This window comes from Phyllobates terribilis, unplaced genomic scaffold, assembly GCF_046119375.1.
Source record: "Phyllobates terribilis strain yellow unplaced genomic scaffold, ASM4611937v1 Scaffold_3__8_contigs__length_932513732, whole genome shotgun sequence".
Classification (NCBI taxonomy): domain Eukaryota; kingdom Metazoa; phylum Chordata; class Amphibia; order Anura; family Dendrobatidae; genus Phyllobates; species Phyllobates terribilis.
Genome location: NW_027362763.1, coordinates 528,908,584 through 529,196,941, shown reverse-complemented (window position 1 = coordinate 529,196,941; position 288,358 = coordinate 528,908,584). Strand labels below are relative to the sequence as shown.

At 43.9% G+C, this 288,358-nt stretch overlaps 1 protein-coding gene across 3 annotated transcripts; it reads left to right on the top strand.

Moving 5' to 3' along the window:
• Positions 1-68,057: 68,057 nt before the first annotated feature.
• SGK1 (serum/glucocorticoid regulated kinase 1) lies at positions 68,058-275,973 on the top strand. Of its 3 annotated transcripts, XM_073671278.1 has the most exons (13): positions 68,058-68,214; positions 149,546-149,767; positions 193,056-193,128; positions 267,874-267,949; positions 268,652-268,727; positions 268,830-269,018; positions 269,192-269,323; positions 269,561-269,673; positions 270,012-270,135; positions 270,239-270,334; positions 270,438-270,593; positions 270,698-270,787; positions 271,203-275,973. In XM_073671278.1, exons 1-13 carry the CDS (start codon positions 68,068-68,070, stop codon positions 271,368-271,370), a joined length of 1,662 nt encoding a protein of 553 aa, XP_073527379.1. In that variant the 5' UTR covers positions 68,058-68,067; the 3' UTR covers positions 271,371-275,973. The 3 variants fall into 3 exon arrangements, with proteins under 3 accessions (XP_073527379.1, XP_073527381.1, XP_073527380.1); XM_073671280.1 differs by lacking the exons at positions 68,058-68,214; positions 149,546-149,767; positions 193,056-193,128 and adding an exon at positions 263,478-263,652; XM_073671279.1 differs by lacking the exons at positions 68,058-68,214; positions 149,546-149,767; positions 193,056-193,128 and adding an exon at positions 267,614-267,785.
• Positions 275,974-288,358: the final 12,385 nt, after the last annotated feature.

Here is a 288,358-nt window from a genome sequence, read left to right as displayed (position 1 = left end):
CTACCAATGACCAAAGTCAGTTTGGCTCTAAGACCATTTATTTCCTGATAATTGGTCTTTCTAAACATGCCACCGATCAAAATGCTTGCTCATCAGATGAAATTATTTTTTAAGATTGCTTAAAAATTATTTTCATTTCTGTATAAACAGGACATGTGCTGTCGAGAATAATGCTATTCATAGCACACAGAACAAATGTGTAAAAATGTTTCTCTGTGCATGAAAGGTTAGTGAACTGGGCTAAATAGGCTAGCCTATTAAATGAACACCAATCGGATTACATGTAGCTGATCAGCAGTCATTTAATGGTCGTAGGTCAGCAAGTGTAAACCAACCCTTAAGGATTACTATATTACACCATGATCTGCATCATTACATTGCTAAATTGATTAGTTGATTGTTGTGGGTTTAGCTCCAAGAACCACTAGAAACCATTAATTTAGTAATGCATTGTAGCCACTGCTGAGAAATACATGCCCACTATTCAAATGAATAAGCAGCTAGCCTTTCTCAGCCTGAGCTGGAGATTCTCTACTTAGCAGTTTTCTGCTTTGGTCCATAATGTGGCATACATATGATAGGCTATGATATGGATTATCTTGATTTAACAGCACTCAGGGTGAGCATTAATAGCATTGAAGCACACTATAACACCTTTATAAATACTTTATCAGTTCTTAAGAATTGCTAAATACAAACTGATTGAAGCACTGCGGTAAATAGGTGCAGTCATAGAACATCACACAAAGAACACATTTATGAGCATATTCAGCAAAAATTTTCTTGGCAGAAGTACCAACCACAAGTGGCAAAGTAAACCACCTAAGTCATTCTCTAGAAGCCTTTGATACAATAGATGATTGCAGATGAGAGATTTCACAATTACTTAATGTACGTAGATAATAATTACACAACATTCTTTATTCTCTCTGTTGAAACGTCAATCACGTGAGTCTTCCTGGCAATTTCCAGAGATCTTTCATTCATTACGATAGCACTAAGACATAGCATGCATTGCTTGCTTCATTACGTTACCACTAAGACATAGCAAGGATTGCTCCCGGTTCCACTGTTGATATTCAACATAGATCCTAAAGGATACAGCTAGGAATCAGTGCTGTTGGCTGAATATTATTAGAAGTCACACATGCATCGATTCATAAACGCTCTTGAAATTCTTTCCTGGCAGTGACTGAACCTTTTCAATCAGCTGAAAAAAACAAACAAACAAAAAAAAAAGGAGCGCCAGCCGATGAGCACGATATGTCCACGTGGGGAGTAAGGGAGTTGAAGGATTGAAGCTCCACTTACTTCCTAGGGGGGACAAAGATTCCTATTCTCCCTTCTTCCAGGTCAGCCTCTCCACCTACTGTGCTCGTCAGCTGGTGCTCCTTTTTTGGTTGTTTTTTCAGCTGTTTTACTATACAGCACCTGACTAGGATGTCCGGACCTAATGGCAGCAGGCTGATGTTGTCTACATTCAAGATATCTATTTAGTGTAAGTGTATTGTTGGTTTTTATTCCCCTCCTCCCTCCTCAGAAGCGCTCCTTTTCAGCCTTCTGTGTTGCAGATAATGCCTGTGAGCGGCGCTATTACTGGCCACTCACATCTATCACGTGACCCCCGGCTGCAGTCAGGGCTGACAACTGCTAACGTCACGACAAGTCCAGGCTGCAGCCGAGGGTACCTCTTCCGCATTCCAACTGTGGCTGCTGGGTTGTGGGTGGGGTTATTCCCTTGCGTCACACCGGCATCCACCATGCACTCTCCCTCTCCCCATTCATTGGAAAAGCACGCGGTGGATGCTTGGTGTGACGCGGGGAATAATCCAGCCCACAACCCAGCAGCCACCGCAGGGACCCCAGCGCTGAATCACGCCTCACTTGTCGTGACGTCAGTGCGGGGTCACATGATGCCTGTGAGTAGAGATGAGCGTTGTTCGACTCGAACTGTTTGCCAATCTCAAATTCGAGCTGTTTTGGGCGGTGTTCGAGCCTTTCGTCGAACACGAACGATTTGAGAAAAATTCGGCTGTTCGAGGTTATGTTCGATAACTGTTCGTGCACCAAAATCATAACTGGATTTTTTCTCAGTAATGATGAAAATTAATGTTAATACGCAGTTTGAGTGTACAGCGGGGCGGGAGGAGGGGCAGGGGATGGATCTCTGCAGGAATAATGAAGATCTCCATTTTTTTTTCTCTTTCCCGCATTTAAAGTGGGGAGGTGCAATCTGTCAGCCTATCAGCAGCGCACACAGGGAGCGAAGTGCTTTTTTTCACACAAGCAAGGGCATGTGTCATTGGCAGTGTATGTCACATGTCCTTGCCCTATAAGACCAAGCCATTTTCCCCGTCGCCACCATTTTCTCACTGCTGCAGCTGCGTGTTAGACGGCACCGCTGTTGCTGTGTGCGCTATACCTTGTTCATTTCAAGCCAATTTTCGCACAAATCTACAGATAGCTTGGGAGTAGGGAATAGTTGTGATTGCAGTCCTTTTAAGGACTAGGTTACAGCATTTCCTACAACTTTTATCAGGCAGGTCTGTGCTCTTAAATAGATAGGTTGTGGGAGTAAAGACTAATTGTAATTGCAGTCCTTTTCAGGACTAGGTTACATCAGTTCCTATCAGTTTTTGCCAGGCAGGTCTGTGCCAGTGCTGTGCAAGTTTTTTTCACAGCATTTGGCTGAATCTAGCAAAGCTAATCCTTTTTGGCCTATTGCAGAGTGTGTTAGTCAGTGGAGTAGCCTATCTGTGTTGCAAGATATACCACCTGTGTATAGAATACCAATTATTTTACTGCACCTAGTGAAGTAAAATCTTTTGGGCATAGCATCATTCTATTAGTCCATCTATACTGACCTCCATCAGGTTCCAAATTGAATATAATTTTTTTCTGCATCTAGCTCTGAAAAAATATTTGGGCTTCTAGCTGTGTGTGGGACTTGTTCTATTAGTCCATCTATACTGACCTCCATCACGTTGCAAATTCAAAATAATTTTTTGTCTGCATCTAGCTCTGAAAAAATATTTGGCCTTCTAGCAGTGTGTGGGACTTTCTCTATTAGTCCATCTATACTGACCTCCATCAGGTTGCAAATTAAAAATAATTTTTATCTGCATCTACCTCTGAAAAAATATTTGGGCTTCTAGCTGTGTGTGGGACTTGTTCTATTAATCCATCTATACTGACCTCCATCAGGTTGCAAATTAAAAATATTTTTTTTCTGCATCTACCTCTGAAAAAATATTTGGCCTTCTAGCTGTGTGTGGGACTTGTTCTATTAGTCCATCTATACTGACCTCCATCAGGGTGCAAACTGAATATAATTTTTTTCTGCATCTACCTCTGAAAAAATATTTGGGCTTCTAGCTGTGTGTGGGACTTGTTCTATTAGTCCATCTATACTGACCTCCATCAGGTTGCAAACTGAATACAATTTTTTTCTGCATCTACCTCTGAAAAAATATTTGGCCTTCTAGCAGTGTGTGGGACTTTCTCTATTAGTCCATCTATACTGACCTCCATCAGGTTGCAAATTAAAAATAATTTTTTGTCTGCATCTAGCTCTGAAAAAATATTTGGCCTTTTAGCAGTGTGTGGGACTTTCTCTATTAGTCCATCTATACTGACCTCCATCAGGTTGCAAACTGAATATATTTTTATTCTGCATCTACCTCTGAAAAAATATTTGGGCTTCTAGCAGTGTGTGGGACTTGTTCTATTAGTCCATCTATACTGACCTCCATCAGGTTGCAAACTGAATATAATTTTTTTCTGCATCTACCTCTGAAAAAATATTTGGGCTTCTAGCAGTGTGTGGGACTTGTTCTATTAGTCCATCTATACTGACCTCCATCAGGTTGCAAACTGAATATAATTTTTTTCTGCATCTACCTCTGAAAAAATATTTGGGCTTCTAGCTGTGTGTGGGACTTGTTCTATTAGTTCATCTATACTGACCTCTATCAGGTTGCAAACTTAATACAATTTTTTTCTGCATCTACCTCTGAAAAAATATTTGGGCTTCTAGCTGTGTGTGGGACTTGTTCTATTAGTCCATCTATACTGACCTCCATCAGGTTGCAAATTGAATATAATTTTTTTCTGCATCTAACCCAGCCAATAGTTTTGGCCTAATACCACAGTTTGGCCACTCAGCTCTGCTCGGTTCCCATCCATTTTTTTTTTGTGCAAACAACTCCAGAGTTGTGAATTAGTTAACCACCAAAATGAGTGGAAAAAGGCCTGCTGCTGGTGGAAAGGGGAATAGGCGTGTTGGGAAGGCGAAAAAAGGTTGTGTCCGTGGGGTAGGTGTTAAAGCAACAGTAACATCTGCAGAAGAAAGACCATCTTCCAGCCAAACTAAAATGTCTACTTCTTTTAGCGGACAATGTGATAAGATCCCTTTCTTACGGCCACGCCAATCGCTACAAATTCCAGATGAAGCACAAAAACAGCAGGTGCTTCAACGGATATCAAGTGTTCCTTTAAGTGGGCTCTCCTCCACATCAACTTCAACATCACAAATACTCCAGTCCTCAAAGGTGTCACCCCAATCGCACTTGCTTCCTCACAGCTCCCAAATCTCCAGCTGCCCGTCTGAGTATGAGGTAGAACAGATGGTTGAGTCTGCAGAGCTGTTTACTCATACTATAGCCTGGGAATCAGAGGTCGACTCCAGCGCTTCTGTGAATCCAGACGAGGAAATGATCTGCACTGATGCTCAGAATCTTTATGAGTCGGATCCAGGACCAGACGCAGAAGGTTCTGACCATAATGTAGACCCTCATTCCCAAACTGTAACTCCTGTTGGTGAAGACAATGAGGAAGACGATGATGAGACTCAAATACCTGATTGGAGCGACAACTTTAGTTTTTTGTCAGGGCAGGAACAGGTTGGCTCTGAGGACGACGGGTGTGATAACGCACAGGGTGATGATGATGGGGTTGGAGATCCCACTTACTGTCAACCCACAGTCAGCCAAGAGATGAGGTCAGCAGAGGAGGTGGAGGAGGATGCTAGTGACGACGAGGTCAGGTTGCGCCTTCCTGGACAGAGACGTAGTACTGGAAGCACGTCAACAACTGCATCCTCAAACACAACTCTGCCTCTCACCACAAGTCGTGGTGGCTCTTCAGGTCGCATGGGTGCTAAGCCTTGCATAGCCTGGGCATTTTTTCAGATCGATAAAGATGACCCAACTCATGTTATCTGTAACATTTGTCAGCAAAAGCTAAGTAGAGGCCAAAAAATACATAGTTTGAGTACTTCATGCATGAACCGGCACATGGACATGAAGCATAAGTTGCAGTGGGAAGCTCACTGTGCTACAATGCGGCGAGCCGGCCGGGCCAACCACCGTCTGCCATATCTTGTGCATCCGCGGCCAAATCATCCTCTGTGACTGGGGGGACAGCAGTCACACCTATTTTGGGGCGCAGACCTGCCACCTCTTTACCCGCAACAGCCAGCGTGATTGGCAGGTCATCATTTTCTTTGGAGGTGGTAACACCAGCTGGTGTTGAGCGCTGTCCGACATCGATAGCACCACCTTTGGATCAAGGCAACCTAACATGTCCGCCTGCATCTTCCTCACAGACCGGCAGTTTGCCGGGGACACCCTTATCAACTCCGTCTAAGCCCAATAGCCAGCCCTCGGTCCCTCAGATGTGGACAAGTAAAAGACAATTTTTTCCTAGCCATGAGAAAGCTAAGAGGTTGAATTTCACCATCTGCAAGCTCTTGGCTACAGAAATACTGCCTTTCCGCCTGGTGGACACAGAGGGTTTTCGAGACCTTATGTCCGTCGCAGTGCCCCAGTACCAGATGCCCAGTCGGCACTACTTCTCAAAGAAAGGTGTGCCTGCGCTCCACCAGCATGTCACACACAACATCACCGCTTCTTTGAGAAACTCTGTGTGTGACAGGGTGCATTTCACCACAGACACTTGGACAAGTAGGCATGGACAGGGGCGTTACATATCGCTGACTGGGCACTGGGTAACTATGGTGACAGCAGGACAATGGGCTGCTGTCCAAGTCTTGCCGTCCCCACGAGTTGTGCGTCAATCCTCTTTATCTCAAAGTTCCTCCACTGCTTCTGCCTCCTCAACCTCCTCTCGGTCCTCCACCTGCACCCAAAGCCTGTCTGGTCATGCCACAAGCTTTCTAACTGCGCAGAAGGGATCCTGCATACCTCCTTACTATGCTGGCAGTAGGGCTCAACGTCATCAGGCGGTTTTTACTTTGAAATGTCTGGGAAATGTGAGTCACACAGCTGAGGAGTTGTGGTCAGCTCTGGAGAACCAATTTCATGAATGGTTGTCTCCACTGGACTTGAAACCAGGGAAGGCCGTGTGCGACAATGCTGCAAACCTGGGTGCGGCCCTTCGCCGGGGCAATGTCACACACGTGCCTTGTATGGCTCACGTGTTGAACCTGGTTGTCCAGCAATTTTTAGCCCACTATCCCGGACTAGATGGCCTTCTGCAGAGGGCACGGTCGCTGTGTGCTCACTTCCGCCGTTCGCATCAAGCAGCTCAGCGACTTACATCTCTACAGAAGTCGTTGGGCCTGCCACTTTACCGGCTAAAATGCGATGTGCCCACCCGGTGGAATTCAACTCTGCACATGTTGCAGCGACTGTGGCAGCACCGACAAGCCCTGGTGCAATACGTTCTGACGTATAGCCTGGGCCAACGAGATCCAGAGGTGGGGCAAATCACGCTGGAGGAGTGGTCTCAGATCAGGGACCTATGCACCCTTCTGCACAGTTTTGAAATGGCGACGAAGATGTTTAGTGCTGACGATGCCATTATCAGCATGACTATTCCGGTGATTTACATGCTGGAGCACATGTTAAACAGAATTCGGAGTCAGGTGGTGGCACAAGAGGAGGTGGAGGAAGTAGAGGAGGAGGAGTTGTATGCGGAAGGGCTAACATCTGCAAGGTCCAGACGGTCGGCAGCACCAAGGCGGCAGGCATGTGAGGGTGGGGGAGATGGTTTTACCAGGGCGCATGGTAGCAGCCAAACTAGTGAGGAAGGTGCAGGAGCCCAGGAAGAAGTGGAGGACGAACTGATGGAAGACTCATCAGATGAGGGAGACCTTGATCACATTTCTGTTGTGCGAGGTTGGGGGGAGAGGACAGAGGAAGGAAGCATGATTGTTACCTCGCCACCAACATAACAGGGACTTGGTGCTCCTGGATGCGCAACACACATGAGTGCCTTCTTGCTGCACTACCTGCAACATGACCCTCGAATTGTGAGAATTAGAAATAATCCTGACTACTGGGTTGCCACACTGTTAGATCCCCGGTACAAAAGTAAATTTGCAGAAATTATTCCTGCCATAGAAAGGGATGCACGCATGCAGGAGTATCAGCAGAGACTGTTGCAGAATCTTACATGTGCTTTTCCACAAAACACCAGTGGTGCACGTAGTGAATCTCACAGTTCCAACTTGCCAACCGTGGGACCGTCGAGTGTTCAGCACTCAAACCGTAACAGAACCACAGTATCTGCTGGTAACATCAATTTTGCGGAATCATTTCACCACTTTTTTAGCCCATCCTTTGCAAGGCCACAGGAGACAAGAAGTCTGACACATAGTCAATGCCTAGAGACGATGGTACAGGAGTATCTCCAAGTAAACATTGAAGCCATGACTGTGTCACTGGACCCTTCCTCTTTTTGGGCTTCCAGTCTGGATAAATGGCCGGAGCTAGCCACTTACGCCTTGGAGATCTTGTCATGCCCCGCAGCCAGCGTTCTGTCTGAACGTGTGTTCAGCGCTGCTGGTGGTGTGCTGACAGATAAGCGCACGCGGCTCTCCACTGATAATGTAGACAGACTCACGTTCATAAAGATGAACAAATCATGGATCCGAAACGACTTTTCTACCCCTGTGTCATCCTGGGGAGAGTAAAAGCTTGATGATTGGTTAAAATCACCTCACCAACCGTTTTAAGCTTTCAAATTACTAATCATGTTTATCTGTATCTTGGCTGGAAAATAATTTGGGCTTTGTAGCAGTGTGCAGCACTGATTCTATTAGGCCATCTATAATAAGCTCCACCAGATTTAAAATTACTAATCATGTTTATCTGTATCTTGGCTGGAAAATAATTAGGGCTTTGTAGCAGTGTGCAGTACTGATTCTATTAGGCCATCTATACTAAGCTCCACCAGATTTAAAATTACAAATTATGTTTATCTGTGCCTTGGCTGGAAAATAATTTGGTCTTTGTAGCAGTGTGCAGCACTGATTCTATTAGGCCATCTATACTAAGCTCCACCAGATTTAAAATTAATAATAATGTTTAGCTGCATCTAGCCCGGAAAATAATGTTGGGGCTCCGAGATGCGCAAGACACATAAGTGCCTTCTTGCTGCACTACCTGCAACATGACCCTCATATTGTCAGAATTCGAAGTAATCCTGACTACTGGGTTGCCACACTCTTAGATCCCCCAAACTTTTCGATCAACCTTTTCATTTTAATAAAGACCAAAAAAATGGTCATTTTTGAAATTATAAGCATTAGCAGGTTATTAGAAACTGAAATCAAACAGTTTTCAACTCAAAACTTTATTCTAGGTGATGTTAGATTTTCACATAGGACCCCTTGTTCGAAAGGAGCTTCTGAACTCTCTCGTCCATTGAATTTGTCAGGTTTTGGATGGTTTCTGCTTCAATTGTTTTGCATGAGGACAGAATACCCTCCCAGAGCTGTTGCTTAGATGTGAACTGCCTCCCGCCATCATAGACACTCCTTTTGATGATGCTCCAGAGATTCTGAATGGGGTAGAGGTCAGGGGAGCATGGGGGTCACACCATAAGTTTGTCCCCTTTTATGCCCATATCAGCCAGAGATGCAGATGTTTTATGTGCAGCATGAGATGGTGCATTATTATGCATAAAAATGATCTTGCTGTGGAATACACGGTTCTTCTTCTTGAACCATGGCAGGAAGTGCTGTTTGAGAAACTCCACATACATTATGGAGTTCATCTTTACCCCTTCAGGGATCCTAAAGGGGCCGACAATCTCTCTCCCCATGATTCCAGCCCAAAACATTACTCCACCTCCTCCTTGTTGGCGCTGTAGCCGTGTTTGCGTGGGGTGTCCATCAACCAGCCATCCTCCACTCCATCCATCTGGACCATCGAGCGTTGCACGGCACTCATCCGTGAACAAAACAGTTTTGAAATCAGTCTTCATGTAATGTTTGGCCCACTGGAGCCGTTTCTGCTTGTGTGAAGTGGATAGAGGAGGTCGACAGGATGGCGTATGCACAGCTGCAAACCTCTGAAGGACCCTGAATCTTGTTGTTCGGGGGACGTTGGAGGCACCAGCAGCTTCAAAAACTTGTCTGCTGCTATGACAAGGCTTTTTTGCCGCTGCTCTTTTAACCTGACGTAATTGCCTGTAGGAAAGAGTCCTCAATTTGCCCTTATCAGCACGCACACGTGTGTACTGTGAATCAGCTACATACTTCTTGATTGCCAAGACACTTCATCCTGATCATCGCACAATGTTGATTGTAGTCATGCCTTGACCTAAACACTCCACAATTTGTTGCTTCTCAGCAGCAGACACATCCTTTTTCTTTCCCATTTTGGCAGAAAATGTAGGCTGCTTAATAATGTGGGACAGCCTTCTTAAGTAGTCTTGCCTTTCATTGGACACACCTGCCAAACTAATTAGCACAGGTGTCTGCAATTCCTTACAGTGATATAAAGAGCCCTGACACACATTACCATCAATGAGTTTAACTGACAAACAAACAAATTCTTCCCTTATCACTCCTAAACACTTTTTGCATAATAATTTGGAACACAGTGTGCATGTGCTTTTCCACAAAACACCAGTGGTTCACGTAGTGAATCTTACAGTTCTAACTTGCCAACCGTGGTCTGTATGGAGTTGTTCAATAAAGGGCCCAAAATTAAGATAACATAGATGGGAGAGGTCTCTATGAATAGGAATTCCTAAGTATTTGATACCCTGTGAGGGCCAGGCAAAGGGAAAGTTGGACTGGATGGAATCCTGTATGGATTTGGGGAGGGAGACATCGAGGGCCTCAGACTTCGCTGCATTGATTTTAAAATTTGACCATGTAACAAAGTGATCTATTTCAGCCATAACAGCATGGATGGATATATGTGATTGAGTGATATATACTAGGACATCATCAGCAAATAGAGAGCACTTGTACTCGGTGCCTCCCACCTCAATCCACCTAATATTAGGGTTATGGCGAATTGATGAGAGCAGGTGCTCCGTCACTAGGATGTATAAGACAGGGGACAGAGGACATCCCTGCCTTGTCCCATTGGTGATTGTGAAAGGTGATGAAAATGTTCTGGTGCACCCCCTGGGCCTTGGGACACCCGGAGCGGGACCCTTTTTGGTGGATGCTGGTGGTTGTAGTCTCCGTGGCGGCGACCCGGTTCCGTGGCTCAGGGCGGTCAAACCAGTGGCGGAACTATTTATGTGGTTTTGATGTTTAAATGTCCGACTACGCCACCCGTGGATTGCGGTCAGAGTGAACCGCCGCTGCAGGGCAGACCGCTGAGGCTGGTGTTGTGGGTGCAGCAGAGCATAGCATAACTCCCCACGGGAGGAGTATAGCCTCAGGGCAGTGTATGCGGAGGATGGGGCTGATGGTGCAGGACAGCAGCAGTAACGACACGGAGTCAGTGATGCAGTCCAGGGCCTTTACTCACAGTTCTTATTATCCAGACCACGTCTGCAGGTAACGGCTGCCCACGTCGTACTGTGCTCACCAGGTGAGGGGCTCAGACAACTCCCAGATAACTTTGGAGCGCTTCACAGGACCCCCTTTGTGTGTCCTTTGTCTGGCCTTTCTTACCAACCCTTCTGTCCGGCTGCCTCGGGCCTCCTCTTGGTAAACTTGGCGCCAGTTTCCCTGACCCTATGTGGTGCCTTCCTAGCGGGTGTAGCGAGGGGCTGCGCCACATAAAATGTCACAGCCTCCGGTTTCTAGTTGAGGGTCGTTTCCTGCCTCCACTAGTTTCGGGGACCGGTCTCCCCCTTTGGCCTGACCCCTCCACGCAGGTGGATTCGGGCGTGCGGTGGCGACTCGCCCGTCCACACCCCTAGAATCCCTTCGTTCCTCGTTCCTGGAGCCTTCTCCGCTCCTCTTCCTTCCTTCTCCCTCTTCCAGGCCTGGGCCTCTGTTACTAGACCCGCCTCCGGAGCAGAGCTCATGCAGAGCCCCTGCTCCCTGTCACTTCTGCTCAGACTTCTCTGCACTGAACTAAGATGGTGCCCACCTTTTATACTCCCTTCTCAATGCACCCAGGAACTGCTTCCTCCCTGCTCCTGCACTACAGGGTTCCCCTTCCTCAGTGTTCCCTCCCCCCACTCCAGCCAGGGACAGGGACTGTCATGCCCATCTCAGGGGCATATTGGTCGCCCTGCCCCACGGCAATGTGGTGTAATGCATGCAGGTGTCGGGTCCTGATCCACACTCCATCCTTACCTGAGAGTGAGATATCACACCCCTGGGTGAGGTACAATACCTCTGTAGCAACCGAGCCCTCAGGGTGCTACAGTTCCATTTATCTTCAGCCTAGGTGACGTATTGCTATACAGGGCCGTGATTTTGGCTATAAAAGGGTCCCCTAGACCCCTACCCCAATCTTTTTAAGAGAATCATATATGGCGTGCCAGGAGACTCTATGGAATGCTTTCTCAGCATCCAACGAGAGTATCTAATTACAAATTTTTAACTGCATCTAGCCCAGGAAATACTTTGTGCCTAGTAGCATTGTCTGCTAGTCAGCGGATTATCCCGGCTGTTAAGCAAGCTACACCACCTGTAGTTTGGACACTTAATTTTTTCAAAGGAAATGCTTCGGGACCACGGGATACTCAGTGAAGAGCATCAGGAGGCACCCCAAGGCATAGGGGCTGGGACTGGCAGTAGGATGCCTTGCGGTGGACAGCCGAGCTCGATCCTTATAAAAGCTTTTCAACTGCAGCAGCTTTAGTGGACGCTACTGGAGCTGGAATTACGCGGCTGCTGGCATGAGACTTGCCCTCCAATAGATCCTTGTAAATGGATTTAAAGTGTATTCATTCAAATTAGAGAGACAATTTAAATTAAAAAGCTTAGAGCTGCCTCCACCACAGGGGGGCTCGCTCGACCCACCAGCGGACAGGCACCAGTATTGGGAGAGGGGGGCTGGCCGTCAGGGTTCACCGCGGCTCTGGCACAAACCCGGCGACACGGAGGTGGCACGGGCAGGAGCGGACTGAACGTGTCGGCTTCTCACTTTTTGGATTTTAGAAGGGCATGACATGCCTATATCTGTGTCTCCCCCTCCTTTTACTCCTCCACCTCTTTTCTTTTCACATGACTATATGTACTTGTCACTTTTCCATGTGTTAGTTGTGTCTTCTGAGCAGTTTGTCAGCTTTTGGACACCTTTGAAGGTGTTTTCTATGTGTTTCTATGTGTTTTTGTTTGCCTGCCATTGGTTTTAACGGTGTTCGAAGGTGTTCGACGAACAGTTCGACGAACAGTTCGGCGAACACACGGGTGTTCGACGAACCGAACCGAACTCGAACACTACGGGGGTGGCTCAACACTACCTGTGAGCTGCCACCGATAGTGCCGCTCACAGGAATTATCAGCAAGACAAGGTATTTACAAATATACTTATGCCCACATGCTGAATACATTGGGCAATTTAAAAAAAGTACCGGACAACTTCTTTAAGGACATAATTGGCTCCATCCTTAAGGGGTTAAGGAAGCACTCCCATGAAAGTTTGTATCCTCTTTGTAAATTGCAATCATCATATAGCACAGTGTACTTACAATTGATTATTTTGCCTTTCTACGCAACTAATTCTTCAGTTTTCCATTAGGTTTATGACATCATGTGATTAAAAACTGACTAGCTGAATCCTTCTAAGTTCTATGTGAAAACAGAAGGTCAATTTTCTCTGTACAAGTCCTGAGTCACTGCAAAAGTCTATGGCAGGGGGAGGAGGGAGCAGCTGGGTCAGGAGGTGAAGAGGAGAATGCAGGAAAAAGAGACTTCCTGTTTCTACATAGAGCAGAGAAAAAAGAATAAGCTGGGTAGAAAGAAAAATGAGCAATTGTATGTACACAATGCTATATAATATGATGACTGCAATATATTAAGAGGATAAAAACTCTGAGGGGAAGAGTGCTTTGTTAATTCAATAGCGTAGCCAGTCCCCTTCACCCTATTTGAACTGGTTGTATCAGAGAAGGGAGGAGGCTTGCTGACATTGTCCTGTGCAGAGCCCATGCCAGATTAAAGTTGCCAAGACTCAAACTGTGCTGATATTTTCAGATTGTTAATTAAAGGTAATGCGTACACTGTATAACTTTCTATTTTAAAGACATTTAACAATAATTTTTGCAAGTTGGGCACCCCCTTAAAAAAAGGATGAAGAATGTATAAAGCAAGAAGGATTGGAGGCTTTTAAGAATGTAAGTACACCTAAGTTGATCATCTTTAAAGGGTTTGGAAACACCATTTCATAAACTCTATTAAGAGCCTCATATTTAAAGGGGTTTTCCCACGAACAAAGTTCATTTTAATCAATAGATCTTTGAATAATAATAACTTCCACAATTGGATGTAATTAAATAAAATATTCCTGTGCTGAGATAATCTTATAAATGTGCCCCTGCTGTGTACTGTGTAATGGCTGTGTCTGACCGTGCAGGAACATGGTCTGATCATACCACATGTCCTGGGCAGGGGAGGAAGCAAAAGACAATACAGACATTACAGCACGGGATCACAGCTGATTCTTTTTGTGAAGTAAAACCTTTCACTGCCTTTTTTTAAACAATGTTTTACTTCAAAGAAAGAATCATTTGTGATCCCCTTCTGTAATGTCTGTTAGAGATGAGCGTTGTTCTACTCGAACTGTTCGCCAATCTCAAATTCGAGCTGTTTTGGGCGGTGTTCGAGCCGGTCGGCGAACACGAACAATTTGAGAAAAATTCGGCTGTTCGAGGTTATGTTCGATAACTGTTCGTGCACCAAAATCATAACTGGATTTTTTCTCAGTAATGATGAAAATTAATGTTAATACGCAGTTTGAGTGTACAGCGGGGCGGGGGGAGGGGCAGGGGATGGATCTCTGCAGGAACAATGAAGATCTCCATTTTTTTTTCTCTTTCCCGCATTTGCAGTGGGGAGGTGCAATCTGTCAGCCTATCAGCAGCGCACACACGGAGCGAAGTGCTTTTTTTCACACAAGCAAGGGCATGTGTGATTGGCAGTGTATAATCACATGTCCTTGCCCTATAAGACCAAGCCATTTTCCCCGTCGCCACCATTTTCTCACTGCTGCAGCTGCGTGTTAGACGGCACCGCTGTTGCTGTGTGTGTTATACCTTGTTAATTTCAAGCCAATTTTCGCACAAATCTACAGATAGCTTGGGAGTAGGGAATAGTTGTGATTGCAGTCCTTTTAAGGACTAGGTTACAGCATTTCCTACGACTTTTATCAGGCAGGTCTGTGCTCTTAAATAGATAGATTGTGGGAGTAAAGACTAATTGTAATTGGAGTCCTTTTCAGGACTAGGTTACATGAGTTCCTATCAGTTTTTGCCAGGCAGGTCTGTACCAGTGCTGTGCAAGTTTTTTTCACAGCATTTGGCTGAATCTAGCAAAGCTAATCCTTTTTGGCCTATTGCAGAGTGTGTTAGTCAGTGGAGTAGCCTATCTGTGTTGCAAGATATACCACCTGTGTATAGAATACCAATTTTTTTACTGCACCTAGTGAAGTAAAATCTTTTGGGCATAGCATCATTCTATTAGTCCATCTATACTGACCTCCATCAGGTTGCAAACTGAATATAATTTTTTTCTGCATCTAGCTCTGAAAAAATATTTGGGCTTCTAGCAGTGTGTGGGACTTGGTCTATTAGTCCATCTATACTGACCTCCATCAGGTTGCAAATTAAAAATAATTTTTTTCTTCATTTAGCTATGAAAAAATATTTGGGCTTCTAGCAGTGTGTGGGACTTGTTCTATTAGTCCTTCTATACTGATCTCCAGCAGGTTGCAAATTGAATATAATTTTTTTCTGCATCTAGCTCTGAAAAAATATTTGGGCTTCTAGCGGTGTGTGGGACTTGGTCTATTAGTCCATCTATACTGACCTCCATCAGGTTGCAAATTAAAAATAATTTTTTTCTGCATCTAGCTCTGAAAAAATATTTGGGCTTCTAGCAGTGTGTGGGACTTGGTCTATTAGTCCATCTATACTGACCTCCATCAGGTTGCAAATTAAAAATAATTTTTTTCTTCATTTATCTCTGAAAAAATATTTGGGCTTCTAGCAGCGTGTGGGACTTGTTCTATTAGTCCATCTATACTGACCTCCATCAGGTTGCAAATTAAAAATATTTTTTTTCTGCATCTAGCTCTGAAAAAATATTTGGGCTTCTAGCAGTGTGTGGGACTTGGTCTATTAGTCCATCTATACTGACCTCCATCAGGTTGCAAATTAAAAATAATTTTTTTCTGCATCTAGCTCTGAAAAAATATTTGGGCTTCTAGCAGTGTGTGGGACTTGGTCTATTAGTCCATCTATACTGACCTCCATCAGGTTGCAAATTGAATAAAAAAATTTTCTGCATCTAGCTCTGAAAAAATATTTGGGCTTCTAGCGGTGTGTGGGACTTGGTCTATTAGTCCATCTATACTGACCTCCATCAGGTTGCAAATTCAAAATAATTTTTTTCTGCATCTAGCTCTGAAAAAATATTTGGGCTTCTAGCAGTGTGTGGGACTTGGTCTATTAGTCCATCTATACTGACCTCCATCAGGTTGCAAATTAAAAATAATTTTTTTCTTCATTTATCTCTGAAAAAATATTTGGGCTTCTAGCAGCGTGTGGGACTTGGTCTATTAGTCCATCTATACTGACCTCCATCAGGTTGCAAATTAAAAATAATTTTTTTCTGCATCTAGCTCTGAAAAAATATTTGGGCTTCTAGCAGTGTGTGGGACTTGGTCTATTAGTCCATCTATACTGACCTCCATCAGGTTGCAAATTAAAAATAATTTTTTTCTGCATCTAGCTCTGAAAAAATATTTGGGCTTCTAGCAGTGTGTGGGACTTGGTCTATTAGTCCATCTATACTGACCTCCATCAGGTTGCAAATTAAAAATAATTTTTTTCTTCATTTATCTCTGAAAATATATTTGGGCTTCTAGCAGCGTGTGGGACTTGTTCTATTAGTCCATCTATACTGACCTCCATCAGGTTGCAAATTAAAAATATTTTTTTTCTGCATCTAGCTCTGAAAAAATATTTGGGCTTCTAGCAGTGTGTGGGACTTGGTCTATTAGTCCATCTATACTGACCTCCATCAGGTTGCAAATTAAAAATAATTTTTTTCTGCATCTAGCTCTGAAAAAATATTTGGGCTTCTAGCAGTGTGTGGGACTTGGTCTATTAGTCCATCTATACTGACCTCCATCAGGTTGCAAATTGAATAAAAAAATTTTCTGCATCTAGCTCTGAAAAAATATTTGGGCTTCTAGCGGTGTGTGGGACTTGGTCTATTAGTCCATCTATACTGACCTCCATCAGGTTGCAAATTCAAAATAATTTTTTTCTGCATCTAACCCAGCCAATAGTTTTGGCCTAATACCACAGTTTGGCCACTCAGCTCTGCTCAGTTACCATCCATTGTTTTTTTGTGCAAACAACTTCAGAGTTGTGAATTAGTTAACCACCAAAATGAGTGGAAAAAGGCCTGCTGCTGGTGGAAAGGGGAATAGGCGTGTTGGGAAGGGGAAAAAAGGTTGTGTCCGTGGGGTAGGTGCAGAAGAAAGACCATCTTCCAGCCAAACTAAAATGTCTACTTCTTTTAGCGGACAATGTGATAAGATCCCTTTCTTACGGCCACGCCAATCGCTACAAATTCCAGATGAGGCACAAAAACAGCAGGTGCTTCAACGGATATCAAGTGCTCCTTTAAGTGGGCTCTCCTCCACATCAACTTCAACATCACAAATACTCCAGTCCTCAAAGGTGTCACCCAAATCGCACTTGCTTCCTCACAGCTCCCAAATCTCCAGCTGCCCGTCTGAGTATGAGGTAGAACAGATGGTTGAGTCTGCAGAGCTGTTTACTCATACTATAGCCTGGGAATCAGAGGTCGACTCCAGCGCTTCTGTGAATCCAGACGAGGAAATGATCTGCACTGATGCCCAGAATCTTTATGAGTCGGATCCAGGACCAGACGCAGAAGGTTCTGACCATAATGTAGACCCTCATTCCCAAACTGTAACTCCTGTTGGTGGAGACAATGAGGAAGACGATGATAAGACTCAAATACCTGATTGGAGCGACAACTTTAGTTTTTTGTCAGGGCAGGAACAGGTTGGCTCTGAGGACGACGGGTGTGATAACGCACAGGGTGATGATGATGAGGTCGGAGATCCCACTTACTGTCAACCCACAGTCAGCCAAGAGATGAGGTCAGCAGAGGAGGTGGAGGAAGATGCTAGTGACGACGAGGTCAGGTTGCGCCTTCCTGGACAGAGACGTAGTACTGGAAGCACGTCAACAACTGCATCCTCAAACACAACTCTGCCTCTCACCACAAGTCGTGGTGGCTCTTCAGGTCGCATGGGTGCTAAGCCTTGCATAGCCTGGGCATTTTTTCAGATCGATAAAGATGACCCAACTCGTGTTATCTGTAACATTTGTCAGCAAAAGCTAAGTAGAGGCCAAAAAATACATAGTTTGAGTACTTCATGCATGAACCGGCACATGGACATGAAGCATAAGTTGCAGTGGGAAGCTCAGTGTGCTACAATGCGGTCTAGCCGGCCGGGCCAACCACCGTCTGCCATATCTTGTGCATCCGCGGCCTCTTCATCCTCTGTGACTGGGGGGACAGCAGTCACACCTGTTTTGGGGCGCAGACCTGCCACCTCTTTACCCGCAACAGCCAGCGTGATTGGCAGGTCATCATTTTCTTTGGAGGTGGTAACACCAGCTGGTCTTGAGCGCTGTCCGACATCGATAGCACCACCTTTGGATCAAGGCAACCTAACATGTCCGCCTGCATCTTCCTCACAGACCGGCAGTTTGCCGGGGACACCCTTATCAACCCCGTCTAAGCACAATAGCCAGCCCTCGGTCCCTCAGATGTGGACAAGTAAAAGACCATTTCCTCCTAGCCATGAGAAAGCTAAGAGGTTGAATTTCACCATCTGCAAGCTCTTGGCTACAGAAATGCTGCCTTTCCGCCTGGTGGACACAGAGGATTTTCGAGACCTTATGTCCGTCGCAGTGCCCCAGTACCAGATGCCCAGTCGGCACTACTTCTCAAAGAAAGGTGTGCCTGCGCTCCACCAGCATGTCGCACACAACATCACCGCTTCTTTGAGAAACTCTGTGTGTGACAGGGTGCATTTCACCACAGACACTTGGACGAGTAGGCATGGACAGGGGCGTTACATGTCGCTGACTGGGCACTGGGTAACTATGGTGACAGCAGGACAAGGGGCTGCTGTCCAAGTCTTGCCGTCCCCACGAGTTGTGCGTCAATCCTCTTTATGTCAAAGTTCCACCACTGCTTCTGCCTCCTCAACCTCCTCTCGGTCTTCCACCTGCACCCAAAGCCTGTCTGGTCATGCCACAAGCTTTCTAACTGCGCAGAAGGGATCCTGCACACCTCCTTACTATGCTGGCAGTAGGGCTCAACGTCATCAGGCGGTTTTTACATTGAAATGTCTGGGAAATGTGAGTCACACAGCTGAGGAGTTGTGGTCAGCTCTGGAGAACCAATTTCATGAATGGTTGTCTCCACTGGACCTGAAACCAGGGAAGGCCGTGTGCGACAATGCTGCAAACCTGGGTGCGGCCCTTCGCCGGGGCAATGTCACAAACGTGCCTTGTATGGCTCACGTGTTGAACCTGGTTGTCCAGCAATTTTTAGCCCACTATCCCAGACTAGATGGCCTTCTGCAGAGGGCACGGTCGCTGTGTGCTCACTTCCGCCGTTCGCATCCCGCAGCTCAGCGACTTACATCTCTACAGAAGTCGTTGGGCCTGCCACTTCACCGGCTAAAATGCGATGTGCCTACCCGGTGGAATTCAACTCTGCACATGTTGCAGCGACTGTGGCAGCACCGACAAGCCCTGGTGCAATACGTTCTGACGTATAGCCTGGGCCAACGAGATTCAGAGGTGGGGCAAATCACGCTGGAGGAGTGGTCTCAGATCAGGGACCTATGCACCCTTCTGCACAGTTTTGAAATGGCGACGAAGATGTTTAGTGCTGACGATGCCATTATCATCATGACTATTCCGGTGATTTACATGCTGGAGCACATGTTAAACAGAATTCGGAGTCAGGTGGTGGCACAAGAGGAGGTGGAGGAAGTAGAGGAGGAGGAGTTGTATGCGGAAGGGCTAACATCTGCAAGGTCCAGACGGTCGGCAGCACCAAGGCGGCAGGCATGTGAGGGTGGGGGAGATGGTTTTACCAGGGCGCATGGTAGCAGCCAAACTAGTGAGGAAGGTGCAGGAGCCCAGGAAGAAGTGGAGGACGAACTGATGGAAGACTCATCAGATGAGGGAGACCTTGATCACATTTCTGTTGTGCGAGGTTGGGGGGAGAGGACAGAGGAAGGAAGCATGATTGTTACCTCGCCACCAACACAACAGGGACTTGGTGCTCCTGGATGCGCAACACACATGAGTGCCTTCTTGCTGCACTACCTGCAACATGACCCTCGAATTGTGAGAATTAGAAATAATCCTGACTACTGGGTTGCCACACTGTTAGATCCCCGGTACAAAAGTAAATTTGCAGAAATTATTCCTGCCATAGAAAGGGATGCACGCATGCAGGAGTATCAGCAGAGACTGTTGCAGAATCTTACATGTGCTTTTCCACAAAATACCAGTGGTGCACGTAGTGAATCTCACAGTTCCAACTTGCCAACCGTGGGACCGTCAAGTGTTCAGCACTCAAACCGTGACAGAACCACAGTATCTGCTGGTAACATCAATTTTGCGGAATCATTTCACCACTTTTTTAGCCCATCCTTTGCAAGGCCACAGGAGACAAGAAGTCTGACACATAGTCAACGCCTAGAGACGATGGTACAGGAGTATCTCCAAGTAAACATTGAAGCCACGACTGTGTCACTGGACCCTTGCTCTTTTTGGGCTTCCAATCTGGATAAATGGCCGGAGCTAGCCACTTACGCCTTGGAGATCTTGTCATGCCCCGCAGCCAGCGTTCTGTCTGAACGTGTGTTCAGCGCTGCTGGTGGTGTGCTGACAGATAAGCGCACGCGGCTCTCCACTGATAATGTAGACAGACTCACGTTCATAAAGATGAACAAATCATGGATCCGAAACGACTTTTCTACCCCTGTGTCATCCTGGGGAGAGTAAAAGCTTGATGATTGGTTAAAATCACCCTACCAACCGTTTTAAGCTTTCAAATTACTAATCATGTTTATCTGTATCTTGACTGGAAAATAATTTGGGCTTTGTAGCAGTGTGCAGCACTGATCCTATTAGGCCATCTATACTAAAGCTTCACCAGATTTAAAATTAAAAATAATTTTTAGCTGCATCTAGCCCGGAAAATAATTTTGGGGCTCCGAGATGCGCAAGGCACATAAGTGCCTTCTTGCTGCACTACCTGCAGCATGACCCTCATATTGTCAGAATTCGAAGTAATCATGACTACTGGGTTGCCACACTCTTAGATCCCCCAAACTTTTCGATCAACCTTTTCATTTTAATAAAGACCAAAAAAATGGTCATTTTTGAAATTATAAGCATTAGCAGGTTGTTAGAAACTGAAATCAAACAGTTTTCAACTCAAAACTTTATTCTAGGTGATGTTACATTTTCACATAGGACCCCTTGTTCGAAAGGAGCTTCTGAACTCTCTCGTCCATTGAATTTGTCAGGTTTTGGATGGTTTCTGCTTCAATTGTTTTGCATGAGGACAGAATACCCTCCCAGAGCTGTTGCTTAGATGTGAACTGCCTCCCGCCATCATAGACACTCCTTTTAATGATGCTCCAAAGGTTCTGAATGGGGTAGAGGTCAGGGGAGCATGGGGGTCACACCATAAGTTTGTCCCCTTTTATGCCCATATCAGCCAGAGATGCAGATGTTTTATGTGCAGCATGAGATGGTGCATTATCATGCAGAAAAATGATCTTGCTGTGAAATACACGGTTCTTCTTCTTGAACCATGGCAGGAAGTGCTGTTTGAGAAAATCCACATACATTATGGAGTTCATCTTTAGCACCTTCAGGGATCCTAAAGGGGCCGACAATCTCTCTCCCCATGATTCCAGCCCAAAACATTACTCCACCTCCTCCTTGTTGGCGCTGTAGCCGTGTTTGCGTGGGGTGTCCATCAACCAGCCATCCTCCACTCCATCCATCTGGACCATCGAGCGCTGCACGGCACTCATCCGTGAACAAAACAGTTTTGAAATCAGTCTTCATGTAATGTTTGGCCCACTGGAGCCGTTTCTGCTTGTGTGAAGTGGATAGAGGAGGTCGACAGGATGGCGCATGCACAGCTGCAAACCTCTGAAGGACCCTGCATCTTGTTGTTCGGGGGACGTTGGAGGCACAAGCAGCTTCAAAAACTTGTCTGCTGCTATGACAAGGCTTTTTTGCCGCTGCTCTTTCAACCTGACGTAATTGCCTGTAGGAAAGAGTCCTCAATTTGCCCTTATCAGCACGCACACGTGTGTACTGTGAATCAGCTACATACTTCTTGATTGCCAAGACACTTCATCCTGATCATCGCACAATGTTGATTGTAGTCATGCCTTGACCTAAACACTCCACAATTTGTTGCTTCTCAGCAGCCGACACATCCTTTTTCTTTCCCATTTTGGCAGAAAATGTAGGCTGCTTAATAATGTGAGAGAGCCTTCTTAAGTAGTCTTGCCTTTCATTGGACACACCTGCCAAACTAATTAGCACAGGTGTCTGCAATTGCTTACAGTGATATAAAGAGCCCTGACACACATCACCATCAATGAGTTTAACTGACAAACAAACAAATTCTTCCCTTATCACTCCTAAACACTTTTTGTATAATAATTTGGAACGCAGTGTACATGTGCTTTTCCACAAAACACCAGTGGTTCACGTAGTGAATCTTACAGTTCTAACTTGCCAACCGTGGTCTGTATGGAGTTGTTCAATAAAGGGCCCAAAATTAAGATAACATAGATGGGAGAGGTCTCTATGAATAGGAATTCCTAAGTATTTGATACCCTGTGAGGGCCAGGCAAAGGGAAAGTTGGACTGGATGGAATCCTATATGGATTTGGGGAGGGAGACATCGAGGGCCTCAGACTTCGCTGCATTGATTTTAAAATTTTACCATGTAACAAAGTGATCTATTTCAGCCATAACAGCATGGATGGATATATGTGATTGAGTGATATATACTAGGACATCATCAGCAAATAGAGAGCACTTGTACTCGGTGCCTCCCACCTCAATCCACCTAATATTGGGGTTATGGCGAATTGATGAGAGCAGGTGCTCCGTCACTAGGATGTATAAGAGAGGGGACAGAGGACATCCCTGCCTTGTCCCATTGGTGATTGTGAAAGGTGATGAAAATGTTCTGACGCACCCCCTGGGCCTTGGGACACCCGGAGCCGGACCCTTTTTGGTGGATGCTGGTGGTTGTAGTCTTCGTGGCGGCGACCCAGTTCCGTGGCTCAGGGCGGTCAAACCAGTGGCGGAACTATTTATGTGGTTTTCATGTTTAAATGTCCGACTACGCCACCCGTGGATTGCGGTCAGAGTGAACCGCCGCTACAGGGCAGACCACTGAGGCTGGTGTTGTGGGTGCAGCAGAGCGTAGCATAACTCCCCACGGGAGGAGTATAGCCTCAGGGCAGTGTATGCGGAGGATGGGGGTGATGGTGCAGGGCAGCAGCAGTAACGACACGGAGTCAGTGATGCAGTTCAGGGCCTTTACTCACAGTTCTTATTATCCAGACCACGTCTGCAGGTAACGGCTGCCCACGTCGTACTGTGCTCACCAGGTGAGGGGCTCAGACAACTCCCAGATAACTTTGGAGCACTTCACAGGACCCCCTTTGTGTGTCCTTTGTCTGGCCTTTCTTACCAACACTTCTGTCCGGCTGCCTCGGGCCTCCTCTTGGTAAACTTGGCGCCAGTTTCCCTGACCCTATGTGGTGCCTTCCTAGCGGGTGTAGCGAGGGGCTGCGCCACATAAAATGTCACAGCCTCCGGTTTCTAGCTGAGGGTCGTTTCCTGCCTCCACTAGTTCGGGGACCGGTCTCCCCCTTTTGCCTGACCCCTCCACGCAGGTGGATTCGGGCGTGCGGTGGCGACTCGCCCGTCCGCACCCCTGGGATCCCTTCATTCCTCGTTTCTGGAGCCTTCTCCGCTCCTCTTCCTTCCTTCTCCCTCTTCCAGGCCTGGGCCTCTGTTACTAGGCCCGCCTCCGGAGCAGAGCTCATGCAGAGCCCCTGCTCCCTGCCACTTCTGCTCAGACTTCTCTGCACTGAACTAAGATGGTGCCCACCTTTTATACTCCCTTCTCAATGCACCCAGGAACTGCTTCCTCCCTGCTCCTGCACTACAGGGTTCCCCTTCCTCAGTGTTCCCTCCCCCCACTCCAGCCAGGGACAGGGACTGTCGTGCCCATCTCAGGGGCATATTGGTCGCCCTGCCCCACGGCAATGTGGTGTAATGCATGCAGGTGTCGGGTCCTGATCCACACTCCATCCTTACCTGAGAGTGAGATATCACACCTCTGGGTGAGGTGCAATACTTCTTTAGCAACCGAGCCCTCAGGGTGCTACAGTTCCATTTATCTTCAGCCTAGGTGACGTATTGCGATACAGGGCCGTGATTTTGGCTATAAAAGGGTCCCCTAGACCCCTACCCCAAGCTTTTTAAGAGAATCATATATGGCGTGCCAGGAGACTCTATGGAATGCTTTCTCAGCATCCAACGAGAGTATCTAATTACAAATTTTTAACTGCATCTAGCCCAGGAAATACTTTGTGCCTAGTAGCAGTGTCTGCTAGTAAGCGGATTATCCCGGCTGTTAAGCAAGCTGCACCACCTGTAGTTTAGACACTTAATTTTTTCAAAGGAAATGCTTCGGGACCATGGGATACTTAGTGAAGAGCATCAGGAGGCACCCCAAGGCATAGGGGCTGGGACTGGCAGTAGGATGCCTTGCGGTGGACAGCCGAGCTCGATCCTTATAAAAGCTTTTTAACTGCAGCAGCTTTAGTGGACGCTACTGGAGCTGGAATTACCGCGGCTGCTGGCATGAGACTTGCCCTCCAATAGATCCTTGTAAATGGATTTAAAGTGTATTCATTCAAATTAGAGAGACAATTTAAATTAAAAAGCTTAGAGCTGCCTCCACCACAGGGGGGCTCGCTCGACCCACCAGCGGACAGGCACCAGTATTGGGAGAGGGGGGCTGGCCGTCAGGGTTCACCGCGGCTCTGGCACAAACCCGGCGACACGGAGGTGGCACGGGCAGGAGCGGACTGGCCGTGTCGGCTTCTCACTTTTTGGATTTTAGAAGGGCATGACATGCCTATATCTGTGTCTCCCCCTCCTTTTACTCCTCCACCTCTTTTATTTTCGCATGACTATATGTACTTGTCACTTTTCCATGTGTTAGTTATGTCTTCTGAGCAGTTTGTCAGCTTTTGGACACCTTTGAAGGTGTTTTCTATGTGTTTCTATGTGTTTTTGTTTGCCTGCCATTGGTTTTAACGGTGTTCGAAGGTGTTCGACGAACAGTTCGACGAACAGTTCGGCGAACACACGGGTGTTCGACGAACCGAACCGAACTCGAACACTACGGGGGTGGCTCAACACTAATGTCTGTATACTCCCCCCTCCTCCTCCCCCGGCCAGGAGATGTGGTATGATCAGACCATGTTCCTGCACGGTCAGACACAGCCATTACACAGTACACAGCGCGGGCACATTTATAAGATTATCTCAGCACAGGGACATTTTATTTAAACACACCCAATTGTGGAAGTTATTATACAAAGATCTATTGATTAAAATGAACTTTTGTTTGTGGGAAAACCCCTTTAAGTAGAGTCTAGAGCAATTACAAAGAGCACTACTAGCTCAGAAAATCCTACCCTCTCCTGTATTACATAATCAATTGATTAGAATGGACACTATGTATTCAAATGAATAGGCGCGGATCTGCAGTACCCGAATATGACCACTAAACCGTGTATGGCACTGCTCCAGCTCCATACATTGGTGACATTTGGCCACTGGAGCAGTAAAGAGCTGATTGGTAAGAGTGGCAGGTGTTGGATTGGTACCTATGTGACCCTGGATAGGTCATCAATATGTGTGTCTTGGACACTCCCTGTAACTCACCAGCCTGCTCCACTTCTGAGGGAAAATGGTCTGTAAGGTCTGGCAGTGGTACAAGATAAATAAAGAAAACAATTTAGTAAGTTTAACTAATTGCAGACCATTCATAAAGTTTAAACTTCTGGGTGGACAACGTCCTAAAAGTGCTGTGTATACCACATATAAGAAGCGCTAACGGCACTTCCTTCTCCTGACCTAGCAGTCATGGGATCACTGGGTCTAGGGGCAGAACAGGAGACCGTCAGCTCCGCTATGAAGACAGAAGGCTGCATTTCTACTGTAACTGGAGCTAATGTACATGGAATCTACAGTATATGTAAACTCTGAATATGAGTAGTTTAAAGGGAAAGCATCATCAGAAAATGACCTATTGTTTAAATCTTATTGTTTGTCTTTTGTGTTTCATTTAATTTTTTAAAAAAATTGGCAATGATTTTTCCAATATCACAATCTACGATTCTTGACTGGTAGAATAAAATACAGAAATCCTACCATTTTAACAGTGACCACTGGAGCTTTTTTAAACTCATACTTCCTGTTGTTTCAGGAAATCCACAGGCACATCTTTTGTACCAAAACGTCTAAAGAGAGTATAAAGAGTGTGTGGGGAGGTCATTGTAAATGATGAAAAAAGCTATCACTATTCACTATTGTGAATGGTGGATTCTATATTATCAGCTGTATATGGAGGAGTTACCAGTCATTATAATTCCTCCTCTGATGGTAAAGAGTAGTGTTGAGCCACCCCCGTAGTGTTCGAGTTCGGTTCGGTTCGTCGAACACCCGTGTGTTCGCCGAACTGTTCGTCGAACTGTTCGTCGAACACCTTCGAACACCGTTAAAACCAATGGCAGGCAAACAAAAACACATAGAAACACATAGAAAACACCTTCAAAGGTGTCCAAAAGCTGACAAACTGCTCAGAAGACACAACTAACACATGGAAAAGTGACAAGTACATATAGTCATGCGAAAATAAAAGAGGTGGAGGAGTAAAAGGAGGGGGAGACACAGATATAGGCATGTCATGCCCTTCTAAAATCCAAAAAGTGAGAAGAAGACACGGCCAGTCCGCTCCTGCCCGTGCCACCTCCGTGTCGCCGGGTTTGTGCCAGAGCCGCGGTGAACCCTGATGGCCAGCCCCCCTCTCCCAATACTGGTGCCTGTCCGCTGGTGGGTCGAGAGAGCCCCCCTGTGGTGGAGGCAGCTCTAAGCTTTTTAATTTAAATTGTCTCTCTAATTTGAATGAATACACTTTAAATCCATTTACAAGGATCTATTGGAGGGCAAGTCTCATGCCAGCAGCCGCGTAATTCCAGCTCCAGTAGCGTCCACTAAAGCTGCTGCAGTTAAAAAGCTTTTATAAGGATCGAGCTCGGCTGTCCACCGCAAGGCATCCTACTGCCAGTCCCAGCCCCTATGCCTTGGGGTGCCTCCTGATGCTCTTCACTGAGTATCCCATGGTCCCGAAGCATTTCCTTTGAAAAAATTAAGTGTCCAAACTACAGGTGGTGTAGCTTGCTTAACAGCCGGGATAATCCGCTGACTAGCAGACACTGCTACTAGGCACAAAGTATTTCCTGGGCTAGATGCAGTTAAAAATTTGTAATTAGATACTCTCGTTGGATGCTGAGAAAGCATTCCATAGAGTCTCCTGGCACGCCATATATGATTCTCTTAAAAAGCTTGGGGTAGGGGTCTAGGGGACCCTTTTATAGCCAAAATCACGGCCCTGTATCGCAATACGTCACCTAGGCTGAAGATAAATGGAACTGTAGCACCCTGAGGGCTCGGTTGCTACAGACGTATTGCACCTCACCCAGAGGTGTGATATCTCACTCTCAGGTAAGGATGGAGTGTGGATCAGGACCCGACACCTGCATGCATTACACCACATTGCCGTGGGGCAGGGCGACCAATATGCCCCTGAGATGGGCACGACAGTCCCTGTCCCTGGCTGGAGTGGGGGGAGGGAACACTGAGGAAGGGGAACCCTGTAGTGCAGGAGCAGGGAGGAAGCAGTTCCTGGGTGCATTGAGAAGGGAGTATAAAAGGTGGGCACCATCTTAGTTCAGTGCAGAGAAGTCTGAGCAGAAGTGGCAGGGAGCAGGGGCTCTGCATGAGCTCTGCTCCGGAGGCAGGCCTAGTAACAGAGGCCCAGGCCTGGAAGAGGGAGAAGGAAGGAAGAGGAGCGGAGAAGGCTCCAGGAACGAGGAATGAAGGGATCCCAGGGGTGCGGACGGGCGAGTCGCCACCGCACGCCCGAATCCACCTGCGTGGAGGGGTCAGGCCAAAGGGGGAGACCGGTCCCCGAACTAGTGGAGGCAGGAAACGACCCTCAGCTAGAAACCGGAGGCTCTGACATTTTATGTGGCGCAGCCCCTCGCTACACCCGCTAGGAAGGCACCACATAGGGTCAGGGAAACTGGCGCCAATTTACCAAGAGGAGGCCCGAGGCAGCCGGACAGAAGTGTTGGTAAGAAAGGCCAGACAAAGGACACACAAAGGGGGTCCTGTGAAGTGCTCCAAAGTTATCTGGGAGTTGTCTGAGCCCCTCACCTGGTGAGCACAGTACGACGTGGGCGGCCGTTACCTGCAGACGTGGTCTGGATAATAAGAACTGTGAGTAAAGGCCCTGGACTGCATCACTGACTCCGTGTCGTTACTGCTGCTGCCCTGCACCATCACCCTCATCCTCCGCATACACTGCCCTGAGGCTATACTCCTCCCGTGGGGAGTTATGCTACGCTCTGCTGCACCCACAACACCAGCCTCAGCGGTCTGCCCTGTAGCGGCGGTTCACTCTGACCGCAATCCACGGGTGGCGTAGTCGGACATTTAAACATCAAAACCACATAAATAGTTCCGCCACTGGTTTGACCGCCCTGAGCCACGGAACCGGGTCGCCGCCACGAAGACTACAACCGCCAGCATCCACCAAAAAGGGTCCGGCTCCGGGTGTCCCAAGGCCCAGGGGGTGCGTCAGAACATTTTCATCACCTTTCACAATCACCAATGGGACAAGGCAGGGATGTCCTCTGTCCCCTCTCTTATACATCCTAGTGACGGAGCACCTGCTCTCATCAATTCGCCATAACCCCAATATTAGGTGGATTGAGGTGGGAGGCACCGAGTACAAGTGCTCTCTATTTGCTGATGATGTCCTAGTATATATCACTCAATCACATATATCCATCCATGCTGTTATGGCTGAAATAGATCACTTTGTTACATGGTAAAATTTTAAAATCAATGCAGCGAAGTCTGAGGCCCTCGATGTCTCCCTCCCCAAATCCATATAGGATTCCATCCAGTCCAACTTTCCCTTTGCCTGGCCCTCACAGGGTATCAAATACTTAGGAATTCCTATTCATAGAGACCTCTCCCATCTATGTTATCTTAATTTTGGGCCCTTTATTGAACAATTCCATACAGACCACGGTTGGCAAGTTAGAACTGTAAGATTCACTACGTGAACCGCTGGTGTTTTGTGGAAAAGCACATGTACACCGCGTTCCAAATTATTATGCAAAAAGTGTTTAGGAGTGATAAGGGAAGAATTTGTTTGTTTGTCAGTTAAACTCATTGATGGTGATGTGTGTCAGGGCTCTTTATATCACTGTAAGCAATTGCAGACACCTGTGCTAATTAGTTTGGCAGGTGTGTCCAATGAAAGGCAAGACTACTTAAGAAGGCTCTCTCACATTATTAAGCAGCCTACATTTTCTGCCAAAATGGGAAAGAAAAAGGATGTGTCGGCTGCTGAGAAGCAACAAATTGTGGAGTGTTTAGGTCAAGGCATGACTACAATCAACATTGTGCGATGATCAGGATGAAGTGTCTTGGCAATCAAGAAGTATGTAGCTGATTCACAGTACACACGTGTGCGTGCTGATAAGGGCAAATTGAGGTCTCTTTCCTACAGGCAATTACGTCAGGTTGAAAGAGCAGCGGCAAAAAAGCCTTGTCATAGCAGCAGACAAGTTTTTGAAGCTGCTTGTGCCTCCAACGTCCCCCGAACAACAAGATGCAGGGTCCTTCAGAGGTTTGCAGCTGTGCATACGCCATCCTGTCGACCTCCTCTATCCACTTCACACAAGCAGAAACGGCTCCAGTGGGCCATACATTACATGAAGACTGATTTCAAAACTGTTTTGTTCACGGATGAGTGCCGTGCAGCGCTCGATGGTCCAGATGGATGGAGTGGAGGATGACTGGTTGATGGACACCCCACGCAAACACGGCTACAGCGCCAACAAGGAGGAGGTGGAGTAATGTTTTGGGCTGGAATCATGGGGAGAGAGATTGTCGGCCCCTTTAGGATCCCTGAAGGCGCTAAAGATGAACTCCATAATGTATGTGGATTTTCTCAAACAGCACTTCCTGCCATGGTTCAAGAAGAAGAACCGTGTATTTCACAGCAAGATCATTTTTCTGCATGATAATGCACCATCTCATGCTGCACATAAAACATCTGCATCTCTGGCTGATATGGGCATAAAAGGGGACAAACTTATGGTGTGACCCCCATGCTCCCCTGACCTCTACCCCATTCAGAACCTTTGGAGCATCATTAAAAGGAGTGTCTATGATGGCGGGAGGCAGTTCACATCTAAGCAACAGCTCTGGGAGGGTATTCTGTCCTCATGCAAAACAATTGAAGCAGAAACCATCCAAAACCTGACAAATTCAATGGACGAGAGAGTTCAGAAGCTCCTTTCGAACAAGGGGTCCTATGTGAAAATGTAACATCACCTAGAATAAAGTTTTGAGTTGAAAACTGTTTGATTTCAGTTTCTAACAACCTGCTAATGCTTATAATTTCAAAAATGACCATTTTTTTGGTCTTTATTAAAATGAAAAGGTTGATCGAAAAGTTTGGGGGATCTAAGAGTGTGGCAACCCAGTAGTCATGATTACTTCGAATTCTGACAATATGAGGGTCATGCTGCAGGTAGTGCAGCAAGAAGGCACTTATGTGTCTTGCGCATCTCGGAGCCCCAAAATTATTTTCCGGGCTAGATGCAGCTAAAAATTATTTTTAATTTTAAATCTGGTGGAGCTTATTATAGATGGCCTAATAGGATCAGTGCTGCACACTGCTACAAAGCCCAAATTATTTTCCAGTCAAGATACAGATAAACATGATTAGTAATTTGAAAGCTTAAAACGTTTGGTAGGGTGATTTTAACCAATCATCAAGCTTTTACTCTCCCCAGGATGACACAGGGGTAGAAAAGTCGTTTCGGATCCATGATTTGTTCATCTTTATGAACGTGAGTCTGTCTACATTATCAGTGGAGAGCCGCGTGCGCTTATCTGTCAGCACACCACCAGCAGCGCTGAACACACGTTCAGACAGAACGCTGGCTGCGGGGCATGACAAGATCTCCAAGGCGTAAGTGGCTAGCTCCGGCCATTTATCCAGATTGGAAGCCCAAAAAGAGCAAGGGTCCAGTGACACAGTCGTGGCTTCAATGTTTACTTGGAGATACTCCTGTACCATCGTCTCTAGGCGTTGACTATGTGTCAGACTTCTTGTCTCCTGTGGCCTTGCAAAGGATGGGCTAAAAAAGTGGTGAAATGATTCCGCAAAATTGATGTTACCAGCAGATACTGTGGTTCTGTCACGGTTTGAGTGCTGAACACTTGACGGTCCCACGGTTGGCAAGTTGGAACTGTGAGATTCACTACGTGCACCACTGGTATTTTGTGGAAAAGCACATGTAAGATTCGGCAACAGTCTCTGCTGATACTCCTGCATGCGTGCATCCCTTTCTATGGCAGGAATAATTTCTGCAAATTTACTTTTGTACCGGGGATCTAACAGTGTGGCAACCCAGTAGTCAGGATTATTTCTAATTCTCACAATTCGAGGGTCATGTTGCAGGTAGTGCAGCAAGAAGGCACTCATGTGTGTTTCGCATCCAGGAGCACCAAGTCCCTGTTGTGTTGGTGGCGAGGTAACAATCATGCTTCCTTCCTCTGTCCTCTCCCCCCAACCTCGCACAACAGAAATGTGATCAAGGTCTCCCTCATCTGATGAGTCTTCCATCAGTTCGTCCTCCACTTCTTCCTGGGCTCCTGCACCTTCCTCACTAGTTTGGCTGCTACCATGCGCCCTGGTAAAACCATCTCCCCCACCCTCACATGCCTGCCGCCTTGGTGCTGCCGACCTTCTGGACCTTGCAGATGTTAGCCCTTCCGCATACAACTCCTCCTCCTCTACTTCCTCCACCTCCTCTTGTGCCACCACCTGACTCCGAATTCTGTTTAACATGTGCTCCAGCATGTAAATCACCGGAATAGTCATGCTGATAATGGCATCGTCAGCACTAAACATCTTCGTCGCCATTTCAAAACTGTGCAGAAGGGTGCATAGGTCCCTGATCTGAGACCACTCCTCCAGCGTGATTTGCCCCACCTCTGAATCTCGTTGGCCCAGGCTATACGTCAGAACGTATTGCACCAGGGCTTGTCGGTGCTGCCACAGTCGCTGCAACATGTGCAGAGTTGAATTCCACCGGGTAGGCACATCGCATTTTAGCCGGTGAAGTGGCAGGCCCAACGACTTCTGTAGAGATGTAAGTCGCTGAGCTGCGGGATGCGAACGGCGGAAGTGAGCACACAGCGACCGTGCCCTCTGCAGAAGGCCATCTAGTCTGGGATAGTGGGCTAAAAATTGCTGGACAACCAGGTTCAACACGTGAGCCATACAAGGCACGTGTGTGACATTGCCCCGGCGAAGGGCCGCACCCAGGTTTGCAGCATTGTCGCACACGGCCTTCCCTGGTTTCAGGTCCAGTGGAGACAACCATTCATGAAATTGGTTCTCCAGAGCTGACCACAACTCCTCAGCTGTGTGACTCACATTTCCCAGACATTTCAATGTAAAAACCGCCTGATGACGTTGAGCCCTACTGCCAGCATAGTAAGGAGGTGTGCAGGATCCCTTCTGCGCAGTTAGAAAGCTTGTGGCATGACCAGACAGGCTTTGGGTGCAGGTGGAAGACCGAGAGGAGGTTGAGGAGGCAGAAGCAGTGGAGGAACTTTGACATAAAGAGGATTGACGCACAACTCGTGGGGACGGCAAGACTTGGACAGCAGCCCCTTGTCCTGCTGTCACCATAGTTACCCAGTGCCCAGTCAGCGACATGTAACGCCCCTGTCCATGCCTACTCGTCCAAGTGTCTGTGGTGAAATGCACCCTGTCACACACAGAGTTTCTCAAAGAAGCGGTGATGTTGTGTGCGACATGCTGGTGGAGCGCAGGCACACCTTTCTTTGAGAAGTAGTGCCGACTGGGCATCTGGTACTGGGGCACTGCGACGGACATAAGGTCTCGAAAATCCTCTGTGTCCACCAGGCGGAAAGGCAGCATTTCTGTAGCCAAGAGCTTGCAGATGGTGAAATTCAACCTCTTAGCTTTCTCATGGCTAGGAGGAAATGGTCTTTTACTTGTCCACATCTGAGGGACCGAGGGCTGGCTATTGTGCTTAGACGGGGTTGATAAGGGTGTCCCCGGCAAACTGCCGGTCTGTGAGGAAGATGCAGGCGGACATGTTAGGTTGCCTTCATCCAAAGGTGGTGCTATCGATGTCGGACAGCGCTCAACACCAGCTGGTGTTACCACCTCCAAAGAAAATGATGATCTGCCAATCACGCTGGCTGTTGCGGGTAAAGAGGTGGCAGGTCTGCGCCCCAAAACAGGTGTGACTGCTGTCCCCCCAGTCACAGAGGATGAAGAGGCCGCGGATGCACAAGATATGGCAGACGGTGGTTGGCCCGGCCGGCTAGGCCGCATTGTAGCACACTGAGCTTCCCACTGCAACTTATGCTTCATGTCCATGTGCCGGTTCATGCATGAAGTACTCAAACTATGTATTTTTTGGCCTCTACTTAGCTTTTGCTGACAAATGTTACAGATAACACGAGTTGGGTCATCTTTATCGATCTGAAAAAATGCCCAGGCTATGCAAGGCTTAGCACCCATGCGACCTGAAGAGCCACCACGACTTGTGGTGAGAGGCAGAGTTGTGTTTGAGGATGCAGTTGTTGACGTGCTTCCAGTACTACGTCTCTGTCCAGGAAGGCGCAACCTGACCTCGTCGTCACTAGCATCTTCCTCTACCTCCTCTGCTGACCTCATCTCTTGGCTGACTGTGGGTTGACAGTAAGTGAGATCTCCGACCTCATCATCATCACCCTGTGCGTTATCACACCCGTCGTCCTCAGAGCCAACCTGTTCCTGCCCTGACAAAAAACTAAAGTTGTCGCTCCAATCAGGTATTTGAGTCTTATCATCGTCTTCCTCATTGTCTCCACCAACAGGAGTTACAGTTTGGGAATGAGGGTCTACATTATGGTCAGAACCTTCTGCGTCTGGTCCTGGATCCGACTCATAAAGATTCTGGGCATCAGTGCAGATCATTTCCTCGTCTGGATTCACAGAAGCGCTGGAGTCGACCTCTGATTCCCAGGCTATAGTATGAGTAAACAGCTCTGCAGACTCAACCATCTGTTCTACCTCATACTCAGACGGGCAGCTGGAGATTTGGGAGCTGTGAGGAAGCAAGTGCGATTTGGGTGACACCTTTGAGGACTGGAGTATTTGTGATGTTGAAGTTGATGTGGAGGAGAGCCCACTTAAAGGAGCACTTGATATCCGTTGAAGCACCTGCTGTTTTTGTGCCTCATCTGGAATTTGTAGCGATTGGCGTGGCCGTAAGAAAGGGATCTTATCACATTGTCCGCTAAAAGAAGTAGACATTTTAGTTTGGCTGGAAGATGGTCTTTCTTCTGCAGATGTTACTGTTGCTTTAACACCTACCCCAGGACACAACGTATATTCTCCTTCCCAACACGCCTATTCCCCTTTCCACCAGCAGCAGGCCTTTTTCCACTCATTTTGGTGGTTAACTAATTCACAACTCTGGAGTTGTTTGCACAAAAAAACAATGGATGGTAACCGAGCAGAGCTGAGTGGCCAAACTGTGGTATTAGGCCAAAACTATTGGCTGGGTTAGATGCAGAAAAAAATTATTTTGAATTTGCAACCTGATGGAGGTCAGTATAGATGGACTAATAGAGAAAGTCCGACACACTACTAGAAGGCCAAATATTTTTTCAGAGGTAGATGCAGAAAAAAATATATTCAGTTTGCAACCTGATGGAGGTCAGTATAGATGGACTAATAGAACAAGTCCCACACACTGCTAGAAGCCCAAATATTTTTTCAAAGGTACTGTAGATGCAGATAAAAATTAGTTTTAATTTGCAACCTGATGGAGGTCAGTATAGATGGACTAATAGAGAAAGTCCGACACACTACTAGAAGGCCAAATATTTTTTCAGAGGTAGATGCAGAAAAAAATATATTCAGTTTGCAACCTGATGGAGGTCAGTATAGATGGACTAATACAACAAGTCCCACACACAGCTAGAAGCCCAAATATTTTTTCAGAGGTACTGTAGATGCAGATAAAAATTAGTTTTAATTTGCAACCTGATGGAGGTCAGTATAGATGGACTAATAGAGAAAGTCCGACACACTACTAGAAGGCCAAATATTTTTTCAGAGCTAGATGCAGAAAAAAATTATATTCAGTTTGCAACCTGATGGAGGTCAGTATAGATGGATTAATAGAACAAGACCCACACACAGCTAGAAGCCCAATATTTTTTCAGAGGTAGATGCAGAAAAAAAATATATTCAGTTTGCAACCTGATGGAGGTCAGTATAGATGGACTAATAGAACAAGTCCCACACACTGCTAGAAGCCCAAATATTTTTTCAGAGGTACTGTAGATGCAGATAAAAATTAGTTTTAATTTGCAACCTGATGGAGGTCAGTATAGATGGACTAATAGAATGATGCTATGCCCAAAAGATTTGACTTCACAAGGTGCAGTAAAAAAATTGGTATTCTATACACAGGTGGTATATCTTGCAACACAGATAGGCTACTCCACTGACTAACACACTCTGCAATAGGCCAAAAAGGATTAGCTTTGCTAGATTCAGCCAAATGCTGTGAAAAAAACTTGCACAGCACTGGCACAGACCTGCCTGGCAAAAACTGATAGGAACTCATGTAACCTAGTCCTGAAAAGGACTGCAATTACAATTAGTCTTTACTCCCACAACCGATCTATTTAAGAGCACAGACCTCCCTGATAAAAGTCGTAGGAAATGCTGTAACCTAGTCCTTAAAAGGACTGCAATCACAACTATTCCCTACTCCCAAGCTATCTGTATATTTGTGCGAAAATTGGCTTGAAATTAACAAGGTATAGCGCACACAGCAACAGCGGTGCCGTCTAACACGCAGCTGCAGCAGTGAGAAAATGGTGGCGACGGGGAAAATGGCTTGGTCTTATAGGGCAAGGACATGTGACATACACTGCCAATGACACATGCCCTTGCTTGTGTGAAAAAAAGCACTTCGCTCCGTGTGTGCGCTGCTGATAGGCTGACAGATTGCACCTCCCCACTGTAAATGCGGGAAAGAGAAAAAAAAATGGAGATCTTCATTGTTCCTGCAGAGATCCATCCCCTGCCCCTCCCCCCACCCCGCTGTACACTCAAACTGCGTATTAACATTAATTTTCATCATTACTGAGAAAAAATCCAGTTATGATTTTGGTGCACGAACAGTTATCGAACATAACCTCGAACAGCCGAATTTTTCTCAAATTGTTCGTGTTCGCCGAACGGCTCGAACACCGCCCAAAACAGCTCGAATTTGAGATTGGCGAACAGTTCGAGTAGAACAACGCTCATCTCTAGTAAAGAGTCTGCTGAAAACTCTCCCTGAAAGAACAATAAGTATGAGTCTAAAATAACCCCAGTGGGCAGTGTGAAAATTGGAAGATTGCTAATTCTGTTATTTTAATACAGATCATGATATGAAAATAAAAGCATTGGCAAAAAAAATACATGCAACACAAAAGCTTGATTTAAACAACAGGTCATTTTCTGATAACACACTATCTTTAAAAACCATAGCTAATGGAGTGGGAGATCCTTATTGGGGCGAGGCCAAAATACACTCATCTTCTCATTTCAACAGTTAAATAACAGCAATTATACCACTTGACACATGATGAAATCATTTAACAGCACATGTTGAGCATTAAAATGGCTCCTCGACAGAACTACAGTGGAGTGGATAGGGTCATTACAGACAGAGTACACACGTCCCCAGTAGGGACAGAACTTTTGCGGTGCAGGGAATGTGCTCCATTTGTACATTCCTTTCCCATGATAAGACTAACAAAATTCAATTGCATAAACATCAACAAGACAAATGAAGGGGCCTTGCTTCCCATAAAGGCTCAGTGACGCTTCCTTGATGTCAAGAATCATGCACATTATTTATTCATGTCAATGCTTAGATTATAAATGTACCCAATATATGTATACATCTCAACTGATGACACGGATTACGGTAATATGCAATATAGGGTTCAATAAATAAGGCTGTCACATGCAAATTATGTAGTACTCATTTACTAATCTACATCACTGATGCCTCTCAGTTTAGGAGTCCATTGGGTGGTCTCACTGAGATGGCTTTCAATCTCTGACCAGGACCACCCATTGGACTCCTGAGCTGAGAGGGAGTAACGATTAACATCAATAAATGACAAGTTACACTAAACCTTTTCCATAAAACTATTTATCGATGAGATCAGCAGTTCTGCTCTACAACATGATGGCTTAGGAAGGTTGATCCTTTTGACAGATTCTCATTAAAAAGACAGTTTTTCATTAAAATGGTTAATACTAATTAACCTCTTTTATATTGCTCAAAGGGAACCTGCCCTGTTGAAAATGCAGGCCAGTGGGCAGAAAGCATGCTTTAGATCAAAATGTATTGAGTAGATTGATATCCAGTATATTTTTGGTAGACAAAAGCTGCAGAGATAGTAATTTATTAAGTTCAACATCTGCAATTTCTGGGCTATAATGGATGGTCCAGTGAACGTTCCTTCTCAAGGATTGACAGCTATCTTCAAATGGGCATTCAAAGAGGGAAGGATGTCAATCAATAAATAGTGGATCGTGGCCACAATGCCCCAACCTAAAATGTCCTAAACTTCTCAGATTCTAGTTCTTTGATTGTGTTGACTATCACTTTCTTATTGTGTGAAATTATTTCCTGCATAGCATATTATCTGGAAATGTGGCATCCCAGCATGTATCTATTGCATATTTTCAGATGAATCAGTGAAACATTGTGTGCCATCCTGGGTAACGAGTTTTCTTTGGGCAGACATCTGTGCTTTCTCCAGGGTACTTTAACCCAGATATTGGAGAATTATTCCTGTCCACATGGGATATAAACTCATAGACAGACAATTTGTCAGTGTCATATGGTTTGGCTCACAGACAAACTTTTTATTAGAATGTAAAATATTGCCAGCACAAGGAGTACACATAATGTATTGCTACAAATGAGATAATTGAATTCATTAGAAGAACTTTCCTCGTATTAATGCCATGATGAGGAATCATTTTGCCTGAATCAAATTTGTAAACATCCCATACAAAGAAGTTATACCCTGTAGAGGAATAGCAAATTAAACACGGCTTTGTTTGGATCCAATAGTCATTTTCATAAAGTCAAAATGATTTATTGTTAAAACATTTTTATTTCATTAGATTCTTTCGTTTTGGAAAGGATGAGCTTTGGATCTTACATGATCCAATGAAAATTTATATTATTTTGCAAAGCAACAGTAAAAAATTAGCTAATGATAGCAAAATTAAATTAAAAAGTAAGCTGTTAAAGAACTCACACTATCAGAATGTTTAACTTCACTATGTCAGGATGGCAGTATCACAATTTTATCTGTGGCTTGTATAAGGTACATACATTTCCATAACTTCTGTTTAATATGGGACAGGTGCTTCCTTTTTTTGAGAAATATGTCCCTCTTAGAGATGAAGAAATCTGTTAAGATTCATATTCGCAAGCTTTGGAGAATTAAAAAAAAAAAATGTTGCCACAAATCGCAAGTACTGCAATTTCCCTGAGAAGATGTGTGTGACACTCTGAGGTCCCCTAGGACTGTATTCAATCCATTTCAAGTTATTTAAAGAGTTCACAAAGTGTAGTAAATGCATAATGAATGTTAAAATGCAGACTATACACTGCTTGTTAAAATACAGACTAAGGCTGTGTGCACACGATGCGTTTTTAATGCGTTTTTGCAGCTGCGGAAACGCATTAAAAACGCATTAAAAACGCATGGTAGAAGGGCAGCAATGTTCCCCAATGATAATCCGCATGTGCTGTGCACATGCTGCGGAAATTTCCGCTGCGGATTATCATTGCGGAAAAAAACGCAGCACTACCAATTATTTTGCGGAAGTGCCGCGTCTTCGCCGCCATTGACTTGCATTAGACCGCATGGATTACGCATCACTGTATATGTAGATGCGTAATCCAAGCATTCTAATGTGCGGATGGTACCCGGGTGTAGATGAGAGGAGAGTCTCCTCCACACCGAGGTACCATTAAAAAATCTGTAAAAAAAGAATAAAATAAAAAATAAATGTATACTTACCTTCTGTCGGCTCGTACACCACTCCTGCTTGGTTCCAGGCACTTTGCAGTGAGTTGAAGGACCTGCGCTGACGTCAGAGTCATGTGACGGGTCACGTGACGCTGACGTCGGCAGGTCTTTCAATTCACTGTTGCCGGCAAGGGAGAACGGAGTGAGCGGGACACCGGGGGCCATCGGAGGGTAAGTATACATTTATTTTTTTATTTTTACCACTCTCTCGGGTCACACTATATAAATCCATGCCGGTTGCATGGATTTATATAGTGCGACCTAGTTGTCACAAGCACTTTCCAAGTGATGCTAATCGCTTGGAAAGCGCTTGTCAATCCACATGCGGAAATGTCAGTGGGTAACCGCTCCATTTCCGCATGTCCCTGGCAGGAAAACGCATGCACAATCCGCATGTACAATCCGCATGCGTTTTTTTCTGCCAGGGAGATGCAGAAACGCTCAGGAAAAAATCCTGAGCATTTCTGCATCGTGGGCACATAGCCTAAGCCAACATAATGTTTCTTTCTTGCACTTTTGTGTCTCCTCACAGCTGGAAGGGCTTTCCTATTTGCATCTGCTAAAACTACCTTTCCCAGAAGCACTTGCATCTCTTTAGTGCTGCAGAACTCTCTCTTCATTTCCTGTGTGCTCGGGACAAGCCCTACCTCTAAAATCATCAAGCTAATCTAAGTGAAGAATTCACTTGATGCTTCTGTGAATGCTCTTCTCTACAGAACCATGCCTAACTAATTTTATTATCTGCTACCTACACCAGTATAGCTGTCAGTGTGATTTTACATCATTGTTAGCTAGTTTATAGCAGAGCTCAACTCTTCTGCACTACTCCACAATTGAGCTTGTGATAACTAGGCAATGCAGAGTTGAGACACATGCTGAGCTGTGTCAGTTGCCTGTCTCTGACAGACCAGTGAGGTAAACCTGCAAATGCTGCTCTGCTGATGCATATGGCAGAGAATGATCTTTTGTCATACTCATCCAGCATTTGGAGTTTCACATCAGAGATCTCTCAGCAGGAAACAAGCAATCCGGGCAGCATGGTGGCTCAGTGGTTAGCACAGCAGCCTTGCAGCGCTGGGGTCCTGGGTTCAAATCCCACCAAGGCCTACATCTGCAAGGAGTTTGTATGTTCTCTCTGTGTTTGTGTGGGTTTCCTCCGGTTTCCTCCCACACTGCAAATACATACTGATATGGAATGTAGATTGTGAGCCCCATTGAGGACAGCAATGATAATGTATGTAAAGCGCTGCAGAATATGTTGGCGCTCTATAAAAATAAAGATTATTATTATTGTGTCTGGAATTGAGCTGCTGGCAGGAAACTAGCTGAGTGAGACTGCATTCAATCATAAGTACTAGAACTACAGCGGGACATTTCCGATGGCAATTAGTAGATTTAAAACTGAATTATTTTGGCACAAAATGAATAAATATATGTGTACATTATTATAAGACGTCACTGGGATTTTGGAACTAACTTGTTAACACAATCATAGACTAAGTAATGTTAAAGTGGGTGCAGCATACAGTGGGGAAAATTAGTATTTGATACACTTCCGATTTTGCAAGTTTTCCCACCTACAAAGAATGGAGAGATCTGTAATTTTTATTGTAGGTACACTTCCACTGTGAGAGATAGAATCTTAAAAGAAAAAAAATGAAAATCACATTGTATGATTTTGAAATAATTAAATTGCATTTTATTGCATGAAATAAGCATTTGATCACTTACCAACCAGCAAGAATTCTGGCTCTCACAGACCTGTTAGTTAGTAGACCTCCGACTCTGCACTCATTACCTGGATTAATTGCACCTGTTTGAATTTGTTAACTGTCTAAAAGACACCTGCCCACACACTCAATCACACTCCAACCTCTCCACCATGGCCAAGACCAAAGAGCTCTCTACGGACACCAGGGACAAAATTGTAGACCTGCACAAGGCTGGGATGGACTACTGGACAATACACAAGCAGCTTGGTGAGAAGGCAATAGGCAATAACTGTTGCCACAAATATTAGAAAATGGAAGAAACACAAGATACCTGTCAGTCTTCCTCGGTCCGGGGCTCCATGCAAGATCTCGCCTTCTGGGGTAAGGATGATTCTGAGAAAGGTGACCTGAAGAAAGCAGGGACCATAGTTTCAAACATTACCATTAGTAACACACTACGCCGTCAAGAATTAAAATTGTGCAGGGCAGGCAATGTCTCCCTTCTCACGCCAGCACATGTCCTGGCCAACTTTGAAGTGTGCCAATGACCATCTGGATAATTCAGAGGAGAAATGGGAGAAGGTCATGTGGTTAGATGAGTCCTAAATAAAACCTTTTGATATCAACTCCACTTGCCGTGTTTGGACGAAGAATGATGAGTACAACCCCAAGAACAATATCCCAACCGTGAAGCATGGTGGGGTAAGCATCATACTTTGGGGGTGCTTTTCTGCAAAGGAGAGAGGACGACTGCACCGTATTGAAGGGAGGATGGTTGGGGTCATGTATCGTGAGATATTGGCCAACAACCTCCTTCCCTCAGTAACAGCATTGAAGATGGGTTGTGGCTGGGTCTTCCAGCATGACAATGACCCAAAACAGACAGCCAGGGCAACTAAGGAGAGGCCCTGTAAGAAGCATTTCAAGGTCCTGGAGTGGCCAAGCCAGTCTCCAGACCTGAACCCAATAGAAAACACTGAAACTCAATGTTGTCCAGGGACAGCCCCAAAACCTGAAAAATCTGGAGAAGATCTGTATGGAGGAGTGGGCCAAAATCCCTGCTGCAGTGTGAGCAAACTTGGTCAAGAGCTAGAGGAAACGTCTGACCTCTGTAATTTCAAACAAAGGTTTCTTTACCAAATATTAAGCTCTGTTTTTGCATTGTATCAAATACTTATTTAATGCAATAAAATGCTAATTAATTATGTAAAAATCATACAATGTGATATTCTGTTTTTTATTTTTAGATTCTGTCTCTCACATTTGAAGTATACCTATGATAAAAATTATAGACCTTTCCATTCTTTGTACATGGCAAAACCTAGGTGTAAAATTGGCAGTGTATGAAATACTTATTTTCCCCACTGTATATTGCTAGTGGTAAATGGATGGTAATCATTCTTTACTGATGTGCTGCCAAACTCTGTAATCTTTATTCAGTGTTTTAAGGCTTTGTCTACTTATCTCTATTGTTAAGCTGTGAGGTGTGACAACCTCTCACTTCCTAATTCACCCCAAAATGGCTGCTACATTCCCTGCCTTGATTTTTATACAGGCATAGTCCCTCTTGATTGACTGTGCCATACCATGATATGTGATAGTTGCAGGGCATATTGGTTAAGTGATCCTTCTCTGGCTGATGCAATCTTGTGCAATATATAAAATGGATGTGACAATTTGCGGGGTTTGAATCGCAAATTGTTCAAATTCGTCAGGTTCAGCTAATTCCTACAATTCTAACATGAATTAGATTTGCATCAAATCGATTAACTTTTTTCTAGTCCCTCCTAATTGATTATTTTAGTACTCTTCTTTTGAGCTTTTAGACTTTTACATTGTAAAGCAGGTCTGCATATAATTTCTAAATAATTTGATGTCAGATTTAAGAAGAGATATTGTATGTATTTGAGTAAGAAATATGACAGATTATTCCAATTATCCTTAGAGATCTAAACCTACAATATGCAAACAGTAGGAGAACATTCACACTGCATTGACACAAAGAGCCACAGGAGGCTGCAAAGTGATTTCTTGAGAATGTCTACTGAGGTATTTTGGTTTCATTACCCATTAAACAGCAGAATGCCCCCGAAATATATCATATCTTGGCACTGTCTCATGACCTAATGTACTGTATGTACAGTACAGACCAAAAGTTTGGACACACCATCTCATTTAAAGATTTTTCTGGATTTTCATGACTTTGAAAATTGTACATTCACACTGAAGGCATCAAAACTATGAATTAGCACATGTGGAATTATATACTTAACAAAAAAATGTGAAACAACTGAAAATATGTCTTATATGTAGGTTCTTCAAAGTAGCCACCTTTTGCTTTGATGACTGCTTTGCACACTCTTGGCACTCTCTTGATGAGCTTCAAGAGGTAGTCACTGGAAATGGTTTTCACTTCACAGGTGTCCCTTGTCAGGTTTAATTAGTGGGATTTCTTGCCTTATAAATGGGGTTGGGACCATCAGTTGTGTGGTGCAGAAGTCTGGTGGATACACAGCTGATAGTCCTACTGAATAGACTGTTAGAATTTGTATTATGGCAAGAAAAAAGCAGCTAAGTAAAGAAAAACGAGTGGCCATCATTACTTTAAGAAATGAAGGTCAATCAGTGCGAAAAATTGGGAAAGCTTTGAAAGTGTCCCCAAGTGCAGTTGCAAAAACCATCAAGCGCTACAAAGAAACTGGCTCACATGAGGACCGCCCCAGGAAAGGAAGACTAAGAGTCACCTCTGCTTCTGAGGATAAGTTTATCCGAGTCACCAGCCTCAGAAATCGCAGGTTAACAGCAGCTCAGATTAGAGACCAGGTCAATGCCACACAGAGTTCTAGCAGCAGACACATTTCTTCAACAACTGTTAAGAGGAGACTTTGTGCAGCAGGCATTCATGGTAAAATAGCTGCTAGGAAACCACGGCTAAGGACAGGCAACAAGCAGAAGAGACTTGTTTGGGCTAAAGAACGCAAGGAATGGACATTATACCAGTGGAAATCTGTGCTTTGGTCTGATGAGTCCAAATTTGAGATGTTTGGTTCCAACCACCGTGTCTTTGTGTGATGCAGAAAAGGTGAACGGATGGACTCTACATGCCTGGTTCCCACCGTGAAGCATAGAGGAGGAGGTGTGATGGTGTGGGGGTGCTTTGCTGGTGACACTGTTGGGGATTTATTCAAAATTGAAGGCATACTGAACCAGCATGGCTACCACAGCATCTTGCAGCGGCATGCTATTCCATTCGGTTTGCGTTTAGTTGGACCATCATTTATTTTTCAACAAAACAATGACCCCAAACACACCTCCAGGCTGTGTAAAGGCTATTTGACCAAGAAGGAGAGTGATGGGGTGCTATGCCAGATGACCTGGCCTCCACAGTCACCAGACCTGAACCCAATCGATATGGTTTGGGGTGAGCTGGACCGCAGAGTGAAGGCAAAAGGGCCAACAAGTGCTAAGCATCTCTGGGAACTCCTTCAAGATTGCTGGAAGACCATTTCCGGTGACTACCTCTTGAAGCTCATCAAGAGAATGCCAAGAGTGTGCAAAGCAGTCATCACAGCAAAAGGTGGCTACTTTGAAGAACCTAGAATATAAGACATATTTTCAGTTGTTTCACACTTTTTTGTTAAGTATATAACTCCACATGTGTTAATTCATAGTTTTGATGCCTTCAGTGTGAATGTACAATTTTCATAGTCATGAAAATACAGAAAAATCTTTAAATGAGAAGGTGTGTCCAAACTTTTGGTCTGTACTGTATGTATTTGGCATGTTTGAAGCCGAGCATCATTGCAAAGCTTTACCCTACATTTAAAGTCTATGAATGCAGTATTGTATAAAAACAGAACACAAGTCACATGTAGAATTTTGTATAAATCTGGGATTTAAAATAGCTGTCAGTTATTACTTGTATCTATACATGTCATAATAGATTCTTATATTGCATTTACATAAACAATAATAAAACAAATCACACTAAATATTGCATTATTGTGGTTCATAGGTTGCGAGCATAGGGTTGATGAGAAAATTAGAGTGGCATGTAGCACCATATTTTCATCAAATCTAATGGAATTTACCAGTGGAATAACTTGCAGAAGTGGGTTCAAATGCACAATCTCTAACAGAACCCCCAACTGTCATGGGTCTTTAATAGTGCTGGCCTGCTTATATGGCCAAAGCAAAGGAGTAAAGGTTCAGCTAACAGTCCGGCAGAACATGTAAGAGACTACTGTACAGTTACAGATAGTGACTTTCTTATGGAGTCATTCATTTTCCCGTCTTTTCCATCTTGCTCAGACCACCATAACATTTTCTTCCAGCCAGGACTTGTCTGCAAAGATTACAACAAAAACACATTTGACTTCTCATATTTCCAGCACTAATCCATCTAATCCCAACCTGCACAAACTCCTTATCCTGTTCATATCCCAATACTGAGCCGCTGCTGCTGTATGTGTTCCTATTACTGCATCTGCTGTTTGGCACAAAAACAGAACTCCTCTTACTGCCCCAAATAATAATGCCCACCACTGTGCACCTCACAAATTAAAACGCCTCCTTTGTGCCCTCTAAATAATAAAATTGCCCCCAGAATATATTAATGCCCTGTGCAAGTGCCCTAGAAAACATGTCCACATTTTTCCCCTAAAAAATGCACAGTTTCAATACTCTGAGTACCCCAATAATACTTCTAAAATGCTTATTTAACAATTAATAATATCCCCTGAGTCCAACCATGTACAGCTCCTCTATAACACAGTATGATGGGCCCACAGCTCCCTTATTCACAGTATGATGGGTCCACAGCTCCCCTATACACAGTATAATGTGCCACAGCTTCCCTGTGCACAGTATGATGGGGCCACAGCTACCTTATTCACAGTATGATGGGCCCACAGCTCCCGTATACACAGTATGATGTGCCACAGCTGTGCATGATGATACAGTTATGGGTAGCAGTAGGTCTGAGTGGGCCACTCTGAGCATGGGGCTGGGGCAAACACCCCCTCTTACCTCCCGGTAGCTACACTACTGGGCCAAATGCAACTTTTAGGCTCCATTAAGCTCCATGACCCTTGCACTCTTTTTAGTTACACCTTATAGAACTTGCCATGGAGACTCCTAATAGACCAAATGTGAACACAATCTATCTGTTAGATTCCCATTTGCTTTATGGTTCAGGTTATCCTGCTAAAAAAAACATTGAAACATTTGTCACTGTGTGATGGTGTTAAAGCACATAAACACATTTTTATATATGAATGTGGTGGTATGGCAGAATTAGCAATTACCCCCAATAAAAATGCAACTTCTTTTTCTGATGGGCCACTTGTATAAGAAATCTAGTGTACTCTACTCCCTGCCCAGCGCCACCTCCTTCTGCTTGACTGATGGCTCCTTTGCCTGAAGTCACACAGCACAGAGGCTGCCAGTCCAGCAGGAGGAGGCGGCGCTGGCAGGGAATAGAGCTGGAGTGTCAGTGGCTTCAGATCTACAGTCTGATTTGCATATGAATTCAAATCCTGATTTCTCAGGAATGGATGAATAGAGTGACCATGTAGAGGTATTACTGAACTTGACTTTGAAAGAGCTACATGTGCATATAAACAGTTTTGGGGGGGGGCTGAATCCTGCTGACAGATCCCCTTTCATCTGCAGTTTTGCCCATTGTGTTTCTTTAGGTTACTGTCAAGTTTTTTTTTCAATTCTATTTGCCTTCTGTACTATATTTTCTTTGTTTGGAACTTTTTCTGTCTACAAATTTCCTCTGTGTTCTTTCAGATTGAAAAAGTTAGTATTGTACTGCTTCCCACAGAGGATAAGTGGAGGAAGGTATGCGGTCCTATCAATTTTCCATCTGTATAGCTTGTCTGCTGAAATGAAACTGAATTACAAGGTCTGTGATGATGATATTCAGGGTTTGGCTGAAAAGGGCCAACTGAGAAATATAAACCTGATCAGTCAAAGCCTATAAACCAAGCCAAGGAATGCAGGCAGACAAAGCGTCATTGTTTCCTAATGCTCAATAGTGTCTAGGGTTTTGTTTCCACTTTTTTATCAGATCCACAAATGAACACATACATACATATACAACGGGTATAGTACTGAAGGTTTTATCTCACATTAATAAACATCTGGCATGGAAAGATAATGAACATGTTCCACAGAACAGGCTTGGGGAAGAGGAGATTGTAATTTCTCTTTAAACAATAAATTGTTCTAATGTTGCTATTGTCAATAATTGAAAAAATAAATCTGCATTCCTAATACTCTAAAGCCGGCCATACACATTAGATGGCAGTCGGCTGAACTATGGTTTGCCCGAGTATTCAGCCGACAGCCATCTCAGTCGACACTCCTATACACAGGAGCACTCGCACGGTAAAGCAAACTCTCCTGTGTTCTGTATAAAAAAACTGACAACTAACACACTGGCTGGTGGTTTACTTCAGGGAGAACAAAAAAATCAGCAGTCCGAAATCGAACATGTGCGATCAACATCTCTCCAAACCATGAGTCGGCTGACGCAAACCATACACATTAGGCCACATTCACATGTCAGTGTCTCCAGTACGTGTGGTGGCAGTTTTCACATGTACTGGAGACACTTACACAGGCAGACCCATTCAAATGAATGGCTCTGCGCACATGTCAGTGGGTTTCCACGGACCGTGTGTCCGTGGACAAAACACGCTGACTTACCGTTTTTTGCACGCTGCATGGACCGCATAACGTCCCACACACGTGCACACTGATGACACACGGATGACATCCTCACTGAGGTCACCGCAGGTCAGGGGCCCGCTCTCGCTGCATCGAGTCATTCTCCTTTGCTCTTTAGCATGAGCGGTCACCTCAAGCCACAGCTCCTAGTGATGAGGAAATGTCGCACAGATGGATTATGGCGTGGGACACTATGGATTCTTTCAACTTCAGATAGGTGAGGGATATTGTATTTTTTTATGTTATTTTTATTTTTACACTTGATATATTCAGCGGGGGCTAAATACAACTCTCAACATTGTCCCCTGCTAGCACTGATCTCAGCGCGAGCAGGGGACAATGATGAGACTTGCCTCCAGCACCTGGGAAAATCGCTAACTGTACCGCTGTTTCCCAGGCACCTGTATGTGTGATACTGATGCGGCACTGGGCAAAACACGGTTGCCACATGTATGCCACACAAGGACACACGGACACTGATATCTCTGGTACTGGTTATTCCAGTACCAGAAAGATCAGGAGGTGTGAAGGACACCTTAGAGTGTTGGCCAAACGCATTGATATTGGCGAGTGTAGCATCGGCGTCTCTGCCACCCACCCGGCAGAGACGCCGATCTCCTCACTGCTGCGGCTCCCGTCTGGCGTCCTCCGCTCCTCCTCCCGGCTCCCTCGCCGTGTCTGTCCGGGGTGCATGTTCTGCTCGAAAATCCCCGGGCACTGTATTTAGGGCGCGCGTGCGCGCTCCCTATCCCATAAAGGGGCCGCGCTCGCCATCCTAAAATGTTCCTGGCCAATGGCCGGAGGACTGCTCCTCTATAACGCACCTCCTCCAAAATGGAGGTGCCTGTGCAATGTTGAAGTTTTTTTGCATTAAACAGCCTCTCCAGTCCTCAGGTCCCTGTGATGCTCGCCAGCCTGTCTATCAGCCATGCCCGCCAGTCTGTCTACCTGCCGTGCCCGCCAGCCTGTCTACCAGCCGTGCCCGCCAGCCTGTCTGCCAGCCGTGCCTGCCTGCCTGACTACCAGTTGTGACCGCCTGTCTGTCTTCCAGTGCTGCCAGCCCACCAGCCGTGCCTGTCAGCTTCGGCTGTCAGTTCCGTGAGTGTCGCCTGCTCTCGCTCGAGGTCAGTCCCAGAGTGGCACCTGGTCCACCTTCCCGGTCTCTCCTTGGTTCACAGAGTCAACTAAGGCGCCGTGTAGCAAGGGTCAGTCCAGGTTGGCACTTAGTTACACCCCTCTGGTCCCTCCTTGTGCCATGGCACAGTGGTTTCAACACCCGGACCCGTAATAGTTTGCACAGGCCATAGAATCCGGTGGCTCTCAGGCTCCCTCGCTCTCTGACCCTGTACAAAGAGGTCTCCTACCAGAGGTCTCAACAGGATATGATACTGTCCTATCTGCAGACTGTTAACTCCCGCTTGGACGCGCTGTCCACTCTGGCTGTGTTCGTCTCTAACCAAGCAGCATCCGCTTCAGCGGCACCTCAATCCAGTGGCGTTGTGACACCCAGCTTAGGACCCCAACTATCCGCTCCACCACACTTTGGCGGTGAACCCGCCCTATGTCGGGGCTTCATCAACCAGTGCATGCTGCAATTTGAGCTCCTGGCTCATCAGTTTGCTTCAGACTGGGCTAAAGTGGCGTTTATCATGTCTCATCTCATCCGAGAGGCATTGGCATGGCTCAACCCCCTCTGGGAGAGAGGGGATCCTCTGGTGTCCAATTTCTAGACTTTTCTCGTGACCTTCCGGAGGGTTTTTGATGAACCCGGCCGCATATCCTTGACTGCCTCCTCTCTTCTTTGTCGACGCCAAGGGAGCCTCACAGTAGGCCAGTACGCAGTGCATTTCCGTACCTTCGCATCTGAACTTGCCTGAAACAATGAGGCCCTGGTGTCTACCTTTTAGGAGGGCCTTTCTTGATGGATCAAGGACAAATGAGTCGGCCGTGACATACCTACTTCTCTGGATGACCTGGTGTCTTTGGCCATTCGGATCGACATCTGGTTCCAGGAGCGTTCTAAGGAGGTGATCCGTGAGAGAAAATCTCTGTGCCTTGCACCAACTTTCCAGAGGTCAGTCTCTCTACAGACCTCTACCTCAGCTTCCATCCCTGAAGCTATGCAGGTAGACCAGGTTAAGGTGGGCAAGTCTCGCTATGAGGCCCGCCGCGCTGAGGGAAGATGTTTTTATTGTGGCAGCTCGGAACATCTAATACGCTCTTGTCCAGAGAGACCGGGAAACTCCAGTGCCTAGGATCGCTTGGAGAGGTCTTCCTGGGCAAAAATTCTTCCTCTCCATCCCTGACTCTGTCTGTATCAATAACCTGCGGTAAGATATACTTCTTCGAGACTGCCTATCTGGATTCTGGTGCCGCTGGGAATCTCATCCAACAGGCCATTGTGGAGCAGTATTAGATCCCTATTCAACGTCTTTCGGATCCGTTAGCAGTTTCCTCTGTGGTTGGGAGGGCCCTTTCAGAGTCTATCTTGTTCGTCACCGAGCCTGTAGTTCTTCAGGTAGGAATGCTACACTCAGAGAAAATCTCCTTCTACGTGCTGTCCGGCCTATCCCATTCTTTACTGCTTGGACTGCTCTGGCTTCAAATAGAAGAGCCGGTTTTGAATTGGAGTTCGGAAGAGGTGCTCCGCTGGGGTCAGGAGTGTCACAAGACCTGCTTGTTTCCTGTCCGTCTTGCTCGACCTCCGTCCACTCCAGCTAATTTGCCCGGCTTGCCGTCACCCTACTGGTCTTATGGTGATGTCTTTGACAAGAAGGAGGCTGAGACTCTACCACCACATAGGCCGTATGACTGTCCTATCAACCTCATTCCTGGTGCTTCACCTCCCCGAGGTCGAATTTACCCCCTGTCATTGGCCGAGACCCGAGCCATGTCCGAATACAACGAAGAGAATCTTGCTTGGGGGTTTTTCCAGAAATCCACCTCTCCGGTTGGAGCAGGATTCTTCATCGTCAAGAAGAAGGATGGCTCTCTTCGCCCGTGTATCAACTATAGGGGTCTAAATAAAATCACTATCAAAAACAAGTATCCTCTGTCTCTCATCTCTGAGTTGTTTGACCGCCTCAAGGGCGCCAAGGTTTTTACTAAGCTCGATCTCCATGGCACATACAATCTGATCCGGATTCGCCAGGGTGACGAGTGGAAGACGGCATTCAACACTAGTGTTGAGCCACCCCCGTAGTGTTCGAGTTCGGTTCGGTTCGTCGAACACCCGTGTGTTCGCCGAACTGTTCGTCGAACTGTTCGTCGAACACCTTCGAACACCGTTAAAACCAATGGCAGGCAAACAAAAACACATAGAAACACATAGAAAACACCTTCAAAGGTGTCCAAAAGCTGACAAACTGCTCAGAAGACACAACTAACACATGGAAAAGTGACAAGTACATATAGTCATGCGAAAAGAAAAGAGGTGGAGGAGTAAAAGGAGGGGGAGACACAGATATAGGCATGTCATGCCCTTCTAAAATCCAAAAAGTGAGAAGCCGAGACGGCCAGTCCGCTCCTGCCCGTGCCACCTCCGTGTCGCCGGGTTTGTGCCAGAGCCGCGGTGAACCCTGACGGCCAGCCCCCCTCTCCCAATACTGGTGCCTGTCCGCTGGTGGGTCGAGAGAGCCCCCCTGTGGTGGAGGCAGCTCTAAGCTTTTTAATTTAAATTGTCCCTCTAATTTGAATGAATACACTTTAAATCCATTTACAAGGATCTATTGGAGGGCAAGTCTCATGCCAGCAGCCGCGTAATTCCAGCTCCAGTAGCGTCCACTAAAGCTGCTGCAGTTAAAAAGCTTTTATAAGGATCGAGCTCGGCTGTCCACCGCAAGGCATCCTAGTGCCAGTCCCAGCCCCTATGCCTTGGGGTGCCTCCTGATGCTCTTCACTAAGTATCCCGTGGTCCCGAAGCATTTCCTTTGAAAAAATTAAGTGTCCAAACTACAGGTGGTGTAGCTTGCTTAACAGCCGGGATAATCCGCTGACTAGCAGACACTGCTACTAGGCACAAAGTATTTCCTGGGCTAGATGCAGTTAAAAATTTGTAAGTAGATACTCTCGTTGGATGCTGAGAAAGCATTCCATAGAGTCTCCTGGCACGCCATATATGATTCTCTTAAAAAGCTTGGGGTAGGGGTCTAGGGGACCCTTTTATAGCCAAAATCACGGCCCTGTATCACAATACGTCACCTAGGCTGAAGATAAATGGAACTGTAGCACCGAGGGCTCGGTTGCTACAGATGTATTGCACCTCACCCAGAGGTGTGATATCTCACTCTCAGATAAGGATGGAGTGTGGATCAGGACCCGACACCTGCATGCATTACACCACATTGCCGTGGGGCAGGGCGACCAATATGCCCCTGAGATGGGCACGACAGTCCCTGTCCCTGTCTGGAGTGGGGGGAGGGAACACTGAGGAAGGGGAACCCTGCAGTGCAGGAGCAGGGAGGAAGCAGTTCCTGGGTGCATTGAGAAGGGAGTATAAAAGGTGGGCACCATCTTAGTTCAGTGCAGAGAAGTCTGAGCAGAAGTGGCAGGGAGCAGGGGCTCTGCATGAGCTCTGCTCCGGAGGCGGGCCTAGTAACAGAGGCCCAGGCCTGCAAGAGGGAGAAGGAAGGAAGAGGAGCGGAGAAGGCTCCAGGAACGAGGAATGAAGGGATCCCAGGGGTGCGGACGGGCGAGTCGCCACCGCACGCCCGAATCCACCTGCGTGGAGGGGTCAGGCCAAAGGGGGAGACCGGTCCCCGAACTAGTGGAGGCAGGAAACGACCCTCAGCTAGAAACCGGAGGCTCTGACATTTTATGTGGCGCAGCCCCTTGCTCCACCCGCTAGGAAGGCACCACATAGGGTCAGGGAAACTGGCGCCAAGTTTACCAAGAGGAGGCCCGAGGCAGCCGGACAGAAGTGTTGGTAAGAAAGGCCAGACAAAGGACACACAAAGGGGGTCCTGTGAAGCGCTCCAAAGTTATCTGGGAGTTGTCTGAGCCCCTCACCTGGTGAGCACAGTACGACGTGGGCAGCCGTTACCTGCAGACGTGGTCTGGATAATAAGAACTGTGAGTAAAGGCCCTGAACTGCATCACTGACTCCGTGTCGTTACTGCTGCTGCCCTGCACCATCACCCCCATCCTCCGCATACACTGCCCTGAGGCTATACTCCTCCCGTGGGGAGTTATGCTACGCTCTGCTGCACCCACAACACCAGCCTTAGCGGTCTGCCCTGTAGCGGCGGTTCACTCTGACCGCAATCCACGGGTGGCGTAGTCGGACATTTAAACATCAAAACCACATAAATAGTTCCGCCACTGGTTTGACCGCCCTGAGCCACGGAACCGGATCGCCGCCACGAAGACTACAACCACCAGCATCCACCAAAAAGGGTCCGGCTCCGGGTGTCCCAAGGCCCAGGGGGTGCGTCAGAACATTTTCATCACCTTTCACAATCACCAATGGGACAAGGCAGGGATGTCCTCTGTCCCCTCTCTTATACATCCTAGTGACGGAGCACCTGCTCTCATCAATTCGCCATAACCCCAATATTAGGTGGATTGAGGTGGGAGGCACCGAGTACAAGTGCTCTCTATTTGCTGATGATGTCCTAGTATATATCACTCAATCACATATATCCATCCCTGCTGTTATGGCTGAAATAGATCACTTTGTTACATGGTAAAATTTTAAAATCAATGCAGCGAAGTCTGAGGCCCTCGATGTCTCCCTCCCTAAATCCATATAGGATTCCATCCAGTCCAACTTTCCCTTTGCCTGGCCCTCACAGGGTATCAAATACTTAGGAATTCCTATTCATAGAGACCTCTCCCATCTATGTTATCTTAATTTTGGGCCCTTTATTGAACAATTCCATACAGACCACGGTTGGCAAGTTAGAACTGTAAGATTCACTACGTGAACCACTGGTGTTTTGTGGAAAAGCACATGTACACCGCGTTCCAAATTATTATGCAAAAAGTGTTTAGGAGTGATAAGGGAAGAATTTGTTTGTTTGTCAGTTAAACTCATTGATGGTGATGTGTGTCAGGGCTCTTTATATCACTGTAAGCAATTGCAGACACCTGTGCTAATTAGTTTGGCAGGTGTGTCCAATGAAAGGCAAGACTACTTAAGAAGGCTCTCTCACATTATTAAGCAGCCTACATTTTCTGCCAAAATGGGAAAGAAAAAGGATGTGTCGGCTGCTGAGAAGCAACAAATTGTGGAGTGTTTAGGTCAAGGCATGACTACAATCAACATTGTGCGATGATCAGGATGAAGTGTCTTGGCAATCAAGAAGTATGTAGCTGATTCACAGTACACACGTGTGCGTGCTGATAAGGGCAAATTGAGGACTCTTTCCTACAGGCAATTACGTCAGGTTGAAACAGCAGCGGCAAAAAAGCCTTGTCATAGCAGCAGACAAGTTTTTGAAGCTGCTTGTGCCTCCAACGTCCCCCGAACAACAAGATGCAGGGTCCTTCAGAGGTTTGCAGCTGTGCATACGCCATCCTGTCGACCTCCTCTATCCACTTCACACAAGCAGAAACGGCTCCAGTGGGCCAAACATTACATGAAGACTGATTTCAAAACTGTTTTGTTCACGGATGAGTGCCGTGCAGCGCTCGATGGTCCAGATGAATGGAGTGGAGGATGGCTGGTTGATGGACACCCCACGCAAACACGGCTACAGCGCCAACAAGGAGGAGGTGGAGTAATGTTTTGGGCTGGAATCATGGGGAGAGAGATTGTCGGCCCCTTTAGGATCCCTGAAGGCGCTAAAGATGAACTCCATAATGTATGTGGATTTTCTCAAACAGCACTTCCTGCCATGGTTCAAGAAGAAGAACCGTGTATTTCACAGCAAGATCATTTTTCTGCATGATAATGCACCATCTCATGCTGCACATAAAACATCTGCATCTCTGGCTGATATGGGCATAAAAGGGGACAAACTTATGGTGTGACCCCCATGCTCCCCTGACCTCTACCCCATTCAGAACCTTTGGAGCATCATTAAAAGGAGTGTCTATGATGGCGGGAGGCAGTTCACATCTAAGCAACAGCTCTGGGAGGGTATTCTGTCCTCATGCAAAACAATTGAAGCAGAAACCATCCAAAACCTGACAAATTCAATGGACGAGAGAGTTCAGAAGCTCCTTTCGAACAAGGGGTCCTATGTGAAAATGTAACATCACCTAGAATAAAGTTTTGAGTTGAAAACTGTTTGATTTCAGTTTCTAACAACCTGCTAATGCTTATAATTTCAAAAATGACCATTTTTTTGGTCTTTATTAAAATGAAAAGGTTGATCGAAAAGTTTGGGGGATCTAAGAGTGTGGCAACCCAGTAGTCATGATTACTTCGAATTCTGACAATATGAGGGTCATGCTGCAGGTAGTGCAGCAAGAAGGCACTTATGTGTCTTGCGCATCTCGAAGCCCCAAAATTATTTTCCGGGCTAGATGCAGCTAAAAATTATTTTTAATTTTAAATCTGGTGAAGCTTATTATAGATGGCCTAATAGGATCAGTGCTGCACACTGCTACAAAGCCCAAATTATTTTCCAGTCAAGATACAGATAAACATGATTAGTAATTTGAAAGCTTAAAACGGTTGGTAGGGTGATTTTAACCAATCATCAAGCTTTTACTCTCCCCAGGATGACACAGGGGTAGAAAAGTCGTTTCGGATCCATGATTTGTTCATCTTTATGAACGTGAGTCTGTCTACATTATCAGTGGAGAGCCGCGTGCGCTTATCTGTCAGCACACCACCAGCAGCGCTGAACACACGTTCAGACAGAACGCTGGCTGCGGGGCATGACAAGATCTCCAAGGCGTAAGTGGCTAGCTCCGGCCATTTATCCAGATTGGAAGCCCAAAAAGAGCAAGGGTCCAGTGACACAGTCGTGGCTTCAATGTTTACTTGGAGATACTCCTGTACCATCGTCTCTAGGCGTTGACTATGTGTCAGACTTCTTGTCTCCTGTGGCCTTGCAAAGGATGGGCTAAAAAAGTGGTGACATGATTCCGCAAAATTGATGTTACCAGCAGATACTGTGGTTCTGTTACGGTTTGAGTGCTGAACACTTGACGGTCCCACGGTTGGCAAGTTGGAACTGTGAGATTCACTACGTGCACCACTGGTATTTTGTGGAAAAGCACATGTAAGATTCTGCAACAGTCTCTGCTGATACTCCTGCATGCGTGCATCCCTTTCTATGGCAGGAATAATTTCTGCAAATTTACTTTTGTACCGGGGATCTAACAGTGTGGCAACCCAGTAGTCAGGATTATTTCTAATTCTCACAATTCGAGGGTCATGTTGCAGGTAGTGCAGCAAGAAGGCACTCATGTGTGTTGCGCATCCAGGAGCACCAAGTCCCTGTTGTGTTGGTGGCGAGGTAGCAATCATGCTTCCTTCCTCTGTCCTCTCCCCCCAACCTCGCACAACAGAAATGTGATCAAGGTCTCCCTCATCTGATGAGTCTTCCATCAGTTCGTCCTCCACTTCTTCCTGGGCTCCTGCACCTTCCTCACTAGTTTGGCTGCTACCATGCGCCCTGGTAAAATCATCTCCCCCACCCTCACATGCCTGCCGCCTTGGTGCTGCCGACCGTCTGGACCTTGCAGATGTTAGCCCTTCCGCATACAACTCCTCCTCCTCTACTTCCTCCACCTCCTCTTGTGCCACCACCTGACTCCGAATTCTGTTTAACATGTGCTCCAGCATGTAAATCACCGGAATAGTCATGCTGATAATGGCATCGTCAGCACTAAACATCTTCGTCGCCATTTCAAAACTGTGCAGAAGGGTGCATAGGTCCCTGATCTGAGACCACTCCTCCAGCGTGATTTGCCCCACCTCTGAATCTCGTTGGCCCAGGCTATACGTCAGAACGTATTGCACCAGGGCTTGTCGGTGCTGCCACAATCGCTGCAACATGTGCAGAGTTGAATTTCACCGGGTAGGCACATCGCATTTTAGCCGGTGAAGTGGCAGGCCCAACGACTTCTGTAGAGATGTAAGTCGCTGAGCTGCGGGATGCGAACGGCGGAAGTGAGCACACAGCGACCGTGCCCTCTGCAGAAGGCCATCTAGTCTGGGATAGTGGGCTAAAAATTGCTGGACAACCAGGTTCAACACGTGAGCCATACAAGGCACGTGTGTGACATTGCCCCGGCGAAGGGCCGCACCCAGGTTTGCAGCATTGTCGCACACGGCCTTCCCTGGTTTCAGGTCCAGTGGAGACAACCATTCATGAAATTGGTTCTCCAGAGCTGACCACAACTCCTCAGCTGTGTGACTCACATTTCCCAGACATTTCAATGTAAAAACCGCCTGATGACGTTGAGCCCTACTGCCAGCATAGTAAGGAGGTGTGCAGGATCCCTTCTGCGCAGTTAGAAAGCTTGTGGCATGACCAGACAGGCTTTGGGTGCAGGTGGAAGACCGAGAGGAGGTTGAGGAGGCAGAAGCAGTGGAGGAAAAATGACATAAAGAGGATTGACGCACAACTCGTGGGGACGGCAAGACTTGGACAGCAGCCCCTTGTCCTGCTGTCACCATAGTTACCCAGTGCCCAGTCAGCGACATGTAACGCCCCTGTCCATGCCTACTCGTCCAAGTGTCTGTGGTGAAATGCACCCTGTCACACACAGAGTTTCTCAAAGAAGCGGTGATGTTGTGTGCGACATGCTGGTGGAGCGCAGGCACACCTTTCTTTGAGAAGTAGTGCCGACTGGGCATCTGGTACTGGGGCACTGCGACGGACATAAGGTCTCGAAAATCCTCTGTGTCCACCAGGCGGAAAGGCAGCATTTCTGTAGCCAAGAGCTTGCAGATGGTGAAATTCAACCTCTTAGCTTTCTCATGGCTAGGAGGAAATGGTCTTTTACTTGTCCACATCTGAGGGACCGAGGGCTGGCTATTGTGCTTAGACGGGGTTGATAAGGGTGTCCCCGGCAAACTGCCGGTCTGTGAGGAAGATGCAGGCGGACATGTTAGGTTGCCTTGATCCAAAGGTGGTGCTATCGATGTCGGACAGCGCTCAAGACCAGCTGGTGTTACCACCTCCAAAGAAAATGATGACCTGCCAATCACGCTGGCTGTTGCGGGTAAAGAGGTGGCAGGTCTGCGCCCCAAAACAGGTGTGACTGCTGTCCCCCCAGTCACAGAGGATGAAGAGGCCGCGGATGCACAAGATATGGCAGACGGTGGTTGGCCCGGCCGGCTAGACCGCATTGTAGCACACTGAGCTTCCCACTGCAACTTATGCTTCATGTCCATGTGCTGGTTCATGCATGAAGTACTCAAACTATGTATTTTTTGGCCTCTACTTAGCTTTTGCTGACAAATGTTACAGATAACACGAGTTGGGTCATCTTTATCGATCTGAAAAAATGCCCAGGCTATGCAAGGCTTAGCACCCATGCGACCTGAAGAGCCACCACGACTTGTGGTGAGAGGCAGAGTTGTGTTTGAGGATGCAGTTGTTGACGTGCTTCCAGTACTACGTCTCTGTCCAGGAAGGCGCAACCTGACCTCGTCGTCACTAGCATCTTCCTCCACCTCCTCTGCTGACCTCATCTCTTGGCTGACTGTGGGTTGACAGTAAGTGGGATCTCCGACCTCATCATCATCACCCTGTGCGTTATCACACCCGTCGTCCTCAGAGCCAACCTGTTCCTGCCCTGACAAAAAACTAAAGTTGTCGCTCCAATCAGGTATTTGAGTCTTATCATCGTCTTCCTCATTGTCTCCACCAACAGGAGTTACAGTTTGGGAATGAGGGTCTACATTATGGTCAGAACCTTCTGCGTCTGGTCCTGGATCCGACTCATAAAGATTCTGGGCATCAGTGCAGATCATTTCCTCGTCTGGATTCACAGAAGTGCTGGAGTCGACCTCTGATTCCCAGGCTATAGTATGAGTAAACAGCTCTGCAGACTCAACCATCTGTTCTACCTCATACTCAGACGGGCAGCTGGAGATTTGGGAGCTGTGAGGAAGCAAGTGCGATTTGGGTGACACCTTTGAGGACTGGAGTATTTGTGATGTTGAAGTTGATGTGGAGGAGAGCCCACTTAAAGGAGCACTTGATATCCGTTGAAGCACCTGCTGTTTTTGTGCCTCATCTGGAATTTGTAGCGATTGGCGTGGCCGTAAGAAAGGGATTTTATCACATTGTCCGCTAAAAGAAGTAGACATTTTAGTTTGGCTGGAAGATGGTCTTTCTTCTGCACCTACCCCACGGACACAACCTTTTTTCCCCTTACCAACACGCCTATTCCCCTTTCCACCAGCAGCAGGCCTTTTTCCACTCATTTTGGTGGTTAACTAATTCACAACTCTGGAGTTGTTTGCACAAAAAAACAATGGATGGTAACCGAGCAGAGCTGAGTGGCCAAATTGTGGTATTAGGCCAAAACTATTGGCTGGGTTAGATGCAGAAAAAAATTATTTTTAATTTGCAACCTGATGGAGGTCAGTATAGATGGACTAATAGACCAAGTCCCACACACCGCTAGAAGCCCAAATATTTTTTCAGAGCTAGATGCAGAAAATTTTTTTATTCAATTTGCAACCTGATGGAGGTCAGTATAGATGGACTAATAGACCAAGTCCCACACACTGCTAGAAGCCCAAATATTTTTTCAGAGCTAGATGCAGAAAAAAAATATTTTTAATTTGCAACCTGATGGAGGTCAGTATAGATGGACTAATAGACCAAGTCCCACACACTGCTAGAAGCCCAAATATTTTTTCAGAGCTAGATGCAGAAAAAAATTATTTTTAATTTGCAACCTGATGGAGGTCACTATAGATGGACTAATAGACCAAGTCCCACACACCGCTAGAAGCCCAAATATTTTTTCAGAGCTAGATGCAGAAAAAAATTATATTCAATTTGCAACCTGCTGGACGTCAGTATAGAAGGACTAATAGAACAAGTCCCACACACTGCTAGAAGCCCAAATATTTTTTCAGAGCTAAATGAAGAAAAAAATTATTTTTAATTTGCAACCTGATGGAGGTCAGTATAGATGGACTAATAGACCAAGTCCCACACACTGCTAGAAGCCCAAATATTTTTTCAGAGCTAGATGCAGAAAAAAATTATTTTTAATTTGCAACCTGATGGAGGTCAGTATAGATGGACTAATAGACCAAGTCCCACACACTGCTAGAAGCCCAAATATTTTTTCAGAGCTAGATGCAGAAAAAAAATATTTTTAATTTGCAACCTGATGGAGGTCAGTATAGATGGACTAATAGAACAAGTCCCACACGCTGCTAGAAGCCCAAATATTTTTTCAGAGATAAATGAAGAAAAAAATTATTTTTAATTTGCAACCTGATGGAGGTCAGTATAGATGGACTAATAGACCAAGTCCCACACACTGCTAGAAGCCCAAATATTTTTTCAGAGCTAGATGCAGAAAAAAAATATTTTTAATTTGCAACCTGATGGAGGTCAGTATAGATGGACTAATAGACCAAGTCCCACACACCGCTAGAAGCCCAAATATTTTTTCAGAGCTAGATGCAGAAAAAAATTATATTCAATTTGCAACCTGCTGGAGGTCAGTATAGAAGGACTAATAGAACAAGTCCCACACACTGCTAGAAGCCCAAATATTTTTTCAGAGCTAAATGAAGAAAAAAATTATTTTTAATTTGCAACCTGATGGAGGTCAGTATAGATGGACTAATAGACCAAGTCCCACACACTGCTAGAAGCCCAAATATTTTTTCAGAGCTAGATGCAGAAAAAAATTATATTCAGTTTGCAACCTGATGGAGGTCAGTATAGATGGACTAATAGAATGATGCTATGCCCAAAAGATTTTACTTCACTAGGTGCAGTAAAAAAATTGGTATTCTATACACAGGTGGTATATCTTGCAACACAGATAGGCTACTCCACTGACTAACACACTCTGCAATAGGCCAAAAAGGATTAGCTTTGCTAGATTCAGCCAAATGCTGTGAAAAAAACTTGCACAGCACTGGCACAGACCTGCCTGGCAAAAACTGATAGGAACTGATGTAACCTAGTCCTGAAAAGGACTCCAATTACAATTAGTCTTTACTCCCACAATCTATCTATTTAAGAGCACAGACCTGCCTGATAAAAGTCGTAGGAAATGCTGTAACCTAGTCCTTAAAAGGACTGCAATCACAACTATTCCCTACTCCCAAGCTATCTGTAGATTTGTGCGAAAATTGGCTTGAAATTAACAAGGTATAGCGCACACAGCAACAGCGGTGCCGTCTAACACGCAGCTGCAGCAGTGAGAAAATGGTGGCGACGGGGAAAATGGCTTGGTCTTATAGGGCAAGGACATGTGACATACACTGCCAATCACACATGCCCTTGCTTGTGTGAAAAAAAGCACTTCGCTCCGTGTGTGCGCTGCTGATAGGCTGACAGATTGCACCTCCCCACTGCAAATGCGGGAAAGAGAAAAAAAAATGGAGATCTTCATTGTTCCTGCAGAGATCCATCCCCTGCCCCTCCCCCCGCCCCGCTGTACACTCAAACTGCGTATTAACATTAATTTTCATCATTACTGAGAAAAAATCCAGTTATGATTTTGGTGCACGAACAGTTATCGAACATAACCTCGAACAGCCGAATTTTTCTCAAATTGTTCGTGTTCGCCGACCGGCTCGAACACCGCCCAAAACAGCTCGAATTTGAGATTGGCGAACAGTTCGAGTAGAACAACGCTCATCTCTATTCAACACTCGGGATGGCCACTACGAGTACCATGTGATGCTCTGCGGACTCTGCAAAGCACCAGCAGTCTTCCAATAACTGGTGAATGATATCTTCCGAGATCTTCTATACTCGTGTGAGGTAGTGTATCTGGACGACATCCTCGTGTTCTCTTCTGATTTGCCCTCGCATTGAAGAGGCGTTCAAAAGGTATTGCAGAGGCTCAGGAAGAATCGTCTGTATGCCAAATTCGAGAAATGCGTCTTTGAACAGACTTCTCTTCCCTTCCTGGGATACATAATCTCAGAGACCAGGCTTAAGATGGATCCTGAAAAGGTGTCTGCCGTACTAAAGTGGCCCCAACCTGAGGGGTTGAAGGCTATTCAGCGGTTTCTGGGGTTCGGTAATTATTACCACCTTTTCATTCCTCACTTTTCCTCCCGGACTGCTCCCACCTCTGCTCTGACCCGCAAAGGGGTAAACCCCAAGGAATGGACTCCCGAAGCAGAAAATGCCTTCGTATCCTTGAAATAAGCCTTCTCCTCTACCCCGGTGCTTCATCGTCCTGGCTGTAACAAGCAGTTCTTCCTGGAGGTTGACACCTCTTCTTCTGGGGCTGGAGCAGATCTCACCAAGAATCCCTCGTCCGGGCGAATGGTAACCCGCGGCTTCTTTTCCAAACTCTTCACCCCTTCGGAGCGCAATTATTCCATTGGAGTTTGAGAACTGCTTGCTATTAAACTGGCATCGGAGGAATGGAGGTTCTTGCTAGAGGGGGCTTTGCCCCCAGTGGTCATCTACACAGATCACAAGAATCTCTCCTACTTTCAATCTTCTCAACGACTCAATCCTCGTCAGGCCAGATGGTCTCTGTTCTTTGCTCACTTCATTCACTCTCCATTTCCGTCCAGCAGACAATAAAATTAAGGCAGACGCGCTCTCCCACTCATTTCTGTCTACCGATTAAGAGGAGGAGCCTCTACACATCATTGATCCCTCCAGAATAATGACTGTCACCCTGTTTGACCTGTCTCATCTTCCTCCTGGTAAGACCTTTGTGGCAGCTCTGGATAGGAGGAGGGTCTTACTCTGGGGTCGTTCGTCCAAACTGGCTGGACATGCCGGTCAAAGGAAGACGCTTCTGCTAATTTCCCGACATTATTGGTGGCCGACTCTGTGCAGGGACGTTGCGGATTTTGTCTCGGCTTGCTCTTCCTGTGCCTGTAACAAGACGCCTAGGCAACTTCCAACTTGTCGACTTCTTCCTCTACCGGTGCCTTCTGCTCCGTAGCAGCATATTGCAATGGATTTCATCACGGATCTTCCTGTATCGGCCGGTTGTACTGTCATTTGGGTGGTTGCTGAGCGCATGTCCAAGATGGCCCACTTCATTCCCTTGCCAAGTCTTCCTTCTGCGCCAGTGCTAGCCAAAGACTTCATCCTTCACATCTTCTGTCTCCACGGCCTACCTCTTCATATTGTCTCGGATAGAGGAGTTCAGTTTACTTCATGCTTCTGGAGAGCCACATATAAGCTGCTGAATGTTGCTTTGGAATTCTCTTCGGCCTATCATCCTCAGCCTAATGGTCAGGTTGAGCGTATCAATCAGGTCCTCACTAGTTTCCCTCGGCATTTAATCAACGCTCACCATAGCGAGTGGGTGGACCTCCTGCCTTGGGCCGAATTTTTCTACAATAACCATGTGAGTGAATCCTCTGCCAAATCTCCATTCTTTGTGGTGTACGGTCAGCATCCCAATATTCCGTTTCCTGTTTCTACTTCTGTTGACAATCCTGCTGCAGAGTCTCTCGTCAGAGACTTTTCGGTGATTTGGGAGGACACTAAAACGGCACTGCTGCAATCCTCTGAGCGGATGAAGAGACATGCCGACAAGAGACGTCTGGACCTGCCTCTATTCCGTCCGGGGGACAAGGTCTGGCTTTCTACCAAGTATGTCCGTCTCAAGATATCTTCATACAAGTTGGGTCCGCGGTTCATCAGTCCGTTCGAGATTCTGAGCCAAATTAATCCAGTGGAATACAAGTTGAAACTCCCTCCCTCGTTACGAATCCCCAATTCCTTTCATGTGTCTTTCCTCAAACCTGTAATCTTCAATTCCTTCTCTGACGATCCGGGTACCACTCCAGCTCCAGTCTCCGCTAAGGACGTTTTCGAGGTAGAGAGCATTCTGGCCTCCAAAAGGGCAAGAAGAAAAACTTTCTTTCTTGCGGATTGTAAGGGGTTTGGTCCTGAGGAGAGGTCATGGGAGCCTAGGGAGAACATTCATGCTCCTCTTCTCCTGGAGAAATTTCTTGCGGGCTTAAAGAAGAGGGGGCATAAAGGGGGGGTACTGTAGCATTGGCGTCTCTGCCTCCCGCCTGGCAGAGACGCCAAACTCCTTACCACCGCAGCTCCGGTCCGGCGTCCTCTCCTCCTCCGGGCTCCCTAGCCGTGTCTGTCCAGGGTGCGCACTCTGCACGCAGATACCTGGGAACTGTACTTAGGACGCACGTGTGCGCTACCTATCTCTTAAAGGGGATGCGCACGCCTTGCTAAAATGTTCCTTGCCAATGGCCGGAGGACTGCTCCTATGTAAGGCACCTCCTCCAAAATGGAGGTGCCTGTGCAATGTTGAAGTTTGGTTGCATTAAACAGCCTCTCCAGTCCTCAGGTCCCTGTGCTGCTCGCCAGCCTGTCTATCAGCCGTGCCCACCAGCCTGTCTACCAGCTGTGCCCACCTGCCTGACTACCAGCTGTGACCGCCTGTCTGTCTTCCAGCACTGTGAGCACACCCGCCGAGCCTGTCAGCTTCGGCTGTCAGTTCCGTGGGAGTCGCCTGCTCTCGCACGAAGTCGGTCCCAAAGTGGCACCTGGTCCACCTTTCCGGTCCCTCCTTGGTTCACGGAGTCGACTAAGCCACCATGTAGCCAAGGTCGGTCCAGGTTGGCACTTAGTTACGCCCCTCGGTCCATCCTTGTACTACGGCACAGGCACAGTGGTTCCACCACCCGAACCCATAACAGCGAGTTCGGCCAACATTAGTCTAATATGTATGGGGGCCATAATACTTTGTAAAGTTATCCTTGATGTTCTGGTGAAGAAGACATATATTCAGTGGCGTGCTATTTAGCAAAACAGTAATTAGTGTGCAGCAGATAGTGGCTCATAGAGGAGGTAGGCATCACAGTGCCTATATACTGTATTTTTCGGACTATAAGACACATCGGACCATAAGACGCACCTAGGTTTTAGAGGAGGAAAATAGAAAAAAGATTGAAGCAAAAAATTTGGCCATGATGCATTGCTATGGGTGGGGTTTGCTGCTGACACTGTTATAGGGGTAATATCCCCCAATTCTATACTAATATCCCCCATCCTGGTATATACAGTGGGGAAAAAAAAGTATTTAGCCAGCCACCAATTGTGCAAGTTCTCCCACTTAAAAAGATGAGAGAGGCCTGTAATTGACATCATAGGTAGACCTCAACTATGAGAGACAAAATGAGAAAACAAATCCTGAAAATCACATTGTCTGATTTGGAAAGAATTTTTTTTTCAAATTTTTACAGACATACACAGCTCTGCTCCGTGTACATAAACAGACACACACAGCTCAGCTACATGTATATTTATAGACACACACAGCTCAGCTACATGTATATTTACAGACACACACAGCTCTTCTGCTTGTACATTTACAGACACATAGACTGCTAAATGCACATTTGCTTACACACAACTCTGCTACATGTACAGTTACGCTTACACAAACACACTATACATTACCACATCTTGCAGTTCCTGATAGGACCAGAATGCCGGTTACACGAGCTGAGCATCTGAAGAACCTTCTACTTCAGGTCATGTGATCAGTCGCTTAACCTGAAAAGTCCTTGTGTTCCTCTAGTGGAACTTAAGCTTCCTCTGCTGCACAGATCACATAGATCAGCGTTGGGCAGCAGGAGAGAGAGCAGTTCTCTATGAACGGGGAGGACATAATGTCAGCATTCTCCTCCTTCACAAGAAGCTGCCTCCGGACAATAAGACGCACACACTTTATACTAGGAGTTTTTCTTGTTAAAAAATGCGTCTTATCGTCCAAAGAATACAATACATTTCCATAGTTCCCACAGCTATAATAGCTTTGGAAAGCTTGCATTTCTAACATTACATTATATTTACTTGCATTGTATTATTTTCACCAAATGGCAAGAGATAAATAATAGGTCAATTCTCAGTGCAGTGAATATGAGAATTTAAGAAAAATTAGAGGCAGAAAACACTTGAAATTTTGGTGGATGACAGTCTGTCACAGCTTTATTAAAATAAGCGCTTTCTTCACCTCGGCTTATACTGCTCTTCTCCCCTGACTTTCTGGTTTCACTCAGTACTTTAGCAATCTGTATTACTGATGAAGTCTCACTGTAAGACAGATACGTCAAGATTTTTCTGGATTGCTTAATATAATAGAGAATTTTGTCTTCATTTATGAATGCCAAGTCTTCTCACCATTTTTGCATGTGATAAGATCCTTCTTGTGCACCATTTTTCCAGGCGTGCCGTGCTCTACCTACTTGAAGAATTAGCACTTTCCAATTTTTTATTTAATAACTGCCACCGGTGAACACAGACTAAAAAGGGCCCCTATGAAAGAACACTATATGGACCCCTTGCAGTCCAGTAGTTAATCATAATGCACAATTCCACCTGTTTTGGAGGTGGAAATGGCCCTCTTTAACTCTGGAGGTCCTGTGCAGCTGAACAGGTTGCACCAATGATATGTGCACCACTGTAGCATTGTAAAGAAACATCAGAAATGGAGCAGGTGAAAAGAACAAAACAATTATCAGAAAGAAGCAAAAAGTGCATAATAAGCAAAGAATATCAACTAAATCCATCACATGAAATACATTGGTGTGAAAAAGTGTTTGCATCACAAAACAAATTTAAATATTAGACAAAGATAACACAAGTAAACACAAAATGCAGTTTTTAAATGAAGGTGTTTATTATTAAGGGAAAAAGAAATCCAAATCTACAGGGCCCTGTGTGAAAAAGCGATGCCCCCCCCCCACCTTAAAACATAAATTAATCGTGGTTTATCACATTTTTGGGAAGCTGAGTTCAATTTCCCTAGCCACACACAGGACTGACTACTGCCACACCTGTTCTCAATCAAGAAATCACTTATATAGGACCTGTCTGACAAAGTGAAGTAGACCAAAAGATCCTAAAAAGCTAGACATCATGCTGCAATCCAAAGAAATTCAGGACTAAATGAGAAACAAAGTGATCTGAAACATTTAATTGTGACACACATGCAGAATAATAAGAAATCAGGAATGAGGCAAACACTTTTTCACACCACTGTATGTATACATGAAGAGTATACCTTCTATTCCCCATGATGGACCCATAGAACTCCAGCCTGACAATTATACTTGCAATAGATGATTCTCGTGCACCACTCTGTTGTCAGTGCACACTTGGTGCAACCCTCCACAAGGTTGTAGCAATACAGAGAAATTCAGGAACCAGGGCACCAGAAGTCCCCCTTTGGTAACTTTATTAGGACAGAAAAATAACAACGTTTTGTCTGCACAGGGCCTTTATCAAGCCTTAAAAGCATATCTGATACAATTCCTTCTATCAGTGTGTCTGGACGCACAGAATGACAGTTCTGCCTTCCAATCTAGGACAAGGGAATGCTGAGCTTTCAGTATGGTGATGCACTGCTCAGCCGTCCAATCGGATGCTGTGGCGTGCTGAGTTGTCAGTGTCTGGAGTGACACTTTAGCCATCCAATCAGGACCAGGGCACATGTGCCGGGGCTTCATCCATGTGTCTCCTGTTCAGAGTAATTACCTGGCAATTTAACCAGCTCTCTGCATTAGATTGCTGCTAATTGTAGCTTTACTCAAGAGGTGTGTGTGCATGCTCTGTGCTGCTAGTCTTCTATTCTGATCTTTGTTGCTCATCCTTGGATTTGCCTTTGACCTTGCGATTGCCTAGCCCCTTTGTCGTGATTTGCTACTTTCTTGGAATTCTGACCCTGAACTCTTCCCTGACTAGGACGCCTGGTGCCCTGGTCCAAGATTTCTCTTCAGTCCGACATTACCATCAGTTAATAAAACAGAATATCTGATTATTATCTGGCATCTCTGAGGTCATGTCATTGCTGGATTTATTTTAACTATAGTCTTTAAACATTATTTTGAGTGTTTATGATGATATTCAGTGTTTAAATGAAAACTATCATATTATTGCAACTTTTAGCTAGCGTTCTTTTTTCCTAGCACATATGTGCTCTTCTCTGGGGACTTTTGAGTCTCTAGGTTATTGCATGTCATGAGGTCTTATCTTCTTGCCACCTTATTAGTTTTGTGTTCTTTCCATCTCCTTGCTCTCTCGCTATGTCTGCGCTATTCCCAATGGATAATACGCAATAAAAAAAACAGCAGGCTGAAGAATCAGCGCTCTCATCTCTGTAACAGCAGAGTATCACGTCACCTGAAGAACAGTAAAAAGCAGACTCTGGGAGGGAGCAATGACACTTGCAAGGCTATGAGCACTTGATGTAGGACCCAGGATGGCTCAATTTCTCATCATTCTTCCTATGGGTTGTACAGCAAGTTGCTGTGATTCTGCGTTTAGCATGTCTGCATTTAATGAATGATTAAAAGTCTTCCTTGTTCACTGCGGGCTGAAAAAGGCTGCAGCAGTAACTGGTGCAGAATGAGTGGATCAGGATAGGGATTCAGGAACTCGTGGCTGAGCAAGTCTGTAATTCACTGATCTTCCTTCTCTCTGAATATATATTGTGATCACATTGGATGCTCAGAAGGACGGATGCAGTGACTAAGCAAGTGTCTGTCTCTGGATCTTATACTGGGTGCTTCCCATTGAGGAAAATGGTCAACAAAGACATGAATGGATTTCCAGTCAAGAAGTGTTCAGCCTTTCAATTCTTTAAAAAAAGGGTAAGGCTGTATGTTTACCTCTCTATATGCATGGTACCGAAGCTTGCTATTGCTATGAGTAATGAGATTTATGCAGAAGGATTTCCATTGATGTGTATAGAAAGCTGCCTGTGCCGAGATTGTGGGAATAGGACATGTAGAAAGCTTCCATTGATAAAATCAGTCTAGTGCTGAAAGTGAATGACATCATGGACTGCAGCTAGGTACAACATAGGCCAAGTCATAGTAAACAGCGTGATTGCTAATTTCCATTTATTCACCCACATGACTACACTGGAATAAGAATTATCCTGGATGAATGAATTCACTAAATCTTTAGATCCACATTTTACTTCATTTTTCTAGATTTTGTTACATCGTTAATAATAATACATTGCAGCGAATATATATTTAGATATTGTGTGAGCTTGTAGGGGGTGATTTGGTGTGTCGAAATGCTGAAGCATATTTTAGTAGGCTACCTGAGCGGAAAATAGGTCATGTGAAGCAGGCAGCACAGGATAAAATAAGATTTGTGCAGCAGAAGATTGATCTGAAACTGCAGTGATCTAAAACGGAGAATAATACCAAATTATGCAGAAATGGGACCAATTCTGAGCTTTTTATGAGCACGAATAGATTTACAGGACCCTGGTATTGTTACAGGTTAAATTAGGGCGCTTGTTGGAATAATAACGATTCTGCAATAAGGTCACGTGGTGCAGTATTATTTCTAGAATTGCTAGGTCTACGCTGGGTCGTGGCTTTCACTGATTGATCTTGGCATTTTTCATTAAAATTTGAAAATTTATAATTCCCTTTTACACTTAAAGGGAACCTGTCACATTATTCATGCTGCCTGAACTAAGAGCAGCATGACTCACAGAATGTCTCCTTCATCATAAATACTTTTTTCTTTTTTTACTTTCAAAAGCTATGGTATTTCTAAGAAAAATATAGTTGAAATTGGGCTGGGGTTGAGGGGTCTGGTTCAAAAGGTAAGTCCCAACCTGTTTATTCCCATCCGCTCAGCTACACTGTCAGGTCTCCCCCCATGTGAATATAGAGCAAGGCCTGCCAATCTAGCTGAACAGGCGGGGAGAAGCCTTGCGGGGAACATACCTCTGTGACTAGGCACCTCGTCCTTGACCCTATTTTTAATTGTTTTCCTCTAAAACTCAGCAGTTTCTCAGACATGCAAGTTTTATATCAAAGAATCAGATTCTGATTCATGCTCCATATTCTTTTTAAAGGGGTTGCCGGTCTTAAACTGCAAGTGTTTAGTCACTCTATATGATTTCAGGCTTGTGAATCCTCTGCGCGCTGTGAGGATGCTCCAGTGCCGATGCCGGGAACAGCAGTCATGTGACCGCAAGTATACGATATGCATGCTTCCGGCCGCACTCCGACTAGACTGTTTCTGGTCTCGGTCAATACGCTTGTAGTGAGTGAGGCCGCACCCATCTAGTTGGAATGTGGCCGGGAGTATGCATAGGGTATATTTGCGGTCACATGACTGCTGTTCCCGGCAGCGGCACTGGAGCATACTCATAGTGCTGAGTGTGCACGATGTGAGGATTCACAAGTCTGCTCAGAGTGATACTGAATTCAAGCACACAAATATATAAGGAGTAACTTATGCTCATATGGATAGTAATAGATGAATATCTTTATTAACATTTTCCTATAACTGCCCAAAAATCCAGAATATCGAATAATGCATCATGAATAATTTCAATATTTATTGTAGTTCCATAAAAGTGGCTTGAAGTTCTCTGTCCCCAAGTGAAAAATATATACCTGGATCTACTGAATTATCACCAATTATTTTAGTCTGCTCTATATGATAATGTCCTATTGTATGTATTTATATACAGCTTAGAGAAATATATATTGGGCACAATTTATTTAGACTGGTGTTTTGCAAACCAATCATAATGAAGGGACTGCTGGAGTGAGATACGCTTAATTCATGAGAAGGGGCACATCACTTGATGAATTAGGCGCATTTTACAACTGCCGTGCGTCTCCTTCAGAAATGTTACTCTAGTCAGGAACTGGAGTACTGGTGTAACTTACAGCACTAAAGTGGCGTACCTTTGATGAATTAGCCAAAAATGCTTAGCCACACACCATCCCAGTCCCACCCACTTTGGAGAAGCATAATAATCCCGAAAATCTCTAAATGTTCGCACAATTGTGACATTTCAAGGTGTTTTATGCCAATATTCTGGCATCTTGATGAATTAGGCTCATTATTTGCGCTATAAAATCTTGTAAAATATCACAAATTGGGTTTTAATAAGTAAATGCACTGCAGATCTACCCAGAACCTATGTTTAATTCTGTTTTGTCAATCATCAATAACTGCAAATACTGCTGATCTTGACGGCAGATTTATAATATGATTCTGATGTCATTGGCAGGGAAAATCTTCTCTTCTCTCCAGTAGAGATGGTGCTGAATGGTAGAGTGATCTGAAATGCTTTTAATTTAGGATTTCACCATTTTGTCTTAAATCATGAACTCCATGATGGAAACCATAACAATAAAATAAAGATTATTTTGATAAAGAGTTGTGTCAGGAGGTGAAAAGGAATCTGTTGGAAGGATCAACCCTCCTAAGCCGTCTATATGGAAATGCAGGTCATTGAATGTTGAATAAAATTATACCTTCATATCTGCAATCCGACGTCTTATTCCAGAGAAATCAAAATTTTTCTTAATATATAAATGAGTTATTAAGACCTATGGGCCGGACACTGATCTGCATGACAATCTGCCATTAGAGCCTATTTTAAATGAAAGGGGCATTATCATCAGGCTAAGACTGGCCCACGGGGAAACAGGTGAATCCAATATAGGGACCCTGTGCAAGAGTAAACCCGTTACCCCTCAAAATGTGTAGTAGTTGGCCCAATACATTTGATTCACTGTGTACAGACAAAGCATTATCTCATTACTTAAAGCAGCATCTCATTATTCACTCATTCATACATTCATTAAAACAACTACCTAGCTTATTGTTATTTAGAAGCATAGATTATCTTGTGAAAGAGGGTCATTTGATATTTGCATGTAGCCCCCAGAGTCAGTGCTTTTGGTGGGCCCTTTCCACCCCAGTTCAACACTGGTTTCCAATGTGAGAAATGTAGTAACTGAAAGTTTGCACTCCTGATCTCATTGCAGAGCTGAGTGTGATTGCAGCTAACATAGTATAGTAGAGCTGAGCTTTGTCTCATTACAAACACATTAGCTCACATTTGTCTTCTCACATTTGACGCGCCCCCAGGGCCGTGGGGTACTCGGCAGCCGGGCCTCTGGATACCGGTTGGCGGGGAATATCACGGTGGCTGGCCCGGTCCGTGACCTAGGGCGGTCAGTGCAAAAGGGGGGAATATTTTTAGAAAGTTTGTGACGCCACCTGTGGTGTCTGGTGAGGATCACCAGCGCTGCAACAGTCCTCTGAGGCAGATGTTAGGGCAGCTTGTGATGGGACGGCTCCCCAGAGGTGGAGCAGGCCTCAGGGCAGTGAAGTGAGAGAGTGGGTTGCGCTGGGTGTTGTAGTGCAGGGGGGAACAATGGCGCTGATGAAAGAATGGACGGAGGCAGTACAGTGCAGTCATCCGATATTTTACTCACAATTCTTCAGACAGTCCACAGGTGCACTGTACAGGTGCAGGCCTCCCGCGTCGCGCTGCGTTCACCGGGCAGGGGTTCAATCCTTCCTCAGGCAACTTGGGAATACCTGGCAGAACCCCACTTTCTCGTGTTCCTATTTTGACCGTCTTCACACTGGCCTTTCTCCCTCCTGCTCTGCGCTGCCCACTCTCAGTCCTGTTCGGGTACTATGAAGTCCCTCCTGTCCGTCGGAGGGACTTACACAGACTTGCTTGACCCTCAGGGGACTAGAATGCGGCTACGATCCCTCTGTCTTCTGACAGATGCGGGGCGTACGGGTGCCGTCCTGCACGCGCCGTATCCCCTGGGATGCTTTCTTAGAATGGAGCCTACTCCCTGCTCCCCTCCTGGGCCTCCTGACTTGGCCCTAATTGTGGAGCAGATCTCCTAATGAGACTCTGCTCCCGGACTGTTCTTCTGAACTGTCCCGAGCTGTTCTTCTGAACTGCTCTCCTCTACTCGACCTGCCACCCTAAGATGGCTTCCCTATTTATACTCCTACCAAAGTGCTTCCTCTAACTACCTCCTCCACCCACACCCACTACTGGTTCACCCTACCTCTGGGTTCCCCCCACTCCAGCCAGGGGCAGGGCTCAGCAGCTGCGCTCAGCATGTTGCCCCTCCAGCTGGCCTGGAGCAGTGTAGTGTTGGATGCAGGTGTTTGGGGTTCCGTGCAGCACTCCCTCCTTACCTGAGAGAAGGGAGACACCACACCTCTGGGTGAGGTGCAGTACCTCTGTGGCGACTGAACCCTCAGGGGCGCCACAATAGTTCTTCAGCTTCCATCTCACAGGTGGCCAGTTTGAGGGGGGGGGCAGTACAGCAGAGCTGACAGCACTATCATAAGAGAGCTGCAGCTGCGGATATGTTTGGAACAAGATAAAGCTTAGCTATGCTGCACTGTGTTAGTTATAATCAGACCCAGCTATGAAGTGAGATCAGGAGAGCAGACTGTCATTCATTACATGTCTCATACTGGTATGCCCATATAGACTGCTGATCCTACTGACAAATTCACTTTAAGCTAATCATATCCTATAGCAGACAGTGAAGCTCCCATTAGTAAGTAGTGGTACGAAGAAGACATGTGATTTGTGACTCATACCTAGTTATCACCACATCACACAACTCATGTGAAGTGACATTCTTGTGCCAAGCATCATGAACATAGCAAATATCATGTACTCATATATTCATGGTGTCTATTGTGCTGCAATTAAAAGCTTGTCTGTGCATATATTTATTATACATTAGTCAGGTAAATCTGGTAATAGCATCCTTAAATTGGTTGTACCATCTTTAAAGGGGTTATCCAGATGTTTATTGCACGTAAAGGAAGGTCAGGGAAACAGAAACTTATTGTAAGACGAATGCACAGTATGAACAAAGTCTAATTACAGATCTTGTATGATTTTTACATAATTATTCTGCATTTTATTGCATGAAATAAGTATTTTACACAATTTTATACAATATTTTATACAATAGAAAAACATAACTTAATATTTGGTACAGAAATCTTTGTTTGCATTGTTTGCAATTACAGAAGTCAGACGTTTCCTATAGTTCTTGACCAAGTTTGCACACACTGCAGAAGGGATTTTGGCCCACTCCTCCATACAGATCTTCTCCAGATCTTTCAGGTTTCAGGGCTGTCGATGAACAACATTGAGGTTCAGCTCCCTCCAAAGATTCTCTATTGGCTTCAGGTCTGGAGACTGGCTAGGCCACTCAAGGACCTTGAAATGCTATGTGTTTCAGGTCATAGTCATGATGGAAGACCCAGCCATGACCCATCTTCAATGTTCTTACTGAGGGAAGGAGTTTGTTGGCCAAAATCTTGCGATACATGACCCCATCCATCCTCCCTTCAATACGGTGCAGTCGTCCTCTCCCCTTTGCAGAAAAGCACCCACCAATGTATGATGTTTGCCCCACCATTCTGCACATTTGGGACGGTGTTCTTGAGGTTGTACTCATCCTTCTTCTTCCTCCAAACTTGTTGAGTAGAGTTGATACCAAAAAGTTCTATTTTGGTCTGATCTGACCACATGATCTTCTCCCATGCCTCCTCTGGATCATCCAGATGGTCATTGGTGAACTTCAAACGGGCCTGGTCATGTGTTGGCGTGAGCAGTGGGACCTTGCATGCCCTGCGGGATTGTAATCCATGACGGTGTAGTGTGTTACTAACGTTAATGTTTGAGACTGTAATCCCAGCTCTCTTCATGTCATTGACCAGGTCCTCCAGTGTACTTCTGGGCAGTTTCCTGACCTTTCTCAGAATCATCCTTACCCCACAAGGCAAGAGCTTGCATGGAGCCCCAGACCGAGGAAGATTGACAGTCATCTTGTGCTTCTTCCATTTTCTAATAATTGCGGCAACAGTTGTTGCCTTCTCAACAAGCTGCTTGCCTATTGTCCTGTAGCCTATCCAAGTCTTGGGCAGGTCTACAGTTTTGTCCCTGGCAGCTCTTTGGTTTTGGCCATGGTGGAGAGGTTGGAGTGTGATTGATTGTGTGGATGGGTTTATTTTATACAGGTAAAGAGATCAAACAGGTGCAATTAATACAGGTAATGAGTGTAGAGTAGGAGGGTTTCGTAAAGAAAAACTAACAGGTCTGTGAGAGCCAGAATTCTTGCAGGTTAGTAGGTGATCAAATACTTATTTCATGCAATAAAATGCAATTTAATGATTTAAAAATCATACAATGTGATTTTCTGGTTTTGATTTTTAGATTCTGTCTCTCATAGTTGAAGTGTACCTACGATAAAAATTACAGACCTCTTCATTCTTTGTAGGTGGGAAAACTTTCAAAATCGGCAGTGTATCAAATACTTTTTTCCCCCCAAGTACTTATTTTCCCCTTGTTTTCGGCTCTGTGGTAGACGCTGGTTCACACACAGGATTCAGTTCGTTGTTTCAAAACAAACAGGCGGTTTATTAAAAATTCAAAAACTGACAGTGTTAACAAAATCAAACAGCCTCTTCCAGGTGCACAAAGTTATAACTGCACAAAAAATGGAACAAAACAACCAGTCTATATAACGCACAGGCTCAGCCGTTTAAATGTCAGTCCTTTTCTCTCAGACTCCAGCAGGTCTGAGCAGTACATGCAAAGACATAGACAGAGTGAGACAGCAACAGCTGCCTTAAATCAGCAGCCGATGCCCCCCCCCCAGCTCTTTCAGCAGTTCGCAAAACCCGGACCCATAATCCGGGCCCATTAAACACCTCTCAGCACTATGTGTGCTGGAGCCTGCTTCACCGGGTCCTACATCACATATATATAAAATCTAAAGTAGCGTTCAAGTGTTTTAGGCAGGTGTGAGAAAATGCTCCAACATAAGGAAGCTTTCAAATATAGAAGTGTTAATAGTTTATTATTATTAATTAACAAAATACAAAGTGAATGAACAAAAGAGAGATCTAAATAAGAATCAGCTGACATGTGCCCGGTTCAGTGCGGGCTCAGCGCCGGAGCCCGCGCTGAACTGGGGGTAATAGCCTGTAGCGTACTAATACGTCATAGGCTATTATGGGGTTGATGTATAGGCTGAAACACAATCATTAACTAAAACAGAGACAGCTGTGTACGAGGCTTAAAACTGGCTGAGGAACAGCCAAACTCTGCTACAAAGGTGAGGTTGCCAAAGATAGTTACGTGTCACAGGTCATACACCATGACAAGAATAGGCAAAGAATTCTAAGTACTTTTAAGGATGCAACAAGAAATGGGCAATAATGAGGACTATAGATACTGTGTCTGGCCAAAAAAACTGCGAAGCAGAATAATGGCAGGCGATGTAATTACTAACTATCTTCAGTGTAAAGTAGAACAAGGAATCTTGGAAGTGATGATATGGCCCCACAGAGCCCCAACCTCAACATTATGGAGTCTGTCTGTGAATTAAGAAACAAAAGGACTATCTCAAGCCTATATCCACAAACAGAAGATCTGTGGTTAGTTCTCCAAGATGCTTGGAACAACCTTCCTGCCAAGTTCCTTCAAAAACTGTGTGCATGTGTACCTAGAAGAAGTGATGTTGTTTTGTAAGTAAGGCATGGTGATGCCAAATATTGATGTGATTTAGATTTCTCTTTTTTTCATTCATTTTGTCTTTTTATAATTGATAAAAATAAACAATAAACAGTTCTATTTTTTAAAGCATTCATACTTTGCAATATTTTGTCTAAAACTTCTGCATGGTACTATATATATATTCTTCAACATTGAAATTGTAATACCAAAAAGAAAAGTGTCATATGAGTCATTTCTCAACATGACAATGCCAGGACGCATGTTGTGCTTCTATGAGCAACCCGTGTGGCGTTAACTTGCTACCATGGCCTGCAACATCTCCAGCCTTGCCTACCATCGAGCACATCTGGGACGTCATTGGTCGACAATTGCAAAGGAAGGTAGTGGATCTCATTGTTTTGCAACCCCAAGTGCATTCAGTGAGGAAGACCAATTCCTCAGTCAACCATTAATAACCTCACTGATAGTATATCAAGATGTGTAAGTACATGTATTCCTACACATGGCATTCATACTCGATTGCATATAATTAATATTTCTATTGATACTGCAATTTTCATATTTCCACGACTTTTCATTCCTGGTGTTGCAGTTTCATTGTTGAAGCGAATATGCTTGCTGGTGAATAAAGGATCCACACTTTTACCCTATTTTGGATGTGCTTCTTACTTTTTTGGATTTATATAAATATACACTGCTCAAAAAAATAAAGGGAACAATCAAATATCACATCCTAGATCTCAATGAATGAAATATTCTCATGAATACTTTGTTCTGTACAAAGTTGAATGTGCTGACAACAAAATCACACAAAAATCATTAATGGAAATCAAATTTATTAACCAATGGAGGCCTGGATTTGGAGTCACCCCCAAACTTAAAGTGGAAAAACACACTACAGGCTGATCCAACTTTGATGTAATGTCCTTAAAACAAGCCAAATTGAGGCTCAGTATTGTGTGTGGCCTCCACGTGCCTGTATGACCTCCCTACAACGCCTGGGCATGCTCCTGATGAGGTTGCAGATGGTCTCCTGTGGGATCTCCTCCCAGACCTTGACTAAAGCATCCGCCATCTCCTGGACAGTCTGTGGTGGTGTGACGTTGGTGGATGGAGCGAGACATGATGTCCCAGATGTGCTCAATCGGATTCAGGTCTGGGGAATGGGCGGACCAGTCCATGGCTTCAATGCCTTCATCTTGCAGGAACTGCTGACACACTCCAGCCACATGAGGTCTGGCATTGTCCTGCATTAGGAGGAACCCAGGGCCAACCGCACTAGCATATGGTCTCACAAGGGGTCTGAGGATCTCATCTCGGTATCTAATGGCAGTCAGGCTACCTCTGGCGAGCACATGGAGGACTGTGCGGTCCCCCAAAGAAATGCCACCCCAAACCATTACTGACCCACTGCCAAACCGGTCATGCTGAAGGATGTTGCAGGCAGCAGATCGCTCTCCATGGCGCCTTCAGACTCTGTCACGTCTGTCACATGAGCTCAGTGTGAACCTGCTTTCATCTGTGAAGAGCACAGGGCATCAGTGGCGACTTTGCCAATCCTGGTGTTCTGTGGCAAATGCCAAGCGTCCTGCACGGTGTTAGGCTGTGAGCACAACCCCCATCTGTGGATGTCGGGCCTTCATACCACCCTCATGGAGTCGGTTTCTAACTGTTTGTGCAGACACATGCACATTTGTGGCCTGCTGGAGGTCATTTTGCAGTGCTCTGGCAGTGCTCCTCCTGTTCCTCCTTGCACAAAGGCGGAGGTAGAGGTCCTGCTGCTGGGTTATTGCCCTCCTACAGCCTCCTCCACATCTCCTGGTGTACTGGCTTGTCTCCTGGTAGCGCCTCCAGCCTCTGGACACTATGCTGACAGACACAGCAAACCTTCTTGCCACAGCTCGCATTGATGTGCCATCCTGGATGAGCTGCACTACCTTAGCAACTTCTGTGGGTTGTAGAGTCCTTCTCATGCTACCACGAGTGTGAAAGCACAACCAACATTCCAAAGTGACCAAAACATCAGCCAGAAAGCATTGGTACAGAGATGTGGTCTGTGGTCCCCACCTGCAGAACCACTCCTTTATTGAGGGTGTCTTGATAATTGCCAATAATTTGCATCTATTGTCTATTCCATTTGCACAACAGCATGTGAAATTGATTGTCAATCAGTGTTGCTTCCTAAGTGGACAGTTTGATTTCACAGAAGTTTGATTTACTTGGAGTTATATTCTGTTGTTTAAGTGTTCCCTTTATTTTTTTGAGCAGTATATATATATATATATATATATATATATATACAGTACATATATTTTTTTTTAATTTTTTTCTCAAATCAACAACATTGTAAAAGCACATACATGCATATCATTCATGATATGTATGCATGAGTTTTTATAATGTTGTTGCTTTGACGGGAAAATAGGACATGGCCACATACTCAGAAAATCATAAAATCATTTAAACATAAGAGAAACCAATTTCAGGATTTGGAGCTCACTTATGAAAATTGCTCTTATTCTCTTCCTATTGTTCTCTTGTTGTAGAGCAACGTGTTAGCAGTGGATTACTCTAATTCTTTTCACAATGCCAAGCATAACATCATAAAACGAGTCTCAAACTATCTCACGGGCTTCGGAAAAACAGACAATATGTGTCTTGGGTAAAAAACAAGAAAATAGTTTTTATTATTATCTCCTACTAAAGTATAGCCAAATAGTGGTGTTCACAGCTATCATCTGGATAGTCCTTTTAGTGCCATCAGCAATACAACATTCTCTGCCCTGCGAGCTGCTAGTGACGCGCCCCTGGGCCTGTGCTGAGTAGCGTTGCGCACGCGGGAGCCTACCCGGAGCCGGATCTGATAGGTGTAGTAGTCTCGTGGCGGAGACCCGGTCCGTGCCCAGGGAGTCAGACTAAGTGGCGGTATATTAGCAGTAGATGTAGGACGACTACGCCACCCGTTGAATGCAGCTATGGAGCTGCCGCTGCAGGGCAGACCGCTGAGGCCGGTGGTAGGATAGTGCAGCGTAGATGGTATAACCCCCAACGGGAGGGGTATGGCCTCAGGGCAGCCGACGTGGATGATGGGGGTAGCAGGAACCACTCAGAGACGATGCGGTGTAGTTCAGGGTCTTTACTGGTGACAAAGATAGACCCTCCCGGAGTACTGGCTGGCGGTCGGGGCCTGGTCAGTCCTTGAGCAGATGGGATCCCCCTTGGCCAGGCGGAGTTGTAGGCCTCCCCAACTAATTGTACTCTTCTGGCTACCTTGCTAGAGGCGGGTAAAAGTAGCCCACGTCCCTGAGTGTACCGTGTGGTGCTCACCCGTATGGCTGGTGACTCGGGGCCTTCTAGTGGCTTCCGCTCCACGACGGCGGTGCTGGTCCCACGCGTGTGACCGTGCCTTCGGGTTTCTTGGCCAGAGGACCTGAAATCCCCTGCCGGGCGGTTTCTGCTGCTGGGTCTGGGTTAATCCCCACAGCCTCGGACTCCGGGTCCGGTGGTAACTCTTCAATCAGGGCGAGCTCTTCAACTGCCAGCCCCTGATTCCTTTTAGCCTGCTCCCACAGAGCTCCTGATCTTTCTTTCCTATGCTGCTTCTCTTCTTCTCAACTCTTCTCTTCTCTACTCTACTCACTAACCCTGCCTCAGCCCCAGCTTTATATAGGGGAAGTTCTTCCCCTCCCAGGACTGGGCAGGAGGTGTGGCATGCATAGGATTCCTGACCAAGAGACCTCCCACCTGCTCTCAGACATAACATTGCTATTACTGTGGAGACCAGACCCCTGGGGTGCCACATTCCCCCCTAGTGAAATTTAGTACTCCGGGACTAAACATACTTTTGTAACATAACAAGTTATAAACAAAAACAGCATAACAAAGAAAAACACATTATGATGGTCACGGCGTGTCCGCAACCGGGTGCAGTCTTTGAAGAAAACAAAGGTGTCCATTTCACCAAGACAGGGAGACGTAACCAGGTAGGGGTCTGTCCTGCCCCGAGTCCTTAACAGTCTTTCAGTCCGTCCTGGGTTACGCTCCAACTATATACACAAAGGATTCCCGGTAAATCCACCAAAGACTCCTATAAATAACTAGAAACACAAAATTATACACAAGCAACAATAGACAGGTAAACATTAATAAACAATCTAAACACTTAGATCCTCCAACGTATGGGCAGCTGGCCTCTAGTGACCCTAGTGGACCTACGGAGCTGGTTGATTGGTCCTGAGCTACAGGGTATAGGAGCTGTCAAGGGTAAACTGGGCAGCCGTCTACGGACTCTTTGGCTCACTAGGGGTATGGCAGGCTCACTATAAGCAGAGGGTTGATTCTCCGGGTCTGCTTGTGTAGGGTCTTCTGCCTCCTGGACCGGCTGTTCTTCCAGTTCTACCTGTGTCTCCGTAGGCACTTGGGATGCTGGTTGGAGGAACGTGAGGACGGGTACCACAACAGCACCATTGACTTGAGTCCAAGACCGAGGGAAGCCTCCGAGCACAGTACTAACCATATCTTCCCTTTCCTCTACAGGTCGAGGGTCCTCTTGTTCCTCTTCAGGGTTCCGTAGCTGTTCGGGACACTTCTTTAGGTGATCCCGGGATACAATGGCTGTGGTTTCCCCTTCGTCTTTACTGATTGTACAGATCTTCGGGTTGTCGTGGCTTGAGGGCAGTACTGTGTACGGGTCCTTCTCCCACTGGTCGTCCAACTTGTGGAGCCGTCTTTTCCTCTTCAAGACCTGCTCTCCGGGCACCAGGGGAACAGCGGGAGCATACTGGTTGTAAGTTTTCTCTTGTCTTTCCCTAGCTTGACAGAGACTTCGCTCCACTCTCTCCTGTACTTTCCGGTACTGCTGCTGCCTCTCTGTGTCCCAGTCTGCTTCTGGTGAAGTGTCCTCGGGTGTCAGGACTCCCATCTCCAGATCAACAGGAAGCTTACCAGGTCTTGCCCTCATTAGGTAAGCCGGGGTACAGTTGGTGGAACCTACAGGGATGTGGTTGTATAGGTCCACCAGGTCGGGCAGCTTTTCAGGCCACAGACTGCGTTCCTCCAGGGGCAATGTTTTCAGGAGATCTATCACCACCTGGTTCATTTTCTCACAAAGTCCATTAGTTTGCGGGTGATAGGGTGTTGTTCTAATCTTCCGGCATCCATACAGGGTGCAGAACTCCTGGAAGACCTCCGCTTCAAAGGCAGGCCCCTGGTCCGTCAGCACCTGCTCCGGGTATCCATGCGGACGGCAGAAGTGCTGCTGGAAGGCTGTAGCTGCTGTGTGAGCCGTTAAATCCTTGACGGGGACGACAACCAAGAACCGGGAGTAGTGATCCACGATGGTTAACGCGTAGACGTAGCCACTTCTGCTTGGGGTCAGTTTTACATGATCCAAGGCTACCAGTTCCAACGGCTGTCTGGTGATGATGGACCGCAGGGGAGTCTTCTGGCTGGCACGGTCCCTCCTTCTTAAGTTGCATGGGCCACAGTCTCTGCACCACCTCTCGATGGTTCCTCTCATGACTACCCAATGGAACCGCCCGCGCAGCAGAAACTCCAGTTTCTTCCATCCGAAGTGCCCAGCTCCGTCGTGGTATGCCTCCATCACCATAGCTGCGTCTCTTCTTGGCACCACTACTTGCCAGATTAGTTCATGCGTCCGGGAGTTAACCATTCTGCGGCACAACTTCCCCTTGTAAAGGAACAGTCGACTCTTCTCAGCCCACAGTTGCTTGGCTTCCTCCGGAGCGTCTGGGTCAAGGCGTGCATCTGGCCGAGTCAGCATCTCCTTTTCCAGTCGGACGGCAGGGTCACTGTCTTGCGTCTCCGCCCAGTTGTAATGAGGTAATGGGTTGAACGTAGCGGATTGCTTACTCCTTACACGGTGGGAATACTGGATAGTCCCATGACGGTGGAACGCGGGGAGTTCAACTTCTTCCAGTTCCTCTGAATCTTCCCCTACGTCCGGTAGGTTCGGCATCCTGGACAGGGCGTCCGCGTTGGTATTGGAGCGTCCTGCCCGGTATTTGATTGTAAACTCATAGTTGGACAAGCGGACCATCCATCTCTGCTCTAGGGCACCGAGTCTTGCAGTGTCCAGGTGTGTCAACGGGTTGTTATCCGTGTACACGGTGAACCGGGAAGCAGCAAGGTAGTGCTTAAAGCGTTCGGTGACTGCCCACACCACTGCCAGGAACTCTAGCTTAAATGAGCTGTAATTCTCAGGGTTTCTTTCGGTGGGTCGCAGTTTTCAGCTGGCGTAAGCAATTACCCGTTCTTTCCCCTGCTGGATCTGGGACAGTACGGCTCCTAGCCCGATGTTACTGGCGTCGGTGTAGAGGATAAAGGGCTGGCTGTAATCCGGGTACGCCAGGATTTCATCCCCCGTGAGGGCCATCTTCAGCTGGCGGAAGGACTCTTCTTCCAGCTTCTCCCATCTGAAGGGTGGCTTCTGGTTCTTGGCCTTCCTGGACTGGCCTATCAGGAGGTCCTGCATAGGAGCTGCCTTCTTGGTGAAACCGGGTATGAACCTTCGGTAGTAGCCTACCAACCCGAGGAACTGCCTCACTTCCTTTACGCTGGAGGGGCTTGGCCATTCCTTAATTGCGGTGATCTTATCAGGGTCGGGAGCCACTCCGTCAGCACTCACTACGTGTCCCAGGTACTGCACCTTTGGCTTCAGGAGGTGACACTTGGAGGGTTTCACCTTTAGGCCGTAACTTGCCAGAGCTTCGAACACTTCCGCCAGGTGTTTCAGGTGGTCCTCGTAGGTCTTGGAGTAGACGATGACATCGTCCAGGTATAACAGGACCGTCTCAAAGTTCCGGTGTCCCAGACAGCACTCCATCAGTCGCTGGAAGGTTCCTGGTGCGTTGCAGAGTCCAAACGGCATGCAGGTAAACTCGCTAAGTCCCATCGGGGTGGTGAATGCGGTCTTCTCCCGGTCCGCCTCTGCTACAGGAACCTGCCAGTACCCGCTAGTGAGATCCAAGGTGGAGAAGAAGTTAGCAGATTTTAAAGCAGCCAAAGACTCCTCTATTCTTGGTAAGGGGTACGCATCTTTGTGTGTGATACGGTTAATTTTCCGGTAATCTACACACATTCTCATGGTGTTGTCTTTCTTTTTGACTAAGACTAGTGGAGCTGCCCAGGGGCTACAGCTATCCCTGATTACCCCAGCCTCCTTCATGTCTCTAAGCATCCCCTTGGCGTGTTGGTAGTGTGCAGGGGGTACGGGTCGATACCTCTCTTTTATGGGAGGATGGTCTCCCGTGGGGATGTGGTGTTCTACCCCCTTGACTCGCCCGAAGTCTAACGGGTGTTTACTAAACACTCTCTCGTACTCTTGAACCACCCGGTAGACTCCCTGTTTCTGGTGGGAGGGAGTGGAGTCAGTACCCAAATGTAGTTGCTGACACCAATCCTCCATTATTTTCGTAGAGCCGTTACCTTCCTCCGGGTGAGATGGAGGCAAGGGTTCCACAGACTGTATAGAATTTTGGTTGATAGTATATAATTTGGCTAGCGTAGCATACCGGGGCAGGTATACTTCCCTTTTCCCGATATTTATTATGCGAACGGGTACCCTCCCATGGCGTACATCAACCACCCCCCGGGCTGTCAAAATGGTGGGCCTACTGTCTGAGTAGACTGGCTCTACCATGGCCTGGTAATCTCTACCTCTCAGACCAATAGCTGCCCGGCACCAAATCATCATTTCACTTTTCGGGGGTATGGCAATAGGGAAAGGGTCACACATTCTTACGCTACCAATCTCACCGCCGGAGAGTTCCACTTGTTGCCGTCGCATCAGTGCCCGGATCTCTTTCTGGAGCACTCGCTGCTGGCCGGAGCTGGCGTTCTTGGCAACCTGCTGTAAAATGAAAATCACCTCTGCAAGACAATTTTCAATCACATTAGTTCCTAGAGTTATCTTTGGGTGACTCTCGCGCTTGTCAATGTCTACAATGATCAGTCCCTGTGCTGCCAGTTCGACTCTAACGATTTTAATGGTCATTTCTTTAAATCCGATCTGTGGCACGGGCTGACCATTACTGGCGATGATACTCAAGTCGTCGTCTGGATAGCGGGTTATATCCGAGTCATTCCAGTACTGCTTGAAGAGCACGTACGGGATGGTGGTGACCTGTGACCCGGTGTCCAGTAGGGCACTCATAGGGATGCCATCCAGTACCACAGGCAAGACTGGACGTCCTCCCACATATTTGTCGCGCCAGCTCGATGGGCCTGGTGATCTTTTTCCTGGGGGTTGGCCCTCTACCCCAGGTTGTGCCAGTTTAAAGGACAGTACCTTGCCATATGTCCGGGTTGATTGCAGCGGCGGCAGATGGGTTGTCCGTCCTCGTTGTATCGGTCGCTGGGTCTTTCTCTGGCCGGTGGGGTCCTCCTTGGTCGACGCCACGGGATGTCCTCCGGTCCGGATGCCAGCTGGATCTTCCCTGGAGTGGAAACCTGTAAAGACTGCACAGTTCGGGTTAGCGCAGCAACGCTTTTAGCTAGCTCTTGGACCTGATGGTGCAGGTCTGGAGCCGGGTCATTGTTCAAAGCCTGCGCATCAGCCCCCACAGGCCCTGCCGACAAGGGCGCCGCCTCCTGGTGGTAAGTGATAGCTGGGCGCCTGTGGGTCACAACGCCACCCGGTGCCGGTTCTCGGAGCACCCGGATGGCTCTGTCCTTGAACTGTGCAAAGTCCAGATGAGGATCCTGTAAGGCCATTGCCCGCAACTGGGTTCGGTGGGCATTGCAATATAGTCCCTCTATAAATTGTTCGGTCAACAGCCTGTCCTCGTTTCCCACGCCGTCAGGGTCGGTCTGCTTAATGGCTCTCAGGGCCTCTTGTAGGTTTAGTGCATAGTCCCTTATACTCTCCTGTGCTCGCTGCTTGCACCCATAGAATCTAAGCTTAATCTCGGCTGAGGTGCGGGTATCAAAGGTGTCCCTCAGCCGGGTTAGTATCCCTGCGACAGTCCTCCTCCCAGGTGGCCAGGACTTTACCTCCCTTTGGGCTGCCCCGGTTAGTTGGGCCACCAGGATGCTCACTTTTTGCTCTTCTGTGAGGGGGTACACCTGGAAGAGGCTATCCAGCTTTTCTCTAAAGTCATTCAGGGTATGTGACTCCCCTGAGTACTGGGGTAGCCAGGCTGCTCCCGGGATATAGGGCATGGTAAAAGGCATGACTGCAGCAGCGCTGGCACTGGCGGGGGTTGAGGCAGTGAAGCTCTCCTCCGTATCCGACATCTTTCTCCCCCCCTAGTGGACCGTGGCCTACCTTGCGATGATCCTCTTCCGTAGGCCACGGCTCCGCAGTGGATCGTCAGGGTTGAGGACCTTCCGTCGCGCTCCTGTGACGTCGGCGTCTGCTGGGCTCCTTCCAGGACCTTACGCAACGTCCAGACGTGAGGCGGGGCTTCAGTTCTCGCGCGCTTTCGGAGTCCACGCCCCTCTTCTTCCCGCGCGGCGTCTTCAAGATGGCGTCCAACGGCGGGAAAACTCCACGGAAGGCGGGAAGAAGGCAGAAGATGGCGCCGGATGGCGGGAAAACTTCGCGGAGGGCGGGAAGAAGGTAGAAGATGGCGCCGGATGGCGGGAATCTTCACCACTGGTAAGTTTGAACAGTCTTTTTCAGGCACGCCGTACCCGGTGGTTGCGGGCACGAAATCCTGCCGACTACGCCAAAAAGCTGACGCGCCCCTGGGCCTGTGCTGAGTAGCGTTGCGCACGCGGGAGCCTACCCGGAGCCGGATCTGATAGGTGTAGTAGTCTCGTGGCGGAGACCCGGTCCGTGCCCAGGGAGTCAGACTAAGTGGCGGTATATTAGCAGTAGATGTAGGACGACTACGCCACCCGTTGAATGCAGCTATGGAGCTGCCGCTGCAGGGCAGACTGCTGAGGCCGGTGGTAGGATAGTGCAGCGTAGATGGTGTAACCCCCAACGGGAGGGGTATGGCCTCAGGGCAGCCGACGTGGATGATGGGGGTAGCAGGAACCACTCAGAGACGATGCGGTGTAGTTCAGGGTCTTTACTGGTGACAAAGATAGACCCTCCCGGAGTACTGGCTAGCGGTCGGGGCCTGGTCAGTCCTTGAGCAGATGGGATCCCCCTTGGCCAGGCGGAGTTGTAGGCCTCCCCAACTAATTGTACTCTTCTGGCTACCTTGCTAGAGGCGGGTAAAAGTAGCCCACGTCCCTGAGTGTACCGTGTGGTGCTCACCCGTATGGCCGGTGACTCGGGGCCTTCTAGTGGCTTCCGCTCCACGACGGCGGTGCTGGTCCCACGCGTGTGACCGTGCCTTTGGGTTTCTTGGCCAGAGGACCTGAAATCCCCTGCCGGGCGGTTTCTGCTGCTGGGTCTGGGTTAATCCCCACAGCCTCGGACTCCGGGTCCGGTGGTAACTCTTCAATCAGGGCGAGCTCTTCAGCTGCCAGCCCCTGATTCCTTTTAGCCTGCTCCCACAGAGCTCCTGATCTTTCTTTCCTATGCTGCTTCTCTTCTTCTCAACTCTTCTCTTCTCTACTCTACTCACTAACCCTGCCTCAGCCCCAGCTTTATATAAGGGAAGTTCTTCCCCTCCCAGGACTGGGCAGGTGGTGTGGCATGCATAGGATTCCTGACCAAGAGACCTCCCACCTGCTCTCAGACATAACATTGCTATTACTGTGGAGACCAGACCCCTGGGGTGCCACACTAAGACAGGTGGAATATTTTTAGAAACTTCTTAACACTAAATAAGGTTCTCCAATCTCTGCCCCCTTTATGAAATGTAATTCTGTATTAAAAGACTAAGAACATTATAAGGTTATAGGGAGGAACCTTGTACTACTGGTGGGAAAGGGAAAAGGGAAAAAAGATTTAGCGTATTTTGCGGATTATAAGACGCACCGGAGATCTCGTCTACGGAGATCTCAATCTGCGCATGCTCCAGAGGCCACTTCCCAAAGCCCACCACAGGGCTATGTACGGGAAAAGGGAACCTCTATTCACCGCCGAATTCTTTTGAGAGGACTGGGTCCGCAGCTAACTCACCCAGGGGCATATGGGGGACTCAGTACCCGGGCCTTTACCTTCTTTGTAGGATGTCACGGCAGTCGGCTCCCGGGCCCGTCCTCTTTAAAAGGGGGTGTTTGTTAACAGTTTGTCTCGTGACGCCACCTGTGGTGTCTGGTAATTGTGACTAGCGCTGCTGCAGACCTCCGGGGGTGATGGGATGGCAGCTGGGATGTTTCTGCTCCCCACAGGCGGAGCGGGCCCCCGGGGCAGGATTGATGGTAATGCTGGGCGTTGAAGTGCAGGCGCGGTAGCGTGATGAAAATAACTGACAGAGACAGTGGAGTGCAGTCATCCGAGTTTACTCACAGTTCTTTTTAGGTTCCTCGGGTACACTGTCCAGGTGTCAGACTCCCGCATCGCACTGCGTTTGCCAGGCAGGGGTTCAGCACTCCTTCAGGTAGATTAGAAGCACTTAACGGGACCCCCTTTCTTATGTTCCTTCCTTGGCCGACTTCCCGCACTGAGACTTCTCCCTCCTGCCCTGCGCTCCCAACACACAGTCCCGATCGGGTGCTCTGAAGTCCCTTCTGGGCAACCTGGAGTTCCCGGACCTACTTGATGCCCTTCACGGCGACTAGGGTGAGGCTGTGGCAACTGCACCATGGAAGTGCAGAAGCCTCCGGATTTTCCAGCCGAGACCTGGAGTAACACGGCTGGTCCAGGGACCGGTTCCCTTCTTGCGGCCTGATCCCTCTGACACTTGGCAGATTTGGGCGTACGGGTGCCATCCTGCACTCACCGTACCCCCTGGAATCCCTTATGTTACCGGAGCCTTTCTCCTCTGCTCCCCTCCTGGGCCTCTCTTACTAGGCCCACAATGGAGCAGAGCTCCTGAAGAGACTCTGCTCTCCTCCTCTCCTTACTACTCACTTCCCTGCACAGTACTGCACTGAACTGACTAAGATGGGTTCCCTTTTTATATCTATTCTCTAAGAGCTCCCCTGTTCTACGTTCTCCACCCACACCCACTACTGGTTCCCCCTCACTTTGGTTCCATCCCCACTCCAGCCAAGGACAGGGCAGCAGAAGAAGTGCATAGTGCCCTTCCAGTCGGCCTGGAGTAGTGTAGTGTTGAGTGCAGGTGTTGGGGTCCTGGGGCAGTACTCCATCCTTACCTGAGAGAAGGAGATGCCACACCTCTGGATGAGGTGCAGTACCTCTGTGGCGACTGAACCCACAGGGGCGCCACACAGCATCGCCTCACTCCCATCGCCACCACCACCCCAGTCATCCTGAATCAGTGACCCTTCTGAGAGGATGGGGTCCGCAGCATCGCCCCACTCCTGCCACTGCCGCCAACCTCCTGTATCTGTGACCCCGCCCCCCAGGTAAAATACTGTACCTTCACATTATAAGACGCACCCCCTTTTTCCTCCCAAATTTTTTTTTGGGGGAGTTTATCTTATAATCTGAAAAAATGGTATATTCTAAATCTAACACTTCCCAAAATCCTTTATAGTAGCACAACATATGGGTAGGAAAATCTCCTATGGATCAACCACAGATCTTAAAAGTTTTTAGTATATCATTCACAAAGTCTAACCATGGGAAATTACAGTATTATAAGTGGGAAAGAGGTCATCTTTCAGTTTTGCCCCATAGACAAAGGGAAAATACAGCAATGACTGTGATTAGGGCTCTAGACCTAGTGAACTGATCTGTCACTGGTGGACACAGACAGGAGAGGGAACCCGTGCAAGTGTAAAGTGGCCGAGAGCGGAAATTGTGACCAAACTGCTGTCCTGTTTCGCTCTGGTACTTTACAGACAAGGGGTGTCCCAGTCCCAGTGTGCTGTAGGGTGTGGGGTACATCACCCTCACTTGTAGGCCGAAGGTCTCTGCTGCCTCCAGGCTTTCATCCTCAGGAGTCATGCACACAATGCATGGGACACCAGGTTCTTTGCAACAGTCAAACGTTTACTAAACAGTCCAAGTTCATCAGGTGGTGACAGGTGGGATAGGACACAGCAATACAGACTTCCTTCCTCCTTAATACAACTCCTCTTGTGTTCTATCACCCGTTCGTCCTGGACTACCCTCAAATCAACGGACTCCATCAGCCTCAGGGATTCGTTCTCCACTTCGGCAGCGCACCCAGGACCGTCCACCTGACCCCCATGTAACTCCATGTGAAGTCGGAAGATGAGGCCCGCTCCATAGTACCTGGCCCACGCTCAAGGCTCCAGACGCTGTTGGAATGTCCATCAGGGATCTCCATTTGGCCTCCCACTGCCTTGAACGCTTGGCCCATGCTGCCCCTAGCAACCCACCCTACCTGAACCTGAACTCCATTATACATATATACTATATTCACATTATGCTCTAACACTTTATATACTGTACAGCACCATAATACATATATCCCATTACATTAGAAACACACTACTTTCACACATAAAACCGCACGGCAATATTCACACAGTGTGTCTGTTGTCTTCAGGGGTAGGAACAGGGTAAGACAATCCACATCCCTACACAAGAACAATACAAATCGTTTTCTTAAACCAGATAATGATGGAATTTTTCATTTTCAAAGCTTTTCATTAACCTTTTTTTGGATGGAAGAAAGCTATTCATTTTCTAATAATCTGTGGTCATAGCAATATTGGTGCAGCCGTATTGCACTTTGTCAAGAGAACTCCACTGAGAATTATCTTCTGAAGCGCTGTCAGGGGGAGGAAAAGCGATCAGCTAATTAAAATTGTAAAAGGAAGAAGCCTGTGAGCTGAATAATAGTGGAAACCTAAGTGTGATGTAATATAAAGACCTCTATACATATTATGGATGGAAGATAAAGGCCTCCATACACATCAGACTAAAGTCGTCCATACCCAGCGGGGCTGACCAATAGTCTATGGATATGAGGCCTTCCTACTCACCCCAACAGACGATGGCAGGGAAGATAAGGTTTGGGCAGCTTGCATTTTATCGCCTATTTTTGTTGTTCGGGAAATAAGCCCCTAGCAGAGCTGTTAGCAGCAGCTTTCTCCACTCTTCCCTATAAAAACACATGGACATTCGCTTTAGCAGAACGCACCTTTGTATAAAGGAGTCAGGAGAAATAACTTGTCCGATAGCTATCTAATATAAATGGGGGCTTACAGAGAATCTATCAGTAGGATCAACCCTCCTAAGCCGTCTATATGGGCATGTGGGTGATAGGAAGCTGAACAAAATAATACCTTGATATCTGTGATCTGATGTTTTATTCCTGAGAAATCCATGTTTTTCTTATAAGTAAATGAGCTGTTAAGATCTATGGGCCGGACATAGATCTCTCTATGTACAGAACCATGTTCAAGCTGTCTGTTCCCACTGATGCCGGACCCTTGCTAGCCACGGGTGGTTTCCTACCTCCTAATGGACCAGTATCGCCCATTGCTTGGACCATTATCCTATCACTTGGAGCCTTGTGATTTAAAAGGGACCCACCCTCATTGATCTGGGTTTAAGCAATAAGGGCCATTTGGTCTTAGTACTCTGCATGGAGTTTCTAATTGCTGTTATATTGAGCCCCAACCCAGCTTGCATTGTGACTACTTCTGTTAATGCACAGTGTTCCCAGAAAGCAGCCAATCATTGGTGTGGTTAGGGTTATAAAGGGCTCAGCATTCAGAGCACTGCTAGACCTGCAGCAGAGAAAACTGTAATTGTATCAAAATGACACACTACCAAGTGACACATTGCTGGAATCAGGGTCTCTGTCCCTACTTCATGCAGCTTTCACATTACATAGCAAAAACCTGCTGACATATTCCCTTTAAAGGTGGTAATTTATTCGAGGTCTATACTATGCGTCTGTTAAAAAATAGCACAATAAGGAAATGCAACTATTTGTCAATCTGTTCCTGTCTTAGCAAATTGTCCACTTTAAACATTAAATATGAAATATTAATATAACGTATATCATTTAATAGTTCACTCAGTTATAAAGCTGGATAATATCAAATGTACATGCAAAACTAGAGAATCAAAATATCCCTGATTGCTTATCTGATCATGATTGTTATCTGGTTATGTACTGAAAAATAATATATCGGAGGTGGTAAGTGACTGAAGCAGCCAGGTACTGATGACCTGTGTCATAGGCTTCTGTCATGTCAGGACAACATCAGGAATGCTGCACATAATGGGATATGCTGACAGCGCATAAAACGTCCTCATAAGCAGGAGGAGTAAACTGAGCATGAGCAGAGCAGCCATCATGTACAGCGTACTCCACTATGTGTAAGGGTAAAACTGCTAAAACTAATGACAAAAGTCAACAAGTTCAAATTCGCTACAATATAACCCAACTGATTGATTTCTGTAAAATCATAATATTTCCCCGGTGATGGGAGAATGACCTTCCGTGCATTCAGAGCACATGGGTTGATGGACGCTGGAGAAGATTTGCATTTCCGATTTCTACCACTTGTTAGTTTGACCTAAGCTAACAGTAGATACAATGCAGCGATTTACAGATCAGACACTATAGCAAGGATTCCCAACTACGGCAGTCTTTTTATTTTCCATACAGTGTATTCATTAGTCAACTTATCTAAATAGACTTTTTTTGTAATCAATCAATGAATAATTGCCTTTCATTTTATTTTTAAGGGCTTCCTGTGTAATATGAATGGATAGATAGATAGATAGATAGATAGATAGATAGATAGATAGATAGATAGATAGATAGATAGATAGATAGAAAATTGTTCTGAAGTATGGGGCACGTTACTAGAACCGATTTATCTAACACATATTCTGTATTTTAACCTCTTTGCGAGTCATATTGTTGCATTGAGTGTATGGAGCCTGTCCAGCCTGTCTGACAGCTGCAGCTTGTACTAAGCAGTATGAGATCTCAGCAAGGAGGAGGGACACTAAGGAGTTGTAAGGCTAGGTGGGTATAGATTGAGTTTAAACTTTTACAAAGGATCATACAGTGATTCTGCCAAAATGACAAAGTATATCTATTTAAAAGGAACCTTTAAATAGCATATATAGTATGTATCAGACGCTGTCTGCATAATTTCAGCCATACATGTTTAACTGTGACATGCCATGGCGTTTCAGAGAAAAGTGACGCGCCCCCTGGGCCATATTCTTTAGTGGGAATATCCGGAGCCGGATCAGATGGGGGTTGTAGTCTTCCGAGTGGCTGTGACCCGGTCCGTGTCCAGGGTGTCAAACTCAGTTGTATGTGGCAGTCCTACAGATGTTATAAGTTCTTTATTGTCGACTACGCCACCCGTTGTATTGCGGTCACTATGGCCGCCGCTGCAGCAGGGTCCGCTGAGGCTGATGGTGTAGGTGCAGCTTTTGGTGGTATAACCCCCAACGGGTGGGGTATAGCCTCAGGGGGATCAGGTGCAGAGGATGGGGGTTGTGGTGATGCAGTGTAGACGGCAATCAGAGACAGAGTCGGGTTATGCAGTTTAGGATGTTTACTCACTGCTGATGTTCCGGTCACTCCAGCTTCGAGTGACCTCCCGAGCCGTGCTGCGTCCACCAGGTTCTGGATCCAGCCAACCCCCAAATAAGTCCGGAGCGTGACCCTGAGCTCTCCTTCTGTCCTTTCCTCTGGCCGTCCCCACCAGAGATCCACCCAGGTCCAGCTCCCTCGGGCCTTCTGTTGGGAGACCCTTGGCCTTGGGTTCCCTGACCCTCCACGTGGTGTGCCTTCGTGGTGGATGTGGTGGGTGGCCGTGGCAAACGCTGCCCACGGCCTCCGGTCTCTGGCTGGGGTGTGTTTTTGCCCCCACCAGCTTGGGTTCCGGTACCCTGCGCCGACTCTTCACCCGGGGATTTAATTTGGGGTCTTAGAGTCCTTTCTTCTGTTTCCCCCTCTGGGTCTCTCTCTCTCCTCTCTCACTCTGGGTCTCTCTTCTCCTCCGCTCGCTGACTTTCTCTCTGCAACTGACCCTGTTCTTAGTTGGTGCCCACCTTATATACACCCTCTATGTGTGAGCTCAGGTGACCAGCACCCAATGAGCTCCTATCTTTACCCAGGCTGCTCCCCCTATCTGCCCCTACACTACTTGGGATGTTCCACCCCCCTCCCACTCCAGCCAGGAACAGACTCGGTCGTACCTGCACATTTCTAAGTGGGAGTACCGTCGGTCTGCTCCTCGGAAATGGGATGTATGTAGTGCATGCAGCCTACCGAGCTCAGATCCACACTCCATCCTTACCCGGGAGTGGAATATCACACCTCTGGGTTGAGGTGCAATACCCCTGTAGCAGCCGAATCCTCAGGGTGCTACATTCCCCCCTGGTAAATCACAGCACGTCCTCAGGCTGTAAGACATAACATCCACAAACATACATTTTTTTTCATAAACATAAACATAATAAAACATTATATATATATAAAACTTTTCAGATAAAACATTCTCGTCGTCTCTTGTTTCTCCTCCGGTCACTGTGCAACTGTTGACCGGGCAAAGTGCGACAGTCTTTCTAGAAAAATGGTTTTCCTATAAAACCGGTAGGGGGCGCTTTAGGACGCGCAACTATATACAAGGATATGGCCGCTCTCAGTCCTCGGCCAGTTAAGGAGGGAAAGGGAATGGCTGCTCACAGTCCTCAGCCTGTGGGATTAAGGGTAAACGGGTAAACAGTTCACTCAGCTGGTCCCAACGGGGACTATATTTGCAGTAACAGTTTCTTTATACCCCGATCGGGTAACTATTTACAGCACCTACTCCGCTGTACTCAACAACGTCTTCCTCCTGCTCCTTCTTTGGGGATCTCAGCTTCAGACCCGTCCGGATCCTCTTGCTCTTCCTCCTCACATCGCAGCTCCTCCTCTGTCAGGCGATGCACATGGAGGGCGTAAGGTCCTTTGGCACACTTGTGCCGGGTAAAGGTGACCTCGTCCCCGATATAAAGGTCACGACCTCTGTGCCCCTCCGGCAGATGGGACTCCACATCTCTGCGCGTGACAAAGACGTCGCCGGGGGTGTTGTGGTCTCCGATGAAGCCCCACCCATGCTGCATGTTGAACTTAATTACAGTCCCGGTGGTGCGGGGACTGTGCGCTGCACGGGGGTCCCTCCTGGTTCGGCTCTTCTGCTCGGCGCTCCTTATTTGGGCCTGTTGTTCCCGGACCCGCCTCTCTCCCCGCTCCCTCGCAAACTCCTCGAGCTGCTGTCGGCAGCACTCAGCACGCTCCGCTGCAGCTGCCCTGGTTTCTTGAGTGAACCCCATTAGGTCTTCTCCGGTGGGGTCCCACTCAAATTGGGTCTCTTCAAGCGGGGGCGAGATCCTTATCACGAGCTTCGGAGCCGGAATCAGGGGTGCACACATGGCCCCAACTCTCCTCTGGTGCTCCAGTTCATAATATCTCTGGGGCCAGATGAAAGGCTGCCCGTCCGGCCACGTGTGCTGGGCAAACAAGTCCTCTCCCAGACGCGGCACCCTTGGTTTTACGGGTGCGGGCGCGGTGGTGGTGGCGCCCGGGTTGCCCAGGCCTTGCGGCCAGGCCTGGGGCACCTGGAAGGTGAAGGGCACCGTCAGGACGGCGGCGCCCTGGGCTACCTGGCCTTGCGGCCAGGCCGGAGGCTCCGCGGAGGTAGGGGGCGCTGTTGGTGATGCGACGCCCGGGAATTCTAGGCCCTGCGACCAGGCTGGTGTTACTTCCTGTTTTGCCACGCTCGGGGTCGGTGCGCATGGCGTCACAGGGGTCGCGGCGGCGGCTTCCGGTTGGGGCCTAGTCTGCGTCGGTGACATGGCGTTTTCGGGCACAGCAGGGGGACTTTCGGGCTCTGCGACGGGGAGCTGGGGCAGGTAAGCGGTGTCTTGGTTTGGGGTATAGACGTTCCCTTTACCTGCCTCCATGCGTTCGGCTCCCTTCTCGGCGCCGTCTCCGGCCTTGGGTCCTCCCGCGCCATCCTCAGAGGCGGTCTGTCTCCTCATCTTGGCTGGCGTGCTCCGGGTCTTGGTTTGCTGGGCCATCTCTCGGCTCCACTCCGCCAATGTCTCTCGCTGTACCCGGGCCATCCTCCGTGCGAGGCCCTCCAGGGCAGTCTGTGCACACTCCCGGTCTCGGGGGAGCTGTGCGAGGACCTCCACTAGGCCTAGTGGGGTCGTGGTTTCCAGCAGGCTCCTGACCAACGGGTCGGTGCTGCTCTGCTCTTCTTCCAGCAGGCTCCTGGCCAGCGGGCCGGTGCTGCTCTGCTCTCTGGCCATCTCCGGGTGAGCTTCTCTGCTACTCCTCTCCAGGCTTCTTGCCTCCGGGTGCGCTCGCTCTAGACTGCTCCAGGCGGCACCCATCTTTGTTCTCTCCTTTTGTCTCCTCCCCCTTCGAGGGCGGTCCCGGGGCCACTTGGTGACTGTCAGCTCCAGGGGCTGTTCTTTCACGCTGACAGACACCTCTAGCATCACAGTCTCTGTTGGTGGGGGCGGTTTCCACTTTTGGCGCCATTTTCGGTCCTGGCCCACGATGGGAGGTGGCCTCTTGCCATCCTCTGGCACGCCCATAATGGCGTCCGCTCTGACAAGGCGGGAAACCTTTGGAAATGGCGGGAATCGCTTCCCAGTGGCGGGAAACTCTGCAGATGGCGGGAAAAAGCTGTTAATGGCGGACAACCGGCGGGAATCGACCTGTGATGGAGTCCGATGGCGGGGACCCTCCGGAACCAGCAGGAGACTTCTTTTTGAGGTAAACTTGTCCTTTTCTTCAGGCACGCAGTACCCGGGTGTTGCGGGCACGTAATCCTGCCGACTACGCCAAAGTTGACGCGCCCCCTGGGCCATATTCTTTAGTGGGAATATCCGGAGCCGGATCAGATGGGGGTTGTAGTCTTCCGAGTGGCTGTGACCCGGTCCGTGCCCAGGGTGTCAAACTCAGTTGTATGTGGCAGTCCTACAGATGTTATAAGTTCTTTATTGTCGACTACGCCACCCGTTGTATTGCGGTCACTATGGCCGCCGCTGCAGCAGGGTCCGCTGAGGCTGATGGTGTAGGTGCAGCTTTTGGTGGTATAACCCCCAACGGGTGGGGTATAGCCTCAGGGGGATCAGGTGCAGAGGATGGGGGTTGTGGTGATGCAGTGTAGACGGCAATCAGAGACAGAGTCGGGTTATGCAGTTTAGGATGTTTACTCACTGCTGATGTTCCGGTCACTCCAGCTTCGAGTGACCTCCCGAGCCGTGCTGCGTCCACCAGGTTCTGGATCCAGCCAACCCCCAAATAAGTCCGGAGCGTGACCCTGAGCTCTCCTTCTGTCCTTTCCTCTGGCCGTCCCCACCAGAGATCCACCCAGGTCCAGCTCCCTCGGGCCTTCTGTTGGGAGACCCTTGGCCTTGGGTTCCCTGACCCTCCACGTGGTGTGCCTTCGTGGTGGATGTGGTGGGTGGCCGTGGCAAACGCTGCCCACGGCCTCCGGTCTCTGGCTGGGGTGTGTTTTTGCCCCCACCAGCTTGGGTTCCGGTACCCTGCGCCGACTCTTCACCCGGGGATTTAATTTGGGGTCTTAGAGTCCTTTCTTCTGTTTCCCCCTCTGGGTCTCTCTCTCTCCTCTCTCACTCTGGGTCTCTCTTCTCCTCCGCTCGCTGACTTTCTCTCTGCAACTGACCCTGTTCTTAGTTGGTGCCCACCTTATATACACCCTCTATGTGTGAGCTCAGGTGACCAGCACCCAATGAGCTCCTATCTTTACCCAGGCTGCTCCCCCTATCTGCCCCTACACTACTTGGGATGTTCCACCCCCCTCCCACTCCAGCCAGGAACAGACTCGGTCGTACCTGCACATTTCTAAGTGGGAGTACCGTCGGTCTGCTCCTCGGAAATGGGATGTATGTAGTGCATGCAGCCTACCGAGCTCAGATCCACACTCCATCCTTACCCGGGAGTGGAATATCACACCTCTGGGTTGAGGTGCAATACCCCTGTAGCAGCCGAATCCTCAGGGTGCTACAAAAGCATTGCCCGGGACTGAGCCACGCTGGAGACTAAGCGGACAAGTAGATCCCTGGCAGCTTCTCCCCACCCATTGTCCGAGAGTGAAAGGCCTATCCTTGTGTGCGTGTATTGGGAGAGGCTTATCACTCAAGGGAAGTGAGAAGGAGAAGCCGCCAGGGACCTGCCTATCAAACCAGTCTCCCGTTTGGCTCGATCCCCAGTGGCTATTAAATTATTGTTTTCTTTGAAATATGTTGATGAAATCATACAGTCAGCTGTCAGGTTCCCTTTAATAATGTAATCAGTTTGTATAGTGAAATCCTGTGATAGATCAGCTTTAAAGGAGTTGTTTAATCATCTTTCATCAGGAGCCAGGGGCGGACACAGACTGTAGTGGGCCCCTGTGCAAGAAATTTTGGGGGGCCCCCCCTGCCCTTCATAAGGCAACAAAGTTATGTAAACATAACCCCCCATGTGCATCTCTCACCCCCCCATGTGCAGCTCTCATCCCACCCATGTGCAGCTCTCACCCCCCGTGCATCTCTCATCCCCCCCATGTGCATCTCTCATCCCCCCCATGTGCATCTCTCATCCCCCCATGTGCATCTCTCATCCCCCCCATGTGCATCTCTCATCCCCCCATGTGCATCTCTCACCCCCCCATGTGCATCTCTCACCCCCCCATGTGCATCTCTCACCCCCCCATGTGCATCTCTCACCCCCCCCATGTGCATCTCTCACCCCCCCATGTGCATCTCTCATCCCCCCCGTGCATCTCTGATTCCCCCCACTCCTAGTTAATTAATTGTATTTAAAAAAAATAAAACTTGTTATACTTACCCCCATGCAATCCCTGCAGAATCCTGGCGCTCGTCCACGTCGCTGCCACCAGGTTCTCCTGATGTTCTGCCATGTGACGGCGCCACATACATAGCCATCAGCTTTTGTTTTGGCCAAAAGATTTTTAAAGCCGCCACCACGATAAGGTAGACTCTTCTGGGCGGGCCCTACTCTAACCTATTAAAATTTTCTTAAAATATCCAATACTCTTTTTAGATATATTTTTATTTAGTTTTCTTTAAGGGAATGTGTCATATACATTTTTTTTTTAAATGACCAATAATACCACATACAGGGAATACCGCCACACCATGACCAGACAACATATTACCACAACATAGTGACCGAATAATACCACACAGAAGGGAGAAAAACTGCCACACCATGACCAGACCACATATTACCACTACATTACTAATATTACCACCACATTACTAATATTACCATAAGTGTCATTATACACGGGAGCTCTATACATGGTATGTATAACGTAAGTGTCCAGGTAATATAGTGATCACCAGTGACATTATACACAGGAGCTCTGTATATAGTGTCAGTGTACAGGTAATACAGTGATCATCAGTGACATTATACACAGGAGCTCTGTATATAGTGTCAGTGTACAGGTAATACAGGGATCACCAGTGACATTATACACAGGAGCTCTGTATATAGTGTCAGTGTACAGGTAATACAGTGATCACCAGTGAAATTATACACAGGAGCTCTGTATATAGTGTCAGTGTACAGGTAATACAGTGATCACCAGTGACATTATACACAGGAGCTCTGTATATAGTGTCAGTGTACAGGTAATACAGTGATCACCAGTGACATTATACACAGTGTACATGTAATAGACTGACTCACCGGTGACGTCTCTAGGTGAGTCAGTCTATTACATGTACACATGTACTCCTTCATCCAGCACAGACCGCCATCACGTCTTCCAGCCAGGACTCGTCTCTGCATAAAATAACACAGTTATCTAGAGCACATTCCCCAACTTCTACATTACGCAGCTGAATACAGACGTGCATCCACCATCAATATATGGTTAGTTATTATGCAACCTACCATTCCAAATATAAATTGTAATCCACCACTGTGCCCCCATTAACTGTAAATAGGCACTTAATATATAATTTAATTAGAACCTCTACTCTTTCTGCCAATTTGTTACCAGTCACACTCCTGCATCTGCAACGCCCCCTACTCTATACTTCCTGCTCCCCGCATTCAATATTTACATGCACCCCCTGCCCCAATTCATTATATCATGTCCGTGCTCTCCCCACCCCATCATCATTTATCATTTACTCTCCCCCACCCCACATTCGTTATGTGCAGCTCATTATCCCCCTACTCCCAATTCCCCCATGTGCAGCTCTCAAACCCCCCCATGTGCAGCTCTCATCCCCCCCCATGTGCACATCTCTCACCCCCTCCCCCACATGTGCCCCTCTCTCATCCCCCTCCCCCACATGTGCCCCTCTCTCATCCCCCTCCCCCACATGTGCCCCTCTCTCATCCCCCTCCCCCACATGTGCCCCTCTCTCATCCCCCTCCACCACATGTGCCCCTCTCTCATCCCCCTCCCCCACATGTGCCCCTCTCTCATCCCCCTCCACCACATGTGCCCCTCTCTCATCCCCCTCCACCACATGTGCACCTCTCTCACCCCCCCACATGTGCATCTCCCATCTCCCCCCCACACACATGTGCATCTCCCATCTCCCCCCCCACACATGTGCATCTCCCATCTCCCCCCCCACACATGTGCATCTCCCATCTCCCCCCACACACACATGTGCATCTCCCATCTCCCCCCACACACACACATGTGCATCTCCCATCTCCCCCCCCCCCCACACACACATGTGCATCTCCCATCTCTCCACTCCTAGTTAATTGTATTTTAAAAAAAATAAAACTTGTTATACTTACCCCCATGCGATCCCTGCAGAATCCTGGCGCTCGTCCAAATCGCTGACAGCAGGTTCTCCTGACTTCCGGCCATGTGACGGCGCCATCACATGACCGGAAGTCAGGGGAATCATGAAGGCGCTGCTGCAACAGCGCAGCGCTAAGATGTCCCGGACCCGGCGCTTAGCATGGGGCCGGGGGCCCCATGAGGAGAGAGACGCACAAGAGGGGGGCCCCCGAGGGGGCCCCTACCGGCCGGGCCCCATACTGGAGTCAGGGCAGTCATGCCCTGATGGCGGCCCTGCTGGAGGCTGGAGGGGCCCCCTCTCCCTCGGGGCCCCCGTTCAATGAACCGGCTGCACGGGCGGTAGTTCCGCCCCTGTCAGGAGCGTAGACCCCTTTGCTTCCCAGCTTCTTGCTTGCAGGGGGCATTGTGCTCCTGAAGATTGACTGTTCAGACCTATGGAATTGTCATTGTGAACTGTACGGCTGTATCTCTGGGGCATCAGAAGAGCGCAGGGATGCTGAAGCGGTCCAGTTTCAGAGCAGCGCTTGCAAGCTGTATAGCAAATACACGTGCACTCCTAGGAAACTGGTCACCTCTGATAGACTGCAGAGATGGCTGGTAACCTAAGCAATATTCAGTGCACTATAGAATTGAAAATCCTTCTATACTTGAGAACAGAGGATTTGAAATACGAGATAAATTGTAAACTTTATTTTTACACGCCATTTTATCCATTTAAGCAGTTTAAGATAAAATTGTAATGCTTTCAGACTAGACTTAAAACTTTGCCCTCTTATTCCTGAAAGAATCTCATTGAATCTGGTTTTATATGTTTCTTTTCAATTCTATGAACCTTTTTAATGGAGCTGAATCTGATAGCGTCCTTCACGAAGCAGACAGTGACTGTGATACTACTTGCTTTGTCTGCAGCTGACAAAAAATAGAACTTGTTACTTTGTATTCGGAAGCATATGGAAGCCAGTAACACATTTTATGCACTATGGATAACAAAGACATAAGGCACCTTGTGACATTTTGAAGTAAATGTGCTGTAGAATGAGTGTTGGCTGCCATGGCTTGCTGCTTAATAAGCCTTCCACTACATAAAACAGATAACAAATTTCTCAAGATTGCAGACTGGCCGCCGCATAGCTTTTAACTCCGGTATATATTTATACAGCCTCTCATTGCTATTAAAAATAAATTAGTTTGGAGGAAACTCAGACCAAAGGGAATTGCTGCAATCGAATAGGCTGAAATGCAGATAGATTATTCAAGCGCATAACATCTTGCCTGAGATTGACCCTGGCCCTTGGGCACAAAGAGAGATGGCCCCTTGACTAGGAAGCCTAAGACTTTTTTTAATTGTGCTTTTCATTTTATTGTATTATCTTTCCAATATAAGGCCAGAAATGTGCAAATAACCGTTATTACAAAGCAATTAGGCCATTTTAATTTCCTTTTGTTCAAATGGAGGTGATGCTTTAAATTGCAGCAGTCCCCTCACTTTTTTGGTTATCAAATAAAAGTTTCTTAAGCCAAAAGAGAGTGGATGATCTGGTTCGAAATACCTTTCTAGATACCATAACGATTTGAGATTTTTTTGTTTTGATATGTCGATTAGGGTGTTTTTTTTTAAGATAAATCTGTATTAAAGAAGCACTCTCAGCAAAGTTTTTATCCTCTTAATTTATTGCAATCACCATATTATAAAGCACTGTGTACTTTCAATTGCTCATTTTGCCTTTCTACCCAGCTAATTCTTCTCCTTTCTATTAGGTCTGTGACATCACGTGATTAAAAACTGACCAGCTGAATCCTTCTAAGCTCTATGTAGAAACAGGAGGTCAATTTTCACTACATGAGTCATGAGTCACTGCAAAAGTCTATGGCAGGGGGAGGAGGGAGCAGCTGGGTCAGGAGGTGATGAGGGGAATGATAAATGCAGGGACAATAAATGTCCTGTTTCTACATAGAGCAGAGAAAAGAGAAGAATTAGCTGTTTAGAAAGGCAGAATGAGCAATTGTAAGTACACCGTGCTGTATAATATGATGATAGCAAAATATTAAGAGAGTAAAAACTTTGATTGGAGGAGTGCTTCTTTAAAAATTGAATAGTTTTCTTGCTGTATCTGTCATTTTAATCTTTTGTTGGAGTCAAACCTGGCATTAATGCTGCATAGCAATTTTTCTTTCACACCTCTACTACCCAGTGTGAATATACCTAGTCACGCACAGCTGTGCCCTGCGAGACTCCAGGCTCCAAACATTTATCATACCGTATCACTGACACACATTAGGTAAAACACTGCAGTAAATCAATGAGTGACGTGTGACATCCCATCTGTCCCTTATTTAAAGCACAATCATAGAATACCAATATTAGTAATAACAGTAGCAATGCCATCAGCAGTAACAAATTACCACCTTCATTATTACTTTTTCCAAAAATAAAGTTAACCAGTACTAGACTTGGCCACTTTCCACTGTTCGTGATCAGGTATATTTTCGTTTTTCTCGTCATTTCGTTTTTTCAGAGCTATAAAAATTTTCTTGTTTGGATATTCAAATCATTTTACCTCTTTTTTTTTCATGACACATGAGGCCTAATTTTTTGTGTCATCAAAAAAAAAGTAAAGAAAATATGTTCCTGTTTTTTTATATTTGTTTTTTCTTTACAAAAACTAAAATACATTTTAAATCATGTTTCCTTTTTCTGCTGCAATTATTTTTTATATTGGACCCTTTTTTTGTGGAGGATGAAGATGCAAACAGCAAATCAGGCTGGCAGAGGCGGGATTTTTTTTATTTTGTTTTATTTTATTTTTTCCATGCTTTTTTATATTTAATTTTGTAATTTATTTCACGTTAATAAGGTCATATAAGACCTTATTGAGGTGAGAGGCGCAGGCCAGCTTTTAATATTTAAATCCATTTTATCATTGCTGATTTCCACTGTAACAAGTGCAGGCATATTAGCTCCTAGTTACATGGCTAATTCAGCCTTTTCCTCCTGCCTGCACTGCAAAACTGACTTCTATCTATTAAGACCCAGTAGCTCCATCTCCTTCCAATTGCTGGGACTGAGGGAGGATGTCCTAAGCTTTATACACAGCAGTCTGTCAGCACTATGTATACCGTGATGAGTAAGTCAGAGATGGTAGTAAACCATCTCTGTGTATTCTTTGTTTAGTCTGGATATCTTTGACTGTCTACTGCTCACTCCATGCAGCTGCTGACTCTGCAATTACATTATGAAATGTTATTGCAGAGTCATACGTGGACCAGCCTGATGTTTTAAGTCATTGGATGGTCCAGAAGCAGTTAATGTGGAAATAAGAGGACAAAAACTGTATGGTTAATTCATCCTCTTGGATCTTTCTTCCCTTTCCTTTAATGACACAGGATACTTTGGCAGCTGGGCATCTGCTATTCGATAACCCAACAACTGTGGTTATTAGGCAACATATCCCTAACAACCTTACTGTCATACATGACTTTGGCTTAAAGCTGAATTGGCACTGTGTGATTTGCAAAGCAGGGAATGTAGAATCAGGCTACTTTCTATGATTGCTCCATGGTAGAGTTTTGATGCTCTGGTGCACAATGTAGGAACTTTCCAAAAGCATACAGGAGTGACCGGTCTGCAGTTGCGTGACTCCATAGAAGCCAACCTGAGATGTACTATGTGTTCTCTTTTCAATCTTAGCCAGCATTACCTTTCTCAGAATATATGCTACTGTAATTCTTATGCAGGATTGAACGCAAGAATGAGCCTTTGGAATGTCATCTGTTAACCTGTCGTCTTTCTTTAGATTATTTTTTGTAGTTACTAACCAATGCAGTCCTGCAAGGATCTGCTATTTTGGAGGTACTTTCACCCAGTATTCTAGCCATCACAATTTGGCCTTTGAGTGACAAGTCATAGTAGCTCAGGTCCTTATGCTTACCCATTTTTTCTGATTCCATCATATCAACCTCAAGAACTGTTACTTACTGCCTAATATATGCCACTGTAACAAGACAACCTCTTGTTTGTCCGGTTATTGGGTATCTTTTTGATTTTTGATATTTGGTGTGTTTCTGTGATTAGATCTATGACCTTGTGTGACCCTAGTCTAAGTAAGCATCATGTATTATATACTACAAAGTAGCAAACTATGCGTGTTTCAGTTCATCTTAAGACTACAAGAACAACAGGCAATTATACATTTCTGCTTATCTCGTGTTATTTATATTTTTCCTATGGTAACTATGGCAGAAAGAATTTATGCCTGGGATGTGAAGAATGTTTTAACTTAAGATGTGGAAAACCTTAGAGGGAGTGCCTGTAACTTATGACTAAGACTCTCCACCACAAGAAAGCGTCATCTCTCATATTTTTAATGCAAGTGTATCCATCTAGACTATAACATGTAGAACAAAAGCAAAGTTTCCTGACTCCCACTCACACCCCCAAAAGAGGCAATTACAAAGTTCAAAAGCTATGGCATCTACATTTAAAGATATAAGAATTTGTTTACCGTGACAACATCTTGAGTGTTAATAGTGGTATCAGCAAATTCTACATTAGATGGCTAATATAACACAATTGGAGCTATGCTGCTTTCTGCTATATGTCTATATATGTCTGTTTTGCTTCCTCCCATGCCCAGGAGATGTGGTATGATTATACCGTGTTCCTGTACGGACAGACACAGCCATTACACAAAACATAGCAGGGGCACATTTACACTGTGTGCAGAATTATTAGGCAAATGAGTATTTTGATCACATGATACTTTTTATACATGTTGTCCTCCTCCAAGCTGCATTGGCTTGAGAGCCAACTACCAATTAAGTAAATCTGGTGATGTGCATCTCTGTAATGAGGAGGGGTGTTGACTAATGACATCAACACCCTATATAAGGTGTGCTTAATTATTAGGCAACTTCCTTTCCTTTGGCAAAATGGGTCAGAAGAGAGATTTGACGGGCTCTGAAAAGTCCAAAATTGTGAGATGTCTTGCAGAGGGGTGCAGCAGTCTTGAAATTTCCAAACTTTTGAAGCGTGATCACCGAACAATCAAGCGTTTCATGGCAAATAGCCAACAGGGTCGCAAGAAGCGTGTTGGCCAAAAAAGGCGCAAAATAACTGCCCAGCTGCCAAGATGCCATTCGCCACCAGTTTTGCCATATTTCAGAGTTGCAACATTACTGGAGTATCAAAAAGCACAAGGTGTGCGATACTCAGGGACATGGCCAAGGTAAGGAAGGCTGAAAAACTACCACCTTTGAACAAGAAACATATGATAAAACGTCAAGAATGGGACAAGAAATATCTTAAGACTGATTTTTCACAGGTTTTATGTACTGATGAAATGAGAGTGACTCTTGATGGGCCAGATGGATGGACCAGAGGCTGGATCAGTAAAGGGCAGAGAGCTCCACTCCGACTCAGACGCCAGCAAGGTGGAGGTGGGGTACTGGTATGGGCTGGTATCATCAAAGATGAACTTGTGGGACCTTTTCGGGTCGAGGATGGAGTGAAGCTCAACTCCCAGACCTACTGCCAGTTTCTGGAAAACAACTTCTTCAAGCAGTGGTACAGGAAGAAGTCTGTATCGTTCAAGAAAAACATGATTTTCATGCAGGACAATGCTCCATCACATGCATCCAACTACTCCACAGCATGGCTGGCTAGTAAAGGTGTAAAAGAAGAAAAAATAATGACATGGCCCCCTTGTTCACCTGATCTGAACCCCATAGAGAACCTGTGGTCCATCATAAAATGTGAGATCTACATGGAGGGAAAACAGTACACCTCTCGGAACAGTGTCTGGGAGGCTGTGGTGGCTGCTGCACGCAATGTTGATCGAAAACAGATCAAGCAACTGACAGAATCTATGGATGGAAGGCTGTTGAGTGTCATCATGAAGAAAGGTGGCTATATTGATCACTAATTTTTGGGGTTTTTGTTTTCGAATGTCAGAAATGTTTGTTTCTAAATTTTGTGCACTGATATTGATTTACCTGGTGAAAATAAACAAGTGAGATGGGATTATATTTGGTTTTTATTAAGTTGCCTAATAATTCGGCACAGTAATAGTTACCTGCACAAGCAGATATCCTCCTAAGATAGCCAAATCTAAAAAAAAAACACTCCAACTTCCAAAAATATTAAGCTTGGATATGTATGAGTGTTTTGGGTTGATTGAGAACATAGTTGTTGATCAATAATAAAAATAATCCTCTAAAATACAACTTGCCTAATAATTTTCACATAGTGTATAAGATTATCTCAGCACAGGAAAAAAAAATTTAAACACATCCAATTGTAGAAATTATTATTATTCCTATTAATTAATGTAGCATCGGCGTCTCTGCCTCCTGCCGGCACACACCGCGCACAGCTTCCCGGGCACTGTGCTTAGGGCGCGCGAGCGCACCCTCCCTCTTAAAGGGGCCGCGCGTGCCGTCCTAAATGGAGGTGCCTGTGCAAGGTTGTTGTTTGTGTGCTAACACTTTCCTCAGCCCTCAGGTCCCGCTGCCTGTCAGTCCTGCCCGCCAGTCTGTCTGTCAGTCCAGCCCCCCAGCCTGTCTAACAGTTCTGCCCATCAGTCTGTCTAACAGCCGTGCCCGCCAGCCTGCTTACCTGAAGCACCTGCCAGTTACCTGCCGAGCCCGTCGGCCTGCTTACCTGGAACACCTGCCTGTTGCCTGCCGTGCCCGCCAGTCTGTCTACCCAGAGCACCTGCCAAGTAACCAGCCGTGCCCGGCAGCCTGCCTACCTGGAGCACCTGCCAGTTACCTGCCATGCCCGTCAGCCTGCCAACCCGTAGCACCTGCCAAGTAACCTGCCGTGCCCACCAGCTTGCCTACCTGGAGCACCTGTCTGGTTATCCGCCGTACCCGCCTGCTTGCCTACCCGGAGCACCCATCTGGCTATCAGCCGTACCTGCCTGCATATCTACCCAGACCACCCGCCAGCCTTCCTGCCATGCTCATCCGCTGTACCGGTCCGCTCCTGTCATCTGACCCATGGGAGTCACCTGCTCTCACACAAGGTCGGTCCCAGAGTTGAACCTGGTTCACCTGCCCGGTCCCTCCCTGGTTCACAGAGTCGACCAAGCCGCCGTGTGACCTGGGTCAGTCCAAGTAGGCACTTAGTCATGCCCCTCTGGTTCCTCCTTGCACCGAAGCACAGAGGTTCCATCACCCGGACCCGTAACAATTAAGATGTACTTTGTGGGTAAACCCCTTTAAGTATACCAAAATGTTTTGGACAATTGTATGCTCCAAACTTTATGGGAAAAGTTTGGGGATGGCTTTTGATGTTCCTTCATGACTGCATCCCAGTGCACTAACCAAGATACGTAATGGTATGAATGGTTGATTGTGTTGTGGACAAACTTGACAGTCCCTCACAGAGCCCTGACCTCCATTACATCGAACACCATTTGGAATTTGGGAGTCAAGCCTTCTCTTCCAACATCAGTGTCTGATGCCCTTCAGAATGAATGGATATAAATCCCTACAGACACACTCCAAAACTCGTAGAAAGCCTTCCTACATGAGTGGAAGCTGTTTTATCTGCAAATAGTAATAATAATTTGGGGGGGAGGAAACCTAATCCATATCAATGCCACAAAAGCTAAAAGTTAAAGTGTTCCACAACTTTTGTTAATTTAGTATATGTAGCAATTAAGCCCCCAGCACAGTATGATAACACCACAGTGACCCTTCCCACAATATGATGTCGCCAAAGCCCCTCTACACAGTATGATGGCCCCCATAGCAACCTTCAAGTACTGACTAAAAATAAATAAATAAAACTACACATCTAGGTCCATTTCCTTGATGCACTGCTCTGAGCAATGGGTGGACTGAGGGAGAAGGCACGACCTTGTGATGTCATTGCGCCTGCTGTGCTGACATTCAAACACATAGGCTGAAAGGTGAGGTGGGCGCCAACGGCTCCCTGTTCCACCATTGTATTAAACAGTATGTGCATCCTATCATTGAAATTGTGACACTAGACCCCATAGCCGTTGAAAATGTTGCCACTATTAGGTGTACGCCACTGCACAAAATGTTTTGTCCAGGTCACTAAAAGAGTAGAAAGACAGACCAAAAACAGCAAATTTGCTTCAAAGCAAATCCAAAAGCAATTAATCTATTAAATATACTCAGGTAATAATCTAGTATATTTCGTACCCTTTCCAGGTGGTAAGAGATAAAATGAAATACATGTGTTCAGCATGGAATGATCTCATTTTTCCACACGAGATCTACAGTATCGTTATGACCCTGTTTTCAGAGAGGTAAACATTGTCGTGATGAAATTGCTTGCTAGAGACATTCAATAGGGTTTCCCTTCCAACCAATCCCTCATGTATTATGTATCTCCGTCCTAGTTCCTTGCTTCCACACTTCCATGAAGTCATAGTTAGTGCTGAGTTTCATAATCTAATTTACCTAAGTAGTGATTTCTATAGGAACACTAAAGCACATACTATTTACTTAATAAATACTTTTCGTAGCTGTTGAAAAAGCGCTGTGTGCTGAGAGCACTTGTACATTTGTAGAAAAGACTAATGATGACAGATTTTAGGATTTGTTTGAGTTCCATTCAATGCATCAGTAAAAGCATCCTCTGTAAAATACGTCAGCGTGGATTGTGTGCACATAGCTTAATAATATACACTAATCACTCTACATCAGAGAAATACTCTACAGACATTATATCTTATTGTTCTCTGAATGGCGGTCAAGCTTTTTAGAGATTGGTTTTTAAATTCAAGCTCAATTTATTTAACTTGGAATGAAATTAACCTAAAATTATAATAAAATGTCTTAAATAGAGATGTGTTAATCGATTCGAGGCAAATCGAGTTTGCTTCAGATTCCATAATCAGATTTGCCAGAACCCAAACTTTTTCCTATTTCACTAGCTACGTTCTGCCATTTTGCTTGATTGTTTTTAGGGCGAGGAAGTGGTTAAAGATAATGAAAAAATTATACTCCCTTCTCCCCTCACCTGTCCTGCCACTGTAGGTGCCCATCCAGTCCTTTGGCCCGCTTCTTCCCTCTAGCTTCTGTCTTCTGCATCAGCTTCAAACTTTGGCGCCTTTGGTGGCATCTACCGATCAACTGGATGATGAACATCCTGACATTGCGTGAGGCCAACTGATCGCCAGAGGTGCTGAAGAATGTAACAGAATCAGCTAGTCTGGTCCGAATTGCAGACCAGACAAGTGCATCTAGGTAGCAGGCAGCACCAACACCCATCTGCTATTCGAGCAAGCACATGGAGCTGCACACATAACCACTCAATTTGTGGACAATGACTGGTCCAATGAATTCAGCTGACGCTCTGATTATAGCCTTATCCTCCATTAAGACACTGGTGTGAAATTTCCTATTGCTCTCCAATTCATTATTGGACAGTACTTGGACCCATAGAGTAGAGTTGATGTATTTACAATTCTATGAAATCACCGACCTGAGAGTGAGATCTGTGTCACTCAGAGCATGTCCTACTCTCATCCAACTTTGGTAATCAGGCCATTAGCCCCTTAACAACCTTGGGTTTTTCCGTTTATGCGTTTTCATTTTTTGCTCCCCTTCTTCCCAGAGCCATAGCCTTTTTATTTTTCGGTCAATATGGCCGTGTGAGGGCTTAATTTTTGCTGGACGAGTTGTACTTTTAAACGCCATCACTGTTTTTTTCATATCGTGTACTGGAAAACGGGAAAAAAATTCCAAGTGCGGTGAAATTGCAAAAAAAAAATGCCACGTTCACTGAATGATAAAACTGACCTGCCATTCCTATTCTTCAGGTCATTACGAGTTCGTAGACACCAAACATGTATAGGTTCTTTTTTATTTAAGTGGTGAAAAAAAATCCAAAGTTTGCTTAAAAACAAAACAATGGCGCCATTTTCCGAGACCCGTAGCGTCTCCATTTTTCGGTATCTGGGGCCGGGTTAAGGCTTATTTTTTGTGCATTGCTATGAGCGTCGATCACTGGGCGGGGCTAATGCCACGCTTCTGGTGCGGCTCTGTCAGAGGTTGACAGCGGCATTTAATTGGTTAACAGCTGCTGGTGGATCGCGATTCCACCGGCGGCTGTTGCGGGCACATGTTAGCTGTAAGAATCAGCTGACATGTGCCCGGTTCAGTGCGGGCTCAGCGCCGGACCCCATGCTGAAACGGGGGTGATGGCCTGGGGCGTACTAATACGTAAAATCGATTTGCATTTGTTTAAAACAATATTGTATAAAACAGATGACACACTGAAGACACACTTTGTATCTCAGAGTTCAATCCAAGGTTCATCCATTTATAACTGTTCCAATGTCAAAGTCAATGGATAAAAAAGTTCAGTCTACCTTCTACCATGAAAAAAAGATGAGAAAAGAAAATGGATGCAACTAGGAAGACACCTGAGAAAAAAATCATTACGTTTTTGTATTAAAAGTGCTTGTGCTGCCTGTATTCAAAATGAAAAATATTCACAGACAGATGGTCTGCATGTAAAAAAGTCACAGCATATACTACTTTGATGAGCATTCCACATTAGATTTGTCCATTATAAGTCAAGTGGTGCGCAAAAACGGATCACATACGGGTCACCATCCCTATGTCATGTGTTTTTCACGAATCTATTAAAATTATTAAGATAGCGCTGAGAAAAAAGTGACGAAATCTGTATTGTCATCCATATGTAATCCGTTTTCTATACATCATGGACTAAAATTTACAAGACCAAAAACAGTTTCTTACGTTTATAATGGCAATGTATCCATATCAGAACCTATATGATTGATCTGTATGAAATTTAGATTTTTTTGTGTGCACCTATAGACTTGAATATATGAGTCTCATCTGAAGAATGAAAGATATTAATGCATAAAAAATTTTTCATGCGGACATTCAGTTTGTGTAAAAGGTAATCAGCTAAACAGTCCATTTGAATAACATTGGTCCTAAAGTTATTCGTGTACAGTAGTGTGAATATAGTCTTAATCTGGTTCCCTTTGAATGTTTAACCTTTCAATGAGTGAATGTGTCATCTGCTCAGGTTTACATTGCTGTTACTAAAACTATAAAGTCTACATGTGACTGACAGTCCCAGCAGGTTCTTTTACATCGGCAAAGAAAGCACAATACATTAGCAAATCCTTTTACATTGTTTTCTTTCCACCTCAAAATCCATTTCAAGAAAAGCTATCAGTCTGTTGATGTATTCACAATTTCACAGCTATTACCAAGTGTTAATTAGGTTATCCCGGTGTCCAATCATTTCTAAGAAATTCACTGCCAGTAGGAAACATCAATGTAATCAGTATCTTGCATTCAGGCTGGGCATCTCCCAGATTTAAATGACACAAAGTGTTAACCACATTTTGTCTTGGAACAAATCAAAAATATTTCAATGTATCTATGGTAAACCCTGGTATAACAACCACTTCTCTCTATGAGGTTGGGTTCCCACATGGTATTTTTTATTGTTTTATTTTCAAGGATATTAAATAATGGATTAAATGTTACATTAGTGAATAAGCCTGTAGGCTATGAGCCCTCGAGGGCAGGGTCCTCGCTCCTCCTGTATCAGTCGCCGACTTGTATTGTTCAAATTTATTGTAATTGTTTGCGCTATGTATATCCCTTTCACATGTAAAGCGCCATGGAATAAATGGCGCAATAATAATAAATAATAATAATAATAAGAAAAAAAATAGCGAAATTCATTCGAAATACAGGGTAATTCACTCGCTACTTTACCTGGAAAAATTGCTGTAACTTCTAAAAGAGAAGATCTATCGTACTGAAATTTGGACTCTCCATACCTTGGTTCATGTGAAACTGATATTTTAAAGCAGGTATTGAAAATGTCCACCGTTTGCATCCAAGCACGTCCTCAGCACGTAACAATCTGTCTTCACTGAATACAGATTTCATCCCAGAATTGAGAATGACTGATCAGTTCTGGAGGAGAAACAAGCAGATTTCTCTGATAATATATATTGCAAAGTTTAATATTTTCATGTGTACACATCAGATTTTGGCATACATGCTCTATTGTTTTTTTTTTTTTTAAAGATATAACTCATGCCCATCAAACGTTGTGGGTCTTTCCCTGTGCCTTATTTTGTGAACCATCGATTCACATAAATATGTCTGATTTAAGGACCAAGCTTACCTAACCCAAGCTGGGGTACAGAAACGCCTCAGTAACATTAAAATAAACAAATCACCAGGACCTGATGGCATACACCCACGGGTACTAAGGGAACTAAGTAATGTGATAGACAGACCGTTATATCTCATATTTAAGGACTCTGTTGAGACTGGGTCTGTACCACTTGATTGGCGACAGGCGAATGTAGTGCCAATATTCAAAAAGGGAGCGAAAAGTGACGCCGGAAACTATCGGCCGGTGAGTCTGACGTCCGTTGTGGGCAAAATTTTTGAAAGCTTCATTAAAGAGGCAATTACGGAGCATCTTGATGCTAATAATCTTTTAATCCCGAACCAACATGGATTCATGAGGAATCGCTCCTGCCAAACAAACCTGATTGACTTCTACGAGGTTAGCTCTCGAGTAGATCAGGGGGAACCAGTGGATGTCGTGTATCTCGACTTCTCAAAAGCGTTCGATAGCGTGCCACATAATAGGTTGGTATACAAAATGAGAATGATGGGGCTGGGGGAAAATGTCTGCAAGTGGGTAGCTAACTGGCTAAGGGATAGAAGGCAGAGGGTGGTTATAAATGGAATATACTCAGATTGGGTAAGCGTCACTAGTGGGGTACCACAGGGGTCTGTACTAGGCCCAATGTTATTTAATATCTTTATTAACGACATAGTCAACGGGATAAATAGTAAAATATCAATATTTGCAGATGACACAAAGTTATGTAAAACAATTAATACAAAAGAGGACAGTGCAGACCTACAGAGGGATTTGGATAAGCTGGGTAGGTGGAGCATTAAATGGCAAATGAGGTTTAACGAGGAGAAATGTAAGGTCATACATATGGGAAGGAAAAATGGAAGTCACCAGTACTCACTGAATGGGAAATCATTGGGGAATTCAGAGATGGAGAAGGACTTGGGCATCTTGATTGATAGCAAACTAAATTGGAGTGCCCAAAGTCAGGCCGCTGCTGTAAGGGCAAACAGGGTAATGGAATGTATCAGAAGAGGTATAGCTGCAAAGGATGATAACATTGTTCTTCCACTGTACAAAGCACTGGTCAGACCACACTTGGAATACTGTGCTCAGTTATGGGCCCCAATATATAGAAAGGATATAAATGAGCTTGAAAAGGTACAAAGGAGGTCAACAAAATTAATAAAGGGAATGGAGGGACTGCAATACCCAGAGAGGTTGGCAAAACTAGGACTATTCAGCCTGGAAAAGAGAAGGTTGAGGGGGGACATAATAAATGTGTACAAATATGTTAGGGGACAGTATAGAGACCTTGCCCGGGATTTGTTCAAAAAGAGGGATATTACGGTAACAAGAGGGCATTCACTAAGACTGGAAGAGAAAAGGTTTCAGCACCAGCATAGGAAGGGGTTCTTTACGGTAAGAGCAGTGAGAATATGGAATTCACTGAGTGAGGAGACGGTAATGTCGGATTCACTACACCAGTTCAAGCGGGGACTGGATGCATTTCTAGATACCAGGCAGATTTCAGCATATACTTAAAAATAAAATAAAATAGTAGGTTGATACAGGGATTTATTCTGACTGCTGGTTTCAGAGTCGGGAGGGAATTTTTCCTCAGGTGAAGATTGGCTAAATCATTTGGGGTTTTTGCCCTCCTCTGGATCAACTTTAGCAATTACAGAACTAACAGGTCGAACTTGATGGACGCAAGTCTTTATTCGGCTTTACAAACTATGTTACTATGTTACTATGTCAATGTATTGGCCTGTGATGTGACAGACAGCACACAGTTGCTGAAAAATAAACTCAAACCAAAACTCTGTACTATAGACCCTAAAAGAATATCTGGTACAAGCAATTTTTAAAAACAAATCAGAAAAACACAAAAAAACAATGTACTATGAGCTATTCTGTATGTACGTACAGTCTAAAGCCCCCCCCCATACCCATTAGACGAATGTGGACTGAAACTGCCGCTGTGGAAGAGTTCGGCCAATACTCTAATGTGTATAGGGGTGCAGGCCACCTGATTGTTGGGTCAGATGTCGATCGGGTATGTCTGATTTTGGGCTGCAAATTGTTGTGTTCTCCCAGAGACGTCTGTCGGTGGCTTTCTCATAGAGAACAAGCAAGCACTAGGCTAAATGAGCACTCCTTTGTATGGAAGAAACGATCATCCGAAACTTCGTTCTACATACAGCAATTTAATGTGTATTGGGCTTAAGACTACAGCTATATGCAGCAGATTACACATGATATGAAGACAGGGCCGGCTCCAGGGTTTTGTGGGCCCCGAACGAAACAGTCCCCTTTAACACATACCACAATTCATGATGCACACTTACCACAGAGAAATATATATATAGTACAATGCCAAAGATTTCATTTCGTACAATACATGAGTGTTATCTATTGTAAATTCTACAATAGCTCAGAAACCGGTGAATCCTCGCAGCGCACAGTGGAGACCAGACAGTATAGTCCTCCATACAGTATTATAGGCACCACATAGTCCTCCATTCAGTATTTTGGGCACCACATAGTCCTCCATACAGTGTAATAGCCCTACATAGTCCTCTATAAAGTATTATGGGCCCCATATATTGCTCCATTCAGGATTATGGGCACCACATAGTCCTCCATACAGTATAATGAGCCCTATATATTGCTCCATACAGAATAATGTGCCCCATATAATGCTCCATACAGAATAATGGACCCCATATAATACTCCATACAGAATAATGGGCCCCATATAATGATTCATACAGAATAATGGACACCATAAATTGCTCTATATAGAATAATGAGCCCCATATAATGCTCCATACAGAATAATGGGCCCCATATATTGCTCCATACAGAATAATGGACCCCATATATTGCCCCATACAGAATAATTGACCCAATATTATGCTCCATACAAAATATAGAACCCCATATATTGCTCCATACAGAATAATGGGCCCCATGTAATGCTCCATACAGAATAATAGACCCCATATATTGCTCCATACAGAATCAAGAACCTTATATATTGCTCCATACAGAATAATGGGCCCCATATAATGCTCCATACAGAATAATGGACTCCATATAATGTTCCATACAGAATGGGCTCCATATATTGCTTCATACAGAATAATGGGCCCCATACAATGTTCCATACAGAATAATAGACCCCATATATTGCTCCATACAGTATAATGGACCCCATATATTGCTCCATACAAAATAATGGACCCCATATAATGCTCCATACAAAATAATGGATACCATATAATGCTCTCTACAGAATAATTGACCTCATATAATGCTCCATACGGAATAATGGACCCATTTAATGCTCCATACATAATAAAGAACCCCATATATTGATCCATACAGAATAATGGACCCCATATAATGCTCCATACAGAAGAATGGACTCCATATAATGCTCCATACACAATGGGCCCCATATATATTGCTCTATACAAAATAATGGACCCCATATATTGCTCCATACAGAATAATGGACCCCATATAATGCTCCATATAGAATAAAGAACCCCATATATTGCTCCATACAGAATAATGGATTCCATATAATGCTTCATACAGAACAATGGACTCCATATAATGCTCCATACAGAATAGGCCGCATATATTGCTCCATACAGAATAATGGGCCCCATATATTGCTCCATACAGAATAATGGACCCCATATAATGCTCCATACAGAATAAAGAACCCATATATTGCCCCATACAGAATAATGGGCCCCATATATTGCTCCATACAGAATAAAGAACCCCACATATTGCTCCATACAGAATAATGAACCCCATATATTGCTCTATATAGAATAAAGAACCCCATATGTTGCTCCATACAGAATAATGGACCCCATATATTGCTCCATACAGAATAAAGAACTCCATATATTGCTCCATAAAAAATAATGGGCCCCATATAATGCTCCATACAGAATAAAGAACCCAATATATTGCTCCATAGAGTATAATGGACCCTATATAATACTCCATACAGAATAAACAACCCCATATATTCCTCCATACAGAATAATGGGCCTCATACAATGCTCCATACAGATTAATTGACCCCATATAATGCTCCATACAGACTGGGCCTCATATACTGCTCCATACAAAATGATGGACCGTAAATATTACTTCATACAAAATAATGGACCCCATATAATGCTTCATACATAATAATGGACCCCATATACAGCTCCATACAGAATAATGGGCCTCATATAATGCTCCATACAGAATAATGGACCCCATATATTGCTCCATAAAGTACAATTCACCCCATATATTGCTCCATACAAAATAATGGGCCCTATATAATGCTCCATACATAAGGGGCCCATATAATGTGTCTTACAGAATAATGGACCCTATATAATGCTACATACAGTATAATGGGCCCCATATAATGCTCCATACATAATGGGCCCCATATAATGCTGCATACAGAATAATGGGCCCCATATAAAAATAATCTTTATTTTTATATAGCGCTAACATATTCCGCAGCGCTTTACATACATTATCGTCGCTGTCCCCATCGGGGCTCACAATCTAGATTCCCTATCAGTATGTCTTTGGAGTGTGGGAGGAAATTGGAGAACCCAGAGGAAACACACTCAAACACGGGGAGAACATACAAACTCCTTGCAGATGTTGTCCTTGGTGGGATTTGAACCCAGGACCCCAGCGCAGCAAGGCTTCAGTGCTAACCACTGCACCACCGTGCGCCCATATAATGCATCTTACAGAATAATGGACCCCATATAATGTTCCATACAGAATGGGCCCTATATAATGCTGTATACAGAATGGGTCCCATATAATGCTCCATACAGAAAAAAAAATCAAATACTCACCTCTCCTCGCTGGTCACTGCTCTGGATTTTTCAGCATCACAGTCTTCCGGCTTTCTGCACTGTGACTGCTCAGCACAGAGGGCGTGCTGTAGTGACGTCAGCGCACCCTCTTCCCTGAGATGTCACAGAGTAAGCAGACGCAGAAGACACCGGAGCTACGGAGGAACAGGGAGAGCTAAGTATTCCAAGTGCCGGGGCCCTGAGCAAGCGGGGGGGTATACTTGCGGGCACTAGCACCAGGTCCCCCAACTCATGGGCCCCATAGCATGCCAGTGTCCCTGATGGCGAATGGGCCCCCCAGCTCGCTCAGGGCCCCGGCACTTGCCAGGGTGTGCCGGGTGGTGACTGCGGCCCTGTATGAAGACCATGATATTGAATGAAAATTGCTGCGTGACCAGTAGAGATTTTTTAATCATTTAGTTAGTGACTTCAAATAATTGTATTTAACATTTTATGTCACAATTTGTTTTTCTCTGAGGTAACAACAATCCACTATATCTATAATGTTTGTATCAGCTACACATTTAAATGTTCCATGGAAATAATCTAAGGTATATATTTTTTCCCTTTTTTTAAAGTTTCCATTGAACAGTAAGTTTTGCCATGTTTCTTTCTTATTTAGATGAAGCAAAGAACCACACATTTGGTAGCACAAATTACAATGTAATGATAGGTGATTGATTAATAAATGACTAATTGCACTGACGTAGATAGTCTTCCATAATTATATGCATGGCTTCATTTATTTCAAGACATAGTGTAACCTAGAGGAATGCAAGAAATGTCCTTCACAGACACGCAGCCATTCGATTTGAATAATTACAGCAACCATATGCAGAATTTTTATTGGAAAATGTGTGATGGTACGCACATATCAAGTTTGAAAGGGAATGTGCAGTCTAAGCTTTATATGTGGCAAATACTGTGATATATATGTAAAGCTGTTTTCCTGGCAATCATGAATATATTGTAAATTCCAGCTTTGCTTTGGTAATTAGACGAATAATCCAATCAGTCTAATTTAGAAACAAATTACCAAACAAAACCACTGCACATTAACGAATACAGGTGGCCCAGACATGGTGATAATCTGATCACGTCTGCTGATAACTGGTTACCAGAGTGGTTTATTCAGCATTTAACTGTATTTCGGTTTCCCTATAGTCTGGAATCATGCATTATGTGTATGCTTTTTTTTACTCAAATCCAGGAGTAGGTTTAAAAGGAATGGGAGATATAAATGAAAGATTAATGCTTCTCCTTTATGGATCTGTTTTTGGGTCTGGCCCAAAACAATTGCAATAAAATTGCACCTCAATCTGAATCAACAACTACAAGTATCATTCCAGTCTCCCTTCATTTGAAACATCCAGATCAGTATCTATGCCCTTTATTTCCACTACACCTTTGTTGCATGCGATGCAGGGCAGTGACCTGCCAGTCCTGTTTAGTTAACAGGACTTTTGGTACTGCTCAGTCAGGTACCTATGGGATTAATTCTTGGCTCCTTTCTGTGAGCCCTGGGTGGGGTTGTCTTGTATTTAAACTCCTGAACCTCTGACTCCCACTGCTGGGTAAAAATAAATCTACTCTGGTTCTGTCCCTGTGACAGCAGCTCTTGTTTTACTTGTTGTAATCCTATAGTTTGACTGTGGCCCATTTTCGACCATTCTTCTGATCTTGTATCTTGTCTGCTCTCCTTGTTCTGACCTGGCTACCTGACCACTCCTGCAAGCTTGCACCATAGGTCAAAAGCTGATTCCGTGGCCCCAACTAAGTATATTAAATTGTGTATATTACCTTTTAATATCCTGGTTGATAGTATTCTAAAATCATATTTAGTCCTCATGTAACTAGTCTTATAGAGCTCCTTGTGCTGCCGTACCATACATTTTCCATCTCTGTATGTCTGAAGTAGCCAATTCTCCTCTAGCAATGCATTGAGGGAAGAAATGTCCTTTCATCCGGCATCTAATGGACTATGCCAGCCATTAACTGAAGATTTACAGAGTAGATATACTTAGATTTGTGCTGCTTTTTAAATAATTTTATACATACTTAGTTAGTCAGAATATTGCTAACCATGCCCCCTCAAAGTTAAACCTTGCGCAATATTCTTGACACTTTTCAAAAGGTTGCAGATTATCACTTACATATACATATAATATACACCATAATTTGCGATTTTTTACATCAATACAGTGGTGCAAATGGATTCACTATAATCTATGACAGGAATTTTAACCTACCGTGTCTTTTTTGAGATTTTTCATGTAGATGTTATAAAGTCTCCATGAGTAAACCTTTTTCAAAGGCAAGTAATCTATAAACAACGTCAATGCTATAAGGCCTCATACAGACATCTGTTTTTCACATATAAGTGTTCTACCAGTGTTTTTCTTGGATAGAACACATACCCATCATAATCTATAGAGCTGTTCACACATTCTTTTGCGTCCACAAAAAAATCATGGCGATAATGACCGTTTTAGTTCCCCGTCAGATCAAAATCACCCAAACAAATCTATGGGTCTGTGAAAATCACGGACAGCACACGGATGCTATCCATAAGCAGTCTATGTGTTGTCCATTAACCTTGTAATGGGTAGTAGAAGCCTTTTTCTTTTTGCATACAAGAAAATCACTAATGAAACATTTATGATAAAAACTAACAGGAAAAAAACACTAATGAAAATCTGATACAAAGCACTGATGTAAATTGGACCTATTTTTTCTCTTGCGTGAAAATACCAGACATCTGAATGGAGCCTAAGTATGTAGTAGGATTAGAAACTACATTTATTTTGTGTATAGTCTTTACCAACCATTATGTATTCCTGCTAAGCAGTATCTGAGGACTAAGCTCTACTTAAGAGTCAAAGGAACATGATTTATTAATGTGTTCCAGATACAGAGAAATGCCAAATTAATCATTTTGCTCTACATGATCCACCTTTGTGGAGAAAACTAGCCGGTGGAGAAGATGTGATGGCCCCTAAGGCTTCCATCCATCCACCTAGATGGATCAGAGCTCCGAAAACGCACTCAGAAAATGCTCAAAAGAAGGACCATATTAATTTCAATGTAAAAATAAACATGCTGTTCATATGTTTAGACTTTTCAGAATCTTTTATTTCCTTTAGGTTTCCAAAGACACCAAGCAGTTAAAAGAACTAACCTGACCGTTATTCAGATGTTTTCCGCTTGGACCACATTCCATTCTTAGAACACAACTCAATAGGAAGGCTCAATAGTCACACAGAGGAACCTAATGGTTTCTTCATTGTCGAATGGAGTTAAAGAAACTATTGGAAAATGGCAATAAAATAATACTAGAAAAATGGTCAAAGAATGTCAAAAAAGCACTCAGAAAATTACCAGAAAAAGACGCTTCTGGAAAAAAACACCAACATTTCCTGAAGCGGTTTCCGCTCTTCATGTTTGCCAGCCTTAAAAAGACGTTATGTGAACATAACCTTAGAAAGAAAGTGGCCATGTAGTTTAAAGCAACCAAGGTCCAATTTTTTTACTATCCGGCACATTTTTTTCTGATAGCTACAGGCAATAGCACAATATTTCCTCTGGAAGTGGCTTCATCATACATCAGGATGAATACATTTGCCTTCAATCTCGCTTCTATCTTCAACCAGCGACAATGGAACATGCATAATAGTGTTTGTCACAGATAATGTTGTGCTGGATAATAATACTGGACAGTACCAGGTTATTCAATTCAGGACCTTAGTTAAAATAAAAACAATGGATACTCACCTCCCGCAAAGGTGTTGGCGTTGCTCTTCCCTGAGAGTGACGTATCAAGTGCAAACTGCAGCCAATGAGTGTCCACTTGTCAGCTTCAGCTTTCAAAAACTCTGTGCTGATGGAAAATTGATGAGCTGCAGCCAAAGAGTGGCCGATGATTGACTGCAGCCAGCACTTGACACAACAAGCCATGTCACTCTCCAAGAAAAACAGCACTGTCATCACTGGAACTAAGCTGCTATAGAAGGTGGAAATCCAGTGTTTTTATTTTAATTGGGGCCCTGAAATGATTAAACTGGTGCTCTCCAGTAGTGGGCAACCTCTCTAAGATCTTGTGATATTATAATTGGCACTATACAAAATAAAGTTCAATTTATTGCTGTCTGATCCACAGGCAGCATGTATCAGACATAGGCTACATGATTTCAGCCATATATGATACTTTAGAAGCCACCGGGGACCAAGCCACACAGTAGACAGGTCAGACAGGCGGTTCCTTGGTTGTTTCTCCCCACCTACTGCCCTGGAGTGACAGGTGTCTCCCCATAAACGTACACAAGCAGAGACCCGGCTCAGTCTCTGGTGACTTCTAAAGTATGGTTTTACTCTGAAATGCTACAGTCTTTCAAAGTTAAACATACATGTCTGAAATCATGTGTCTGATACCAGCTGCTCATGCATTGGCCAGCATGTACAATTGTCAGGTTACCTTTAGGGTTTTAATAAAAAAAAAATCAAGGGGCTCAGCAGAATCAAAAATGTATCCTTTATCTCTACAGAAATTCACCAGTGACCACCAGCTTTCTAGTTAGAGGTCATTGTGACCTTCTAAGGGTGAATTTAGCTCAACGATTGGGAATGCATGTTCTCATAAATCCTTATTTCCTGATAATAATAATCAGCCTTTCTAAACAGGCTGCCAATCACCCGACAAACGAATAAAACTTATGTTCATTGGGTGAAGTGTTTTTTAATGTTGCATAAAAATCAACGTTCTCAGCAGCACATCATCTTGTGTAAACAGGACATGTGCTGCCAAGAACAATCATACTCTATGAGCACAGAATGATCGTATTATGTGGTCGGCCTGTCTAAATAGAATATTTTATGTAGCTAATCAGCTTACATGTAGCCGATTGGTGGTCATTTAATGGCCACAGGTCAGCAAGTTTAAACCCACCCTACAATGCTGATTGAATAACCCTAAACAATAGCTGCAGTGATTCTACAAAGATAACACATGTTGCTGTATAGTTAAACATACATTCATAGTAACCTGTGTATTTTCTTCTATAAATGCCAGCTTTGATTGTTAAGTTAAGTTGTTATATATATGGTAACTCTCTAGTCTGGTGGAAAGAAAATCAAGGAAAAGGATCCTGATAATTTTGCTTTTTCATTAACATTAGACTTATTTATGCATGTCCTAGTGATGATCAGAAGACAGCAATATTTCTTAGAGCAGTCTTAACATGAGTATCAGGTTCCCTGATGAGCCATGGATTACTTGCTTTCAATAGCTCTGTTTGACCACATCATACTTGAGAGTTCTAGCCAATGTGAGTCAGTTTTCTGGACCAGTGTCTCTGTGGGTTTTGGGGAAGTGGAAATATAATTTTTCATGTTTTAACTTGCCTACATCCAGCTACAAATGTAAAAAAAAATTGATTTTATTTTTCCAAGCAATTACAATTTTGGTAGGGAAAAAAATTTCACTGGAAGCCAAAGCCTTCCTTCATTGCTTGCTCTACATAGAAAGAGACAGTGGAATTACGGTTTGCAGTGCCTGCAGTAGAGCGCAGAGAGGGAGAAAATGTGAATTACTATTCTAAAATGTATTTTTCGGGGAGTTTTATGCAGAGTTGGGTTTTTAAGAGGTTTATATATAAGCACCCATGGCCATGTCAGCCCATGTCTCCCTATTACAAAGCTCAGCAAAGGCAATGATGAGAGCTAAAGAAACATGGAGAGCACAGTAACCTCTATGTGCTATCACTTAATCACGCCAATGCTACCTTAAATACATGAAGGAAGATAGATAGACTCTCTGACTACACTTATTTTTTTAATTTTTTTAAGATTTAATTTAAAGTGCTTTAGCATTTCAGAAATGTGGCCCCCTGTGGTCTCTCAACAGGTCTCTCCTTATTTCTATTGCTCCCGTTAATCCACATGTGACCAGGTATTACGTGTAGCCCACCACCAATCATAAAGAAAGATTATGGAGGTCTACACATACCAGTATAAATAGTGTATAGTAACATCAAGAAGTATTACTTTATTGTGTCCAGATAATCAAACACACATAATAGTACTACATAATAGTACCAGGAAGATTGCACCAACACCAATCTTGTTAGTGACCCCACCCCAACAAGAAGCAAAAAGATCTATATGGAGAAAAGATACACAGTATAAGGCTCTGTCTATTAATACAACACCAATTTAAAAAAAAGTTGTCACACTGTATAAAATGTAAAGAAAACAAGAATGCAGGGACTTGGAAATCTCTTAGAACCATATTTTACTCACAACAAGACATGGAACACAGATCAGAAGGTGAAAGTTACACCATTTCATTTGAAAAAATTAACCTATTTAGAAAATTATGGCAGCAACACATCTACCATTGTGTAGCATCTCCTCTTCTTTTTACAAGCGTCTGTAAATATTTTGGAAGTGAGGTTTGTTATTGCTGGAGTTTTGGGAGATGAATGTAGTCCCATTATTGTTTGATGTAGGATTCTACCTCAACAGTCCAGCCACTTTACAGGATTTTTTGTTTTGTAAAGCACCAAGTGATTTCTATTGGACTGCAGGAGGGCACGTTCATCACCCAAACTCTTCTGTCATGTACTTGTAATGGATGCAGTATGTGGTTTAGCATTGTCTTGCTGAAATGTGCAAGGTCTTCCATGAAACAGGGGAGCTGAATGGGGGCATATGTTGTTCTAAAATCTCTATATATTGCTCAGTATTGATAGCACCTTTCAAGATGTGTAAAGGCCCCGTCACACTAAGCGACGCTACAGCGATCCCGACAACGATACGACCTGTCACGGATCGTTGCTGCGTCGCTATGTGGTCGCTGGTGTGATGTCAAACAGTCAGATCTTCCCAACAACGCAGCAGCGATGCGGCGACCCGTAACGATCTGTATAACGATGCACGCCTATGTGTTTCTGTGTCTGAGTCGTCAACAAGGTCGTTGGTAAGGTGTCAAACACAGCGATGCATGCTACCCAGCGGGACCTCAACGATCAAAGAAATGTCCAGACCATTCCGACACGACCAGCGATCTCACAGCAGGGGCCTGGTCGCTGCTAAGTGTCAGACGTAGCGAGATCGCTACTGAGGTTGCTGTTGCGTCACAAAACTTGTGACTCAGCAGCGATCTCGCTAGCGATCTCACTTAGTGTGATGGGGTCTTAAGCTGCCCATGCCATATGCATTAACAACCCCATATCATCAGAGATACAGGCATTTGAATTGTGCGCTGATAACAAACTGGATGGTCCCTCCTCTTTTCTTGACTACACAAGACAGGGTGTCTGTGGTTTCCATAAAGAAATAAAAATTTGGATTAATCTAACCACAGAACAGTTTTCCATTTTGCCTCAGTCCATTTTAAATGGTCTTTGGCCCAGAGAAGATGGCTATTTTTCTATATTGTGTTTATATATGGCTTCTTCTTAGCACGATAGAGCTTTAACTAGAATTTGTGGATTAAACGGCAAACTGTGTTCCCAGACAATGATTTCTGGAAGTGTCCCTGAGCCCATGCATTGATTTATATGACCAAATCATGCCTGTTTTTAATGTAGTGCCCACCAGAGGTCCATCTATCACAAACATCCAATATTGACCATCGGCCTTATGCACATGGATTTCTACAGACTCTCTCAGTCTTTTGATGATATTATGTACTATAGATAGTGGGATGCTCAAAGTGTTTCCATTTTATGCTGAGGAATATTTTTCTGAAATTGTTCCACAATTTTTAGACACAGTTGTTCACAGATTGGTGAACCTCTGACCTTCTTTCCTTCGTAGAGACTCTGCCTCTCTAACATGCTCTTTTAATACACAGTCATGTGAATTTTTTTTTAATTGACTTTACTGCTGCTTTTCATTAATGCCACTTACTTCTCCAGACTTTTGTTTACCCTGTCCCAACTTTTTTGAGATGTGTTGCTGCCATCAATTTCTAAATCAGTTAAATTTTTCAAATGAAATGGAAAAATGTCTAACGTTCACCTTCTGATCTGTGTTCTATTTTCTGTTGTGAATGAATTCTTGCATTCTTGTATTTACATTTTACACAGTGTCCCAACTTTTTGGGGATTGAAGTATACAAAAAGAAAGATATCTATCTACATATAAAGTGTCAATATGATGATCAAAAGGTAATCAGGAGTTCTAAACAATTATAGTAATGATATAACTGAATAGTAAAGATCATCCCTGTAGCCTCCAAATGGAGATGAAACCCCTCATGTACCTCTTAGTACAGCTTCATCAGTACCATATGTAGTACATGCCATCCATTAGAACCTGGTTGGACAAACTAATTTATTAAATACATAAATAAATACATTTCATACAAAAAAGAACTAATTGATAGACGGGCTAACATTTTTGCAGAATCAGATGCACATATCATGTGACAGGTTTCATTTTACAGGAAGAGACATTTTGGAGAAGTCAGTTTTCTTTGGAGGAATATATTAACATATTTATACCTTGAAAGTATTAAGCAATCTCCATGAAATTCCTATGAAATTTGGAAATAATTCTCTAGAAGGGGTTGTTGAGAAAAAAGTAAAGTAGTAGGAATTAAAAAATTGCTGGAAAGTCTTAGCTGTGAAGATTTATCATCTACCTTAGCATATATTCTATGGAGATTTCCAAGGCTTTGTAAGAAAAATATTCGTTTTCTATTTTTACAGTGTAATATTAAGTTTGCTCCCATGAAATGGAAGCCTATCAGCCAAGGGTTCCATAGCTGCTGTGTGGCTAAAAAACAAGTGGATAGATAAAAATTGTTTGTTAAAAGATTGATGACTGCTAATGGCTGCGGATGTTTGTAGTTAAGCCTGCAATATGGCGTGGCTATTAACATTCATAAATTATTTAAAATTAATTTTTATCAATCCCTTTGATAATTGTTCCAGCATTACATGTCGACAGGGTTTTAGGCTTAGTGATGTTCATGTGCATACCCTCAATTGGGTAAGAAATAAATGGTGATAAATAGAATATTTAAAGGGATTGTTTCATCAGGAAATTACCTGTTGCTTAAATTAGGTGTTTGTGCTAAATACATTTTTTTTTTAAATGATGGCAATGTTTTAATTTGTGTTAAAAAGAAAATATAGAGTGACTTTCACACTGGCCACTGAACTATATTAGATTTATATGCTCTGTTGTTTCAGGAAATCTGCATGTACAGATGTTTTTATTTGGAAACATCTAATGAGCTTGGAAAAAGTAAGCAGAGTCGCCTATTGTGATTAGTGGGTTACCAGCCATGTATAGAGGTGTTACCAGTATTTTTATTCCTTCCTCTGATGATATGGCATATGCTGAAAACTGCTCCTGAAAGGACAAGAAGTATGCTTCAGTGGCCATTGTAAAAACTGCAAGATTACTAATTTTGTTTTTCAATACAGATCACGATATGAAAAAAAAGAACTTTGCAAAGAATTTTAAAAAATTCATGTAACACAGAAATAGGTTACTTTTGGTCCCTTTAAAAACAGGGTGGCACATGTTAAGAAGCTGAAACTCCTAAACCCTTCATCCAATTTTAATGTGGATACCCTCAAATGAAAGCTGAAAGTCTGAACTTCAACTGCATCTGAATTGTTTTGTTTAAAATTCATTGTGGTAATGTCTAGAACCAAAATTAGAAAAATGTTGTCTCTGTCCAAATATATATGGACTTCACTGTATAATGGACAATAGACTCTTCTTATAAACACCCACTCCTGCCTATCACTTGTCATTAGGGATGAGCGGACCCGTGGAAGTTTGGGTTCTGGTACTCGACCCGAACTTTAGTCCAAAGTTCAGTTCATGTATCAGGACTGTACCCAAACTTGAACCAGAATCCGAATCCCATTGAAAACAATGGAGATCCAAAGTTAGGATCTGGAAAAAAAATCTCTCTCTCTTGGAACTCCAAACATTGCAACAAACTGGGAAAGTCTGATGTTCGGCGTTTAGCACCGGACACTAACTGTCCGGTACGAACGCTGAGCTTTTAAGTTCGACTTCGCTCATCTCTACTTGTCATCCAAGTGGGCTTATGGGAACCCATTTCCCCAAATTGATGTCTTTCTGACTTCTATGTTAATAAAGATATTAAGTGTCTGCCTCCAAGGGTAGGTTCACAAGAGCGTATAAAAAAATCGTCAGTTTCATCTAGAAAACTCTGATGATTTTTTTCTCACTTGACATCCATCTGCAATCCATTTTTTTACTCATCAGCTATTAATAATGGGACCATTTACAGTTTCCTATGCTACAGAACTGTAATGTATCTATAAAGATGGATACTATACTGTGGCATCAGATTTTTTTTGCACGCCCATAGACTTCAAGGAGTGAGTCTCATCCGACACAAGAAACTAGTGCATGCTATGATTTTTTTCACATGCAGATTCAGTAAGTGAAAAAAATGGCTCATCTGCACTGTTCCATTGCATAACATTAGTCATAGTACTGTTTATGTGCTGTTCATTTTTTTTTTACGGACAGCACTCAGACTGAAAATATGTTTGTGTGAACTTGGCCTAAGAGACTCAAAATAAAATTTCCCTATCCCATATTTTTGGGAAAGCCAACTAGCCTATTAGTTTTTAAAATGAGGGAGGAAGTTGGAAAACATGCACAATTTAAAATTAAAGATACCCAGTCATTGTATGCCCCGTATCTGTTTTCTGGTAGCAGTTAGGAAGGAGTGATACATATTAGATTCTATGTGGACCCCAATGATTTCATTAGAGCGTGCTGACCGGAATTTACTGAGTATAGGTAAGGTAATAGGGGAATGAGTACATATAAATCTCACCAGTGGATACTACAGTATATTCTAGTCTGCTGACCAGGCATCATTTATATGCATAGATTCAAATGCTATGGCCCCGATTCATCATTGCCCTTACGCCTATTTTTTGTCTAACTTTATGTGTTTTGCTCCTTTTTTTGAGTTTGCAGCCAATTCATTATTCTATTTGCGCCTTTTTTGAAGTCTGTTTTATGTGTTTGCCTGCTTTTACTGTTGTTCTTTTCCTGTTTGTGGCCAGAGTCTGGCAATTCCAGATGTTTTAGCCTGATTCATAAATTGCAACTTTTTAAAAAGTTGCTAAATTTGGTGCAACTTCACTCCAGGTCACCCCAGTCTATATGTGAGTACACCACAATTTTAGCTACTTTTGGTGGCAACGTACAACTTTTGGCGCAACAATCGTAAAAACAGTTCAAGCCCATTTTTGACTATGCACCCAATTCATCAACCCATTGACTACTATAGTGCCCAAAATGGCAACTGATATCACAAGACAATAAAGAAAAGTGACTTTAAAAAAGCAAATGATTAATTGGATCCCATGTGTAAAACTGGCAAAACATTCGTCTGCAGTGATTGATCCCGTAGATGACATCATCCCGCTGCTTACTCTGCAGAAATAAGAGCTGGATATAATTTCTTCCTGCCTCATGTTAAAGACTCTGAACACAGATTTAATTAAGACAGCAGCTAGTTGTAATTTGTTAATGAGATGAGCCATATAGCACCAGCATTAAATTCAGCAGCAGTAATGTACACTTTTATACCGTGTAATTCTACAGTCTGGAATACATCAATAAATAATTAAAACAGCCGGAGGCTCGTACTAGCTTCACACTAATGATCAAACCAACAAGAAGATTGTTCTACTCAACAAACAGAGAAAACATAATGTGACATTTTTACATCCATGCCTACTGACATTCCACGGATATATTTTAAAAGTACAAAAACTTTAAAAAGTTTAATATCTGTAAAAAAATAAATTCTAAACCAATATTTTTGGGATGCTTAAAAATATAATTTGACTTTCAGAATTGGATGCTTAATTATGGTGTTGGCATCTTTCCAAAAACAGTAGTCAGAGTACATTTTGATACACATGACATGATAAAGAAGACTTACATACAAAAGGATAAACCACATTTCGATGATAAAACTACCAAAAATACTCCTACGTGACTTTGGGAATTGACAACTCAACTAGCCTCTATTACACCATGTATGGAATGCATTTTATACCCATAACATAAAGCTAGGGTTACACAATAAAATCATAGTGACACATTTCAACACTGGATCTAATGATTTCCTATGATGTCTCATTGCGACTTGCTACACAGAGTTGCATATGTTTCCAAATGTGTTTGATTTTCTGTTGCTCGTTGCAAGTTCCACCCGACAAAGTTGCCATGAACTTCAATGCAAGTCGCAGTTGACATGTCACTTGGTGGTTTTATTTACGACAAGATCAGAGCTCTACTGCATGTCACCAACAAGTTGTACAAATGTATTTTGGTTGTGTGACTTGTCAGTTCACTGCTGTCAGTTCACAGTCGTTGTGTAGCCCCGGCCTAATACAATCCAAACAGTTGCCCCTTAACATAGTGGTATTAAGAAAACAGGCCCTAACAGCCAAATTCCTAATTTTGTCTTAGGGTAGGTTACCACAGAGATTATTTTATGTGTCTTTGTTGCTGCAGATTTTCTAAGGAAAACTATTAACATTCAATTAGTGAAGTGATGTGTTAGGCCTGTCAAAAAAGGTCATGCCTAAATTGTGAACACTGGGAATCAACCTGATCTGAGTTAGTGCATTCAAAAATCAAGGGTAGCACAAGAAAAGTCTTGGAGATGGGAGTGGGAGGTTTAGGTTACAGATGTTAGTCTTAAATCATTAGTAGACCTGAGAGCATGGGTATGGTGGCCGATGTAGATGAGGGAGAAGATGTAGGGTGGTGCAGCACTGCAGTGGGTTTTGTGGGTGAGAGTGATATCTTTATATTGTATTTTATAGAAGATGGGAAACCAGTGCAATGACTGGCACAGGGTGGAGGAATTGGTGTAGCAGTTGGACAGAAATATTAGCATGGCTACTTTATTTAGGATTGATTGTAGCGTTTAGTGAGCAGAAAATCGATTAGCAGTGAGTTGAAGTAATCAAGATGAGAAAGGATCGGACAGATGGTAAGAAAATTGCAGATTCTGGACATGTTTTTGAGGTGCAGGTGACATGAGTGAATGAGTGATGAATACACAATCACTGGAGTTTAGTAGTAGTTTGGGGATTATGTCAGGAGAAGCAATATTTTACTGGGGGTCATCAGCATAGAGATAGAGATGACACTAAAAGACACATTTGATGAATGTAGTGGAGTAGGAATTGGTGATCTAACACTGCAGAGAAATCCAGAAGAATGAGAACACAGTGGATGCCATTTAATTTAGTTATGAAAAGACTCCACATCCGATAGTCAAGTTTCAATGTACAAAGTATAGTTCTATTTTGAACGAATTACTTACAAAAGGTATCCATTTTTTAGGCATCAAGTTATTCCCCTAAAAGTTCTTTCTTTCTAGCCATCACTGAATATTCAGTTTTATAGTATATTGAAAAATTGTGGTAACTGGTAGAATAATTGTCATTACATTGAAATTAACCATGATTTATGGCAACCCTTTTATCCTTTTCCCTAGTTAGTTCATTCTCCTTTTATATTATAATAGGTCTATTCATACTACAGTTGTAGTATATAGACGTTATATAAGATTCATATATAATTGTGCTCTATTTACGCCTTATTGAAATGTACAATACTATAAATATGATATATGATTATTTACTTATAACATTTATTATTTAAAACTAATAAAAATAATCTTAATAGAGTAATTTGCAGTGAATGTATCTCATGCTATATCCCTTTCTGCAAATAGTGAAACTATTACGATTGAACTCAGTGGTGCGCCTAAAGCAAGGGAAGTGATTGAGAACGAGACAGCTGCAATCGCCCATACCTTAGTACCTTGGCAGGTTACATTTCAACGAAAATTTAAGCATTCATTTAGCTAATCGGCATTCAAGAAATTTCTACTAGTCAATAAGGACCCAAAATAATCACATCCCTTGTATGGTGATAAGAACTGTCCACATTAGAAACATAATGCAGTGGTTTTCTGTGGTTTGGGACAATAGTGAAATATACTTTGCCTTCTAGCAAAGCAGATTAGTTCATGCTACACTTGCTTCTGAAAATCAGTGGATCATCTCCTTCTTCTCATCATGTTTCCTAAATTTCAATGTGGATAAAGCCAAACTCATAATCTTTCATCCACCTCACTCAACCCCCCTACCAGATCTATCTATTACAGTAAATTACTTTTACCGTGTTAGCCAGTAGATAGAAAAATATTAAAATTTCATACTATTTATATTAGTAAATTTCATTACACTTTCCCGTGTCACAAGTCTGCTGCCTCCGGGTAATCCTTGACTCTGCCTTGTCCTTTAAGCGATACATCCAAGCTCTTGCCATCTCTTGCTGTCTCCATCTCAAAATTTTTCCAGAATTCATTTTTTTCCTCAATTCGGAATCTACTATAATGTTAGTACATGCCCTCATCATCTCCCTCCTCAGCTACTGCTATATCCTCCTCTGTGGCCTCCCAAATAACACCCTCACACATCTCCATTCATTCCTTTACACCACTGCCAGATAAATACCCCTCTCGCTCCCTACTCCTCTGCCTTTCCCCTCTGCAAATTCCTTCATTGGCTTCATGTTCCCCAGCGAATCAAGTTTAAGCTACTAACAATGATTTACAAAACTGTCCATAATCTATCTCTTCCATACATCTCCAAACTAATCTCTTGACACCTCCCCACACTTAATCCCCGGTCCTCACAAGATCTCAACCCCCATTCCGCTATCATACTTTCACCCAATGTCCTCCAAGATATTTCCCAAACATCTCCCAATCTCTGGAATTCGGTGCCTCAACATGTCCAATTATCTCCCATATTTCTAACCTTCAGTTGCAACCTGAAAGCACATCTGTGTAGGAAAACCAACTGCCTTCAATAATCCCACAGCCATATCACTACCAACGGAGCTGCTCCAACCCCCCGACCTACTGTCTCCTTCACCATTTTCATGTAGATTGTAAGCCTCAGAAATAAGGGTCCCCTCCCCCTTTGTAGCAGTCTGTCAGTTTGTTTATTTTATGTTATGTATGTAATAATTATGTCCGCTTTTCACATGTACAGCACCAATAATAATAAGAAAAATAATCTCTACTAAGTTGTCACTGCACCTGGTTGAGTCTTTTGTTCTTCTTGGCACCTTCAGAACAGTTCTAATAATGATTATAATATACATCTGACTTTTCCATTGATGTACAGTATATGTAAATATTATTTGTGTAATTGTCGTTACTCATCTGTCACCTGTAAGAAAAGGTTAATCTCTTTTCCTGTGTAGATCTATACAGGTAGAGAAAATTGAATGTTAGTGCCACCAACTAAGGGAGAAGTAGGACAGGAGAAGACACACATAGGAGAAAGTATCAAGGGAGACTCCAGCACTTAGTATTGCAGAAAAAATTAATTTGATGACTTACGCAAATGAGCTTCTAGTGCTTTGGCTCAGTAATCCATGCCCATCAATGGCCCCTTTCCCTGATTGACAGCTTCACCCTTTTGTTAAGTCATTGTGTTTGGAATTGACATCAGAATGATAAGATCCTGTAAGATCAATCTGATTTTTAGTTATTATCTTTAATGACTAAAATTATTGCAAATTTTATAAACACTGTCATTGTATTCTTGACTACCAGATTCATTCATGTCCATGTGGGCAGATGCGATAATATTAGTAGTGGGGCTATAATATATATAATCGAGATCAGCATTTGTTTGTGTTTTGCACCTTCTCCTTTTGTAAAGTTAAAAGAAATCCGATGCTTTGGCCACTATAACAGGATTTATTTGATCCCTGAGCCAAAATGTTCTTGATGTCCTGCCCAAAGACTTTTTTAATCATCAGCAATCACATATTCAAGTTAATACATTGAATTTCATCAGGCACTGTACCCAAAATACTGCTTTCAAAAATAATTCCCGACAGTGTTAGAATGCTTTCCATAAAGGTCCCAGTATACATGTACACTCTCTAAAATGACTTTATATATTTTGTGGCTAAGTTTTCCATAAAAAAAAAAAAAACAACAGAGGTATGGATGAATTGAATATAATAGGATTTTTATAAAAGTCAAAAACTCACTCAATTAAAATAATTGGTTGCTCTGTTTCTGTGATTTATTTTGGGCAATAGAAATAAAAAAAAAAAGGATTTTTTTAATTTTTTTTTTTATTTGTACATGGACTTGTCTGGCAAAAAAAAGGATTTTATTGGTTCGGGTAAGATCAGAATAGGTAAGGTACGTCCCTGAGTGCATATATTACAAAGTTGCCTATTTTCTTGTGTACCATTGATTTATAAAATAAAAATTAAAATGATTGTTACTCTATGAGTTTCCTATTTTAAACCATTGCATGAATATAATGTTTGTTATCTTATTATCCTGTTTATGGTACATAGAGAAACTTTTCCATATATTCATAAAAATATGATTGAGTCATGATAAACTTGAGTAAATAAATATAATACATTAGAAATGTGTTATTTTCCTATCTGACCGGTGCAGTTGTTTATCCCATTTGTGCAGCCAGCCTGCTGCTAGTCATGTAGGTGCATTACCATACAGTCTGTCATCATAGCCAATTACAAAATTAGCTATTGCTATAGATAGTAGAAATGATTGCAAGCTCGGAATAGAAGACAGGATAAACAGGATAACCAGTATTGTGCAGTTATATGATGACCTAATTATATTTAGCATCTACAATTTAGTTTTAGGAATTTATATACCAATCATAAGGAACATTACCTAACAGCATAATTAGCAATTGAATAATATTGAAATGCCATGAAAGCTGCTTTTGTGTTCTGATAATATGTTCAATATTCTCCATATAAGTTTTAAGCAAAAATAAAGCAAAATTAAAAAAATAACATGTAGTGCACAGCAGATCTGTGATATAACTTATTATTATTATCATTATTATTATTTTTTTGTTTTGTTTTTCAGCCATTTTTTTAATTCTTTGATCAACTACAATTATTTTTGCCATTAGTTCAAATGTAGTTTTGTGCCAACAGCAAAAATTGTGCCAGGCCAAGTTTACTTTCAGCGACAACCCAGATCTGAAGGTGAGAGAAACGTGAGTTTTGCTGGTTAGATGAGATGGGAACACTCTGGCCCGAATGAAACTATGTTCTCTATTAACAGCCATGATCTAAAACTGGCAAGCATTCTCAGTTACATCCTTCACGTTGGTGCCAGCCCTGGGTGTGTTGCCTACTGACCAATAGTTTTTTTTTTAGGTAATAGGTTATTTGCCCACTCACTATTTCCTATTTGCATGCACATTGTATTCATGTCTTTTCATGTTAATCCCTAGTGAAAGGTTAACTCATCCCCGTAACCTTTATTTATTTATTTTTCATTTTAATGTTGTATATGTCGTATGCAAAAATATTATAATAGAGTTAATTACCCTTATTGCAGAAAACAAATGCTGCACTGTGCTGTAACAACTGCCATCTATTGTGTATGGGTCTTGCAACTGTGTGTAGGGGGAGCAGAGTCTTCACAGTGTGCACGTTGCGCCTCCGATCAGTCACAGTGAGTGGAGTGAAGTGCAGAGTGCGCACACAGTGAGAATTCTCAACCCTTCCCTTCTCTGCACACCTGTCCCCAGACCACTGACTGCAGCTCTGATTTGCACAGAGCCGCTCCTGCACAGCGCTCTCTGTGGCTCCGACATGACTATAATCGTATTGAGTAAAAGCATTAAATATAGACTTCACTTCTGCACTTCTCTCACTGTGACTGCTTGGAGGTAGAAAGTGCACAATGCTAAGATTCTGCTTCCCCTCCTAATCAAAGCTGTTAGACATGGTGTACGGATCTAAGCAGTTGTTACAGCACAGGTTTTTTTTGCAGGAAGGCAGAAAAATAAGGCAATTAACCCTATAACAGTTATAATGGGTTTTTTTTCAACTAACATTTTTATGTTTAAAATAAAAAATAATTTAAAAAAAGGTTAGTTATTCTTTAAATCTGGCATGGAGGTTATTTTAGCTTTGTACTGAATTGTACCATATAACAATATAGTCAGCAAGAAGCAAAGGTCCTGGAGGAGAATAGATCCATAATATAGTGTACCAAGGAATGTGGCATAGAGCCATAATATGCTGTTTAGTGGTGCAATAGCTGTAAGCCAAGTGAATGTTCATATGCCAGCTATTAAGCTATTACTTGTGTATTCCTCTTCACTAGTGTTGAAGTCTTTGGCATTTAGTAGACTTTTGAACTTAAAGGGGTTTTCTGGTGAAACAAGTTATTTATTATCTGCAGGATAGGTGTTAACTTACTGATTGGCGGAGGTCCAACCGCTAAGATCTGCATCAATTGGCCAAACGGGGAGGTTTTATCCTCGATACAAAAATGATCAGCAGGTCAGATTCCCAACCATAGTGAATGAATGGAGCGGCAGTCAAGCATGCGCACTGCCGGATCATTCAAATGGGGATAAAAGTGACTCGCCCCTTGGGCCGTGGGGTACTCGGCAGCCGGGCCTTATGGCTGCTTTTGGGGGAGATCACGGTGGCTGGCCCGGTCCGTGACCCAGGGCGGTCAGTGCAAAAAGGGGGATATTTATAGGGGATTTGTCGTGACGCCACCTGTGGTGTCTGGTGAAGATCACTAGCGCTGCGACAGTCCTCTGAGGCAGGTGTTAGGGCAGCTTGAGATGGAACGGCTCCCCACAGGTGGAGCAGGCCTCAGGGCAGTGAGAACGATGCACGTTGTGCTGGGAATTGTGGTGCAGGGGAAGCGATGGCGCAGCAGAAGTAACGGACAGAGACAGGGGCTTTGCTTCATTACCTTTACTGGTGCTGTTGTTAGGTACTGTCCAGGGTACTCCAGGTGAAGGGCGCACTTTTGGACATCACCCCAGTGAGGTCAGATGTCTATCTGTCAGCGGTGAGGCAGAGCGGCATGCGCTGCTTTCCGCTCGCCGAGGCCATTTTCCTGAAGCCATGATCTACAGGAAAATTGCCATCTGAGCTCCCAATCTGCACATGCGCCGGCTCGGGTGGCCATTTTCCTGAAATCCTGCTCCACCACCACTGCAACTATCCTGTAAGTTAAATTCGGACCATAAGACGCACCCCCCATTTTCCTCCCAAATTTGGGGGAAAAAAGTGCGTCTTATGGTCAGAAAAATATGGTAGATCTATTGATAATTTATTAGATCATTCACATCAACGTATACTAACTATTTCAGAGTTTAATTCTAAACATCCCAAAATCTCCATTGCATTCTTCCATTATCTACAGGCTAAGATATATATATCAACTATTCTGCCCCACCTTACCGATACAGAGTGGAACCCACAATTAAGGATATTCCTTTCACAATCTCAGCCCTCAAAAAGCCAAATATCAAGATATTATAAGCTCCTTAATAAACCAGTAGATCATGTTGCTCAGTCAACATTGCTAACCAAATGGTCGAAGGCAATACCAGAACTCACTCTACGAAGCATACTTACACCGATTGATTATAGCCATAAATTTCTTCTCAATCTCTGCCATCGGGCCTACATTACCCCCATTGGAGGACATAGGATGGGTATTTTCACTACATGAAATTGTCTCAAGTGTAATGCCCCCCGAGAATGACCTGTACCACTACATGTGGTCTTGCTCAGAAATACAGTCTTTTTGGACAAAGATCCATGTTTTTGTATCTAATCACCTGTCTAATTTTGGCCCCTTTGGTCCTATATTAGCCACTTTTAGATATCTGGATGCTGAAACATCTCGACGCAATCCTGGTGTAAGGAAATTTTTTATATATGATAGCAGTAGCAGGATCAAAAACAATTCTTCACACATGGCTTAGTCCGCAACCCCCTCCATACAACTTGTTTTTGGAAAAACTTGCCTTTTTGATGAAGATGGACTGGATGGAGGCATCTCTTCAAAAGGAACAAAGAGGTCAAAATTTCTTTGACATTTTGGGGAGTTTTATAGAACTTTTACCTCACCATATTCATAAATCCTTACAAGATAGCATTGGACCAACCACATGGTTTCATCAAAGGCTGTTGATGGGAGATCCTCCAAATGTTACCTTAGTTTTCCACTGCAGGTTATGCCTGCGACATGGAGACACAAAGCCCCGCACCACAAGGATGAGTTCCTCTATTATTATATTCTCTACTACTATTTCCTTTACAATCACTATAATTCTGATTGATGAGAGAGAGTGGGAAACATGGGCAATTGTTATTGGCTCATTTGATGCCACTTCTTAAAGTTTACTTTGTTCTTCATTAACTTATTGCACAGTAATGTCTATTACGTCATTAACTTGTATAATAAAGATTATATATACAGTAGAACGGTTTCTCTTTAGTCAAATCAACCATTTATTACTGTATTTCCTTTGTTTATATATGTTATGTGCTTTTTTTTCATCTGAAAAATGTTAATAAAAACATTCATTGAAAAAAAAAAGAAATTGACATGCTACAAATCTGCAAAACAGGAAAGCAGTGTGTGGAGGAGATGATAGAAATGTCATCCAGTTTTCTGATACTGTATTCAGTTAAGAATTTTCAGTCTGAAATTCTGGAAGGAAAATCTGCGGAAAATCTGTGACGTCTGAACATACCTTAAAGGTACATATGGACGAGCTGATTTCAGCCCGTTAATGAACCCTAAAAAGTGCTGATCGACTATATCCAAGTCCATTGGCGTACATTTACACGGGTCGATATTTACTGACGGGAAGAGAACGATCATTAATATGATCGTTTTATCCCCATACAGCATCATGTTATTGACAGCACATTTCATTTTACCTTTTTCTGACTATTATGTTTATGAGAAATCATATTACAAAGGAATAAAGAAATATGCAATTACACAAGAACTTATAGAAAAGAAGATTCACAAATTAAAAACAGCAATATATATTAAGTAAAAATGTGAACAATAAAATATCTTGAGACAATATATTATAAAGTATATTGAAATCAGAGTATAAAATCATAAACAGATTTCCTTGTGCGCATCATGGAAAATGTTTTTACTCAAGTCTATATAAAGCATTTCTCCTTCCAAAGAAAACTAAACAAATCACAGATCTTTCCCTGACTGCAGGGAAAAGAATAAAGAGGAACAATCTAGGTAACAGTTTGAGGTTTTTTTTATTGTATTAATTTTAATGCCACACATTTTGGGTGATTTTAGGAAAAAAATGGTCCAGCTACACAACACATTACAAATGAATCATTGTAATAGCATCCTGCGCTATTCTTGCTGTTAAAATGATGGACCCCACAACGGAGCCTCTAAGGACCCCATTATAAATCTGTTTGATCTGTTGGGTCTTCTCTAACCTCCAACGTACTACTATACTGCCACTTTTATTTTTTGAGAAAAAAAAACAGCCTTAGGCTTCGTTCACACACACCGGTAAAGTTGTGGCTTTTAAAAGCAGCATACACTGTGCAGCTGCGTTCTTTCCACAGTTTCCCTGTACAATGACTTATTCTTGTGGGACAACAGCTGTTTCTCAAGCAATAGTGCATGTCTGATCATAAGGCCATGCAGTTTTGCAGGAGAAACAGCTGATTCCTTGCAACGTTAAGTGATTGTGCAGGAAAACAGTGGAAAGACTGCAGGACCACAGGGCTGCTGCCGTTAAAAGGTTGATGATTGAGTGTGAACACAGTCTTAAAGGTGTTGTCCGGTCTTCTGATAAAAGTCTGCAGACACTCTTTAAATGAAAGGAGACATTACCAATGTGAAACATTTAGATTGAGAGAGCAGACTGTCAGTCACTACATGTCTCACACTGGGAACTCCCCCTTTCATTTAGAATAATCTCTGGAGGCAGATTCTCATGCAGATCAGTGCCCGGCCCATAGCCCTGACCAGCTCATTTACATACAAGAAAAATGTGGATTTCTCAGGAATAAGACATCAGATCGCAGTTATCAAGGTATCACTTTATTCAGCCTCTTATGATCTACATGCCCTTATAAATGGTTTAGGAGGGTTGATCCTACTGACAGATTCCCTCTAAGTTCCCAAGCTGAGTTTTTGGTGAGTTTTCCACACTGCAAATTTTTGCTGCACAAAAAATGCAGTGTCCTCTAGTTCCAGCAAAGTGGGTAGTATTGAAATCTCATGCCCACTGTGCTTTTTATTACACAATATGATCTTTCCTGCGGTGTGTGTTGAAAATCCACAACATGTTAATTTCTCTTGCGAGTACGCTGTGTTTTATGAGAGAATTTTCCCCATAGACTTGCATTAGATGCTGAAAAACCATAAGTAAAAAATTGATTTTTGTTTTCAATATATTTCTGCTGCAGAAATATACTAAAACCTCATGTAATTCCCACATGACTGTGACCAGCCCAGGGGATGGGGATGACTCGGTACCCGGGCCTTTGCCTTGGGGATGTCGCAGTGGTCGGCTCCCGGACCCGTACCCTGGGATCGCTCCTTTACAAGGGTTGGTGATTTGTGATGTTTAAGTTTATGAAAGAGTTTCTGACGCCACCTGTGGCTTCTGGTGAGGATCACCAGCGCTGGGCAGTCCACTGAGGCCGGTGATAAGGCAGCTTGATGGTATGGCTCCCCACAGGTGGAGCTAGGCCTCAGGGCAGTGTATAACGGGGAATGCAGGACAGGCGAGACCCAGCCGGGTCAGAGCAAGAACGGGGACGGACACGATAGTCACTTCAGTACCTTTTACTGGTGGAAATTCAGGCACATCCCGGAGCACTGTAGGTTGAAGGGTGCATATCAGGATCCTCCCCAAAGAGCAGGTGTTGGGCCTCCTGTTTCTTGCCTCTGCGTAGTAAGTTTCTGACCTGCCTGGAGCTAGGCCTAACTTTGTCTCTGTCCTGCGCTGGCTGACCTTGTGGTAGGGCCTTTTCTTGGAGTACACGCTCCCGACTTACGGGGCCTATGTGTCTCCCGGCTCTGTTACGTATCAGCACTTTAGCGATCCTGGGACTTGTAGTTCTCCAGGGATTCCGGTTGTACCTTACTGGGTCATAGAGATCCCGCTAAGCTTCGGACCCGGTGTCCGGTATCTACTTCTTCGGTGTGAGCTACTTAAGCTCCTCTGCCCCCTATGTACTAACTCTCCACTCGCCTTCGGCCTACTCGGGCCCTCACTAGGCTACTCACACTAACAGCAGCTTGCCGTGCTTCACCGATCTTATGGCGCCGGCACGCCTAAAGCTCACTACTCTGAGCTACAACTGAGTCTAGAACGTGCTCCACTGCACACTGGCCTCTCTCAGGCTTTTGCACTGCAGGAACTCTCTCAACAGGTTTGCTTTCTGTCAACTCCAGTCTAGACTAACGGCTGCCTGGCTCCACCTTCCCTTATATATTTATCCCTATATCCCTAACGGGCTCCCTCTGGTGGTCTGAGGTGAAAGGTGGAGATTTGTGAATGGTTATGGGGGCCTCTTGTGGAGGAATCCATCAATACACCCTTCTAGGATTTGTGATACCAAGCGCAGCTGGGCGTCACAACTGTATCAATAAAGCTTTTTCAAAGCCAAATACCAGGAAGTATCAAAAACAAAGCAGCTTTATTCAAAACATGACATATCGCAAAACAAGACAAAAAACGCAGCACTAAAAACACATGTAAAAGATCACAATGTAAAAACGCAAGTTATCTAATTTACCTAATGAGTCTCAGAAATGCTGCAGAATATCGGGATCCACCAAATACTCATTGTGGACACCGCTGCCTAAGAATGCAGAAGTCTGCAGTCACATTGAGTGAATGAAGAATTTTTATCAGAAGACCAGACAGCCCCTTTAAGATGCAGACAGTATAGCTAAGAGTCTAATGGAACTTTCTTCAAATCTGTTTTAAGCCCCCTTCATACGTCTGCTTAAAAAATGTATGCGTGAGACAGTCCGTTTTTACCATGTGGTTTTCTGTTGGCTGTCCGTGTGTATGTGTGTACCTTCCATGTGCCATCCGTGTATATGTGTGTATTATCCGTGTGTCGTCCGTGTGTATGAGTGTACTATCCGTGTGTCATCCAGGTGCCGTCCATGTGTATGTGTGTACCTTCCATGTGCCATCCATGTGTATGTGTGTACTATCCGTGTGTCGTCCGTGTGTATGTGTGTACAATCCATGTGTATGTGTGTACCATCTGTGTGTCATCCAGGTGCCGTCCATGTGTATGTGTGTACCTTCCATGTGCCATCCATGTGTATGTGTGTACAATCCATGTGACATCCATGTGTATGTGTGTACCATCCGTGTGTCATCCAGGTGCCATCCGTGTGTATGTGTGTACTATCCGTGTGTCGTCCGTGTGTATGTGTGTGACATTCGTGTGTATATGTGTACCATCCATGTGTCGTCCAGGTGCCATCCGTGTGTATGTGTGTACTATCAGTGTGTCATCCGTGTGTATGTGTGACATCCGTGTGTATGTGTGTGCCATCCATGTGTATGTGTGTGCCATTCATGTGCCATCCGTGTGTATATGTGTACCATCTGTGTGTCGTCCATGTGTGGCGCCCCTGAGGGTTCGACCGCCACAGGGATGCTGCACTTCTCTAATGGAGTGTAGTGTTCCTCCTCTGAGGTAAGAACAGTGTGATAGTCGTGACCCAACCTTTGCATCCAACACCACATTTCTCCACTAGAGGGAGCTGTTACGCACTAGGTGCTGCTCCTCTGGTTACAGGGAGACTGGGGAACCAAGAGTTAGGGGAACCAGTTAGTGGGTAAGGGTGGAGGACCTACAAGTTAGTTACACTTTAAATTTCATATTTAATAAAAAGCCATCTTGGGTCTTGGTTTTTGACTGCCTTCAATCGCTCTTTGACTGTCTCTATGCTGTCAATTGCTGAGTGGACTGTGATCTCCCACCCTAACGCGGATCCTGTGTGGGCCCGCATCGGATGGAGACACAGCCCTCGTGCCCCGGCCTTGGGACGAGGGGTAGGTTGTAGATAAGGAATGTCTCGACCCGGTCAAGGACCACGACTAAGAAAGCCCGGTAGGCCCAGAGGATCCCACCGGGTATCAGACAGAGCAGAGCTGCCACCCGTGCCCTGGTTCTGAGAGGAGCTCAGAGGGAGACCAGGCCTATTTGCACACACACGGACAGGAAAGGATTCGGTCTGTAGTTCAGGAACACTCTGGTGTAGGGTCCCGACTGAATGCTGGACTTACTTGTAGGTTGTCGGACCCCCGTTCCTGGTGACCGCAGAACTCCGCGGGGAGCAGGGAGTCGCCTTCCTTCTGCCATCTCTAAAGTGAGTAAAGCCTTGGAAGTTCACCGCTATGGCCTCCGGACTGTTTATTCTGCGCTACACCGCACGACGCGGCACCCGTCGTCCTCTACTACTACCCCCTCCATCCTGTCCCTCTGCCCTGAGGCCTTGCTCCGCCTGTGGGGAGTAGTAATAACTTTGGCCGCCATTACACCATGCCTCAGCGGACTGCAGCGGCGCTGGTGGCCTTCACCAGGTGCCACAGTTGGCGTAGTCGTAAATCAGCCACTCAACCCGGACAAGCCCACACCATCCTTTTTAATGTGACGGCCCAGAGCACGGATCGGGTCCGGGCCACGGCTGCATCCCATCTCTCCATCACAGGACCCGACTCCGAGTCCCCCATCTCCCAGGGTAAAATAAAGGGCTTTCCGAGAAGAGGCGTCACACATGTGCCATCCGTGTGTATGTGTGTACTCTCCGTGTGTCGTCCCTGTGTATGTGTGTACCATCCATGTGTCGTCCAGGTGCCATCCGTGTGTATGTGTGTACTATCCGTGTGTCGTCCGTGTGTATGTGTGTGCCATCTGTGTGTATGTGTGTGCCATCCGTGTGTATGTGTGTGCCATCCGTGTGTATATGTGTACCATCCATGTGTCATCCATGTGCCATCCATGTGTATGTGTGTACCACCCATGTGTCGTCCAGGTGCTGTCCGTGTGTATGTGTGTGCCATCCGTTTGCCATCCATGTGTATATGTGTACCATCTATGTGTCATGCAGGTCCCATCCGTGTGTATGTGTGTACTATCCGTGTGTCGTCCGTGTGTATGTGTGTACCATCCGTGTGTCGTCCAGGTGCCCTCCGTGTGAACCAGAATAGAAAGCAGAATAGAAATTACAGATTTTTATGTGCAAAGATAGAGATAGATAGATGGATAGATGGATGGATAGATAGATAGATAGATAGATAGATAGATAGATAGATAGATAGATAGATAGATAGATAGATGAATATATATCTGTCACATATATAATTTGTGCCTTACATGTGTAGCTTACTGTACATGTAAAGCAGACAGCTGTGAGCTGATATTATCAGGCTGGGAAGGTCGATGGTTATTGGGACCTTCGCAGCCTGAAAGTACCAGCACACAGCCGCCCCAGAAGTGGAGCATCACATTAGATGTTTCAATTCTGGCGCTTCGCCTTGGCTCGTCCCGATGCCATAGTGCATTGGCAATCGGGGAAATGAGGCCTGGGGCTGATGTCAGCCGACATCAAGCCCTGGTATTAGTAATGGAGAAGTGTCTATCAGACACCCCCATTACTAACCCAGTAAAGAAAAGGAAAACACACACAAAAAAATACTTCAGTTAATTAAACTCTCCCAGACACTTTCCCTGGTTCATCATATTATTAAAAATAATCCCACGCAGGTCCGATGTAGTTCAGCAAATCCGACTTAGTCCAAGTGAATGGATACCTGAAAAGAATATACACACAAAACACAGAGACATAGAAGAAAAACACTTTTTAAAAAAAAAAAAAAGTTCCCACCAGGTCCGACATAGTCCACTGAATCTAACATAGTCCAAGCAAATCTAGCGAAGTGCATTAGGTTGATACATGTACAGTAAGCTGCACATGCAATGAACAAATTATACATGTGACAGATATTTATTTATCTATCTATTATTTTTGCACATTTTTAACACATAAAAATCTGTAATTTCTATTCTGCATTCTATTCCGGTACGTGTCACACGGATGTCACATGGGTGTGATGTACGAGTTTACACGGACCCATACACTTTTATTGGCCCCTGTTATCCGTGTTGCTGGAAAAAATGGACATGTCTACATGTGGGTCACAAAGACACACGATCCATGTGAAGCCCGGACATGTGTGCAACCTCATAGGTTACAATAGGTATGTGTTGAACTTGATACGTGTCTCCGGTAAAACGGATGTACGAGACACATACATGTGTAGGGGGCCTTATGTTTTTTGGAAAAACATGAACTAGAGTATTTCTTTCATAAATGTTGTACTTTTTACTTACACCCTCTTGTAAGTGCTTATTACACCACCTTTCTGGTATATATCAGTAACTAAATGTGCCCTAATGCATCAATCGCGGTTATCATCCACCCACATTTTATTAACTTGCCTGATGTTGGTCCAATTGGTTCTCGTGGTTGCTTTTGGGGCAAACATATCTGGCTATGTGATTACAGCTGCAGCTTTTAGGGTAATTTGATTTCCAGTTATATGTATATATCATATGTGAAGCTATTTTGCATCACATTTTTTTAGCCTTGTGTCAATTATAACCATATTTGATAAGACATTAAAGTGGTGAGTAATTCATGAATACTATGGACTTCAGAGCTTTGAATAACACTCTGAGAGCTTAGTGATGATTGTAAAATACAATGAACTAAACCTAGCACATATTGTTGCCAGCTGGGCATCTGGATCTGATCAGTCAGGAATCGGATAAAACTCTCAGTAGAGCATTTTTGTAAGGAACAATCCTACAAAGTCAACTTATTCCTATTTTCCTATCTCTATCAATGTTCGGATTCTTTCTACTCAGTAAAATGTAACCTGTGTGCAGGATCACATCAAAGTAAAAAGAAGTGCTTACATATAAACTAGTGGAGAATAATTCAGTTTGTTAGGTTTTTATATGCAATTTAACTAAATCTGGGATAAGTAGCAGGTAACAATAAATTAAAAATATTACACATAACATTTAACATTTTAATAACTAATATTTATGATTTACTAGTAGAATTACCCAGCTTTGTACAGGTCTATTCTGTATAACTGTTTCTTATTTGTATGTGGTTAAAAACTTTGCTATTGATATGAAGCCAACATATCTGAGTTGTCATGTGCAGAATTGAGTAGAGATGAGCGAACCCGAACTTAAAAGTTCAGAGTTCGTACTGGACTGTTAGCGTCCGGTGCTAAACGCCGAACATAGGCTTCTCCCGGACGTCCGCTACAATTTTCGGAGTTCCAGGGGAAGAGAGAGAGAGAAATTTTCCAGCTCAAAAGTCCGGGTCTCCATTGTTTTCAATGGGATTTGGGGTTCTGGTTCAAGTTTGGGTAAAGTTCTGGTACCCGAACCGAACTTTGGAATAAAATTCAGGTTGGGTTCTGGTTGGTACCAGAACCCGAACTTTCAAGGGTCAGCTCATCCCTAAAGCTAAGTTATTATGCACAAAAATTTTATATCTCATTATTGGTGTCCCAAAGATATTTAAACTAATATTTGCTTTTGTATTCCATTTTCTTGTAAACATGTGGAGAACAGTAGGTCCTAGAGAGCTGAAACCCAGTCTAAAACTTTCTGAAGTGCCTGATTTATCTATGTGAGCAAAGAAAAATCTGGAAAAAACAAAGAGGGAAACGGTATTTTCTGAGAAGATCTGGGGAGATAATAAGGAAAGGTGTTCACCTGATAAGGTTGTCAAGTCACAACCCCTTTAAAACTTGAGAGAAAGGCTGCTAAAAATCCACAATGTAGGAAACATATCAAACTGGAGAGTAGTGGGTTAAATCTGGCCATGTAGTCATGAGCAGAAAAAAAGATGTGCAGAAATGCGGTTTATTGGTCAACACATTTCGAAGTAATACACTTCTTCATCAGGACAAACCACAAGCTGCAGATTGAACCCACTACTCTACATCTTGATATGATTTATATAAGTGACTAATTTGGGGCCAATTGGTCCAGTCTAGTGATGAGCTACCTTTAACTGAGCATGTTCGGGTGCTTACTGAGTATCTTCGGCGTGTTTGTATATTATGTTCGAGTCCCTGCGTCTGCATAATTTACAGCTGTAAGACAGCTTCAACACATGCATGGATTACTTGTTTCTTAGGGAATCCTCACATGTGTTGAAGCTGTCCTACAGCTGTAAACTATACAGACGCAGGGAGTCGAACATAATATACGAGCACACCGAAGATACTCGGTAAGCACCCAAGCATGCTCGTTGAAAGGGTTATACTAGTCCAGTCATTTGGCCATATATTAACATTTGCTTATGTGTTTCATTTTTTGGCAAAAATGTTAATTGGTCCAGTTATTTGGTTGTGCATAAAGAACAAACAACATTAATTAATTTGTACATATGAGAGCGAGAAAAATAGAGTGCTCAGTAGAAATGAGTACACCCCAACAGATTTGTCAAAACACCTTTAGTTTCCTTTCAGAATCAACATTTTCTATAGGATACTATTTTACAAAACACTCCCACAAAAGTGGGCCATTAATTGTAAACAAGATTTGTTATTTTGCATACCCGAAAGAGTAATTTTCCTAAAAATTTAATTCAAGACCATGCTGCAAAAATAAATACACCCCAATGAAAGTCTTGTATAAGTATGTCAAGGGTGATGGAAGTAACCTGCGCTGATGGATAAATGACAAGCCACAATGAAATGTTGGATCATGGTTTAATATCAACGCATTTCAGAGTCACTCTGACTCCTTCAGAACACCTACAATTGAGAATTGTCAGTAGTGGTTGTTCTGAAGAAGGAATCAGAGTGATTCTGAAATGCATTGACATTAAACAATCATCCAACATTTCATCATGCCTTGTCATTTATCCATTAACACAGGTTACTTCCACACCCTTGACATAGTTATACAAGACTTTCATTGGGGTGTATTTATTTTTGCAACATAGTTTTGAATAAATTTGCACAATTCATTGGAAGCTGCAGCAGTTGGAATATATGCTATTTTAGTGGTTGTGTCTTACATAACCCTTTAAGGTGAGCAAACTACCTATTTATCCTCCCTTATTACTTGGATAAGACCCAATTGTGCTCTTGCATTTTTATCTAACAATTAAAGTCGTAGGAACAATGCAAAAGTTTAGACAACAAATTTCTAATTAACAAGAATTCAACCACAGGTATCCGTATTTCAGCCCCCACCTCATGCTGTCCTCAGATTACATTGGAAAAACCTCCTGACAGATTCTGTTTAACAAAGAAAAACTCTTCCCATTTCAAGCTATCAGCAATGGCACCTGTTAGAACCCTCCTGTTTGGTTTTTCCATCTTGTGTTTTGAGGTCACGTGACCACCTGCCTTTATATTCCAGCTCCGCCCTCCTGGCTGTGCTGGACTTCAGTGTTGTTGACTGTTTTTCTAGCCAGGTGCTTCTGTGCCTTTCTCTGCCAGTTCGCTTGGTCCTTTGGGGACCTCTAGTACCTTTTTGTCAGTTTGTCTTTTTGTGTTCTGCAACAACTTTTCTGTTTAGGATGTGTCTCATTTTTGTTCCAGTCCTTAGTTCTTTTAGGGACCCCTCCCCTTATGCTATAGGTCTTCGTTCAGACTAGCCGAGGACTAAGGCGGGTCTGTTCGCAAGGAACAGGCAGCCCGCTACATCGTAGGGATTCAGCTTAGTCTTACTGGAGGGACAGCTTTCCCCTATCTTTCCTTAGTTCATGTTGCAGATCATAACAGCACCACATGGAAGAGAAATGTCATAAGACCTAAGAAACAAAATACAATTTTTACACAAGAAAAATGAAGGTTAAAAGAAGATTAGCAAAGCTTTACTAGAAACAAAAATTTTACAAAGATGGAACTACAACCATCTAACAGACGTCAAGGCCAACTATGAAAGTTAACATGTAAACAAAAGCATGTTCTGGTGAAAAGGGTTGAAGAAAACCCTTACATGAAGGAAACCTCTCCTAAAGCCCATGCACAAAAAAGTCAGCCTACAAGTTGCCAGGGCCCATGCTAAAAAATATAAAAACTACTGGGATTCTATACTCTGGAGTGAGGAGACCAAGATAAATGTTTTTTGAACTGATGTCTTCAAAACTGTACGGCGTTGCAAAGGTGAGGAATACAATGAAATGTACATGGTGCCTAGAGTGAAACATGGTGGTGCCAGTGTCCTTATGTGGGGCTGCATGAGTGCTACTGGTATCAGGGAGCTACATTTCATTGATGGTATCATGAATTCACAGATGTACTGCTCTGTATTGAAAGAGAAGATGCTACCAATAGTCTGTTCTCTTAGTAGACGTGCACTTTTCCAACATGACGTGACAAGGATTCAAAACACATATCTGTTGCATATCTGAAGAAAAAACAGGTGAAAGTGATTGAGCGTTTCATAAAAACCCAGCCCAGCTGTGGGCCTCCACAATTTTAATTTTAAGAGTACTAGTCAGCTGCTTAGAAGGACCCATGCCTGCTGTTTTTTGGCACAAGGTTAGAGGAGGCTGGGCTTTTATAAACCTGGGAAATTTGCATCACCTGGCCTTTCCTAATGATGATAGTGAACAAGCCATAATCCTAACAGGCTGATTAAGGTCTGAAACCTTGATCAAAGTTATCTGAGCACACAAATCTCCAAGGGTGCCCAAACTTTTGCACTGGCTCAGTTTCCTTTTGTGATTTTTAAAATGGAAAAAATGACTATATATATTTTTTGCCTAAAATACAATGGAAATGTGCCATCTTTAACTACTTTAGGCCCTTTATAGATCATTTCATCTTCAACTTGCTTAACTGTTCATAATAACAGTAATTTTGACCAGGGGTGCCCAAACCTTTACACGCCACTGTACCACTTCTTTATTTTCAGGTAATAACCGTGGTAGCTTTCCAGTCATGAATCCAGATGCTCATCAGTCTTATGTTAAACCTGCCTATATAAACCAGATATAGCTCTCTTCTCCCTGCGTGCATCAGCTCACCTATAGCAGCACGAGGCAACAGTCTGGCTGCACCTTCCCACGATTAAAATAATTTTGGTGGAAAGCCTTTATTCTGTCAAGGGTGTGAGGCTTTTTAGACTGAAAATAGTCTTATAATAAAGAATATATAGATTTGTTTGAAGTAAACCTTAGAGGTGTAATTAGTGAGATGAAAGTGCTAGCTATGTTTCTACATTTTTCCTCCTAACATATGATGTTACTTTTCAGAAGTAAACTGACTATACTAGTTCATCTATTTTAAGCTACAACATAAATATTCAGTTTGAGCTCTTAAAAAATATTTTACAGCATTGTTATATTACGAGATTACAAGTATTTACTTAAAATCAAGAAAAACAATCTAAAAACAGCTTATAATGTTAGAAAAAAAGATAGCCAGGATTTATACATCCCCTTCACTCCAGATTGAACATTTCTAGCCCACCGCTGGTCGCTGTATGTTCTTGCATCTGATCACATGCCATCTAGCCACATGACACTTGCAGCCAATCACTGGCTGCAGCTGTAACTTTTTACAGTCATTGATTGGCTGCAGTAGTAATGGTGCTAGATAGCAGTACAGAGACCAACAGAAGATTGGGTACCTTGAGAACCAGAGCGTCAATGAATGGGTAAGGTGAATATGGTTTCTCTTCTTGATTTATAACACACTAAGTGACTTTCAAATTTTTTTTTATTGCTAGGCAAATCCTTTAAAACATACATCAGAAGAACTTTAAGATCTTTAAAAATATTTTTTATGAACCCTTTGCATACTATAGAAATGAATGAAACTTAGGTTATGAGAAGAGAAACATTTCAATTTTGTAAAATTTTCTAGGTAAGACGATGGATAAAGAAGCCATCATCCAGCAAAGACAAACACCAGAATAAGCACTTGAAATACACACCTGGATCCACTGTGATGCATATTACACCTACGCCAGAGGAGTCTGAGTTTCTACCATGTCAGAGTTACCTGAATGGCCATTCATTTGACAGTTTTACAAGATCTCAAGATTCACAGATGCACTACTGGGAAAGCCAAAGAAGCTGCAGCACGGTAAGTGTACCACCATAGTTTCTTAATATACATTTTTGAAGGTTGTCAAGTGTCTATATAGTCAGCTCTAAAAGTAAAAGCATGTGAGCCTTAACAATTATTTTATGACGGACTTCTTTCTGAACAATTGCAATGATAATCTAATGTTTATCACTGAACTAAATTTATGATTTGTTGAACAACCTAGAAACCCTATTTATTTTGAAAATGTTTGTCTAAGGCTAGGTTCACATATATCCATTGCGCCACTGGAATCTCTAAAAAACTGGATTGTGAAGGAAAGCCTAACAGAACCCTGATGGAGTCATTCTCACTTTGGACTCCACCTGACATGTCTTGGTAGTCTTTGTTTTTTTTGTGACTGATCTGTTCTGCACATCTCAAAAGGATGGAGACTGCTGGGACCATACAAAAGTCGAAAGTGACTTTGTTGGCTTCATCAAGGCTCTGTTGGGTTTCCCACAGAAACTCCAAAGCAATGGTCAATGTACAGTAGTGTTCTAAATAATAGCAATCCAATATGACTAACCAGATTAATCATTGTTTTTGGTATAAATTATAGAACCACATGTCAAACAATTTACCAGTTGGTTCAGTAGATTCTAAGAAAACCAACAGACTCAGCATTCATGATCGGCATGTTTTTGAGTCTGTGTATTTGAATAATTAATTGAAAGGTGATGTGCTCAAAATAATAGCAGTGTGAAGTTCAATTAGTGAGGTCAATCATTCTGTGATGAAACAGGTGTGAATCAGGTGGCCCTTATTTAAGGGTAAATCCAGCACATGTTGTACATGCATTTCTCCTTGAAAGCCTGAGAAACATGGGTCATTCGAGGCATTGTTCAGAAGAACAGTGTACTTTGATTAAATAGTTGATTGGAGAGGGTAAAACTTATAAAGAAGTGCAGACAATGATAGGCTGTTCAGCTAAAATGATCTCCAATGCTTTAAAATGGAAAGCAAAACCGGTGAGACGTGGAAGAAAATGGAAGACTACCATTCATATGGATAGAAGAATAGCCAGAATGGCAAAGGCTCAGCCAATGATTAGCTTCAGGATGATCAAAGACAATATCAAGTTACCTGTGAGTACTGTGACAGTTAGAACATGCATGTGTGAAGCTAATCTCTTGGCAAGAAGTCCCCGCAAAGGCCAAAGAACACATCAACTGGCCTAAAGAGAAATTGAGAAACATTTTGTGGACAGATAAAAGTAAAATTGTTCTTTTTGGGTCCAAAGGCCGCAGACAATTCATCAAAGGACCCCCAAACTCTGCATTCAAGCCATAGTACACTCTGAAGACAGTGAAAAATGGTGGTGCAAGCATCATGATATGGGCATGTTTCTCTTACTATGGTGCCGGACCTATTTACTGCATACCAGTGATCATGGACCAGTTTGCATATATTAAAATACTTGAAGAGGCCATGTTGCCTTACACTGAAGAGGATATGCCCTTAAAATGGGTGCTTCAACAAGACGACGACCCTAAACACACCAGTAAATGAGCAAAATCTTGGTTCCAGTCCAAAAAAATTGAGGTTATGGAGCGGCCAGCCCAATCCTCGGACCTTAATCCGATAGAACACTTGTGGGGTGACATCAAAAATGCAGTTTCTGAGACAAAGCCAACAAAAGCAAAAAAATTGTGGGATGTAGTCAAAGCATCCTAGGCTGACAGGTGCCAGAAGTTGGTTGACTCTATGCAACATAGATGTGAAGCAGTTCTAAAAAAAACTGTGGGTATACAACTAAATATTAGGTTAGTGATTCACAGGAATTCTAAATCCTCAAAAAAAAGATTACATATTGTGAGTTTGTAAAGACAAATGCAGACACTGCTATTTTTTAGAACAGAAAAGTATTCATTTTTTGTTATTTTCTGTAAAGTAGTTAAAAGTTATATACATTTCTCTTCATGTGTTGAATTAGAAAACAGTGAGCAATGTTCCGAATGCATGGAAATAAAAACTAGAATAAAGATTTTGTTCTTAACTCATGTTTTTGAACACACTGATATTATTTTGAATACTATTGTATAGCACTGGATATGTGTGAACCTAACTTAACTGTCCCTTAAAATAAAGCCTAAAGGGTGACTTTCTTGAGTTAAAGGGATTTCCCATTTTAAAAAAGTGATGTTATACCCATTGGAGGTCGGACTTTTGGAAACTCCACCAATTCAGAGATTGAATGGGACACAGTCTAGGTTTAGTGCTGTGTCCCTTCTAAGTTTACCCTGCACAGAGGTCCTCCTAGCCACTTGGCCAAGCAGAGGAGCTGCAGTTGGACCTACGAACTTGCCCTGGGTAAGAGCAGCGGTAAAAGAGAGAAAAGGGTGCATACTTAAAGCCTCGTTTAGGCGTCCATGTTGCACATACACGTATCCGTGATTTTTCTTTATGGATAGAACACATATACATTATAATCTGTGGTGCTATTCACATGTCTGTGTTTTTTCATGGACCATATATCTGTGCAAAACTCACAGTGAAATGTCCATTTTTTCTTCAGTGTCACAGATGAAAAGTGTCACTACAAGTCTGTGGATCCATGAAAAACACTTACAGCACACAGATAGCATCAGTGTGCCATCTGTGTGCTGTCCGTATTTAGCATTGCAAAGTTTGGAGAAGCTTTGTAATTTTTTCATTTATTTATCCATCTGTGAAAAACACTGATGACACACTGATGGTAAAAACTGACACATAGACCATACACTGATAATACACAGATCCAAAACACTGATGATACCGGTACCATTTTTTAATGTCAATGTCATTTGATGGAAAAACACACTGAAGGCATGTTCTTTGCATTCACAAGTTTACTGTCTACGCTACATTGTTTAAAGTCCTATATTCAGTCATGCTAACACAGTATTTGATAGATGTGAGCTAAAACAGATGGTTTTCATTTGCTGGACAAGTTCTTTCCTCAAGTTGCAAGAAGAGACGAAGGAAGATTTCTGTGGTCCTGTGAACTTGCCATCTGCACACTGCTGGTGGATACAAGGTGCTTAAGGATCAGATTTCATTCATCCCTTTGAGGTCCCTTTAGAGTGGGATCCTTGACCTTTCTTTCCGTAATTGGGTGCAGAATAGCTATAAATTTGACTGTAGCCACATGTTAACCCACTTTCAACTCTGAAAGGTCCCTAATTGAAGTGCGAAATTCCAGTTCTAGAAAATGAGCTGCAGTCTGGTTATGAAAAATAAAACCCTTAGAAAAGTTTATTTCCCGTTATCACATTTTTATGTCATTTTATTGTGGAAAATGAACTTTGTATTTTAATCAGACATCTCATAAATGAACAGAAATCAGCTAGAATAATCAGAACACCGGCATTTTTGATTAGTAATGGAAAATATGCATATATCACAGATTTTTATGCGGGAATTTTCAGAAAGGTAATCCCCTTGTGCACCTAATATACAGTACAAGGTGATTTGAAGGTTTCCAAAGATAGGAAACAGTCGTTCTCATTTATCAAAACTGTTTATTAGAAAAAATACTGACTCATAACAAGTGCATCTTACATTTTTCTAGACTTGGTTGAGCAAATCTTTGCTGTGCAATAGGCACTATGATCCATGTGTCATATAGAGATGTTTGAGCCATTTTAGGATGCATGCCCACGATCAGGAATAGCAGTGTTTTGGACGCAGCTCACCTGTGCTGCATCCAAAACGCTGCGTTCTCCAGTACAAGCACAGTGAATGGGATTTATAGAAAACCCATGCCGACTGTGCTTGTTTTTGATGCTGCGTAAACTCACCCACAGTGTAGGTTTACGAGCCGCAGCATCTCGATTTCTGTAGCGGAGACGCTAGTCTCCGCTGCAGATTTTGACTGGTTGAAATGTCATTACATGTGGTGGGTAAGCATGTAATGACAAAACAAGTGAGGCATTAGGACACAGTGTTTTGGACACAGCGAAAATACGCTGCATCCAAAGGGCTGCTGGTTCCTGATTGTGGGGACATAGCCTTAGGCATCAGAGCCTGGGTATTAATAGTTACTCTCAAATCCTAAAGCTCTCTGCACAATGAGAGGCACACCATTTTAAATAAATATTCTGACCAGAAATGTTCAAATTTCTTACAAGGTGCTATTATAAGATCTTTAATTCACTCCCTATATCCAACCACTAACTCGCTCGCTCATGTCACCTGAACCTCAAAAACATTTGCAGAAACTGGCCTTCTTTTACCCTTGAAACTTTAAAAACTCTTAGGGTATGATTACACTTACAGGTTTTGAGGAGTTTTTGCAGCAGAAACTTCTCAAAATGCCTCAAACACTTGAAGTTTATGCTCAGTTTCCACTCCAAAAACTCAGTGTAAAAAACTCATACCATTAATACCAGTCGCTCTGGTTCATTCTCATGTGGACTACTAGAACTCTCTACAAATCGGTCTCCTTCTTTCTAAATTCTCCCCTCTCCAATTTATCCTAAATGCAACAGTGAGGTTCATATATTTGTCCAGCTGCTACACTGATGCTTCCACCCTGTGCCAGTTATTGCACTGGTTGCCATTTGCTAGTGAATACAACACGAACTTCTCTCATACTACATCAATTCTCTGGAATGCACTATCCCAGGCAATCCAGTTAATTCCCAGTATCCACAATTTTAAGTGTGTCTTAAAAAAATATCTCTTCACTAATCTAACTCTTCTCTGTTCGCCTTCTCTACATTTTCCTCCGAATCTGTTCTTTTCTGTCATGTTTCCACATCCTCCACGTACTCAGTAGCACTGTAGCACTTTGTATCATGCAGATTTATACAGATTTATATTAATGTTTCTGTTTATTTATTATAAAAGATGCCTAAACCATACACGATAAACATTTTATTCCTCTTTTGCCGCCCCTATTTCCTTATAGATTGGAAGCTTGAGAGCAGGTCCCTTAGGCTGGGTGCACACGTTGTGCTTTTGCTACGTTATTTCCAAGTGGATTGGTCAAAAAACCTGAAGGGAATCCTGATGCTAGCAAAGCGAATGTGAATCCTGAAGAGTCATAAGTGTTGCTTATTTGTGACTTGCATATTTTGTGCAGATTCAAATTTGTAGCATGTAAATTCTTTCAGCATTTTTGCAGCATTTTTCTATCCATTGACTTCAATGAATTTAGTAAAAAACGCAGATCTAAAAATGATTGCGGATTTGCTGCATTTTTGTAGTGTTTTTTTCATGCGATTTTAGACAGCAATGAATGCTATAGAGATAGATAATAGATAAAGATGTTATTAATAAATACATGAAAAAAACAATGTGGACACCTCCCCATTTTTGTAACCAGCAAATGTAAAACTATCAGCTGTGAGCTGATATAATCAGACTGGGAAGGTCCCTAGTTATTGGGCCCTTCCCAGCCTAAAAAATATCAGCCCTCAGCCGCCCCAGAAGTGGTGTATCACATTAGATATGCTAATTCTGGAGTTTTTCTCTTCTCGATTGCTCTGGTATGTTGGCAATTGGGGTAATGGGGTTTGGGGTTGATGTCAGCTGTGAATTGTCCAAAAACACAGCTGACATCAAGTCCTGGTGTTAGTAACGTCTATTAGACACTCCCATTACTAACCCAATAAGAAAAATGAAAAACACACACGCAAAAATACTTTGTTCAAATAAACACCCCTCGACACTATCCATCGTTCACCAATTTATTAAAAAAAAAGTTGCCATTCAGGTCCGCCGTAGTCCACCGAATCCAACGTGGTTCACAAATGGAAACCTGAAAAACATAAACAGAGAGAAATAAAAACAAGACACTGTCCCTCATTCACCAATTTATTAGAAAAAAGTTCCCACGCAGGTACACCATAGTTCACTAAATCCAATGTAATCCAGAGCGCAGAGTGACCAGGAACGTCTGAAGAGTAGTGACGTTACTGACATTACTAACATCACCACTCTTCAGAGGCACCGGTTCACATCTTCCTCTGAAGAGTGGTGACGTCAACGTCACTGCTCTTCAGACGTTCCTGGTCACTCTGCGCTCTGGACTATGTCAGATTTGGTGGACTACGGCATACCTGTGTAGGAACTTTACTTCCTAATAAATTGGTGAACGAGTGTCACGGGGTGTTTATTTGAATAAAGTATTTTTGTGTGTGTGTTTTTCTTTTTTTTCTGGGTTATTAATAGGGGTGTCCGATAGACACCGCTTTATTACTAACACCAGGGCTTGATGTCAGCTGTGTTTTTGGACAATTTACAACTGACATCAACCCCAAGCCCAATTACCTCGATTGTCAATGCACCAGGGCATCGGAAAGAGCCAATGTGAAGCGCCAAACTTGAAGCATCTTATGTGATGCTCCACTTCTGGGGCGGCTGAGGGCTGGCATTTTTAGGCTGGGAAGTGCCCAATAACCATAAACCTTCCCAGCCTGATAATATCAGCTCACAGCAGTCTGCTTTACCTGTCATGGGTGTGTCAGATGTAGCAGACAGTCATTCTGCAGCTGGTTGCAGAAGGTCACTTCGTTTGGCATTACAAACGCCTTCTTAAATCTGTCTTACTTTAGAACCCAGCGGCTACCTCCCTCCTGCTCTGATTGACACCCTGGCCTGGGTATTTAAATACTTTCAGTTTGCTGCACGGAGGGGCTGGTGATATTCACATATTCCCTTGTGAAGGCTTGGAGCTATTGCAGTCTGCTTACTTCCTCTCTGGTGCTTGGAGGATGTTTGATGTAATCTCTCTGAAGTCGGCTCAAGCTAAGTTTCTTCCCTCTGTGTTTGTCTCCCTTGTTCTCTTTTGTTTATAGTGGGGACTGACCAGTTCTCACCCCCATTCCCTATCCAGGGCATAGCTCTAGGGGCTTACAGGGCTTAGGTTTCCTGTTCGGCGATTGGTGAGTAACAGTATAGGGACGGTAGGGGAGACAGGATGATATTAGATCAGTCTATGATGTCTCCACTCCCCCTTTCCCTAGTGTCTGGGATCCCTTGCACTTTCCTACACTGTGCGTGATATTACCTTTGCTGGTTACAAAAATGGGGGGACTCCACGTTGTTGTTTTTTTCATTTATTTGTTTATTTAATAATTAAAAGGTGTCCAATAAGCTCCACAAAGAGCAATTTTATAATATGTCAGGGGTTATATGTCAATATGTCTGTCTATGTCTACATGTCTGTCTATCTATATCTATTATCTAACTCTATCTATTATCTATCTCTATAGCATTCATTGTTGTTGCGTTTTTCCTGCCAAGAGATTCAGAAATGGTGCAGAAATTTTTGCATCCAAATACCCAACATGTGCACATAGCCTTACGCCTCTTATTTTATTGTATTCACGTACCCTCTGAATTAGAAAGTTCTGTGGAATATTTTGGCGCTATATATACAATTATTATTATTATTATTATTATTATAATAACAATATCAGTTCCTTTCTGAGATAAACCTGCAATTGATTACGTGTAGAGCCTCATGTATTGTATGTAGTCCCATTGTAACTCATATCTTTGCAAAATAATTCTAGGAAACTTCAAATTTGCAGGTGAACTCTCTGTTCAGTAATCTGAGACACCTACCAGGAAAATCGTGAAAAAAAGAATATATTATTAGGATTTACTAAGAAGACCATATTAACATATGTATAAAATGCATGCCATTTACAGATCTTCACATTCACCCAGTTCCTATTATTGTTCTCATTTCCAAACATGAAAGCTGAGCTAATTCTCACACTTTCACACATTTTTTTGCAGGGGTCTTTCGTCTTTTTAACCTAACTCTATTATTAAACTCATTTACAATCTGCATGCATTTCCCCACATAGTCTTGTGTTACTAAGGTGTAATTCGTGAATTCAAAAACCATATACACGCAATATGTCGTAATACAATAAAATTAAATTGGTGAAAAAATCTAAAGTGACTGCGATCACAACTAAAATGATTCATATAACATGTCGCCATTTGAGCATATGAGGAGGGGTGGTAGCCCTATTATGGACACACCTAGATAATTTTTGTATAGCCTTTCGGCTTTTTAGATGTTTTTATGGCGTGTCTTGATTTGTCCTTGTATCTTAATAAAGCATATTTTCTTATTTGGTGATCACAGTGTTTTTGCATACTTCTTTTTCTTTATTTGCAAAAATAGCATTTATACTCAGAGGAATGTTAAATGTGATAAACTCACGGACATGTTAGGCATTTGGCTTTAAGGCCTCATTCAGACGTGTTCTATTTGTGTTTTTCGTGAATAGAACACGTACCCATCATAATCTATGGGGCTGTTGACATGCTCAAGTATTTTTGTGGACTGTGTGTTTACAACATACAAAACACCACAAATGACGGAGACATGTCCATTTTTGATCTGAGTCATGGATCAAAATTACCCATACATTTCATCAGTATTTTGCACCTGTGTTACAGTACCTCCTTTAATAAGGGGGTCTTCTGCATAGTGTTGGTGTCTTTTTCTTTGTGACCTGGGCTGGTAAATACCATTTCCTTTTTGCTTTATTTATAATTGAATTATTTTTGAAAATTTTAAAGTTCCTTTTATTGCTTTGGCTGTGATTTTTATTTTACTGTAGTGTAGGGACTCGAAAGACAGTGAGAACCCTTGACGTGGGTTGAGAGCTTGCATATTTTGATCAAAATATTAACCAATACCTCCTATATATTATTATATATTTTTCTGCACATTTTATCTTTACAGGGTGCAGCCAGTCCCATCAATGGTGACCTTGTTAACTAGTGGCTTGCACCACTGTGCAGCACTGGCAGAGTGCCGAGCCGCCCGCCTAATTGAATAGTAGGGGCATGTAATAGGATGTTGGCTGGGCACTGTGCTATATATGTGTGTGACTTGCGCCCTATTGCAAGCTTCATCTGTGTGCAGTTCATTTTCATTTTGTTCAGTGTCGCTTCATTGCAGAGATATTCTAATTTGTTTGTTCTGGAGCGCAATATGTGAAATCTCTGCTTGTAGTTAAACTGGGCATTTCTAGAACGTTATTTCTGTGCTTTCATTGTTCCCTCCCAGACATTGCCAATCACAGCTCAGCAGCATCTAAAGGCCCCGTCACACTTAGCGACGCTGCAACAATCCCGACAACGATATGACCTGTCAGGGATCGCTGCTGCGTCGCTATGTGGTCGCTGGTGAGCTGTCAAACAGGCAGGCTCACCAACGATCAGGGGAGCAGCGACATCATGGAAAGAATCTTTCCACGATGTCCTGCTCCAGGTTACCAGCCTGCTGAAGCAGGAGCACGCTGGTAACCATGATAAACATCGGGTTACTAGGGGCACACGCGCACCTAGTAACCCGTTGTTTATCATGGTTACCACTCTGCTACAGTGAGCGGGAGGTTACCGCTCACTTTAGCAGGCTCGTAACCATGATAAACATTGGGTTACTAGGTGCGCGTGTGCCCCTAGTAACCCGATGTTTATCATGGTTACCAGCCTGATCGCTGCTCCCGCTGGTCACACACAGCGATGTGTGCTGACCAGCGGGAGGGCAACGACCAAAAAATGGTCCAGGACACTTTGCAGCGATCAGCGACCTCACAGCAGGGGCCTGATCGCTGCAAAGTGTCACACATAGCGACATCGCTGGTGAGGTCGCTGTTGCGTCACCAAAACCGTGACACAGCAGCGATCTCGCTAGCGATCTCGCTATGTGAGACGGGGACTTAATACTGCTAGATCAACTGCTGAGTCGCGATTGGCAATGTCTGGGAGGGAAGGATGAAAGCACAAAACTAACGTTCTAGAAATGCCCAGCTTAACTACGAGCAGAGATTTCACATATTGTGCTCCAGAAGAACAAATGGGGATACCTCTGCAATTGAACGACGTAGCGTAAAACGAAAAATATTGGCAGAATCAAGAGGACCTCAGGGATTTTTATAAGGTATTATCTACATTTTTGAGCAAGTGACAAGTTTTTTAAAGACTTTTAAAGATGCACTGGTGTGTTAGATAAATGACTACAGAGGCAAGCATACCCTTTAAAGAACCATTTTTTATAAATGACAATTACAGTAAAAGAAATGGAAATAATAAATTATTTCTAGGTCACCTTGTGAACAATATACTCACTTTATATTCTGCTGTCATTTGCAATTATTGCTAATATGAATGTAATGAAGAAACGCTCTGCATTAGGTAAAGTAATCCCAATAACCTATGATATATGACTGTTACTCAGACCACTACATCCATATTTATTGCCATCACAGGACAGCAGGCTATGATTTCCTTTTGGGCATAGCATCATTCTTTCCATTCAGAATGGATTCTTTCCACAGGACATTAAAATGTAATTCTCTAGAGGATATGCCCTCTTTTTAAAGGGGTTGTGGAATGTGCTGGCACTAATACAAACATGCTGCAGCATACAAAAAGGAAACCTGACACAGCAGCGCATTGCTTAAATTAATGAGATAATTGTTCCACTGACAGACACATTTGCTTTCTCTGAACAGTTACTAAGGACAAAAGTAAATATATCGATGTCATTAATAATACATGTGTTTTTACATTGCAGGAACCCCAATACAGAGCACATCCAGACACATTAGCAATTCTGGACCTGCAGTATTAAGGTCTCTGGTTTCCAGTGTGTCTTGGAAAAGTGCCAGGAAATAGTCTAACTTGGATTTCAGTAGGCAAGAATCTAATTAATGTAGGAGAAAGAACTAGGGCCTTTTTTATAAGCTTTTGACATTGAAAATTTAGACTTTTTTAGGCATTCTATAATTCACATTTTTTATATTCTTATCTGCTATTGTTTTCGGTTATTTATGGCAAATCAGGCACCACTTTTCTAACGTCTAATCCCTAATCACAGGAGTTTGCTCATAGAACTAATTAATTTGATTTTATGCTAATCAAATTAGAAGTGAAAATCGCAAATCCTAGAGAATTAGATCATTATGTGATTCAATACATATGAACCAAAAATTGTCTGCTGCCTTTTTTACTCATTGCAGAATATTGCATCAGTCTTAGAATACTGACATAACCTCAGGCACAACCATGTGAACTTGTACATAATGCCCTGCAGCTATCTTACCACATGGCAATCAGTAGGGCTATAATAGCCTGCCTAGGTAGGAATTGCAGCCACCGGCAGCAGGAGCAATTTGCTACACAAAGGTACGCATACCTAATATCAAAGGGTAACAGCACCCTGAGCACTTACCCCATTGGATACACTTTTCATAGTAACAGCATCTATTGCCAGAATACCCCATACTATATTTGAGGACCTTCCAGTCAATACCCACAAGATTCTACCATTTAGTTTAACTGAATCCCCTGAAGAAAACCCCGGTGGGGTTAAAACGTTGGGCAACTATATGGGCAACTATACATTGGAGAATCTATTAAAGGAACTACTTTTTGAATCACAACCATTGACTTTCTACATTTATTGAGAGTGCCGGAACCTTATTCTATATTGCCTAGGTAGGAATTGCAGCAGCCATTTTACAGTGATTTTAGGATAGCATGAATGTCAAAGGTCACAGCTCAGCAATAGAAATAAAAAGAGAAAACATTGGAAAAATATGCCAGACATTAATGTTTTGTATAACTGCAACACTAAACAGAATGAGCAGAGTAGCCTGAGAATAAGGCCATGGCACCACTATCAGTATTCGGTAAGTATTTGTTCTCAGGAGTGGGAACCAACACCAGGTGAAGAACAATCAGAGAAAAGGTATAATAGAAACAAGCCACCAATTCTGCATTTATCACCCACTCCTGGTTTTGGCAAACACTCCTGAGAAAAATTACTGACCGAATACTGACCAAATACTGATAGTGCGGCTGTAGTCTTAGACTCAGTGTGATTGACTAGTGATGTGGTGGAACTGGCACCTGTCCTACTGCATTTGAATTACAATTTCACATTTTTCATCTTTCATAGTGCACTAGGAAACAGAAGCAAAACAAAACAATAGTTAAATAAAAATAATAATAATAATCTTTATTTATATAGCGCCAACATATTCCGCAGCGCTTTACAATTCAGAGGTTCATATACAACATCTGAAATCAGCATCAGACGGTGTGCTTGCTTGTCAAAAGGGATGTATTGAGGTTTTGCATTTCTTGTGAAATCATTTTTGTGAATGGGGAGAAATGATAGTTTTTTAAAAATACAAAAGTAAAGTAAAATAAAATAAAGAAAGAAAAAATAAATTCCCTAAAATCCAGACATTTAACTGTTATCGTCTACCTCACAAAGTATGTATATAGCAAACATTTTTTTTGCATATTTGTTTTGTTAATTCAATTTTACATCTACATATGCCCCATGAATACAATGCCCTGTTGCAGGTGCTGGCTTATTTGTTGTATAATTAGCTAGCATTTCTTATTATGTGCTTTTGGGAAATGGTTGAATTTTGTTGAAAAATAGACAAAAAGAATAAAAAAGGTATACATTTAACTGTGAATGTCTTTTTTGAACACCAGTTTTACTATTCCAATTTTACAACTGTACACACCAGACCTATACTGTAGTCTGCTTTCTGTACACGTACCTACCTACATATCATTTCTTATTACTTCCTTTTTGGCAAGGGTTGGATAACTGGAGTTAAAAAGATTGTCAAAAGTTAATTATAGTGTTGAAAAAAAAAGTATAGTAAAAGAAAAAGTGGCAATGGTAACTGACAGGATAGTACAAAAAGAAAAAAACCCATACCATGGCTAGGATGCGGAAGCCACTAGCAGCAGCATAGACACCCCCACTACTACTGGCACCAGCCACCCGGCAATAGTACTACCAACCACAGGCCACAAATAGCCTCCTTTACCTCAGGCAATTTGGCAAATATATTAGTAGGGAGGAAGCTGAGGGCATTATGGAATACATGGCACATCACTCTTCTCATTACGGGAGAATGATGTTACCTCTGACAGTGACACAGTCAGTCTTGGTTTTGAACAGAACAGTTTGCCTGATTACAAATGACTGACAGGGATAATTTTTAACTATTTTTCAAGTTTAAAAAAACATAAAATGTCTGTCTGTGCGGACTATTAAAAAGGCTGTTGGTTACTACCAGTTACCATCCGTTTCTATGGTGAGGTAATTTTGACATTAGTGAGACTGTGTTTGCATTAAAGAGGTTGAAAGGGGTGGATACAGTCATAGGAGATGTCAGGTTGTTATACATTTCTTTTACTGGGCAATTAGAGTACCTGCAATTTAAAACAAATGGATAAAAAGAAATAATCCTCAATTTTGCAGTTTTTTTGTTACTTTTGTTACATCTGAGCATAGCATTTATGCCCATTATTCATTCACTAATAGTCCAGATCACAGTGTGCCTCTGCCCTATAAATATGAAAATTGCTTAAAAATTGTTGGTTTCATTCATGTCTATGGACAACTGTAGTCTTTTACTTCACTAAAACACAAAAGTTAGTGTAGCAAACACTAAAAAGCTAAAAATATTTTATTCATATTTACATCAAATATCTTATGAAAACTCAGTCTTAACTGTTATTCTGGCTGTATATGAATGAGTTCATAGTGCACATTGCTTAAAGAGGTTTTCCATTGTTTTAAATTAGGACATCCTAATCTCAAATTAAAGAAGTAACAACACTAGGCAATCACAATTCACCTGTATAGAACTGAGTTGCAGTGTGCTGTACAGGGGGTGGGCAAGAGCAAACTAGAAAAGGGTCCCAGAGATTAGACCAATCATGTTGTGCATATCCTAGGGAGAATGTCATTATTTAAGAACAGGAAAAATATATATATCTTTGTACCGTGTTAGCCAGTAGATAGATGCCTGATGAAGAGACCTGAGTAGTCTCGAAAGCTTGCAACTTGTTACTATCTTTTCAGTCAGCCATTAAAAGGTATCAACCACTGAGGACTCTCAAATCTAAATATTTTTATTATTCAAGAAGGCAATGTTAGACTTTGTTCTCATGTTGTGGCCCTGTTGCATTTTTTTGCCAAATTCATAGTGTTGCCTTAACTTTCCCAAAGCAGCAAAAGCATTGTGGTTCTACTGCAATCACAGCTGTGATATGAAACTCATTCTAAGGCTATGGTCACAATATCAGTATTTTGTCAGTATTTTACATCAGTATTTGTAAGCCAAAACCAGGAGAGGAACAAACAGAGAAAAAGTATAATAGAAACACGTCACCACTTCTGTATTTATCACCCACTCCTGGTTTTGGCTTACAAATACTGATGTAAAATACTGATCACATGCTGATAGTGTGACCGTAGCCTTATGTTTCCACTACTCAATATGAGTGATAATGTTATAATTATTTATACCATACAACCTCAGTCTGGGAAACCCCTGGCACATTCAGTAGGAGCTGGTAAAGAATTGTCTCTTTGGTTCAGCCATTCCTATGTTAACGTGTATCTACAATGTAAGATTATCTTGAATGTGACTGAGCAGCATGGTGGCTCAGTGGTTAGCACTGTTGCTTTGCAGATCTGGGGTCCTGGGTTCAAATCCCACCAAGGACAACATCTGCAAGGAGTTTGTATGTTCTCTCTGTGTTTGTGTGAGTTTCCTCCCACACTCTAAAGACATACTGTTCTAGATTGTGAGTCCCAATCTAGACAGTACTAATAATGTCTGTAAAGCACTGTGGAATTAATGGTGCTATATAAGTGAGTAAAATAAATAAATGAGTGTTCATAGGAATGCTTGTTTCATGATAATCATGCAGTCTATATAGACTGCTGATGAACGTGCAAAAACTCATTCATGATCTTTTGGCTTTCACAAAAGACAATGGCAGTGCATCATCCTGCATAAACAAGTCTTGCGCTACCAAGAACAATGGCATCCTATGTGCATTGAATGATCTTTTATAGGTACAATTTGACTAATTAAATGTTATTAAGAAAGCACTGTTTTAAAATTTGCTGCAACTGTTCTACTGTTCTATGGTTCAAGAGAGTTTGCCCAACACATGTGGGAGTAACCATCAAGCACTGTTCTTATCTAGCAGTTCTTGCCTTCTTACCCTTGTTAAAAAACCTATACTTGGGTCTGTTTAGATAATTCAATTGTCCGCTGCTGTAGCATAGAGAGCAATTAATGTTTTGGTAACAATAGTGAAGCCGGTCCACTTTGTTTTTTCTTTATCCATAGTTTAATTGTGCCATCTTTAAATCACATTGCCTTATACAGTATATCTGTCATAGATTGTATGCCATTTAGCTTCCAATAATGATATGTTTGGGTCATGAACAGCACATGGACGAATTCTACATGGACCTTAGTTTTATTTGGAACAAAAACCGCTGCATAGGGTAGCATGGCCTGTTTTAAGGACAAGAGTAGAGCATACAAATAGCAGGTGGCTCCTTCATTAGGGATGAGTAAACCCAAATTTAAAAGTTCGGTGTTCATACCAGACACTGAGTGTCTGGTGCTAAACGCTGAACATGGACTTCTCCTGGAGGTTCGTTTTAATGTTCAGAGTACCGGGGAAGTCAGAGAGGAGAGAGAGTGAGAGAGATTTTCCAGGTCCAAAAGTTCGGGTCCTCATTGATTTTAATGGGATTCGGGTTCAGGTTTAAGTTCGGTTGCAGTAGGATACCAGAACCTGAATGTCACGCCAGGTGTGGGAAAGACTTAGTGCAACACAGAGGGAAAAGGGAAGGGGAGCCCAAACACTAGGGAAAGGGGGAAGTGGGGACCTCCTAGTCTGATCTGGCGTCACCCTGTCTCAACTAGCATCCCTATATTGCCTATTCAGCAATTGCCGCATGCGTGTCTTGCCCTACTCTCATTGGCGTATGACTACGACTAGGATGGGAGAAGATGAGCACTAGTCAACCTCCGCTAAACTCTATAGACAACAAGGGGGAAAACTACTTAGATTTAGATGAACTCCAAATGAGCACACGGCTTCAAGCTCTAGAGAGGACGAAGTACTGCTCCTGCTAAGCTACACAAGTAGAAATGAATATAGCCGGCGACTCCCTCTCAGACACACCAGGTATATATACACCCAGGCCAGAGAGCTAATTAGCAAGGGATAGGTAGCTACTTGGTCCTAAAGACAGCCTCTTATCTAAGGAGCTGTCTGCAATGCCAAACATAGAGATCTCCTGCAACCCACTGCAGAGCGACTGTCTGTCACCTCTGACACGCCTGTGACACTGAACTTCCACAGGTCCGCTCATCCCTATCCTTCACCCATCCGCTATGTGGGGTACAACATGGAGCTAAACAGGAAACCAGTGAAATCCACAATTGGATATGACTGGTCTTATAAGCTGAGAGCCGGTCTGAACTTAAGCTAATTAGTTGATAGGTGTATCTTTAACTTGAGGGTGGTGTAAGAACAGCTAATTATATTGTGCAGCTTAAAGCTAGTATTCATTTCAATGTATCATAGAAGTATAATCACTGTTTTGTTTACTTGCTGCTCCTTGGTTTCTAAGATGATTCACAGACATAAGCATAATATCCTCCTTACCAAGGAAAGTGTATCATTGCTGCATACACATAATTGTTCCAGTTAATGTCAGGCTTTACATCATAAACATGTCATCTGGTTTGTCAGGACACATAGTAGCCGTCTGGAGCGCAGTGGAGGTAAATGGGATTCACTAATTGAAAATAGACATCATAGTATCAAACATGTGCAATGCAGTTTTTACTAGTTTTTTTTGTACAATATAATTATATATTGTCCGTTTACTTTTTTGCTGGTGTAATAGCACACAACGTCTGACATTATTTTAGTGGAAGATTCCTTTAATTCAAAATGTATTCTTGAAATAAGTTCTTTACTTCTCTTTTGTATATTTTTAGTAAAATCTGATTAGCATCACATTGTGGAATGGAAATCTGCATGACCTGGACGGCAGATTGTATTTTTCTTCTTTGATGCACAGTGCCAGTACGGCTTTGTGCTGAATAGCTTAGTCACGTCTGACAATTTGGTTGCAGGGAGTGCACTGTCTAAACACCACAGTCATTTTTAATGGATTTATAAACAGCACAAGCCTTTCTACACGTTCAAGTCAACTCGGGCAAAAAAAAGCTGCAGGTGACTAAGGCCACGTGCACACGTTGGGTATTTGGTCAGTTTTTTACCTCAGTATTTGTAAGCCAAAACCAGGAGTGGAGCAAGTATAATAGAAACATGTCACCACTTCTGTATTTATCACCCACTCCTGGTTTTGGTTTACAAATACTGAGGTAAAATACTGACCAAATACTGAACTTGTGAACGCGGCAACCGTGAAGTTCCTGCTGGATTTAGGTGCAGAACATGTCAAAGATTGCACTTACTGGGATGGATTTACCAAGTGTTGGAAAATGCAGGTAAAGCATTTATCAAGTTTCCAGCATTTCAATAAAATGTCAGAAAATAATTCTAAACTCCAATCTAGCACTCTTCATATTATGCCATAATGTACCAACTAGGATGGGAGGCCTGGCACAACACTTCTATGGTAGGCAGTTATTGATTAAACTTCCTCGGGCGTTCTGCAGAATTTTACACCGGAGGGATGCATTTTGCCGAGTTTATACATTCGTACATAGGATTCAATACCTGTTATCATGGTCACCACAAAAGAAGAAGACGTTATCACTAGCCAATAACACCAAAGTGAAAACCAGATCTCGTAAGAAAGAAAATGTAATTCACTATATACAGAAAGAATAGACATTTGTGATTACAACACATGCTAAAGTTTTACTCTAAGGCCACAGCCCCACTATCAGTATTCAGTCAGTATTCAGTCAGTATTTGTTCTCAGGAGTGGGAGTCAAAACCAGGTGAGGAACAATCAGAGAAAAGGTATAATAGAAACAAGTCACCAATTCTGCATTTATCACCCACTCCTGGTTTTGGCTCTCACTCCTGAGAAAAAATACTGACTGAATACTGACCAAATACTGATAGTGGGGCCGTGGCCTAATACTCACCACATACTTGAATGATTTACATGTATTATGAATAGCATCAGGGGCAGACACACCATTGGTGCAGTCGCAGAGGCCCAAGAGGTAAGGGGGCCCTCTTCTACCTCCAAACAGGTGGAATTGTGCATTGAGATATTGGACTGGAAATGGCCCATATATTCTTGCACAGGGGCCCTCTTCTGTAAGTGTCCGCCCTGGGCCCTGAGTCATCTTTTAGCACTAGTTAGTTAAAAGCATAGACACAATTGCTTTGCCTTTACTTAGCAGTGTCTACCAATGACTTACCTGAAGGTCAGAGCCGCTAATGATCTTATGCTTACAACATCAAATGTCTTTCAAGAAAACATTCATCTTTTGAAAGACTCTTCTCCAACTATAAACTAAGCATAAGGAATATAGATGAAAAGGAGAAATCACAGGTTAGAATGTTTCTCACTGTGTAATAGCTTAAGGTGGCTCAAATCAACTCCATCATTAATGAGAGCTAGGACATCTTTAGAAGACTGAAGGTTTTTGGCTGAATTTGAATGTTATGATTATGTTTCTAGAAATGCAACTGTAATGGCAGAAAAAGAAAACACATTGTAAGGGTACGTGCTCACGGTCAGGAGCACCTGGGGGTTTGACACTGTGTGTTTATGTAGCGCCAAACCCGGAGCATCCAGATGTTACAGCATAGTGGATGGGATTTCTAGAAATCCCATGTACACTATGTGTATCTGGGCACCTGCAGAAGCTGACATGTCAATTTCTCTTGCGGGTCCGCATGTGGACTTTCCCCATAGACTAACATCTATGAGGAAAGTACGCATGTGAAAAACAAAAATTGGTGCCGCTAATTTGCATAATGAGGGAGGAAGCCACGCGGGGCGTGTGCACATACCCAAGATGTTTTTAACAAAATAAAAGAATGATAGGCAATAATATCTAGATCTATGGTGGTCTTACCACTGAGACACCACAGAAAAGCCATGTGTACTGCCACTCTATTCAAATGGGGATGAAAGTGCTCTGTTCTGTGGGGGTCTCACTAGCCTGTGGAAAGATGATAATTTCTTATAACTGGAATACTCCTTTAACCCCTTAACCCCCGAGGGTGGTTTGCACGTTAATGACCAGGCCAATTTTTACAATTCTGACCACTGTCACTTTATGAGGTAATAGCTCTGGAACGCTTCAACGGATCCCCCTGATTCTGAGATTGTTTTTTCGTGACATATTGTACTTCATGATTGTGGTAAAATTTCTTCGATATCACTTGCGTTTATTTGTGAAAAAAACGGAAATTTGGCGAAAATTTTGAAAATTTTGCAATTTTCAAAATTTGAATTTTTATGCCCTTAAATCAGAGAGATGTCACACAAAAGAGTTAATAAATAACATTTCCCACATGTCCACTTTACATCAGCACAATTTTGGAACCAAAATTTTTTTTTCTTAGGGAGCTATAAGGGTTAAAAGTTGACCAGCGATTTCTCATTTTTCCAACAAAATTTACAAAACCATTTTTTTAGGGACCACATCACATTTGAAGTCACTTTGAGAGGTCTTTATGACAGAAAATACCCAAAAGTGACACCATTCTAAAAACTGCACCCCTCAAGGTGCTCTAAACCACATTCAATAAGTTTATTAACCCTTCAGATGCTTCACAGGAATTTTTGGAATGTGGAAGAAAAAAATGAACATTTAACTTTTTTCACAAAAATGTTATTTTAGACCCAATTTTTTTTATTTTCACAGGGGTAACAAGAAAAAATGGACCCCAAAATTTGGTGTGCAATTTCCCTGGGCACGCAGATACCCCATATGTGGGGAAAAAACACTGTTTGGGCGCACGGCAGGGCTCGGAAGGGAAGGAGCGCCTTTTGACTATTTGATTGTAAAAATTGCTTGAATAATTAGTGGACGCCATGTTGCGTTTGGAGAGCCCCAGTGTGCCCAAACATTGGAGCTCCCCCACAAGTGACCCCATTTTGGAAACTAGACCCCCCAAGGCACCTATCAAGATGCATAGTGAGCACTTGGAACTCCCAGGTGCTTCACAAATTGATTCGTAAAAATGAAAAAGTGTGTTTTTTTTTACTTTTTCATTTTTACGAATCAATTTGTGAAGCACCTAGGGGTTCCAAGTGCTCACTATGCATCTAGATAGGTGCCTTGGGGGGTCTAGTTTCCAAAATGGGGTCACTTGTGGGGGAGCTCCAATGTTTGGGCACACAGGGACTCTCCAAATGCAACATGGTGTCCGCTAACAAATTGAATGGAAAATAGGCTCAAATTGTTAGCGGACACCATGTTGCGTTTGGAGAGCCCCTGTGTGCCCAAACATTGGAGCTCCCCCACAAGTGACCCCATTTTGGAAACTAGACCCCCCAAGGCACCTATCTAGATGCATAGTGAGCACTTGGAACCCCCAGGTGCTTCACAAATTGATTCGTAAAAATGAAAAAGTGTTGTTTTTTTTCACCAAGACGCACTAATACGGGTCTGGCTCTTAAGTCCCAGGGCACAGACGCGTATTAGTAAGTCAAATGTTGTTAAGGGGTTAAAGGTACTAGATTAAGCATATAAAAAGATTTGACATGCTGTTCAAGCTATTACTAAAAGAGTTTATATTCTTCTGTTAGCATATTGATTGTAATATCTATTGAATATGGATGTATTAAAGAGGTTGTCCACGCCTTAAGATAGCTCATAAATGTCTGATCTGTGGGGGTGCGACACCCGAGATACCTGCCAATCAGTTGTTCCAGGTTCCGGAACAGAATTACAGAGCTACTTCGTCTACTGATAGTGGCAGGGTACTGCACATCCACCTCCTATTCAAATCAATAGCGGGCACATGTGCAGTACCGGCCACTATAAATAGATGGAGTAGTTCTGTAATTGAGCAGTTCCGGCCACCACTGGAACAGCTGATCAGTGGGGTGCCAGGTGTCGCCCCCTTACCAATCCAATATTGATGACTTATCCTAAAGATAGCTCATTAATGTTAAAGTAGTGGGCAACCTTTTTAAGACTTCATACAGTAACTGGATAGTTAGAAAGCAGATTTATCACCCGATTTAACAATAGAAACTGCATTCATACATTAAATCCATCTCATAGACCTGATGAGGCTGATGCTAGAACTGGACTGGTAAAATGATTGTTTTGATATCATGATATCAGGATTATACTACCATTTTTGCATGAATTTTAAAAGTCTAAAATAATTTTGAATAATATTTAAGAATTTAATTTTTTCAGGTTATATTTTACATTTATGTGACAGATTTGCTTTAGAAAGAGGATCGGATTTCAAGCCATAGATTTTAGCTATTTGGGATCCAAAGCCATGTACAACTGCTACATGTAAAATGGTATAACGCTTTTACCACATTAGTCTTTCACTGGTCTTTAAAGGTGTTATCCAGAACTATTTTAATTATTTTTTTTACTATGGGCCTAAAACGGTCTCCAACCGTTTCAGCCGGCGATTCAATTGCTCCACATGAATAGAGACGCTCTTCCCCCTCCAGGCTGCTCTGCATTATTGATGAAGTCATGCTGATTGACAGCCAGCTCCCCCAGTTAGACAGTGAGGAATAGGCTGTCAATCTGCATGACATCAGCAGTGACATCGTGTCAACAGAGCAGAGTGGAAGAGAAGCTGATGCTTTGTTGGTGTGATGTCAGCGGAAGCCGCAGAATTGCCGGCAGGTGCGGTTTGGGACCGTTATGTGCTGGCAAAGATCAGCAACAGGCACATCAGGCAGGTAGATAGCAACTATTTGCCTGTTCATTCTTAGGCCCATAGTAAAAAAAATAGTCCCAGATAGCCTCTTAAAAGGAGCCATTAGGTTTTTGGCTATGGGGCAAGAAAGTAGTGCCAAGTAGTTGCTAACTACCTGCCTGTTCTGGCCTGTGATAATGTGTTGCGGCTCAGGTGGCAGTTCAGGTGGCGATTTCTGGCTTCATTTGACCTCACATCAGCATAGAAGCTCTTCCGCTTTCAGTCTGCTGGGTGTCACTGTTGACGCCACGCTGATTGACAGCCAGCTATTTGCAGTGACCCCTATCTACAGAAGAAAAGAAGCTGCTCTGTATATGTAATGTCACCAGAAGAAGGAGAATAGTCTCCAGGATCGTTCCGTGTCCGCTCTGAGCCGGAAGAGATACAATAAATTTCAAACTTAATGAGAATCTGACATAAGGCGGATGGCCCTGAGATGTAATAGATTGATAAAAGGCATTGTGCTTTATATGAGAAATGTAAGAGATGTGTATATAAAGCAGCAAATGATTAAAGATTGTATCTCTGGTTTATGACTGGTGGCAGCACCATGGACTAGTGCTCCGATCATGGATGAATGGTAGTAAAACTGTAGCAAGGAAAAGTATAAAGAAAGAGCAGCCAAGTTAGAAATCTCACAAGCTAAATCACATATACAATGCTCTCTCTTGTACTCCATTCTATACTACATAAAGAAATCAAGGGCAGCTGTAAACGAATGTTCTGTTCTGCGCTTTTCTTATTTGATTCAGCTCTAAAAGATCTTTCAACAAAAAGAAATCAGAAAGGAGAGCGCAATATGAATGAGGCCATTGCAAGTGGCAACTAGATGGCATTCACTCGTGTCTGAAATTAGTATAGTGCAAAGCTGTTCCAATGAATATGTATCAATAACGCATTGTTCTACAGCGCCCTGGCACGGAGGGATGAGGCTTTAAATGGAAACTCAATGAGAACTAATGGTACAAGGCCTATCTCTGTAAAAGACAATGCGGTAAGAACCAATTCCATGCCAACATCTGGAGAAGTAAAGAAAAAATGATGTCTAATTTCTAGGTTGGATCATTTCTATTATTGTTCAATATGAATAACAAGTAACAGATGTGTGACCCAGAGAATTAGTTATAATTACTCTGCACTGTATATAAGTGTGAATAGAAGAAGCATGGTACTGGACACTTCGATAAATATGGCAATTGTCCTTACGCTGGCAAAGTGACTAGGTCAGCATGGAAATACTATGATGGACTTAATTAGCTGTTAATGTTCTGATAAATAAGGTTTAATCGACAGCAATCATGAAAAGAAAAAAATGGGATTGGATTTATTTATTTTTCTCTGGGATAGTGTCAAGTGAAAAAGAAACGTTTGCTTGTTAACCAGTTCAGGGATGGAAACCAACCTCGGTTTCTGATCAAGCACATTATCAGGTTTTATCGTAAATTCGCTTTTAATAGCTCTAAAAAAATTATTGTTCAAATATTCAATTTTGCGTCTTTTTTTTTGCGATAGATGGGGCTTATTTTTTAAGACATTTTCATATTTTTGTGATGATTTCCGGGGGAAATGTAAAAAAAAATATAGGAAATACATATCTATTTTTCACATTTTTATTTTATTTATTTAGTTATTTATGTTTGATGACTACAAAGGACAGCCAAAAATGTTTTAAATTGCATTCAACTTCTGATAGAAATTATTTTTATATATTGTAGATACTTTATTGTTGACAGGGGCAGGGCTAGTAACAGTGATTCAGATTGGTACTATCTCTTTTGTTTTCGTAGTTTTGAATTATCCATTCATTTTTTCTTTTCTTTTTTTTTCATTTATTTTACACAATGTGCCCCCTACAAGGTCATAAAAGACCATTGGGGTGCATTTCAGTATTTAACTACTTTTTTTAATATGATTTACATTGTAACTGGGGCTGATACATGCCTGCATAGCAAAGCTGACTGGGTCTCCTATGACCCAGCAGTTTCTGTTGCCTTCCATCACCCAGTGATCACATGATCACTGGGTCCAGAGGAGGAAGCACTGTCAGTTATTCATAATCTGTGTACACAAGTGTTGGTTTAGTGCTATGTATGCAGCATTGAGGAACCTAAACATGGTAATAAACAATATATCTTCTCTGTGGGGAGTCTAACTGTGTCTGATAGGTTTCTCCCCACCTTCACAGCTCACAAGTCTGTACAAGCTGCTTACTTTGCATTGACGTTTTAGATCGTCAGTGCAGAGTATGGTAGACTCCATACAAAATAAGGAAGGAGTCACTGACTGTGGTGGCCCCTCCCCGGGCCGTGGCAATTGGTGACCCCACTTCGCTACCCCTTACTGACCAGTGATCCTGAAGTCCCCGGAAGGGTCCAATAGAGCGGAAGGATACATAAACGCCGGGACATCCCACCTTCCTCCCTTTCTTTGTTGGTCCCGAAGCCGAACGTCGATATGGACAATCCTGGATCAGGTCAGATTGTTGAGGTCCTCCAGGCTGGGTTTGCACAGGGGGGCAAGCGCTGGTTACAGGCCCTAATGTCTGGGCTCAGCGCTCATCCCCCTGGCCCCAGCTTTAAATCCCCGGATCACCCTGCCCCAGGCCCTCAACCTCTCATGGGACTATCTTGCTCCCCAGACCCAGTCCCCTCTCCCCTTGGGCCCACTCACACACTCCAGCAGGAGGAATTACCCACAGCTTCATTGCTGCCGCGGCCCGGCCCTGTCCCCCATTCTCGCCCGGCCACATTAGCCACACAGCGGCAGAGGTCTCAGGTGTCTGTGCGCCCCGGCGCTGAGGAGCTGGCGGCGGTTTCGAAGCACCGTGCGCGCGCTGGCGCTGGGGAGCGGGCAGCCGCGTCAGTCCGGCGGACGGATGCCGGCGGGGGGGTCGCTCAACCGCGGCGGTGCGACGGGTGCTGGCCGGCGAGGTGCTGGGGGGTTTTGCGTAGCGGTCGCGCGCACGAACTGGGGAGGGGTCGCGCGACTCCTCTGGCCCGGATATGCTTCCTGGGGGATGCTGCGGGGCAGAGGAGGAGGAGGCTGCTCCTCATGCGGCGGGCCCTGCACCTCACTCACAGCGGGCGCAGGGCTCCGCTGCACTAATACCTGAAGGTGTGCTGTCTGCAGGGTCAGCGGCGGGCGCAGAGCGGATTCAGGGCTCCTTACCTCCGCCGGCTCTGGGGACAGCACAGAGCCCATTGTTCCCCACCCCCAAGACCACTCCTGTCCCACATCCCGCCGAGAAGCGCCCTGAAGAGCGGAGGTACAGCCGGCACTTCCGCCCTCCAGAGCGCTTTAGGCACAGCACCCCGCAGCCTTACAGAAGAAGCTGCCGTCCATATATTACTCAGTCCCTGCCCCATCAACACACAGCAGGGGCTGTGGCAGAGCAGAGCTCCAGACAGGAATCCTGTGCCGGGGGCTGTGCTCTGCCTCCCCCCCAAACAACACCCCGTTGAAACCCCTATAATAAAAATAACAGAAAAAGTTCCCAAAACAGAACACATGACATGACACAACCAGGGGACATTGCGGCCCCTGTAATCACCGCAGCCCATCTATCGCCCATTCCCGGTATCAATACCCCCCTGATGGACACTACCCGCAGCTTAAATGCTTCAGCGCCCATCCTTGCCTCCTCCATGTACCCCGTTAATAGCGCAGCGACGCACGTGCTTGACACAGCTATAGCATCGCAGCGCCCATTTGATCATTTATTAGTTAATGTTTCCGTGATGCCCTCCAGCTGGCCACAAATAGCACCGATATGTCAAGGCGGGCCGCTTGTAAATGGCGCAGAACCCCCCCATACACCCTCAGGCACAGAGAGACTCCAGGCGTACTCGCTCCAGGTGAACTCGCTGTAGTTCCTCCTCCGACAGATCTACGCCATCGCACACAAGTCACCGGCGAAGGAAGCGGTCATATCAAACAAAGCGGAGATCGGCATCCCACAGGAGGGGTCGCAGGTCAAGGTCCTCAAGGTGGCTCTCACCATCCTCCATTTCAGAGATGTCGAGTGCATCGTCGAGCCCTAATAGCCGCCTGCACCGATCCCATCCTCCGGGGGACAGAAATAGTACAATGACACCCTCCAGAGCTTACAGGCTGCACGATGCATCGATTTCACGCAGGTCTACGAGCAGAGGCACGCCGCTCACCCCGCTCGAGTCTGGTGCCGGAGTTCCTCCACACATCGGAGACCCTCCTCCAGCCGCAGGAATTGGTGAGTGCAATATGATGATAACTGAAATGGGAAATAGTAACACCAACTTAATAGCGGCCCTTAAGGCCCTGGTCGAAAAAACTATCCATGCCACCAGGCGCAATACATAATTCTACGAAAACAACTCCACCATTAGCCAGCGTACACAAGGACGAATTCTTTTGCGGGATTAGCCCACTAGGTTCACACATAGACGAGGAAACAAGAATTAAAATTTGGAATAATGACTACATTGACATTTGGTCACTAGTATCCACGGACCAACATACTACTGTATAGACAAAGAAAGAAGGATAGCCGACTGACCATTCGACAGAAACAGGCAAAAGGTCGCAAAGACAATGAGTAACTGGTTACAGGCGTTTTCTGTACTAGGTTGTATAATGGGCCAAAAGCATCCGGAACGCAGCTCTGAACTATTCATATACCAGGATACGGTGTATAACTCGTACAAAGCCCACGGCGGTTCAGCATGGTGGCGCTACGACGAAGAGTTCCGGAGGCGATTGGCCCTGCAACCACAGCTGGGCTGGGGGTTAAAAGCTACAGACGTATGGTTGCGACTAATGCTGTCACAGAAACACCATCCCTTTCCAACAACGGCTACTGGTCAATCGGCAACAGCAGGCCAAAATTCAGTGGTCGTACGTAGACCAGGGGCCGGCTGGCAGTAGAAACGAGAGACATTGTCGCTTTTACGCCTTATGCAGATACAAGCATGAATGCTCAGCCTGCGGAGGAGCCCACTCTGCAGCGAGATGTTCTCTCCCCGCAAGCAAATTATCAATTAAACTCCCACAGTCAGAATCCAAGGACCCCGGGGAGCGATGGGCCCCTGGCTAGACTAATATCCTAAGAAAGACGCGGCGGGGCAGTTACGTTTTGGTTTCACATACGGTTTTTTCATCCCCTTCAAACTCAATAAATCGTCCACCTTTGCAAATAACCTTAAATCTGCAAGCAGCCTTAGGCAGAATAGCGGGCCCTTTCACAACACCACCATTCAGTAACCTAAGAGTTTCCCCTCTGAAATAATCCCCAAAAAAGAGCCAGGCTCATTCCGTCTAATCCATCATTTATCTTACCCGAAAGGAGAGTCTGTGAATGACGGTATTTCGTCTGAAGACGCCTCGGTCTCCTACGCGTCGTTCGACAGAGCAGTAATGTTAGTACGCGATGCGGGGCCCGGAGCGCTGCTCGCTAAATCCGACATAGAATCCGCGTTTCGCCTACTTCCGGTACACCAAGACTGCTACCATCTGTTGGTATGCCAAGTGGACAATGAATACTTCTATGACACTTGCCTCCCAATGGGTTGTTCTATATCCTGTTACTACTTTGAGCTATTCAGTTCTTTCCTAGAATGGGTGCTGAGGTACGAAACCGGCAGTAGGTCCGTCACATATTACCTAGATGACTTCCTATTCGTCGGACCCAAAAATTCAAATCAATGCCAATCATTACTCAACGAATTCACAAACATCTCGCGACGGTTTGGAGTCCCATTATGCCCAACAAAAACCATAGGCCACACAACAAAGCTGTCGTTCTTAGGCATCAAAATCGACACTACAGCAAGGTTGTTCCATCTCCCAACCAAAAAAATGAAAAAAACACTACACCTCATCGAGGGATTTTGCGCGGCACGAAAAGTAACACTACAACAGATGCAAGTGTTACTAGGTCTCCTCGTGTTTGCGAGCCGGGTGATGCCAGTCGGAAGGGTGTTTTCTCGTCGCTTATCCCTCGCAACAAAACGTGCATTAAAACCAAGTCATAGAATCAGAATCACCAGGCAGCTTCGGGCGGACTTAGAGGTGTGGAAAACCTTCTTACAATCATTCAACGGGCACACGTTATTTATGTCAGAGGAGCAGTCCAACATTGAATTAAGATTATTCACTGCGGAGGCAGAATCAGGCGGATATGCAGCGATACTAAATAACCAATGGTGCACAGGCTTATGGCCTCCGTATTGGTCTGAACAAGGGTTTACAAATAACCACACACTACTAGAACTCTTCTCAATAGTGGTAGCAATAGAAATATGGAGTACGCACCTGGCGAACAAAAATATACGCTTCATAACAAGGAACACTAGCCTAGCGCACTGCATTAATAAGATGGCATCATCGTCTCTCCCAGTGCTAAGCCTACTACGCCGGCTAGCATTCCTGTGCCTAAAACACAATATATGGGTTCGCGCGAGCCACGATGCTGAAGGGTCTAATGCTGCTGCTAAAGCTTTATCACAATTCAATTGGCAGGTTTTCAGAGAGCTCCTCCCCAACGCACATCCGTCGGGCACCACTTGCCCCCAATCCCTCTGGAATATAGTGGCGAACAGCTGATGCCATTAATAAGAGCGTCAGTCGTCCCGTCGACGTGGCAAGCTTACGGTAAGGCATGGGAAGAGTGGACACGACTAGTAGCAGGCAGACGGGTTGACCAATGTGAACAAGCCAGGTTACAAGTCACCATAGAATTTCTTTACCAGCTAATGATGAGGGGCATATCAGGGGCGTCAGCGCAGCGGTGGCTGACTGGAGTGGCATTTCACTTCCAACTACTGAATTGGGGAGATGTGACAAAGAGATTCATTATTACACAAGCCTTAAAAGGATGGAAAAGGGCTCAGCCAAGTTAGGAGTGTAGACGTCCCATGTCACTAAGACTGCTGTCAGAAATCATATCCCTAACACCAGTAACATGCCACTCACAATTTGAAGCAACACTACTGTCTACTGCATTTGCTATCGCCTTCTTCGGGGCGCTACGCATAAGTGAATTAGTCCCTCAATTCAAAATCATCACCAATGGAGGCTTATTACACCAGGACGTAGTCATAGCCAATAATGCACTACGCCTACGCATACGCAAATCCAAAACGGACCCAGCGGGCAGAGGCACTTGGGTGCTTTTACAACCCACTAACAGTACACTGTGTCCGGTAACAATAGTAAAAACATATACAGCCATAAGGCCACAAAGTAATTTCTTCCTATCACACATTGATGGAACGCCATTATCAAGATACCAGTTCCAATCTATATTTAATAAATGCCTAACATCAGCAGGGTACCACCCCAAAGATTACGGGACACACTCATTCTGCATAGGCGTGGCCACGGAAGCAGCTAGAGCAGGACTGTCAGAGACGGAAGTACAGAGGATAGGCAGATGGCGATCTGCGTGTTTTGCGAGATACATAAGACCGGACTTGTTATCCTAATGTCATCTGTTTCTTTTACAGGTGACGCTAAGCCAACAGTGTGGGTGATAGGCCACTCGTACATATACTGGGCAGAAAAAAGGGCAAAAGTCCGCCCGGACAGGAGGAATATGGGGTTTCATAACACATATTTCAACTGAAGAGGTATTAGAGGTCTGCGATGGCCACAGGTGCTAATGGAGGTGATCAAGATAGGTATAGAAGCGACAGGTCCGGTCATATTAATGATACACGCCGGGGGAAACGATCTTTGCCATTACAAAAGCGCAGAACTAATGGCAATAATGAAGCTAGACACAGAGCGCTTCAGAGCATTTTTTAGAAAACTAACGATAGTATGGTCGGAGATGGTGCCGAGAGAGGTATGGCGAGGTGCGCGAGACATCACGGCCATCGAACGAACAAGGCAGCTAATAAATATTCGGATGGCAAAATTTGTAAAAGATATAGGTGGTGTAGTGATACGACACCGAGAGCTGGAAGGAGATAGAGCAGGCCTCATACGGCCCGATGGGGTTCAGCTAACCGATATTGGACTGGACATATTTCTGTTAGGACTCCAGGACGGAGTGGAACAAGCGTTAATGATGATGGGTGGGGGTCGGAGTCCTGCCTATGAGTACGCAGGATCCTCCGTGGCCTGGAAATAGAAAGGACATGTTGGAGAGTTACACTTGTTGGCCAACTTGCCGATGTGGAGACACAGGGCATGCTGCAACAAGTGGAATTATTGTGGAATAAAATGCCTTTCTAATGGAATAAGTGTAAAGAGTTAATAAAGCTGTGACCGATCCTCACCCATCCAGTTGTAAGAGTTACATTATTGTATTGTTAAAGGGGGGAGAGCGGTAGGGGGGCTGAGCGTCGGGGTTTGGTTGGGGGTCCTCACAGTCTGGTAGACTCCATACTAAATAAGGAAGGAGTCACTGACTGTGGGGGCCCCTCCCCGGGCCGTGGCGATTGGTGACCCCCCTTCGCTGCCCCTTACTGACCAGTGATCCTGAAGTCCCCGGAAGGGTCCAATAGAGCGGAAGGGACGGCTGCTACAAGCCGTCCCATGGATACATAAACGCCGGGACATCCCACCTTCCTCCCTTTCTTTGTTGGTCCCGGAGCCGAACGTCCCACCACCCTCCCTGGTGTGAAGACTGCAAAAAGGAGAATCAGAGACTTTTCAAGTCACAGCGGCCTGGAAATAGAAAGGACATGTTGGAGAGTTACACTTGTTGGCCAACTTGCCGGTGTGGAGACACAGGGCATGCTGCAACAAACTGAATTATTGTGGAATAAAATGCCTTTCTAATGGAATGAGTGTAAAGAGTTAATAAAGCTGTGACCGATCCTCACCCATCCAATTGTAAAAGTTACATTATTGTATTGTTAAAGGGGGGAGAGCGGTAGGGGGGCTGAGCGTCGGGGTTTGGTTGGGGGTCCTCACAGTCAAGAATGGACTGCCTGGATGTTTATAGTCTACATATTAGTGGGTGCTGTTGCACCTTCTGAAATTATGCCCCGAACTCTCCTGCTTTCAGCATCACGTCTAATTTATTTCTCACTATTGCATTTAGAAGTCTTCGCTGAAATAGATTTAAACACCGAGTTCACAATTTGGAAGCTTTCACAAGTGTTTTGCCTACTTTGCGCAACCAAAATAGTTTATGATTTGGCTAATCCCAAAAATTTGACTAGATCGCAGATAGATACACTTGTCATATAAATAAACACCAACCAGTTGAGTGTAAGGATGGGATACTCCACTAAAAGAGACAAATGCCAAGACCAATCAGTTTTCAGTTTACTATGTGTGAAGAATCATAATGCTATTTTACCAGTAACAGATATAACATACATAGGATTTACAACACTAAAGAAAACCATGACCAATCTGTTTCTTCACTTTAAGGACACAGTTAAAGGGTTATACTTAACTGGGTCAAGTAATCATCTAGCCACAGGAGAGGTGGCCACTTTCTGATTGTTGGGGTCTGAAGGCTGGGAGCCCACCAGTTCCAAGAACAGGTTCTGAAATGCCTTCATATCAGGTAATATTATCACCCCCGTACTTGCCCAGATGCCTTTGAAATCAAGATTCAATAAGGTAAAAGGCTCTGGGACATCAAGTGGGTATGGAATTTTGGAGCATTAAGGAGTCCCAGTTGTGACCACACATGACTCTTGAGTTTGAAACGTGGGAAGGAAGATCAGAGTGCTGCTCAGGGGCTACAATAACAGCAGTTGATGGGAGTCAAAAGAGAATCTGATGGATATTCATTCTTAAATGGGTCTATTGAGTGTCTGGCATGGTTTAATAATAATAAATAACCTATAAAGGTCAAAATTTAATACATTTATGGTTTTGAGTTTTTCAAAATCAAGAGATTTACAAATAGACACTGTAAGGCTGCGCTCCCATGATGAGTATTTGGTGAGTTTTTGATGCTGCAAATTTTCTGCTACATTTCTGCACCTAATATGTAAATAAGGTTACCGTATTTTTCGGACTATAAGACGCACTGGACAATATGACACACCTAGGTTTTAGAGGAGGAAAATAAAAAAAAATGTAAGCAAAAAATGTGTTTATGATGCACTTTTAAGAGGGAGGGGGTCTTCTGCTGACACTGGTATAGGGGTAATGTCCCCCAATTCTGACAATATCCCCCATCCTGGTATATATGCCCCCCCTTCCTTTTATACGTGGTCCCCATCCCCATCCTGGTATGCCTGGCATCCCTCCATCCTGGTATGCATGGAACCCCTCATCCTGGTATGCATGGCACCCCTCATCCTTATCCTGGTATGCATGGCACCCCTCATCCCTATCTTGGTATGCATGGCACCCCTCATCCCTATCCTGGTATGCATGGCACCCCTCATCCCAATCCTGGTATGCATGGCACAGCAATCCCCATCCTGGCATGCATGGCACCCCTCATCCCTATCCTGATATGCATGGCACCCCTCCTCCCTGTCCTGGTATGCATGGCACCCCTAATCCCTATCCTGGTATGCATGGCACCCCTCATCCTTATCCTGGTATGTATGGCCCCTCATCCTTATCCTGGTATGTATGGCCCCTCATCCTTATCCTGGTATATATGGCCCCTCATCCTTATCCTGGTATGTATGGCCCCCTTATCTTTATCCTGTTATGTATGCCCCCCTCAGCGTTATCCTGGTATGTATGGCCCCCTCATATTTATCCTGTTATGTATGCCCCCTCATCCTTATCCTGGTATGCATGGTCCCCCTAATCCCCATCATGCTGCACATAAAAAAATAAACACTCCTACTCACCTTTCTTCTCTCCTCCAGTGCAGCGTCCGGTCTGCCTGTACTGATCTCTACATGTGAGCCGCGCATGGCGTCACTGCCAAGGAGAGATCAGCTGCCGGAAGTCACTGCTCCCCACGCCGGGACTGTGTGCGCGGGGAGCAATGACTTCATGCTCCTTAATAGCCGGCACACAGCGTAGCGGCTCCTGCTGCTGCCGGGCTATCTCGTGTGCCCCCATGGGCATGGAGAGAGGTTGAATATTCATGCCCTTTAACAGCGGGCACAGGCGATTCCGGCAACAGCACTTCATTTTCTTTAGTAGCGGGCACAGTGTAGGCTGCAGCGGGCGGCTGCTGTCTCCTGTGCCCCGCTCCTCCACCGCTACCGCTCCCCCCCACACCCCACACAGCATATATATATACCTCCCCCCAACATTCAGACTATAAGACGCACCCCCCATTTTCCTCCAAAATTTTGGAGGAAAAAAGTGCGTCTAATAGTCCGAAAAATACGGTACTTCCTTTTTTTCATTGCATTTTTTAATGCATTTTTTACATGGGGTTTTATCTCGTTTTTGATGCTGCATTTTTTGTCTATTTTTGGTACATGATATTTTAAATACAGCTACTTTGTTTTTGATACATTCTGGTGTTTGGCTTTGACTTGACAAAACTTTACTGATACAGCCATGTGCAGATTACAAGCATTAATAAATGCGTTTACCCACTAAAAACACATATGCAGCTTTCACTTGCGGATTTTCTGCATTTAATGCAATTCTATGGGGGAAATATGCACATAAAAGTCAGCGTACCCGCAAGAGAAATTCTCATCTTGCGGATTTGAAACATGCATCGCAGGTCAGTTTAAAAAATAAACATAATGGGCATTATAGTTCTATAAATCTCATCCACTTTGCTGGAACTGTAATTGACGCAGCAAAAACTCATTAAAAACTCATAGTGGGAACACAGCAAAAGAAATTTCTGCACCATTTCTGCACCTCTTGGAAGGAAAAACGCAGCGTAAAATAGGTGTGGTTTTTTCATGTTTTTTATGAATGTTTTACGTTTGTTTTGGTGCGGATTTTCCCCCACTCATTAGTATGGGTAAAATCTAAAGCAAAAACACTGAAAGCATTGACATGCTGCAGATTTAAATCTGCTCCAAATCTGCAAGGAAAAAATAAGCAACATGTGCATGAGACTTCAGGATTCTCATTCACTTTTCTGGCATCAGGAAACCCTTCAGGCTTTGAGACAAATCTGTGCAGAAAAAATTCAACAAAAACGTGACAAATCTGCAATGTGAGCACAGACCCTTAGGGTATGTGCACAAATATGATGCAAATTCTTACGTGTTGGCAGGAAAAACGCAGCATAAAAACATGCATTTTTTACATGTTTTGATGCATTTTTGATGAGTATCGGTGAAACTGCATCAAAAACGCTGAAAGAATTGACATGCTGCAGATTTAAATCTGCTGCAAATCTGCAACGAGTGAATGAGACTTCAGGAATATCATTCACTTTACTGGTACTAGGAAATCCTTCAAGTTTTGTGACAAAATTGTGTAGAAAAAAAAAAACACGACAAAAGCGTAACCTGTGCACAGACCCTTAAACTTATGGGTCTATGGAAATCATGGCATCAGTGTGCTGTCCGTGATTAACATTGTAATGAATAGGAGAAGCTTTGTCATTTTATTTATTTTTTCATCAGTGAAAATCACTAGTGAAACTCTAATGGTAAAAGCTGATACAATGACCAAACACTGCTGAAAATCAGATAAATAACACTGGTGACTCTTGTACAGTGTTTTTTTGTGTACGTGAAAAATCACTGACATCTAAATGAGGTCAGTATCAATAGGTGGCAAAGTGTGAGAAAAATCTACTTACTATAACCTCATGACTAGTGAATAGGTAGTTCTTCAAAACATATGGATTAACTGTCAGAAAAAAAAACCAGTCATTTATGGATTATTGAAAATTATAGGATGCTTTGCTTCATTCTGTTTTGTGTCAGCATTCTTGACTCTTCTTTCCAAATGGCCTCCGATGCACTCACTCCCTTGTCAGTCGTTACACGCTAACCCCGCCATATGGCTTTGTAGTTTGTTGTTTGCTCGCTATAGTAACATAGCTTGTGATATGTGTCTTACCGATAACCTAAAGAATGTCATAGGCAGGATACAGTAAGCTGAACTCGCTCACCCATAGTCTGGATAAATATAACTTCACCACATGTGATAATGAGAGATCTGACCTAAGTTTGTTAATAAGAACATATATATATTATTAAAGATTCATTTTAATTAAAATATATAACTTCACATACAGCATCTTACTAATTTTTGTCCAAAAATTGCCCTTTTTATTGTTGCAGTTTTTCGAAACCCCCATGCTCTAGCCATGATGTTTTTTACTGCCAGTTGTTGGTGTTTTTCTCTCATAGAATAATATTTTAGTCTATTTGGCTTAAAAAATCACTTTTTATTTTTTTTATTTTTCACATTACAACTCTTGATTTTATGAGAAATCTTGGAATTACATGATTGGTGCAAAAAAAAAAAAAACGCAGTTAAAAAAAAAGAAAAAAAAAGTGAAAACACATTAGAAACACAGGGTTTCGTGCAAGTCTTAGGGTTCATATACGCGGACCGACTGACGGCACTAAATGAACGCCAGTCGGTAAACATTTAATGATCATTTAATACCCTGTCTTCATAGACGGACCGCAGTAAACAATGCACATCGGGCGATCTGTAATAGATGGCTGTTATTGTTCTCAGCTGTGCGAGTCTTGTTTACACAGGATGCGGCCAGATGTTACAGCATAGTGCATGTGATCTCTAGAAATCCCATGCCCAGTATGGGTCTCCGTGCACCTGCAGATCACCCACGGACATGCGGCGCAGCTTTCAGACCGCAGCATGTCAATTTCTCTTGCGGGTCAGCATGTGGACTTTCCCCATAGATTTACATCTATGAGGAAAGTCTGCATGTGAAAAATAATTGGGGCCGCTCATTTGAATAAATGAGGGTGGAAGCTGCGCAGCTGCAGCGTCGGGGCCAGAGGCGGCTCTAGATGGTGGGAAAGTGCCCTAAAAGGTTTCAATGCAGATGCAACTTTACTGGCAAAAAAAACTATAGAGATATTTTGACACGTCCGAGTGCTACCCGTTAAAAAAATGGACAGCACTCGGACCAATGTTATTCAATGGGGCAGTGCGGATGACCGATTTTTTTCACTGACCAAAAAGGTGTGTGAAAAAAATCGCAGCATACGATCGTTTCTTCCATTCAAGTCTATGGGGTGCAAAATAAATCGAATGCCACAGACTTTATGGATAAATTACAATTCTGTAGAATAGGATACTGGAAATGGTCTTCTAAATCATTAATTGCTGCTGTAAAAGACAGATTGTATATGGATAACAAGTGAGAAAAATATCGTCCCACTTTTCTGGATGAAACTCTGACCGATTTTTCATACGCTCGTGTTAACCTTCACTTAGGCCACAGCCCCACTATCAGTATTTGGTCAGTATTCGGTCAGTATTTCTCTCAGGAGTGGGAGCCAAAACCAGGCGAGAAACAAGTCACCAATTCTGCATTTATCACCCACTCCTGGTTTTGGCTTCCACTCCTGAGAAAAAAAACTGACTGAATACTGACCAAATACTGATAGTGGGGCCGTGGCCTAATGCAAGCTGTGCAGTCGTACAGGGGTCCAAGAAGTAAGGGGTCCATTTGCATCTTAAAAGCAGGAAATAACTTCTGTTACAGACACATAGTGATGAGGTTTTGGATTGCAGAGGGTCTGTATGCTGTTCCTGCACAGGGGCCCTTTTCTGTCCATGTTGACCCCCGAGCCAGAGCACATAATTCTAGACTCCTTGTGCCCTGTAAATTATACACAGTGCTCATAGGCACAACGCAGAAGAGATCAGATATGGTTAAAGACTGCAGAGCATTCGATTCCCCAGAAATTCAGAATCCCTTATAATTCACGTATCATATTTACACCAATCTTTCTGTATCCTGCAAAGTCATCATAAAAGAACTGACAAGTACGTCCTCCATTATAACAAGAGTAACAGCGTACATTATGAATTGTTTTGACAGATAATAATTGTACCCTGCATTGCTGGCTAGATATTACATTTCCAGATGCCATGTGCTTGCACAGCGTTGACAGAAACACATGGTTTTCCATGTAGAAATCTTCAGTCAATACAGTTTCATGCAATGCAAGTTAATGCAAAAAGTCAGTATTAGGCCACGGCCCCACTGTCAGTATTTGGTCAGTATTCGGTCAGTATTTTTTTCTCATGAGTGGGAGACAAAACCAGGTGAGGAACAATCAGAGAAAAGGTATAATAGAAACAAGTCACCAATTCTGCATTTATCACCCACTCCTGGTTTTGGCTCCCACTCCTGAGAAGGAATACTGACCGAATACTGATCAAACACTGATTGGGGCCATGGCCTTATACAGAGAAGGAGCAGGCACACCATACATTTCCAGGAGCCCAGCAGAGTGTGCAGAAAGGGGCCCATACAAACTTCTTGCTGCCCCCTTTTTCCGATACAGATGAAGAAGTATTGAATGTTAATACTGAACATGGATCAGTGTGATGGTTCTTCGTGCAATGGGATATTTAACACACAGAGAATATACTAGGCCAGCTTTAAAGGGTGCAAGTAGTGTTGAGTCAATTGTAACTTTCTGGCTGTGTAATCAAGAGGAAAATCTGAGACACTGGATGTAATCAGCAGAAAATAGCGCTCCTGGTGTGGATTGCAGGATGAGTTCAGCACTCCACCATATCTATTTTCACTCAGCATAAGGCCTGCAGCTATACACCTGACAGCACAGGGAGAACTGCCTGCTCATCTGTCTACATTTACTTCATCTTCTTTGCATGTCTAGCGACCAGCTGAAAATACACTCCTCAATATTGAAAAGGTAACAGGAAGAAGGAAAAGTCATGCAGTTATGCAAATCACAGGATTGATAGACATGTTAATGATATGCAAATGATGAAAAAATGGAAACAAAATTTTTAAAACATCTCAATTTATTCAGTATTGAGTATGAGCACCAGGCGCAGAAATACACGCACTTACATGACTTTGCTGCTATCAATGACTTTATTATTATTTTTCTGAGGAAGGTATTCCAACCCTAAATGCACTTGGGCACTCAGATCATCAAAATCTGCTGCTGGCAGCTCCCTTTGCTCTTCCTTGGGAGAAAACTTTACTCAGCCACACAACCTAATGCTTCAATCAAACAAACAAATCACAATGCTGTGTGAGTTGTTTATATTTAGTGTTAAAAATTAGATTTGATCTCATTATGGGTAAGAAGGAAAACATATATAGTACTTTGCAAAAGTTTTAGGAAGGTGTGGAAAATATGCTGCAAAGTAAGAATGCTTTAAAAAATAGAAGTATTAATAATTTATTTTTATCAAGTACTGAAAAGCAAAGTGAGTGAACAGAAGAGAAATCCAAAACCAATCAATATCTAGTATGATCAACTTTTGCATTCAAATCAGCATCAAAACATCATATCTTCTAGTAGCACTTGCGAACAGTTTTTGAAGGAACTCAGCAAGGAGATTATTCCAAACATCTTGCAGAACTAACCACATATCTTCTGTGGATGTAGGCTTAAGCAAATCCTTCTGTCTCTTCATGTAATCTCACACAGACTCGAAGATGTTAAGATCAGGGCTCTGTGGGGCCCAGATGCCTTCCTGATAGCATTGCATGATAAAAAAGCAACTGCCTGTATTTCTGAAGGGACAGAAGGATATGCACAAGCCTACACCCACAGAAGATCTGTGGTTAGTTCTCCAAGATATTTGGAACAACCTCCTTGCTGAGTTCCTTCAAAAACTGTGTGGAAGTATATCTAGAAGAAATGATCCTTTGATGCAGTTTAGAAGACAAAGGGTGGTCACGCCAAATATTGATTTGATCTGGATTTCTCTTTTGTTCATTCACTTTGCACTTTTTTAATTGATAAATATAAACTAATAACACTTCTACGTTTTAAAGAATTCTTGCTTTGCAGAATTTTTTCCACACCTGCCTAAAACTTTTTGTACAGTTTTCTATATATGTATCAAGTAGACCTACAGCACAGATGTGTTAAACAGTTTACTTTGTCTACCTCTGGAAATTTTCTGAAATGTTGACACCTTCCCATAGAGACTCACATTTTTACCAAAATATGGATGTTGATCATGCAACTGATGTGAAATATCTGGACACTGCAAAGGCATTTGATACTGTACCAAAGAGCAGCCATAGGCCACTGCACCACTATCAGTATTTGGTCAATATTTGGTCAGTATTTTTTCTCAGGAGTGGGAGACAAGACCTGGAGTGGGTGATAAATGCAGAATTGGTGACTTATTTCTATTATACCTTTTCTCTGATTGTTTCTCAGCTGGTTTTGGCTCCCACTCCTGAGAAAAAATACTGACCGAATACTGACCAAATACTGATAGTGGGGCTGTGACCTTATACTGATGCTTCAAAAGCAGAAACTGTTGGAAAATATATGCAGATCGGTACAAAAATAGTTAAATGACAGTAAACAAAGAGTTGTCATAAATGGTACGTTCTCTAAATGGGATATAGTCAGCAGTGGGGTATCGCAGCGATCGGTGCTAGGATAGATGTTTTTTAACCTCTTTATTAATGGCCTTGCGGATGAGATTGCGAGTAAAGTGTCAGTTTGACAACACCAAACTATGTAGGATATTAAAATCTGAACTTGTCAGTATAATATTACAAAATGATCTGGATCAGATGTCTGCATGTGCAAACACATAGCATGTGATAAATGTAGAGTAATGCAGATAGGTGGGAATAATTGTAATTCTGCAAATATAATTAATGGAAATATACTCAGTACTACAGAACAGTAAAATCACGTGGGTATTCTGGTTACAAGTAAGATGAGCAGCAGTACTCAGTATCAAGCAAAACAAGATTTTAGGATGTATAAGAAGAGAAATAAAATCCTGCGATCCCAAAGTACTGTTACCCCTTTATAAATCACTGCTGAGGCCAAATCAAGAATATGGCATCCAGTTTTGGGCTCCGCATTTTAAAAAGGATATTCAGAAGTTAGAGTCAGTTCAAAGGCGGCAACTAGATTATTACAAGGGATGGAAGGCCTATCATATGATGAGAGGTTGGAAACGTTGGGCTTGTTTAAGCTTAGAAAAAAGACACCTGTAAGGCGAACTGAGTTCTGTTTATGAATACATGTGTGGTTAACACAAAGGACTTGCACATGACTTATTTCTTCCAAAGACCATACTAAGGACCAAGGGGCACTCCTTATGGGTGAAGGAAAGACAATTCTGGCAACTAAATAGGAAAGGGTTCTTTACAGTCAGAGCAGTCAGACTGTGGCATGCCCGACCACAAGAGGTAGTAATGGTAGACACTATGGCAGAATTTAAAATAGGGCTGGATGATTTCCTCACAACAAATGGCATTCTGGGTTATGAATAATTTATCGATAGAAAATGTATAACTGGTGGAGAAAGGTTGAACTTGATGGGCCTCTGGCTCTTTTCCTCCTATATACCTATGTCATTTTACAATAGTAGCACTGGAAACATTATTTTGTGTCGGGTAAGAAGCGTGTACCTAGCCCTTGCTGGTGCCTCCCATGTAACCAAACCTAATTTGATATGGATGGGTAAAATAGTCAACCTGTGTGTACATCACAAATATATAACTGCGTCATTATGAACGCTGGAAAAATCTGAAATGTATGAATGAAGGAAAAACAAACAGGCTGCACACACACAAAAAGACATTTTTGTGGTAATAGTCTTCTTAAAGAGAATAAGCTTTTTAATGGTAAACATCTTGAATATCCGTGAGAAAAAGTTCTTGAAATAAGCCAGGATTTAATTGGTGAAGGCACAGCAAGTGTACAATCAAATCAATCAGAAAGGTCTGAGCTAAAAGTTCTGAAACCTTGCAAAGTAAAACTGGGCAATATAAATAATTTCCAATTACCGATTCGTGTTACTGAATGGCTGGAGCACATTTACATTATAGAGGGTACATGTGTGACAATTAATACAGACAAACATACAGTAACGACTTTCTCATCTGCACTACACAAAAAATAATACTTAATGGGGTTGTCCACTACTAGGACAACCCCCTTCCCCAATAAAGTAAAAAAGCCTATACTCACCTTCCGTGTCGGCAAGGTTCCAACAGTGTCGGCACTCGTGGTCCCGGGGCTCTCGTGCGGTTGTTATGGCACGCGAGCCCGGCACCCAATCAGCGCTGGTGTCACTGTCCCCGCCTTCATACAAATTGAACAGGAAGGGGAAGTCCGGGCTGCAGCTGATCTGACTTCCTCTTCATGTTCAGTTCGACAGGAGGTGGGGACAGTAACACCAGCGCTGATTGGGCGTCTGGCTCACGTGTCACAACAACAGCATGGGCTGGGGAGAGCGAGTGCCGACACCGCGGGAACAGCGCCAGCACGGCAAGCGTGGGGTATGAAAAGGGGTTGTCCAAGTAATGGACAACTTCTTTAACTCTGGTTACTATGAGAAACTTACAGTTTTTGTCTATATATTTTTCTAACATTAGGCCCAATCATGTCCCTCAAACATAAAAGCATTAAGTAAATAATAAAATACAAAACACTAAGGAGATGCACAAGTTTTAGCTGTACTTGAATAAATATTTCACAATGAAATAACAAACTTGCCAACTTTTAAAGGTCGATATCCGGAAGATCGCTAGGTTAACAGAATGCAAGGAGCGCCACTAGATTTTTTGGCCTATAGCTATTAGCTATATATCCCCTTAGAGATCACAACCCCTCAACACCTAATCTCAAGCTCTCGATGCCTATTTTCTGCCCCCTTCTCTCATGCTTCATGCCTTGCTTCTCAGGGATGCTTTCCAAAATACTGATGTCTGGAAGGTTTTGGCATATCCTGGAAAATTGGTCTAGGAGTCTAGGAGCCTCCCGGACATTTAAAATCCCATCCTTAATAACCATCAGCAGACATGTTAATAGATGTTTCCAAAACAATCTGAATGAGAATGGCAAAATGGTGGCAGAATAAAACACAAAGTACATATCATACAAAATTTTGAATATACAGTACAGACCAAAATTTTGGACACACCTTCTCATTTAAAGATTTTTCTGTATTTTCATGACTATGAAAATTGTACATTCACACTGAAGGCATCAAAACTATGAATTAACACATGTGGAATTATATACTTAACAAAAAAGTGTGAAACTACTGAAAATATGTCTTAGATTCTAGGTTCTTCAAAGTAGCCACCTTTTGCTTTGATGACTGCTTTGCACACTCTTGGCATTCTCTTGATGAGCTTCAAGAGTTAGTCACCGGAAATGGTCTTCCAACAATCTTGAAGGAGTTCCCAGAGATGCTTAGCACTTGTTGGCCCTTTTGCCTTCACTCTGCGGTCCAGCTCACCCCAAACCATCTCGATTGGGTTCAGGTCTGGAGACTGTGGAGGCCAGGTCATCTGGCGTAGCACCCCATCACTCTCCTCCTTGGTCAAATAGCCCTTACACAGCCTGGAGGTGTGTTTGGGGTCATTGTCCTGTTGAAAAATAAATGATGGTCCAACTAAATGCAAACCGGATGGAATAGCATGCCGCTGCAAGATGCTGTGGTAGCCATGCTGGTTCAGTATGCCTTCAATTTTTAATAAATCCCCAACAGTGTCACCAGCAAAGCACCCCCACACCATCACACCTCCTCTTCCATGCTTCACGGTGGGAACCAAGCACGTACAGTCCATCCGTTCACCTTTTCTGCGTCGCACAAAGACATGGTGGTTGGAACCAAAGATCTCAAATTTGGACTCATCAGACCAAAGCAAAGATTTCCACTGGTCTAATGTCCATTCCTTGTGTTCTTTAGCCCAAACAAGTCTCTTCTGCTTGTTGCCTGTCCTTAGCAGTGGTTTCCTAGCAGCTTTTTTACCATGAAGGCCTGCTGAACAAAGTCTCCTCTTAACAGTTGTTGTAGAGATGTGTCTGCTGCTAGAACTCTGTGTGGCATTGACCTGGTCTCTAATCTGAGCTGCTGTTAACCTGCGATTTCTGAAGCTGGTGACTCAGATAAACTTATCCTCAGAAGCAGAGGTGACTCTTGGTCTTCCTTTCCTGGGGCGGTCCTCATGTGAGCCAGTTTCTTTGTAGCACTTGATGGTTTTTGCAACTGCACTTGGGGACACTTTCAAACTTTGCCCAATTTTTCGCACTGACTGACCTTCATTTCTTAAAGTAATGATGGCCACTCGTTTTTCTTTACTTAGCTGCTTTTTTATTGTCATAATACAAATTCTAACAGTCTATTCAGTAGGACTATCAGCTGTGTATCCACCTGACTTCTGCACAACACAACTGATGGTCCCAACCCCATTTATAAGGCAAGAAATCCCACTTATTAAACCTGACAGGGCACACCAGGGTGGCTACTTTGAAGAACCTAGAAGATAAGACATATTTTCAGTTATTTCACACTTTTTTTGTTAAGTATATAATTCCACATGTGTTAATTCATAGTTTTGATGCCTTCAGTGTGAATGTATAATTTTCATAGTCATGAAAATACAGAAAAATCTTTAAATGAGAAGGTGTGTCCAAACTTTTGCTCTGTACTGTATGAAAGCAAAATTTCAAGTTCTTCATCTTCCATTAGTAAGCTAGAATTCACGAATACTGGTAAACTTGTTGAACACATATGTAATACAATGTGTCTTATGTTCATGTTTTAGGTGATGAAATCATGCAAAAAAGAAGCTTTGAGCCCTATGGACCAGAAGACATTTTGGAGTAGCAATGATTCAGGTAAAATCCAAGAACGTTATGTTATTATTAACTGCGTATGTATATTAGCATTGGACTTGGTTCACTAGCCACATCAGCAATCTCTGGCCACTGGTTGGGAGTCCTGAGAACCGCCTTTCATCTGATGGCATCTGCCGTTTTTTTGATTAGCTGGCCTGGCACAACGTTATGTGTGCCACACTGCTAAGATGATGTCATGCCAAGCTGGCTGATCAAAACAGGAACCCGGAAGGTAGAAGGTGGTACTCAGGGCTCCTGTCCAGTAGCCAGAGATTACCGACGGGCCTATGAACAAGGTCCAGCAAATCAATTTGCACTAATTCCAATGCATATAAAATAAGTATTTCTGCCTATGCACAGTATACACGGAAAGCTGTCAACCATTGGTGTGGGCGGGGTTATACTGAGCTCAGTATTCAGAGAACTGGGAGATCTGCAGCAGGAAAAACTGGAATTTTATCAAAACTGCAGCAAGCAGCCCAGAAAGTGATTCATAGCTGGAATCAGGGTCTCTGCCCCTACATAATGATGCTCTCAGATGGGCTAGCAAAAAATTGGTAACAGATTCCCTTTAAGTGCACACAGACCTACAAGGTTTTTTAAAAACCCATTCATATGTATTGTGCTATAAATTGCTGTGGTTTTCCGGTGCTGAATCTGAAATATATCTGTAAAACAGCAGATCCCTATTTAATGGGTTTTACTAATATAGCAAATGGATTCTGTGTAACAGATCTTTGACACACAATAATCTTTTGAAATACAATCTATTTTCAGAGTTGCATCCTTTTCTATGAAAGGCTGCTAAGGATATATAGCCTGTTCGGGAGCAGGGTTCTCCCGTGACTGCTGGCCTGTACTGCACGTGCCCCAGGCAGTTATAAAGAACAATGCTGTGTTCTTCATTGAGCAGACAGTTATTCTATGCAGCTGTCTGCCTGCACTATCGCCAAGAACCGATAACGAGCAGTTCTTCTGTGACTGTGACTTCTGGCTCATTCTTGTACTCTTCAACCAGACAGTTCTATAGAGTCTGACGTGGGCATGCGCCGTACAAGCTAGCAGTCAAAGTCATGGAAGAAGAGCTCATCATCGGTTCTCAGCATCAGTCCAGGCAGAGAGCTGCATATAACAACGATGTCTGCCTGCCTCATATGATCATGAGGATTATGTGCTCCTCGCTGTCTGAACACATAACCCATTTATAACAGAAAAAACATCTATACATGCTCAAGCAGCGCAAGAGAACCCTGTTACTGGACGAGCTATATACCTTTAGTAATCTGTGATACGAAAAGGATGAAAATGTGAAAACATTGTATTACCTTAACCTCGAAATTGTGAAAAAAATTGTATTATCTTAACCTCTTCTTGTTAACCTCAATACATCTACAGCAAATATCAGGTGCGTATTTATGGAGCAGGCTTAGGAGCTGAGCCCTCTTCATTGACAGCAGGTGCCTGCCGGATGTCTTATACAGTCAGCATCTGCCTTGAACAGCAGCGATCAGAGCTGCTTCCAGATGTTCCAGGACTATGTCTTCAGCACACATCTCAGATGTGTCTCATCTCAGACACCAGCTGTAATTCCTACTTGCCCCAAGAGATTCTCTCCAAAATCTATAGAACCCAACTTCATACTTCCTCTGGGTTTTAACTTGTTATTCTCCAATACACTAGTATCCTATTATTCTCACAGACTCAGCAGACTTGGCTAGTTACATGGGTTAACAGTACATTTCAGCCATCGCTGAACACCTACACAACTCACATATCAAACACCGCATGCTGATAGAGCTTCAACGGTGGTGTCCTGTCTACAACTCATGACTGCTGAGCCATGTCAACAATAGCGGTATGCAAAAGGTTTCCTAGCAGAACGGATACCTTTCTAGATTTTCCAACAATAAGTGCTTCAGTTGGATCAGGTCAGATGGGATAGCCTTTGTTCTCTACGTCCCCACCAGCACCAATATACTTTGTGACTTTGGGTATTTGAAGTGTCCATGGCCCTGTTACCATTTCACCATTTGTCCTTCCTTGGACTACTTTTGGTAGGTAATAACCCTTTCCTGCTGCATCCAATTTTCTGTTTCGTGGTTTCATTATTTCCTCCCCTTCCTCCAAGAGCCATAACTTTTTTTTAAATTTTCCATTGAAATAGCCATATGAGAACAATTTTTTTGCAGGCAAATTGTAGTCTTGAATTAAACCATTTACCATACAAAGTGATTATAAGTGTGGTAAAATGGTGAAAAAATGTAAATCAGGCATTATTTTTGGGGTTTTGTTTTTTACGACTTTGATCATGTCGTTAAAGTGATCGGTCAACTTGTTTCTTCAGGTTAATACAACTACAGTGATACTAAACTTGTTTAGGATTTTTTTTTTATTGAAGTTGGGAAAAAAAATCATAAATTTGAAAAAAAAAAAATTAGTTTGTGGGGCCACTTTCTGAGAAGCGTAACTGTTTAAGCTGCACGATTATCCTTAGCGAGCATTCCTAGGAACGCTCAATCAGGATAATCGTGAGGTGTACATGCACCATTACACTTGACCATTTTTCCTGCTTTCAACTTTGTTCATTTGCTGCCTAAAGTGGAAGATCAGAAAGTATTATCCAAATACTTTATTACATAAGTGAAAGAACTAAGAAATATTTTTATAGGAAAGAACTTGGCTGCAATATTTCTCCAATGGACAGAGAAATTTTCAAATTAATGTGCCGTGAAATGAACTACTATGAACAATACAGAATAAGATTGACGTATCAATCTTGTAAAAAAGGAGAAGCAGTGAATAAACATGGTAAATGGAAAGTCATTCTACAAAACCCTAAGGAGGAGCATATCTCTGAGTGATATTTTAAGATATATAATTATTATCTGCCTTTTACCTGGAATTTTACAATGAAAACAACTCATAAGTTACAATTAATTTTCCCAAGAAACATCAATATTGATTACAAGAAGAATTGCCAGGAGGGGCATGTTTTAGTTATGTTATTCTTCAATGTGGCGGAGCTGTGAACCTTGAGCATCGGAGAAGGATATTTATAAGTAGCAGGTGTTGGGTACTAACACTGCATTTAAGTAATTTGTAGTAAAAGTCAGCAATCTGAAGAAACTTGCCGCTTGAATTTCACTTTCATTAGTCAGGTTGATTAATATGCACAGTCATTGGATGTGAGATGTGGTCAATTTCATGAACATGGGGTACTGAAAAAGTCAGTTAACTATTCTTCCTTATTGTCAACTATAATGAAATACATACATTGTATTTATCGCCTACAGATTTATACATTACTGTAATCCATTCAAAAGCAAAGGTGCAAGACAATAGATCCTTGACTACCAAACCCCAAAAGAAGCAGCACTTCCATAAAAAAAACAAGAAAAAAAAGGGTTTTATTCCATGCCCATGCTCATGCTCATATATAGCTCATACATCCCATCTCATGTATGCATATGTTACACGCATGCCGCTAGGTTCAGATAGAACAAGACGGGTTACATGAATTTGTTGGAATACTGGGGTAACCATTACTCAGGGCGACCATAGGCTGCAGCTTCTCTCAGGCACAGGATAGATTCAGTTGCTGACCAGACACATCTGACAAGAGTCCTCAGAAACGGTAGAATAGTAACATATAATGAGGCACAGCCAGTGTAATTTAAGTGTCTCTTTGAGCAACAGGCTCCAGTAACAACAGTACAATCTCCTTTGCAGCACAGCAGTACACAGCCTATTATCCAGTAGCACAGTACAGCACAGTTTTAATGCATACACAACCACAGGCTTTTCCTTCACAAGGACTCAATTGTACACAGCATTCCTTATCCTGCATGGAGATGGAGGGAGAGAGGGTCTGATGAGGGAGATGATCCCTATGACAGGATTCCTTCTAGTCCTCATCTTTCTGCCTGATAATACTCAGCACTGTTAGCTCAGGGAGTTTATATGACCTGTGTTTAGCTTCGCTCTTGACTTGAATTCTGTTCCCTTGTCTTCTGTGATATACAGATCACACACCACCTTTCTCTTTGGCTCTAGTCAGACAGTAAACAACTTCCCCACAATCCCCCTGGGGCTCTGCTAAACACTCCCTGTCTCCTGTGACTGTGTTAACCCCTCTAGTTGCTAGATGCTTCTGGAGCACAACACTTCTTGTCTCCTGTGCTTGTGTTACTTCTAATAGTTGCTGGATGCTTTTGAAGCAACAGCACTACTTCTGCATGTCACACATACATGGTCATGGAATAAAACCCACTTTTCGCTTTATTTTGAATGATGTTCTACCTCTTTTGGATTTTTTTAGATGTTTGTGATAGATAGATAGATAGATAGTATAAAAAGGATAAAAGGAGCAGCGCCAAGGGGGTATGGGTGCAGAGCTTCCTTGGCACATCTGAACTATTTTTGCCACATATTTTTAAAATTGCTGCGTTCAGTTGTTGCTGTTTATCTACATAGATAGATAGATGGCAAAATAAAAAAGTTTAAAAAGTTCCATACTTGAAACAAAACGTCGCTCTGACATGATGAGTCAATAAACCACTATATTTTGGACTCTTGGAGTGCTGCCTTTATCTTTTTTGGATAGATAGATATTTGCCAATGCACAGCAACATTTCAGTTTAAACCTCTTGAGCCTTTTTCAAGTTTGAAAAAGGCTCAAGAGTTTTGAGCTGAAAGGTTATTGTGTAAGGTCAAGTAAAATCTCGTTTTTTTTTTTACAAATAAATTAAGAGTGCTGCCTTTTTGGATGTTTGGTGTTGATTCATCAGTGTTGATGCCAGTTTTCTGATGTTAAACTTTTTGAAAAATTGCAAAATATTTGCAAAGTTGCACAGAAATGTTGTGACTTTTGCAGTCTTCACATCAGTACCGGCCAGGGTCGAATTTAATAATGCTACAATTTCTGGTGAAGCGCACAGAGATGCATGTCACTGAGAAGATGTGCCAAATTCATTAAGTGGTGTGCGCCTCTTAATGAATTCAATGCATCTTACTTCTGCACACCGCTTCATTAAGACTAACATGTACAATGCCAGTCTTAATAAATCTGCCTCTTTGTTTTTGTGGTTGAGTAGGTCAGGAACCTGAAGACTTGGACCTGCATGGTTTGCTATTTGGAGCAGTACTGTTTTTCCCATTTTTCAATTTTTAGATAGATAAGGATTAGTGATCAGAGAGTATCTTCGGCGTGCTCGAAAACTATGTTCGAGTCGCTGCGGCTGCATGTCTTGTGACTGTTAGACAGTCGCAACACATGCAGGGATTGCCTGTTTATTAGGCAATCTCTCAATGGGTCGTGGCTATCTAATATTTGCAAGACATGCAGCCGCAGTGACTTGAACATAGTTTTCAAGCATGTTGAAGATAATCGGTAAGCACCGAGAGTGCTCAGATAACCCCTTATCCGAGCACGTTCACTCATCACTAATAAGGATAGATAGATAGTGTGTTCTTTCCACTACATGATGACTAATATATGGGCTGCTTTCTGAGGAGCATACATCTACTGCGTGACTTAGTTTGCAGGTGCCGGGGAGCACTTGTTTGTTGCCAGCTTGAGTGGCTGAGTAGGTGGTACTGCTGCTTTTGTGATGACAGTAATAGCTGGGCCAATGCCAAGTCCTTCATGTTGCTTGATTATAGTCCAACAGAGAAACTCTGTTCTCCTAGAAAGAAACAGAGAGCTGAGTATCTTTGAGCACAACACACATTCTTTTATATGATGAAAAGTAATCCTTATCTACATTGCAGTTTTCTCATTACTTTCTATTCCACCTTTGTATTTTATGCATATTATATTGAGTAAGTACATAATGAATATTATACTGAATCATGTTTGTAGCTTATAGAGGCTAATAGAAATTAATGCATAGACAATATAGCATTCATATTTTTATTTATTCAAATTTATTTTATAATTTAGTTCATTAAATGTGTTCACTGGGAATCTCTTAACAATGGATGGATTGAAATGGTAATGACTGAGTCATTAATGTTTTTGCACGATTGCTGCACTTGTATTTTTGCATACCTTTGATAAAAGCCAGGATTATCCACAAAGACAACTCCATCACCTGGCTGCAATAGGCCTGAGATTATTTAGTAGATTATTTAGTAGGAAAACTAGGTAGAAAAAAAGAATTTCTAATGGCTGAACGTTTGCTAGGCAAGATCTGAGTTCAATTCTTGCTAAGGACGGAAAACATTAAGAACAGGAGCAGATTTACTTCTCAGGAGGTTGTCACAAAATCCTCTATGGTAAGATCAGTCATAATGAAGGACAGGAGTAATACTGCAGAAATACATCCGAACATTAATCAATTATGTCTGAGCATATTACAACTCTGTTCAAATTCTGACCAAGGACCAATTTCCCCCGTGTCACTCATAGGCACAGGCCTCTTAACCCCAACCCCATTCAGTGACAGTCATGAATATTTCAGCACTTCAGCCGCTGAATCCAAGTCTAGTGTTTCCGAGAAGCATATGGAAAGTGATTAGAACACAAATTCCAGGGGCAAAAGACAGAGTCACACCATATAAGAGATCCTTCTCACATAGGGTCTGACAGCAGAATGCAATCATTATAGTAACGGCACATATCAATACAACAGAGGCTCCTGACAGCCAAAAGTTGCACCATTCATGGTTGGTATGTAGACGAACATTTAACATCTGACTCCTGAGAGCCCCTCTTATAAGAAGACCTTCGGACGTGCTTTGGATATTGATAGGAGAGCACGGTGGTAGTAAGATGATAAATAAGGGCAAGTCACCTACAACAGAATCCATTATTACAGTTATGAACCACTTATACGTCGCTTAATATACACTTCATTGTTCAATGTTAAAGGTAATCTGTCAACAGGTTTTTGTTATGTAATATGAACGCAGCATGATGAAGGGGCAGAGATCCTGATTCCAGAGATATGTCACTTGCGGGTCTGGATACTGTCGTTTTGATATAATCAATGTGTTCTCTGCTACAGATTTAGCAGTCCACAGAATGCTGAGCCTTGTATAACAAAATCCACACCACTGATTGGCAGCTTTATATGTACACTGACAGAAAGCTGCTAATCAGTGGTGGGGGGTGAGGTTGGACCAAGAGACATGAGGCACCTAGTGATACTTTCCTGCTGATAAAAAAATGATTTTGTTGACAGAGCAGCAACACACAGACAATTAAGTGACACATGACTGGAATCAGGGTCTCAGCCCCTACATCATGCTGCTCTCATATTACGCAGCAAAAACTTGCTGCAGATTCCTTTTAAGGGTAAGTGAAAATTCAATGTTTGGTTTTCTGATAGTGGTCGTAATAACAAACTTCTATATAGACGTTGAATCACGCGGCCAATGTCTTGGAAATTCTATTTTACAATATGGCCAAAAACCAAGTACCATGTACCTTGCCATAATATAATGAGTGCCTCAGAGCTAGTGGTGTAATCTGCCCCTTTTCAACTATTAGGCCACGGCCCCACTATCAGTATTTGGTCAGTATTCGGTCAGTATTTTTTCTCAGGAGTGGGAGCCAAAACCAGGTGAAGAACAATCAGAGAAAAGGTATAATAGAAACAAGTCACCAATTCTGCATTTATCACCCACTCCTGGTTTTGGCTCCCACTCCTGAGAAAAAATACTAACCGAATACTGATCAAACACTGATAGTGGGGCCTTATCGCAATGATCACTGGTGCTTCATTGGTTGCCCAATGTTTGGCTTCATACCACAGCCTAGACTCATAGGACAGCAATTTTGTTGATAGGTGACATAAGTGATGTTGTCACTTCTCTGGCATGTGATCGCATTATACCATCTATCCCAGCGCTGTCATAGTCTGTGTGTTACTGTGCTGTCAGCATGTAACAGTATATTATATGTATAGTAAAATGATATGTTTATTTATACCGATGCAATGGAAATGACATGTTAATTTTATTCTTTGGGTTATTATAATTACAATTATACCAAATTTAAATAGTTATTTTTTTTTATTTTACTATTATTGTGCAATAAAAACTACTTTTCAGTAAAAAAAAAAAAAAGATCATTTTTTTTTGTCACCATATTCTGAGGGCCAGAACATTTTTCTTTCTCCAGCAATGCAGCTGTGTAAGTATTTTTTAGTTGAAGGATGAGATAATGTTTTGGGATAGAGCCAATTGTTTAACCCCTTTTTATGCTGGAGGTGATGAGAGTGAGATGAATAAAAATATCAATTCTTACATGTATTTTTCAGAATTTTTTACACTATTCACAGGTCTGGTTAAATAACAAGCAACATTAAGAAAATGATTTCTATTGTTGTTGTTTTTTGTATTATCATTTAATACACTACAATAGTTTTAAATTGCATTGTGATAAAGCCCCCATACACATTAGGCTGATATCTACGGGTTCGGCTGTTGGTCTAAGGCCACGGCCGCACTATCAGTATTTGGTCAGTATTCGGTCAGTATTTTTTCTCAGGAGTGGGAGCCAAAACCAGGAGTGGGTGATAGAAACAGGTCACCAATTCTGCATTTATTATACCTTTTCTCTGGTTGTTCCTCACCTGGTTTTGTCCACCACTCCTGAGAAAAAATACTGACCGAATACTGACCAAATACTGATAGTAGGGCTGTGGCCTTATGTGTATTCGGGCGTTGGTTGACCGATGGTCAGAAGATATGTCAATCATGCATGAAGGGGTTGTTTAGTTATTTTGTAATTGTGTATTTGTTATTTATGATAAAGAAATGTTTGCGGTGAAATACCTATGGCCGATTACTGTATGCCGGTTTTCCAATAGGCTTTGCCTAAGGCCGTCAATGGGATGCGGGAGGTCTGCCCAGAGGAACTATACAATAGATAGGGATTTAGTTACACTACACTGCTTAGACATTAGAGAGTTAAGTCAGGGGTTGCATCATCAATTGGGAGGGGTTTAATATAGTTTTAAAGAAAACAATTCCGGGTTGCAGATAGTAGCTAGACGTAGAGTCAGAGAAGTCAGAGAGGCTCAGGCAGTGAGACTGCCAATAGGGGAGGCCTGTGGCAGGCCACTTCAGTTTTGGGCTCACGACCCGAATGCACAGGATCAGTGCAGGTCCTGTTCCATACTAGAGAAAGAGCAGAGTGTTGGAGGAAGACTGAGGAGACAGGAAAACAGACTCCAAGAGCAGTTACAGCAGTGAAAAAAGTGTTTTAATGGTGCAAGTTGTCAGAACAGAATGAGGGCATGTTTGATACTGAATCTGGATGCCAGCACAGTCCTAGGCTCACAGCCTGTCAGAGGTGCTAAAGGCGAGGCTTCCATATCCTTAGAAGGGAGATTCTCAGCTGGGTCGCACAATAAGTGGATGATGTCGGGTCTCAGGACAGGACGAGAACGAACACTGGAAAGGCACACAGAATAGAGTTTCGGGACACAGCGTGATAGTAATGGCCCTGTGTGCTCCCCTCTACAATTGCATTGTGCTCCTTGAGATAAGCCGCCGGCCGATGTGTCAGTCGGCTACTTTCTCATGGAGAACACGAGAGCATTTGCTGATCGCATTGTTCTTCCTGAGATAAACCACTGGCTGACACGTCGACAAGCAGGTTATCTCAGGGAGAACAAGGTGATCGGCAGTCCAAAATCGGACATACATGATCGACTTCTCTTCTGACCATCAGTCGACTGGGATGCTGCATACTGGGATACTCAAATGAAGCAGAGGCTGCGGTCACTGTCACAGCCCCTGCCCCCTCCCTAAAATGAAGCATCATTGGTGACGCTCGTGTCAGGGGCTGTGCCTGTCCCTGCTGTGTCCCTCCCTGCGAGCTATGCACTGTGCAATCTGCACAGTGACAGCATCTGCTCTGTTGTTGGCTCAGATCAGTAATAATCAGCCGGCAGCAGAGCGATGTCAGGATACCTGGCGTGTAGGAGACCAGTGACATCACTTGTAGGGGTGGTGCAAGTCTCCTGCACACCGGTATTCTGACACTGCTCTGTTGCGGGCTGATTATTACTGATCTGAGTGGATACTGTCACTGTGCAGACCACACAGTACACAGCTTGCAGACAGGGACACAGCAGGTATGAGCATAGCAGGGATGAGTACAGCCCCTAAAATGAACATCACTGATGACGCTTTGTTTAAGGGAGGGGGCAGGGGCTATGACAGTGACCGCAGCCTCTGCCCCTCCCCCCCGATGGTGCTTATTGTGAGTATCCCAGCATGCACTGGGATTCTCAAATGAAACGTCATCACACAGGAAATAGGAAACAAAATAGAATAGCAGTTAGTGTAGTTAGGGAACGGTAGGGAATTTTTTATGCAAGTATATTAGAAAATAGCTTAGATTACGGCACTAAATAGATAGGGAACTAGAATGAATTTTAGTTTGACTTTGCACCATCCCTTTAATGAATCTGGGCCATGGGCCCAAGCCAGATTTTCAACGTATGTTTTTTCTGGAAGGCCACTAAGTTTCAGCGTACACCATACATGTCTGCAATATTAAGGCCAGTGTCCGATTCATGCAGCCTGTGGTTCGGGCAGGAAGAATCTTCTATTAGGTTCCATTTAAAATGTAATCATAATTGGCAAGCAACAACCTTTTTTATTTTTAAGGAAGTTAATTTTAATTGACATTTTTGTTTTTAATGTCCCCGTTTTCTGCAAAGCCAAAAATATTGAGCTCATAAACGGCTACAAAAAAAAAACCAATGCAGCACTACCTTATATAATGTGTGATTGCTGCGGTAAATGCAGCATATGGCATCTTTTCTTGCCAGTCTATGATTCACAACTAAGCTGTTGCAATCATTTGCACATTTGGCATTATTGGAGTGTAAAACTTTCTGTATCACAATTTTACACTGTGTAGGCATTAGTAAATACTTATTGGCAGATGGATGGATTCTTCAGAAATGTGTTAGCTATGGATGTGACATATTAGGTTTTTTCAAGCCTGGAATCATTATTTACACTGTCGGTTGTAACACCAGAGCTCCTGATTTATCACAGGTTAATTAAAGCCCAACTATGCCACGGTACAGATACTCCGTGCCCGTAAAAACATAGCCAATAATCTAATATGTGTGGTGTTTCCCAGAGGAAATATTTCTGGATAATACATCTATAGACCTCTTTAGGTCAATGATACCATACCCGCTGTAGGCAGCTCCTGTAGCTGCACATAACATCTAACATAATTTTATATTTTTATTTCAATTTTTTAACTTTTTTCTCGTTACGTCTTATTATGTCTTTATACTCAGCACACCCATCAGGGGATTCTACTGCCGCATACGCCAAACATGTCTGTAGACCTCTATATGGGTCTTTATGGGAAAGCACAGCCTTGTGTGTTTTTCTGTAATTTTGGCCACGCCATATGCAACTGGCTAAACACAAAATGAACACAATGGGATGTTAGATGGGCTGTCATAGCTGAAAAACTCATTTTTTCACATCTGACTAGAAAATATGAATATCATAGAGAGAACCGTGCTTGAGATAAACCTCTACTAGTCCTTCTTCTGGCTGTAGTTCGTTTACAGATCACCCTCCCTGGGTCCAGGGCTTAGTATCTGCCTCTGTCTCGTAGCCCTTTATTGATCACACCATTGATGTCACATCAGTCAATCATGCAGCCAATAAATGAACTGAGCACACTGATTGGCTGCAGCGCTGTCAACGTGACATTCATACTGCACAGAATAACAGATACCGGGAGCATTGGCAAAGACTCAGTGCTGGACCTGGGAAGAGTGAGTATGGCCCAGATTGTTTTTTAAAACCAACTGCAACTAGGAACTGAAACAAAAAAAAAAGGTTTAAGATGCCAATTTACACCACCTGATCCGTATCTACTCCAAGATCTGTCAGGGGATATAGATTTCTCTAAATCACAAAAGTATCCCTAAGTGACTAATACTCATATTCAATCAAAATCACAGAAGTGTAGAAATAGTTAAGGGCACAATTTTCTGAGAAATACATATTTATTGCCAGCAATAGTAGATATCAAGTATGGACTTTTAAATGCCAAAGCAGTTCTGTTACTTTTTAATTATATTTTCTTACGTAGTTCCTGATTAATAAGCTACAAAGTCCTTGGACTTTCCACAGGGTTGTTAACAAGAAGCTTGTAATACATTCAGTACTCTATGCTAGAAAGGGTCTAAGTCCAAGATGGAATATCTATGTATAAACCTGTTCTATATATATAACATGGGGGATGATAATCCCTTTACTATAAACTGTCAGGGCCAAAAGTTTTGCAAATGACACAAATTTTGGTTTTCACAAACTCTGCTGCTTAAGAGTTTTAGTCCGATGTGAATAAGGTTACTGAAGAACAATTATCAACATTTCATAAGTTTTTACACTTTTCTGATAATACATCAAGTTTATGCAAAGACTCAATACAGTGCTGACCCTTATTTTTCAAGACTCCTGCAATTCGCCCTGGCTTGTTGGATATCTTACAAACCTGGCCCTGATCTGCGCTCTGCTTTATCTGCCCCGGTCCATTGAACTCTCTTGTTCTCTACGTTGGGCTTTGAAGGTGGCCTGGCGTGCTTCCATCCATGTGATGAACGGCCTGGGCCTATTTAAGGGCTTCTAAGACACACACCCGGGCCTTGGTATTGAACCTGTGACTAGACTTGCAGTTTGTGTGTGCCTGGAAACCTGGTTGCAAGCTGCCGGTAGTCTCCTGTAGACCAGCAGCTTCTAGTGCCCCTACCTACTTGTCTGTGGCTTATTGTGACTTTGTAGTTTGGGTACCTGTCCCCAGGTATTGTGGACTTCTTCTCTGTGTCCAGCTGTGGTTTTTAGGACGTCTTACTGGCTGTGTGCAGCTTCCTCGTTTGCTGTCTTTCCCGTTACTCCAGAGTGTTATCTGCTACCTGCCTGCGGTTTCCTGCACTCCACCTGTTTGCCTGCAGTTTCCCGATGCCCTCCGTCTGACTGCTGTTTCTGGTACTCCACCTGCTTGCCTTCGATTTCTTGATGTTCTTTGCTTGCCTGTGGTTTTAGCACGTCCTCCGTCTGCCTGCAGCTTCTGGCACTCCATTGGTTTGCTTGTGGTTTCCTGACGTCCCCTGTTTGCCTGTGGTTTCCTGATGCACTCCGCCTGCCTGCGGTTTCCTGCACTCCACCTGCTTGCCTGTGGTTTCCTGACGTCCTCTGCTTGTCTGCGGTATCCTGACGTCCTCTGTCTGCCTGCTGTTTCCAGCATTTTAGCTGTCTACCTACGGTTTCCAGTCACTCTACTCACCAACCTGCTGCATCGACAGCCCATGGCCCATGTGCCCACCTGGACCTTGGGCTTAGAGGATCCATCTCACCCAGTGAGCCCCTTGAACTTCTCTTAACAGATATCAGCCTCTGGGCCAAACCATGACCGATGCTAACATTCTCAACATAACAAAGTGCCGTAAATTTTCAGGAATTGGTTGGGAGGATATAGCTATGCCTTGTTCTGCCAGTGTTCCACTCATTTGGGCAAAGCTGGCCAGTATTGGCCTGAAAATCCCAAAAGCCACAACATTTTTGTGCAACTTCAGAATTTTTAGTTTAGAATTCTGCCATAAACAAATTAATGAATCAAGTCCTATATTTGCTAACACTATAGAAAAACAACCTATGAAATAGTTGATGACAACTAAACCATCTACAGCTCCAGCTATCCAGTGCTCTAAGGTTGGTCCAAGTCCAATTGCCCCATCTCTACAGACTATACTGCATCCACTGTGCATCTCATTAGAAATTTACCTACTGCGAGTACTCCAGGCAATGAACACATCACCGTGCAGATCTCCACTAAGGCCCACAGGGTGGGAATAAGTTGGGTTTAGTGTGAAGAGCTGGAACACTTGCTAGGTCTGGGATCAACCTCAGAGAACTTGACAGCAAACAAACTTGATTTTCTCTGTATTGATAAATCTATCTCCAGCCACAGAGGTATAATTGAAAATGTCCAAGAGTCCCCTACTTAGAAATGTATATGTCTTAGTAGGCATAAAGCATCTGACAGACTTATTTTAATCACTCTCCAGCATTTTGATTAAAAGTCAGGTCTTCACACACATGCAGATCAACCTGTCAATCAAAGTGCCAGGAAGTGATTACAGCCAATGTATGCAGGGCTGACTGTCATCCAGAGCTCTGGGGAGTGATTACAGCACACTTGCTGTATAGTGAGCAGTGACATTTACAGTCCCTTGCCCCGCCCCAATGACTGGAAGCGAGTGGCTGCAGGGAGAATAAAACGTAATTTTCTCCCTGTAGCTGCTGCTTCAGTAAGTCGGCTAAACAGGATTTAAATGCTATTTATCTGCAGATAACCAAGAATAAAAGGTAAAGAATGTTTCTGGAGGTGACAGGTTTCCTTTAATTCTATTCTTTCAATAGACAGACATACAGACTGACAGATAGATGTACATTCTGCCAGTTGTATTTTTATTCTTGTAACAGCTAAGGCTAAAGTTAAAAGCTTTGCTCTATTTCTGTAAAACTGTGGTTGGAAACTATATATTTCTCAACTTGAAACAGACCTTAGAAGTGCTATGAAGTCACAGCTACAGAACATCCATGGGTTTATTCCCGGGGGACAATTACAAGACTTCAAATGAAATGTGAACAAAACGTCAGTAGTGCAATAACTTGCATATCTCAAGAAAAAGTTTCAAAGTGAGGAATTAGCACTGATTATTCCAAAAAGAAAGAATTGGATTTCCGTTTACATACACATGGCAGAATGGCAGAATGTAAGCAGAAAGTCATTTAGAAAGTTTTCTCCTTTTTTAATATTCTGAAATAGCGCTTTTTGTTTAAAACTGTACAACAATTAGAGAAGTGGGAAAAGAGGCTTCGAGGCAGTTTTTTTTCTAGGTAACCCAGTTCTCTAAGTTGTCAATGTGTGCTTCTAATGCTGACTAGAATTTTCCTAAGGGCTCTTCCACACGTCCGTGTTTCCAGTACGTGTGGTGACAGTTTCCACACGTACCGGAGACACTGACACACGCAGACCCAATCAAATCTATGGGTCTGCGCACATGTCAGTGTGTTTTCACGTACCGTGTGTCCGTGCGCTCCACACTCTGATATGTCTGTTTTTTTCTAGATGCACGGTCCGCAAAATGTCTCACGCTGAACACACACATCCTTATACTCACCTGTCCGGATATGTCCCCTGCTATAATCCTCTGACCGCTCATGCCGAGGAGCTGGGGAGAATGAGCCGCTCCAGCGAGTGGGCCCCGGAGCTCCACTGAGCTCAGGAGCGATGACCTGTCACTCAGTGAGCTCCGCTCAATGCAGGGCCCCGCTCGCTGGAGCATCTCATTCTCCCCGGCTCCTCTGCGTCAGCGGTCAGAGGATTACAGCGGGGGACATCTCCGGACAGGTGAGTATAAGGATTTTATTGTTTTATTTTTACACAGGGACACTGCGGAAGCAGACTACTACTATTCTCAACATTGTCTCTTGCTTGTGCTGATCATAGCGTGAGCAATGAACAATGATGAGGGCAGCATTCCGCACCCGGCGCTTGGGAACAGCGCTAACTGTAGCGCTGATTTCCAGGCACCCGTACATGTGATCCTCATGCGGCACACCGGCGGCACATGGTTGCCACAGGTGTGACACACATGGACACACGGGACACGGATATCTCGGGTACCGTTTTTTCCGGTACCGGAAATATACGGACATGTGAAACCGCCCTAAGGCTAAGTTTACAAGAGCGTACAAACAAAAATTGCTCAATTTTCGAACTGATGATTTTTCATCTGTATTGTCATCCATATGGTATCCCTATGTTTGTTTTTTTACATCCGTAAGGCATCCGGTTTTACAGATGAGCAGTTAATAAAAATTACAAGACCAAATACAGTTTCTTAAGTTAATAATGGCAATATATTTGTAAAAATTGGAAGCTATACAGATGATCTGTATAATACCGTTGTTTTTTAGGTACCCATAGACTTGAATATGAAAGTCTCATCCAAAATAAGGAAGAGACTAGTGCATGCTGCTATTTTTATCACCTGGACTTTCGGCCCTTGTGAAAAACTGCTATCCGAATAGGCAAATTAGATAACATTTGTGTGAGTAACATCCATTAGAGGTCAGATTTTTTATCTGGACAGCATTATGATCGAAAATACGATCAGGTGAATACACCCTAAGAATGCGTATGACACTGTATGACTAGCCACGTGCACGATTGTAAAACATAATCGCAAGGCCAATGGCTCATTATGGGTGGGCAGAGTTTCAGCTCCACGGCCAGCAGTATTGTGTGACTGCACCCCTAAAATATCAGTTACTTGTTGGCATAAACCCTATTAGTAAGTACCTTGTGTGGTGTGGATATGTCTGGCTTGGATATCTTATGAATCAGGTGTGCATACAACAAATGTACATTAAGTACCCAAACCTCCCATTTTTATGATTATAATTGATGCAACACAACATAATAATAATAATAATAACCTTTGTATCACAAGGACATTTTTGCCAACTTCCTCTTTGGAGCTATAATGAATTGCTTGACTGACACTTAAATTACATAATTTCTTTATTAATTTCCTTGCTAGTATATGTTTTTTTTAATATTAATTGGTTGGATTGGATCATCATACACTAGACTACATTTTATAGATTATTAGTAAAATTTAATGCTACAAGTTGGTTTATGTAAATGGATCCTTATTCATACCACATAAATGTCATGCCTCAGTTTCGGGACTCGATCCGGTGACCTCTTGCTTCATGGTCAGGTTCTCTCTCTGCTGAGCCACAGCCTGTTTGGTCTCTGTCCAACAGCTGATGGTTCTTTAGTCTTTCCTTTCCTTTGGTTTGCTTCTATTCAGGTGTCTCTCTCTTCTCTATTTGGTTCTGTCCTATCACTTCTTGAGAGAGCCTACTTATACTCACCTTGCACCTTCTTTTTTTGTTGGCTATGTTTCAAGACAGATGGTGTTTGGAGATTCAGCTCCTCAGCTAGGGAGTATCTCACCTACTTAATCTCTGTTGCTTTGTGTGTGTGTCTTCCTCCCCAACACCCTTTCTTTTCTTTTATGTTTGGGTTCTGGGAGGTTTTCCACGTATTCCTTTTCTTGTGTGGTTCTTCTTATTTTCTTCTGTCTTTCCTGTGTGTCTGTGTGAACACGTTCATAGGCTTATGCCTCTTCCTCAGGTATATTTCACTTTATAGCTATTATTGTTTGTGTTGCACATTGTTCATAAAGAGGGTGCAGTTAAGGACAATCAGGGTAAGTCGACGTTGAGAGGGGGCATCATTGCGTATACTTGGGGTACCAACCTTCACGGTTAGGCAGGGACAAATCAGGGTCAGAATAGGGAGTTTCCTAGACTGAACAGGGACCTGTTGGGTTCAGGTGTTTGTCTCTCCTGGTTTGTACGTAACCCACGTGAGTGTGCTTATACAGTCATAACAATAAAGTAATCGGATTTTGCAAGGAATATGCCATCACTTTCTCATCATGAGTTTGTGACAAAAAAACATCTAGGTTTTTACCTTTCCATAAAACTAATTAGCTACAGAAATCACTGGTGGTCTAAACCCACGTAGTCCGCTAATGTTATGCTATCATGTATCTATGACATATGAAAACCTAATCATTTTCACTGGATTTCTCTTCTAAAGAAGGATTTTACCATTCTGCATTAATGAAATGGTGTAAATACATCATATTAGTACAAGCAACTAAGACCTGACTTTCTGTGCTGAGTTAGTTTGACAATTTAGGGGCAGAGCTTTTGTGATTCAGTGCTATTTTAATACTAAGCTTTAACAGGAAATGTAAGAATATTGTGAAGTATGAAGCTATATTTATTTGATGACAATATTTTTATGGATGCATGTTAAGTGTTTGAAGTGTGAGTAATTTACCGGGTGACCGAAATGAATATCACATATATAATGTCAATGAGAATTACCTGCGCAAGTAAACCTGGTTAGATTGGTACAAGGTTGAGAAGGTGTGTTTTTATGATTAAATGATTAATTTACCCTGCAAGATAAGAGAAAGTGATTTCAGCCGGGCAGTCAAGTTCATGAATTACATGTATAGCTACAGCTCAATCTTCATTAGTACTCTTGTCCAAGATGTAATACAGTATAGCATATGGTATTACTGAAAGTATTCTTACATTCTAATATATCCCATCCCCTAGCCAACCAGATTAAAGTACAGCACTGATATCTATAGGCTCAGAGGACAAGTATTAGTTGTACTGGCCATAGATATAAAGATCAGACATGATATTTAGTAATACTCATAGTTGATTATGCATTCCAAATTATCAGCACGTAAAGTCCCAACAACTTTTCCTCTATGCTCATCACCAGATAATGTAGCCTTGGATAGCATATCCTTCTTGTTCCCTTTAATAGCCCATTACTTGCCGTTTGAATAAAATTGCGCAAACAAGCTCTTCACCGTCTTGCATGCCATGATTGCTTTTTTCTATGCATGGCTCCATTTTCTTTCTTTTCAGAAAATAGAAAAATATTCTTCATTAAACTTAAATTTAGAAAGTGGATTGGAAAGTCATCCTCAAAACTAAAAGCTGACCGTAAGATATTATGCAGCAGTCAATGTAAATCAGCAAATACAAAGGCAAATATTGTACAATGCTAAAGGGCATAAAAAGAGCTACAAATCCAACAAATAACATATAAAATTGCCTTTTAATAAAATGTATAATGCATATAGTAAGTGTGGGACATAGGATTGAGCTTCTCATTGTAAAAAGGATGTAGGAGAGGTGGCGTGGGTTTAAAGGTAGATATGTAATCGAAATGGGCTTGTTTACCTTCGAAAAATAAATCTTTTATTGTATTAACATGTATGAATAAATGCAGGGTCAATAGAAAAATTGGCTTGTATACTACACGCCTCAAGAGCTAAAGCTGGAAATACATTGGGGATTTCAGGCAGCCATCTTCTAAACAACTTGCCTTTCATTTTTGGTCTGTGAAGTTAGTTCTTTTGATCTCTGCTGTCGGCTAGTCTGAGCTCTTCCATTGATGGCACAAATATGAGTTGTTTGGCATGACAAGCTTTCCAACTACAGCTCCTGACGACTACTGATAAATTCTAGATCACAGATGAACTTTTCCACACATATCTTCCTTTGCTCGGTATATAGCTTGCTCATTTATATTACAAATAGGTACCGATGACTAGTGAAAATGGTTTAAAATGGCCTTTTCATTTATCCAAAATCTGCAGTTTTATGGCCAATTACTTTAAACAGCAATCCAAACCACTGTGTTGTTCCAGTTATTAAGAGGATTGCTATCACAGATGTGTGTAAGTGTTAATTTACTGTAGTGGGTGAAATATAGTCTCCTATCGCTGTCTTGTCCAATATCCAGCACCGTTTTGCTCCTCTTCTGAGTTACGTGATTCAGACTCTCAAACACACTGCGCTTTATGGGGGAGGCGGAAGTTTTTTTGCAATGTAAGCCTATCGAGTCACGTTCTGACACTTACACTGTAAGGACACTTTTGGCTTGAATATATAGAGCAGTATGATCTGGATGCTAAATCGCCATTATGTGACTCAGAAGAGGAGTGGGGCGGTGCGTCACACAAGGCAAGATGGCAATCAGTGAGTATATTAACACACACTACACTAGACTAGTACAGGTTTAGGTAAAAAAAAAAGTTAATGGGAGTGCTTCTTTAAACATTGGTCATAATCAAACTTGTGTTCATTGCTTACAAACTACCAGTTCCACCTATCAAACCATCAATACAGGAAAAGAAGTTAAATTCTTGGATGACTTGCTGCAAGAGATGGAATTGGTGAAATCAAAGTGATAAAGGACTATACAGTCAGGAAGCAATTCATCAAACTGTTTTTACCAGAATTCTTAAGGTTCTGAAAAAAATTGGTGATTTTTGGCATTCTTGTACTAGCCCTGGCCAGTTCCGCCAACTGAAAATAGGGGGAGCTTAGCCGGGAAGTGGAGTGTCTGAGTACGGCTAACAAATTCATCACAATTTACACGAAAAGTGGTATATATTATGACAAGAATGTACTCCAGTCCCTGACAGCAGTACATTTCTTGTGGTGTTGCACTCCAGCCAACTTCATTAAGAAGCACATCTTACTCTAGCGCACTCTTCATCAAGACTAATGTACAAAATTGATGAATCTGGGTTTTATTTCTTCTCAAATATATTTTTCTGGCACGTGCGTGCCATTACATTATCGCAGTAGCAGCAATGAAGCATATAAATATACAAAAGATCACGAATAAAAGATAGATAGCTCAGATAACTGACGGCCAAACAATGGTTCCGCTGGTCACTGGGCCAGCATCTATTCCACTGGACTCTCTTATAGACAGGAGTGCTCGCACTGTCAAGCCCTCATGTGTTCTCTGTGAGAAAGATCTCCCGTCAGACTCCTACAGTGGCAGCTTACCTCTTACACAACAAAAGGATCAGTAATCTGAAATTAGCCATACTTTATGTACCAAGCAGTGCTAGACTGGGATTGGGAATTTCACATGGGCTTGGCATGAGAAAGCACATAGGCTCCACTTCCCAAGGTGAGGGTTTCTATAACAAATATGACCCTGCCTGACTGGAGGAAATCAAAATTAACCACAAGACCAATATTACCAATAAAGCTAAGTAATTTGAAATAATAACACCATGTGATGACCACATTTTCCACCTCAATATAATGCCCCCAATTGTGCCACTTTATAGTTATAATAATTTTGCCTCCAGACACGGCAAAAAGTGAAAATAGTGTTGAGCGAACATGCTCGACACTGCTCGGTACTCGCCCGAGCATCACGCTACTCGGGATGTTCGGCGAGCACCGAGCATTTCCAGGTTACTCGGGCGGGAGCTCGGGTCTCCGCCCTGCATGTTTGGCGCTCTTTACAGAGCCAATGAACATGCAGGGATTGCCAGCCAGTCACTGTAATGCCGCAGCCATGTTGTTTGTGGGCATTACAGTGATTGGCTGGCCGCACAGCGTCACCTCGAGTATTTAAAACCGGGCGCCGCCATCTTGGACACAGTCGCTCCGGATCAGACAGTGTAGGGACAGCCCTGCTGATTTAGGGAGAGATATATCCTGCAAAATAGTTAGTGTAGGGTCTGTAAAGGCTGCCAGATCAAACAAACAGTCCTTCTCAGGACTAATATCCATCCCAGGTATATCAGGCAGGCAGGCAGGCTGTATAGGAGACACAGTGGTTATACCAGCAAACGCTGCATTACAGTCCTGTGTGCTGCTCCTGTTGCTGAAATTGCTGGACTTAGCTCCAGGTCCCGGGGGCCAAGAAAAATCCTTTTTTTTAAATCTAAATCCTCTTTTTTTTTTCCTCCTTCACAATGTACAAATACCCATCTTATTAACCTTTTGGTGCCCCCCCCCCCAAAAAAAAAAAGTGTGCCTCTGATTTTTCAGACACAAATATATCTGTTGAAAATAGTCTGGTGTAGGCCAGAGAAATAGAAGTGTGGTTTTGCAGTTCTATGGGCCATTTGTATCTAAAAAAAACAGTTTGAGTGTGTCGTTCACTGTTCAGCCGCAAATATATATATATTTTAAAAAGCCTGGTATACACCAGTAAATTATTACTGTGGTTTTGATGTTCCACGGTAAAACATCTCTATTATCCTGTTTTTGGCATTTTTTGCTGTGTAAAAATAATAAGTGTCTCCCTGATTTTTCAGACACAAATATATCTGTTGAAAATAGTCTGGTGTAGGCCAGAGAGACAGAAGTGTGCTTTTGCTGTTCCATGGTAAAAAATCTCTATTATCCTGCTTTTTGCATTTTTTTCTGTAAAAAAAAAAAAATAGTGTCTCCCTGATTTTTCAGACACAAATATATCTGTTGAAAATAGTCTGGTGTAGGCCCGAGAAATACAAGTGTGGTTTTGCAGTTCCTGGGGTACAAACCTCTGTATTATCCACTTTTGGGCCATTTGTATCTAAAAAAAACAGTTTGAGTGTGTCGCTCACTGTTCAGCCGCAAATATATATATATTTTAAAAAGCCTGGTACACACCAGTAAATTATTACTGTGGTTTTGATGTTCCACGGTAAAACATCTCTATTATCCTGTTTTTGGCATTTTTTGCTGTATAAAAATAATAATAGTGTCTCCCTGATTTTTCAGACACAAATATATCTGTTCAAAATTGTCTGGTGTAGGCCAGAGAGACAGAAGTGTGCTTTTGCTGTTCCACGGTAAAAAATCTCTATTATCCTGCTTTTTGCATTTTTTGCTGGAAGAAAAAAAAAAATAGTGTCTCCCTGATTTTTCAGACACAAATATATCTGTTGAAAATAGTCTGGTGTAGGCCAGAGAGACAGAAGTGTGCTTTTGCTGTTCCACGGTAAAAAATCTCTATTATCCTGCTTTTTGCATTTTTTGCTGTAAAAAAAAAATAGTGTCTCCCTGATTTTTCAGACACAAATATATCTGTTGAAAATAGTCTGGTGTAGGCCCGAGAAATACAAGTGTGGTTTTGCAGTTCCACGGTACAAACCTCTGTATTATCCACTTTTGGGCCATTTGTATCTAAAAAAAAAGCAGTTTGAGTGTGTCGCTCACTGTTCAGCCGCAAATATCTCTATTTAAAAAAGTGTGGTATACCCCAGTAAACAATAACTGTGGTTTTGCCATCCCACGGTAAAAAATCTCTATTATTCAGGTTTTGGTAGTTTTTTCCGTAAAGAAAAACAGTAGCGTCTCCTGACTGTTGTGACACAAAAATATATCTGTTGAAAATAGTCTTGTGTAGGCCCGACATCCCAGTGTGGTTTCGCAGTTCCACGGGTCAAATCGCTGTACTATCCAGTTTTGGGCCTTTGGTATCTAAAAAAAAAGCAGTTTGAGTGTGTCGCTCACTGTTCAGCCGCAAATATCTCTATTTAAAAAAGTGTGGTATACCCCAGGAAACAATAACTGTGGTTTTCCTCTTCCACGGTTCTAATCTACTCTTTATTGCCCTTTTTCCATTGATAGTGCAAGTGTAAGCTATTTTACTTCATTTACAATGGGCAAGGCGCATGGCAAGGGACGTGGAAGTGGACGTTCTGGTGATGGTTCGTGCAGAGGACGGGGCCGTGGCCAAGGTGAAAATGTGCCACAACCAACAGCCACATCTTCTCGCTCCCACGTGTTGACCGAATTACTAGGGAAGCACAGAACAACACCAGTATTGAGAACTGATCAGTGTGAACAGGTTATTAATTGGATAGCAGACAATACTTCCAGTTACCTGGGCACCACCACCTCCGGTCTGTCTTCAACTCTTAGTAGCCGTGAGTCTCGACCGCATACTCCTCCTCACCCTGATGCTCCTTCCTCCCACCATGCCGAGTGTCGTCAGACAGCAAGTGATCCCACACTTGGACACTCTGAAGAGCTGTTCACTGGTCCATTTCCATATTTGGGCCCCTCGCCTGATACGCTTGAAGTGGTGGAAGAGGAGATCCCATGTTGCGATGCCCAAATATTTGAACAGCCACGGCCACAGGAAGTCGACGTTGGCAATCTGTCACAAGAGGTGGACGATGACGAAACACAATTGCCAGGAAGTGAGGAGGAGGATCGTGGTGCGCAAGTGGAAGAGGAGGAGGTGGTGGATGATCTAGTAACTGACCCAACGTGGAAGGAGGACATGCAGAGTGAGGCCAGCAGCACACAGGGTGAGGGAGGCAGAGTACCCCAACAGGCAGGAAGAAGCAGTGTGGTGGCCGCAGACAGAAGGCAGGCAACCGTTCCCCGTAACACCAACACGAGGGACGTTACCAGTACAAGCGGTAGGTCTTCCAGAGTCTGGAATTTTTTTAAAGACTCTGCTGATAACCCCAAAAAGGCCATATGTTCCACCTGCCATGCCAGCATCAGCAGGGGTGACAAAACTACCAGCCTGACCACCACCAGCATGATCAGGCACATGGCAGCAAAGCACCCGACTTTGTGGGGCGAAACCCAGGGTCCACGACCAGTGTCAGCGGGTGTCACCACTGCTTCTTCCACTGTTGTGCGTGCAATAGAACCCCCTGTTGTGTGTGCAAGGCAATCCCCTGTCCATACTGCATGTAAAGATGCCCCCTCCTCTCAGTCTTCACTTGTTATGGCAGTTTCTCAAGAAACAGCATCAACGTCCACGTCCACGTCACACCGCAGCGTTCAATTGTCCATATCCCAGACCTTTGAACGAAAGCGGAAATTCGCAGCTAACGCCCCACAGGCCACAGTCCTAAATTCGCACATTTCACGACTGCTTGCATTGGAAATGCTGCCTTTTAGGCTGGTGGATACGGAATCCTTCCGCAATCTTAAGGCGGTGGCCGTCCCTCGGTACTCGGTCCCCAGCCGACACTATTTTGCCCGGTGTGCCATCCCCGCATTACACAAGCACGTGTCCCAAAGCATCTGCCGTGCCCTCAACAACGCAGTTACTGGGAGAGTCCACCTGACAACAGACACGTGGACCAGTGCTTGTGGCCAGGGACGGTACATCTCTCTGACGGCACACTGGGTAAACATAGTGGAAGCCGGGACCCAGTCGGACCTTGGGACGGAACACATCCTCCCCACACCGAGGATTGCGGGCCCTATGTCAGTCAGAGTTGCCCCCACAGTGTACAGCTCCTGCGCATCCTCATCCTCCTCCTCCTCATGTTCAGCCTCCATCTCAGATATCACCACATCAGTTACAAGCTGGAAGCATTGCAGTACTGCCTCTGCCAAGCGGCAACAGGCTGTGCTGAAACTCATAAGCTTAGGTGATAAACCTCACACTGCTTGTGAGTTGTGGACAGCTGTGAAAGAGCAGGCAGATCTGTGGCTGAGACCGCTGAACCTACATCCCGGCATGGTCGTGTGTGACAATGGCCGTAACCTTGTGGCGGCTCTGAGGCGAGGTGAGATCACACACGTACCATGCCTGGCTCATGTGCTTAACCTCGTGGTTCAGCGGTTTCTTAAATCGTACCCCGAGTTGCCAGATCTGCTCGTGAAAGTACGCCGCCTGTCAGCTCATTTTCACAAGTCGGCTACAGCTTCCGCCGCCCTTGCTGTGTTGCAGCAGCGTTTGCAGCTTCCGGCACACCGACTGGTGTGTGATGTCCCCACACGTTGGAACTCTACCCTCCACATGTTGCAAAGGATTTGTGAGCAGAAGAGAGCAGTTGTGGAGTACCAGCTGCAACAAGGCCGTCGATATTCAGGTCAGACTCCACACATAAGACCTCAGGAGTGGACCTGGATGTCTGACATATGTACCATCCTGACAAACTTTGAGGAGGCCACCAAGATGGTGAGTGGCGATGACGCCATCATTAGTGTCAGCATCCCACTTGTCTGTCTTTTGCAACGCTCTCTGCAGAGAATTAAAGAGGAGGCATTGCAGCCAGAGTATGATGAGATGGATCAAGAAGCCATAGTGGGCGATTACACACAGCCCAGCCTCATCTCATCCCAATGTGCAATGGGGGACAATGAGGGAGAGGAGGAGGAGGAGGAGGAAGAACAGGAGCTGCTATCATGCGTTGTAGACGGTAGTACCTGTACAAGTGTCATACCGTCGGTTCAGCGTGGGTGGCCTGAGGACAGGGGGGAGGAGGAAGAGGAGGAGAGCATAGTCAGTCGTCATCTTGGTGAGGACACAGAATTCTTGCCCGTTACCAGTCTGGCACGCATGGCTGACTATATGTTATGCTGCCTTAACCGTGACCCTCGCGTTGTCAAAATGTTGGGTGACAGTCATTACTGGTTGGTGACACTTGTAGACCCCCGCTACAAGGAGAACTTTCACTCTCTTATTCCTGAGGTGGAGAGGTCTACAAAAATGGGGCAATACCAGAAGGCCCTTGCTGCAGAACTCTTAAAAAAATTCCCATCTGAACACGCTAGCGGCAGAGGTCACAGTTCGTTGCCCAACCAAGGCATACAGGCGAGAGAGATGCAACTCCAATCCAGCAGAGGCAGGGGAACACTGTCAACGTTCTGGGACAGTTTTCTGACACCCGCCCAGCTTACAGGCCCTGAGGCGCGGGGTACTCTCACAAAGAGTGGAAAGTTTCAAAAGATGGTGAGGGAGTACCTTGCCGATCGTACCAGCGTCCTCCGTGATTCCTCTGTGCCTTTTAATTATTGGCTATCCAAGCTGGACACTTGGAATGAAGTCGCTCTGTACGCCTTGGAGGTCCTGGCCTGCCCTGCCTCTAGCATGTTATCGGAGCGTGTTTTTAGTGCCGCTGGGGGAATTATAACTGATAAGCGCACTCGCCTGTCAACTGACAATGCTGACAAGCTGACCCTTATCAAAATGAACAAGGGCTGGATTGGGCCAGACTTCTCATCACCACCAAATGACAGCAGAGTAACATAAAGTCAAATCCACTGTGTTATTTCGGGAGGTGTATTCACATGCACCGCTTCACATCCACACATGGGTATAAGCTTCCTCGTTTCGGCTGTTTAATCTTCTTCTCCTTATCCTCAGCCTCCATCACGACTATACCACCAGGGTGCCAGCATTGCAAGTTCCTCCGTCCTAATTTTTGGCACCTTTTGCTGGGAAAGCATAAGCAAATACCATGGGACACCCACTCCCCAATAATGGGACTTATGTTTGTAATATGCTGTACTGCATGGCTCTTGTAAGGGGCATTGCAAGTTGCTCCGTCCTAATTTTTGGCAGCTTTTGCTGGGAAAGCATAAGCAAATACTATGGGAGACCCACTCCCCAATAATGGGACTTATGTTTGTAATATGCTGTACTGCATGGCTCTTGTAAGGGGCATTGCAAGTTGCTCCGTCCTAATTTTTGGCAGCTTTTGCTGGGAAAGCATAAGCAAATATTATGGGAGACCCACTCCCCAATAATGGGACTTATGTTTGTAATATGCTGTACTGCATGGCTCTTGTAAGGGGCATTGCAAGTTGCTCCGTCCTAATTTTTGGCAGCTTTTGCTTGCAAGGCATAAGAAAATACTATGGGACACCCACTCCCCAATAATGGGACTTATGTTTGTAATATGCTGTACTGCATGTGACACGCACCCTGGGCCATGTGTACACGTGTGTGGGATACCCGGTGCCGGGTCTCTGGGGTCTGTAGTCTCCGTGGCGGTGACCCGGTCCCGTGGCTCAGGCTGGTCAAACCAGTGGCAGTCTTTCTTAGGTTTTGAGGTTAATTGTCCGACTGCGCCACCCGTGGATTGCGGTCAGGGAGTACCACCGCTGTGAGGCAGACCGCTGAGGCTGGTGTGTGCGCAGCATAGAATTGGATAACTCCCCTCGGGAGGAGTATAGCCTCAGGGCAGTGAGTGTGGATGATGGGGGTGATGGTGCACGAGCGCAGCAGGAACGACTCAGAGTCTTTGCAGTGCAGTTCAGGGTCTTTACTGATGATTATAAGGTAGACCCTCCCGGGAGTACTGGCTAGCATAAGAGGCCTGGTCAGTCTGTGAGCAAGCAGGAGTTCCCCTGGCCAGGTGGAGTTGTAGGCCTCCCCGTCTGTCTGCATTCTTCCTGGCTACCTTGCTGTAAGCGGGTAGAAGTAGCCCACGTCCCTGAGTGTACCGTGTAGTGCTCACCCGTATGGCTGGTGACTTGGGGCCTTCTGTTAGCCTCCGCTCCACGATGGCGGTGCTGGTCCCTTGCTTGTGACTGAGCCTCCGGGCTTCTATGGCCAGAGGACCTGAAATCCCCTGTCGGCTGGTTTCTGCTGCTGGATATATAAGTCCTCACAGCTTCGGACTCCTGTGTCCGGTTCCTATTGTCTTCTGCCAGGGCGAGCACTGCTCAGCTTCCAGCCCCTGGTCTTTAGCTCCTAGCTCCTACAGAGCTCCTTGCTGTTACTTTCCCTTGCTCTCACTCTGACTCTGACTGTTCTCTGACTCACTCAACCCCGCCCCAGATCCAGTTTATAAGGGCAGAATTCTCCCCTCCCAGGACTGGGGCAGGATGATGTTGCATGTTTAAGGGATCCTGACCAGGAAACCTCCCACTTGCTCTCCGACGTAATATCTCTATTACTGTGGTGACCAGACCCCTGGGGTGCCACACATGGCTCTTGTAAGGGGCATTGCAGTTCCTCATAATTTTTGGAAAGCCTTCCATTCACTGCTTAGGCCAACAGTGCACGGGAGACCCAGTTGCTATAAATCGAAAAAAAGGTTTAGTTAACGCCTTCTGACCTCCATGTCATTTCCAAGGGGCATTGGAGTGGCTCGAAATTTTTGGTAGGCATTGCACTCACTGTATGCCCTATAACTGTGTAGCCGAACCGCTCCTTTTGTTACAGAAACATATCCTACAAGACATATCTGGTTGACTGGCCTGATATTGATGTGAATGGTCCCTGTTCCTCCTGCTCTTTCTCCTTTGCCACCACCTCATCCATCATTTATCACCTGAAGCTTTGCTTTAACGGGAGTCATAGAACTGGGATAGTAGCAGGAAAACATCCAGCAATCCTCGGAGGAGGTAGAATATGCGCCAAAACACGGACCACCTCAGGCCTAGCCGCTACTACATACATGCGCTTGCATTCCAAGAAAACAAAGCAGATGCTAACTTCTATCATCATCATCATGCTCCTCACCTAGGCACTCTCAACTCCCCTGATGGAGAAGCCAGGGCCCACCGGAGGAGTCTGGTTCTCTGGTGGGCTCGTCCAATGCTGCCCTAAAGCAGGCCCGGCTAAGAAAAGTGCGGGGGAAGGTGACAGGAGAAATCAGGGCGGCTGGGGACCGAGTATGGACACCTGGCCGCCACCTAGCGGCTGGGGACCGAGCGTGGACACCCGGCCGCCGGGCGGCTGGGGACAGAGTATGGATACCTCGCTGCCGAAGCGGCCATGAGGTAGTGGCCAGCTTCGGCCTCCTCCAAACTAAAAGGCCCCATTTCAAGTGAAAGCTAGCAGTATGGTATTGCAGCCTGCGGGTGGGTGGGTGGTTGGCTGCATATTTTCGCTTGCATTGCAAGGAATGGGGGAGGTACAATTGAACACTGCCCTTGGACAAGGACTTGCACGGGGATAGTTGCAAATCTGCATCTTCTGATGCGGCAAGGATCACTTCTGATGGGCACACTTTTAGACAGTGACCTGGGGGTCAGAGATGCTTCCACGGGTCTTCCCCATGCTGATCCGTTGTCTTTTCAGCACTGTATGCATGTGTCACACAGCACATGCCAGATAAGGTTGTAAAATGTTAAAATGACATTTCCTGGTGAACGCATTTGTCACGGATGAAAGCAATACAAAAGTGCAAAAACGCATGAAAAATGCTACTTGTGAACATAGCCCAAGGTGTGGAGGAGTATTTTTGTTTTTGGTTATTTATTTTACCTTATGCACAAGTTTTTACAATGGAAAGGAAATTCCTTAACATATTTCACAGGAAAACCGTTTCAGTTTCGTTTTTGAACGTTTTATTGTGAGCCCGCAAAAGTGGCTTAATACCTCTGACCACGTTGTTGACAGCAGTGACCTGGGGGTCACAAATGCTTCCAGGGGCGATCCCCATGCTGCCCCCATGTCTTTTGAGCACTGTCACTATCGTTTTGGGCACTTTTTAGGCTTTCTACAGACTGCCGGGGGTGCTGCCGCAAAAATGCTCGGGTCTCTCATAGACTAACATTGGGCTCGTTGCTCGGGTCGAGCACCCGAGTATCACGGTAAGCTCGGCCCGAGCTTCGAGCACCCGAGCATTTTAGTGATCGCTCAACACTATCAGTCGTCATCTTGGTGAGGACACGGAAGTCTTGCCCGTTACCAGTCTGGCACCCATGGCTGACTTTATGTTACGCTGCCTTAACCGTGACCGTCGCATTGTCAAAATGTTGGGTGACAGTCATTACTGGTTCATGACACTTTTAGACCCCCTCTACAAGGAGAACTTTCACTCTCTTATTCCTGAGTTGGAGAGGTCTACAAAAATGGGGCAGTACCAGAAGGCCCTTGCTGCAGAACTATTAAAAAAAATTCCCATCTGAACACGGTAGCGGCAGAGGTCACAGTTCGCTGCCCAACTAAGGCATACAGGTGAGAGAGATGCAACTCCAATCCAGCACAGGCAGGGGAACACTGTCAATGCTCTGGGACAGTTTTCTGACACCCGCCCAGCTTACAGGCCCTGAGGCGCGGGGTACTCACACAAGGAGTGGAAAGTTTCAAAAGATGGTGAGGGAGTACCAGCGTCCTCCGTGATTCCTCTGTGCCTTTTAATTATTGGGTATCCAAGCTGGACACTTGGAATGAACTCACTCTGTATGCCTTGGAGGTCCTGGCCTGCCCTGCCGCTAGCGTGTTATCGGAGCGTGTTTTTAGTGCCGCTGGGGGAATTATAACTGATAAGCGCACTCGACTGTCAACTGAGAATGATGACAAGCTGACCCTTATCAAAATGAACAAGGGCTGGATTGGGCCAGACTTCTCATCACCACCAAATGACAGCAGAGTAACATAAAGTCAAATCCACTGTGTTATTTCGGGAGGTGTATTCCCATGCATCGCTTCACACCCACACATGGGTATATGCTTCCTCATTTCGGCTGTTTTTTGCTCTTATCCTCAGCCTCCACGACCACTATACCACCGGGGTGACCGTGGTCCATGTTGCCAGCATTGCAAGTTTCTCTGTCCTAATTTTTGGCAGCTTTTTCTTGGAAGGCATAGGCAAAGACTATGGGAGACCCACTCCCCAATAATGGGAATAATGTTTTTAATATGCTGTACTGCATGGCTCTTGTAAGGGACATTGCAAGTTCCCCCTTCCTAATTTTTGGCAGCTTTTGCTTGGAAGGCATAGGCAAAGACTATGGGAGACCCACTCCCCAATAATGGGAATAATGTTTTTAATATGCTGTACTGCATGGCTCTTGTAAGGGGCATTAAAATCGTCTTGTTAAGCTACTGTGACCTCCACGTCTCTTCCAAGGGTCGTTAATATTGTCTTTTTATTCCACTGCGACCTCCACCACTCTTCCAAGGGGCATTAAAAGCGTCTTGTTAAGCTACTGTGACCTCCACGTCTCTTCCACAGGGCGTTGATATTGTCTTTTTATTCCACTGTAACCTCCACCACTCTTCCAAGGGGCATTGATATTGTCTTTTTATTCCACTGTGACCTCCACCACTCTTCCAAGGGGCATTAAAACCGTCTTGTTAAGCTACTGTGACCTCCACGTCTCTTCCACGGGGCATTGATATTGTCTTTTTATTCCACTGTAACCTCCACCACTCTTCCAAGGGGCATTAAAACAGTCTTGTTAAACCACTCTGAACTCCACGTCTCTTCCAAGGGGCATTAAAACCATCTTGTTAAGCTACTGTGACCTCCAAATCTCTTCCAAGGGGCATTAAAACTGTCTTGTTAAACCACTCTGAACTCCACAGCTCTTCCAAGGGGCATTGACATGTTGTTTTTAATTACCTCTAACCTCCACGACTCTTGCAACGGGCATTGCATTTCCTCCTAATTTTTGTCAGCTTTTGCTTTTCAATGCATAGGCGAACACTAAGGGAGACCCACTCCCCAATAATGGGTAGAAGGTTTTTAATACGCTGTAATCCACGTCTGTTTCAAGGGGCATTGCAGTGCCTAATAATTTTTGGAAAGCCTTCCATTCCCTGCTTAGGCCAACAGTGTACAGGAGACCCAGTTGCTATAAATGGAAAAAACTGTTTAGTTAAGGCCCTCTGACCTCCATGTCACTTCCAAGGGGCATTGGAGTGCCTCGAAATTTTTGGTAGGCATTGCATTCACTGTATGCCTTATAACTGTGTAGCTGAACCGCTCCTTTTGATACAGAAACATATCCTACAAGACATGTGTGGTTGGCTGGCCTGATATTGATGTGAATGGTCCCTGTTCCTCCTGCTCTTTCTCCTTTGCCACCACCTCATCCATCATTCATCACCTGAAGCTTTGTTTTAACGGGAGTCATAGAACTGGGATAGTAGCAGGAAAACATCCAGCAATCCTCGAAGGAGGTAGAATATGCGCCAAAACGCTGACCACCTCAGGCCTAGCTGCTACTACATACATGCGCTTGCATTCCAAGGAACAGAAAGCTAAGGAGGTGGATGGCCTCATGATCATGAATAATTTACTCATTGTGTAGGAGGCCGACCACTGCTGCTGTCTACCTTCTGAACTTTGTGTTGAAGCCTGATTGACCCAGGACCCGCAATCCTCTATGTCTGGAGGACGTGTTGCATCCCAGTGTCCAACTGTGTCCCGGCTTCCACAATATTAACCCAGCGTGAAGGCGTCAGTGAGATGGACCATTCCTGGCCACATTCACTTGTCCACGTGTTTGTGGTTAGGCTGTCCTTCCCACTAAATGCACTGGGGAGGGCACAGGTAATGTTTTGGTATGCGCGCTTATGTATAAGGCGCACCGGGACAAATAGGGGCGGCTGGGGATCGTTTATGGACACCCGGCCACCCCCACGCGGCTGGGGACTGTGTGTGGGGACCCGGCCGCAGGGCGGCTGGGGACTGAGTATGGACACCCGGCCGCCCCCTCGCGGCTGGGGACCAAGCGTGGACACCCGGCCGCCGGGCGGCTGGGGACTGAGTATCAATACCAGGCTACCGACGCAGCCATGACGTGGTGGCCAGATTCCACCTCCACATGCCTAAAAGGCCCAATTTCAAGTGCAAGCAAGCTAGCAGTATGGTATTGCAGCCTGGGGGTGGGTGGGTGGCAGGCTGCATACTTGCGCTTGTATTGCAAGTTATGGGGGAGGTACAATTGAACACTGCCCTGGGACAAGGACTTGCACGGGGATAGTTGCAAGTCTGTATCTTCTGATGCGGCAAGGATCACTTCTGATGGGCACACTTTTAGGCAGTGACCTGGGTGTCAGAGATGCTTCCAGGGGTCTTCCCCATGCTGTTCCCATGTCTTTTTAGCACTGTATGCATGTGTCACACAGCACATGGCCAGATAAGGTTGTAAAATGTTAAAATGACATTTCCCGGTGAATGCATTTGTCACGGTTGAAAGCAATACAAACGTGCAAAAACGCATAAAAAATGCTACTTGTGAACATAGCCCAAGGTGTGGAGGAGTATTTTTGTTTTTGGTTATTTATTTTACCTTATACACAAGTCTTTACCCTGGAAAGGATGTTCCTTAACCCCTTTCCGACCTGGTCAGTAATAGTACGCACCAGGTCGAGAAGGCCGGTTCAGCGGGGGCTCCGGCGGTGAGCCCGCACTGAAGCGAGCACATGTCAGCTGATTATTGGAATCGCAATCCACCCGCGGCTGTTAACATGTTAAATCTCTGACAGTGGCATTTAACTCGCGCTTCCGGGAGTCCTAAGCCCCGCCCATCAGTGACCCCGTCACGTGATCGCGGGTCACCAATGGGTGGGCATGACAACTCAGGGTCTGCAGCAGACGCCTGTGGTTGTCATGTCTCAATTGCTATGAGCGCCACCTAGTGGTCAGCGCTCATAGCAAGTGAGCATTTCTCCTGCATACAAGCGATCTGCTCATCGCTTGTATGCAGTAGAAGCAATCAGACAACTGCTGCTTCTAGTCTCCTCTAGAGACTATAGAAGCAAGCAGAAAGTGTAAAAAAAAAGTTTTTAAAAAAATAAAAAAAATAAAAAATAGATAAAAGTTTAAGTCACCCCCCTTTCGCCCCATTCAAAATAAAATACATATATATATATAAAAAAAAAACACATACACATATTTGGTATCACCGCGTTCAGAATCGCCCAATCTATCAATATAAAAGAAGAATTAATACAATCAGTAAACGGCGTAACGAGAAAAAAATTTTAAACGCCAGAATTAAGTTTTTTTGGTCGCTACAACTTTGCAATAAAATGCAATAACGGGCGATCAAAACATCGGATCTACCCCAAAATGGTATCAATAAAAACGTCAGCCCGGCACGCAAAAAATAAGCCCTCACCTGGCCCCAGATCCCGAAAAATGGAGAAGCTAAGGGTCTCGGAAAATGGCGTCATTTTTTTTTGTTTTTTTAGCAAGCTTTGGATTTTTTTTTCACCACTTAAATAAAAAAGAACCTATACATGTTTGGTGTCTATGAACTCGTAACGACCTGGAAAATAATGATGGCAGGTCAGTTTTAGCAATCTGTGAACGTGGTAAAAAAAGGACCCAAAAAACAACTGTGGAATTGCATTTTTTTTGCAGTTTCATTGCACTTGGAATTTTTTTCCCATTTTCCAGCACACGATATGGTAAAACCAGTGATGGTGTTTAAAAGTACAACTCGTCCCGCAAAAAATAAGCCCTCACATGGCCATATTGAACGAAAATTAAAAAAGTTCTGGCTCTGGGAAGAAGGGGAGCAAAAAAGGAAAACACAAAAACAGAAAGACCCATGGTCGTTAAGGGGTTAACATATTTCACAGGAAAGCACTTTCACTTTCATTTTTGAATGTTTTATTGTGAGCCTGTAAAAGTGGTTTAATACCTCTGACCACGTTGTTGACAGCAGTGACCTGGGGGTCAGAAATGCTTCCAGGGGCGATCCCCATGTCATTTGAGCACTGTCACTATCGTTTTGGGCACTTTTTAGGCTTTCTACAGACTGCCGGGGGAGCCGCCGCAAAAATGTTCGGGTCTCCCATAGACTAACATTGGGCTCGTTGCTCGGGTCGAGCACCCGAGTATCACAGTGAGCTCGGCCCGAGCTTTGAGCACCCGAGCATTTTAGTGCTCGATCAACACTAAAAATAAACTAATACTCACCTCACCCCGATCCCACTCCTCACTCAAGTGTCCTGCGTGCCACTGGCCTGTCTGTGTAAGTGGTGGAGCAGGGAGCAGTTGGCTTTCTGCTCTGCTACAGTTCTTAACATTATCTGTGTTTTTCAGGATGTAGATACTGTTATAACTTTTATGGTTAGTGATGGGCGGACCCTTGGATGTTCGGTTCCGACGGGGTCAGTCGAACATCTATTAAAAGTTCGGGTTCGGGTACCAGAACAGTACCCGAACCCGGACCCTATTCATGTGAATGGAGAACCTGAACATCCGTGGTTTCCCTCGCTGTCATCTGCGTGACAGCATGGGAAACAGGGTCTCTGATCAGCGGTAAGATACTGCTGGTCAGAGTGCTGAGGTATCACGCTGTCAGATGTCAGTTTGATCCCCCAGCTGTGGCTCAGATCAGTTCTAAAAAGCTTACTACTGGTCACAGGCGTCGGCTAATGAGACTACTACCCCCATCAGCCGATGCCTGCTGTCACTTTTAACAGCGAGTGCAGGCGTCGCTGATGGGAGTATTCATCAGCAGGCGTCTGTGCTCAAAGTAAAAAAAAAAAGTTAAAATAAATACATATTGAAATAAAAATAAAAAACACATTATACTCACCTACACCTAATCCCCAATGCCCTTGTCCCTTGTAAAAAATAAAAAAACACCATAATACCTTAATGTCTAATCTCTGATGCTCATGTCACCTGTAAAAGAAAAAAAAAATAAACTACCATATCCCTCACCTATCCGCTGTAATCAACATAATCCAGAGTGTCCCACAGCAATCTCGCTTGTAGAACAGTCACATCAGCAGATGTGACTGCTCTACCTGGCAGCTGGCTACACACTGGCTTAATTGCTCATGCAGTGTATAGCGCTGAACTACTATGAGGGAAGTCACAGGAGTTCATCAGCTGATGAGCCCCAGTGATCTCACTTGCCTGTGTCAGTGTGTAGCCTGGTGTCCTGTAGAGCAGTCACAGCAGACTGCTGATTTGACTGCTCTAGAAGTGAGATCATAGTGCGACAGTATGGATTATTTCATCACTTCAGACAGGTAAGGGATATTGTTGTTTTTTTTTGTTTGTTTTTTTACAGGTGATAATGGCTTCAAATGGATTGGGTGTTAGGTGAGTATAACTGTTTCTTACTTTAAAATAAATGTGTAAAAAATGTTGTGGACTTTTATTTCAAATAAACAAATTTTTACAGGCTGTGTCTTTATTTAAAAACTGTTACAATGGGGTAAGTAATGGGGGCGTCTTATAGACGCCTCTCCATTACTAACCCATGGGCTTCATGTTAGCTGCCAATACAAGGCTGACATGAACCCTAACCCTATTACCCCACTTGCCACAGCACCAGGGCAAGTGGGAAGAGCCGAGGCTAAAGAGGAGAATTGGTGCATTTTATTGATGCACCATTTTTGGGGCTGCTGAGGGCAGATGTTATTAGCCTCGGAGGGGACTAGTATCCATGGCCCCTTCCCTGGCTATTAATATCAGACCACCGCTGTCTGTTTAGCCTTTGCTGGTTAGATTTTATAGGGGGACATTACGTCATTTTTTTTCTGGGTTCCCCTGTAAACTAGCCAGTAATCAAACAGTTGTGAGCTGTTATTAATAGCCAGGGAACATTTGGGCCTAATGGCCCCTTCCTAGGGTATTGTCAGCTGTCTGTTTAGCCTTAGCAGGTTAGCTTTGGGACTCCAGGGAACCACAGTGAGAGCCATTATTCACAAATGGTGAAAACATAGTGATGAATCTTCCCGGGAGTGGCCGACCGATCGAAATTACCCCAAGAGTGCTGCTACGACTCATCCACGAAGTCACAAAAGACCCCACAACAACATCCAAAGAACTGCAGGCCTCACTTGCCTCAGTTAAGGTCAGTATTCATGACTCCACCATAAGAAAGAGACTGGGCAAAAATGGCATGCATGGCAGAGTGCCAAGATGAAAACCACTGCTGAGCAAAAACAACATGAAGGCTTGTCTCAGTTTTGCCAGAAAACTGAGACTGTGTTCTGTATTATTAGAGTGTCATCTCAATGCCACTCAAAGTTTTCTTGAATACTTTTACAAATAGAAAATCCATATGCACTTTTAAATAGATATTTCTTTTTTGATATATGGTATGACTTAGTATGACTTAGTTTGTGGACATCTTGATTCAAGAAAAAATATCTGTTTGCCTTTTGGGGTCAAGAAAGAACCTTTCTCTTCTGTAGGAGAACTTTGTTTAGCGCTATGTTTTGTTCTGCCTTCCTCTTAAACACATAAATACATCTGAGAAAGGTGGAACTAGATGGACATGTTTTTTTAACTGCTAGTTGTCTGTGAATATTGTTCCCAAGTCATCTTCTGTTATCACTTAGAATCTAATAATCACACATGCTGCTTTGCAGAGGACATCTGTGAGGAATCTCTGTGTAATCTATTAAACTGAAGTACACCCTATGCTTGTTTTTATCACAATTTATATTTAGCTGACAGAAAAATAATCGTTCTGCCATGCATTCTTGATGGCAAATACAAACAGCAGATGGATCGTGAAACATAAAAAAATAAATAAACCAGAAATAAATCTGAGGATTTCAGTAACTCCATTAGCATATTTTGCCTATAATACTTAACAATCTTGTGTCCTATTGTGGCTCTTTTAATCTACTATTGTCAAAGAAATTCTAGTTATCTAAATTAACCACACTAACATTATATTCCATAATAAGAACATCTAGAACACAATGATCATTGGAGCTAAATTTTATAAATGCTGTCTTAAGTGTGGGAGATATAAATGCCTAGATTAGAAATTTAAGCATAATCCAGACTCTAGGGAACTAAAGAAAGAATGTTTGATTGCTGGCTACATTTTCCCCCCAAAAAAGTAACTGCAAAAATGTGAGATGTTATCCAAGGGTTTGTTTAGTTCAGGGATATAAATCTGTTTCTCCAAAGAGAGGTAGAAAGCCAAAAATGCTAACAAGACAAATAATTGATTAAATTGTCCTAATTGTACAATCTTATCAGTTGAAACATATAAAAGGCAAAAGAGTTGCTCATCGAGACAAACAATTGTCCAGATTCAAAGTGTCAGATTGATATCTATTCTCCCAAACTGAACAGAATCCACTTAGCATAATGAAACTTATCTGGTAAGCCAAAGACTTTAGTGTAATCTGAATCAACAAAGACTTTATTTAGAATCAGGTTTATAATTATTTCATTAATTATGGTCGAGGCTGACATATGAAACAATTGTGTATTAGTATGTAATTTACCAAAGTCTTTCTCAACATGTAAGATATTTGACCCACAAAAAATTAAATTTACCTTGTACAGTTTTGAAACAGTTTACGCATGCTTCATTAGGTAAAAATTTTAACATATATACTCCCCCTATATATTAGAAATGAGCAAGATGTCTGTGGTCAGCATAGCATCCTGGGCACCGACGCTGCTTAACAGGCCTCAACTATGTCATAACTAGTGTTGTGCAGCAACTTTATGATGTTGTGGAGACCGAGTAAGTAGCAGAGGCACCCAAGATTCTGACCAGAGGTGAAACATGCCCTGGTCTGGCTGCCAAGTAGGAATAAACTGCATGCTGCACCATTGTATCCTTAGGATCATCTCGAAAATATACATACACTTATCACCATTGAAATTGCAATACAAGTAAACTTTGATTTGAACTTTTTTTCACTTTTTACTGGATTTAATAGTCCCTTTATGGGACTTGAAGCTGCAATCATCCAATCACTTGGGCTATACATAGCAGTGCATCAGCATTGCTATGTGTAGGGAATATCACAATCTCCTATGATTGACAGCTAGAGACCGGCTTTCACAGGAGGATCGTAATGACAGGCATGGGGGTCTTCAGCAGACCCTCAGCTGTCATGTCAACCCATCGCCCCACAGGCATGCCGATGGGAGCATGGAATAATGCACGCCCCTGTCAGAGATTGACAGCGGGATTTAACAGGTTAAGCTCCACTCCACCTGCGGCTGTTAGAGGCAAATGATGGCTGATTAAATCATCCTTCATGTAAAGGGAAAGATATGGGATCAGTGTGCGAAGCTGCATCAAATTGATGAATAAGTAAGTTTACATCATATGTCGTGAAGGGATTAAAATTAGGTAAAATGAAAATTTGGTTAATTAAAATAGCTTATAAAACCACGTTTAATAGCAATAACTTGAAGTAATTTTTCCATATGACTTTATCAGTCTTTCACATTGATCAGAAGGAATTCTACCCCACTCTTCTTTACAACATTGCTTAAAGGGGTTGTCCACCTTCTGGAAAGTGGGTCCAAAACATGTAAAATACATAAGATAACAAAGTCAACAGATACTCACCCTGCTTTGGTCCAAAGCCAGGTCTTCACTGCACCTCTGGTATCAGTGTTTTGACTACAGAAGTGACATCACATCAACATCATGTGTCACGCTCTCGAGGCTTGATGGCATGCAAGGCTGAGCTTGGCGCATAAGCCTCTGAACTCTGTGACATCATGGCCACAGCGCGTGTCACCGCTCTAGCCAGTCACTGAGCTAAGCAGCTTGTACACTAAGCTCAGCATTGCAAACCAGCAACCTCAGAGCATGAGCACTGAGCTCAGTGACTGGCTAGAGCGGTGACACTGAGACCGGAGCAGCTGAGCAGGATGCAGGTAGGGTGACTATCAGCTAAGTTTATTATTTTAAGAATTTTACAGTTTGGTGCACACTTTACTGAAAGTTGCCACCCCCATTTAGGGACATTGAGGTTTATAGGTATTCATTTATGAACAGCTCTCTTATGGTCCACTGCAGCTTTTAAATTGGGTTGAGGTCTTGTCTAGATTTGCTGGCGGGTATGCTTAGGATCATTGTGCTGTTGCATAACCTTGTTTCGGCCAAGCTTTAGCTTTTGGGTAGCCTGCCTCATATTTGACTCAGAATTATTTTAGCACACAGAGGAGTTTATCGTTAATTTAATGACTGCAAGGTGCCCTAGTCTTTTGGCTGCAAAAAGAGCAAAATCATCAACCCTCCACCTCCATGCTTGACAGTTCATATGAGGTTTTTGTGCTACTATGCTATGTAGTCTCATATGTCCGAAATACATTGTCCCGTGGTCTGTTCAAATGCAGCTTTGCAAACCTAGCCACGCTGCCATGTTCTTTTTTTTAAAATAGGCTTTTTCCTGGCAATCATTCTAAACAAGCCATAATTGTTCAGTCTTTTTCGATTAGTCCTGTCATGATCTTGAACATTTAACATTCTTACTGAGGCCTTTGGGGTCTGAACTTAGGCTCCTGAGTTTTTTGCAATTTTTTTGTGCTTTAAATGGCATCTGTCACTAGGATCAACCATCCTAAGCCGTCTATATGGGCAAGTAGGTCATAGAAGTTGAATAAAGTTATACCTTGATATATATTGTGTAAGAGTTTAAGAGTTCCAGGGCGCCAGTAGTGGGAGAAATAGGAACCGAAGAGCAAGTAAACAGACTTGCTGATCTGGACTGCAGTATTAACCCCTTCACCCTGAAGACAGTTTTCACCTTCCTGACCAGGCCAATTTTTTTAATTCTGACCAGTGTCACTTTATGAGGTAATAACTCTGGAACGCTTCAACAGATACCAGTGATTCTGATTGTTTTTTCATGACATATTGTACTTCATGATAGTGGTAATATTTATTTGATATGACTTATGTTTATTTATGCATAAATCAGAAATTTGGAGAAAATTTTGAAAATTTAGCAATTTTAAAAATTTCAATCTTTATGCCCTTAGATCAGAGAGATATGTCACACAAAATAGTTAATAAATAACATTTCCCACATGACTACTTTACATCAGCATAATTTTGGAACCAAATTTTTTTTTCGTTAGGAAGTTATAAGAGTTGACCAGCGATTTCTCATTTTTCCAAAAAAATTTACAAAACCATTTTTTTAGGGACCACATCACATTTCAAGTGACTTTGAGGGGTCTATATGACTGAAAACACCCCAAAGTGACACCATTCTAAAAACTGCACCCCTCAATGTGCTCAAAACCACATTCAAGAAGTTCATTAACCCTTCAGGTGCTTCACAGGAATTTTTCGAAAGTGGAAGGAAAAAATAAACAGTTAACTTTTTTTACAAAAATCTTACTTTAGACCCATTTTTTTACTTTCACAAGAGCAACAGGAGACAATGGACCCCAAAATTTGTAGTGCATCTTCTCTTGAGCACACCAATACCCAATATGTAGGGGAAAACCACTGTTTGGGCGTACGGCAGGGCTTGGAAGGGAATGAGCGCCATTTGACTTTTTGAATGGCATAATTAACAGACTCCATGTCGCGTTTGGAAGGCCGCTGATGTGCCTAAACAGTGGAAACCCCCCACAAGTGACGCCATTTTTGAAACTAGACCCCTCAGGAAACTTATCTAAATGTGTGCTGAGCACCTTGAACCCCCAGGTGCTTCACAGAAGTTTATAACATTGAGCCATAAAAATAAAATTTTCACATTTTTCCCACAAAAAATGTTTTTCAGCCCCCAATTTTGCATTTTCATAAGAGTAACAGGAGAAATTGCCCCATTCCATTTGTTGTGCAATTTCTCCTGAGTAAGCTGATACCCCATATGTGGGGAAAAAACACTGTTTGGGCGCACGGCAGGGCTCGGAAGGGAAGGAGTGCCATTTGACATTTTGAATGTAAAATTTACTGGAATAATTAGCGGACACTATGTCGCGTTTGGAGAGCCCCTGATGTGCCTAAACAGTGGAAACCCCCCACACGTGACACCATTTTGAAAACTAGACCCCTCAGGGAACTTATCTAGATGTGTGGTGAGCACTTTGAACCCCCAAGTGCTTCACAGATTTTAGAACATTGAGCCGTAAAAATAAAAAAAAATAAAAAAATTCCAGCAAGAATGTTTTTAGCACAAAATTTTGCATTTTCACAAGGGTAATAGGAGAAAATTGACCCCAAAATTTGTTGTGCAATTTCTCTTGAGTATGCAGGTGCCCCGTATGAGGTCAAAAACTACTTTTGAGGCAGAGTCAAAGCTCAGAAGGAAAGAAGCACCCTATTGGAGTTCAGATTTTGTTGGACTGGTTTGAGGGTGCCATGTCACATTGGTAGAGCCCCTGAGGTGCCAGATCAGCTGACCCCCCCCCCATAATTGACCCCATTTTACAAACTACACCTCTCAATGAATTCATCTAGGTGTGCAGTGATCATATTGACACCACAGGTGTGTCACATAATTTTATACCATTGGGCAGTGAAGAAAAAATAATTACATTTTTACCACAAAAATTTTGTTTTAGTCCTAGATTTTACATTTTCACACTGGGAAATGGGTAAAAATAGCATCAAAAATTGTCCCACAATTTCTGCTGAATGTAGAAATACCCCATATGTGGCTGTAAAGTACTGCTTAGCCACACGGCGAGACTTGGGAGGGACGGAGCGCTTTTTGCCTCTTGGAGCCCAGATTTTCGTAGAATAGTTTGTGGACTCCATATACAGAGCCCCTACGTGCTAGAAGAGCAGAATCCCCCTCAAGTGACCCAATTTTGGAAATTATACCCCTTTGTGAATTTATCTACAGGTATAGTGCCGATTTTGACTCCATGGGTGTTTTCCAGAAACAATCAGCGGGTGGATGTTGCTAAGTGAAGTTTGCAACTGCCGTTGTAGTGATCAGTAAGCTGTAGCAACCAGTACGTTGTAGTGACCAATACATTATGCCCAGCTTGTTCTTCTGGAGACATGCATCCATAAATTAGGCAGACAATCATCGCTACAGAAATGCCAAACATGTGGATGTTAACTGCAGTTTAGACACATACTGGAGCTCAGTAGGGAGGGAGACATTTGGATTTGGGAGAGCAGAATTCGCTGGATTTCTTTTGGAGGGCGAGGAGCCATTTAGTTTTTTCAGAGCCTTTGTGCTACCAGTAATGTGGAAGCCCCCTATATTATTGTTAACATATGACGGACCTGAGTGGGGACTTGCTTTTTTTGTGAATGGAGTTGAAACTTTTATTGGGAACATTTTTACAATATGGATCACGTTTTTCCTGCACTCTACGCTGAGCACTTATATCGGTGTTTCCATCTAAATCTCCAAGTGATGTGCTTTAGATGAAATCCCCAAGGGATCCATTCACTATAATGAAGCAGCAAAGTTACTCTGGACTCCGTCTGGCCTCTGTTCAGCGTCGTCCTTTTTTTCAGAAGTGTACAAAACTGTGGCCTACGGCACTTTTATGCACGCCCAGTAAAAAGACGGACACCGCCGTATCATAGGCCAGACGGCGTCCATAGTGCCTCCATCTGCTTCATTACAGGGAATCTTCCGCCAGGGGTTCCGCCTGAATCATATAATTCAGAGATTAACACGGAAAACCCGGGTGTAAGCGCTCAGCGCAGAGTGCTGGATAGATGTGAGCCGAGCCTTACTGCGATCTTTGGGAGGCACAAAGAACCAATCAACAGCATGTGAAGAATTGGTTTAATTTATTTTTTACACCGTTCTTCGTGCGGTATAAGTGATTAGATGACTTTATTCTTTGGGCCGGTGCAATTAAAGAGATACCAAGTCTCTTCTGCTTGTTGCCTGTCCTTAGCAGTGGTTTACTAGCAGCTATTTTACAATGAAGGCCTGCTGCACAAAGTCTCCTCTTAACAGTTGTTGAAGAGATGTGTCTGCTGCTAGAACTCTGTGTGACATTGACCTGGTCTCTAATCTGAGCTGCTGTTAACCTGCGATTTCTGAGGCTGGTGACTCGGATAAACTTATCCTCAGAAGCAGAGGTGACTCTTGGTCTTCCTTTCCTGGGGCGGTCCTCATGTGAGCCAGTTTCTTTGTAGCGCTTGATGGTTTTTGCAACTGCACTTGGGGACACTTTCAAAGTTTGCCCAATTTTTCGCACTGACTGACCTTCATTTCTTAAAGTAATGATGGCCACTCGTTTTTCTTTACTTAGCTGCATTTTCTTGCCATAATACAAATTCTAACAGTCTATTCAGTAGGACTATCAGCTGTGTATCCACCAGACTTCTGCACAACACAACTGATGGTCCCAACCCCATTTATAAGGCAAGAAATCCCACTTATTGAACCTGACAGGGCACACCTGTGAAGTGAAAACCATTTCCGGTGACTACCTCTTGAAGCTCATCAAGAGAATGCAAAGAGTGCGCAAAGCAGTCATCAAAGCAAAAGGTGGCTACTTTGAAGAACCTAGAATATAAGACATATTTTCAGTTGTTTCACACTTTTTTGTTAAGTATATAATTCCACATGTGTTAATTCATAGTTTTGATGCCTTCAGTGTGAATGTACAATTTTCAAAGTCATGAAAATACAGAAAAATCTTTAAATGAGAAGGTGTGTCCAAACTTTTGGTCTGTACTGTAGATAGATGGATAGATACAGTGAAGGAAATAAGTACTCTGGAGTGCTGCCTATATTTTTTGGACCATACTAGATAGATAGATAGATAGCAGCAGTCCGACTCTGTTTCGCTATGGACTTACCCTAATACTATTACACCAGAGAGAGACAATACTTTTGCAACCTAAGGTATTCAGCTGTATTTAACACATTATAGGACTGGAAAATTGAACTTTACAAGGTGAACTTCTAAATTATTAAATTAAATTATTATTGATATTTCACACATTAAGCACTTTACTCTGCTCACCTCTGATGACCATCCATGCAATGCGAACAATAAAGTACAAAAATCTGTTAAAGCCTAGTGTTCAGTGCATTGTAACATGCAAAGAATTCTGCTGATAAAACCTGCAAGGAGAATATTAATTACTCACTACTCCAATGGGCCTCCAGGACATATATTGTACACTCCTCAACATTGAAATTGCAACACATATACTGAAGTTACATAGTTACAAAGCATGGTAATTACAGAAATCACAGGAACGAACAAATCTAATAATAATAATATGCAAATTATAAAAAATGGAAACAACATTTTCAATACATCTCGATTTAATCAGTATTGAGTATAAGTGCCACATACAGAAATATACGCACTTATGTGCCTCGGTTGCTATCAGGCAGGTTATTAATGGTTGCCTGAGGAATATTTTGCCACGCTAAATGAACTTGGGCATGCAAATCATCAAGATCTGCTGCTGGCAACTCCCTTTGTAACTGCCAATCAATGAGTGCATTATGAGACAAGTGCGGAGACGCTGCAGAAAATGGAAGCACATTTAGGCCATGCAGGCTGCTCACAGTAGCAGAAGCAACATGTGGCATGGCATTGTCATTTTGAATAAATCAAGATATTTTGAATTTTTTTTATCTCTATTTCATTTGCACATCATTAACATGTCTATCGATCCTCTGGTTTCCATAATTCTACGACTTTTCTTCTTGATTTTGCAATTTAAATCTTGAGGAGTGCATTTTGAAAAATCCTGATCATCCACTGGATCACTTGTGTCTTGGAATTACGTACAGCAAACTTCATGTGTGAAGTAATTGCATACATCTTGTAGAACAATGAAGATAATATGTCAATAAAAACATTAGATTTAAAATTACATTTATTTTTTTTAAACATCTCTCTCTACACACTTCTCTTTATTTCTCTTTATTTCAATCACTATGCAAAAAGGTCAATGAACTCATCCAAAGGCCAATAGAGAACAGTGAACTCCAGGACTAAAAAGAACCACTGATTTGCTAGCTGAAATTGTAGCTGATGTAACACAGATTAAACAAAGTCCTTGCAGTCAATCACCCCTGTTGGTTGTAGCTATACACAGGATGAACTGTATCAATGTGCAAAAGCAAACGTGAACTTTTTCTGAATATTGGCTAAGACACATCTGGCTATTGGCTAAGATCCTCTAAACCATGGAGTAAATTTAATTGGACTAAGTGTTCTATTCTAAATAATAGGACAGAAGCAGAATACATGCTGGATAAGCTCAGTAACTGCCAAATGTCCCACAAATGCTATGTCACTAGCACTATGAAGCTTCCAATGAAGAATTGAAAATCGCTGGATTAAATTAAATGTGTTGCAAGGTTGGACCTCCATGGATCAGACCTGTTTTTTCTACAAATCAGGCTTAGATTTGAGGACTTTAGAGGCCAAGTCATTACCTTGAACTCTTAATCGTGATCTTTAACCCTTTCGCGCCAGAGCCTGTTTTCGCCTTCGTGACCAGGCCAATTTTTTCAATTCTGACCACTGTCACTTTATAAGGTAATAGCTCTGGAACGCTTCAACGGATCCCACTGATTCTGAGACTGTTTTTTCGTGACATCCTGTACTTCATGACAGTGGTAAAATTTCTTCGCTATGACTTGCGTTTATTTGTGAAAAAAACAGAAATTTGGCGAAAACTTTGAAAATTTTGCAATTTTCAAACTTTGAATTTTCATGCCCTTAAATCAGAGAGATATGTCACACAAGTTTATTAACATAGTTAATGAATAACATTTCCCACATGTCTACTTTACATGAGCACAATTTTGGAACCAACATTTTTTTTTGTTAGGAAGTTATAAGGGTTAAAAGTTGACCAGCAATTTCTCATTTTTCCAACAAAATGTACAAAACCATTTTTTAGGGACCACATCTTATTTGAAGTGACTTTGAGGGGCATTTATGACAGAAAATACCCAAAAGTGACACCATTCTAAAAACTGCACCCCTCAAGGTGCTCAAAACCACATTCAAGAAGTTTATTAACCCTTTAGGTGCTTCACCGGAATTTTTGGAATGTGGAAGAAAACAATGAACATTTAACCTTTTTTCCCAAAAATGTTATTTAGACCCCAATTTTTTTATTTTCACAAGGGTAACAGGAAAAAATGGACTATACAATTTATAGTGCAATTTCTCTTGAGCACGCTAATATGTGAGGGAAAACCACTGTTTGGGCGCACGGCAGGGTTCGGAAGGGAAGGAGCACCATTTGACTTTTTGAATGTAAAATTGGTTTGAATAATTAGCGGACGCCATGTCGCATTTGGGGAGCCCCTGATGTGGCTAAACAGTGGAAACTCCCCATAAGTGACACCATTTTCGAAACTAGACCCCTTAGGGAACTTATCTAGATGTGTGGTGAGCACCTTATACAACCAAGGTGCTTCACAAAAGTTTATAATATTGAGCCGTAAAAATAAAATTTTCACATTTTTCCCACAAAAAAGTTTTTCATCCCCTAATTATGCATTATCATAAGGGTAACAGGAGAAATTGCACCATGAAATTTATTGTGCAATTTCTCCTGAGTATGCCGATACCCCATATGTGGGGAAAAAGACTGTTTGGGCGCAGTGCAGGGTTCAGAAGGGAAGGAGCGCCATTTGACTTTTTGAATGTAAAATTTGTTTCAATAATTAGCGGATGCAATGTCGCATTTGGGGAGCCCCTGATGTGCCTAAACAGTGGAAACCCCCCACATGTGACACCATTTTAGAAACTAGACCCCTTAGGGAACTTATCTAGATGTGTGGTGAGCATCTTGAACCTACAGGTGCTTCATAGAAGTTTATAATATTGAGTCGCAAAAATAAAATTTTCACATTTTTCCCACAAAAATGTTTTTCATCCCCCAATTTTGCATTATCATAAGGATAACAGGAGAAATTGCACCATGAAATTTGTTGTGCAATTTCTCTTGAGTATGCTGATACCTCATATGTGGTGGAAAACTACTGCTTTGGCACACGGCAGGGCTTGGAAGAGAAAGGAGCGCTATGTTGTCTGGGATAGGTTGCAGACACCATGTCACATTTGAAGAGTCGCTGACATGCCAAAACAGCAGAAACCCTCACAAGTGACCCCATTTTGTAAACTCCACCTCTCAAGGAATATATACAGCCCCTAAGTGCTAGAAGAGCAGAATCCCCCCTCGAGTGACCCCATTTTGGAAATTATACCCCTTTGGGAATTTACCTACAGGTGTAGTGACGATTTTGACTCCATGGGTCTTTTCCAGAAACAAGCAGCAGTGGATGTTGCTGAGTGAAAATTTTAAACTGCCATTGAAGTGACCAGTACGTTGTAATGACCAGTACGTTGTGCCCAGCTCATGCTTCTGGAGACATGCACCGGTAATTAGGCGGGTTCTCATCGCTACAGGAATGCCAAACATGTGGACCCTAAATGTATTTTAGGCACATTGTGGGGCTCATAAAGGAGCGAGGCATTTTGGATTTGGGAGCACAAAATTTTCTGAATTTCTTTTGGGGGGCAAGGGCAATTTCGCTTTTCCAGAGCCTTTTTGCTAGCAGTAACTTGGAAGTTCCTTATATTTTTAACAGATGATGGACCTGAGTGGGGACTTGCTTTTTTTGAGGACTGAGTTGAAACTTTATTGGGAACATTTTACATAACGTTTATCCGGCACTCTAGGCTGAGTACTTACACTGGGGTTTCCATCTAAATCTCCAAGTGATGTAATTCAGATGAAACCCCCGCGGGATCCATTCACTATAATGAGGCAGCAGAGTTACTCTGGACTCCGTCTGGCCTCGGTGTCCTTTTTTTCAGAAGTGCACAAAACTGTGGCCAACCGCACTTTTATTTACGCCTAAAAAAATTGATAACGTGCCTCCATCTGCCTCATTACAGGGAATCTTCCGCCAGGGATTCTGTCTGAATCACGTATTTCAGAGATTTAGATGGAAACCCCAGTGTAAGCGCTCAGCGCAGAGCGCAGGATAAATGTGAGCAGAGCCTTACTGCGATCTTTGGAAGACATAATAAATCAGCAGCAGGTGAAGAATTGGTTTTATTTAATTTTTACGCCGTTCCTTGTGCGGTATAAGTGATTAGATGACTTTATTCTTCAGGTCAGTGCAATACAACGATGCCAGAGTCATATCGGGTTTTTATGATTGACAGCTGTCACACACTAAAAGACGCTTTTTTTTTTTTTACAAAATCTAGTTTTTGCGTCGCCATATTTTGAGAGCTATAATTTTTCCATATTTCGTCCGACAGAGTCATGTAAGGGCTTGTTTTTTGCGGGACGAGTTGACGTTTTTATTGGTACCATTTTTGGGTACGTGACATTTTTTGATTGCTTTCTATTCCGTTTTTAGGGAGGTAAAATGAACAAAAACCAGCAATTCAGGATTTGTTTTTTGAGGTTTTTTTTATGCCGTTCTGGGTGTGGTAAAATAAAGGCAGCTTTATTTTTTGGGTCAGTATGTTTACAGCGATACTACACTTATATAGTTTTTTTAAGTTTTGGCGCTTTTACACAATAAAACTATTTTATAGAAACATTTTTTTTTTTTTTGCATCACTTTCTTCTGAGAGCTATAACTTTTTTATTTTTCATCTGATGGAGCTGTATGGTGGCTTTTTTTTGTGTGGGACAAAATGACGTTTTCAGTGGTACCATTTTTATCTCCATTTGGCTTTTTGATCACATTTTATTCCACTTTTTGTTTGGCGATATGATGAAAAAAGTTTTTTGCTCCGTTTTTTTTTTTTTTTAATTTACGGTGTGCACAAAAGGGATTAATTAGTGTGACAGTTTTATAGATCGGGTTGTTCCGGACGCGGTGATACCAAATATGTGGACTTTTTTTGTTTTTGCATAAATATACGGATTTATTGGTTTAATTTTTTTTTTTTTGTGATTTTTTTTAACAGTTTGAAAATATTTTTTAGAATTTTTTTTTACATTTTTACTTAGTCCCTGCATAGGACTTCAATTTTTATTTTTCGGATCATCGGTCTCGTGCAATGCAATACACATGTATTGCATTTCATGAAAGCTGACAGTTTTACACTGTCATATCTCCTGTTAGACTCATCTACAGGCTGAGCTTAGCAGGACACCGTGCATGGCAGACCCGGAGGTGGTCATGTGACCTCTGGCTGCCATGACAACGCCAGGTCCTATCAGGCATCACGGGGGCCGTTGGAAAGGTAAGTGGACAACCCGCTCTCCTCTTACTATCTCCTAAATGCCGCGATCGCTATGGATCGCGGCATCTAGAAGATAGCAAAAGGTTAACATCATTGGGACCTGATCCAATCAGGTCCCGATGATGTCCCCTGTCAGAGTTACTGCTCTGCACCGCACCACTTGCATGACCCCTGAGCACTGCAGGACCACCGACCGTTTGTAAACGTCAGCGCTGCACAGAGCCCAGCCAGCGCCAACGTTTATATACAGTGGACAGTCGGGAAGCGGTTAAACCATTTTTTGGTGTGCGGCCAGGTGCATTACACTTCTGAAAAGAGAGTTGGGATTAGGAGTTTACCGATTGGATTAATTTACTTTATGTTTTGATAGATCGGACATTTCTAAACGCAGCGATACCAAATATATGTATTTTTTTTAATTGTTTTATTTTCAGTGGGACAAAAGGGAGTGATTTGAATTATTATGATTTTTTTCATATTTTAAAAAAGTTTTTTTTCTAATTTAATAGTCTCCTTAGGAGACTTGAAGCTGCGATCATCCGATCGCCTGTGCTATTGATTGCAGGGCTTCATGGCAACCCATCGGTGCCCCCAGATCACGTGACAGGGGCGCTGATGGGTGGGATTTACAACACGCTTTCGGCTGGCACGTGTTAAATCCCTCTGTCAAAGATTAACAGCAGGTTTTAACTGATTAACAGTCGCAGGGGAGCTCCGATCCACTCGCGGCTGGTAAAGGCACATGACAGCTGATTAAATCAGCTGTCATGTATGGGGAAAGATGCGGGCTCAGCGTCAGAGCCGGCATCAAAGTCAGGAACACGACATATGATGTAAATATACGCCATATTTCATGAAGGGTTTAAGAACTAACAAATCACAGACTATAATATTCTAAAATGAAGTTGGACATATTTTATTTTTTTGTCCAATAGTCGGACAAAAGATCCTATGCTGAATAAAGAGCTCTTGTCCATGAACCATCATTCTTTCAAAGAATATTCTCAGAAAATGTTTTTTCTTTTTTCATTGCTTGATATTAGAGAATCTTTCAACAAATTTCCCTAAAAAAAATTGATTTGCATTGAATAAATTTGTGCAAATCTCAATAATGGAAAATACACTTGGGGGAGAGGAGAGAGAATCCTACTGACCAAAAGAGCTTACACTCTATAGGCGACAGGGAGAAAGAGAGAGAGGACTTATGTCTTATGGACAGCGGGTCCATAAGCGCTTACACTTTACTTTACAGAAGAGAAAGAGAGGACCCCGCTGATCCTAAGAGCTTACACTCTACAGGAGAGAGTGGAGCCTGCTGATCATAAGAACTTATACTCTACAGGCGAGGGAGAGAACCCCATAACCATAAGAGCTTACTCTTTACAGGTTAGAGAAAACCCTGCTGACCATATAAGATTACACTCTACTTCACAGAAGAGAGAGACAGAACCCCACTGACCATAAGAGCTTACACTCTACTGACGAGAACGAGTAGCCCGCTGACTATAAGGTCTTACACACTACAAAAGAGAGACTTTCTCAGTGACTCTTGGGAACCACTGATCTGTGATGGCCCAGGTACTGAAGGTACGATAATCCGTAAGATGTCATATCTGCAGGGCACTATGGGGAGGCCCACGCGATAATTATGACGCTTACCTGCTCTTTGATGCTTCAGCAGTGTGGGAAATGGTGTCGGGCAAGATTTTTTTTTTTTTGCGCACCACTAATTAAATCTCAAAATCTTCGAATTCAAGTGAAATAGCACATTTTGAGAAATAAGACTCCAAATTGATGCTCCGCAGATCGATCCATTCATCTCTACTTGGTATCATTGAACATACATGGCCTGTTTCAACAATTGTATAGGTTAAAATGTGCATGGCTGCATCAGTGTAATTGTGATTTACCCAGACGATCATTCGCTCACCCACATTAAGGGTGTGTGGGGGAATGTACCATATTGAGTGATTTAGGAATTGGCCTGTTTACCTCTCTCTAGTTAGGATTTATGAGGACATTAGGGAAGCTATCGGTTAGATCCACTGGTGGATCTTAAGCTGTTGACTTTTAACAGCACAGCAGAGGAGAAAGCAAGTGTGGGCATAATTGTAATCTTTCATTAGTAGTGTTGAGCGATACCTTCCGATATCGGGAAATATCGGATTGGATTGGATTGGACCGATACCGAAAAAGTATCGGATATCGCCGATTCCGATACCGGAAACCAATGCAAGTCAATGGGACAGAAATATCGGAATGAAAATAAACCCTTTCTTTCCTTGTAGGTTAATTCTACATGAAGGAAAACAACTAAGAATAATGTAGAATGTATTGGGGGAGGTGGGGGAGACAATAAAAGCATAGAGGTTTAGCCCAATCAAATGGAATAGCAGGAATTAATATTTTTTTTAAGACGTTCTGAGTTACGGAAATATTGACTATGTTAAGTATTTTTATATTTTGTCAGATATTAATGTTTCACTACTTCCATGCTCTTCACCTTCTTTTTTACTTCTCCCACACTTTCTCCTTCATCATCCTCAGCATCAGCATCTTTTTCATCCACTTCTTCTTCACCTTCTTCTTTTTTTTTACATTCTTCATATTCTACTTCTTCATCTTCTTCATATTCTTCTTCTTCATCATATTCTTATTTGTGACAGGCATTCCTGTAGTTGTTATCTATAAAAGTTTGGGCATTACACCTTTCGTTCTGCCCGTCACAAAAGATTTACAACAGGATTTGTCCGCGTTCAGTTTGGCCTGCAGCAGCAGGTGTTTTCCAGGGGCACCACGAGGAGGAACGGACTCACCCCCATACACTGCTTAGTCATCTTCTGCTTATAATTTAGATATTATCTTTTGCTCTGATTTTTAGTCTTATGCTTAATGTTCTTCCGCTTTTTGTTCTGCAGCTTCTTGTACTTCTGCTTCTTGGTTTTCTGTCTCTTGTTCTTCTGTATCTTGATGGTTGTCTTCTCTTCTTTGTCCTCTTGGTCAACTTCTTCAGGGTCATCTTCTTGGTCTTCTTCGGGGTGGTCTTCAGGGTCGTCGTCTTCGGGGGTCCTCGTCTTCGGGGTCCTCGTCTTCTTCGGGGTCCTCGTCTTCTTCGGGTTGGTCTTCAGGGTCCTCGTCTTCGGGGTCCTCGTCTTCTTTGGGGTGGTCTTCAGGGTCCTCGTCTTCTTCGGGGTGGTCGTCAGGGTCCTCGTCTTCAGGGTCGTCGTCTTCGGGGTCCTCGTCTTCTTCGGGTTGGTCTTCAGGGTCCTCGTCTTCAGGGTCCTCGTCAGGGAGATCCAGAGTGATTACCAAGAACCATTTCAAAAAGCTTGAACTTGGAAATGTAGCAGAAGGTACAAGAAGGCTGAGGAACTAACGAGGACCAGCTGACGGTACTGGAACCCGGATGGGTAGCAGAAGGTACAAGAGCCAATGGAACTACCGAGGACCAGCTGACGGTACTGGAACTCGGTTACTAAGCAGGAGGTACCTGTGCCAGAAAGCACTACCAAGGACCAGCAGACGTTGGTGGAACTTGGATACCGAGAAGGAGGCACCTAATCCAAAGGCACTGCCGAGAACCAGCTGACGGTACTGGAACCCGGATGGGTAGCAGAAGGTACAAGAGCCAATGGAACTACCGAGGACCAGCTGACGGTACTGGAACTCGGTTACTAAGCAGGAGGTACCTGTGCCAGAAAGCACTACCAAGGACCAGCAGACGTTGGTGGAACTTGGATACCGAGAAGGAGGCACCTAATCCAAAGGCACTGCCGAGAACCAGCTGACGGTACTGGAACCCGGATGGGTAGCAGAAGGTACAAGAGTCAATGGAACTACCGAGGACCAGCTGACGGTACTGGAACTCGGTTACTAAGCAGGAGGTACCTGTGCCAGAAAGCACTACCAAGGACCAGCAGACGTTGGTGGAACTTGGATACCGAGAAGGAGGCACCTAATCCAAAGGCACTGCCGAGAACCAGCTGACGGTACTGGAACCCGGATGGGTAGCAGAAGGTACAAGAGCCAATGGAACTACCGAGGACCAGCTGACGGTACTGGAACTCGGTTACTAAGCAGGAGGTACCTGTGCCAGAAAGCACTACCAAGGACCAGCAGACGTTGGTGGAACTTGGATATCGAAAAGGAGGCACCTAATCCAAAGGCACTGCCGAGAACCAGCTGACGGTACTGGAACCCGGATGGGTAGCAGAAGGTACAAGAGCCAATGGAACTACCGAGGACCAGCTGACGGTGCTGGAACTCGGTTACTAAGCAGGAGGTACCTGTGCCAGAAAGCACTACCAAGGACCAGCAGACGTTGGTGGAACTTGGATACCGAGAAGGAGGCACCTAATCCAAAGGCACTGCCGAGAACCAGCTGACGGTACTGGAACCCGGATGGGTAGTAGAAGGTACAAGAGCAAATGGAACTACCGAGGACCAGCTGACGGTGCTGGAACTCGGTTACTAAGCAGGAGGTACCTGTGCCAGAAAGCACTACCAAGGACCAGCAGACGTTGGTGGAACTTGGATACCGAGAAGGAGGCACCTAATCCAAAGGCACTGCCGAGAACCAGCTGACGGTACTGGAACCCGGATGGGTAGCAGAAGGTGCCCATGTAAAAAAAAGTTTCAAGGCCGCGAGCCGGCCGCAGTTACCAAAACCCACAGTCCTACAGTGGGTGCTTGTCCTATTGGCACTATGGAACCAGCCTTCATTGCCAGATCCCGCAGCCCACATAGGAGTCACCTAAACTACAGGCACCATAGAGTCGGCTAACCCGACCGCAACACGACAGGACAACGCATTGGAGGCAAAGTGACGTTGACACTACCCGGAAACAGCTGGCGTGCTGGAACCAAGCTGGGCAGGAGGGAGTACCCGTGCCAAAGACACTGCCGAGAACCAGCTGACGGTACTGGAACCCGGATGGGTAGTAGAAGGTACAAGAGCAAATGGAACTACCGAGGACCAGCTGACGGTACTGGAACCCGGATGGGTAGCAGAAGGTACAAGAGCCAATGGAACTACCGAGGACCAGCTAATGGTACTGGAACTCGGTTACTAAGCAGGAGGTACCTGTGCCAGAAAGCACTACCAAGGACCAGCAGACGTTGGTGGAACTTGGATACCGAGAAGGAGGCACCTAATCCAAAGGCACTGCCGAGAACCAGCTGACGGTACTGGAACCCGGATGGGTAGCAGAAGGTACCCAAGTAAAAAAAAGTTTCAAGGCCGCGAGCCGGCCGCAGTTACCAAAACCCACAGTCCTACAGGGGGTGCTTGTCCTATTGGCACTATGGAACCAGCCTTCATTGCCAGATCCCGCAGCCCACATAGGAGTCACCTAAACTGCAGGCACCATAGAGTCGGCTAACCCGACCGCAACACGACAGGACAACGCATTGGAGGCAAAGTGACGTTGACACTACCCGGAAACAGCTGGCATGCTGGAACCAGGCTGGGCAGGAGGGAGTACCCGTGCCAAAGACACTGCTGGGAAACAGCTGGCGGTGCTGGAACCTAGGGTAAATACTAAAAACAGAGTGGAGCCAGAGGCGTAATTGGAGCAACTTTAAAATCTGTAGTAGTGTGAATGTGGACAGAGCAGGAGAATTTGCCGGACACACAGCTGGGATTCAGCTGACGTTACTGAACCCCAATAACACGGCAGCAAGTGTTGACTGTGCAGACGGCACTTCCGAGCGCCAACTGGCGGTGTTGGAGCTCAGGGATAATACTGAAAACAGAGGAGCCAGAGGTGTAATTGGAGCATCTTTAAAATCAGTAGTAGTGAGAATGTGGACAGAGCAGGAGAAATTGCCGTCCGCACAGCAGGGGAACAGCTGACGTTACTGAACCCCAATAACACGGCAGCAAGTGTTGACTGTGCAGACGGCACTTCCGAGCGCCAACTGGCGGTGTTGGAGCTCAGGGATAATACTGAAAACAGAGGAGCCAGAGGTGTAATTGGAGCAACTTTAAAATCTGTAGTAGTGAGAATGTGGACAGAGCAGGAGAAATTGCCGTCCGCACAGCAGGGGAACAGCTGACGTTACTGAACCCCAATAACACGGCAGCAAGTGTTGACCGTGCAGACGGCACTTCCTAAGCACCAACTGGCGGTGTTGGAGCTCAGGGATAATACTGAAAACAGAGGAGCCAGAGGTGTAATTGGAGCAACTTTAAAATCTGTAGTAGTGAGAATGTGGACAGAGCAGGAGAAATTGCCGTCCGCACAGCAGGGGAACAGCTGACGTTACTGAACCCCAATAACACGGCAGCAAGTGTTGACTTTGCAGACGGCACTTCCGAGTGCCAACTGGTGGTGTTGGAGCTCAGGGATAATACTGAAAACAGAGGAGCCAGAGGTGTAATTGGAGCAACTTTAAAATCTGTAGTAGTGAGAATGTGGACAGAGCAGGAGAAATTGCCGTCCGCACAGCAGGGGAACAGCTGACGTTACTGAGCCCCAATAACACGGCAGCAAGTGTTGACTGTGCAGACGGCACTTCCGAGCGCCAACTGGCTGTGTTGGAGCTCAGGGATAATACTGAAAACAGAGGAGCCAGAGGTGTAATTGGAGCAACTTTAAAATCTGTAGTAGTGAGAATGTGGACAGAGCAGGAGAAATTGCCGTCCGCATAGCAGGGGAACAGCTGACGTTACTGAACCCCAATAACACGGCAGCAAGTGTTGACTGTGCAGACGGCACTTCCGAGCGTCAACTGGCGGTGTTGGAGCTCAGGAATTACAGTTCAGGTGGTAGAAACATGAACATAACAGGAGACCTGGATACTGTTGCCAACCAATTATTTATTCTGGAAGAGGACTGGCAAATTCATGAGAGATCCAGGCCTTGTTCATTTTGAGAAAAGTAAGCCGGTCAACGTTATCGGAGGATAGTCGCATGCGACGGTCTGTTAGTACACCACCTGCGGCACTAAAGACGCGTTCTGATAATACACTAGCAGCAGGGCAAGCAAGCACCTCCAATGCATACTGACTAAGCTCTGGCCACGTATCCAGGTTACAGACCCAAAACTTGAAGGGAGAAGAGCAGTCTGGGAGTACACTAAGAGGGCAAGACATGTAGTCTGTCACCATCTGACGTTAACGTTGCCTCCTGCTGACTGGAGCCGTCTGTGATGGTGTAGACATTTGTGGCGGTGGGGACACAAAACTTTGCCACATTTTGGCCATACTGGTCTTGCCTTGTGCTGAGGCGCTGCTTCTGCTCCCTCTTTGTGCAGAGCTTCCTCCACTGCCTTGACGCACTGAGTTGCTTTGTAAAGCACTAGCAGCACTGCTCTCGGTTGGAATGGAGAACATGATGGAATGCACCAGTGCGTCTTGGTACTCCCGCATTTTACGCTCCCGGTTCAACGGTGTTATGCTGCTTTGTAAGTTGTCCCGGTAAGGAGGATCTAGGAGGGTGGACACCCAATAATCAGCCGTGTTGAGAATGTGGGCGATGCGGCGGTCGTTTCTCAGGCACTGCTGCATGAAATCAACCATGTGCTGCAGACTGCCAACTGGCCAAGAAACGCTGTCCCCTGCTTGAGGCGTGATCTCTGCCTGCTCTGCATCACCCCACCCTCGCTCTAGATACTGACTACTAGAGCATTGTGTACCTCCCTCCTCTGGACAGATGTCTTCCTCATCCATTGACTCCTCCTCATCCTCCTCACAAAGTGTCCCCTGCCTAGGCCTTTGTGAGGAACCATGTTGCGCAGACTGTAGAGAAGCAGATGGCATTTGTGACTCCTCATCCTCCACCTCTTCCAAAACCTTGTCCCTTAGTGCTTGCAGTGTTTTTTCAAGCAGGCAGATAAGGGGGATAGTCATGCTGACTAGTGCATCATCTGCACTCGCCATCCGCGTGGAATAATCGAAGGCACGCAAAACGTGGCAAATGTCCTTCATAGAGGCCCACTCAGTGGTGGTGAAGTGTGAACGGCGCGCACTGCGACTTGTTTGCGCCTGCTGCAGCTGGTACTCCATTACTGCTGCCTGCTGCTCACACAACCTCTCCAACATATGTAACCTTGAATTCCACCTGGTGGGTAGGTCACATATGATGCGATGTTCCGGAAGACGTAATCGGCGCTGCAGAGCTGCAATGCGTGATCTTGCGTTGCTGGAACGACGCAAGTGAGCGCACTCTATGCGGACCTTGTGAAGCAGTGCATTAAGATCCGGATAGTCCCTCAAAAAACTCTGCACGACCAAGTTGAGCACATGTGCCAGACATGGTATGTGAGTGAGGTTGCCTAGGCCCAGAGCTGCCACCAGATTTCGGCCATTGTCACACACTATCATGCCTGGCTGGAGATTCGCTGGCACAAACCACACGTCGCTCTGCTGCTTGATGGCCTTCCAGAGCTCCTGCGCTGTGTAGCTTCGATTCCCCAAATAAATTAATTTTAATACGGCCTGTTGACGTTTGGCCACGGCTGTGCTCATATCGGTCATCATAACAGGTAACCGTTCACGGGTCGATGTGGAGGTAGACCGTGACGGCTCCTGCAGCGCTGATTCAGAGGAACTGGAGTATGAGGAGGAGTCAATGTGTACAGACTGGATTCCTGCAATCCTTGGAGTTGGCAGAACACGTACAGCGCCACTCTCAAGATCTGTACCCGGCTCCACAACATTTACCCAATGGGCAGTGAGGGAAAGGTATCGTCCCTGTCCATGCTTACTGGTCCACGCATCGGTGGTCAGGTGGACCTTGCTACTGACGGCGTTTTGTAGCGCATGTTTAATTTTTCCCTCCACATGATGTTGCAGGGCAGGGACGGCTTGCCTGCTGAAATAAAAGCGGCTGGGCACGTTGTATTGTGGGACTGCCAATGCCATAAAGTTATGGAAGGTGTCAGTCTCCACCAACCTGAATGATAGCATTTCAAGGGCCAGTAGTTTAGCAATGCCAGCATTCAGAGCCTGTGCTCGGGGGTGGTTTGCCGAGTATGGGCGCCTTTTCTCCCATGCCTGTGCTAACGATGGCTGTAGACTGGCCTGGGAGTGTGAGGATGACAGGGAAAGTGGTGCTGTGGGTGGAATTACACTGTGTCTCTGTACAACAGTGCCATAGATTCTTCCATGGCGATCCTGTGAGGAAGCCGAACCAGCTGTGTGTGAGCTGGAGGAAGAGGCTACAACACGAGCTGAAGAGGTGGTAGGTGGCGCTGTAGGTTGGCCTAGGTCTTCAGTGTGTTTTTGTAACTCCACCACGTGCTTGGTCCGCACATGTTTCCACATATTTGTGGTATTGAGGTTGCTGACACTTTTCCCTCTTTTCACCTTCTGATTACACAGCTTGCATTTGACAAAGCAAATGTCATCTGCAACTGTGTCAAAAAAGGACCAGGCACTGCAAGTCTTGGGAGCGCCCGCTTTGGATTTTGGAAGAGCCATGCTCCTAATGGGTGCCGAAGTGGAGGCTACAGGCAACCAAGTCTGCCCCCTCCCTCTCCCTCCATTTTGGGCTGTTCGGGGAATCTCTTCCTCAGAGCTGCTCCCACCACCTTCCTGTCCCTCACGCCATGATGGGTCAAGGACCTCATCATCTACACCACCCTCTTCAAACAACTGCTTCTCCTTGGTAGTCTCGACAACACAGTACGCACCAGAAAGTGGCACCTGAGTCTCATCATCAGATGCGTACTGAGGTGTGCTGCTGACCATAGGCACTGGCCCACCCGCCTCTTCAGATTCAGAGAGACAAAACGGTTGCGCATCACTGCATACTACCTCTTCTTCAAATTCTCGAATTCTGCTTGGCTGGCCCCCTCTTTCCAAGCCAAGAGATTCAGAGAACAGAAGTAGAGATGGCTCCTGTCCAGGGCTCTCTGACAGCCTGGGCAATTTGGCAGGTGGTGAAGAGACAGATGGGTGCTCTTCAGTGCTCAGGACCTGAGAGGATCTGGAACTAATTGAAGTCGATGCGTTAGCTGCCATCCATCCGACAACGGCTTCAATTTGGTCCTCCCGTAGCAGAGGGGTACGGCTAACTCCTACAAAGCTGCGCATAAAGGACTGTCCCCTGGTAAAACTGGGGGATGCTGAGTCACTGGTGCCCGCAGCAGGCACAGAATCCCCACGTCCTCTCCCTGCAGGCACAGAATCCTCACGTCCTCTCCCTGCAGAAACTCCACGCCCATGCCCACGACCACACGCCTTCTTCATCTTGGTAGACTGATAAAGATAGGCAGAAAAGTACTAAGGGCTTAGTGTGCTTATTTCTGAACAGCTGCTAACTGGTATAAGAAACACTAATTTTATAAAGTGTGGACTAGACTTTAATATGAGCTAATGTGGCCTACACAACTGTAAAGTGGAGTGTTTGGTGAACTTTATTTAGGTTTTTTTGGTCACAAAAAGACACTGGATGTGTCTAAAGATGTAATACCGATAGTATCACAAACTTTTTGTAGCTATTACAATGTAGGAAGGTAACCTACAATGCAATAGATGAGGCTACAAAAAATAGGCTAATACTAATCTGGCTGGGGCTGCAGGGCCCAATGCTGCAGAAAGGCTCCTCTAACTACTCCTATATAGTGTGTTTGGAACCAATTTAGCTGAATACGGATGGAACCACCACACTAATAGGAGAAATCAGGAAAAATTATGAATTGGCAAAAAAGGACAATGTATGAGGCAGTGACACACACTGAGTGCACTACAACCAGACGTGGCTGAAGTACACACTACAGGGCGTGCTGCACTCACACACACAGACTTTGCAGAAACAGCACAGAGAACTGTGCATTAGCACTGCAAGGCACAGCGATTTATAAAGTAGCTTGGGTAAAGCAGAATAGACCAAATAGGTAGCTAAAACTGTCCCTCGGAACAACAGCGTCCTATCCCTAACTGAATTCACAGCAGAGTGAGCTCAAAATGGCGGCGGCTTTTATAGTGCATCATGACATCATTTCAGCAGCCAATCACAGCCATGCCATTAGTTAAGATGCCTACATGCCTAACAGGATGTGCCCACACTTCTTAGGATCCTCATTGGCTGAATAAAATGAAACTGGCTCACTGCATTATGGGAACTTCCGATTCCGGTATACGATATTGCAAAAGTATCGGAATTCCGATACCGCGAATATCGGCCGATACCCGATATTTCAGTATCGGAATGCTCAACACTATTCATTAGGTTTCTTCATGGAAGTGCACTTTACCACCTGCTCACCAACTATTGATTTTGGAACAACACAAGTAATATTCTCTTCAGAAAACCACAGTTAGATACAATGTGTCACAGTTTTCTTTTGTAGCCTTTTTTTCTATATTTTTTTCACATTCTTGCCAGGTAAGGGGTGTTTGATGTTACATAAGTGATAATGACACATTAATAGTCAGCATCACACAAGATTAATAATACAATAGTTCCTCTTTTCCTGAACATACTTAACATGTAGACTAAGGGTTAGCAACCTGAGCTGTGCTGAGGTGCAGGGTTCACTGAGTACATGGTGATTTGTACAGTATAATCTGCCTGCAGTAACTGGAGAGCAGAAATGGAAGCACGCAATCGGCATTCTAAGACCTTTGAACGTTTTTTCTATGAAAAGCTCAGTAATGCCACCTATGGAAAAAAACAGTCTCATATATGCTGTTTTGGGATGTCATGGCGGATGATCAAATGCCACGAGAATAGAATAAGAGTAAATAGTTTACTTTAAAGCACTGATGTTAAAGAACACTTAAGTGTATGCAAATGCAAGGTCATCTAATAACATGGCTTATTTCCTAAAATACATGATCCTCGTCTGGACATTTGACACAATGGTGCACAATGAGGATGGCAATATGCCAATTTCTTACTAGTCGTGTCATTTTTGTCCAAGCTAAAAGTCCAGTCCATATCATACTTCTTGACTCTGAGCTGTAAATGTGTATTGGAAGTGACAAAATGGCAAACTCTTGGCTTCTCAAGTAAAGATAACATTCAACACAGAGATGTTTTATGGTGATTTCATAGTGCTGCAAATAGGGAATCTGTAACCAGGCTTTTGTTATGTAATCTGAGAGCAGTGTAATGTAGGGGCAGAGACCCTGATTCCAGCAATGTATCACTTATTGGGCTGCTTGCTGTTGTTTTGATAAAATCAACATTTTATCATCAGGAGATTGTTACTAGAGGACAGCTACTACTACTGACCACTGCCATCTGGTCCTCCATATTCATGCAAAAATCTGGCTGTCACCATATCCATGGATATGGATTTTGCTCGTGAATATGAATTTGGCATTGTGATAAGTTGTGATACTGAAGACTATGTTGCAGGAATGCATAATAACAAGTCTTGTATGCTGCTTATTTTCAATTGCCATAACCATTTAAAGATGGCTATAATACAAATCAGTTTAGGTTGAGTATCTGGAGTGGAGCTACCAGAAGGATTTATCTTCAATGGGCAGGTATTGAAAACAGCAAATAAATTGACTTTAATGAGATAAAGTCACTATTGAACTAATGTCCATTGAATACCATCCGAAAATCTGTAATGATAAAGGCGTGTTAGCATGCTACAATAGACACTTAAACATATCGTCTCATTTCCCATCTTTTCCTAGCCTGCATTGCCTTTTCTCGCTCCGCCTTGGTCAGGACTCGCGCCCGGTCCTTAATGCGACAGAAGTCCTGGTTGGTCATGATCAGGAACAGGCTGGAGGGGTCCTTGAGGGCACAATTAGGTCCTGGATCAGATTAAAGGGAATCTGTCACCCCCCTGGGTGATATCAGACCTCTACTATCGCCATACAGGGTATAGAAAAGTAAATCTATACATACCTGTATGGCCCATAGTAGAGGTCTGATTGCAGAGAAAAGCACTTTAATCAATTATTTTTTCCACAGGCTTGGCGTCTGGGGGAAGCTAAGCAATCCCCGCCTGTCTGCTTATTATTCCCCTAAATCCCCACCTTTGTACTTAATTATCATATCCCCACCCTCCCCTGCACATCACAGGGCCCTGTGAGAGGCCCTGTGACGTGCACTGTGCTCCCTGACTTCCGGGCCTGTGCAAAGCGCCGCTCACATAGAGAGCGCTTTGCTTCATCCCGGCCCCGTCTGCCTGTGCTCTGCGCCGCAGGTTTCTATTGCGCAGGCGCTGGAAAGTGACAGTGACCCCCCGGCGCCTGCGCAATAGAAACCTGCAGCGCAGTGCACAGAGAGGCGGGGCCGGGATGAAGCAAAGCGTGCTCTATGTGAGCGGCGCTTTGCACAGGCCCGGAAGTCAGGGAGCACAGTGCACGTCACAGGGCCTCTCACAATGCCCTGTGACATGCAGGGGAGGGTGGGAATATGATAATTAAGCAGAGAGGTGAGGATTTAAGGGAATAATAAGCAGATAGGCGGGGCTTGCTTGGTGTCCCCAGGACGCCAAGCCGGTGGAAAAAAGAATTGATTAACATACTTTTCTCTGCATTCAGACCTCTACTATGGGCCACACCGGTATGTATAGATTTACTTTTCTATAAACTGTATGGCCATAGTAGAGGTCTGATATCGCCCAGGGGGGTGACAGATTCCCTTTAATAGTGATGATCCGGATGGTCTCAGGCTTGTGACTCCGTGACAGCGCCTATGCGGCTTTACGACGTCCATCCCCGAGCATGCAAGTCTTAAAAGAGTCAACTCCTGGTCCATCCGAGCATACATTTCCTATGACTGCGATGAAGAGGTAGTTATCCAGCAACTCGTGAAAGTGACTTAAAAAATAGCCTTTATTTTGAAAAAATTAAAACCATGAGACCGTGGTGTAAATTAAAGCGTACAGAGGCTTATGCGTTTCGGATACGTAGATCCTTATTCATAGCATAATACAATGTTGAAATGGAAAAACTTTTAAGGCATATTGAGAAAGTAGCCACCCACCAACATCACCTGTTCAGAAGCTCAATTACACATGAGTCCAGAGTCTCAGAAAACTCCGTTTTAACCCTAAATGAACTGACTGTTTCTATTTTAAATGGGAAAAAAAAAACAGTCAGTTCATTTAGGGTTAAAACTGAGTTTTCTGAGACTCTGGACTCATGTGTAATTGAGCTTCTGAACAGGTGATGTTGGTGGGTGGCTACTTTCTCCATATGCCTTAAAAGTTTTTCCATTTCAACATTGTATTATGCTATGAATAAGGATCTACGTATCCGAAACACGTAAGCCTCTGTACGCTTTTATTTGCACCATGGTCTCATGGTTTTAATTTTTTCAAAATAAAGGCTATTTTTTAAGTCACTTTCACGAGTTGCTGGATAACTACCTCTTCATCACTGCCTAATGTCTCCCAGACGGGGATCTTTACAATCCGGGCACCCGTGCCTCATGAGAAAGTGGACTGAGCAGGCTGACCCACGTGAGCTGAAATATTTTTTCTACATTATTTCCTATGACTACCTATGCCAAGTCCAGTCTCTGATCGTATGGGGCGTAGTCAGGACCATTACATTGTTGACGCACCTTGTGTACCCTTAAATTGTCTCTGCCAAGCAGGAGTATTATCTCAGCGTCCATATCCTTAGGGGGGATAATACTGGCTAGGTGCCTTAAGTGTGGTTGGTGAAATGCAGCTTCCAGGGTAGGGATCTCATCTATAAGGTCAGGTATTTGATCACATTCGATCAGTGTTGGTAAGGGTATTTCCTTGTCTCCATTTATGGGAGAAGCGATGAATCTTTCTACGCTTCTGCCATAGCCTCTTTGCGGCCGGAGCAGGTGTTCAGAGTGTAGGGTTTTTCTGGTCCCTTGATTCCAAAAGCTTTAAAGAACTTAGGTCGAGCTAGGGATCGGTTGCTCTGTTCATCAATGAGAGAATACATTTTCACTGCCTTTTCTGGTTGTTCTTCTGGGTAAACCCTGATTAGGCATATCTTGGTACAGCATTTGGTGCTCTGACCCTCCCCACATACCTCCAAGCATGAGCAGGAATCAGCTGTAGAAGAGTTTGTGTGAATCTGTGGCTCCCCACCATGGCTTGGAGTGTGACTCGTGGTGACTGTGGCCAGTGCGTCACTGGTAGGTGGGGTTGGATGCATAGCTGAGGCGTGCGTGTCTGTCGCTACAACACTCCTCACACTTAATGGCAGATTTACAGTCCCTGGCCATATGGTCCAATGAGGAGCAGCATCTGAAATATAACCCAAGTTCACTGAAGATGTTCTTCCGCTCCTGTATGGTTTTGGACCTAAATCCTCTGCACTCGTTCAGTGAGTGTGTTTTTTATGAATGGGACATTCATGATTGAAAGACTTGTCTCCTAACGAGGTACCGTAATGTTTACCGGTAGGTTTTGCAGGTGGTGGCAGGTTAGTCTTTCTAACGCTCACACTGTTGTTAAAGTCTCTGTGCTTAGGTGTGACGCTTTCATACCTTGATGATGATGCTGCTAGAACTGCAGTGTTAGACTCCAGGAAATCGAGGCTGGGGTCATTCCTCATCTGGGCCTGTTCATCGATGAACCTGCAGAAATGGATAAATGGAGGAAAAGTGACATTGTGTGCTCTTTTGTATCTTGAGACCCACACTGCCCACTGAGGGTCTCTTTTTGCGAGTTCCAATTCCATGAGCAGATCACTTAAGTCCAGAAGCTTGTGGACTTCTTTAAGATTGATCTTTGGGATGGTCTCCAGTCTTTTGAATAAGGCCCTTTCAATGGCTTCAGCACTGCCAAATGTTTGTTCAAGTCTCTGCCAGGCAGCAGCGAGACCTGCTCCTGATTGTTCCACATAGACAGTCCTAAGGCTCTTGACACGATTTGTGCCCAACCATTTAATCTTCAGATCGAGCTCCTGCTCTGCGACAATGGCAGCCTTGAAGGTTGCTTTCCAGGCTCTGTAGTTCTCAGCACGGTCGTCAAATTTCATGAGACCGGTGTTGACTAGCTCTCTGCTCACCATGAACCTGGCAAGCTCAGACATGTCTGATTTTTCACTCCTTGTTGCCGTTTTAACTTGTGATGCCCCTTGGGCGTATAAGCTTTCTGGCGTGAAGCGGTGAGATGTTCCCGGGTAAAATGATGTTGCTGCAGGGTTGAGCTGTGGTTTAGCCTCTGGAGGTTCTGATAACTGCTGTTTAAGCTGTGGAAACAGGTCAGAAAGCACCTTATGGTCATCTTGCTTTATTAACTGTCCTTGAGAGGGCGTGTCGGGGTGTTGGTTTTCGGTTTGTGTGGGTGCTGTGGGCGACACCAGCGCAGCAGGTAGAGCTGACTTGGCAGTTTCAACGTTGTCAGCTTGAACATTGCTGAAAATAGGGGGCGCTGCAGATGACTGTATCAGCACATAGTCACTGGTACGATCAAATGGGTCGCCTGTGGTGGTAGGAAAACTGGATAAAGACTTTGACTTAATGCTTGTTTCAAGTACTTTTACCTTGGCTAGTGCAATTTCTTCTGCCATCTCTGTTTGAACAATCTTTATCTGAGCCTCTGCTTCTCCTCTCTCTCTTTTTGCCAGAGCCGCTGATTTCTTGGATTCTGAATCTGCCTCTGCTTTCTTGGCTTCTGCATCTGCTTTCTTGGCTTCTGTGTCTACTTTCTTGGTTTCTGCATCTGCCTCTGCTTTCTTGGCTTCAGCTTCTGCCTCCTTTTTTGTGAAGGAACATCTTATTCTGGATTCCTCGGCGGTTATACGGGCCTCTAGTAGTTTGTCACTCAGGAATGAACTTCTTGAGCATGATGATCTGTATGACTGAACAGAATGTCTAGATTAATTTGATCTATGCGATCTGGTTTCTTGCAAATGAATGATACGGAGTTCTGCCTTATCCTTAACACCCTGCACCATGGTGTCTCTTTCTCTGTCTATTGATTCTGCTTTGCTTAGCTCTGACAAGGCTTCATCAATACTAGAGTCTTTTAGAAAGGTCGCATACCTTGCAGACAGTCTCTTGTATCTTTCGTGAGCTGTGTTCAACCGTCTAATAGCGTCTTGTAAACTCGCTGCATCACTTTTGTAGTGTTGAAAACCTGACATGAGGGAGGCAACTCGTTCCCATAGACCTTCCAGGTTATCGAAGAGCTCATCTTTTGTGGTATGGTAATTTTCAGTGACTTTTAGGTTTGAGAGAGCGCATTGGTCGTGCGATTTTGTCTGCCGCAAGTGTGGGCTTTGCTTCCTGCTTTTCATAATGTTCAGAATCAGGTTGCATTTGCTGTATTTCAGTGCCAGGAGATTGTGCAGGACGTTTTTCGGCCATTTTGATTTTTTGGGTGCGAAAGTTACTGCACAGCTCCTATGGGTCACTCCAATAAGATTCCCTAAATATTTTGAGTGAATTGTGGGGTTCTAGTCTGGGTGTCCGTTGCTATGTGAAAAACTGTTATAACAGTCTGAGGTAAAATACCCAGAAAGTCTCTTTAAAAGGTGTAATCTGAGGTGAAACTGCACATAATATAAACTGTTCTTTAATTGTGCAAGCAAAGGGTTCATTTAAATGTGAAAACACCTTGGTGACATTTGTAGATTAATGCAGACGCGCTGCGCCTCTTCTGACTTGCCTGATGCTAGGGAGATTCCTGTGTGAGATGCAGCTGTGCTCTGGTGTACAGGCATAAGGCAGACATGATGACTGGACCCTTCAGACAATTTCTGACTGTTCTGTCTCCACATAAGCTGCTTGGAGGTGTAGCTGATATGTAAGATACTCTCGGGATTTTGTTTTCTTTACCTCCGTATCCAAAATGCGGAGCAGACAGGACCAGCGCACACTCAGCGTCCGCAGACTTGAGTGTAGAACCACAGCAAGGTGCAATTCAAGACTTGGTTTATTGAAAACCAGATACAGAAATAATACTTGATGGTATAATACTGTTGCTTTCTCTGAAGCCGCTGACGTCGGTTGCTGCTGGTCAGAAATTCATGACTTCGTTAGCCCAATAAGTGGTTCCTGTCTTACAGCAGCTCTGGCTATAAAATGGCAGCCAAGAGCACGTGACCCACCAACTGCCATGTGAAGCCACGCCCAGTTTTGAACCAACTTAATTGGAATGAACAAGAGTGAGCGGTGAATAAATACTGACCAGCAGATTGCGATGTAGCGATAGCAAATTCAGAACTTATATCCTAAGATCTGCAAAACAAACAACTGAACAGCAAATATTTCTGGGGGAACAGCACAGCACTAGCAACATGCTCAAGTGTCAGCCCATTCAAATTCCTTTTCACCTTTCATCTATCTCTAGCTCTCTATCCATATATCTGTATCTATCAATCTAGATCGATTGTTACAAGAAGGGGACAAGGATGGGGGCATTTCTATAAGATGGGACCAGGACGGGACATTTCTATATGATAGCAATCATAATGGGGGCATTACTCCAGGATAGGTAACCATTATACTTTAACATGACAGGGGACATTATTACAGAACAGAGGACATTAGTACAAAACAGGGGACATTATTACAGGACGGGGACATTAACATGATTGTAGATATTATTACAGGATGGGGGCCAGATTTTTTTGTAAAAATGTAAGTAAAAGAGAAGACCTGTACCATAACCCATATGATAAACACCATTAAAATGAATAAAAAACACACCAAAAAAAATGATGATCAAAAAATCATGTAGAAAAATAATGGGATCAATAAAAATGTAATCTTCTCCCGCAAAGAACGCGGCCCTTCATATTCAAACTTTTCCTATGTGCGGCCCATTTACCAGACTGAGTTTGAAACCCCTGATCTAATCTATTTATGTAAAATCTATTATATCTGTCTCTGTCTATTTATCTATCTATGGTATATATGTTTATTCTATATGCAACTGAGTATTTAACATCTTATCTTATTTTTTATCTCTTATCTATCTATAATGTATGCATCTATAATGTATCTATCCATATATATTCCTATTTATTATTTATATAATCTCTATTATTTATCTATCCATTTATCTATATTATCTATTTATCGATCTAATCTCTATCTAATATCTAGCCATCTATTATATATCTCTATTTATTATCTATCTAATCTCTATCTATCCATTATCTATTTATCTCTATCTATCTATCTATCTATCTATCTAATATCTATCTATTATAACCATTTGACTTCTATCTAAATGCTAGTAAGCTGTTTTGGCTTACTCCTCAATGTAACCTATAAGTCCAGAAGTTAGCTCAGCCTTGTAGTATAATTGTGATACAAGCACTATGCAGCTTTGTGTCTTTGTAGTTCATTCAGCTTTATTGAGTGCAGAACTTTTAATAGCTGGGGTCACTGTATAGGATTACATTGACAGGAAGGAAAAGGGAAAAACAGTGGAGAGAAGTGTATTTTTCCTGTAAGGAAATGCTTAGTAGGTGGCTGGCTGAACAGGGGGCGCCTGCTCCACCCTCTAGGTATCCGGTCGGGAGGAAAATCCAGTCTCAACAACTTGACTTTCATGTAGATGACACAAGAGACTGTGACCATCAGGCGCCACATAGCTCCAGTGCTGTCTCCAGAAGAGAAGACAGGAGCCCCCCCTCCCCAGCTTTTCCTTTTCCGCTCCCTCCTGCACACTACACAGGAGCAGCTTAGGGCAGGCACTGTCAGCTCACGCACTGTCAGCTCAGCTCAGGCACTATCAGCTCAGCTCAGGCACTATCAGGGGGCACTATCAGCTAAGCTCAGGCACTATCAGGGGGCACTATCAGCTCAGCTCAGGCACTGTCAGCTCAGGCACTGTCAGCTCAGTCACTGTCAGCTCAGGCTCTGTCAGGGGGCACTGTCAGCTCAGGCACTGTCAGCTCAGTCACTGTCAGCTCAGGCTCTGTCAGGGGGCACTATCAGCTCAAGCTCTGTCAGGGGGCACTGTCAGCTCAGGCTCTGTCAGGGGGCACTGTCAGCTCAGGCTCTGTCAGGGGGCACTGTCAGCTCACGCACTGTCAGGGGGCACTGTCAGCTCAGGCACTGTCAGCTCAGGCTCTGTCAGGGGGCTCTGTCAGGGGGCACTGTCAGCTCAGGCTCTGTCAGGGGGCACTGTCAGCTCAGGCTCTGTCAGGGGGCACTGTCAGCTCAGGCTCTGTCAGGGGGCACTGTCAGCTCAGGCTCTGTCAGGGGGCACTGTCAGCTCAGGCTCTGTCAGGGGGCACTGTCAGCTCAGGCTCTGTCAGGGGGCACTGTCAGCTCAGGCTCTGTCAGGGGGCACTGTCAGCTCAGGCTCTGTCAGGGGGCACTGTCAGCTCAGGCTCTGTCAGGGGACACTGTCAGCTCAGGCTCTGTCAGGGGACACTGTCAGCTCAGGCTCTGTCAGGGGACACTGTCAGCTCAGGCTCTGTCAGGGGACACTGTCAGCTCAGGCTCTGTCAGGGGACACTGTCAGCTCAGGCTCTGTCAGGGGACACTGTCAGCTCAGGCTCTGTCAGGGGGCACTGTCAGCTCAGGCTCTGTCAGGGGGCACTGTCAGCTCAGGCTCTGTCAGGGGGCACTGTCAGCTCAGGCTGTCAGGGGGCACTGTCAGCTCAGGCTCTGTCTAGGGGCACTGTCAGCTAACGCACTGTCAGGGGGCACTGTCAGCTCAGACACTGTCAGCTCAGGCTCTGGTGACTTTTGGACTGTGATGCTGCAGCAGTCAGCCAATCTCTCCCTGCACACTTATCTGCCCTGTGCTATAAAGTAGCAGGCTGCGCTCCTGAAGCTCCTTTCCCCACTCTGTGGATCTTATTCAGTGTCTTTAGAGGAGGAGTAAAGAGATTGTGTGGATTATATGACTGCCACTTCATAGCTGCATTCCAACATGAGAACTAAGACAGAAAAGTCGCCTCTTAAAGGTAGGTTATTGCATCCAGCCTGTCCCCATGGAATATAGCAGGAATGGTGCTTGATGCCAGCTGGTTGGCATCTGTGTGTCCTTCCCCAGGCTCCTGGATGTGGGCACTACTGTCAGGCTGACCTCTCTATTGTTCCTGGTGTTTACTAAATGAGTGAAAGTTGGATTTCTGATAGCTGAGCAATAACCTGTCCACCCAGCTGTGTGATGTGCTAATCCCTGTACTGGGTCAGCATTGTGTAGGAGCAGTGAGCAAACTGAGGAGATGGATGGATGGGACAGAGGTGATTAGATTATCATCTGCATATCGAGGCTCTGTCCTCTATGTTTGTACTTCACTTAAATAGAACTTTACTGTAAAAGAATCATGTATAGTGTGGAATAATAGTCTAGTAATCTCATACATAGCTCACACAGATTACTGGAAATGTGTCTGATAAAGTGACAAAACCTGCTGATTGCCCTTTTCACTTGTAACAAGGAATGAAAAGTTACTTTTAATTATATTCGGAATGTAAAAATGTAAAAGATACTTTGTCACAACCAAAAAAGTATGAAAGTCATAGCTTCCCTGGAGGTTGTGTATATTTAAATGTGCGACTCTCTGGCGCCCCCCAGTGGTCAGATCTGTGCGGCTGTACTACTGATGTAAATAAACCAGTCTATAGAATCTAATTTAGATTAGATTATCTAATCTATCTAAAAAATGTGAAAAATGAAGAAGCACAAGCCTTTTAATCACTGCTGGACACAGACAGAATTGGGCCCTTTGCAGTCCAATATCTCATCATACTGCACAATTCCACCTGCTTTGGAGGAGGTAGTGGCCCCTTTGCCTCTCTGGCCCCTGTGTGACTGCACAGGTTGCACCAGTGATATGTCCACCCTGCTTTTATTTGTATGAGCAGAGCAAGCCTACAGGTGAAACCCAACAACCTAGCTATATAAAAATACAAAAAGCGTAGGCAGCACTCCAGGTACTGTTAGAACAAAAAAACTTTTATTGCACCATGTGTAGAGCGGCAATGTATACATGGCCCAAAAAAAAGTTTTTTGTACTTTCTAAAATTCCTTGGAGTGCTGTCTATGCTTTTTGTATTTTTATATCTATCTATAATCTATGTATATATCTAACATCTATCCATTATCTATGTATCTAATCTTATCTGTCTAATATCTATCATCTTTTTATCTAATATCTATTAACTATCCATGTCTATACCTATTATCTATAGATTATCTATTCAATATCTATGTCTGCATATCTATCTCTACCGATCTGATCTATTTCTCTCTATCCATATCTATCTATATCTAATCTCTTATCTATCTCTAGTTATATATCTCTATTATCTATTTATTTATACAATCTCTATGTATTATCAATATATCTGTCTATATTATTTATATAATCTCTATGTAGTATCTATATAATATCTATTATCTATCTCTATTATCTATATATCTCTTTATTATCTAGCTAATCTCTGTATTATCTATATGTATTATCTAATCTCTACGCATTATCTATATATCTATCTCTTTATTATTTATATAATCTCTATGTATTATCTATATAATCTCTATGTATGATCTATATAATCTCTATGTAGTCTCTATATAATATCTCTATTATTTATATAATATCTAGCTCTATTATTTACATAATCTCTATGTAAAATCTATTTCTATTATTTATATAATCTCTATGTAGTATCTATCTCCTATCTATGGATCTCTCTATCCTGGAGCTGTGTGGAGCTTGGCTATGTAGTATCTATCTCCTATCCATGGATCTCGCTATCCTGGAGCTGTGTGGAGCTTGGCTATGTAGTATCTATCTCCTATCCATGGATCTCTCTATCCTGGAGCTGTGTGGAGCTTGGCTATGTAGTATCTATCTCCTATCCATGGATCTCTCTAGCCTGGAGCTGTGTGGAGCTTGGCTATGTAGTATCTATCTCCTATCCATGGATCTCTCTATCCTGGAGCTGTGTGGAGCTTGGCTATGTAGTATCTATCTCCTATCCATGGATCTCTCTAGCCTGGAGCTGTGTGGAGCTTGGCTATGTAGTATCTATCTCCTATCCATGGATCTCGCTATCCTGGAGCTGTGTGGAGCTTGGCTATGTAGTATCTATCTCCTATCCATGGATCTCTCTAGCCTGGAGCTGTGTGGAGCTTGGCTATGTAGTATCTATCTCCTATCCATGGATCTCTCTAGCCTGGAGCTGTGTGGAGCTTGGCTATGTAGTATCTATCTCCTATCCATGGATCTCTCTATCCTGGAGCTTTGTGGAGCTTGGCTATGTAGTATCTCCTATCTATGGATCTCTCTATCCTGGAGCTGTGTGGAGCTTGGCTATGTAGTATCTATCTCCTATCCATGGATCTCGCTATCCTGGAGCTGTGTGGAGCTTGGCTATGTAGTATCTATCTCCTATCCATGGATCTCTCTAGCCTGGAGCTGTGTGGAGCTTGGCTATGTAGTATCTATCTCCTATCCATGGATCTCTCTATCCTGGAGCTTTGTGGAGCTTGGCTATGTAGTATCTCCTATCTATGGATCTCTCTATCCTGGAGCTGTGTGGAGCTTGGCTATGTAGTATCTCCTATCTATGGATCTCTCTATCCTGGAGCTGTGTGGAGCTTGGCTATATAGTATCTCCTATCTATGGATCTCTCTAGCCTGGCGCTGTGTGGAGCTTGGCTATGTAGTACCTATCTCCAATCCATGGATCTCTCTAGCCTGGAGCTGTGTGGAGCTTGGCTATGTAGTATCTATCTCCTATCCATGGATCTCTCTATCCTGGAGCTGTGTGGAGCTTTGCTATGTAGTATCTATCTCCTATCCATGGATCTCTCTAGCCTGGAGCTGTGTGGAGCTTGGCTATGTAGTATCTATCTCCTATCCATGGATATCTCTAGCCTGGAGCTGTGTGGAGCTTGGTTATGTAGTATCTATCTCCTATCCATGGATATCTCTAGCCTGGAGCTGTGTGGAGCTTGGCTATGTAGTATCTATCTCCTATCCATGGATCTCTCTAGCCTGGAGCTGTGTGGAGCTTGGCTATGTAGTATCTATCTCCTATCCATGGATCTCTCTAGCCTGGAGCTGTGTGGAGCTTGGCTATGTAGTATCTATCTCCTATCCATGGATCTCTCTATCCTGGAGCTGTGTAGAGCTTGGCTATGTAGTATCTATCTCCTATCCATGGATATCTCTATCCTGGAGCTGTGTAGAGCTTGGCTATGTAGTATCTATCTCCTATCCATGGATATCTCTAGCCTGGAGCTGTGTGGAGCTTGGCTCCCTGCAGCCTTGGGCCTCTTCTTCCTCTGCCCCCTGTAGTGCAGGGTGACAGCACTATCCATAGAGATGGAGGCTCTGAGTGACTGCACAGTGGATCAGTAATGGCAGCTCCCGGTGCCTCCTCCCGCTGGCAGCCCCTTGCAGCTTGTCATGTGTGTGGAGGAGGATGAGCAGTGTGTGGGCACACATCGCCCACCACTGCGGTGGAGGCAGCAGCTGCTCGGTGGCACCTGTGCATGGCGTCTTCTCTGGGTGCTCTGCTTTCATGGCACAGGCTGACGTGCTCCGTGCGCCCTCACGGCTGCTGGGCGCAGGGTACACTGTTCTTGTGGCGGTGACATTGCTCCCAGCGTCCCCTCCCTCATGTGCACAGCCAGTGTGCCGTGTGCTGGGGTAACCGTGCCCGGCCTGTAGCCGGTACTGCCCTCCATTCTTCCGGGTAGAACTGGACATAAAGTTCTGGAGCAGTCAGTGAGGCCGCAGAGTCCCCAGTCCCCGTGACGTCAGAGACCGGACGAGGGGCGGAGCTGCAGGAGGCGGAGCTGCAGCAGGCGCCGGCGGACTGACCCCGGCTGGATCTGGGCTCTTTGAACCTGTGCCAAGTTTCTTTCATTGTGCGCCTTAGCCCCGCCTACCAGCTCATCCCCTATATAAAGCCCCGCTCTGGCGGCTCAGCAAGTGCGAGCTGTCCTCGGAGTTACAGTCACTGCGGTTCTCCTAAGGATTTATAACCAGAGCAACAATGACAGTAAAGACTGAGAGCACACCGACTAATACTCTAACTTACTCCAAGATGAGGGGCATGGTGGCCATACTCATCGGTGAGTGCAGGGGGCTGCCCTGGATGCTGGACCCTGGCTGTGGATCTCTGTGCACTGTACTCAGCCCTTCTTTCCTTGTGTCTTACAGCTTTTATGAAACAGAGAAGAATGGGATTGAACGACTTCATCCAGAAGATCTCCACTAACTCCTATGCCTGCAAACAGTAAGTCATGTTCCACTGTTATCTGCTGCTAGTTCTTGTAGCATTCTTCTGCAGATTGCAAAGGGTTAATGGATGGCACCTAATGCATTAGCTAATCCGGAGCAGTTTATGATAAAATGCATATTAGATCTAGTGTAACCTACAATGGGATCATCAGTGAGAGGTCTCCTTCCTACCAATACTATTAGATCTAAAGAAACCTACAAGGTGATCATCCATGAGAGGTCTCCTTCCTACCAATACTATTAGATCTAGTGAAACCTACAAGGTGATCATCCATGAGAAGTCTCCTTCCTCCTAATATTAGATCTAAAGAAACCTACAAGGTGATCATCAGCTAGAAGACTCCTTCCATCCAGTACTATTAGGTCTAGTGAAACCTACAAGGTGATCATCAGTGAGAAGTCTCCTTCCATCCAATACTATTAGATCAAGTGAAACTTAAAAGGTGATCATCAGTGAGAGGTCTCCTTCCTCCCAATACAATTGGATATAGTGAAACCTATAATGGGATCATCAGTGAGAGGTCTTCCATCCAATACTATTAGCTCTAGTGACATGTTACAAAGTAACAGCATCAGTAAAAGTTTCTTCCTTCCAAGTACTGAAGCAACTAGTGCTGCTGTATCATCTTGCATTGCACGTTGCCCTCTGCTGGTCACTGACTGCTATTGTTAAGATGTGCATTTATTTCTTTTCTAGCCCAGAGGTTCAGTCCATCTTGACTATTTCACAACCCCAAGAGCCAGAACTACTGAATGGCAATCCTTCTCCTCCAGTAAGTCATCATAATAGATAATACTGTTTTTATATAGAAATTCTCTGAAATCTAGTGATTGTGATCTTAGTATCGTAGAACCAACTTATTTAATTCTTGCAGCCCAGTCCATCTCAACAAATCAACCTTGGACCTTCATCCAATCCTCATGCCAAGCCATCTGACTTCCAGTTCCTAAAGATCATTGGGAAGGGTAGCTTCGGGAAAGTGCTTTTGGCAAGACACACAGCTGATGAGAAATTCTATGCGGTTAAAGTCCTCCAGAAAAAGGCAATCCTAAAGAAAAAAGAGGTAATGTGCTTAATGTATTTACTTCTTATACGGTGACTCACTGTGATAATTGTGGGATTATGGTAATCTGCATGGGGAAAATGATCTCATCCAATTCTGACAAATACTGTGGTTATTAAAGGTGAGAACACAATGTAGATGAAAAGTAACCCCATATCCATTCTCAATTTCAGGAGAAACACATCATGTCAGAACGTAACGTGCTGCTGAAAAATGTGAAACACCCGTTCCTGGTTGGGCTCCACTTCTCTTTCCAGACAGCCAGCAGACTATACTTCATTCTGGACTACATCAATGGTGGAGAGGTAAGCAGCGGTTACATGGAGCTTGCTTATTCTGCACACTCTTCTTTTTCCTATAGAGACCATAGTCATGGGCTGTAGACTTGCTCCATTTAGTATGTCCTTGGCTGCTGCCATGGTCAGAGCGCTCACTGGTAAACCCTTAATTTCCAGCAATTGTTTTACATGCCGTGCACACCAAAAGTGTATTGTGCAGCTGATTGACGTGGTTTAATATTTGCTTCTGTTTCTCTCTTGCAGCTATTCTACCATCTCCAGAGGGAACGTTGCTTCCTGGAACCACGAGCTCGGTTTTATGCCGCTGAGATAGCCAGTGCACTGGGATACTTGCATTCTCTTAACATAGTCTACAGGTAATACAGTCCTACATAGCATTTCTTAGTAATATTTATCTGAAGAAAGCAGGCAGCACTCAATAGCAGATTCCATGTGCAAAAGTGGTGCGTTTGTTGGCTCATGTGAACAGGTGGCAACATTTTTACTGTAACTCACGAGAGCTTGATAAAGGCTCACTTGCTATTGAGTCAACATTTTGCCACTTGTTCACATAGGCCAATAAATACATAATTTTTTGCATGGAATCTACATTTCTATGTACCATACATCTGGGTGTTGCATCTATACCTATACCTGCACTTTTGCTTGAGCATCAAACAATGTTATAAATGTTCATTTTTGTTTTGTTTTATAGAGACTTGAAGCCTGAGAACATATTACTGGATTCACAGGGTCACATTGTACTTACTGATTTTGGACTTTGCAAGGAGAACATTGAGCCCAACGGCACAACTTCTACTTTCTGTGGCACTCCAGAGGTAAATATTCCGAAATTCTCATGTATACTATGGATTTTTTGAAGGTTTATGCCCCAAGAGTGACTGATACCATGTCACTTAACGGCTTCTGTCTTGTTTCCAGTACCTTGCACCAGAAGTTCTTCACAAACAGCCTTATGACAGGACAGTTGACTGGTGGTGCCTGGGAGCTGTTCTCTATGAGATGTTGTATGGCCTGGTAAGTAGATCTTATACTCCTGGTCTTATGATGCAGAATTGGTAACTAAAGGGGTGTAATGTAAGTGTTAACATTGCCCTAATTAAATGCATATTCTCCACAGCCACCATTCTACAGCCGAAACACAGCCGAGATGTATGACAACATCCTGAACAAGCCACTACAGCTGAAACCAAACATAACCAACTCAGCCAGGAACCTTCTGGAGGGCCTTTTGCAGAAAGATCGGACAAAGAGACTTGGTGCCAAGAATGACTTTGTAAGTAGATTCTAAATATAAATTCCAGGACTTCCAACCGCTGATACAGCCTGCATGTCTAATTACTTTTGATTGGACTAATCTAATTCCTCCTTTGCTGACAGATGGAGATTAAGAACCACATCTTTTTCTCTCCAATTAACTGGGATGATCTCATCAATAAGAAGATTACCCCTCCTTTTAACCCAAATGTGGTAAGTATCTGGAATTACAGCTATGTCTTATTGTCATTGCGGTTATTTTAGGTGCGATTATACATTGCATTATGTTATTGGTTATTAAGGCGTACACTAGTATATATTTGCACACATTGTGAAATGACTAGAATGTGGTTTCTGCATAAACCCTGAGACTCCATTGATCGATGTAATAAAAGATCAAAGCGACAACATTTGTGAATTCATTTCGTAAAGCTTTATGTTTTATAGAAATACATGTACATACATCACTTGTCATTGGGACATTTGATGTCCCCTTAGTTATATAGTCGGTGACTATGGCATAGAGTGTTCATTATTCACTATGATTTCTGGTAGAAACAGTACCATTTATTTAAGCTTATTTCTTCATCGGTCTAATCGATTTGTCTCTCTCATTGTTTTTTTTCAGAGTGGTCCCAATGATCTGCAACACTTTGATCCCGAATTCACAGAAGAACCAGTTCCGAATTCCATCGGCCAGTCACCGGATAGCATCCTCATTACCGCAAGCATTAAAGAGGCTGCAGAAGCTTTTATGGGCTTCTCCTATGCTCCACCTATGGAATCTTTCCTTTGAGGGACATTCTTACCATGTGGTCATTTTGAGTCACTTAAAATATATATTTTTTTTCTAACGAGAGAAAAAAAAAAAAGAAAATTGCACATCCTTCATGACGGCATCACAGCCTTAATTTCAACACCACCAGTTTTTCTGGAAGAACGCACAGTGGAGCTTAGTCAAAGGAGGAACAAGTGACTTTAGTAAGGGCACGGCTCTTAGTTATGAGGAGTCATTGTCTTTCGAGGAGCTGAGTGCAGGTCGTGGACTTTGAGAAATCAGACACGGGAAAATGAAGAGATGGAGCTATAAGAAACGTTGTTTTGTTTTTATTTTTTTGCAACGTGCCTTTCTCAATTCAGAGATCCGGTGTAGCTTGAGAATTGTCCACATGAGATGGAAGTTCTTGGGTGGAGACTCTGGTTTTACAAGTGAACAGTGATACGAGTGTGACGCTGTGGTTTTTCACACGTTAATGTGACACTAATTCTGGGGCATTGTACTTTTTTTCTTCCATATGTGGAAGCTAAAGTTAATGTAAACCATGTTTTTGTTTTTTGTCTAGATACTAAGTAAATGTATTGCCATGGGCTTGCAATGACCATTGTTTTCAATGCTTGAAGGAAAGCATTTGCTGCTATACAGATTTCTATTTTTTAGAAACGGTTTTATGGACCAAAATGCCCCACATTTAGATGTTCAAAGCTGTTAACATGTGGTTTTAATGTACATTATTTAAGTTTATTTTTGGACATTCCTGACCATCTTTGTGCATATTGTATATAATCAAGAGCTGTATATTTAAACTGACAGAAAACATAATGCCAATGTACTGTAATTAATGAGAGAATATGTACCTTTCTTTTGTGACCAAACCCAAGGGTTTGCAATAAAACTTAAAAAAACAAACAAAAAAAATAACCTCTGCTATTCTAAGCTGGTGTAAAAAATGAAATATTCAGACGGAAGAAGAGTAATCTAGCAATAAAGTGGGTGAATGGCGAGTCCAATGAAGATTGCTGTACAGCAAGATGGGGATAAGCTTGCGCTCATAATAATGTGACGGGCTCAAATGAATCAGATGGAAGTGGTTGGTTGCTGTGAGTTTAGCACTTTGGTTTTGCTTCAGTCTTATGTATTGTCCATAGCCCTACTATGAACACTAATACTTGGAGTCTCAGATGTTAGTACCATGTCAGACTGGCTTTAAGCCGTCATTTCAGGCCCTGAGAGTCTTGATTGGCTCGGGCTTTTCATCTGTAATACAGATGCGCTCTCAAAGGGGTTGACAACTATATATTCACAAGTTTTGGAACCTGATACTGGGACACCTACTAATATAAAAGTATTACAGATTCTCCTCGTGTACTTGACGTTCTGCAGTCTCAAAATGGCTTCTGACAGAGCAGCATGAGACCAGCCTTGTCAGACAATAATTGAAAAACATCTTCTCGTTTGAGGTGTTGGTTATTTGGTGGCAGCTGATGGACAGGTCTGGCCACATGTTCCTCCACTAGCCACCATTTTGAGTACAGGAGAGCTGAGTAATCTGAGGAAGAGTAGGAGAACCTGTAATACTACTCCTATAATAATCCCCCAACACGCCTATTAAAGACAAAGTGGCCAACCCTCTTCTAATGCTAGCTTGGAACCAACCGAAGACTAGGCCTACGTGTGTAGGTTGTGACATGACATCTACTCCTTTTGGTCACCACACTATATGAATGCCTTAGCTGAGATATCTGACTGCCATCTCATAGTAAAGGCACTTGCTCCCATAGGCTGCAGTGATCCTGTAGGTCCATGTGACATAGCAAAAGCCTAAATGTCATTCCCCAGTAACTGGGGCTATGAGCATTTGCATCAATATAACACTGGTAACTTGTATCAAAAAGTGACCATGTTCTTGGTAACCAATCTGGTAGATTATGGTTGCTATGGTCAATTAAACTGGTATTACTTAAGACATATGGACTAACACGTCTATGGTTTCAGTAGGCCCATACCGCAGTCTGTAACACCACCTGTAGTGATCATGTTAGATTGTCCATCTTCTATAGCGCCATACCAGGTTATGGTGTAATTGGATGGACATTTGTGTAGAGAAACTTGTATGGAATGTCTACTTTGTACTTGTCCATTACTCGTCATCACCTGCTTTAGTTACTTAAACAGGCACTTTTACCCTTGTCAGAAAGTAGTGGACATGTGCAACCGCCACTGTGTTGATTCCTTATGGGGCTTCCCCAATGCTTTGTTCGGATTTTCCCGACAGCCCCATAGAGAATGATGAAAACAGTGGTCAGGCGTCCAACTTGCTGTGCCATCTGGGATAAAAGTTCCACGATCTGCCGTGGCCAGATCCCATCAATCATCCTATCCTGTGGATAGATAACTTGTTTTAACTGGACAACCCCTTTAAATTCTATAAAAGTAGTATTCATGTATGGAGACATTACAGGAGTCAGTTCTGTTCTCATCAATGAGTAGACGGCCACATTGTCTGCAGTGTTCATATAAAGAGCAGTGACACCTGCAGGCTGTATGAAGCTACTACACACTATGATTCTTTCATATGAACAGTCTGAAGTTAGTTTGCTTTGGTAAAGTAAAGTAGGCCATGAATGTGACTGCATCCATTAGCTTCATTAAGAAACTGAACCAATCCTTCACAACTATAACCAACTCCTATTTCATGTTTGCCAGATGGCTTATTTTTTTCCTTATCATAAACTGTTGAGTCTTTGTACATTTCAACACTTAAAGGGGTTGTCCACTTATTTATTATATTTTGGGGACATGATTGTGTCACACTTAATAACCCTTTAACTCAAAATCACATACACGTACTTGACTGCAGAGGTTCCCATTTATGGAGAGGGCTCAGGAGCTGTAATCATCACTGTCCCCATTGGGGCTCTCTGTCTATATTCCCTATCAGTATGGCTTTGGAGCAAACTGGAGTACCCAGAGGAAACCCACACAAACACGGGGAGAACATATAAACGCCTAGCAGATATTTCCCTTAGTGGGATTTGAACCCAGGACCCCAGCGCTGTTCGAATCTCTGACAGCAGCATTTAAATGGAACTTGTGTTGGTGTTTGCATACATCGGCCCCCAAAATGTGATCACAGGGCCCCAAGGGTTTACTATTGCAGCTAAGGGCCTGCTGAAGGAGGGAAAAAGAGGGAAAAACTAAAGTGCAAAAAAAATCACCTGCTGATGGTGATTAGACCAGTCCATCGGCCATCTCTGATTGAAAAACGACTCTGCCAAATGAAATATTATTAATTTTTTTATTTGGAGATAACTGATGGACAGGTCTGCTCACGCGCTCCTCTATCGGCAGTTATTTTGTAGACAGGAGACCTGCGCTGTCTATAAGGAAGGCTGGAGTAACAATGGAGGAGGAGAATCTGTCATACTTATATATTAGCAAGTGTCACAAAAATTGTGTCTCCTATATATTTGCTATAATAAATAAGTGGCAAACTCTTTCAGGAGGAAACAGGCACAGTTAAATTAATTAATTTCCTAGACTCCTGCATAAAGCCTGATAGGTGATGTACTGTATGTTTGTGAAGGATTTAAAGGGTTATCCTCTATTCATAAGGAAAAACTGAGTATAGCGCTCGGCTATTTCCAGCCAAGCCGCATAGAGTGAATGGAACAGAGATCAAGGATGTGCAACTCCGCTCCATTCAAAAAGGGATTCTGGTGATTCAGGATCCCCATTTACAGGATTGTTGCAGACCCCCGGTGATCAGTAAGTTATTTCATATCCTAAGAATAGAGAATAATTTGCAATTCCAGGAATAATCCGTTAAAGTACACCTCCAATTATATAAAACAAATAATAACACTGTAGGATGTAGAATGGTTTTTCTAAATTCATTGCATAGTAGTAACTACTATACAGCGGTACGGACCAGTCATGGTCAATGCTGTGGGCTGCTTATAACTATCAATAGGAAACTCCTGTGTTCTAGCTCCTGTTTCCACTACGATATGATGTAGAATGTAAAGTGATGCCCTACTGGATATGGGAGCCTCGGAAACAGGACAGGACATTCTCTATTATAGTCAATAGATTTGATTAGCCTTCAGTATGGCTTGTGGCTGGTCTGTGCTACTATATGGAAGCAGAAAAATGATTATTATGTGTAATTGTGTTTCTTTATAATTAGAGGTACACTTTGATATTAAAAGTACACGGTGTGAACTAGATCCATTGTCTTCAGAAAATACCTTTTCAATCAGACCTTAAAGTTGCATTCCAGTTGGAATAAGTAATCACATATCCTGTGTTTAACTCAGTGGGGATCTGACTTCAGGGACCTCCAGCGATCTTCAAAAGGGAGCACTGCCTCTCCATTCTAACAGGGTTAAAAGTGTCCCCTTCTGGTGATAAGTTCATAGATGATAACTTGATCCAATCGGAATGTCCCTTTAAGCATCAAAATGAGGGTCTATTTCTCACATTTAATGTTGTTTAACTTTAACACAACTATTGTTTTTCTCTGATATTCTGTATTACTATTGTTTACTGTGCCCTTAATACTTGTGTGCTAAAGTTGTATGTATTTTTGACACAATATTAATAAAAGTATTCTACTTTATACTGTTTTGTTTTTATTATTATTTGTTATGTTAGAGTGACACCTACAGGAAACCATGAGAACTGAGCTAAAAAGAAATTGGGTTTTTAACATGAATGATCCACAGGATAGATGATTAAAGAAGTGGTTTTAAAGGGGTTAAGGCCACGGCCCCACTATCAGTATTCGGTCAGTATTTTTTCTCAGGAGTGGGAGCCAAAACCAGGAGTGGGTGATAAATGCTGAATTGGTGACTTGTTTCTATTATACCTTTTCTCTGATTGTTCCTCACCTGGTTTTGGCTCCCACTTCTGAGAAAAAAATACTGACCGGATACTGACCAAATACTGATAGTGAGGCTGTGGCCTTAGGCTACAAGTCTGTAGTCACTCTATGTGACTGCAGATTTATGACTACTCATATCACATGCTCTGCACGCTGTGAGGATTCGCCGGACTGGGCGATAATGTGACCACAAGTATGTGATTTGTATACTTCCGGCCGCATTCCGACTAAACTTCGTCTGACCTCGCGCAATACACTAGGCTACACCCAACTAGTTGGAATGTGACCATATGTATGCAAATCACATACTTGCAGTCATGCGACAGCAGCTTCTGGTGCCAGCATCGGAGAATCCTCACAAAGTAAAGTGACTGCAAGAAAGAGTGACTGCAGACTTGTAGCCTAAGGCTGGACAACCCCTTTAACCTGGAGGTTCCATTTTAGAAGACCCATTAATCCCAAGAACTAAAGCACTATGTTCCCAATTGGAATTGAGAAGAGGTCAACCATGCAATTCTGCTCCGTTTATTGTCTATGGGTCTAACAGATAGCCAAGTTTAGTGCTCTGTTATCTCTGTCAGTCCCGCAATGTATGTAGGGGAAGTGCACATGTGCTCCATTCAAAGTGGAGATAGTATTATTACCATTATTCATTAAGGGATCCCCTCCCCCATTGATCACATATTTACCACCTATCTTGTATATAGCTGATAAATGTAGTTAGTGGGCCAAGCATGCTTAACGACAACACATTCTCCTTTAAGGCAAAGGAACAGAGAACAAAGAGATGAATGAATCTATATGGCCATGTGCAAGGGGCTTAACTGATGTAATTAAGCACACTAATTGCTCACACTTGGTAATGTCCATTACGTTCTTTGGTTCTGATCTTCTGATCTTGCAGACTCTAATGCTTAGGGTAGAGGAAGTAATTCTAGGGACTCCCTTCATTCTTTTCAACCATGATATATTTTTTATTGCGCTATCTCCGTATAATCATAACCACAACAGAAAATTGTTTGGTGATATGGGGGAGCTCACAATTTTGGTGGATTTTCTAAAGGTTGTGAGGAAATGGAGAAATTCTAGCTAAAATAAAAATCTCTTATTGTGTAAAGTATTATCAGTAACAAATGGTAATTATAATGAGATTTTAAAGCTCAATTTGAAAAGAAAAAAATAAACTAAAACATTTGATAACCCAAGAACCAAATGTATAAAAAGTCTCCTATGGCTCCTAGGCCACAATGTTCTTGCGCATACATTTAAAGCCTACAAAATACTGCTAGTATGCACTTGGCGCCATCTAGTGGTACAAACTGGATAATACACCCTCTCTAGTTGTAAATGTCATTTATAAAAGTGCAAATAGCCTCTTTACAGAAGAAAAGGACAGGGACATTAGTGCCACCTACTGGATGTAGCAATCCTAAAAGTCAATATCAACCACTTAAAGGCTCCTGGCTCCAGGACTGGGAGCAAGACTCTGAAATCCGAGTGACCCTGCACCCCCCATCAGTCAGACTCAGTTACGCCGGTCAGAACGGACAACAGCAGCAGTGCCTCCTCACCGTTACGAACAAGATCAATTCATATGGTACCGTATCGTCCAGGAAGTCCAAGAATGTGAGCGTTTGATGAAAGAACTCTCGCCCATGGAATGGCGAGTTAAAGGAGAGCGGGAGTGTAAGGGGGAAGACCGGGATGTAAGTACTGTCAGAGCAAGGGATCCGGTACTGCCAGGGCCGTGCCTCTGGTTGCAGGGGGAAGACAGACTGTGAGCACAGGAGTCAGGTGACTGGGAAGCTGGGGGTGTGTCTAGGGTGAGAGCTGGGAGGTCAGGTGACCAGGAGACTGGTGACGTGGGTAGAGAGAGGAAGAGACGAGGACGTTTGCGCGGGAAAGCGGAGCTGGGTCCTGCTCAGCAGAGCAGTGTGAGAGGGTCCAGGCTCCTGGCTCCAGGACTGGGAGCCGAGTGCAGTGGACCGGAGGAGTCAAGCCGACTAGAGAAGAGACGCAGGGTCGGTGGAGCCAGGCACGTGAGGTGCCGTGTTATGGACTAGGGGCTCAGCGGGTAAAACCGGAGACCGCCCGCTGCCACCAGAAGACGTAGCATTGTTTGGGCGGGGAAGCCTGAAGAAATCAACACCGGCCTCAGCTGGCAACTGCCTTGTGGAGGAAAAGAGTCAGCTAAGTGTAAAAACTGTTGTTTACAACCGGATCGACTCTGCTATATCTAGTTAAACTGTGAACTGTCAGTTAAAGACTTTTTACCTGCTACTTTCCTTGTTTTCCCCCATATTTTCCCCTGATACTCCCTGCGTGGAGATTTACCCTGTTATTATAAACCTCCTCTGTTTATTAACCCTGTATTGGCTGCTCTGTGTTTCTGTGTCGCTGCATCTAAATTACCTGTGTTACACCTGCACGCCTCTGATCAGGCCCAGCCTGGCAATCTGTCAAGGCGGGCATATGCCCGATGGGCCGTCGACTCTGAACTGCAAAGTGGGCCGCCAGCCCTTTAAAACTTTTAAATGAAGCCCGTGTGCCGGCGTTGTCTCTTTTGCATGCACTGGCAAGGGCCGCCGCTTGTACTTGCACGCGCTGACAAGGGCCGCCTGTGCACACACGCCCTGACAGCGTCGACAGCGGCCCTTGTCACCTCGTGCATGCCACCGCGGCCTTGTCAGTGTGCAAGTGCACACAGAGGCCCTTGCCAGCGCTTGCAAGAGAGACAGCGCAGGGTGCGGGCACACAGGGGGCTTCATTTAAAAGTTGTTTTTTTTTCAACTCACCAGTACCAGCGAACCGGAATCAGCTCCTGATCATCTGCATGTCAAATGCTGCAGCTCCGTCATCCATCTCTCCTCCCCCTCCCATCTCAGAGGCCTGGGTAAGTCCCAAGATAGTCCCAAGATAGAAACATTTTACAGCATTCACAGTTTTACCTGTATAATGTACAGTGGGTACGGAAAGTATTCAGACCCCTTTAAATTTTTCACTCTTTGTTTCATTGCAGCCATTTGGTAAATTCTAAAAAGTTCATTTTTTTTCTCATTAAAGTACACTGCACCCCATCTTGACTGAAAAAAACAGAAATGTAGAAATTTTTGCAAATGTATTTGCTAATGTATTAAAAAAGAAAAACTGAAATATCACATGGTCATAAGTATTCAGACCCTTTGCTCAGTATTGAGTAGAAGCACCCTTTTGAGCTAGTACAGCCATGAGTCTTCTTGGGAATGATGCAACAAGTTTTTCACACCTTGATTTGGGGATCCTCTGCCATTCTTCCTTGCAGATCCTCTCCAGTTCTGTCAGGTTGGATGGTGAACGTTGGTGGACAGCAATTTTCAGGTCACTCCAGAGATGCTCAATTGGGTTTAGGACAGGGCTCTGACTGGGTCAGTTAAGAATGGTCACAGAATTGTTCTGAAGCCACTCCTTTGTTAGGGTCATTGTCTTGTTGGAAGGTGAACCTTCGGCCAAGTCTGAGGTCCAGAGCACTCTGGAAGAGGTTTTCATCCAGGATATCTCTGTACTAGGCCGCATTCATGTTTCCTTCAATTGCAACCAGTCGTCCTGTCACTGCAGCTGAAAATCACCCCCATAGCATGATGCTGGCACCACCATGTTTCACTGTTGGGATTGTATTGGGCAGGTTATGAGCAGTGCCTGGTTTTCTCCACACATACCGCTTAGAATTATCACCAAAAAGTTCTATCTTCGTCTCATCAGACAAGAGAATTTTATTTCTAATAGTCTTGGACTCCATCATGTGTTTTTGAGCAAACTCTATGCGGGCTTTCATATGTCTTGCACTGAGGAGGCTTCCGTTGGGCCACTCTGCCATAAAGGCCCGACTGGTGGAGGGCTGCAGTGATAGTTGACTTTGTGGAACATTCTCCCATCTCCCTACTGCATCTCTGGAGCTCAGCCACAGTGATCTTGGGGTTCTTCTTTTCCTCTCTCACCAAGGCTCTTCTCCCATGATTGCTCAGTTTAGCTGGACGGCCAGGTCTAGGAAGACTTCTGGTGGTCCCAAACGTCTTCCATTTAAGGATTATGGAGGCCACTGTGCTCTTTGGAACCTTGAGTAATGCAGAAATTCTTTTGTAACCTTGGCCAGATCTGTGCCTTGCCATAATTCTGTCTCTGAGCTCCTTAGGCAGTTCCTTTGAGCGCATGATTCTCATTTGGTCTGACATGCACTGTGAGCTGTGAGGTCTTATATAGACAGGTGTGTGCCTTTCCAAATCAAGTCCTATCAGTTTAATTAAACACAGCTGGACTCCAATGAAGGAGTAGAACCATCTCAAGGAGGATCACAAGGAAATGGACAGCATGTAACTTAAATATGAGTGTCTGAGCAAAGGGTCTGAATACTTATGACCATGTGATATTTCAGTTTTTCTTTTTCTTTTTTAATACATTTGCAAAAATTTCTACATTTCTGTTTTTTTTCAGTCAAGATGGGGTGCAGAGTGTACTTTAATGAGAAAAAAATGAACTTTTTAGAATTTACCAAATGGCTGCAATGAAACAAAGAGTGAAAAATTTAAAGGGGTCTGAATACTTTCCATACAATGCAATATATAGGTGATACTGCTACTGTTGTATATATGTTATATAGGTTATACTGCAATTATACACAGCAGTCTTTATATATTACAGCAACTGCTATGTATAATTGCAGTATAACCTATATAATGAGCCACTCCGGGGCTGTATCCTGTCACTTACTGAGCTCAGCTCCAGAGCGGCTCATTCTCCCCGGCTCCTCGGCTTCAGCAGTCGCATGGATACAGCGGGGGACACCTAGGAGAGGTATGTACATGGATTTTATTATTTTATTCTTTTTTTATAGGTGGGGACACTGCGAGAGCAGACTACCCCTACCCTCATCATAGTCCCTGCTGGTGCTCAGCATCCGGAACTTGGGAACTGTGCTTAGTGTAGCGCTGATTCCCAGGCGCTGGTACGTGTCACACGGATGACAATAGACTTGTCTCCATGTGGAGCACATGAACACACGGTCCGTGAAAACACACTGAGGTGTGCACAGACCCATTCATTTGAATGGGTCTACGTGTGTCAGTGTCTCCGGTACGTGTGGAAACTGTCACCACTCCTACCGGAGATACTAACGTGTGAACGAGCCCTTAATGTGGGTGACCGGATAGGATTCCATTCCAATACTATACTGCAATTATACACAGCTGTTGCTGTAATATATATAAACTGCTGTGTTTAATTGCAGTATCACCTACATAACATATACAGTATACAACAGTCACCCTATCACCTGCATAATGTATATACACCAGTCTGTATACATTATATAGGTGATACTGCTGTATATATATTATATAAGTGATACTGCGACTATACACAGCAGTCGCAGTATCACCTACATAACATATACACAGTCACAATATCACGTATATAATGTATGTACAGCAGTCTCAATATGATATATATTCAGCAGTTGCGGTGTCTCCTATTTGATATATATGTGAGTCTCCTATGTGATGTATGCATCATAATGTAATATATAGTGTAATGCAGTCTTAATATGTGTAAGATAGAGTTGTGTATATATAGTGTAGAGATGTTTATATAGTATGATTATTAGTGATGGACGAGCACTAAAATGCTCGGGTGCTCGATGCTCAGGTCGATCAAATTGGAATACTCGGGTGCTCGACCCGAGCAACGAGCCCAATGTAAGTCTATGGGAAACTTGAGCATTTTTCAGGTGGCTCCCCCCGGCGGTTTGCAGAGGGCTTAAAAATTGCCCAAATCAATGGGAACAGTGCTCAAATGACATGGGAACAGCATGGGAAAGACCACTGGAAGCATTTCTGACTCCCAGGTCACTGCTGTCAACAATGTTGTCAGAGGTATTATGCCACTTTTATGGACTCACAATAAAACATACAAAAACGAATCCAAAATGGATTTTCCTGGGAAATATGTTAAGGAACATCTTTTCCAGGGTAATGACTTGTATTTAAGGTAAAATTAATAACCAAAACCAAAAATACTCCTCCACACCTTGGGCTATGTTCACACGTAGCGTTTTTCATGCGTTTTTGCACTTTTGCATTGCTTTCAACCAAGACAAATGCATTCACTGGGAAATGTCATTTTAATATTTTACAACCTTATCTGGCCATGTGGTTTGTGACACATCATCAGACACATGCATACAGTGCTGAAAAGACATGGGAACAGCATTGGGAAGACCTCTGGAAGCATCTCTGACTCCCAGGTCACTGCCTAAAAGTGTGCCCATCATAAGTGATCCTTGGCACATGCGAAGATGCCTCCCGCCATGCACCTGTCGTTGCAGACTTGCAAGAATCACTGTCCACGTCCTTGTCCCAGTGCAGTGTTCAGTTGTCCCTACCCCATTCCTTGGAATGCAAGCGCAAGTATGCAGCCAGCCACCCACCCACCCACCCACAGACTGCACTACTATACTGCCAAATTTTTGACAGCTGTTTGCACTTGAAATGTGGCCTTTTAGGCTCGTGGAGGCGGAAGCTGTCTACAATCTTATGGCGGCAGCGACCAGGTATCCATACTCGGTCCCCAGCCGCCACTATTTGTCCAGGTGTCGTCTCCGCCTTCCACAAGCACGGGCCTAACAACATTACCCATGCCCTCCCCAGTGAATTTACAGAGAAGGACCACCTACCCACAAACACGTGGTCAAGTGACTGTGGCCAAGGATGGTATGGAGCCAGTCCACAGCTTTTTTTGCTGAGTTGTATTTCACCACAGCCATATTGTTTAGCTTGGTGAAAGGACTTGGGAAACCATATCTACTCCAGCTGTCATTTCTCCCAGGAAGTCCTCTACACTGTGTGCAGAATTATTAGGCAAGTTGTATTTTAGAGGATTATTTTTATTATTGATCAACAACTATGTTCTCAATCAACCCAAAAGACTCATAAATATCCAAGCTTAATATTTTTGGAAGTTGAAGTGGGCTTTTTTTTATTTGGCTATCTTAGGAGGATATCTGTTTGTGCAGGTAACTATTACTGTGCAGAATTATTAGGCAACTTAATAAAATCCAAATATAATCCCATCTCATTTGTTAATTTTCACCAGGCAAACCAATATCAGTGCACAAAATTTAGAAATAAACATTTCTGACATGAAAAACAAAAACAAAAAAAATTTAGTGATGAATATAGCCACCTTTCTTTACGATGATACTCAACCGCCTTCCATCCATAGATTCTGTCAGTTGCTTGATCTGTTTTCAATCAACATTGCGTGCAGCAGCCACCACAGCCTCCCAGATACTGTTCCGAGAGGTGTACTGTTTTCCCTCCCTGTAGATCTCACATTTTATGATGGACCACAGGTTCTCTATGGGGTTCAGATGGTGAACAAGGGGGTCATGTCATTATTTTTTCTTCTTTTAGACCTTTACTGGCCAGCCACGCTGTGGAGTAGTTGGATGCATGTGATGGAGCATTGTACTGCATGAAAATCATGTTTTTCTTGAACGATACCTACTTCTTCCTGTACCACTGCTTGAAGAAGTTGTCTTCCAGAAACTGGCAGTAGGTCTGGGAGTTGAGCTTCACTCCATCCTCAACCCAAAAAGGTCCCACAAGTTCATCTTTGATAATACCAGCCCATTCCAGTACCCCACCTCCACCTTGCTGGCGTCTGAGTCGCAGTGGAGCTCTCTGCCCTTAACTGATACAGCCTCTGGCCCATCAATCTGGCCCATCAAGAGTCACTCTCATTTCATCAGTCCATAAAACCTTTCAAAAATCAGTCTTAAGATATTTCTTGTCCCATTCTTGACGTTTTATCTTATGTTTCTTATTCAAAGCTGGTCGTTTTTCAGCCTTCTTTACCTTGGCCATGTCCCTGAGTATCACACACCTTGTGCTTTTTGATACTCCAGCAACGTTGCAGCTCTGAAATATGGCAAAACTGGTGGCGAATGGCATCTTGGCAGCTTCACGCTTGATTTTCCTCAATTCATGGGCAGTTATTTTGCGCCTTTTTTAGCCAACATGCTTCTTGCGACCCTGTTGTCTATTTGCCATGAAACGCTTGATTGTTAGGTGATCACGCTTCAAAAGTTTGGAAATTTCAAGACTGCTGCATCCCTCTGCAAGACATCTCACAATTTTGGACTTTTCAGAGCCCGTCAAATCTCTCTTCTGACCCATTTTGCCAAAGGAAAGGAAGTTGCCTAATATTTAAGCACACCTTATATAGGGTGTTGATGTCATTAGTCAACACCCCTCCTCATTACAGAGATGCACATCACCAGATTTACTTAATTGGTAGTTGGTTCTCAAGCCTATGCAGCTTGGAGTAGGACAACATGTATAAAAAATATCATGTGATCAAAATACTCATTTGCCTAATAATTCTGCACGTGGTGTAAAGCTGCTTTAACTTGAAATGTGGCCTTTAAGGCTCGTGGAGGCGGAAGCTTTTCATAACCTCATGCCGGCGGCGGCTGGGTGTCCATACTCAGTCCCCAGCCGCCACTGTTTCTCCCGGTATTGTCTCTGCCTTCCACAAGCACGGGTCCCACAACATTACCCGTACCCTCCCCAGTGCACTTAAAGGGAAGAACCACCTACTCACAAACACGTGGTCAAGTGAATATGGCCAGGGATAGTACGGAGCCAGTCCACAGCTTTTTTTGCTGAGTTGTATTTCACCGTAGCCATATTGTATAGCTTGGTGAAAGGACTTGAGAAACCATATCTACTCCAGCTGTCATTTCTCCGAGGAAGTCCTCTAAGGCTATGTGCCCACGATGCAGAAATGCTCAGGATTTTTTCCTGAGCGTTTCTGCATCTCCCTGGCAGAAAAAAATGCATGCAGATTGTACATGCGTTTTCCTGCCAGAGACATGCGGAAGTGAAGAGTTCTTCACTTGCATTTCCGCATGCGGGTTGACAAGCGCTTTCCAAGCGATTTTAGCATCACTTGGAAAGTGCTTGTCAACTTGGTCACACTATATAAATCCATGCAAACATCATGGATTTATATAGTGTGACCCGAGAGAATGTCAAAAAATAAAAAATAAATATATACTTACCTTCTGATGGCCCCCGGTGTCTAGTTTCCCTCTGTCCCGGCTGCCGTCAGCGCTACACTGAAGGACCTGCTGACTTCAGCGTCGTGTGACCCGTCACATGACTATGACGTCAGCGCAGGTCCTTCAGTACATCGCTAGCTGCCTGGAAGCGAGGAGGAGCGCACCGCGGGCCGCCAGAAGGTAAGCATATATTTATTTTTTATTTTATTCTTTTTTTTACAATTTTCTATGGTACCCAGGTCCGGAGGAGAGTCTCCTCTCCTCTAGACCTGGGTACCATCCGCACATTACTGTAGAACACATGGAATGTGCATCTACATATACAGTGATGCGTAATCCATGCGATCTAATGCAAGTCAATGGCGGTGAAAACGCAGCACTTCCGCAAAATAATTGGTAGTGCTGCGTTTTTTTCCGCAATGATAACCCGCAGCGGAAATTTCCGCAGCATGTGTGGATTATCATTGGGGAACATGGCAGGCCTTCTACCATGTGTTTTTTAAGCGTTTCTGCAGCGTTTTTGCCGCTGCGGAAACGCTTAAAAAGCGCATCGTGGGCACACAGCCTAAAGCTGCTTTCACTTGAAATGTGGCCTTTTAGGCTCGTGGAGGCGGAAGTTTTTCATAACCTCATGTCGGTGGCGGCTGGGTGTCCATACTCAGTCCCCAGCCGCCACTATTTCTCCCAGTATTGTCTCCGCCTTACGTTTGTCACCTAAGCATTAAGCATGTTATCTTCAGCACAGCCTGTTGCCGCTTGGCCAAGGCAGTGCTGCAGTACTTTCAGCTTGTGACTGATGTGGTAATTTAGGAGATCGAGGAGGAGATGTAGGAGCTGAACAATGTGATTACATTGAGGTTATATTGGCGACTATGTTTTTTATACTAAAGAAAGATCCTGTTTGGTTTTTTTTTTACGTTATTTTTTAAGACAAATGCATTCACCAGGAAATGTCATTTTAACATTTTATAACCTTATCTGGCCATGTGGTGTGTGACACATTATCAGATACATCCTGTTTCATTTATGATGGAGGGACTCTGAAAGTCACAAAGCCTATTTTTATAGGGCCATCAGGCAGCCCTTACTATTCTTAAAAGGCCAGCAGTCGGCCCTCGCTATTGTTAGCCGGCTATGCTTTGTTGTTCCATTATTAACAAGTGGGTCTCCTATACTGTTATTGCATATGCAGTGACTGCAAGGGCTGCCAAAAATTCGGACACAACCCAATACCCCTTTCAAGAGACATAGAGGAGGGTCTCAGTAAAAAAATGTTCCCATTATAAAGGAGCAGGTCTCCTATAGTGGTAATGCACATGCTGTGACTGCAAGGGCTGACCAAAATTTGGGAAAAAACTCACTAAGAAGTTAAAGACACATAGAGCAGGGCCACAGTAATGACATGTTAACATTACAAAGGAGTGGGTGTGCTATACAGTTATAGGGTATGCAGTGATTCCAACGGCTGACCAAGTTTATTTAAAACCCCACCAATAATTTAAAGACACATAGAGCAGGGCCACAGTAACGAGTATGACATGGAAGTGCATTGAGGTGAAGGGTGCATTGCTGAAAAAGGGAAAAAAAAAATAGAAAAAAACTCTTTAAATCTCTTAGTTTGCGAGTGTGAACGAGCTGCGTGTGTCCGGAGCGTAAGTGCGAACGAAAGTAAGTGTGTGACTTGTTTTTCAGTGAATTTGGATTCAGGGAGTTTGGAAGGGAGGACTTTGGACTGAATTGCTGACTGTATTTCATTAATTCTTTACTTTACTTTTTACTTAACATTCTGTCTATTGCAATCCCCATTAGGAAATGAGCTCCATTATTGACAATGCTATCCAGTGTACATCTTGCCACATGTATGTATTCCTTGAACAGCCAGTCGAGGTTGCTTACTGCTGCGCGAGATGTGTGCACGTTGTGCGTTTGGAAGCCCAGATACTGGATCTAAATGAGCAGCTGGCAACACTGAGATCCATTGACAACATGGAAAGGAGTCTGCTGCTCACTGAGCAGCAGCTCACTGGGGTAGATGTGGGGGAGGGTGGTAGTCGGGAGCTGCAGGACAGTGAGGTCGCTAGTTGGGTGACAGTTATAAGGGGTGGTAGAGGGAAGAGTGCCAGGGAGGCTAGTCCTGATCTTGCACACCCCAATAAGTTTGCAAAGTTGTCAGATGAGGGGAGTGACGGTACAGGGGTAGCACTACTGCAGCAAGGCATGTCCCCTGAAAGCCGGAGGAGTGTCAGCTCCAGTAAGGAGGGAAATAGGAGAGTAGGGCAGGCCAGGCAGGTGCTGGTAGTGGGGGACTCAATTATTAGGGGAACAGATAGGGCAATCTGTCACAAAGACAGGGATCGTCAAACAGTGTGCTGCCTACCTGGCGCTCGAGTCCGGCACATCGCTGATCGGGTTGACAGATTCCTGGGAGGGCTGGTGAGGACCCAGCGGTCATGGTGCACATTGGCACAAATGACAAAGTTAGAGGTAGGTGGAAGGTCCTTAAAGATGATTTCAGGGAATTAGGCTGCAAGCTGAAAGCAAGGACCTCCAAGGTGGTATTCTCTGAAATACTACCGGTACCATGTGCCACGCCAGAGAGGCAACGGGAGATTAGGGAGATACAGTAAATAAGTGGCTCAAGAACTGGTGTAGGAAGGAGGGATTTGGGTTCCTGGAGAACTGGGCCGATTTCTCAGTTGGCTACAGACTCTACGCTAGGGATCGGCTGCACCTTAATGGGGAGGGTGCAGCTGTGCTGGGGGAGAAAATGGCTAGAAGGTTGGAGGAGTGCTTAAACTAGGGATTGGGGGGGAGGGTATTCATTTTATATGTGGGGAAGATAGTGCAGATTGTGACCTGGGCACAAATAAAGAAATTGGGGGTGGGGTTAGAACAATCAATAAAGTAAGAAGGAATAGAGGTACAGAGAGATACATAAAATGCATGTACACTAATGCCAGAAGCCTCATCAACAAAATGGAGGAATTAGAATTAATTTTGTTGGAAAATAATTATGACATGGTAGGG

Coding starts and splice junctions, on each gene's coding strand:
- SGK1 (XM_073671278.1), top strand. CDS start 68,068: ATGCTCAGAAGGACGGATGCAGTGACTAAGCAAGTGTCTGTCTCTGGA. Junction 149,768..193,055: donor GCCAAAGAAGCTGCAGCACG/GTAAGTGTACCA, acceptor TTCATGTTTTAG/GTGATGAAATCATGCAAAAA. Junction 270,594..270,697: donor TTGGTGCCAAGAATGACTTT/GTAAGTAGATTC, acceptor CTTTGCTGACAG/ATGGAGATTAAGAACCACAT.